The 282,037-nt window shown below is 42.3% G+C and overlaps 2 protein-coding genes across 6 annotated transcripts; one reads left to right on the forward strand and one right to left on the reverse strand.

Moving 5' to 3' along the window:
• The first annotated feature begins 21,059 nt into the window (after window positions 1-21,059).
• On the forward strand, window positions 21,060-22,143 carry LOC147613287 (uncharacterized). The gene has a single exon (XM_086782077.1). The coding sequence runs from the start codon at window positions 21,341-21,343 to the stop codon at window positions 22,010-22,012; it is 672 nt and encodes a 223-aa protein (XP_086638203.1). The 5' UTR covers window positions 21,060-21,340; the 3' UTR covers window positions 22,013-22,143.
• Window positions 22,144-85,117: 62,974 nt separating this feature from the next.
• Window positions 85,118-210,346, reverse strand: FANCM (DEAD/DEAH box RNA helicase family protein). 5 transcript variants are annotated; one of them, XM_086782567.1, is made up of 22 exons: window positions 210,198-210,346; window positions 209,303-209,615; window positions 186,345-186,488; window positions 185,680-185,762; window positions 152,167-152,281; window positions 151,973-152,064; window positions 121,948-122,002; window positions 121,733-121,854; window positions 103,380-103,493; window positions 103,101-103,294; window positions 102,889-103,019; window positions 102,559-102,619; window positions 102,373-102,443; window positions 95,504-95,553; window positions 95,227-95,392; window positions 94,969-95,096; window positions 90,801-91,136; window positions 90,668-90,719; window positions 90,308-90,547; window positions 88,368-89,670; window positions 88,054-88,203; window positions 85,118-86,486 (listed from the first exon to the last, which is right to left on the reverse strand). In XM_086782567.1, the coding sequence occupies exons 1-22, from the start codon at window positions 210,222-210,224 to the stop codon at window positions 85,844-85,846; spliced, it is 4,590 nt and encodes a 1,529-aa protein (XP_086638693.1). In that variant the 5' UTR covers window positions 210,225-210,346; the 3' UTR covers window positions 85,118-85,843. The 5 variants fall into 5 exon arrangements, with proteins under 5 accessions (XP_086638693.1, XP_086638694.1, XP_086638695.1 ...); XM_086782568.1 differs by lacking the exons at window positions 185,680-185,762; window positions 186,345-186,488; window positions 209,303-209,615; window positions 210,198-210,346 and adding exons at window positions 152,464-152,530; window positions 160,404-160,555; XM_086782569.1 differs by lacking the exons at window positions 185,680-185,762; window positions 186,345-186,488; window positions 209,303-209,615; window positions 210,198-210,346 and adding an exon at window positions 160,404-160,581.
• Window positions 210,347-282,037: the final 71,691 nt, after the last annotated feature.

Here is a 282,037-nt window from a genome sequence, read left to right on the forward strand (position 1 = left end):
ATAAGAACTCATTGCAAACCATTGTATAATCTTTGCACCATTTGCCACTTGAACTAAATGTGAAGAAGATAAGGCTTTAGGATGCAAAATGAGATTGCACAATGATCTTTTGTTGATGAAACTATGCGTACTACCACTATCCACCAACACATGAGCTGCTCTTCCATTGATCTAAGCTTCGAACCTCAAGGTACTAGTACAAGTTCTACAACTCACATATGCATCATAAGATAGTGTGCAAAGAGTAGCTTCATGCCTCGATTCCTCTATAGTACACATAGTATAAGGTAATACATCATCGTATTCATCCTCATATGACCCACTGGATCTCAAGGAAAATCACCACTAAGCTCATGGCTCTCATCAACTTCCTCCTCCTCATGGAAATCCTCAAAACTTTCAGCTTCTTCATCAACTCCATTATCTTCCAGGCCCATGAGAATCAAATTGAAAGAAATCTTCTTATGCTTGCATGTTTTATAATGATCTCCACTTTTCTCCACACTTTAAAGCACAATCCTTTTGCCTTAAGCTCATTAATGTGATCTTCTTTGATCATGGTGCTCTTGTTCATGTCACCATCCCACTCAAGCCTTTAGAAGAAGAACCACCATTTCTGAAATTTGTTGCTGCTCCTCTTCCATAGATCGTAGGAAATCTAGGGATGGTGGAACCCAAAGTAGCACCATATTGAGAGAGAGATTGTATTTGCACTCATGATGGAGTACCACATGCACTCAAAGGGAGCACCACCATATGGAAGCTTGAGTGCTCTCACGTTATGATTGTCATTCATTTATTGTCATTAGGGGTTTGGCCCATCGTCCTTTATACCTAGCCCCCATTTTGAACTACATTATTCCTTGACCTTCACACATGACGTGGCCCATTGGCTCATTACAATTATTCCCCTTAGCCTTTGTTCCCAAACATCAATTCATATGTCCAAGACTCATGCCCATAGGCTTATCACATTACAACAATGGTGGTGTAAACCTAGAACACTCAACAAAATGCACGATCTTTTTCAAAAGCATACTATAAGCATAATAGAAGATAATGATAGAGAGAATAAGTGGTAAACATAGAAGGATGGCTACGTTCCACATTCATGCACTGCCATGGAGGGAGCTGAGATGGCTATTAGATAAACACATGATTGATCCCCAATGAACAATTAATATAAACTGTAAGATAAACAAAGTGTGAGGCCTAGGGTAGTAGAACATCTGCACATCCTTAAACACGATGATCTTACACATAAAGTGACACTGAATCTCAATGTGCTTGGTGTAAGCATGGAATATTAGATTCATCATAATTGCCTTGTAACTCTAGTTGTATTACACCACCACATTGCAATACTAATGGCTACTCTTGCTCTATTCCCATATCCTCCAAGATCCACTTGAGCCAAAAGCCTTCATAAAGAGAGACTAAGCATGCAACCTTTTACCAAGCCTCTATTAAAAAGAGGGTCATAGTGCCTACTTCTTGCTAATCTAAGGAATACATACCAAGTGTGAAGAAATAAATGGTGAACCAAGTGTGAAGAAATAACTTATTGCTGAGCATCTAGTGTGTTTAAACCACTAAGTCACAAAAATGATAAAGTATTTTTCTTATGCTACTGTAGGTGATGCCATAAGTTAGTGTCCCATGGACAAAGTGCAACAATTGTTGCATCCTTACCTTCCAATGGTACACTTGCAACACAACTGGGACTGAAGAACCTACTTAAGAAATTAAAAAAAAAAGATTTATTCAAGGATGAGGTAGTTGATAAACTGAGCGATCGAAACCGAGCAACCCCAAAAAAAAAAGCAAAAAACTGTTGGAATTCCACTTCATAGAGCTAGCAAGACTATTGTTTAACCTTATAAATATTGAGATTCTTTATCCAATTAATTTTCCTTAGTATTAGCATTAGAGGCATCATGCTTGCTCAAGGGTTAATAGAATTACTTAATATAGCATAAATATGACATATTGAAACCTCACTGCCATGCATGTGGTCATAAAAAAATTCACAATTCTTCAATAAATTCAAACTAAAATTCACTATGAACTATTTGTAACACCACCATAGGCATAGTACAAATGAAAATGTTTGTTTTTAAAATTATATAACTCACGATCAATAAGTAGCTATAATCACATCTAATCCTCTTCAATAAAGCCACTCTTTTTTCGATGCCAGTCTCACATCCATGCATTATATCTCCTATCCGTGGCCATTTCTTTAGCCATGGATTTTGCATAGATTAGCAGGTAGTTTAATGAGTGCTCATTCCTTACACCACTCTAAAAAGATTCTAATTTGCAAGCTATACTCCAAGAAACCAAACGACATATAAAATGTGTAGCCCCTAATGTAAGCACTAATACAAAAGCTAAGTAACTAAACAACGTACAAAATTTGTAGCCCCAAACAGCACTACCAATACTCAAAATGTAAACAAACACATAAATTGAAATAGAATATGTTCATAATCATAGTGTCCAAAAAAGTGAGTGTAGCAAAGCTGTAAGGCTCACTAGTCAAAAGGGCTCACAACTGGCCTCTTCTTGTAGCCTTTACTCCCCTCATCCACTTGCCTATCCTCAACTCTTGCCTTTTTGCTAGCTACAGCCTGCACAAGAGGCCAAAGCATTCGTCGCTATAGAGGCGTCGAAGTCAAAGGAGAACATGTCCTTCTGGAGGCTTGATAAGTTCTCATGAGGGGAGATGTCCCACACCCCATCTCTAGCACAAGACAACTTGCCACACATAATAACTCTAGGATGCAAGAAACAAAACTAACAACGTACTCAAAGACGCCTCGAATGATGGTACAATAGTCCTATGGACATTTGGTATATAAAATGTCCAGACATCATTTGAAGGGATAATCTGATGCATGTCAAATAGATGTTGACTATCTGCAATAAACATGGCGGGCCTCCCTCCACAATGCTTCACAAATAACAACTGTGAAGCATGAAACTAAACATAGTGATCATGACCATGTCTTACGGTCCTATGTATTCTTAAAAAGGACACTTACTTCAACATATTCTTCTATAATACATTTCTTCATACACAAAAAAAGTATTTCAAACAAATCAATGTTTATTGGTTAGGGTCCTCACTATCAACAGGCACTCTCCAATGCAAGTGGCATATCCATAACGGAGCTTGTCGTGCGCATGACAGATCACCTAGCCAACTCAAGGTCCTACACTCTAACGTAGCACTCCACCCAAGTAATGTGAGGACCTTTAAGATAATGCCACACAATTTATAATTGACATGCACCAACATTTTCAAACTTAGCACAAGACATAATGCATGTTCAATGCAAATAAAGGACATAAAAAAACCAACCACCCACTATCTTCTATGCTCGCCTTGCTGTGACAATCATGCCATGTTTTGACATGCTCCTCCCTCAATCTATTCCATGGTGGAATCCCTTCTAGTGTCCGCATGCACTCATCTCACTGGGGAAGTCGCACAACAAAGTTTGCTGCCCATTTCACCTTTCTTCCCGTCTTTTTGTATTCAAGAAGAACTCATATATCTTGGCATATACATCATTCTTCTTGGCCAGAGAGAAATCACACCCCATCTCAAAATAGTCTCCCACTACACAACCATATCTAGTGGGAGATCCATGAATCAACGCTACATCCAAAGACGGTGGATATCAATAAACATAATGGACCTCAACCTTTTCCAAGGTAGTATTCCCTGCATAAACTAATGCAAAAAATGGAACCACACAAAAGCCTTGGCCCACACAACAAATAAAATCTGAATTCAATGCTACTAATACACATAACTTTGTTTGAAAACACATACCATCTCCTTTCCAATGGATCTATTGAGTAGCACCTACTACTAATGTTGTGGGGTGATGATGAGTCATCCTCATCCTCAATGACTATGCATGAAAAATAAATATAGCATTCCTCACACCACATTGAATGCATGCAACATAGTTTAAAATTCTTGCCTAGGAGAGCATGCACACAATACCTTCTATCTTGCCTAGGAGAGCATGCACACAATACCTTCTATCTTGTCCTTCTTTGTTGCCCCCTTCCCCCCTGTTGCTCTCGACTTCTGAGGAGTTTCCATTGAGGCCCGTTTCTTTATAGCATGAAACTTATACATGTCTCGCTCTCTTGTGATCACTTGTCTTTGGTTAAAGTCTATCCACCAAGGGCAATTAGCCAAATCCCACCATGCATGATTTTAGGATACATACTAGTCAAAGGCTCCACCCGCCGATGCATTGCTTTGGCATCTCAGAAATCCTTTTTTCTTTCAACAAGTGAGAGATATCTAACATCAACAAAAAAAAAACAATTCAACCATAGTTTAATTCATACAGATTAGAGCCACGATTCAAAGTAGAACCCTTAAATGGCAACGGTGATAATGCAGTGTACATGTGCTTTCTTCCCTTTAGTTTGATTACATACATGTAACGCAAAAGGGAGTAATCCCCTCCTGCGATCACCAATGGGTGCACATTTGAAAGAACTGTACATAGGTCTTCCAAAGAGGCAATGGCATTCCTCTCAATCTTATCCAAGAACACTTCCAGTTCTAACCATCTTTATCACAACACAAACACACAATGTAAAAATCAACACCATAATACAAAATCTCATATACAAAATCCATGTACACACATTCATGCATACGTGCATATACAAATCATCAAAAGATTAGGTTACCAGAATCTCCCAAAATCTTTTATGAAGCTTAGTATATCTATGTACACATCAACAAGAGTTAGTGATATAGAAACCAACCCTTGGTATTCCACATCTTGCTTGGTCGTGTTACATGTTTTGCATTATGGGATTACTCTCTAGCAAAGAAAGTAGAAAGCCCCTCTTCTCCATTTTAGAGAGGTGACAAGGCAATGAATTTCAGCTTTTCAAGGGTCACTATGGAGTCTTTGTCATCATACTGCAATGCAAACAACCTCTTCTCCCAAACATCTCCTTGTTGGGGATCAATACAATTCAAGACCTTGAATATCATGACAGTGAAAAAAATTACAAATTACTTCACAACACAACAATAAGCCCATCCCCTAGATAATAGAAAGCTTAACATAGAATCTACACAACAATATGCCTGTCCCCTAGACAATAGAAAGATTAACATAGAATCTACACAATTCAAGAATACCTTCCCCATTCAATCTAGATCTGGGGTTGATCTAGTTAATAGGATGCATCCAAGAGGAAGCCTGGGAGAGAAATGGGTGCATTTTGATCATGTGCATCGTGTGAAAGGTTGGTCAACATTGGGAGCCCACATTCATGATCCTTTCATTCGGGAACTTATTACAATTATGTGAATTTAAATGTGAGCATAAAGAGGCACCGATGGAGTTTTGGAGAATGTTGAATGCACAAATGTTGAAGAATGGTTATCCAATACCAAAATTCAAAGGCATTATATCCAATGAGGCCAGTGTTGATTGTCTTGCACTCATAACTATGTACAATGGCGACCCTACAAAAAAGCTGATTGGCAAAGAGAGATCATGTGGTTTTCATTGGGAAATGAACATGGTGGATCATACAAAAAGATGCATTGAACTTGAGTTTTAAGAGGACCATAAAGTGCTTTGTAGAAAGTGGAAGAATGCATCTTCAGAAGCCTTTGCATATATATATATATATATATATATATATATATATATATATATATATTGAGGATATCAGAAAGTGGTGGAATAAAAAACATGTGAAGGAAGGTGAATTCCTTCAACCTACTTAATGAATTAACTAAAAGATCAATACGAGGACCCTTCAGCCTACTTAATAAATTAACTAAAAGATCCCTTCAATTCTCATGTACAAGGTCTCATCTGCTAATAGTGAAACATTCTCCATAGAAAGCTTCGAACCAATCTTTAGAGGTGTACAACCAGCCATGCTCCTTTGGTATCTTTGTAATATATTTTTGCTTTAAGAGACCATGATTTTTTCTCATTTCAATACTCAAGTGGTCATGCATGAGACTGATGCTTTGGCCATCCCAATCTTCTTTGCATTTCAAGCCCTAGGGGCTTGTTTCAAACCATATAAAGATTTCTTAAGCTTGCATAGCTTTTATTCTTAACCGGATTGGGTAAATCCAGTTGGTTGACTCACATAAACTTCTTCCTCTAAGTAATAATTTAAAAAATGTCATTTTGATGTCCAATTGGTGCACTTTCCATCCATGGTGGATTGCCAAAGTAGTAACAAATGTGATAGTGGTTATACAAGAAGTGGGGGTAAAAGTTTTACTGTAGTCAATCCCTTTTTGCTGGGCATAACCTTTGCAAAACATGTTTGGCCTTGAGCCTACCAACAGATCCATCGGCCTTTCTCTTGACTTTGTAGACCCTTTTAGTACCAATACGGAGAGGTAGATCCATTAAATCCCAAGCACCATTTTTCTTAATAGCATAAATTTCATCATGTATGGCTTTAACCCAATTTGGATCTTCTTGAGACTCTTCAAAAGACAGGTTCATCTACATCATGTAGAGAACAAAGAATTAAAAACTCAACAATATCTACTGAAGAAATGGTTTACCACCGAATCTGGGTCTATTCACAACAACAAACCATGAAACATGTCTAGGGAATTGGCATAGGTATGTTGAGTGAATTCCATCATAGGATAAATAGTTTTCTTAGCAAAAAGAACATCCAACAACTAATAATGATTTTCTTGGTAAGAGGATTGTAGAGGCGGCAACCTTTGGTTTCTACACTATGGCCAGTAAAAATGTATTTCATTGCCCCGTCAAGCTTAGTCTTGCTTTATGTTGGCACATGGGCATGTGCCAAATAACCAAAAACATGCATCATGTGTTCAACCTTAGGTTTTCTATTGAACCAAGCTTCATAAGGAGGGATTGTCTTAAAAGCTTTAGTGGGGCACCTGTTCAACACCATAGGTAGCACAAAGAATTGCTTCCATCAAAAGCTTGTGTGGAAGCTATTGAAAGAACCATGCATCTAACCATTTCCATGAGAGTTCTTATTTTTCTCTTAGCAAGCAATACCATTCTGTTGTGGTGTACAAGGAGCTGTGCATCGATGCTTAATGGCTTTTTGAGAAAAAATTTCTTTAAAAGCATTAAACTCTCTATCTGTATGGAAGGTTTGGAATTTTAAGCTAATTTCATCCTCAAACATATCAAGAAAGTGTTAAAAATGAAAAAAAACTAATTTTTCTTTCATGGGGTAAGACAAACCAAATTTTCTATACTCATCAATAAAGATCACAAAGTAAAGATTTCCTCCCAAAGATGGAGTCCACATTGGACCACATACATCATTATGGTATGAGTTGCAATTTGTGGTTAACTGTGTCTGTTGCATTCTTTGGGAAAGGTTAGTGGGAGAGCTTGCCAAGGATACATCCTTCATAAACCTATCTAAGTGGGGGATCAAGTTGAGGCATGTTCTCTAACATCCCATGTTTCTACAAAAGCATTAATCTACCAATCGATGTATGGAAAAACCTAGCATGCCACAACAATTGGGCATCTTTCATTGCATTTGAAGTTTCTGCTAGCAAGCATCATCACACTTGTTGTGCATGTCTAATTTGTATAAACCATGGTTGAGAGTTCTAGTAGGCATAATTGTCATGTCCTGTTCTCTATCATGGACAATGCATTTATCATCTGCAAATTCAACATTAAGACCCCCCTTACTAGAGTGAGCACTGAAAGTAGATTCTTCTTTACACTTGGAACAAAAAGTATATTTTAAAGATAAACATCCTCACTACTAGTAGTAGTAAGGAAAATCTCACTAATATCTTTGGTTGGATATAGGAGGCATTGTTGGCACACATAACAGTGTGACCATCCTGCATAGATTCCATATTATTTACTAAACTTATTTGAGAAGTAATGTGCTTGGAAGCACCACTGTCAAACGATTTGAAGCAGTTGCACTGAGACATGAATCCTGGTTTAGGATTGAAGATGCACAAATAGCCATAAATGAGAAGTCTTCAAGGATAACATTCGCAGAGTCCTCTTTCTTAGTTGTTTGGGGAAAAAATGGTAAAACCTTTGTTAGATTCCTTCTTCTTCAATTGCATGGTTGGGCTTTTTGTAATACTGACAAGATTTCTTCCTCTTTAATTGCATGGACAGGATTTTTGCAATATCGAGACAAGTAACCTTATTTGGCTTATTGGAATCATCCTTAGCCTCAAAAGAGTTATTTGAATTATTCTTCTACTGGAACTTCTTGCCTTTGTTCTTATTTGGTGACAAGAGCTTGATCACTGTTTAGAATTGATAGATGCATTTATTCTAGAATGTTCCTTCTACACCAATGTTAACCCAATTCTAGGATTAACAAGATCTATCTCCATTATCTTACATCAAGGAGTCACGATAGATACACCAAAGGGTCATACATTCAAGATACGAAGCAATAGCGTCCAAAACGACAACTTGGACGGGCGCCCGTAATGGTGTGACGGAGTATTATGGCAATTCCCACTTCAAGAGTGTGTGGTAGCAAGTTAGGATGAAGTCCTAAGTGATGTACTTCATGGTTATATTATGAGAGTAGTCATTGTAATAGCATTAGGACTCTTATGAGCCTAAAGTGCCCGGTCGGCCACAATTTAAGTGAGTGTGAACACTTATGGTGGCCATGTATATAAGTGAATATCTCATAATATAAGATACTCTTCCATTGTGCAATTGAGTCTTGCTCTTGCTAATCCTTTGCTAATCTCTCTCCCTAATGCATGCTAGTGAGTGTGTGTGAGTGAAGTTAGGTGAGAGGAGGGACGAGTACCTGTAGTGCAATGCAACGTTGTGACAATGCTCGCGGGAGGAGGCGCGGTGGAATTTCTTCTCAAGGAGTTATAGAGCTTGGAGACCTCAAGGGTTATGAGCTCGGCCATTGGAAAGATCCGACAGTTGCGGTTCACCAGCAGGTAATCTCTTTTTGGATACGTTTCAAAGAGGGTTAGGGTGATTACGCCTTAACATTTTTGGCACCGCCTGCCGGGGAGCCATCCCTTAGCTTTTTCCATCGTTTTTCCTCTAATCTACGCATTACCATTGCCCATTATCTTGATTAATGGTTTCCCATGAAAAAGATATGGATTTTATGGTGATGTGTGAGATCTGGTGTAGAATAGCTCTGTTTTTTGTTTTTGGAAATAATGTCTTTTAAAAGATTTAGCTTAAATTATTGTTTTTGTTGTTGTTATTATGGTTTTTCATGTTCTTTTAGGACTTGCACATAGTTTGTATTAGGCTTAGTTTTTTGCATCCATTGCATCAAACAATGCAATTTTTAGTGAATGTTAGCTCTCTTTAATGTTAAACATAAAACTAAGATCATTAATTTTAGTTTAATTGTGTGTGAAATTGTTTGGATTAGAGTGTTAGCAAGCATTAGGAGTAGCTTAATCTTTCAAAAGATTTCTTAAAACCATAAAAAAATCCTTGAATTTGACTAATTTCTCTTAATGGACTGGTTTTTGTCATTAAGGATGATTAATCTTGCTCAAGAGAGAAAAAAACTAGAAAATGTGTTAATTGAGGTCTAAATTGATCATATGAGTAGTCAAAATTGGTGTTTTTGAGTGTTTTGAGAGCATCTCGAGATGCATCAAAACACCTAATTACATCACTTTTTTTATTAATTGGAGAAATTTGACTCCCTTTGCTTCATTTTGCTTTAAAAGAGGAGACCATAATTATGAGTCTAATTAATCCCCTATTTTAGATTAATTTACACATTTGTTGATGAAGATTAGCATTCCCTTGCTCTATCCAATGATGTGCTCAATTGTGTGAATTAATTAAGGATTAGTGGTTGATTAGAGTCCTTGATTAGTGTAAAAGAGAGAAAGATTAGTGAAAGGATTAATCTTTAATCACTTTTTTACATAACTCATTAAGGCTAATGAGCATTCAATGAGTTGATACTCATGAGTTGTCAATTTGTCCATTTTGGGAGTCATTTAGGAAGGGTGTAAGGAGTGTCATTTAAAAGGTTGACTTTTTTTATTTCCACTTACCTTTTTGGAAAAATGCCCATATCCCTTTCATTTTAAATTCAAAAAATATCCCCCCCAAAAAGAAAACTTCGTATTTTCCACTAGATTCCAAAAAAATTTTTGAATTTAATATTCCGTAAAGTTCGATTCATGGCATGAATCATTTTTCACAACTTCACGGAGCTAGAGTTCATGCCCAAAAGGTTCACATCCTCGAGAACCACGCGCGCACAAAAATAAATAAATAAATCAAATTTAATATTCTGTGAAGTTCGGTTCACGGCGTGAATCATTTTCTGTAACTTCACGGATTTAGAGTTCATGCCCTAAAGGTTCACGTCCTCGAGAACCGTGCACAAAAAATAGTAATAATTTAATATTCCGTGAAGTCCGGTTCACGCGTGAACCATTTTCTACAACTTCATGGAACTAGAGTTCACGCCCAAAAGGTTCACGTCCTCCGGAATCACGTAAAAATTATTTTTTTTTAAAAATTTGAATTTAATATTCCGTGAAGCGGATCCGGTACATGGCGTGAACCATTTTCTGCAGCTTCACGGAACTATAGTTCACGGCCAAAAGGTTCACGTCCTCGAGAACCGCACGCAAAAAAAATAATCGAATTTAATATTTCATGAAGTTCGGTTTATGGCGTGAACCATTTTCTGCAACTTTATGGAACTAGAGTTCACGCCCAAAAGGTTCACGTCCTTGGCAACCACGCACAAAAAATAAAATAAACTAAAAAAATTTCGTGAAGTGGAGTTCACGACGTGAACCATTTTCTACAACCTCATGGAGCTAGAGTTCATGCCCAAAAGGTTCACGTCCTCGGGGGAATGGTGCGCAAAAAAAGAAAAATCAAAATTTATAAGACCCGTAAAGTCTGTCGGCATGAAAAGGGGTTCGTCCGGCAAAAAAAAAAGACTCTAGAAAACGCCCCTGTTTGGAGGCCCGTATCTCCTAAACTGTATATCCGATGAAGGCGTTCTAAGGCTCATTGGAAAGCTGACATCGAGCTCTTCGACTTTGGACTCGTCGTTCGAAGTCAAAATCGACTATTTTGGCCTTCGACCAATAGTCTCAAAATTTGACCCAAAAATCGAGGCAAAAAATAGCCTAAACTATGAAAAATCGTAAAAAAACAGCGCGAAAACAATGAGTCATATTCGGGCTACTTTTTGAGGATCCAAACGATAAAATCATGAACGACTTAGGAAAATAAAGCTGTAGTACTCCAAAAATACTACAACTCTCTCATATAGAGTTTTTCAAAATTCCTTTTGGAACACCCTAAAAAACGTGTTGCGAGACAGGGAAAAAATTATTGAATTTTCTCCCCTCTTGAGACAGTGATGGAAAATAGATTTTAGGACCTCCTCTTCCATCTGAGAATTTACTAGCATACGCTTTTTTTAGAAAATTATCTCTAAGATGTTCACGTACATATAGCACCTAAGCTATTTAGGGCGAACGAATACCCGTTTGACCCAACGAAGAGTACGCCAAGCCTCTTGAGGCTGTAATGGGCTATGGGAGACTATAAAAAGCAAAAAAAAAAACCTGTGTTGGCTCATTAAGGAGCATTTAGACACTCCGATATGGCCACGATAGAGGGATTGCCAAGGATCACACAAGGACTGAACCCAATGGCTGACATCTTTGAGCCATTGAGATCTATGCGGCAAATTCACCTCCCAGTACCATTGCCATGCCTATAATAGCGTGTCCTCGGGTTTTACACCTCATGTCACTTCGATCCCACTAGGCTTTGGTCCCTTACCTAATATCTCCAAAAATCCTATAAGTGCCAACCCTTTCTTGGATGCCCACACCTTGGACATACTGACTAGTCTAGGAAGGGGGGTAGCCCAAGGACTCAATGAGTCTCTTCCAACAAGAGCACTCACATACGGCCTCAATGACTCATACAGAAATACCGCTGTACAAATTTCTAAAATTATGGGCAAATATGACGGAACAACAGACCATGTTCAATTCATGCAAATGTTTGAACAGAGATGTGAAGCCTTTGGAGATTCCAACTGCCCTACTAAGGTACATGCGTTGAACCTATGCTTAGAGGAAAAAGCTAGTCGATGGTTCATCGCATTGATGCCGGCGATCAAGACCAACTTCAAAACCTTGAAATTAGCCTTTATACATGGCTTTTTCAGACAAGGTGATCGGTGGAGTGCAGCAACAAAACTCTATTCAATTGAGCGCCAACAAAATGAATCCATTAGAGATTTTATCCTTCGACTCAAAACCCCGATCTCCCGTGCACCAAACAGAAACAGTTCAACAGGTAGAAACTGCTCAGGAAGCACTTAATCGAACACTCTAGTGTTTCTATTGTCGTGGACCTCACAAGGTGGCATACTGTACGGTTTGGAATATTTCCATGCCCATAGTCACGGACACCTTGCAACCCATGTGTGAATGATGTGGCATTGAACACATGTTCTAAGATTTCCCAAGACGAGCTGCGTCAATGCAACTCGTCTCACAAAATACAACTCTTAACATCTTAAGTGTACAAAACGGGTAATTGTCCACGGTGCCCTTGAATGTGCTTACACGTTAACAAGCTAAGGCACGAGAAACAGTAAAAAAGAATGCAAAAGACAATACCTTAGCACATAATCTGTCACTCATTCTCTTCGCCTACATCCAAAATAATATTAGTTAGTGTACAGAGTTGATTAAACACATTAATCTGGACCATATCATACCAGTGCACACAGCTAGAGGGAATGAACCTCTTTGGAGATGCCCATTATTTTATTTCGAGATATTTTATTTTTTGATGCACCTTTTTATATCATCTACCAGGATTAATGTGTTTAATCAAGCTGTGTGCGTTGGTATGATGTCTACCAGGATTAATGTGTTTAATCAGCTGTGTGCATTGGTATGATATGGTTAGTATTAATGTGTTTAATTAGCTGTGTGCATTGACTAATATTATTTTGGATATAGGCAAAGAATGAGTGATAAATTATGTGTTAATCACGGGTAGAACATGTTTTGGACCACTATGAGATATTTTGGAAGACATGTAAACACCTTTAATGGTTTTATATTTAGGCATCTATATTTTTTAAGGCTAAGGCCTCATACCTTTGTATACATACCAAATAGTATTTTATACTTTGGATAGGCCCAAGGATTTATATTAATGCTTGCTATATTTTTGTAGAGCTCTTGCACACTCATAAACTCAAAGCACTTGCTCATTGTTTTTGGAATTATCTTTTTGAAAATCAAGCACTTTTTCTAATACATATAAATATGGGGGAGTGGTACAAGGGCCACACTCTACCCAAGGGAGATCCAACCCACTATTGTGATGATGGTGACCTCTACTCTATCTCTCTCTTCTTTATTTGATTTGGTTTATTAAGATTTATGCTTTTAATTTGTGCAAGTATATGTTATGCTCTAATTTTTATGTTGAGAACTTAGAGTTTCCTTCTCCAAGTTTCTTAAAGGTACTGGTAAGCTTAGTAGCATACAATTGGATAGGAACCTAGCGTTTCATATGTGGACTAAACACATAGATGTCCATTATCATTTCAGTAGAGAGATGGTCTTGGCAGGAGATGCTGATCTTATGTACATCAGTATATAGAGGAGTAGGTAGCTGACATTTTCACCAAGGCCTTGGGACTAGAGAAGCTTCATAGACTCCACACTACGCTTGGAGTCTTGGAGATGGAGTTGAGATTAAGGGGGAGTATTAAGATGTTAAGCTCAGCACGAGCTGACACTCATGATGTGCTTGGGTGATTGTTCTACATTACATCAGTGGCGTGTTTAGTAGCTGACACAACGGATCTTCGCTAGTAATTCTACAACTAGACTACATCTACCTAGTCCAACCGAGTGATTCTGCAACACAAGACTACACCTACCCATAGTCCAATCGAGCTATGGCATACTTATCTTGCCAGCTCACCTATTTAGCGTGTTCACATTATGGATTGCTTGTATATCTTTGGTTCTTATGTTGTTTTGTTAACTTATCTTTTAGAGACTTCTTTTGAGAGTAAGAAGAAGAAGAAGAAGATTCTAGCTTTCCATCTTTGTGTGTGTGGTGTGGGTTGTTACAAGATCAGGGTGTCCAGTTTTATGCTAGACTAGGACAATGCTTGGAGAGCAAATTTGGGGAGGCATGGTACTTCAAATGAGATTAATAAACTAATAGAAAATACACATGCACTCAAATTGACCCAATATAACGTAAATTAATATAACTTAGTCTAATTAATAAAAATTAATCAAAAATATGTTGAAATGATAAAAATTTAATCTTTTCATACTTAGAGTGATCCAATTTTTTTCCCATAGATGCACCATTACAAGTACACTAGTCCCTATAGGTTTTAGATGATTTACATCAAAGATGTAATTTTACTAATTAGATTATTAATATTTGCAAGACTTCTGATAGCCTGAAAGAATTTTGGAAAAGAGATCATTAAAAATCCAACCATTGGATTTGCAATTTTGACTAACCACCACATTCTACTAATGTCTCACTATCTAACACTCTTTTGATCTACAAGATTGAGCATTTTAAGTGGTAGTTATTATGGGTACAAAAAGTGGCATATATTATAACACTTTAAAGATCTTGAAATATTTTAAAAAAATAGTCAAATAGCATAAAATTTTCTTAAGAAATTAAGTTAATCTCTATATTATGTGAAGATCTAAGGTCCAAAAAAGTGGGAATCTCATATGAGTTTATATTTAAAAGATATTACCATTTCATGTAATCCGTCCAAATTTGGGATAGGGTGTATTACATTGACGTTGTACCTAAGGAAATGAAGACTTTTAACTATTTAATGCTTAATCAAATTATGCAACTATATTCCAAACTTTACATGTGATGTTCCAACAAAAGAACTTGAAAGCAATTCCTTTGTTAGATAGGAGAGATTAGCCACTAAAGGTTAAAAAAAGTCTATTTTTTTTAACTATTTACAGGGTGCCTGAGTGGACAAAACTAGGCACCCTGATCTTCCACAGGTGTGTGTGTATGTTATCCGTTGTTGTGTGAGTGTGTGTGTGTGCTTACAAGAGCTCAAGCTCTCTCCACAGGTGTGTGTGTGTTATCCGTTGTTGTGTGAGGGTGTGTGTGTGCTTACAAGAGCTCAAGCTCTCTCTCTCCTCCCCTAATCTTTTCAGAAAGCAATGGCCAAACTGAAGCAACTAATAGTACCATTCTAAATTTATTAAGGTCTTACAGAATCTCTACACCATCTAATTAGGACCAACATATTCGTTTTTGTTACAATTTGTGTACAGCAATACACCATACTTTGCTATAAGAAAACCTCTTTTTGAAGTCGTGTATGGTAAGAAATTACTGACACTTGCTATATCTAGTCTATGATGACCCTCCAATATTACATGAAGGTTTTGAAATCATGAAACCAGATATTATTTTAGACCATGAAGAAAAGGTAATATTTATCATCGATATTTGGTCAAGTATAAAGGCCACCCCATCGAAGATTCTCAATGCACCTGATCATGCCTCGCTTGTCTATCCATATTTTCTATTATTTATAAATTAGAGTTAATTCATGGAATATATATTTCCACGTTTCCCATTTTTATTAATTCTCCTAGACGGGTCTAGATTGGGACACCTTTCTAAATCCAGAAAGATCGTAGCTTACTTTATGCGTACGCGAGTGAATTTGTACATGCATGGGAGTATTGGTTGCATCGTCTCTTGATGTTATGAGTTTCTTATGGTTATTTTTATTTTTAATCAATTAATTTATTAATTGATTGGCTTAGTTGATGTAAGTGCAAATTATTAAATTGGATAATGGAGGCGAGCTAGTGGTGGTGGTCAGGAAAATTTTGAGATGACCAATTTAGAGTGTCGATAAATAACATTTGATTTTGTGACAAAAAACACCATTATTTGATTTTGGGTGCCATCCATATTTATTGACGATGTATATATTATTTGGGACATGTGAAAGCTCTCTTGTGCATATTCGATTTTACAAGATATATACACATTCATATATTTTTAGGTTCACATCTATTTTTGAAGTAGATTTGCTTGCATGCTCAATAAAGCAAGCTATTTAAGAAGCAAGCTATTTTTGAAGCAAGCTATTTTTGAAGCATGCTATTCTTAAAGAAGTTGACATAGTTGTAAAAGGGCACTATTTTGAGCCCCAAAAGTTATCTCAAGAAATATATCCTTCCAGTGCGCATATCTAGTCTATGATGACCCTCCAATATTACACGAAGGTTTTGAAATAATTAAACCAGATATTATTTTAGACCATGAGCAAACAATAACAAGAAAAGGTAACATTTATCATCGATATTTGGTCAAGTATAAATGCCACCCCATCGAAGATTCTCAATGCACCTGATCATGCCTCGCCTGTCTATCCATATTTTTTATTATTTATAAATTAGAGTTAATTCGTAGAATATATATTTCCACGTTTTTCATTTTTATTAATTCTCCTAGACGGGTCTAGATTGGGACACCTTTCTAAATCTAGAAAGATCGTAGCTTACTTTATGCGTACGCGAGTGAATTTGTACATGCATGGGAGTATTGGTTGCATCGTCTCTTGATGTTATGAGTTTCTTATGGTTATTTTTATTTTTAATCAATTAATTTATTAATTGATTGGCTTAGTTGATGTAAGTGCAAATTATTGGATTGGATAATGGAGGCGAGCTAGTGGTGGTGGTTAGGAAAATTTTGAGATGACCAATTTAGAGTGTCGATAAATAACATTTGAATTTGTGACAAAAAACACCATTATTTGATTTTGGGTGCCATCCATATTTATTGACGATGTATATATTATTTGGGACATGTGAAAGCTTTCTTGTGCAGATTTGATTTTACAAGATATGTACACATTCATATAGTTTTAGGTTCACATCTATTTTTGAAGTAGATTTGCTTGCATGCTCAATAAAGCAAGCTATTTAAGAAGCAAGCTATTTTTGAAGCACGCTATTTTTGAAGCACCCTATTTTTGAAGCATGCTATTCTTAAAGAAGTTGACATAGTTGTAAAAGGGCACTATTTTGAGCCCCAAAAGTTATCTCAAGAAATATATTTAAGTACACCAAGAGGAAGCATGGGCTCACTCTTGGGTGGGTGCAAATTGGACCCAATCTTATGTCTTGAGCAATTATTTATTCGATTTATGCTTGATATTTCATGTTTTTGTAATCAATTATTTGGGTTTCAACCTCCCACAAGAGGATATGAGTACATGGAAGCTTGAAGCCTCGAGGGTATGAGAAAAGGTGGCCACATTGTTTATGGGACACCTACCTCAATTTCTAAAGTATGCCTTGTCTTATTATAGCGTGAGAGAAACATTTAAATAAAAAATTATGGAGTATACCATGGATTTAATTATCCTATTTCATTTTGTCTTTTTTTGAGATATATCACATGTAGGCAGTGACTAGAAGCTAGAATTTAGGAAAATATTACATTGATATTGTAAATGTTTTCTAGAGTTAGAAAAAGCCTTTTATGCTAAATAGTCAAAAGTAAGCAATCTCTTACTTTTAGTTGTCTTTTTCTTTCATACCTTCTAGTCCTTGAATCTTCTAGAACAAAAAATTATCTTTTTCTTAATATACAGTAGGCAAAGGCTAATCATGACATGCTTAAAAAACATGTGCAATAAATTAGATCATGGTCTTGTAGAGGTCATTTAGACCTCTTAATAAACCTTCCCCTCCCCCCCCCCCCCCCTCTCTCTCTCTCTCTCACGCGTGCTCATTTAGACCTCTAATATATGTTAATAAACCTTCCCCTCCCCCCCTCTCTCCCTCTCTCTCTCACGTGCACGTGCACGCGCACGCGCACGTGCACACGTGTATGCATGCGCAGTGGAGATAGGAAGTTGGCCAAATGTATGGGCTTCAAAGTTCGCACATGGATTGAAGTTAGAATTTAAGGCTAAGTGTAGCATATACATAGCTGTTGACATGGCGAGAACCGATTGGGTATTGCTCCATCATGGCGGACCAAAAGTTTTTTAAAAAAAGGAGTCCGACCTCCTTAGCCCGGAACAAGGCAGGCACCTCACAAAAAGGAAGGCTAAACTTGCAAGGATTGAAACCCCCCACCCTGAGATGTTAGAACCTTATCACTTGCACGATTTTCTATTGGCTGATGTAACGTTGTGTGAGATTTTTAATATGTTTTTTATTTTCCTGGAAAAGTGATTTCCATTTTTTTCTTGTGTGAACTACGACCCCTTTCATGTCCGTGGCCGTCTAGTGTGACTCCACCCCTTAGGGTGCACCAAGTGGCATTTTGGAATTTTTGGGGCCTTATATATCAAAGGGACGTTTGAGAAGGAAGGGTGCAACTTGCGTCTCATTAGGGAATTTAAGGTACGTGGAAACAGAGGGCGGTGAGTCGTCAAAGTCCCCGGCCGGCAGCTGCCGACACGGCGGATTCGACTGATGAGTTCTTCCCGATTCACGCCTTCTTGAGAGCGATCATTCATCAATTACCCAATAATGGAGAAATGCGAGAGAAAACATGGCCCTGTGAGCCTGACAGGTGATTTATATAATCGCCATTCACTCCCCCCTCAATTAGTCAATTCCGTCGACGCGATGCCGGCAGCAGCCGGCGGCGTCCGTTGACCTAATTTAACTCTCCGTTAATTCAATTGTTGACCTAATTTAACTCTCCGCTAATTCAATTGATATTAACGCAGCACGCGGCAGCAGCAGCAGCCGTGGTAGTAATACTCGACGATTGGATTGTGTAGACGCGTAAGTTGACGACGAAAGGAGACGTAAATATCACGGCACCGGGTTAATCACATGCAGTATTAGCCCTAATAGATCCCTAATATGATATATTAGCGGCGACAACTCTTGTTTTCGATAATCTCTCTTTATTTTAAGCAGTACAGCTACATTAACCCTAATATATTAACTTCGGCAACGTTTAATTTCGATAAAATCTAATTGCACGTCTACTTCGTTTCAATTTGCAAGTTGCGTATATATATTGCCCCGTTGCATTCACACTATTATTAACTATAGCTGTCTCACCCTGGCCCTTCGTACCTTGATTGGTAGCCTTAGTAAATCAATAATATCATTAATATATTTGCCCTCTTTTGAGTTTTTTTTTAAAAAATTTGCCCATTTCCCATTATACCTAAAAACATCTTTTTTCAACAAATACAAAACCTTGCTCTGGAGATCATGATTGGGTCATCTTCAAACAAGCCATTCTATACTGCCACAACAATGTCAGAAATGAACTCCCCCCCTCCCCCCCCCCCCCGCCCCGATCGGTCGGTTTTTATTGGAAAAATGCATAGGCCGGTTTATAGCTAAAATAAAAAAATTTAGATCTTTAAATTTAAGTTTAGACAAAATTACAACCAATTTTTCTCACTAAGCTTACACTTAAGGATGGTTTTTCTCTGTCCTTGCTGTACATGCCACTAGCCTGGCTTACACTAAAGGATGGTTTTTTTCTGACATTGCTACACATGCAACTAGCCTGATGTGACGCGACTTCCCTTTCTTTAAATAATGTAGTCATATTTTCCATGAAGAAAAAATACAAAATCTTCCTATTTCGAGTTTTTGGACAAATTTCGCAAAAAATCAAAAATTCCTTACACATAGTAAGTCGTTAAAAACCCACAGTAAGCTGTTAAAAAACCTTCAATCCCTTTCAAAACCTAATCTAAACATTCAAAAGAAATTAAAACATTGAAGAAGAGAAAAAGAACTAGTATCCAAGCCATTAAGTTTTTGGACCTGGCCATGTGAGCATTAGGTGATTGGTTAGTGGCCACCCTTGGTCCCCACCTCCCATTTTGTACTTAGTTCTAGACAATAATATTCAAAAGATTACAAATATTATATAACCTTTTATACCCTTCAAATGTCTAGGATCCAATAAAACACATATTTGGTTTTTTCCTTATTTGACCTCTAAAATTTTAATTCGTGAAAACCTTTATTTTTCAAGTCAATTCTCAATATTTGCCATTTACTTGACATTAAAACTCTGGTTTTTTTTTTGGTAAATAATGGTTGTTAACCTTCATTGTTTTTGTACTTATAGATGATTAAGAGATCACGTAACATTAGATGCTTCTGTACTTACAAATGATTAAGGGATCATGGTTTGAAAATTTTGATAAATTAATGTATACTTACAATAATTGAAGCCGTTGGCAACTTGCCCAACACTTCTGAGAAGTAGGCACTCCATGAAGTCAATAGCACCTTGATGTATCTTCAAGTTACAGGGGTTTCCCACACGGCTAAATTAACTTGGCCTTGGGACCCACATGTGCTCACTTTTTTGTATGAGATGCCCTTCTACTTTTCACATTCGCGAATATTGAGCAAAATTAGTTTTACGTCATAATGACATAGTGACCAAGTTCTCCAAAGGAAATGTAAATGTGCCAATTTTGACATAGTTACATTTCGAATGGCCAAAGTGCATTTGAAACTTCCATGGCCAAGTTGTACTTGGTGATGACTGGTGCTCGAAAAAAACATATTTTTCAACCAATCAAAATAAGGACAGCTCTCGAATCTCTTTGGTTTTTGTTTGCGAAATCTCTAATATACGTCAGTTTTAGAACTAGAATATACGAGAAATTATTCTTTAAAATAAGGGCTACTTAAGATCTGAACCAGTTTTTTTTTTAAATTCTGGCCGATAAAAATACACTAGAGTGTCAATTTTTTCGCGAGCACCGGTGATGGCATGTGGGTGCCTAAGTTTAGGCCTTGCCTGAGAGAGGCTAGGTTTACTTGGCTACTAGAAGCATTAAATGCTTGGCTAGAAGCAATTGTGGCTCCACCTCAGCGTGAGGTAAGCTTAACAGCGTGGGAATGTGAAGTACATATGGACATTGAATGCACATGGGCAAGTTAATAGGATGCGTGGGAAAAAGCCCCTCACCCCAAAAATGATATAATATCTCAAAGCACATGTCTCATCTCACCTCCCAAGCATATCGGATCCTTGTTGGCAAGTTGCCTGCTTCCTCCTTGGCCTCTTAAAACCCCAATTTCCAGATAACACACCGTTGTGCTTGTGTTTAGGTGCTCCTGTGCAGCTCATGAAGCGTGCCGCTCTTCTTCTTCTTCCATCTCCTTCAGTTCTGCCCACGGATTAAGAGAGTTATTCGACGTATCTTTGCTTAATCATACCTTAATCCTCTCTTTCTCAGCCTTCTCTTTACCGGGTTCTTCAATCAGATCATGGATTCGGAGAGTATTCCATCTGATGAGGAGTGTCGTCTCGGCAAAAAAGAGCTGTCGCCCAAGAGTAGATTGAAGGTTAGGAGGTTTTCCTCTGGTTGCAAGGTCGACAAGGTTTCTGCAGCTTCTTCGCTTTCTAGCTCCACAAGGCAGCAGATACAACGGCAAATTCAGCCACTGATCATTCACACTTTCGACCCAAAGATCATCGTGACAGAGCCTAGCAATTTCATGTGGGTTGTGCAGCGGCTCACGGGATCATCAAACACACGCAGTAATTTATGCAAAATGAAGAAGAAAATGAAGGAGGAGAGGCGATTGCAGGCAGATGCTGATGAAACCGAGGCAGAAACATCAATCATAAAGCTACCCAAGACATCTTTCAGTGATGATAATTACACAGCTTCACCAAAACCTGCTTCTAATCTGACAAGATCAGAGGATAACACAGCATCAACGGAGCTGAAAGAGGGGACTTTTGACTCGGATGATGCGTCCCCTCGAGGCCCATTCCCTTCGTTTAAGCCAGACTTTGCAGAAGATGAGTGGGATTTCTGCGCGTTTGCCTTTGATTCTTGTTATGCATATAATAGAGCCCATGTTAATGATATAGAACTCTTTAGTGCAGAGCCTTTCATCTATCCCATGGGCTTGTCCGCGGAGAAGCCTTGAACTTCAGCTCCTTCAAGGATCTTCCCTCTTGTCTGCCTACCGTAGACGAGGTTATCTTAGGATAAACATGTTACGATTAAGTAATGATGATGGCTGTTTTGTAACATACTAATTACAAAAGCTTTCTTGTATACCGCGTGTTCTTTGTCTTGCTTATTTAAGAGAAAATTTTAAGGTTAAGCTTTGGTTTCCCTCACCTTGGTTCAAGTCTCTCCGTCTCGATTGGTCTCTCTATATCAATAAAGTCGACGTTAAGCGGCTCTCTCTCTCTCTCACCCAAAAAAACACCCACACCCACACCCCCTCTCCCTCTCTCTCCTTCTCCCTCTCTCTCACTCTCACTCTCACTCTCACACTCACACTCACACTCACACACACACTCACACTCACACACATTATTCTCCACATACACACACTATCCTTCACATGTGTGCATACATGCACCCCCCTTTTCTCTTCCATTGAACAGAACCATCGGTTGCCCTCTTTACCGATAGCTTTGCAAATTCTTCAACAACAAGTCAATCATTTTCAAACTTATTTAGGTTGGTTATAGACCATCATGTGAGCATGTGAATGTGAGAGGATGGCCCCCGAGTCAGCACACACTTGAGAGCTTGGCCTTCATCTTTTTCTCCTTGTGTGATAGGCATCCGCCTAATGTGTAAGCATTCTTTGATTGCCCATGGGGTAGTTTGTAGAGTCGGGTTCACAAAACATTTATTGTGGTTGAATGTGATCAAATACTTTTTGGTGTACTCATTCCTAATAGGTTGTAGAGTTGGGCTCTCAAAACATTTATTGTGATTGATTGTGATTTAATACTTTTTGGTGCCCAACCCCTAGGCAAGCAAGACTTCTTGGTAATGAAAAGGGAGCTCACGGGAGTAAGGCACCAATCCATGTAACTACCAAATACAATGAGCTTCCACCTAGTTTGTAAACACCTCTATTTGATGGGCAATTAATCAAACATTTCATATTCAATCTCCCAAAAGTAAGATTTGGGTTCTTAGACTTAAAATAGTCTTAGCTAAATCAATGTGTGGTTTTCATGGTTGTATGCATGTTTTTTTTGGACATGTGGAGTCAAAATCACACATCTTTTCACCACTTAGTGTAATTTTTACAGCCCTCAAAATTTTCACCACTTAGCGTATTTTTTATAGCCCTCAATATTTTAAAGGTGTTATCAAAGTATCCAAAACAAAGTGTTATCAAAGTACCCAAAAATAAGTGCTATCAAAGTACCCAAAAAACAAGTGTGATTGTTGTTAAAAAATAAACCTACTTACACACACTCTTTTTTACATTGAAAAACAAGTCAACCAATAATATGAAACATGATTATGCATGCATTTTTTGTTATGACTGGGTAAACTTGAAGCTGTGCCATGAAGAGGAAAGGTAAGACCAATTTAACTTAGAGGTTAGTAATTAGCCTATCTATACCTAAATTAGTCTTAGTCATATGCCTACAGTTATGGTGTAGTCTCAAGATACACAGACTTTAGTGGACTTAGCACTTTAAAGTGTAAAGGTATTTTTTTTGGTTTAGTAAATATAATATAAGGGATAAGGCACCAACCTAGAAGACCAAGGCAATGATCAAGAGACCTCCACCATGAGTATCTAAGGACTGCCAGGAATCTCCTAATATGGCGATGGCTTAGACTTTAAATATGTTTATTCATAAAATAAGGTCCTACCCCATAAGAAACAAGGCATCGGTCTCAAGGTACCATCACTAGTAACCAAGAGTCCTACCAGGATTCTATATGGCAATAGTTATCTTCTTGGTCTTTTTTTTTGTGTGTTTTTTTTGCTTATCTTTTTTATTTATTTTTTATTTTTTTTTTGCCTTATTTTCTCACCTCCTACTATAACTGAGCTAAAGGTTACTAAAAGCTGAGTGGGAATACTTGGCATACTCCATCGGCATAGTTAAGGTCAGTCAGGGATATTACTAAGTTTAAGAAATAATTTGGCCTTAAAGTTATGCTAACTGGAGATTAGAAAGAAAATTTTACTTAGTCATAAGGTCTTTTTAGTTCTATGAATGCATGTAATGATGTGCAAGAACAATTCAAAGTTGAGAGTGAGTTAGGATACACCTGAGCAAGTGGGAAAACTGGTTCATATCGAGATGTCCACTACATGTAAATTTGGATCTGGTCTACATGACTGCACCTCAATAACCTGTAAATCAAACTCATCTAACAAGCTCATTGTTAGATAACCATATCTCATAAGCATGCTATGATTCGATGTCTCTAGATTGATCTTCTCTTTCACGTTGGTTTTCAAAAACATATCCTTTGGTTGGATGGGAAGGCAATGGTCTCTATGTATCCTGGCTATAAAAGGGCATATGTACTACAAGTAAGTTAGTCAAGAATCTCATGCCCTAGAAATCATTTATAAACTAGCCTTACTACTACCCAGAATAGACATGCTGTGGTAAAGAGCATTTCGTGAAGTGGTGGGGTGAGTGCAAGGCAATTCTCTTGTCTCCATTACTCCATTGCCTTCTCTTGGGTTGTTCTTACTTGGTTAGGTCCACTAATCATGTAAAGAACACTCAAGTCATCATGCCTTTGCGGTGTTACTCCTACCATGGATTGGAGTAACACGGTCCCTTAACGTTGAAAATATGTTCTACATTGCCAACAAAGGTGGGATGTAGTAAGAAGCATACACCATTTACATGTATGGCATGGAATTGTGGGATGGAATTGGAGTAAAAATAAATCTATGAAATTATTTCCATAACAAGTCGCTCCCAAAGGTGCATAGAAGTAACGTGAGTGTGTTTGGAAAGGTAGTATGCTAGACACTCCCTGATAATACTATTCTTGACAATTTGGATCCAGAATTGGTGTGTTGGTGACGCACCAAATGAAATCCATTGCGTGAGGCTTGCACATAATCTAAAGGCATTATGAAAACCTTGTGCTTTTAGGAATTCTCTTTGTATTATTGTGTGCTGAGCTCTTTGTGAAATATGTGGTATGTGTTGTATGTTTTAGTATGGTTTTAATATTTACTATACTTGCGGGTGTTATGTTTTTCAAATAGGCTGTTGCTTTGCATGAATGTAAGTTGTTAGGGAGAAAAAAATTATTTTGGGGTACAAATATAGAAGTTGGTTGTACACCCCCCTTCTTGCTTCTCATTATCCCCACTGTGGACTTCTCAAAGGGTGATGCAAGCCTTTTGAAGCCAATTTGTCCATCTTCTTTGAGGATGATGTAGGTCTGATGAAGAACACTATAGCACCATAGCATTGTTAACATCTAGTTATAATGGTGGCAAAGGGCTCTCATAAGACCTAATTAGGCCTATGGGTTCTTCTTTCGGAGGAGATGTGGGTAGTTGAAGTTTGTGCTGTACATCAAAGCATCTCTATTATAGTAGATGCATCGTACAAAACCTATGAAGATAAGGGTGAGCTTGATGAAGAAGCTACATGTGAAGCCTCTTTTAGTGAAGCACAAGTTGTTGAAGTGGAAGCATCACAAGTTGCTGAAGTGGAAGCATCATCTGTTTCCCCCCTTCCCAAGGTAGATTCCAATGTTTTAATGTGTTTGGGAATCCATACTTTTTGAGGGATCTATGGTAAGGGTTGAATCATGACCTTATTTCCCTTGTTTGATTTTGGGTGGATGGATTTACGAGCTGCTAGTGAGGCTTGTGCATTAACTTCTCTTGGGATGATTGGGGTGTGCCTTGGAACCCAAATCTAGTTGTTACCTTCGTAGAAGCCTCGAGCTTAAAGTATACGAGTGGGAACCCACCTTGAAGTAGCCTTAGGATTGGATTTCTTTGAGTGACAAATTTTCCTAAGCTTTTGGGTCATTTGTTGTCCCGATGTGGAGTAGGTTGAGTAGCCTTGGGAACCCATTTGAAGGTAGGATGAGGCTTCTAAGCTTGTTTCCTTATTGGGCATTGGTCCCCCTTCGGGGGGAAAGATGTGGATGCAGAGTTAGAAGCTGAGGACATCGTTTGGTAATGACATAGCCTTGGGTTAAGCCGATGTTGAGGCTTCATCCTTATAGCATTTTAGCCTTGGGTTAAAAGCCGATGTTGAGGCTTCATCCTTATAGCATTTTAGTGCTAAGTGTTGTAGTGTAGTTGCAATTTGCGTGGAGTGTAAGAGTGTAGAGCTAGTAGAGACACTCCTTGTGGCCCAGTCTATAGTGCATTGGGTACCTTTCATCCATGCTCGGCCAAGAATGACTTGTTCCTTCATTGTCTCAACATGCATTCAACTAAAACATTTCTCACCCAAGGCCCATTTGCACCATAGATGATAGTTTTTATAATGCTAATACTTTGGTATTCTTGTTATTGACTCCTTTTACTCTCAAAGGAGAAGTCAATAATTGAGGCTTTCCCAATTAGTTCCATACATTAAAAGAGAGTAAATTGTGACTTGCTCCAGTAATAAGCAATGCATTGTAGAGCACTTTACCATAAGGGCTAGGTAATTCAATTTGCATTTTGAGAGGTGCAATGTGATCTTTTGTTTCTTCAACAACCTCTCCTACATAAGCTTCAAGCTTTCTTCATGTCGCTACCAAAGTTTGATTTGTCTAGCTTGAGCTTTCTCTCAATCTTGAATTTGGTCATGCTGCCAAAACATGTGAAAGCCTTCCTCCCCCCCAAAAAACACCCCCCCTTTCTCTCTCTCTCTCTCTCTCTCTCTCTCTCTTTCACGCATACACACACCCTCTTTTTCTCCTCCTCCATTGGATAGAACCATCGACTGCCCTCTCCACCACTAGCTTTGCAAATTCTTCGACAACGACAACAAGTCAATCATTTTCAAACTTATTTAGGTTGGTTATAGACCCTCATGTGAGCATATGAACGTGATAGGAATCCCTCAAGTTAGTACACACTTGGCCTTCATCTTTTTCTGGGTCCATAAACATTGTGTGATAGGAATCCAACTAATGTGTAAGCACTCTTTGATTGCCCATGGGGTAGACGGGCTCTCAAAACATTTATTATGGTTGAATGCGATCAGATACTTTTTGGTGTGCTCTGTCCTAGTAGGTTGTAGAGTTGGGCTCACAAAACATTTATTGTGACTTATTGTGATTTAATACTTTTTGGTGCCCATCCCTTGGGTAGGCAAGACTTCTTGGTAATGAAAAGGGAGCTCACGGGTGTGAGAGGCACCATCCATCTAACCACCAAATACAATGAGCTTACACCTAGTTTGTAAACACCTCTATTTGATGGGTAATAAATCAAACATTTCATATGGAATCTCCTAAAAGTACGCTTTGGGTTCCTAGATTAAAAATAGCCTTAGTTCAATCAATGTGTGGTTTCCATGGTTGTATGCATGTTTTTTTTTTTGGACAGGTGGAGTCAAAATCATACATCTTTTCACCACTTAGTGTAATTTTTATAGCCCTCAAAATTTTCACCACTTGGTGTATTTTTTATAGCCCTCAAAATTTTAGAGGTGTTATCAAAGTACCCAAAAACAAAGTGTCATCAAAGTACCCAAAAACAAGTGTGATTGTTGTTAAAAGATAAACCTACTCACATACACTCTTTTTGACATTGAAAATGATATATTAAACACATAGAAAAGTGCAAAGCATGTAGGATGGGAGCTTCTTGTGTGAGATGTGAGCACCCTTGGGAAAAGTGCACACCATGTAGGATGGGAACCTCCTATGAGATGTGAGCACCCTTGGGAATAATACTAGCCTCTATTTTACCCCATAAATGTTTTATACCTAGTTTTGCCAACCTCCTCTATTTTTCCCTTGAGTTTTTTTATACCTAATTTTTACAACCCACTATGGGGTTACATGAACTATCTTTATGACTATAAAGTGCCCTTCACTTTTGTCATGCCAATGCATGGCTAGAAAAAGAGGTGATCGCTTTATTAATGTAATTGGTTCAAAAAGCCAAGCACTGGAGGGTCATTAGATGACCATAGCTTGTAAGCATGCTATGATTCGATGTCTCTAGATTGATCTTGCCCCTCACTTGGGTTTCGAAAGACATATCCGGCTGGATGGGAAAGACATATCCGGCTGGATGGGAAGGCAATGGTCTCTGTGAATGCTGGCTATGAAAGGGGATAGGTACTACACATAAGTTGGTCAATCATCTCATGCCTTGGAAATCATCATAAACTCACCTACTACTACCCAAAACCATCATAAACTCACCTACTACTACCCAAAATAGACATTCATGAAGTGGTGGGGTGAGTGCAAGAAGGTAACTCTCTTGCCTCCATTTCTCCATTGCCTCCTCTTGTTGGTTAGGTCCACTAAGCGTGTAAAGAACACTTAGGTCATCATGCCTTTGCGGTGTTACTCCTACCATGGTTTGGAGTTACGCGGTTCCATAATGTTGAAAATACATTCTACATTGCCAATAAAGGTGGGATGTCGCAAGATGCATATGACGTTTACATGTATGACATGGAGCCGTGCGATGGAATTGGAGTAAAAATAAACATAACAAGTTTCTCCTAAAGGTGCATAGAAGTAACACGAGTGTGTTTGGAAAGGTGGTATGTTAGATACTCCTTCGTAATACCATTCTTGACAATCTGGATCTAGAATTTGTGTGTTGGTGTAGCGCTCAGTGAACTCCAATGCATGAGGCCTATACATAACCCAAAGGAGTTATGAAAACCTTGTCCTTTCAGGCATTCTCTTTGTATTGTTGTGTCCTCAACTCTTCGTCTTTTTTTTAAAGGTTTTTTTTAATTTTTTTTGGTGAAATATTTGGTATGTGTTGTATGTTTTAGTATGGTTTTAATATTTGTTATAATTGTGGGTGTTTTGTTTTCCTGGTAGGCTCTTGCTTTGCGTGAATGTAAGCTGTTAGGGAGCAAAAGTTTATTTGGGGGTACAAAGATGGAAGTTGGTTGTATGCACTCCTTCCTGGTTCTTCTCATCATTCGTGGACTTCTCGAAGAGTGATGTAAGCCTTTTGAAGCCAATTTGTCCATCTGCTTTGAGGATGATGTAGGTCTAATAAAGAACACTTTGGCACCATATTAACATTGTTGACATCTAGTTGTAATGGTGGCAATGGGCTCTCATAAGATCTAATCAGGCCTATCGGTTCTTCTATTGGTCCAGAAGATGTGGGTAGTTGAAGTTCGTGTTGTACATCAAGTATCTCCAGTAGTATAGTAGATTCATCGTACAAAACCTATGGAGATAAGGGTGAGCTTGATGAAGAAGCTACATGTGAAGCCTCTTTTAGTGAAGCACAAGTTGCTAAATTGGAAGCGTCATCTGTTTCCCCCCATCCCAAGGTAGATTCAAATGTTTTAATGCATTTGAGAATACAGAGTTTTGAGGGAGGGATGGTAAGGGTTCAATCATGACATTCTTTCCCTTGTCTGATTTTGGGTGGATGGATTTATGAGCCGCTGGAGAGGCTTGTGCATTAACTTCTCTTGGGATAACCAGGGTGTGCCTTGGAACCCAAATCTAGTTGTTACCTTCGTAGAAGCCTTGAGCTTGAAGTATACGAGTGGGAATCCACCTTGAAGTAACCTTAGGGTTGGATTTATTTGAGCGACAACTTTTCCTAGGCTTTGGACCATTTGTTGTTGACGTTGTGAGACTTGGCCTTTAATCTAAAATGCCTCTATAGCTAGCCAAGCTTCACTGCAATCCACTAGTGGGACAACACTAAACAACCACCAACACTTGCACAATCCACTTGGTACTTCAAAATGAAGGTATGAAGATAGGAAAAGAGGTGTTTCCTCTCTCACACCAACTCACAGTAATAGGAAGCAAGCAATTGAAGAAGCTCCTTGAGATAGCTTTGCCTCCACTTGGTCCTTCAGGTTGAAAAAATCCCCAATTCACCAATTGAAAAAACTTTAGAACTTCAGATGGTTACTTCACAAGTCCTCCACTTCACTTGTCTTGTATGAACCCACTAAAGACCACAAGGATGCCCCAATGTCAAGACTCCCACCCCTGGCTTTCACACTCTTTCTCTCTCTCAGTCAGCCTACCCATCCACTTCCTTTATCTACTCTTTACTTGCTTCAATGAGCTAATATCAACATCTCCTTGTCAACAAGTACATCACTGTCTTCAAAGAGATTAAGCACAAGCGTCAGAAATGAAACACATGAGGCTAAAAATTGAAGAATACTTAACCTTCTACTCATAAAATCTATAGCAACAGCTCCTTCTCTTACAAGGCGACGTCTCCCTTGAAGCTTCTATGGCGGCACACCTTTTAGTAGGATGAATTGATTAGCCAATATCAAGCGAGGTTCTCCACATATTTTGCATTAGAGGACACAACTTTGATGAGCAGCATGTCAGAATCAAAACCACAACATGACAATATCTCGTCAGCTAACCTCTCCTTGTCATACACGACAAGGCATCTCTCCTCTACTTGTGAACCAACTATAGTTTTCTTCTTCTCTCTCCCACAATAAAAAACAATAGCTCAAGGTCTTTACCTTCTCTCAAATCAAAATGGCAGCACCTTGACCTCCTCACCGGCTGGCCTACCGTCTCAAACCCTCCTTGCTGTTTTATAGCTGCTGCTGGCTACCACTTGTAGCTTCTACTCATACACACACTTGCCAAATTTAGACCAACGGCAAGTGTAGCCACTTGGCCCCTCTCTTTCATAGTTGGACCCCCTTTCCCTGTTCAGATGCGCCCAGAAGGCCAGTTTGGCATCACTACGTACACAGTCAAAGCTGACTATGGTCCTCTTCAAGTTTTTGGGTTGGCTAAGGTCAATACCTTATAAATAATCTTTACCTCTTATAAATGTTAGCCCTTGTTCCTATGCTAGAACACCAACTCACCAAGAACCTCCCAAACATTGGCTCTCTCAGGCTTGTATTCCCAACAAACCCATACTACCCATATGAACAGACCCCATGTGGATGTCAGATGTAGATGATCATGTATCATCATCATGAACATCTTCAGCCAGCTTATTTTCATCTATTTCATCATGGGTCCACGCCTATCTCCTCATTCCATGACCTATCCAAGTCACACCATCGAAGCTCTCATGGTTTCTCCTCCTCTAGGCTTGCTTAGGTACTAGCTGCATCCATCACAAAACTGCTCCTCACAATGTGGAGTAGGTTAAGTACCTTGGGAACCCATTTGAAGGTAGGCTAAGGCTTCTTGGCTTGTTTCCTCATTGGGCATTGGTCCCTTTTCGGGAAGATGTGGATGTAGAGTTGGAAGCTGAAGACCTGGTTGGTAATGACGTAGCCTTGGGTTGAGTCGATGTTGAGGCTTCATTGTTACAGCAATCCAATGCTAAGTGTTATAGTGTAGGTGCAATGTATGTGGAGTGTAAGGGTGTAGAGTTAGTGGAGACACCCCCTGTGGCCTAGTCTATTAGTGCATTGGCCAGCTTTCATCCATGCTCGGCCAAGAATGACTTGTTCCTTCATTGTCTCGGTAGGAATGACTAAAACATCGCTCGTCACCTAGGACTCGTTTGAACCATAGATGATAGTTTTTAGAATGCCTAGCACTTTGGTATTCTTGTTATTGATGTCTTTTGCTCTCAAAGGAGAAGTTATCAATTGAGGCTTTCCCAATTGGTTCCATACATTAAAAGAGAGTAAATGGTGACTTGCTCCAGTATCAAGTAATGCATTATAGAGAAGTTTACCATAAGGGCTAGGTAATTCAATTTGCATTTTGATAGGTGCAATGTGATCTTTTTTTTCTCGAACAACCTCTCCTACATAAGCTTGTGTAGCTTTCAAGCTTTCTTTGCATCGCTATAGAAGTTTGATTTGTCTAGCTCAAGCTTGAGCTTGAATTATCTTTTGAGCAACCCGTTCTTTTGTAGCTTGCTTATTATCATGGGCAGCATGTAATACTTCCTTAGTAAGAGGACCATAGAATTTTTTGAATTTACTCCCATTTAAGAAGCCAACGGTTTTAACTCCATCTAGCGTTTCCACACATATTGTCCCTCTTGGAGCGTAATCTTGCATACCGTGAATGGTCCTTTCTAACGTTATGTTCCTTATCTTTGATATATTTTTCAAACCACTTTTTCCTTATGTTTTTATCAACTAGCGTAGTTTGCATTGCTAGTTGTCTCTCCTCCTCAAGTCGTTCCAAAGTGAGTTAAAGTTCACTTAGCTCATTACTCCCAAGCTTTTTAGTTACGACCACTCTTAAGCTGGGTACCATGAATTCCCAAGACATCATTACCTCAAGTCCATAAACCATCTTAAAGGGTGTGCACCCAATTGCAACCTTGTATGCAATGCAATAGGCCCATAAAGTTACTGTAAGTTTAAGCTCCCGTTATTGCATCGAGCTTCTACTATCTTAGTAAGTATATATATTAAGACCTTGTTTGTGCTCTTTTCTTGACCATTGGCTTGGTAATAGGCCGTTGACTTGCCATGTGAGATCATGAGAGTGCTAGTGAGATATTTGATCACATCATTGATAAAACAAATCCCTTGATCAGTCACTATCTTCCACAGCGTGTTATGATGTTCTCATAAAGAAATTTGGTAGTTTCACAGGCATCTGCCTTCCTTGAAGCTCTTGCTTCAGCCCATTTGGTAACATAATCTATTGCGACAATGATATATCTTGCTTATGTTCCTCTCACGCAGTAGGACTAATTGGCCCAACATAATCTAACCCTCATTTTTCAAAAGGTTGGTCTACTCGAATAGGATACAAGGTCATCGTGTCCTTTCTTTATGGTTTGGCACATCATTAGCACTCATCACAACCTTTGGCAAAGAGTGTAGAATCCTTGAAGAGTGTTAGCTATGATTTCTAGTGCAAAATGTCCACCCACTTCCTCGTGGTGTTCTTGTTCCAAGATGTACAAGTATTCATCCTCCATGGGGTAGCGTTGAGTATTTCTTCTTTACCTCTCCTATAAAGGGTTCTAATAATCAATTGGTAAGGCTCCACTTCTTTGAGCAATTTCCTTGCTAGATCATGTCTTAAATTTTTTAGTGTTAGGAATCCATTAACAAGAAAGTTAACAATTCTCTCACTCCACTTTGGTTATAGCTTCGACCTTGAATCATGGTGTAGCATCAGGGAGATCATCATCAATTCCAATTGGTGTGTCACCATTAGGTACACATGCGAGATAATCTGCCATGACATGTTTTTTGTGCCAGGCCTCACAACTATGGTGAAATCAAATTTGAGAAGAATCAATAACCACCTTGTGATTCTCCCTGTGGAGCATAGTTTGTTGACAAGGTACAAGAGGGCTTGATGATCAACATAAAAAACAAACTTTTTAGCAAGAAGGTAATGCCTAAACTTCTTAACAGCATATACTATTCCTAAACCCTCACACTCTGTGGGGTGGTATAATTAGTTTTGGCCTCATTCAATTGATGGCTTGCAAAACTAATAGGGTAGTCCAATTTATAATCACTTGGGTGGTGTAGGATGCATCCAATTACAAAGTTAGAAGCATCAATATGCACATGAAAGATAACATCCTAGTTTGGCACTCGTAGTATGGGAGCACACTAGCCAAATCTTGCTTCAACGTGCCGTAGCTTGTTGGCATTCTTTTATCCACTCAAATATAATGAGAAGCTTATGCAAGAGTCTAGCTATCTCTCACCATAGAATAATATGAACCGTCGATATAGTAGCCAACATGACCCATAAATCTTTGAACTCCCTTGTAGTTTGTCGGTGGTGGTAAGTCCAAAATGACTTTGATTTTGCCCTCATCTATAGAAATACCATTTTTGGACACAATATGTCCCAAGACCACTCCATGTTTGATCCAAAATTAGCATTTGAAAGGGTTCAATGATATGCGATAAAGCCTACGCCTTTCAAAGATCTTTCTTAAGCATGCTAGATGTTCTTTCCAAGAAAAATGAATGCATAAATCATCTAAGAAAGCTTCAACAAACTCTCTTAAAAGAAGTCCTTCAAGGCAATGTTCACCATTCTTTGGAATGTGGCTGGTGCATTGGTTAGGCCAAATGGCATAGCACGATAAGCATACACCCCACCTTCTATAACAAATATTGTTTTAGCTTGGTCCTCAAGTGCAATAGAAATTTGATTATAGCCTGAGTACCCATCTAAAAAGCTATAAGCTTCCTTGTCTACAAATCGCTCTCGCACATGATTAGAATAACGCAATGGGTACTGATTCGTAGGGTGGTAGCATTCACCTTCTTGAGATCGACACACAATCTAAATTTTCTATTTTTCTTGGGCATAATCATAAGAGGTGAAACCCACTCTAAGTGTTCAATCTCATAAATGAATCCATATTCAATATGCTTGTCAATTTCTTCCTTCACAATTTTGGCATATTTAGGATTAATTGGATAGGGTTGTTTTGCAGGGTTGGTCTAACATTTGGTACCATTGGGATGGTGTGCTGCTAGTAGGCACTCCCTTCATGTCATGATAAATCCATGCAAAGCAGTTCTTAATACTCCTTGAGGAGAGCTACAAGTTCAGCCTCCTTGGCCTTACTTAAGTCTTTGGCTATGTAGATAAGATTAGGATCTTCTCTTGGTTCAACCAAGTCTACTTCCTTGACCTTTGTAGGCATGTTAGACTCCTCCACTCTCACTTGTGGGGTTACATTTTGCATCATCAAACACTAACTTGCATTTCTCTATGGTGTATGCCTTGTAATGCTTAGGTGCTGGTGCAAATTAGGCTTATATTCCTTTTCTTCGTTAGTTAAAGCAAAGCCTCTCATTCCTTCTGTGCAAGTTCACAATTTTGTTTCCTCCTAGATGAGCGACTCGATTTTGGTTCATCTAATAATTTCACCTTAGCTATATCAATTGGGGGTGGTCTATAAATAATTGACCTTTTATAACCTCTCTCCCTAATTGTCTATAAACTTTTGATGTAAGTCCATTGCACCCATGTACTAGAGCCATTGGGCATGGTAGTTGTCCTCTCTTACAGCCTTCTATGATGATTGGCTGCACATAGCGAATATGTCTCTGCCATTTTCAGAGATGCTCCTTGGTGTGTTGAAGAACTTCATCCCTTTCTTTAGATTAGGAATCCATATGAGATTCATAGTTACTCCTTGCAGTTTCTTTTGATATTGTTAGCTCTATTGTGCTTGTAGTAACTGAGGAGTTGGTGTCACTTCTAGTCTCTATTTTAGACTCCTCATCACATCACCATTGGTGTCACTTCTAGTCTCTATTTCAGACTCATCATCATCACCATTGGTGCTCATACTTGAGTCATTCCATGTGGACTCAAGTTCACTATAACCAATCCCCTCGGCATTAGAAGGTAGAGACCAAATCATTCGTTGTGGCACCACCTTAGGGAGCTGCTCACCACCATCAAGTGTAACCCATGTAGATCTTCCTTCTTGCAGTTTCTTTTGATATTTTGAGCCCTATTTTTCTCGTATAGTAACTGAGGAGTTGGTGTTGCTTCTAATCTCTATTTCAGACTCCTCATCCATCACCGTTTGGTGATTGTACTTGAGTCATCCCATGTGGACTCAAGTTCACTATAACCAATCCCCTCGGCATTAGAAGGTAGAGACCAAATCATTCGTAGTGGCACAAGCTTAGGGAGCTTCTGACCATCAAGTGTAACCCTTCCCATAGGTTTAGTAACAATACCATCATCCATTTTAACCACAATGTCTGAGACTTCAAGCCATTTTTTCCCAACATTTTTTGGTGATTATACTGACTCCCACACCACCATCTAGAACTCCCATTACTGTGATGCCCTTGGCGGTGACTAGTAGTAATGTGTTGGATTCATCACTGTCAAAGTATTGACCCAATTTATTCAAGGGAATTTTGACCATTGATTTGGTGTTACTCATCCTCCACTTGGGTTCTTGGATCTTCTATGACTTGAGTTAGCGAAATCCCATAGCAGGGATGAATCTTGTGGGTTTCTGCAAATGGTAGTCTTATGTTGAGTTCTCCATATAAAAGAGCTTTCAATGCTCTGAAGATTTTGGGATTTGCACATAAGCGTGTAGTTAGCATGGTCTTTGTTTCAGAAGCCATGAACTCCAACAATTTAGGGATGTTGAGAGGAGATCCTGACACCTCTCTACTATATAAAGGCATTGGGGAGACTGGAATCTCCACTTCTTCTATGGGGTCAAGGTTTTCAAACTCAAACATTCTCTTAAATAGTTTGGGGTCCATACTTGGACTCGGTGAGTTTTCTTTTTCCTCCTCCAAGATGATGCTGTGAATAGCTAACGTTTTGTGTGCCTCCATATGCAAGAGATTAGCTAGGTGTACTATGTCTGATATTCTTACATGTCTCAATTTTGGCCCTAGATCTTATTGGGTCTTAAACAATCAAATCTCTGAGTTCATGCACCTACTCAACTTCTTTTATCGGGTTAGGGTAAGAGACAGGTTTGCCCTTAGTTGGTGCTTCCTCCGATGATACCTTTTTTGGAATCTCTTTTTGGGTCTCATTAGACTACTGTAGAGAAATTTTTTAATGCTGTTTGGAAGCAACTCGCATGCCAATTGAATCACAGCCTTCATTTGTTTCATTCATGTAAATTGGTTCTTTAGTTGTTCCCAAGTTTTCTGTTTTTATCTTGCAAGACTTATCCCCCTTTATAGATTTTTTCCTCCTATGGCCTTTCTTCTTTTTAGATACTCCCATTGAAGCAGTTGGAGCATTTAATTTTCTTTCCAAAATTGTTTGGTTTTTAGGCATTAGTTTGGTTATAGCATTGACAAGAAGAATTACTAAGTTTTCTTTTGACTTATCACTTACACCAATAATATTGAGTGGTGTGATGGTTGGACCACTCTGTAGATTAGCTACCACAGTTTCCATGGGGCAATTGTTGATCATATGATCTATGCCATAAGACTACAAGTGGCAGGTGGTGGTGTAAAAGATGCAACTTGAGTGGTTTATGGTTGTGGATACTTAAGAGGACATTTAGAGATTCTGTGCGATCCTTGGTAATGATAACATTGAAGAGGAATTCTTCTAGCAGTGGCGTTAATATCATGACCTCTTCCTGCACGAACGCAGCAAGTTAGAACACATGTTTGACTCCCCCTTGGGCATCAACTACATATAGTACTTAGAAGAGAGTTCCGTGGAGTCTTCTGTAAAACGTGAGGTAGCATCCAAGTCCATCTCATAGCTTGGGTAATCCATAGGCTCCTCTAAACCTATTTAATTAAGTGGTGTGATCTTGGGAGGGGATGGTTGGGGTCCTAGTATGGGTATTGGGCAAAAGTATATTTGTAGCATTGTAAATGCTGCAAATGCCCTTTGGGATTGGTTACTGTTGGTGGTCATTGTAAATACCCTTTGGGATTGGTTACTATGTTGGGTGGTCAACAATGTGTTGAGCTGCTGTGGTCGGCATAATAGCTTGTTATTGTGGTGGTGCTCGTAAAGCTAGCTATGCTTTGGGAGCATTAGCAGCAATGGCTTGCAAGTGTGTTAACAGTGTGAGACGCAATGACCATAGTGTCCATAGAAACTGTAGTTTCGTTGGTATTGTGGTCATTCACTTGTGGTATGTACTTGTTGGCATATAAAACACCAATGTAGCTCTCTCCTTGGGTACATATGTACGTTCTTAGGTCTTTTGGTCCTCATCTCTTCTTACAATTCTTTCATGAAGTCCACAAAATTCATTTATGCTGCTAAAGTGCTACCTTTAGTAGCCAAGGGTTTAGCTGTTATCATTTGATGAAGAAGCCGATTACACATCCAATACTCTGTCTCCCTTAATCATTAGATTATCGTCTAGCTGGATGGCATTAGAGCTATGAATTTATCCCAAGTGGTGATACCTCTATATAATGACTAAGCCATTATATATCTCCTCATGTTTAAGCCCATCGTGGATGAATCTATCAAGAAACTGGTTATTGGTAAAACATTCATATAATGACTAAGCCATTATATATCTCCTCATGTTTAAGCCCACCGTGGACGAATCTATCAAGAAACTGGTTATTGGTAAAACATTCATATAATGACAGCCATTATATATCTCCTCATGTTTAAGCCCATGGTGGATGAATCTATCAAGTAGTTGGTAAAACATTCATGCAAAGCATAACGAGAGTTTAATTGCTTGATTTGGGTAATGAACTCCCTAACTAACACTCCCTCTTTTCTCTCTGCCTTATGTAGTAGTTGTGAGGCTACACTCCACAGTGCTCCCTCTCACACACAAATTGCTTCAAGAACTATCTCCTAAGTGCTTTAAAGTTTAAGTGTTCCTCAACCATGAGAGTTCTAAATTGATCCCTTGCCTTTCCATCTATGGTTAGGTTGAAAACATTGGTTCTAGCAATCTCATTGCATTTCCCAAGGGCCTTGCAAACTTGATCAAATACTTTCGGGTGCCACCTAGGATCTCCTTCTTCGTTAAACTTGTGGGTTAGCTTTGCTATTTGGGCAGCCTTCCCTAAATTGCTTTGACCACTATCTCTAACAACTGGTGTGATACTCTCATCTACCACTCTTCCTAAGGCTTGAACAAAGGCAACTGGGTCTATTTGTTGGTAGAGCTGGTGCTGGTGTAGAAACAAGTCCAAGTACAATATGTGGCATGTAAGGTACTGCATGTGGATGCAACACTCTAAATCCTGGGGGACTGGGGCTGGAGCATGTGGTGCCGGATGGTGTCCCATGAAGAGTTGTTAGCCTCAAAGCATGTGTTGGAGCAATGGGTCCAATAGCTCGTGAGTGATGGTATCCCTCTCACTCTCAGCATTAGATAAGGAAAATGCGCACTAGAGTGAGATGTGACAAAAGGAGAGGGATGTGAAGAGGATGCTCCTCCCGTAGCACCCATAGTTGGAATGGTTGTGCCAGCTATGCCTGGAGCAAAAAAGGTATGTGTAGTGGTAGTAGACATGGGGTGTGGCACCGCGTGAGCTGTAGTTGTTATCGTATAGTGATTGTGGGTATATAGCTTTGTGGCAATGGTGTGTTGTTGATAGTTGTTGATAAAAGGTGTTGTGGTGGTTTCCATGCTACTAATGATTGGAGGAGGGAATGTGCCAGCTGGGTCTTGGGCATTGACAACTCTTGGCAGCACAAGGAATACGAAGCTCATGCTAGCAGGGTCTTGTGGAGTTATAGATGCAATTGGGTCTATAGTGTTGCCAGGCGACACTATGAAAGTAGGATCAATTGGGCTCACTGGTGGTGTAACAATGTCACTCATAGTAGGTGCTCTTGACTTTGATGTCCCAACCTATAACATAGGTGCCTTAAGGGGTATCATCAACCCTTGTTGGAATCTCTTATGCTCCACTATCTTCTGAATGCAATCACAAATGACTTGCGAATAGTCTTTCTCAATATTGGCATGAGGAATCAACTGAACGATATCCTCCTAGCTTACCCCGTAGATTAGGCCAGTGCCCAGATTTGTAAGAGTTTCCTCTGTAGCATTATACTCCCATTCTTCTCTGTTAGAAGATATTGATCCAAGATTTAAATGCTGATAAACTTTTTGGAAGTCGAAGCCACATTACCACTAGCCTCTAAACTCTGGCACCACCTGTATAGTCTTTGTTGGAGCCATTTGAGCGGCTTGGGTTGCTAATCTTTGTTGACCTCTACGCAAGGTCTATTCCTCTATATATCTAGCAGCCTGTATGTGGGTCTCTACTTGTTGTATTTCTTCTAGGGTTCTTCCATCAACTAGAAGTTATTGTATATATGGGGGATCAACAATTGTAACTATTGGTGGTGGGTGAGGTCTATTTGGTTATGGATGCTATCTTCTGGTAAATGAGTAGGGGTTGCCCGAGAGTTCACCTCAACTTCTAACATTCATTGGCTGGGTTATATCTTGAATAAGCTTAGAGGCAGTAGTCCGTCGAAGCCGAGTCCTTGAGATAACTAGCCATGCGGTTGAACAGTTAGGTCTAGGCAGACTTAGCTCGTGTGGGGAGTTCTCTCCTTCTAAGTCCTGAGATCCCTCCATTATATTGTACTCCAATGAGGAGTCACTTGTAGCAATCCTGGGTCCTTGTACTATGCTAAATTGGATTCTAGCCGAAGGCACATAGCTGAGTGTGGGCTGAAAAATCCCTAGCTCTATGGAGCCACTTTCCTCTAAATTAGCCTCTAAAACTTGCCTAGATTGTAGGTGCATGTGAGTATGGGGTGTTTAAAGGTCCTACATATGCCTTAGACAAGTTTGAGAATTTTTAATTTTTGTTTTTTTAATTTTATTTTTTTTCCAAAATTTTTGGGATTGTCATAAGTTTTTACAAAACGTATTTTTGATGTTTCTTTACCCATCTAGTCCAAAAAATAATGCACTTTTTTTTTTGGGGTCAGTCAAAGCGCTACAGGCATCGGCTCCCATAGTTAAGCTTCTTATGGAAAAATGTAAATTTTTTTCGGGTGTTATACAAGTTGCGTCAAAACGATTGTAATTTTTTTTTTCGGGTGTTACACAAGTTGCGTCAAAACGATTGTAATGTCCTAAAACACATTTTGGATTGAATTGTGTATGCGTTTTTTTTTCACGCGGACCTTACCTTTTCCCTTTTAAAAAAAAACTTTTACCTTTTATTTTTTTAGTGTTTTGTTTTGTACTTTCATAGTTTCGATTTTTGATTTTACCGAAAGGGTGTATTTTTGGAATCTTTGACTTGTAGGCTTGCCCAAAAGCGTGCACGCATTAAATGTGGCCAACCCATCCTGAATTATCCAAAATTGGTTAATGTCAGGATTTGGATTTTTGTGACTAGTGACCTAAAAGATTGTATGCTTTAAATGCGGCCAGCTAGTCAAGATGTCCCAAATTAGAAAGAGGATTTAGGCTAATTGACTTGCGTAATTACACTAATTCAAAAACACAAAAACATAGAAATTTCTGTGTTGTAAATCCTCCTCTAATTTTAGTTTTTATCCCAATTTGTCATGCGAGGAGTCAAAATTAGGGTAAAAACTATGCTACAAAGCCAATTCTAAGGTTAATTTCACCCAATTCTTTCCATTACATGTTCATTTGATAGTTTTTTGTTTTGAAAATGCAAAAAACTAGAAATTACAAAAAATAAAAAATTATAGAAACACTAGAAATTGTAATGAGAAACATAAATTTGTAATGAAAAACGCAACAAATAAGGAAAACAAACACCTTTCACTGATTTTTTTTTCCCATTCTTGAAAAGAAACATAAAACATAAACATAACAGAAATTAACTACACACACATGCATTCAAAATGCACAGTGTCTTTGCGATGGGGCTATTCCTCGATAGCAATGCCACTTATGGAAGGGCCTTTACACCACAAGAAACGTGCAAGGAATGACCAAATGTCATAGGGATTCACCCAATCGCACTCAAGAGCACAAACAACTCAACTGAGAAACTAATCTACCATGGCCTAATACACAAAATGCAAATGGGGGTGTGTCATTCACCTTGTTGAATGTTGGTTTGCTAGGATTCTTGTGGCTATTGTCGTTGCACAAGAGAACCTAAGAGCTCCACTCCACCATCGCTGGCTGCACTCTAATGGAAGCTCGACCCTTCTCTCACTCAATCTCTCTCTCACACATACACTCACACAGACACAATGAGCATATAACATCTCTAATTGGATTAGGCAAGACGCAAGAGAATGGAGAAGAAGAGCACTCTATTAGTTGCATAAGAGAATGAATGGTGTGAATACAAATTGACCCTTATCTTGGCCCCAAGCATTTGCACCTTGGCCAGCCATACTTAAAATATAGGTCCCTAGATATAAAAGGCCACCTAGGCTTATGCAAACACTTAATCTAATCATGAAATCTCAATAATTAATATCATGGCATGCCTTTCATAGATAAGCGATGATCGCACACGTAAAATTTACGATATTATCATTTCTAATGCCAATGGCCAAATGAAGTGATGGTTGCCAATGGATGGCATCGACGTTGGAGGGTATCCAATGAGGGTTAACAATGACAATAACTTATTTATAAACTACCCTTGCCTAGTCGTAGAGAAAGCATTCGATTGGTTGAAAAGTGCCTTCCTAGTTTATTTCCAAGCAATTTCTTGTAGGAATGGGCAATGGAAATGTGTATGGATGTGATTTTTTTCGGTAGAGAGAAGGGTATAAACACTTGAAGATTAGATGGCTAAGTTCTCTCCTTATTTCTAGCTTGGGCTCCATTGTAATGTGTAAAAACACACTTAGAGCCCGATCCCACTTTTTGTACCACTTACTAGAACCTCTTATATGAAAATGGGATGTAAGGGAAGGGTCTTTCATGCAACCCAAACCTTACAAACCTATGTCCAATGGGGCTCTTAACTTGTAGGTGACATACATAATTATGACTATGTTGTCATAATGCAAGCATTACCCATTTGAATAGCCTTAATATTCAAACACTTTATTTCCTTTCCTAGTTGTTTGAAATTTCCTTCCTAGCTCCATGAAATTTCTTGGTGATGTCTCTACGTCGACACAAATACTATGTCTTCTTCTTATTTTTATAGCTAGTTGTAATTCCTTCCTATTTCCATGAAATTTCTTGGTGCAAACCTCTAAGTTGGAAAATACTATGTTTTCTTCTTATTTTTATATTTTAATTAAATCATAATTTAAGAGTTTTAAGCATTATAAATTTTTAATTGTTTACTTTTTTTACAAGGGTTTTAGGGTTTTCCATATTTTTAAAATGATTTTTTGAGATTTGAATTGTAAAGTTTATGTTTCTTAATTGTAAGGGTTTAGTGTTTTAGGGTGTCAAGAGTTTAGGGTTTTGTTCTAAAGTTTTAGAGTCCCTTTGTCTTTAGGCTTTTTAGAGCTTTAGGTTTTCAATATTTTCTTTTTTAATCTTTTTATTCATTATTTGTTATTTTTTAAATCGACATTTTTTTGGAGTTATACTTTCTAGGATTTTAGTGCTCCCTTTTTCCCCTCTTTTTTTAAACTTTAGTTTCTTTTATTTTTTTCTTTAAAACAAATTAAACTTCTACCATTTTCTTTGTTACAATCAAAAGGCCAATGTTTTTTATATGTAATTTCCAATCGATTATACTCCAAACCATGAAAGACCTAAAGGAAAAAAAAGCAACCTCAATTCCCAATTTCCATTGAAAGAACAACATGTGTAAGCAATGGGATTTAATAAAATTTTGGAAAATACTAGCTTTATTTAACTTAATTATTTAATAAGCTATTTTTGATATTGAAATAAATAATTGATAATAACACCTTATATATTATTTATAATATTTTTTTCAAGCAATCGATGAACTCATGTAACCAAAACTTATTATGAAATATGTTATGTTTAAAGCTTGTAGATGCTAGAGCCAAGAGTTGATCTCCCATTTTGACTACCATAATTAATGGTGCATATTGTAAATATGTTGTTGTTGAGACAAGGCTTGTGATGCATAGGTTGATTGTACATAATCACAAGCTCAAGCCATCTTTTAATGCCTTCGATATCTTTCTTGTTTGTCAGTCACATGTGATTGTGAGAGTGTAATAACAAGCTTGGGTAGAGCAAGGGATTCCTTAATACCCAGTTAGACATGCATCTAGGGCATGGTGTGTTAGCACGCATGTTTCCTACCTATGAAAATCACATTCCCATCTACTCAACCTCCTGCTACTTGATCATTGAGGGTATCAATGGTATAGAAGTTGATTGGCTTTCTAAAAAATGTGGACCACTGAGAATAAACTCTTGTAGAGATGTGGTGGCCCAACTCTTAGAAACATTTAATGATGATAACACAATTCTGCAAATCTCTTGGATATCCAAGAGCTTCCTTATATTGCCTTGAGATGTCTCACTTACTATTAACCCAATTCTTATGGATGCACAACTATCGTTCTTGAGATGTTTAACCCAATTCTTATGGATGCACAATTGTCAGTCAACGTCTCCTGCCAAAACCTTCTCTCTGACAAAATGATAGTGGACCTCTATATGCTTCGTGCGAGCATGAAAAACTGGGTTCTTGGCCAACTGTATACTGCTAATGTTGTCACAAAAAATGATAACTTGTCTATCCCACTGATAGACCCAAATCTACAAGTAGCTTTCTCAACCAAGCTACCTCACATGTTGCCATAGCAGCACCTCTGTACTCGGCCTCTGTAGTACTGGATAGAGCAACCATAGCCTACTTCTTGTTGCTCCAAGTCACAGTAGCACTCCCCAAAGAAAACATGAAGCCACTAGTAGATCTTCTATCTGAGATACTACCAGCCCAATCAGCATCTGTATACCCATGTACACATATCTCTGTCCCAGTTTCATAAAATAGTCCACAATGCAAAGTAGACCTCACATATCTCAGTATGCGTCTCAATGCATCCAAATGCGGCTTTTGTGGAACCTGCATAAACTGACTCACCAACCCAACAGTATAGCTCAAATCTAGCGTGGTGATCGTCATGTAGATCAAGCTTCCTACTATGCGCCTATACATAGTAGGATCCTCCAAAATCTCTCCTGAATCTGCACTCAACTTGCCATTCTGATCCAATGGCACTGAGATAGGCTTACAGCCTGTCATACCATACTTGGACAACATGTCCAAGCCATATTGTCTCTGCAGTAATCCAATACCATGTGGTGACCTAATCACCTCAATGCCCAAGAAATATCTGAGCTCCCCCAGATCCTTCATCTTAAACTTTTGTCTAAGCAAGATCTTTACATCAAAGATCTCTGCATCATGGTCCCCCGTAATGATCAGGTCATCTACATAGATGACAACAAGCACAATCCCTTTATCACTGTGTCTCACATACAGCGAGAAATTTGCATTGGCTACATGAAAGCCAATAGTGACAAGATATTCAAAAATCTTGTCAGACCATGCTCTTGGTGCTTGTTTTAAGCCATACAAGGCTTTCTTCAACCTGCAAACATGCTCGGGGTGACTCACATCCTCATAACCAGGTGGCTGCAACATATACACCTCTTCCTACAAATCCCCATGCAAGAATGCATTCTTTACATCCATCTGATGTAAAGACCATTGCTTTGATACAGCCACTGCTATCACAACTCTCACTTTTGCCATCTTGGCAACTGGGCTGAAAGTTTCCTCATAATCAATGCCATATGTTTGCGCACATCCTTTGGCTACCAATCTAGCCTTGTACCTGCTTATGCTTCCATCACTGTTATGTTTTACTTTGTACACCCACTTGCATCCAATGGCTTTCTTGCCTTCAGGCAATTGTACTAAATCCCAAGTCTCATTTCCATATAGTGCATCCATCTCCTTATCCATAGCTTTCTCCCAACACACATTTCCAACAGCCTCATCAATGCATGTGGGCTCTACAACCTGTACAACTTTTGCCATGTATGCATAGTGATGTGCCACATAACCATCATAGGTAAACCTCTGTGCACAGGATTCTTCACTCTCCCAAATCTTCACAGATTTGCATTCATGGCTTCCATAGCCTTCGTTACACCAGGTGTTCTCATAGCTGGTATCCCAAGATCCTCATCAAGACTCATCTCTGAGCCACTAGTCAACATGAGAATGCCCTACAGAAATGTCAGGCATACTAAGGGGCTCAACCACTTTCTCTTTGCCTTTATGCGATGTACTACTCACATTTGCAGGACTGGTATTATGACGCAGCCTGCCACTCCATGGTCTATCAACTGAACCACTAGATGAGGACTCTCCTGGTCCACTCAAAGACTGTGATTGCTGACTTGCATTCTGTGCAACCACTCTTCCACTCATATCAGCCCCAACCGCTTCTTTTTCAGTAGCATACCAGCTGCTCATCTCATAAAAAACAACATCCCTAATTACCCTCAACTCACGTGTAGTAGGGTTATAACACCTGTATCCCTTTTGCTCAAGGGAATACCCAATAAACACACATTTTTTCAGCTTTTGGATCTAGCTTAGTTCTCAGCTCATCTGGCACATGCTCATATGCAATGCATCCAAAGACTTTCAGATGAGACAAATCAGGTTTTTTGCTAGTAAACCTCTCCTCTCAGCAATGTGCCTGTTTTTCCGCTTAGCAACTCCATTTTGCTGCAGAGTGTATCTGCATGTAAACTGTCTCCGAATACCATTCTTCTTCAAAAATTCAAAGAACTCATTGGAGAAGTACTCTCCCACTCCATCTGACCTTAGGCACTTTACATATTTCCCTGTTTGCTTTTCAACCATAACTTTGAAATTTTGAAAATGAGTGAACAACTAACTGAATCACATGCAAAGTGTATAAAAAATAACACAGAGTAGAAAATAGAGTGTTACTGGCAAAAGTATGATGGTCGATGTTGTTGAAGACACTATAGTTGCTGCTGCACTCCAAATCTTTCCCATTGCACAACCCAAACAGCCAAAATCGAGCAGAACCAATCCAAAATGATGCCTCTCTAGAACATCTGCAAAAACCGTACGGTGCCCAAAATGTGCCCGAATCCTAGGGAGGTAAAAAGTGCCCCAGCGGTCCTAAGTGTGTTCACAGTCATCATGTAATGCTACACCCCTCTCTTCTAAGCATTCAGAAGAAACCATTATATTGGAGTTCTTCCAGGGTTTCATTAGTTGGTTGGGTCGTGGTGATATACCAGGCTCTTCTTGCCACCATGTGGTACATCATCTCTTATTGGGCCTTCTCCCGAGCTTGCATTGGTTAGGTTAGCGCCGGCGGTTGATCTGCAAATTTCTATGGAATTTGATGAGATGGTAGACCTACCTGGGCCAAGGTGTCCTAGAGAGTGATTATTCAGTTTACTACACAGGGGAGGCCTAGGCATCATTGACCCCACCGTTCAAAGCCACACCTTTTTGGGCAAGTTGATTGTTCATGGCCTTCTTCCGGGTAGCAAAAACCGTTCAATAGAAGAAATCTCTTCTTGCATTGCTTCACACCAATGTGGTAAGGAAAGGGCTTCCTTAACCATTTCACGCTCAAACACATCACCAATATGAGACATCAAGGTAATATTTACTGAAGGACGTGTACGTAAAGACACGTGTAGTAGATTGTTGAGCATCTGAAAGTGATATACCTGAATCCTCTGAAGTACAGAGCGAACCCATTTTGGAGGACCAGAAGTCTGTGTAGAATCCAATGAAGTAGTAGGTGTCACAATCGAAATGGATGGAGGGGATGAAGTAGGAACTGATGGTGTAGATGAGGATGAGACTGTAGGGAATGAGAGAGGCTCAAGCTCAAGAGATGGAAATGGATCTGAGAGAGATGTAGAAGGTGGTAACTCATCAAGACCAAAAACATGCTCATCAAAGATGGCATCACGTGAAAGAACAATATCCTCACGAGAAGGATCCCAAAAACGGAACCCTTTGGAGCGAGAAGCATATCTTGTGAATATCATAGGTTAGGACTTAGCATCAAGAGTCCTCCTCTTAGAAGAAGGCACATGCACATGAGCAACACAACCAAAGACATGAAAATGAGAAATAGTAGGCTTGTGGCCTGTGAAAGCCTCCTCTGGAGTCATGCTGTCCACCACTGCTTTCGTAAGAGAGCGATTGAGAAGATAAACTGAAGTAGCTATAGCCTCACCCCAAAAGGAGGAAGGTAGCGTCGCATGATGTAAGAGGGAGCGGGCCATTTCCTTCACCGTTCTATTCTTTCTTTCAACCACACCATTCTACTAAGGAGTGTAGGGTATGGTGGTTTGTCGTTGTATGCCTTTTGAAGCTAGAAAATCCTCAAATGCTGTAAACTCACCTCCATTGTCAGTACTGAGAAAAGATACCTTTTGATTTGCTTGATTCTCCATTTGGGCAAGCCAAACCTTGAAATGAGAAAGAGCATCAGACTTCTTAGGTAAGAAATAAACCCATGATTTGCGAGAGAAGTCATCCACAAGAAGCATATAATACTTGGATCCACCAAGCGATTGTACTTCCATAGGTCCTGGAAGATCAGCATGAATAAGCTCAAATATGCGTGTGGCCCTATGAGTAGCCTCCTCTAGAAAAGAAGCTCGATGTTGCTTTCCTTGAGCACAAGAAGAACAAATGTGATGGCGAGGTTTTTGAAGCTTTGGTAGACCTGTAACCATGTGATGTGAGACAAGAAGTTGCAAAGTAGCAAGAGGAACATGGCCAAAGCGGAAATGCCATAGATCACTATCTTCATTAGAAACAAGTGCTTTAGGAGACGCAAATAATTGATGAAGATGAGACTCATGTGGTGGCAACTGTGCTGTAAAAGAGCTTATATGATAAAGCCCATCATTTTGATAACCATGTGCCACACAAGAAAGTGACTGTCTATCAATGATTTCAATCACTTCATCATCAAAGTAAACCCCAAAACCTTTAGAAGTAGCCTTAGAGATAGAAAATAAGTTGGCAGACATCTTAGGCACATGCAAAACATCATGTAAGATAGCATCGCCAAAAGAAACATCACCAATACCAATCACAGGGAGAGACGAAGCATCACCAATGTGTACTGATGGGTGAAGAGATAGACTTATGGTTTTCCAATAAGGAAGAACTATTCGTCATGTGAGAGGTAGAACCACTGTCGGCAATCCACTCATCCGCAGTATACGTATCAAGATCTTTGATTACCACAAGTGATGTGTCACATGAAGTAGAAGACATAGCAACATATGCAACCTTGGTGTTACCGTCTTCCTCCTTGTCTTTGATGGTAAGGGGCTGGTTTGAAGCCTTTTGCATCATTAAATGAGTGCAAGGATGATGAGTAAGGGCTTCTGCAAAAAAAACGCAAGCAAAAATTCTGCATGCAGGCAGTCTACGAAGAATAACTCAAAAACGGTGAGAAATTTGCGAAAACTTTTTTCTGCTAAGTTGTAGACCACAACGATTCTAGTAGGTCTCATGGGCACAATCCTCAAAAACGCATTCGTTTAGTAGAAAATCAAAAAATAAAAAAACGCCATTGAAAGCGGGGTTGTTGAAGAGGACTAGAGGTAGAGAGGAAGAAGGATAAGGAGGCTCTATGTGCGCCACCACCTTGCTTTGATACCATGTGAGAAAGAAGAGATGAGAGAAGAGACAATGTACTCAAGAACTCATCAAAGAACCACTAGTCAACTTGATTAGGAATGAACTACAATGCCATATATATATAGGCACAAGATGAACGGATCTCTAGAAAAGTTCATCCACCCTTTCCTCCACCCAAAAATGTGTAAATAGGAAAAAATGGAAATGAATGCTATAAATCCCAAAAATGCCTAGAGGCTAAGGAGTGTGTCACTCGCGTGACACCATCTGGAGATGGCACCTATCCAACAAGGCTGACAAATTTCCTGATGGGAAAAAGTTACTGCTGGGACTATATAGAAGGTGAGCATGAAGAGGCACCGGAGATACCGGAGATCAATCCAACTACTGCAGATGTGAAAGAGTTCAAGGATTGGAACCAAGGAGCCAAAAAAGTTATGTATTGGCTCTCTATCAGTATACAAGACACCATGATTGGGCACATACAGGATGCCAAGTCCCCCAAGGAGGCATGAGACACCTTGGTAAAACTCTATGAAACGAATACCAAGGCGCGAAAGATACAGTTGAAGAATGAACGTATTGTGGAGAAAAAGAGTATGTATGTGAATGACTATGCATTGAAGATCAAGGGTATTGTGGAATCCCTTGCATCTATTGGCGTTTCAGTAGATGATGTTGATAAGGTGGAAGTATGTCTACGTGGTCTCAGGCCACAATATAAGGCATTCAAGATGTCTATTCAGACTCGGGAAAACATTCCCAATTTCACAAATTTGGTGTCTATGTTGATTATAGAAGAGAAGAGCTTGGGTAAAGATCAACAATCTTCACAAAACAAAAACAGTTCAGAGCAACAGGCCTTCTACACAAGTTCAAGAAGAGGACGAGGTAGAGGAGGCTGTGGACGTAGCCAAGGAGGTGGCCGAACAGGTAATCAGAATTATGGCCAGCAGCAGCAACAACAACAGTCCCAGAATTCACAACAACAACAACACGCAGGTGGAAGAGGCCAATTCAGAGGCAGGGGGAGTCAAAGAGGTCATGGAAATTGGCAAAGGCAGTATAATGATACACGTGGATGTTTTTATTATGGTAAGCCTAGACATGTGCAAGCAGATTGTTATAAGGAGCAGGCTGACATGAAAAATGGAAAATTGTTACAAAACAACTATGCATCCTCAAGCAGAAACAATGAGGATAATGAAAGATTGTTTGTTATGTAGCATGTTGTTAATGCCATGTCTGAAAAATGTTGAGGCAGCACATAAAGATGATGTATGGTACGTTGATTCAGGTGCTTCGAACCACATGACAAGTCATGGGGAGTGGTTCAAGGAGATGAAAAACCTTGAAAGACGAGGTTTTGTGGAAACAGGGGATGACGCTACTCATCCAATTGCCCATGTTGGAGATGTGCCATTGTCTATGCAGGATGGCAAAGTGAAGTACCTTGCAGATGTACTTCATGTTTCGAACATAATAAAGAATTTGGTTTCAGTTGGCCAGATGATTGAGCAGGGTTTGCAGGTTCGGTTTAATCCTGATGGTTGTTATGTTGAAGACTTTAAAGATAAGTGCAGGTTGGTTGCAAAAGGCAACAGAGTGTACAGAATGTTTACATTGAATGTAAACATGCCTGAAGTGAGTGCTGCGATGTTTGCAAATAGTTCAGGAATTGTTGCAGACACAGACATTTGGCATAAAAGAATTGGACATCTGAATGTGCAGAGAATGAAGTCTATGCAGACTAAAGGAATTGTGACATGGCTGCCAAAGTTTAAAGTTGAAGATATGTAGAAAATATGTGAAGCATGCCAATTTAGAAAGCAAACAAAGCATGTATTTTCACGTGACAGAAATGTGAGCAGAAATGCACTAGATGTTGTGCATTCAGATGTATGGTGTCCTACGAAGACCATGTCTATGGGAGGCTGCAGGTATTATGTGACATTTATTGATGTGACCACACAAGGAAAGTGTGGGTATACTTGCATCCATCCGGGGTTACATTCAGTGATGAATACTTGCAGCATGTCGAAAGATTTTGCATTTGGTCGCCAATAACACTCTATTCTCTAATCTCTGTTATTTTTCATACACTTTGCAGGTGATTCAGTTAGTTTGGCAGGCCATCTAGGGTTTCATTCAGTGAATACTCATCAGTGAATACTGAGTGCTTGCAGTGTTGAAAGATTTTGCATTTGGTAGACAGTCATGGTGGCTGGCAATAGTGATGTATTCAACATGTTGTCTGCTGAGGACAAACTTGATGGGACTAACTACCCATTGTGGTCCTATATGATGAGGCATGTATTGGTTGCTAAAGGCCTTTGGAATGTGGTCAGTGTATTAAGAGACTAAGGTTATGTAAAAGGGGAGGAGAAGGGTGTATGTGTGAAGGGACTTAAGGTCCACTAGCTCACCTATTTAAAGGTGAAGCTAGGAGGCATTTTTAATGGAGCAAGAAGCCTAGTTGTATTTTGAGCAACTTAATAAGTAAGATATTTTTTTGTGTTTTGTGAGTCTCTCTCCTCCACATAATGATCTAGCATGAGCACCACAAAATTCTAACATGGTATCTAGAGCTTGGCAAGACTAGGTCACTTTTGTGGTGTAGAATAGGTCAATTTTATCCCTTTTTCTTTTGTGGAGAGCTGAACCTCCTGCCAGTGGAGGAGCTCTAGCAGCTCGTGGAGGCAACAACTCATGGAGCTTTCAACTAGGAAAGTGAAGAAGACCTCCAGGCGCTTGAGCTCGTACAGCTGATTGAGGGATCCTTCTTCTCCTGGCTGCAGCATTGCCGCCTGAGCAAACCGGTGCACGTTTCCCTGCGTAGCTGATGCCGTACACAAATTCACCGTGTGTAGGCGTTGGCAGCCCTAGGGAGCTTAGGGCTTTTGAAGCCCAAGGTCTCAAGATGCTACAGCTCAATTTTTAGCCCCAATGGCTGCTCCTCGCGTGCGCTACAACAGAAAAACCAGGCTACCGCCGCTGTGAGGAAGCCATGGAAGCTTGCATAAAAGCTTCATAATAGTGTTTTTTCACTAATCTCCTCCTTTTAGCTCTAAATCTCTTCAAGTGTCTCTTGAAAGGGCTTTGCTCCTGACCCTCTGAAGTTGTTGGCATACACTATGAGGTGCTCATAAGTCTCATTCATCAAAACGTCATCAAGCTTCATCAACATCGTCAAGTGCACAAAGCTTCTCAAAGTGTACTTATAAGCACTAATAGTGTTGATTAACACTAATGAGGCTTCTAATCCAGCAAAGGGGAGTCATTTCAAAGTGTTTTTAAACACTAAGAGTGTTCTTAAACACTAATGGTGAATCTAATCACCAATGCAAGTGTCATTAGACGCTAGAAATGTGCTCTTAAGCACTAATCATATTTTGGTGATCTTAATCACCAAACAAAAGTGTTCTTTGACACTAATGAAGCTCTCCCCATCAGAATTAGTGGTTATGCATAAACCCTAAGTGCTAAACCATAAAATTAAACATCTTAATCTCCTTTTTATGCAACATCCTTGGCTTGATTAAGGGTTGTTGCACTCTCATAAGCCTTTCTCTTTCTACTTACGCCAAAACATCAAAAATTTTTGGTTTTTTCTTCTTCATAAATCAGCCCATTACTCTCTAGTAATCCCCTTCAATACCCAATGTCAAAGGACAACACCCAAATTAAGAAGTTCTCAAGAGAGGGCTTCCACACTTGGCAAGTCCTTGTCAAGTACAAGATGATGTCCAAAGGTTTTTGGCCATTCATCTCCGACACTAAGGTTATTAATCGAACTAAGGCTGAAGATATTGAAGATGATGAGAGGGCACAAGCCATCATCATGCTTCATCTTGATGAGGCTCTCATTCACCATGTGGACCAGCTTCTGACTGCAAAGGAGAAATGGGATGAGCTTGATAAGCTCTATGGAGCTCGTGGGTAAGAATTCCAAGATCTCACTTAAAATTGAATTTTTCAGCTTGGAACTCAAAGAGGGAGACGACATTGGAGCCTTCATCTCTCACTTGAAGGGCCTTATGGCTCAACTTGCATTAGTGAATGCGAGAATGGATGAAGATGATGTAGTGGCTGTTTTGCTAAAAGCAGTTAAGAAGGTGTATCCCACCTTAGTCACCACCCTGAAGAACATACCTAATGCCACCCTTGAAGGAGTCATTCAATCTTGTCTTGTTGATGAAGAAAAGAGGCCAAAGGGAGGAGCTGAATCTTCAAATGCAACAACTTCATTGAATATCAAACAAGCTTTGTCACATCAAGTGATCAAAGTAAGATGTGTCCATTGCAAAAAGGTGGGTCATTTGGCGAATAATTGTTGGATCAAATATCCCAACAAAATGAAATGTAACAAATGTAAACAAACGGGACATATCACTTCTAAATGTCCTAACAAAGAGTCAGAGGTTAACTTTGTATCAGCCTCTAACTCCACTGAGAAATTGTTTTAAATCTCAATGTAACCACATCTATATTCCTAACCTTGTACGCCTAATGTTATAAAGGCATCCTATGTCCAATACCACCTATTCCAATTTTTTTTCATAGTTGGTATTGAGGGGGGGTATTAAGAGACTAAGGTTATGTAAAAGGGGAGAAGAAGAGTGTGTGTGTGTGAAGGGACTTAAGGTCCACTAGCTCACCTATTTAAAGGTGAAGCTAGGAGGCATTTTGTATGGAGCAAGAAGCCTAGTTGTATTTTGAGCAACTTAATAAGCAAGATATTTTCTTGTATTTTGTGAGTCTCTCTCCTCCACATAATGATCTAGCATGAGCACCACAAAATTCTAGCATGGTATCTAGAGCTTGGCAAGACTAGGTCAATTTTGTGGTGTAGAATAGGTCAATTTTATCCCTTTTTCTTTTGTGGAGCTGAACCTCCTGCCAGTGGAGGAGCTCTAGCAGCTCATGGAGGCAACAACTCGTGGAGCTTTCAACTAGGAAAGTGAAGAAGACCTCCAGGCGCTTGAGCTCGTACAGTCGATCGAGGGATCCTTCTTCTCCTGGCTGTAGCATTGCCGCCTGAGCATCCGACACACATTTCCCTGCGCAGTTGATGCCATACACAAATTCGCCGTGTGTAGGCATTGAGTGCATCCATATCCTCGTCCATATCTTTCTCCCAACACACATTTCCAACAGCCTCATTAATGCATGTGGGCTCTACAACCTGTACAACTTTTGCCATGTATGCATAGTGATGTGCCACATAACCATCATAGGTAAACCTCTGCACAGGATTCTTCACTCTCCCAGATCTTCACAGCTTTGCATTCATGGCTTCCATAGCCTTCTTTACACCAGGTGTTCTCATAGTTAGTATGCTAAGCTCCTCATCAAGGCTCATCTTTGAGCCACTAGACTTTCCATTAACATGAGAATGCCCTGCAGAAATGTCAGGCATACTAAGGGGCTCAACCACTTTCTCTTTGCCTTTATGTGATGTACTAATCACATTTGTAGGACTGGTATTATGACGCAGCCTGCCTTTCCATAGTCTATCAATTGAACCACTAGATGAGGACTCTCCTGGTCCAATCAACGACTATGATTGCTGACTTGTATTCTGTGCAACCACATTTCCACTCACATCAGCCCCAACAGCTTCTTTTTCAGCAGCATACCAACTGCTTATCTCATCAAAAACAACATCCCTGCTTACCCTCAACTCATGTGTAGCAGGGTTATAACACCTGTATCCCTTTTGCTCAAGGGAATATCCAATAAACACACATTTTTCAGTTTTTGGATCCAGCCTAGTTCTCAGCTCATCTGGCACATGCACATATGCAATGCATCCAAAGACTTTCAGATGAGACAAATTAGGTTTTCTGCCAGTAAACCTTTCCTCTGGAGTTACATCATGTATGGTTACAGTTGGAGTCCTGTTCATGATGTAAACTACTGTAGAAATAGCCTCAGCCCAATACCTATGCAGCATATTCTTCTCTCCCATCAATGCTCGCGCAATCTCAGCAATGTGCCTGTTCTTCCGCTCAGCAACTCCATTTTGCTACAGAGTGTATCTGCATATAAACTGTCTCCGAATACCATTCTTCTTCAAAAATTCAAAGAACTCATTGGAGAAGTACTCCCCCTCCATCTGACCTTAGGCATTTTACATATTTCCCTGTTTGCATTTCAACCATAACTCTGAAATTCTGAAAATGAGTGAACACCTCACTCTTTTCCTTCATGAAGTATACCCACACTTTCCTTGTGTGGTCCATCAATAATGTCACATATAATACCTGCAGCCTCCCATAGACATGGTCTTCGTAGGACCCCATACATCTGAATGCACAACATCTAGTGCATTTCTGCTCACATTTCTGTCACGTGGAAATACATGCTTTGTTTGCTTTCCAAATTGGCATGCTTCACATATTTCTGCATACTTTCAACTTTAAACTTTGGCAGCCCTATCACAATTCCTTTAGTCTGCATAGACTTCATTCTCTACACATTCAGATGTCCAATTCTTTTATGTCAAATGTCTATGTCTGCAACAAGTCCTGAACCATTTGCAAACATCGCAGCACTCACTTCAGGCATGTTTACATTCAATGTAAACATTCTGCCCACTCTGTTGCCTTTTTGCAACCAACCTGCACTTGTCTTTAAAGTCTTCAACATAACAACCATCAGGGTTAAACCGAACCTGCAAACCCTGCTCAATCATCTGGCCAACTGAAACCAGATTCTTTCTTATGTTTGGAACATGAAGTACATCTGCAAGGTACTTCACTTTGCCATCCTTCATAGACAATGGCACATCTCCAACATGGGCAATTGGATGAGCAGTGTCATCCCCTGTTTCCACAAAACCTGGTCTTTCAAGGTTTTTCATCTCCTTGAACCACTCCCCATGACTTGTCATGTGGTTCGAAGCACCTGAATCAATGTACCATACATCATCTTTATGTGGTGCTTCAACATTTTCAGACATGGCATTAACGACATGCTGCACAACAAACAACCTTTTATTTTCCTCATTGTTTCTGCTCGAGGATGCATAGTTGTTTTGCTGCAATTTCCCATTTTGCATGTCAGCCTGCTTCTTATAACAATCTGCCTGCACATGTTCAGGCTTACCACAATAAAAGCATCCAAGTGTATCATTATACTGCCTTTGCCAATTTCCACGACCCCTTTGACTCCCCCTGCCTCTTTGACTCCCCCTGCCTCTGAATTGGCCTCTTCCACGACGTGCGTGTTGTTGTTGTTGTGAGTTCTGGGACTGTTTTTGTTGCTGCTGCTGCTGCTGGCCATAATTTTGATTACCTATTCGGCCACCTCCTTGGCCGCGTCCACGGCCTCCTCTACCTTGTCCTCTTCCTGAACTTGTGTAGAAGGCCTTCACAGAACTTGTTTTTGTTTTGTGAAAGTTGTTGGTCTTCACCCAAGCTCTTCTCTTCTATAATCAACATAGACACCAAATCTGTGAAATTGGGAATGTTTTCCCGAGTCTGAATGGACGTCTTGAATGCCTTGTATTGTGGCCCAAGACCACGTAGACAGACTTCCTTCTTATCATCATCATTTACTAAAACACCAATAGATACAAGGGATTCCACAATACCCTTGATCTTCAATGCATAGTCATTCACAAACATACTCTTTTTCTTCACAGTATGAAGTTCATTCTTCAACTATATCTTTCGTGCCTTGGTATTCGTTTCATAGAGTTTTACCAAGGTGTCCCACACCTCCTTGGGGGACTTGGCATCCTGTATGTGCCCAATCATGGTGTCATGTATACTGATAGAGAGCCAATACATAACTTTTCTGGCTCCTTGGTTCCAATCCTTGAACTCTTTCACATCTACAGTAGTCGGATTGATCTCCGGTATCTCCGATGCCTCTTCATGCTCACCTTCTATGTAGTCCCCGTAACCCTTTCCCATCAAGAAATTTGTCAACTTGAACCTCCAAGCATGGAGGTTGTTCTTATCAAGCTTCTCAGCAACAATCTGGTTTATGCCATCATTTGACATCTTGCCACACACACAAATTTACAAGAAATAGCACTTTGGTTTGTCCTGCACAAACTGCTGTATTTTTTGCAGCAGTACTGTATTTGTAAGATCCCTGTCCCCACCGCGCAACAAATTCAGGGGTGCTAGTAGTGGACGTAGCACTTCTTGCGCAGGGCAGGGTCCCACACTCAGGGCCTCGCCCACGGATATTCGGACAAGAGACTAGGCCCGAAAAAACTTCCTTTGCCCGAAAAGCACGGGCGATTCCACCAGGATAACTTTTCCCTAACGTAATCAAAAGCCTTAACTAGCTGAACTGATGTGACCGAACTCGTAAGTTCCATAGTCAGATCAAGGGGCAGATTGCACTTGGATCATAGAGATCAACGCTTTTTTCCTCATCAAGAGGCATAGCTGTTGATTCTTTTCCCATAGAACATTTTTTGTTCGGGATTTACTTCATCTATCGAACTAAACAGAAATTGAGTCTCGATTTATGGATCCATCAGTCCAGCCTAACCCCATCCAGTCCCATGGGTTAGCCAACCGCCCAACCACTGTAGTGATGGGATCTAATTTAGAATTTGGTTAGGTTTTGTCCTGGGTACCAGGGAAAAGAGTTCCCAGGCCCCCTAGCCGGATGTTCATGCAAACATAAAACTAGTCACACCACTTACACACCCAATATGAAATTGCCTTTTTCTCAGCATTTGCTATCTTTAAAACAATCCTTTAATGAAACCATTGTGTCACTTATCACAATCCTCAAAATCTCTGGTTGAATCCTTATTTCCAATCAATCCTTCATCGGTGTACTTATGGCATCATTGGCAACCAGAACGCTTGTTCACTCAGGGGTCTTTTCAATAGTTCCTAGCTCATAGTACCCGGCAATATAATCACTTATAAAAATCAAGATGGAATCTTCATTGAAGATCAGCAAGATCAACCAACATATCCATATAAAAGAGCCATGGACTCATCCATTGAGGACCAGCAAGGTCAATCAACCAGATCCATGCTCGGTTTCAGAAAACAACTCTTACTCCTTGTTCTAAATATCTTCCTCGACGCACGTGTGGGTATCTTTGGCGACCCAGAGCCCGAGCACCGTATGGTCAGCACCCTCTAGGATCCTTCGCAGGTCACCTAGCCCTTCACTCATAGGTCGCTTCCTTGGTCCCTCATCCACCGGACCGGAAGCTCACCATTTAAATCGAGCCGAGGCTGGTCAAGACCTCGGCCGACCTTGCTACGCGAGACGTCCTCCACTCTCCGTTAGTAGTTGCAACTTTATCAGTTAGGTCTCCACGACCTTAATCACTCACAAGACGGTCAAAATGCTTCCCCAGCATTCTTGACATAAAACAGTCATTTACAAACAGGTTACAATTACAGTTTCTATAATGAACTCTCATCTTTCCACATTATCTCTCATTAGTCCACATTACTTATTCCACATTCCATTCATATGTGTACTCATTCTCATCCAATCACATCAATTTCCATCTCATCACATCAGATTCATTCATATCATCGTCACATCATTTCACATACACATCTACATTCGTACATCCATATCCATACATCCACATCCATATCCGCATTCATACATACACATCCACATTCCATATCTACATCCATACATCCACATCCACATCCACATCCACATCCACATCCATACATCCACATCCACATTCATACATCCACATCCACATCTATACTTCCACATCCACATCCATACATCTACATTCACATCCATACATCCACATCCACATCCACATCCGCATCCACATCCATACATCCACATCCACATCTATACATCCACATCCACATCCATACATCCACATCCGCATCCACATTCATACATCCACATCCTTACATCCATATCCACATTTACACATCCACATTCACATTCACATACATCCACATTCACATTCACATTCACATTCACATTCACATTCACATTCACATTCACATACATCCACATTCACATTCACATACATCCACATTCTTACATCCATATCCACATCCATACATCTCCATCTATTCCTCGTTCATTTTCATCTATCTGATTCGTTTCACATCCTCATATCTATTTATAGAATACAAGAGAATTCTTATTTTTGATAAGATTTCTTTACGCATCTATTTATGCATAAATTCCATTTTAAGGAGAATAACACTATCGAAATAAAAATTAATCTTTTATGCATCTTCCTATGCATAAATTCATTTTAAATGAGATTGACACTTTTGAATTAAAAATCAATCTTTTATGCATCTTCCTATGCATAAAATCAAAATTGACGAAAATAACTCTTTTGAACTAAAAATAGATTTCTTTATGCATCTTTCTATGCATAAAATTAAAATTGATGAGAATAACACTTTTGGATTAAAATAAATTCTTTATGCATCTTTCCATACATAAATCCAATTTAGTAGGAATTACACTTTTAGAATAAAAGAATTTCTCTTATGCATCTAATTTATGCATAAAATCATTTATGATGAAAATCACACTTTTAATATAAAAAAATATCTTTTATGCATACAAATAATTTATGATGAAAATCACACTTTTAATATAATTTTATGCATACGAATCATTTATGATAAAAATCACACTTTTAATATAAAAATATATCTTTTATGCCTATGTTTATGCATAAAAATCATTTATGATGAAAATCACACTTTTAATAAAAAAATATCTTTTATGCACCCATTTATGCATAAAAATCATTTATGATGAAAATCACACTTTTAATAAAAAAATATCTTTTATGCATACAAATAATTTATGATGAAAATCACACTTTTAATATAAAAAAATATATCTTTTATGCATACAAATCATTTATGATGAAAATCACACTTTAAATATAAAAATATATCTTTTATGCATATGTTTATGCATAAAAATCATTTATGATAAAAATCACACTTTTAATAAAAAAATATCTTTTATGCACCCGTTTATGCATAAAAATCATTTATGATGAAAATCACACTTTTAATATAAAAAAATATCTTTTATGCATACAAATCATTTATGATGAAAATCACACTTTTAATATAAAAAAATATATCTTTTATGCATACAAATCATTTATGATGAAAATCACACTTTAAATATAAAAATATATCTTTTATGCATAAAAATCATTTATGATGAAAATCACACTTTTAATAAAAAATTTATCTTTTATGCACCCATTTATGCATAAAAATCATTTATGATGAAAATCACACTTTTAATATAAAAAATATCTTTTATGCATATGTTTATGCATAAAAATCATTTATGATGAAAATCACTCTTTTAATATAAAAAATATCTTTTATGCACCCATTTATGCATAAAAATCATTTATGATAAAAATCACACTTTTAATATAAAAAATATCTTTTATGCATATGTTTATGCATAAAAATCATTTATGATGAAAATAACACTTAATTAAAAAAATATCTTTTATGCACCCATTTATGCATAAAAATCATTTATGATGAAAATCACACTTTTAATATTAAAAAATATCTTTTATGCATAAAAATCATTTATGATGAAAATCACTCTTTTAATATAAAAAAATATCTTTTATGCACCCATTTATGCATAAAAATTATTTATAATGAAAATCACACTTTTAATATAAAAAAATATCTTTTATGCATATGTTTATGCATAAAAATCATTTATGATAAAAGTAACACTTTTATAATAAAAAAATATTCTTTTATGCATAAAAATCAATATGATGAAAGTAACTCTTTTTGTAATAAAAATTATACTTTTATGCATTATTTTATGCATAAAAATCCATAATGAAGAAAGTAACACTTTCGTAATTAAAAAAAATATCAATAAATATCTTTCATAGAATTTAATTCTATTGAAAATCATTCTTTTATAAAAATTAATCAATATGCATCTTTCTATGTATGAATGAAAATGACACTTTTAGAATACTCTAACGATGGGGATTACTCTTTTAGATTAATAAAAGATGAAATTTATTTCACAAATTTTCAAAAAATTTCGCCATAACCTCCTTTGTATGGCTGACCATTTTTTAATTTTTAACTTACTAAAATTAATTAGAAGTTCACCAAGAGTATTTAAATCATTCTAATGTAAACATTTTCTACTTATTTAAGAGAAACATTATGAAAAACTTGATTTTATCCAATAATCAATCATCTAGGATAAAGAATGGTTGGATTTACTAAAGAAGAGAGGGGAATGCCTTTTTTTAATGAAATGAGGCATACCATCATTTTATTTTAGAGAAGACAAAAATCATGAAAATCACGAAATGAATAGAAAAGAGAAGAATCTCCAACTTACAAAGGAATTTGAGAGCTTTCCTTTGGCTTGATGGTTTGAGGGTTCTACTCTTGTTTGGAAACAAGAGTGGCCACCAATCTTTTAGAAGAGGGAAGGCCAAAAACTAATGAATTATGAGTAAATTTTTTTGGATCTAGTTGAAACAAGAGAGAGGAGAGGTAAAAATATCTCATTATTTGGGAGTTTAAAACTCATTCAAGCATGTGAAATAGGCGCCTCCTTCATGAGGGGAATTCCCCCATATTGAAAATGTTTCATTTCATCTAAATATCTCTTTTTTTAAACTATTAACCTTGTCCTTAGTCAACTCTTCATCTTATGTGAGTATTTACTCATTTTTGGGGGATTTTCCTTTTATTCTTCTATTTATCTCCTCCTTACATTTGGATGAATCTTATTGGTCCATAGGAACCTTAATTTAAAATTTTAAAAAAACTTCACCCCCAGGATAATGCCTCTTGAACAGATTATACTTAATTTCTAATGCACCTTCTGAAAATCTTTTTGAACTTCTGTTTCAGGGGAACTTATTTTAATAAGATGAGATACTTTTCTATCTAAAAATATTTAAAAATTGAATTACCACTCTCTAGAAGATTTTCTCTCTCTAGGCTAAAACTAATAAAAACAAGATCTTTTATATTTTTGAAGAGGGATTTGACTACAGGGGAAGATACTGGACATCTTGAGAGGCTGGGGGAGGAATCTTACAGTATTACACTCAAATGTCACAACCAGTGACCTCAATGTGTATACATACACCCAATGGAAACTGTTGACCTCCTTGCAACACACACAATGTCTGCACAACCAATCTGTCTTCTTGCAGTTCTTAAAATAGACTTCTGCACAGCAGAGAATCAATGACTTACCTCTAGTGCTCAAAATCTCCTGCTTTCTGAAAAACAGAGGTCCTAACGCACCCGAAATGCTTTTTCGCCCCAAAATACTCCATCCAATAGGACAAAATAGTTGCCCTATAGCTTTACTCCCACGAAGAAAGCTCCTCAATCAAAGATCGTTTGCCGATGCCTCCCGTAGAGCTCCTGACAAGGGTGTAGTCGCCAACACAAATAGGGAAGAGTAAATGAAGCTCTTACCCTCGTACTACTTCTTGTGCTTCTCTTGCTTGCAGCTCAGCCCTTAGCATGAACCAGGCTCTGATACTATGAAAGAATGCAGGGGAGAAGAGAGCTTGAGCTCTTGCAAGCACACACAAACACACAAAACCCTAAAAGAGAACACACAAGGTGAGAGACTGAAAATCTTCTTCTTCTTCACACAACACTCAACACACACTATATACAAAGATAAGAGTACACACCATATGAAAAGGTACTCAACCAAATACATACTAGGGTTATCTATAGTGTGAACCCAACTAAATGAGCTAGTGCTATAACTATGCCAGTCTCTAAAATGGCTGTCACACAGCCTGTCATCCCACTGGCCGCATATCACCCATGATCTCACCAACCATGCCAGTAGTGTAAGTATGGGGGCCTATCCCCCAGGCGGGTCATCAGTGTCCACCGCCTCACTAGATGAGCTCGATATCTCAACAAGAATCAGAATCCTCAGGTAAGGATGCAGAGAAAGAAGGTGATAAGCCTAAAAAGAAGGGCAAGTGTCACTACTGCAGGAAACCAGGCACTACATAAATGAGTGCAAGAAAAGGCTAGAGAAGGAGAAAAAGAAAGAATCAGGTATGGTTGTGGACTGATGCATCTGCACCAAGTGTAGAGAAGAAGGAATCTGTAAGTTTTTCTCAAGATGATTGGGCATGGACTGTACATTGCAATTATGACTCTTCTGTTCATGATGTATACATGTAAGTGGTAGAATTGGATGCTTGGTACTTTGACAGTGGTGCTAGAAAGCACATTACTTCACAAAAAAAATTGTTCTCATCTTTGCAATCTGTCCCAAGTGTAGGAACCGTCACATGTACAAATGGTTCCTCATATCCTATCAAAGGAGTTGGTAGAGTTGTGCTCACTGCTACAAATGGGGACGTATTTACTCTTTTTAAAGTTTTAGATGTGCCAGGCATTAAGAAGAACTTGCTGTCAGTTTCAGCCTTAGCCTTGTCAGAGGCTTGATGCTGAAATTTGTGGATGACAGATGTACAGTTCAGGATAGAAATGATGGTTATTCTATCATTGTCTCAAGTACCTTGTTTCATGGCCTATACAAGATGGATGTATTTGAGAAGTTGTAGCATGATGCTTGCTCAGTCTCACGACTCGTGCTATGAGTGATGCAGAATTATGGCATGCACGATTTGGCCATTTGAATTATGGCAGTTTGTTATGCCTTCAAAGGCATGATATGGTGTCTGAGTTGCTAACTCTTGAGACCCCTGCTAGACATATATGTGAGGGGTGTATTCTCGGTAAAATGCATCAGGCATCATTTCCAAAGGATGGATCTGTGAGAGCTGTTAAGAAATTACAGCTTATACATAGTGATGTATGTGGTCCTATGAGGACACCATCTATTGGGAGATATCTCTACTTTATCACTTTTATTGATGATTACTTCAGATATAGCTGGGTGTATCCATTAAAGAAGAAGTTAGAGGTTTTGATATTCTTTAGGCATTTTTTATCCATGTGAAAATGTAAAGTTGGAACCCTTCGTTCAGATCGAGGAGGGGAGTATATGTCCAAGGAATTTCATGCATATATGGCTCAAAAAGGCATAAGGCATCAATGTACAGTGCCATACACACCTTAGCAAAATGGTGTGGCTAAGAGGAAGAAGAGGTCTCTCATGGAGATGGCACGATGTATGGTGAAAGCCCAAGATTTACCTCATGGTTTTTGGCTAGAAGCAACTATGTGCGCAAACTATGTGTTGAACAAATGCCCTACCAAGGCCTTGCAGTCTAAAACTCCTTATGAAGCTTGGCATGGCAGGAAGCCTTTTGTGGCTCATTTGCATGTTTTTGGTTGTCTTGCTTATGCTCTTGTGGTTGAGCAACAATGCAGTAAGCTTGATGATTAGGTAGTTAAATGCATATTTATGCGATACAGTTCAGAAAGCAAGGGCTATAGACTCTACCATCTAGCCTCAAAGCGGATTTTATTAGAAATTAAAACTTTGGACTGATTTGGATGCGCTCTCATGCCATAATCCACACACTTTCCAAGCATTAATGAATAGAGTCTTAGCTCCATTTCTATTTACATTTGTACTAGTGTTCTTTGATGATATATTGATATATAGCAAGAGCAAGGAGGATCATTTGTTTCATGTGAAGCAAGTGTTTGATCTCGAGGGGCACTCTAGTTCATTATCTTGGATGCTAGGTGGACATCAATATCTACATGGAGAAATAGCTAGCCCCTTGTTGGAATTAGGTTTAGGGTTGCACCAATGCACACACATACGATAGAGAAGCTTGAGCACACAAACTCACTAGATTAGAATGAACAAATGTGTGCCAAATACAAAAGATAATTACACACCCCAAAATGAGTAGATAAGAGGGTGTACATATGCATGGGGAAAAAAACCTCCTAGAGGGAAAAGTGGCCCGACGGTCCTAAGTGTATTCACACACATCACTACCATGTAATGCTACAAATATTATTGGAATTAGGGTTAAGGTTGCAACAATGCACGCACACACGATAGAGAAGCTTGAGAGCACACAAACTCACTAGATTAGAATGAACAAATGTGTGCCAGCAGATACAAAAGAGAAGTACACACCCCAAAATGAGTAGACAAGAGGGTGTACATATGCACGGGGGAAAAAACCTCCTAGTGAGGGAAAAAGTGCCCCGGTGGTCCTAAGTGTGTTCACACACATCACTACCATGTAATGCTACAAATCCCCTCTAGAGTGATGATGTGAAAATGTACAAGGTATGGCCGATCAATCTTGAAAAGGCAGTAAGCCCAAAGCTTTACGAAAAGCTTTGAACTTTTCACAAGGAAGAGCCTTTATGAATAAATCTGCCATGTTGTCATGTGTAGGCACATAGACCAAGTTGATCTCTGCTGTTGTAGAGAGTCGTTCCCTAACATAGTGGTAATTCACCTCAATGTGCTTAGTGTGAGCATGAAACACTAGGTTTCTTGTAACTGCTAATGTGCTCTGGCTGTCAGTGAAAATCGTAGTGCTTGTCCAACACCCAAATCAGCCACATAAGACGTCTGAGCCACACACACTCAATTGTAGCTGTAGAAGCTGACCTGTACTCAGCTTCACAGTTGGAAGTGGCCAATGTAGGCTACTTCTTGTTGCTAAGCCATGATATACATGAATCACCAAGGCGAAAGCAAAACCCACTAGTGGACGCTCGTGTGTCATAACATCTAGCCTAATCTGAATCACTGAAAACATGTAGCTGTGACTCACCTCCCTTTGGATAAAATAATCCAAAATACTAAGTGCCCCTATAAATAGCAAAAACCCTCTTAACAGCCTGCTAATGCTTCATACCTGGGCTACGCATAAATCTACTCAACTGTGAGACCACATGCTGTATATCTGGCCTCGTGTTGCACACATAAAGAAGGGATCCAATAGCCTGTTGATACAAATAAGCATCAAAAGAGTCTCCTGCATCTTGAAGACTAAGTCGAGTACCTATCTCCATAGGTGTAGCCATGGGTTTACAGTCTTCAAGATTAAACCTCGTCAATAGCTTTTGTATATATTTAGACTATAGCATAACAATGCCATCATTGCACTGCATAAACTGAATCCCCAAATAGTAATGCAAGGGCCCCAAATCTGACATCTCAAACGATGACTCCAAATCAGCCTTAAAGGCTGAAATCTGATCTATATCGGGTCTCATGAGCAGCATGTCATCAACGTATAGAACGATATAAAAAAATATGTCCTTACTCCTCTTCACATAGAGGGTACTCTCGGTTGGGACTATTGCAAAAAACATTTGCAACCAAGTATGCATGAATCGTCTCATACCCTGCTCTAGGAGCCTGCTTAAGGCCATAAAGAGCCTTTTTCAACCTACATACTTTAGACTCTTCTCCTTTCATCACAGGAAAACCAAGAGGCTGCGATACATACACCTCCTCATGTAAATCACCATTCAAGAATATAATCTTAATGTCCAACTGATGTACATTCCACCCATGATGTGATGCTAAAGCAATGAGACACCTAATGGTAGTAATACAAGATGTGGGTGCAAAGGTCTCATCATTAATCAATGCCCTTTTGTTGGGCATACGCCTTTGCAACAAGTCTAGCCTTGTAGGCGATAAATGCTACCATCTGCTTTGCATTGTAACTTGTAAACCCACTTAGTACTGAATGGCCTTCTTGCCACCATGAGGTAGATCTATCAAATACCACGTGTCATTCTTGAGTATAGAGTTATACTCATCCTGCATAGCATGCATCCAATGATCATCATCTTGTGCTTCCTCAAAGGAAATAGGTTCCTCCTTTACATAAAGTAGAAATGAGAACATGATCAACATGAGAATAATCTGCATGATGAGAACCTGCACGAGTTTTGCTAGGTAAAGGAGCTGCCAACTTGCTATCCCTCAATGTCTGCATAAGCCATTTTGGCATATGCCTAGATTCTTCTATGGCTGCTCTCTCCTCATTCACTACATCCTCAATAATTGCCTCATCAAAAGGCTAATTTACAGTCTGATTTTGCACCTGCAAAGGCTGAATTTCAGGACTTGGTTGAGCATTCAATTGCTCTACATATGGCTGCCCTCCATTAAACAAAGGAAGGAGCGAATCAAACATGTCCTGTGAGCATACATTCTACTATTTTTTGCAAGAAAGCTAAACTAAGTTTTCGATAAGAACAACATCAAATAAACCCTAATTTCCCAATGAAGTTGATTAAAATCCTTACACACAAGAGAGGGAATGAGTCCCAAATGAAGTATTGAAGGCATCAATATTAAGCTTATATGAAGGGAAACAAGCTCTAAGCTTTGGATATGGTAAATCTTACATCTTCTTCTCCTAAATTCCTTCATGAAAACGACATGATTTCGAGCTACATGGATGCTTTTCATGGAGTTCTTTATGCCAATATGGTGCTCTCCAAGATGCTCATGTGAAGTGGTGCATCACTTGGGGTGGGGTAAAAGCTTCAATGGTGATGAGCACAAGGAGTGGTAGAGAGCAAGGAAAGGATTTCTCCATGAAATCTTAGAAAGAGGGAAAGAACGCACATATGTCAAATCTTGCCCTATTTTTTGTTATTGAAAAATATCATTGAAAATTCTCCAAAGTTTGCATGCATATGGTTAGTCTTTCCTTAGGATAGCCAAATTAAATGTATTTTACAAAATAAACCCATAGTATGAAGGTCCCCATCAAATCTAACAAAAATCCCCAAAATGTATGTAATTTTTCCCAAGAAAATACATGAAAACAATGTGCATAAATTAAGAAACTACCAAAATCACATGTAGATAATCAAATTTCTTAGCCAAATTGAAAATAAAATCTCCCATGATCAAAATCAAAGCTTTGATACCAAACATATATAGCCTTCCATAAGCCAAATGTACGTAAGCCGATTATCCAAAAGTAATATGTCTAAAAGATTCCTATGTGATAGCACATAAGCCCCCTTTTGTACTTGAGCCCATGACCATAGTCCCTTGCCCTAAATAATAAAGTTACTACTTTGTTACAAAAAAATAGCATCATGACATGTCAACATGGGAGCGAGAAGTTATTGTGGAGTAGAGAGAGAGTGACACCATAAAAACATAGTTTTGAAGTGATGGGTAATTGTGAAAGTTATATTTCTTTGAAAATCTCTAAAATTTGATGTACTTTAAAAAATTGGCAGAGTAAGTTGGTAGCAAATTGCAATCATGAAATAAGACAAGTTTATGGCTCTTTAAAAAGCTAAAAATACTAAGCTAAATTATTCAAATTCGGCATATTTAAGGTAGTTAAAATGTTAGTAACATCAGAAAGGTAGATTGTCAGTTGATAGATTTCACCCCAAACTTGGTTAGGGTACATAATAATAATAAAATATTCGATGAATCTATTATAATATTAGTGAAATGTGGTCCCAGAGAGTATACGAGAGAGAGAGAGAGAGAGAGAGAGAGAGAGAGAGAGAGAGAGAGAGAGAGAGAGAGAGAGAGTCAATATCTTAATGTGATCTTTTACCTCTCGTGGAAGAGAGGGAAAGCTCTTAGAGGTATCTAATGTTACCCACCATCAAGTAGAGGTGTTTACAACCTAGGTGGAAGATCATTGTATCATTTGATGTCTTGGTGGTTACGTGGATGGTGCCTTATGCCCCTGAACTACCTTTTCATTACCAAGAAGTCTTGCCTTCCCAAAAAGTATTAAATCATATTCAGCCCCCACAATAAATGTTTTGCGAGCCTAACTCTACAAACTATCCCATGGGTAGCCAAATAATGGTTACACATTAGATGGATGCTTATTTTACAACATTTATGGGCCCACAAAAAGATGAAGCACAATCTCTCAAGTGTGCTAATTTGGGGCCATCCTACCAAGTTCACAAGCTCACATGACGGTCTGTAATCAACATAAATAAGGTTGAAAATGATTGACTTGTTTATCAAAGAATTTCTACTCTTTACGATGGTGAGCTATTCATGTCAAGAACCTTCTTGCTCTTTAGCAAGGAATCATAGTGCAAGTGGTTAGACCACTTGTCTCGAATCATGAAAGTCCCTTTAGAGAGGCTAAAGAGACCAAGAGGTGTGTTAATCCCTCTTTTTTAGGCCCTTCCTCTACTCTCTAACTAAGTAATCCTTTCAAAAGATAATGGTTAAGCTAGAAAGCTTGAACCACCTTTTTCTCCATCATGCTCAACCACACTCTCACTCAAGCAAGCGAGCATGCACACTTAATACACTTCATCAACCCACACAAGCGTGCACCCAACAATTAAGCACATTAGAATGTAGAAGCCTAAGAGAAGAAGAAAGCTTTGCACTTGAGAAATGATAGAATTCCCTCATTCATATTATCCAAATTTGTATATATATACAAAAAGGGCTTTACTTGACTACCCAACTTAAGTGGGTGTGCCCAATTCCTATCTCTACCTATATATATAAGGTTTGTGGCTATGGGGTTGGCTTTGATACATCAATGGCCCATGGACTATATATAATGTGAATACATCTTAGACTAGAGGGGTCAGGATTTTGGGTGTACATAAAAGAGTTAACAACCCCCTAGATCTACTTCTATCCTCGGAAGCTATGAAAGATGGGTACGTGATGCGAGGGTATTCACTTCATCTTCGTTGAGACATGATCAGATCAAGTGGAAGTGTTGCACAGGCTTTGTACATTAGCTTTCGGTATGCCCCTTATTTTAGTTGCTTTAACCTAGTTTTGGAGAGGCATGGGGTACAACTATTGGAATAGTTGGGACTTTTGGTACCCATACATTTCAAATTTTACTAGTGGATATATCAAGGATAGTTAGTTCTTTGGCCAATGTTTTATTTCTCCTATGGTTCCTCCTTGGGTTTGGCTTGGGCTTATCTCCGTTAGGTCTAGCTTGTGGTGAAGTGGAGACAGAAGGGATTGCTAATTGTTAGATGACCATAACGCCACTACGGGCGTTACCACAAGAGGGGATGGCCTCTGGCTCACCACCCAGCCATAGAGGAAGAATGAGGATTGCCCCTCATCCCCCAGGCTATATAGTGTGTGGCCTGCCGTCCACACTAGCCTGGCCGCCCATGACTCCACATGGGCGTCCTCTCCCACTGAACCCCGGACATGGCCATCCGGTCTGCCGTCGGTCTCACAGGCATTACAGCCTACATGACATTACCCCCCCCTTAAGAAGAGTTTTCATCCTCGAAAACAAACTGGGGAAACCTTTTGGAAATTGCACTACGGCGTTCCCAGGTAGCTACCACCTCATCCCTATCTGTCCATTTAACAAGTACCTCCTGGTACACTTTATGTCGGGTTTGTCTGTCACGATACTGTAGAATCTTTTCAGGTTCATGTGGTATCTTTGGTGGTTCTATCAAGTCCACCAAAATCTCTGGAGAAACTGCATTCTCTAACCCGTGAATTGATTTCTTCAGTTTACTGACATGGAAGACAGGATGGACTTGAGAACTCTCCGGTAACTCAAGTTTATATGCTACATCCCCAATCTTCTTAAGGATTTTAAAAAGACCACAATATCTCAGAGAAAGTTTATCACACTTCCCGTTTTCATGGTTTCTGACTGCGCAGGAACCTTGAGGAATACAAAGTCACCTTCTGCAAAGGTCAGCTTTCTTCGTTTTTTATCCGCATAAGTATTAGCGTGATCCTGAGCGTTACGAATGCTCTCACGTGCGGCTCTGAGCATATCATTCATATCTTCAAGGAAATCCTTGACAGATTGAATCTTCTCCTTTTCTAGGCCTACAGCCATCGGAGATCTCGGCTGGAATCCATACATTAACATGAATGGTGTAAATCCAGTCCCCTCGCTGAGTGTTTGGAGCTGTTATAGGTAAACTCCAATAAGGGCAAGTACTCTTCCCAATTAGATTGCTTCTTACTAACATAAGAACGCAACATATCCTCTAGAATTTGGTTAACTCTTTCAGTTTGACCATCAAACTCCGGATGATCTGCCGTACTCATACTCAGAGTAGTATCCAACTTTTTGAAGACTTCCCTCCAAAAATGACTGTTGAACTTTCTATCTCTATCCGACACTATATCTGCGGGCAGGCCATATAGCTTGTAGAGATGTTCAATAAAGAGTTTTGCCAACTCTGGCGTTTTAACATTTTTTTTTGTGGCAATAAACTTTGCCATTTTAGTTAACCTGTCCACTACCACCCACACCGAGTCATTCCCTCGACTCATCTTGGGTAAACCGGTAATGAAATCCATGGAAATGCTTTCCCATTTCCCTTGAGGAATCTCCAGCGGATGGAGTAGTCCTCCAACCTTAAGACGTTCATGTTTATTGACCTGGCACTTACTGCATTTCAGCACATAAGTCTGGATGTTCTTAAACAAACTAGGCCAATAAAACTGTCTTTTTACTAGTGCATAGGTCTTCTGAATCCCAAGATGACCCGCACTTGGACTATCATGACTTTCTTTAAGAATTTGGGCCCGAAAGTCATCAATAGTTGGTACACATACTCTACCCTTGTAAAGTAAGTACCCGTCGTCAATGGAGTAATTAGCATATTTCTCCCACGTGTCCGGTCGAGCTCGACCGCCACTACGGGCAATCCGACGTGCCATTAACTGGGGAAGTCATTGGTAAGCAAATGTCTAGTAGTACTCACGCAAGCCGTGATTTGGTATTTCAACCAAAACCCCAAGGCAAATTTCATGCCTTGATTTTGCATCATGTCATTAGCACAGAAGCTAATGTACTAGAGAGCACTCTAGTAGCGCAAGTTCTTAGACTATGCTACTAGATATTTGTAGACTACGCTACCATGTTGCATCACCAACTTGTTAAAACTTCTCCTTGGAAAGCTCTACGGCCACAGGAGAAATAAACTAGAGCCAATCTTTGCACAAGCATATGCTCTAGAATCTTGTTGAGTTTCTAACTACCATCAATCTACGGATGGTTAAACTCCACTCTAACTCAGAGTAAATGTAACTTTTTGAAGATTTCCCTTCAAATATAACAATCAAACTTCCTATCTCTTATGCCATACTATATATGCGGGCAGACCATATAGTATGTGGAGATGTTTGATAAATATTCTTGCACCACTATGGGTGTCTGGAGTTACATCTAATCACTTACAACTCTTTTTGTTGCTATTACCAGACACATCCCTTCAAGTATTGTCTGGACTTACACAACTATTCGAGTTTATATGATATTTGAGGATATCCCTCCTTTCCCTCAAGAAAGGTTTTTGTCCTTAAAAACTCTACTCTCAAGCGGACTACGCGCTAGTGTCATAGGTCCAAGAACAAATCTAGACCATGTTTAATATCATATGTTATATTCTTGAGTCCTTCCAAGAAACTTTTAAACATCTTGCAACAAAGATGTGGTATAGTGTCTACGCACATATGGTGGTACTATTGATAAATTGCTTTGCAACAGATCAGTGGTTTCACACTTGTAACAAAGTGCTTCATTGTTGCATATTATTACCCTTCATAAGCGGTTACACACTTATGAATCATTTGGGTGGGTTGTACCATCTATCAAGAAAAATTCTAAACTACTAATAACCACATTATCAATCCACAGATAATGACTGAGCTTTCTGCGAAGCCATAGATTGCTAGATAATTGATGGTAATTACACAAGCCCAATGTCTCATTACATCATACATGCAATATCAATGCAAACATCACAGTACTTCGTGATGATGAACTTAGGAATTTCATCCTATCCCTGTTTGGTGTTGGTATGAAGTATAACTATGAGAACATTATTTGCTGCCTCCTCATTATAGCGGCAAAGCTACCTACCCATCACAGGTGGCAATCTCTACCAAGCTATAACCAATGACAAGCAAATAAACGAGTACTCTTGTAAGAACTTCATAACCATATCTCACATTAAACTCATAATCACTACGAATTAAATGCCACGGCTTGTAAAATTGAATGTTATCTGATAGGTAGAGGGGATCATCAAACTACGGATGACCTTGACAACTCAGTAGGACTAGTGATGTGTAACTTAAAGTTACTCCACTCTCCTTGCTTATTCCATACCATCGAACAAATCGGTCCCTCGATTTGAGCAACGTCAACATATTTATGAGTACCTCGATACTCATGTATTATGGTTCGGTAATTTAAAATGTTGATCTAGAGTATCTTTCACTCGAGGATCTTAATTTTATTAGCAGCTATGTATTAGTAGTGAGTAACTACGTACCCACTATCATCACACTAGTAGCTCCATACTAGTCTGTGAGTAACTCTGTACCCAATGGCGTACCTCCCCCGAGTGCGAGTACCATATACAACCATCTATAACAAGATGCTTAAGTCACTTGCTGCTAAGAAGTGACTACACAAATTGACCCCTTTATTGCATATTGCAGTACAATTTCTTGTATTACAACACGAATGTTTGGACGTCCTTATCATAGAGGTCAACTTAAAAACTAGTGCATAGGTCTTATGGAGTCTCGGCTAACCTAACCACACCACTGGTGACTTTCTACAAAAAAATGTGGCGCCAAAGTCACCACCTATGTACTTTAACTCCGTAAAGTACATGGTCTTCATTCATCATCTATGGAAAGTTGTAAAACATTCCTGCGATGGATTTTTATCACTCTAAAATTATTGTGCACTATTTTAGTGTGAAGAGCTTTTTTTCTGGGTACCATGGTTCACCCCAAGCTCATCTTTTGCTAAATTCTCCGATTTAACAAAAGATATGTCTGCCTCCGAACACTCCAGTTCAGCCCCAGACTTTGAGTTTACTTCTTAACACTCCGGTTAAGTCAAAACTCACCAGATACAGTAGGATTTACCACTAAGCTCTCCGGCTTAGCCTTCTATCCTAACTCAGCCTGAGTTTATGTACACTTCATATGTCGGCTCCGATACTAACAACAACCAGGCTCATCTGGAGTGAGATACTACTCACTATTGCCATGTAAAACCTTATTAAATCCTATAAATGCTCCACTCATTCCCCAGGGGTCATACGACTTATAGGGTTTACATGCACATGAACTTTGTAAGCAAAATAGCCTGTCATGCAATATTACAATTGCTTATGTAGGAAAGTAATATATTTCCCAAATTCATATGGTAGCAACTAAAATGTGCTCACAATCGCACACTTATGTTGAACATAGGCAAGACTACACTTGCAAAATGCTATAGGGCGTCCCCCATGCATGAAATTGTCCAAACAAACTAGTCTTACTGCTAACCTCTAGATTTAGATCACTCCAGAACTAAATCACTCTGTTAGCACTAGCACACCATCATGGTCTTGCTACCTAGAGCGTCTCCGAACTCTGTAACTGGGTTTTATCCCAACTTATGGCTATATTTGGTAAATTTCAAAGTTCAAATTTTATCTTACACACTTTATCACTACAGACAAGTGTACATACAGACCTGCCAAAGAGTCAAGTTACATGCACAAGCCTTGGCGTCCCATTCCACCAAGACTACAATCGATTCCGTGAGAATTTGATGTCCCATACCATAAAATTACCACCAAACCAATTGATGTGACATATAAAAAGGCTCTTTCCCCCCTCGAAAGATTACCACAAACTCTCGAGCAGTGGGATGTCGACGCATGGCAATAAAAAGAAGAGAAAACCATGCTAGTAAGTTTAAGAACAGTTCTCTTCGTCGATCAACTTCTATAAGGGCATTGAGCATTACATCTCAAGACTGTACCCCTTCAGATTTACCTTTGATTTCTACAAATCAATCCTAAATCTGCTATTATATCTAGGCGTATGCTAATCCCTCAGATTAGTACTCCTAGATAAACCATTCAATTGAGTACTGCTAGCAGCACTACTAGCCCCTTTATCCCAAGTAATACACACCTTAGGGATTACTTTGACAAGGCAATCTCGTGACTAAATCAAACTAGTCACTAATCTCTAGGCCCAAGTAGTGACACTATTTTGTTACTTTTAACAAGGGCCAGCATGCCTCTACGGGCCAAAGCTCTCTTGTTGCTACAAACAGTAAGCAACTTGTTTGGACACAAGGCATAACCACATCAAGACTACGCTTGTACATGGTTTTCATTTGCCAAAGTTTATCACAATCTTCTAGCATCTGTTAAAAGATTATGAAGGGTTATGAGCACTACGGCTCAATTAGGCTTACCTTGATTTCTCGTGATAAGCACTTCGTCTAATTTGGGCACAACTGACGCCATTGCTGGTCCTCTTAGCCCAAGTAAAACACACCACAATTTTAGATTTACACTATAGCCAAACTACGTGACTTTGATGGTCAATACTAAGTCTATGCTCATCTTAAATTTAGTCTCTCTGAACCAAATGTGTGATCACCACATGTGCTACTTTCGAGGCGTTACGGCCATAGACGTGTTCACTAGGCACAACGGCCATAGAACGGCTCTCTCTCAAAGGACTCGGCCCTACGGCCGTGGGATTTGTCTCTCTCTTAGCACGCGGTGCTACGGCCATGTGCGGTGGGTCTCTTTTGTGGAAAACGGGCACTACGGCCACACGGCAGGACGGCCGTGTTGGGTTTGTTTCATGGGGTGTACCATTATTTTGTGTTTTTTTTAAAAAAAATAAATAAATAACGGGTCGGGCTGGCCTTCGTTGCTTCGGACGTGGCCGCCCGCCCGTGGTGGGGGGGGTGTTCACAACAGGCCCTATTCTGGCCGCCACCGCCTGGGCTGGCTGCCTGCCTGGCCGCCCGCGCTGGCCTGGCCGCCTATGGGCTGGCCGCTTGGGCCGGCCTGGCTGGCCGGGTAAGGCCTGGCCGCCACTGGCCGGGTAAGGCTTGGCCATTTGGGCTAGTTGACGATTGGTGGCGAAGGCAAAGCGGCGGAGGCCAGGCGCAGGCTTGCGCATCTGCCTGCAGAGCTTTCCAGACCTCCAGTTCAGGGTTCCCTTCTCTGCTCGACGAGCCACAATCTTCGACGGTGCAGAAGGAGTCTGCTGTGCCTGGTTCCATTGGGCTGGCCGCCCCAGGCTTCTCTTCGCCCCCCCTTCAAACGAGGCAGCAAGTCGCCATAGGCTCTTCGCCGTGGGTCTGGTTTTCGGCCCCCCCCACACCAAACGTTGCCTTCGCCCCCCCCAACGCCCCCTCCCCCACACACAGTATACAGATAGGCGATTTCTCTCCTACCAAACGAATTACAATTTCAACGCAAAGAGAAAAAACAAAACGAAAATTCTTTTTGCTTACCTGCGATGCTGCTTGCTGTGTGTGACGGGGAGAGAGAGAGAGAGAGAGAGAGAGAGAGAGAGAGAATTCTTCCCTTCCATTCTTCCTTGGTCGCCTCCCTCCACACACTCCATTGGAGATAAGGATAAGGAGATGAATGGTTGAAAACCATCGAGTGGGCTCCGGTCCCCCGGTCACGCGCGGACTCTGACGATCCCATCGAACCTGATACCAGTGTTAGATGACCGTAACGCCACTACGGGCGTTACCACGAGAGGGGACGGCCTCTGGCTCACCACCCAGCCATAGAGGAGAAGAATGAGGATTGCCCCTCATCCCCCAGGCTATATAGTGTGTGGCCTGCCGTCCACACTAGCCTGGCCGCCCATGACTCCGCATGGGCGTCCTCTCCCACTGAACCCCGGACATGGCCATCCGGTCTGCCGTCGGTCACAGGCATTACAGCCTACGTGACACTAATTATTTGGTTGTTTTTTAGTTTCTCCTATGGTTCCTATTTACCTTTTACCTTAGGTCTGGCTTTTGGTTTGTTGGCCCTTATTTGTGATGATGAGTTAGAAAGGGTTGGGGTTTTTTCGATGAGGCTTGACGTTTGTGGATGATTGAACTTACTGGCTTAATCAAACCTACTTGTAATAGTGAGAGTAATTTTTGAATCTCCAAGGAGACTTGTCCTAGGTCTCCTTCCATAAGAAGAACACTCATGGTTCTTTGCTTGAATTTGAGAGTTGTGGCCCTTGTTCTCCAGTCAATGTTACAGTCATGATCCTCTTCCACAGATGATTTCTTCCAATATAGTTTCTATAGTCATGCCAAAGAAACTACCTTCCACACAGGATAAGAGTTTATGTGGAGCTTAAGTTTTATCACACCTTCACACTCATTATACAATCTTGAAACAATTTGCACTAAGGCCTTTGTGGCTCAAGGAGACTGGCTTACTTTTAACGAGATTCATGTATCATAACACATGAAGTTTTGTTGTGCTCCAATATCCAGTAGAGTAAGCTTGGCTATACATATTGTAGTGGTGGAAAAGTCCAAGAAAAGCCTTGTAGGCTTCACATCTTTTCATCCATCCTTAGTGTCTACATTAGCCATGTGGATAGGTAAAATACCTTGCCGTTGTTTTCTTTCTCTTTGCAAGCCTTGGCTTCGCACATCAAGCCTATTTTTTCCTTTCTATTTCCTTCTTTTTTGTGTCATCATCTTGGTGGATGGCTTTAAGTTGTTCGGAGAGCAGTCCATAGTACTTTCTAAGTTTTCTCCCTGAGGGATTCACTCTTAGAAAACTTATAATATCACGTGAGTGTGCAAGAGGGGAGTTTTTTGAAATGAGGCATAAGCTTATAAGGTAGGGGTATTTAGGTGAATACTAAATCTTAAATTAAGTTAGGGGGATGGGGCCTCGATAGTACTTACTTTCATGGTGTATGTATGGTAATGATTTAATGATATCAAGAAATGATCACAACATGCTTCAATAATGATTCAAGTAGGTTGTGGTGATTTATAGTGATGATTTCCTAGTACTTAAAATCTATTTCTTGGTAGCATACATGAAGTACTTTTGTTCGCTCAATAAGATTCAAAGTAACATACTTTAATCTAAGGAGAGGGGGTGTGTAAATGCTAGATAAAAAACATAGATATAAGGAAGGGGGGTGACATAGACATTTTTTAAGGTATCCTTATAAGCTTAAATAAGGGGGTTTATCATCCTATGAGCATCATATATAGGGGGTTTTCTTGAGGATCATGCATGCAGGTGACGTCCCCCTTTATTGTGAGTGAATCCACTGGGGTTTTCTCCCATTGAGAAATCCTTCCATAATTTGGACCCCATCCAATGTTTCTAAGCGGATGGCTCCTCCCGAAGTTAGTTTATAGATTCTAAAAGGACCCCCATATCTCTAAGCTTGAGTTTTTGTTTGTTTTTCTTGAGGTTATATAGTAGGACCGAATCCTCTACCTTGACGTTTGAATTGAACCATGTTTTTCTTCTTTTCTTTTTCGTACAAACATGAGTAAGGCTTGATGGTCAACCTAAAATATAGATAATACCAAAACTTCTTCATGGTATAAACCATTAATAATCCTTCCCCTTTTGGTGGTTGTATAGTTCTTCTCTAGCTCGTTCAACTACCTACAAGCATAGTAAACTAGGATAATAGCAAAACTTCTTCACGGGATATACCATTAATAATTCTTCCCTTTCAGTGGCCATATAATTCTTCTCTGGCTCATTCATATACCATTAAGAATTATTAATGGTATATACCATTAATAATTCTTCTCTTTTGATGGTTGTATAGTTCTTCTTTGGCTCATTTAGCTACCTACTAGAATAGTAAACTAGGAAATCCATGTTCTTTTCTCCTATAGTTGAGTTAATGTGCATCCTATGGCATAAGACGATGCATCAATGTGAACATGGAAAATGATATCCCACTTTAGAGCTCTCAACATTGGAGCTAAGTCCAAAGCTTTCTTTAACTTATGGAACACTTCCTCACATTCTATTGTCCACATAAAACACACTTCCTCGCATTCCGTTGTCCACAAAAACACACTAATAGAGCATACAGGGGCCTAGAAATTTAAGCATACATGAATATAAACCTCCTATAATCTGTGTGCCCCTTAAATCTTTGGATAGCCTTTGGGCTTTCTGGTCTCTCGAGTTCTACAATACCTCAAATCTTCCTTTCATCCGTCTCATGATCCCATTCTTGGACACACCCCGTGCCCTAGGATTCTCCCATGCCTAACTATAATTTTTCTTCCTGGGTTTAGGCATAGCCTATAGTACCTACATCTTTTGAACACTTGCTTTAGATGTGGGAGATGCTCTTTTCTTAACTTTTAAGTTCACATAGAGGTCATCCATGAAGACCTCTAAGAATTTTTACAAGAGATCCTTATATATGATGGACATCAATGTAGCTGGCACATTTGTGAGTCCAAACGACATTACTTTATAAGCAAGAGTCCCATCCTTCGTAAAGTACATGCAATCTTGTATTGGTCGGTTAACATCTATGGATACTTGGTTGTACCTGAAAAATCCATCCAAGAAGTTGTAAGATTATTTCTTTACTACCCTTTTAAACACAGGTTTAGTGTAAGGCAATGGGTGATGATCTCTCATTGGCAGCATTTACCTTTTTTAAGTTCACACATATGCGCATCTTGCCATTATTTTATGGTATTATGACCACTAATGAAACCCAATATGTGTGCTTGATCTCATTTATGAACTTGCAAAAACAATTCTGTCGACTTTTTCCTTGATAGTCTTGGAATAGGTTTCACTATACATGTACAGATTTTGCTTAACTATCCTTGCACCATCCACCAAAGGAATCGTATGATGAAAGACTTATGGAGGGATTCCCTTGAGATCTAAGTAACTCCATATGAATACACCTATGTACTCTTTGAGTAACTCCATTAATTATGTCTCCTCCTCAGGGGTTGAGTCGATAGATATCCAAACCTTTTTTGGGATCTTCCCTTGGTAGTGCTAAGTCAATTTGTTTGGCATCTTCCAGTCCACCATAAGATACCCCAGTTTCTTTTGTTTTTTTTTTAAAAATTTTGGTGTTGATGCGCACAACTTTTTGTTCTCAATCTTGTAGTTCATGTAATGTGAGGAGACTTGTCTCTAGTCCTCTTCTTGTTCACTATCACTCAAACTCACTTCTTGAGATTCCTCCACATATAGCTTTGTTTCATCTTCTCCATCCATACTTAAAAGTCTTTTTGGAGTGAACTTAGCAATCTTAGGATCTATTTTTGAGACATCGGATCCTTAGATCCTTCTAGTTGGAACAGATCTCCTCTCTTTAGCTCTCAAGGCTTCGACATAATGATCTTCATCCTTGAGGCTAGAAAGTTCTCTCGTTCTGACATATGTTAGCTTCTTCACCGTCCTCAAAGAAGCTTCTCTTTTATCAAGGAATTCTCTAAGGAGTGCCTAGTGTTCTTTTGACACCTCTTAATCAAGGAATTCTTTGAGTACTTGGTGTTCTTCTGACACCTCCTATCAAGGAATTTTGAGGAGTACCTAGTGTTCTTCTAACACCTCCTTATCTTCTTCATCATTATCTACCAACTTTAAGGCACAACTCAATTCAAAGCTTAAGCCTCTAAAGTGGTACTACATTGCCTCTCATAGGAGTTATTTCTTCATGGTTTGAATTGGTTCAACTCCTTTTGGTTTTGCGAGTACGGTGGATACGGTTCTCATTGGAATGATTTCATTACCATCTTTGTTACAAACTGGGTTCCCATTGTTCTAGGATATGCGTCCATTGTAGCCCCAATAGGTGCATCTAGTTTTCCTCCTCTTTAAGGTCCGATAGTGAAGCAATTGAAGTTTTCTCATCTTGCTCACACCTCTTATAGCTATGCTCATTCACTTGACATAAGTATAAGCTCTCCGAGAATGCTTTCATATCAAACCCTAAGTCATTGATAAGCATCCTGGTCACATCTCTATAGGAATGGTTCTTAAAGTTAACCTTGATGGTACTATCCTCCTAATGGAGGTAGATGCGCCATCTCTTCCCTAGTCATAGATTAAAGAATAACTTGTAATTAGTGAGCCTTCCAAAGTCAACAATAGCAAACGTATGCTCATAGGCTAGGCTGCATGACATTACTTCCACTTCCTACAAGATTCCTAAAGGTGTTTCTAAATTTCCATTAGCTATTTAAGCAAAATGTTTGAAGGTTTCAAGGGCTTGCTTCCCCATATTTACCACATTTTTGGTAGCTATGTTCACTCCCTCTCCCCCATCTAGGATTGTAGTAGTGGGCATGCCCTCTGGTTTAATTGGAAAAGTGGCAAAACTGATTGCAATGGTGGCATTCATTTCATCACCTTTTAAGTACTTACCCACTATATTGACACATACATCTTTGTATATCTTTAGTGGGTTTTCCTCAATTTCTTGGCCAGTCTTACTTACGCCTTCTAATGGCTTATGTTGATTTTTCATCCATTGGTGGACTTCATTCTAGGATTTTGATTTCCCTTTTAAGTACTTAGTCATTAAGATAGTCACAGTGGGATTTCTCTCAAATCTCCCCTTTGTGCACTTTTGAATTCAATTTGATACCACCATTTCTCAAAACCTTGCATGTGCTTACTGGTATAAGACTATGAATCTAGCCAATCCTATGTATTATGCCCATGAAGATAGAATTTCTATATAAATAGCCTAGATAGATGCTTTCTTGCTTCTCTCCATCTCCATCATCTAGTATTAAGGAATTATGTACAATAAGTTTGTAGACTTTCTCTATTTGATATTAAGTACAAGGTAAGGCTGCTTTATATGTTATATTGCAATCTCACAAAGGATAAGTGTCCATTTTTGACATTAAGGACAAGGTAAGGCCACTTTATATGTGTTATAGTGTCATCCTACGAAGGATAAGTGTCTAATTTTGGAAGATGATGATCAAAATGATACTCTCTAAATAAAACAATCAAAACTTTGACAATCTCAATTGTGCAATTTGGATTTAAGATTGGAGAAAGTGAACATTGGTGATTTAGAGTTTAGACAAGCCATGATTGACGATTGGGCACAAGGGTGCAATTCAAACGTTGGGATGGTTGATTGAAGAAAGTTTAGATCGAAGATTTGAAAGTTAGCAATTGTAATTTTCTCTTTTTGTTTCCTTGGGGTTTCTTCAGCTCGGTTAGGTGTTTGTTGCAAGGGCCATAGCAAAATCAAGGTGCCTAATACATGTGTTTGTGTAATAAAGGCACACCTATAGTTGCAATTGAATACATAAGCATCAGGTCTCTCGAGTTTTGCAATAACTTAGATCTTCCTTTCATCGATCTCATGATCCCATTTTTGGACACACCACGTGTTTTAAGATTCTCCCATGCCTAACTATGAATATGCATTTTTCCGAGGTTCAAGCATAGCCTATCGTACCTGCATCTTTTGAACACTTGCTACTGTAGATGTGGGATATGCTCTTTTCTTAACTTTAAGTTCACATAGAGGTCATCCATGAAGATCTCTAGGAATTTTTGCAAGAGATCCTTGTATACGGTGGACATCAATGTAGACGACATCACTTTATAAGCAAGATTCCCAACCTTCGTAGAGCGCATGCGATGGATACTTGCTTGTACCTAGAAAATCTATCCAAGAATCTGTAAGCTTATTTCTTTACTACTCCGAAACTGATTGCAATGGTGGCGTCCATTTCATCACCTTTTAAGTTACTCACTATATTGATAGGTACACCACCTTTTAAGTTACTCACTATATTGATAGGTACATCTTTGTATATTGATAGGTACATCACCTTTTAAGTTACTCACTATATTGATAGGTACATCTTTGTATATCTTTAGTGGGTTTTCCTCAGTTTCCTGGTCAGTCTCACTTACGTCTTCTAATGGCTTGTGTTAATTTTTCATCCACTGGTGGACCTCATTGCCATTGAGATAGTCGCAGTGGATTGCTATCAAAGCTCCCTGTTGTACTTTCGAATGCACTTTTATACCACCATTCAAAGCCTTGCATGTGCTTAATGGTATAAGATTATGAATCTAGCCAATCTTATGTATTATGCTTATTAAGATAAAATTTATATATACATAGCCTAGATAAATGCTTTCTTGCTTCTCTCCATCTCCATCTTCTCCATCTCACTCTCATTCTCACTCTGTTGCATGCACATAGCCATTGAGGAAGAGTTTCAAATTTCCATAGCTCTTTCCCTCTTTGCTCCTCACTCCTCTCTAGGAATCACTAATGGAGTAACACCACTAGTGGCAAGGTTGAAGCCCCTACTTCCTCATAAAGAATGGGTTGGCAACTAGTTTGATGGCTATCATAAAACCCTTGGCATAGACCCTTGCATTTCTTTCCCGTCTTCCCCTCATGCAAGGATTAAGAGTTCTCCATTTGTTGAACAAGACGGTCATTTGCGATGAATCTCTCACAAAGGCAAAGAAAGAAGCAACTAATAGACGAGGAAAACCCAAGTGTGAAAACTAGTCATTTATATATAAGTCGTTTTTTTAAAACAATAAGCAACACAATAATTCCTTAGTAATAAGCTAGCCAAATTTCTTAAGAAAGTATGCACAATAAGTTCGTAAACTTTCTCTATTTGACATTAAGCTCAAGGTAAGGCCACTTTATATGTTATAGTGTCATCTTACAAAGGATAAGTGTCCATTTTTTACATTAAGCACAAGGTAAGGCCGCTTTATATGTTATAGTGTCATCTTAGAAAGGATAAGTATCTAATTTTGCACAAGTAAGATAGCAAAGCACCTTATGGTAGGTTAGGCGAGTGAAACCATGTTAACCTACGGAGTGATTAACATGAGTCTTCATCTTTTACACGATAAAAGAGATCTCATGAGATTTCTCCATTACATTTATGAAATTTAAAGAATTTATGTATGCTACTCCAACATTTTACCACAATCAAGAATCTCAATGATTTATTATTAAACCACTAGGACTTACAATCAACATCTCATCCACAAGCAACAAGGTTAGCCTGTTGATTTGAAGTTGTAGATACATCATCGACAAGGTTTCCACTTTATTTTTGTTTGTCATTTTCTACATTCACTAATGTAATGATCAAGCTTCTTGAAATAAGGACACTCACAAATGACCAAGTGAAATACACAAGATATTATGTAAAATATTACCTCAAGGCCATGAAAAACTCCTATATAGAGTCAATCACCATAATGAATGTACACTTTAAAGATGCAATATATTCGTCCAAAAATCTTCAAAACGCTAAGACTTTAGCAACATGCCCTTCCATATGTGCTTTATCTCCACTTACAACAATTTTGAAAAACCCCCATCAAAATATGAGAAATCAACCTTCCTTTGTGAGAAGCGAAAAACAGTAGAATTGCAATATCCCTCACAAAAAATTGAATCACCACCAAAAGTTATAAGCCAATTGTTGCATATATGGACCTTAAAACCACCAACAGATTTCTCTTTATCACCTCTTACTAAGGAGTTATATCCTATTTTGGACAAACTATTAAGATTTACAAAATGTTCCAAGTCTCAACACTTTGAGCTTGTTACCCTCCACAATCTTGCATTCATATATAAAACAAGAACTTCAATGCTTCTCTATCTTTTGCATCAAAGAAATCTCATTTGTAGAAGAACAAAACCTTAATATATAGAAAAATGTTTTAGAAGTGTTCATTTTTGTTTGTCCATTCCATGACTACAAAAAAAACAAAGTCTTCTACAAAGCTCATTTGATCATATTTTGAATCTCCCTTGGAAACCTAAAAGCCCCCAATTACAATAACTCCTCTTCACTTTTGAGCTAAATGTATATTCCTCTCACAACTTTACCTCTGACATGGGGGCCAATGCACCATTCGACAGTGTGATACCAATGCGTTCTAGGTTAAGGCCCTCCACAAACTTGCACACAAACAATTAAGATAAATGCCACTCCTTTTTGCAGCAATAAAAACCCCATATGTGAAGAAATGGCTACTCATTAAGCTTGGAAATATTGGCAGGTAAACTAACACTTAAATCAATTTATATATATACATATCTCGAGAGATCCCAGGTTGAAGTCCCATTCCTCACACTTTCGTGTTGTCATATGGATCATGTGGTCCAAAAAGGCTCTCTCCACCTCATCAGTCCCAAATTCAGGACATCATGGCCCACCACCCAATGGCCTCATCCTCACAACAGACTATCGACATCTCTAGCCTTCTTGTATCACCCATGATGGACATCTGGGATGGGCCATTGACCGGCATACAGGGTTGATTGACTGTTTTATTCAGCTCTCCCATATCCCATCAATTTTTGTACTCTATACCTGGCATAGTAGGATCTAGATTTTTCATCTTGTATAATCTCGGAGTCTGAGATCTTAGCTTTCAGTGTTTACTGTTGATTTTTCTTTTTTTCATCCATAACAAGATTTCATGGACACTTTGTATACAATCATTTTGTTCTCATAGACCCTTTGGGTCTTTTGAGGATGTTAATATATAACTCTGTCTTTCTGTCTCTCTCTCTCTCTCCATGTGCATGTGCATGTGGGCCAATGTAACAAATGTGAGATTTCTTAGCCCACTTATACACAAATTGACAAATGTGCACCGACAGGGTATTGCACCTACTTGTTACATACATATGGAACCCATCCATCTGTGTGTGCATGCAGGCATGTGCGTGTGGTAGATAGAGCCAGCCATAATTTTCCTAATCTACTTGTGTTATTGCCTAGTGTAACTTCTAGTCATGACCAGACCAGACCAGTTTACCACCTTACGTACAGCTAGAGGCTCATAGAATAGTTGTTTGTTGACAGGCCCACTTGCTATAGGACCATGCACATCACAAGGCATTCTTGGGAGGCCAGCACCTCCAAAAAGAGCTTTCAATGCTTTTGCTTTTTCAATGTAACAGCACTGCTACTGAGAAACCTCCAAAGTTGTCATTTTCAAGCACTGATACTACTAAGCAGCAGTCAGGTAGACATGCTCTAACATCAAAAGATGGTCATGGCAACAGTCACCTAGACATCCTCAAGATGGTCTGCACCGATCCTCCTGTGCTTGTTTGTTGAGCTCATTACAACTTCAATACTCACAATCAATGCCAAGATTAAATGATGGGAAAAACTCCAAATTTTCATCATGCATTCTGTACACCTCACTATCCTGAGCACCCGACTGCACACGTGAAACTGCTTGCACTGCCCCAGGTTGAGAAGCAGCAACTCCTTGCAGGTGGGAGCGCGACATCTGGGCAGCCTCAACTTCCAATGCATCCAAGTCAATTCCCAAAAACAGGTCATCATCAAAGTGTCCAGGTATGCTCGGCACATGCCTGGCAGCCCACCACTCTTGCTGCTGAAAGCTTAGCTTTCGCTTTCTCTCATGTATCTTAGTTGCTGATTGCAGGCTGCCCGGATGCTTGCACGGGCCACTTTCTTTCTGGCTGCTGCAAAACCCTTCACAATTTTTGGCATTCGAATTGAGACTGATCTGGCACGCTCCATGATTTTCCATCGATGGAGTTGCTGACAAGTTACAGGCAGGGCCTGCTAGGTTCTCACCTGAACCTGGGCCAACTTTACCATGGCTGTTTGAAGTCCCTGAAAGTCTGCTTTCTGAGCTCAGAGAGTTCACATTGTCAGACAGAGGAGTCTTGGTTCGCCGCAAACACTGCATCCAAGGAATCAAATCTCCATTGAGTGGCGACTGTGTTAACAATGATTTTCTGCAGTAAACAAAACAGTCAGTTAGCTCAGCTTACATTGCAAACTCGAAAGAAAGGAAGAAATGAGGGTATTGCGGTTGGCTAAGAATCTATGAGCTATCATCATAAAATAACCATGATGAGGAGAGACTGGATCCATCACTCCCAAATGAGTGGAAAAGCCATCAAGTCATGTAGTATACTGGACAGCAGTAGGTAGTGTGCACCTGTCTCAGGTTCTTATGTGTCACTTTACTGTAAATCCTGTGATGAGACTTGTTGCAGTAATAAATGCATTTGACAAGTGTCTAGGTATATGAGAAAAAGAGAGAGATATCATAAGAAGTGATGAGTCTCTTGACATCCCACCAAGTAAGCGGAACACATGATCCACATGACGGCACCGAAGTGCAGCAAATAGAGCTTGAAACAGGAAACTCTTGTGATTGGGAGCCCGATGTGCATGCGCTTGGATGCACATGCACCACACACACAAGCTGACCACATGATCCACACAACGGCACCGAAATGCCGGGGATAGGACTTAAAATCACAATTTCTTGCTACATAACCCTGCTCCCTATTCCCATGCCCCCAAGAACCCACCCTGCTAAACTAGTTGCCAAATGTGTGCCGCACAACTGTGCCGCACAACCTACCCTAGATCGACCAGCCAGCCCTCCAGATGATATAAATAAGTGGCTGATGGTCAGATGGGAACATCCACTGCCAGATCTGCAGTCCAAGCAAGGAGCAGCAGAGGCAAGCGTTAAATCAGCAAGAAGGCAGCCCAATGTGCGGACATGCACAAGTATTGGGACAGCAAGTAACCTTTTGTTCATGCATATGTATGGCTGGTCGGCTGGTCTAAGGTTGTGGTTGGCTGTGGCTGATCTGCCAGCACACAATCTGGCACGTCCAATTGGCCCACTGCCAATGAATGCCACACTTGCACACCTGCTTGAAGGCTTCTGGGACTTTTGAATGGTGCTTATCCGACCTCTAAGCCTACTTTGACCACGTCCAGACTCCACATGGCACTCGTGTAAGTGATGCACATGACATCGTCATCATCTGGCTCTCTACCTCCACACTACCCAACATTCTGCATGAAAGATGTGAAGTGTTTGGCGAACCGCCATGGTCCTCTTGCCTCCTTAACCTCCTCATGAGTCTATCATTGTGTATCTATACCTCATGCAAGAAAAGTGCTACACATAGCTGACGACTCTGCGAAAAGGACCAAACCACTCTCTCAATAGACAAATGAAGCAGCACTCTAATCCCAAGGAAATCCAAGTGCATGTGAGACATGAATTCCCAGGTGCTCTAGAATCCGGATAAACCCTTAAGCCATCATTATCAGAAAATGGTCTCCATTGCGAACTCATTCTAGAGGGGAGTGTCTCATGCTATATCCATGTTCTACAAAAATGAGAGAGAGAGAGAGAGAGAGAGAGAGAGAGGCCTGCAGGAGAGACATGGGGAGGAGGGGGGCAGTGTGGCATATCGGAAGGGTAGAGAGAGAGGCCTGCAGGAGAGAAACGGGGAGGAGGGGGGCAGTGTGGCATATGGGAAGGGTAGAGACCTGTAAACAGCCATCATGTCAATGGGTTCATCAGCCCCTTGTGAAGCGGCCACAGTAGGTTCAACTTGGTCATCTATAAAATCTTGCAAAGACCCTTGGTCATCTTCACCTTCGTCTTCATCTGCAGAGACATCCTCATCAGATGAAACCCTGCGAAGGAAATACAAGGGGAGATTGACTTTAGGTAAAACCTGCCTTGAATATTTCAACAATACATGACTGAAAAGGCAACGCAGAAGTCAATCACTGAGAGGTATGGACACCGGGAGTAAGAAAGGGGGTAGAGGAGGGGGGTTAGGTATCAAGGCCCTTACTCAGCTTCTTCATCAACTAACATTGCAGCCCCAAATTGGAGCTTTTGTTTCCCTGAACGTCCAGCTGGTTGTTCATCAGGATGGAACTTTTGTAGGCACTTCTTCCATCTATCTTTAGCCTTCTGAAGCCGCCTGAACTTCTTAGGTTTGTGAACAGAACAAGACACGTCCAGAGGTTGCCTCCAATTCCCACTACTACTCAGCTGAACCATGGGCGTCTGTAACCCAGTGGAAAACTGTCCACCTTGCTCATCACCCGAAACCTTAGAAGTACTACTTGGCACATCCTTACTTCCATTGAAGAAATTTATAGCAGAAAGAGCCCTGGTTATGTCTGTGTCATGAGTACTTAACCCTTGGAGTCCATTGTTACAAATCCCATCCTTTTCAAGCATGTCTACAGCAGTTACAGAAAGCAAGGCTGCCCCACATAATTCCCGCATGTTCTCACCACTTGGCAGTGGATGGTTATCCTCATTTCCCATGGTATCAGTCAATCCATGATGGAACTGGGCAGTAGGTTGAGGTGAGTCCTCCTCTAAACCAGGTGATGACGGAACAACACCTTGCTCTGCTAAAGTGCATAGTCGTGGGCTGTCCTCGTTGAGATCGACCTCACAACTGTTTGCATACTCCCCGTCCTTGTAATTGCTTGTTAGGATCCTTTCTTCAGGTGTGGATGCCACAAAGTACCCTATTTTATGTCCAGGTGTGGATGCCACAGAGCCTACTTTGTGTGCAGGCGTGGTGGCTGGTACCGGCTCAATATTTTCGTCCCCTTCAATAACAGGAGAGCAGTTTAAGCTTCTCTGTGAGGCTGATACATGTGCCTTTGACGACTGTTTTGAATTATTGAGATGACTGCTGCATGTGTGAATGTTTGCACTATTCCAGCATTGCAAGGGACCCCGAAGTGGCAGCATAGGCGGTGGCACAATTCGGACATAACCGGTGGCATCAACTGATACAATCCCTTCACTAAGAATGCAGCTCTGAGTACCATATTGTGAAGAGTTCTGAAAGGCTTTGAGCTCTTCTCCCACACGAGTGGGAGTATGATAAGCATCAAACTCCTTCCTGGGTGAAAGATGGTCAGTATCTGCATGAGAACCTGGTGGCTTATATAGTGAAGGGTTACCAGCAAAGCTTGACAAGTCTGAATCGACATGGTATTTTGCAGCTAGAGAACCATTCTCCATTGCTGCCAAGTTGGACTGTGGGGTGGAGTAGAGAACAGTAGATTCCAAATACCTTGTCTCCATAACAGGTAGACTCCACGGTTCAGCAGGGGTGGTAACCTGCACTGTTGTTCATTCAGCCATTTTATGTGTTAGTTTCCTGAAACAATGCAAGCAACCGTGCAACCAATGCTTTATGCTAGCAGATGCTTTCTATAAAAACCAACTCAATGTGGGAAAGACTAGCACATAAAGCAACCATACACAAAAGCACACATGTCTTTGTCTGCATGTGTATGCAGCTCGGGACAGTGTGTGGTCATGTTGCACTCAGGACACAGTACAGAAGTGGCCTCCAATGATCAAGACACTTGGGACTCCTCGCACCAAGGACCAGCTTCTAGACATGGATACTCTTTTGAAGTCGTAATTCACCATATAACTGGTTGCACATAAACAGCTTGGTGCATCCTTTGCTAGTCTTTTTCCCGGAGTACTTTCAAGCAAACAGTCGGGCTCTCCAGCAGCGATGCTGAAGCACCTTAGTGAGGAGCTAACATAAACAAGAGGAACTGTATGAGACATAAGTTCCTCCAAGCCATCATGTTCTCAAGGCCCATGAAGAGGAAACTTGTGGTCTTGCATCTTACATTACAGGAAAGACTGACTTTAGAGCCTTGACACACATGTCAAGATTATTATTGATGTAGAAGTAAGGGTTTCAGCATTCATAGACCATATCATAAAAGCAGCAAGATTTACCTCGCCATGCTGGAATTGGTGCCCTTAACTCATCGTCTTCTGCAGCAGTGAATCTTTCCTCCGAAAGAACCCTCACTTCTGGGCATGCAGAGTCTGGACTGGCAGCTGGGTCCAGGAAAGTATCGGGAAGATCAGAATCAAACCCATGTGATGCATCTCTATCTGCATTGTCTTTCGGAAAAGTGACACCAAACGTAAAACGTTTTTCGCGACTGTGGATCTTATCCTCACCAGAACAGCCTACAAATCATTACAGAAGAAGACTAAGACCTTAACAGTTTCCGATTCTCCAGTGCCCCTAATGGGCAGATTTCACCAAAAGCCATTTAGGAAGCAAGAGTTGTCATGGAGAAAAAGTACCTTGTATTGTATCAGTGTCCTCTCTCAAAGCATCTCCTAGGAAGGCAGAGGCCTGCAAAAAGAAGAAAACTTTAAGAAGATGCATTTGCTTGCAAAACGTTCTTGCTAATCAAGCAAAAACAAGGCACCAAACCTGGCTATCATGCTTTCTCCTAACTTTGTACTCGTGCAGTGACTGCAATGTATCGATAAGCATGGTGATGGTCCTCTTTGAATGCCTTACTTTATGCACCTGAGTTGGGAGAAGCTGGCAGTGGGGAAACGCAATCAATGACGGCCTCCATGTAGCAGTAGCTGGCTGATGTGGTTCAATGTACCTTCTCAAAGTGAGGGTCTCCTCTACTGTCAGGCCTGTAATACTGGGATCCACCATTTGCACTGCTTTTGGTGGTTTGCTCTTCACACGAGGTACAAATTTCAGGATCGATAACTCCACCAACTGAGCCTCTGGTTTGATGGAATGTGGGACCTGCAACAGTCTGGCAATGGTTGAGTAAAGGACCAAGCTGGAGTCAGTTTTGAAGTCAAAACTCTAAAATTCTATCTCAAACGGGCCTTCTAATGCAGAAAATCACATGCATAACCTCAATGGCTTGATGTAATCAAGTGCTAGTATAGCACTCAGAGGAGAGCTAATGCAACCCTGCTCCCATGCTCAAAGTGTACTCGGCTGTCCCTGTTGACCGTGCGCTGCACGCCCAGCTCCTGGACAGCCTGTGTGCACCCACCTAGCCATTCACTCTGCCCTCCCCGACCTCCCACGAGGTGTTTACACCAGCCTCCACTCTGATCCTTATGCCTATATCCTTGCTGTGTGCTGCCCTTTTCTCCACTGCTTGTTCTTGCCTTCGTCCTGTTGGTATGGTGGCCCTGTATCAACCTCCTGTTCTATCCTTGAGCTGACCCTCTACTGTTCGGCTCAGCCAGCTCTTTTTTCCTTTTCTTTTACCTCTTGTCGTAGCCTATTGTCACATGCAAAATGCCTCATATGCAATTGCCAAGGCTAGCTGCGGTCATTTATAGGGTAGATGTGGGGTAGAAAGACTTGTGAGCCCTCATTTATGTGGGACAAGGACCTTGAATGACTGAGAGTAAGGATTTCCACAGGGTAGACGGGAAGCCAGCTTGAGCACTGATGAATGCAGAAAGTTTTTAGAAGGCTGCAAAGAGGGTTACGTTTGGGTTTTCCATTTTCTTAAAATTTTTTAATCAACCACACAGAACTTGATGCATCGGACATGACTCAAGTTCGCGACTGAGAGCTGGAGCTCCCCCCATGTGTGCGCCTGCACCTGTTCCCCTTCGCCATCACCTTCCAGCCCTGCACACTACCCCTCCGCTTCCTTCACCGTCAACTGTCCCCCCTCCCCGCTGCCTCTCACCTCGCTGCCCTCTGCCTCCCCCCTGTGCGCTCCTCCCACGTGACCTATACCCCTCCACTTTCTCATTCCCTCGCACCTCCTGCCTCCCCACCTCGCCTTACTCTCCCTTCGCCCCTGCTCAGCCCGCCTTCCGTGCACCGCCCACATCCCCCTCTGCCTTCCTCTTTGCCACCCATCCAACCCCACCTTCCTCCTTGCCACCTCCACCCTCCTCGGCAATTCTGGGCGCCGCCCCCTCCTCTGCGCCTCTCCATAGCCTCCACCACCTTCCTCTTTTTGCTGTTTGCCCCCACCTCCCCTTGTGCCATCCCCATCCCGCTTATCCTCTCTCTTCTGTTCCCATCCAGGTGTTTGCCTTGGAGAGTGATCATCCAGCCACGACGTAGAGGGGCCTGGGCATCAAGGACCCCTCCATTTAGAGCCGTGCCATGTTGGGCAAGTTGATTGTTTGAGGTCTTCTCAAGGGCGGTGAGACTTGGAAGGACTTCCTCCTGGCTAGGATCTCCACCCGCAACCCAATGCTAGGGGGCCCTTGGCCTCAAAGCACGAGATGGATTTTCACAGAGATGCAGGCATGCAGCTTTAGCCCAGCATTTGAGGACAGATTTGCAGCCAGTCTCTTGCGTGCTTGGGATCATCTAAGCCAGCCCTGCAACAGTCAGCTCCAGTAGCCTGCGAGGAGCAGCTCCGGCAGCCTCTGATCTGGAATCCCATGGTCCATTTGCCTAGTGGTCACATGCTCGGGGCTCGTGAGTACAAGCCCCGCTAGGTCACTTGGAGATTGTCTTGCATTCAGACAGCTACCCCCAGAGGCTCAGGAGAGAGGCCTTATTGGGATCTGGGGCAGAGACCGCGACTTAGCCTCGACATCAACTCTTCCATCCCTCTAGAGTGGCTGACCCCGATAGTGGATCCTTCTCCCCCGCAGTGGGTGGGATTGTTTACCACGCACGGTATATCCCTGGCAGTTCATGGGGAAGACGAGCACTCCGCCTTACTCCCCTTCTCTATTGGGTTTCATGGCAGATTGGAGAGATCAGAGACCCCCTTAGAGAACCTTAGGGGATGCACCTTGCAGAAGGTGAGGGTGATTGGTTTTCAAGTACATGAGTGGCATATCGACCCTCCATAGGCAAAGGTGGCCAGAGAGATACTATGCCGGCTATGGATGTGGGAGGGCTGGCCTATTATGAGTCTCCAGTGGGGCCTGGGAGAGTGAGCATGGCAGGATCCAAAGGATAGAGAGGAGTCGCCTGATACCCCCTTCTTTGCTTACACTACACGGTGGGCCACAAGATTGAGATGTCAGAGGTGGAGAGCACTCCAACAGCAGCAACACATTGGAAATCCCAAGGCCTCCCGCCGCATTTTCTTTCAGATTTCTGGAAGTGGCTGTGGGGTAGTTTTCAGAAGTGGAGGGTCACTCTTTTCATGTGGGAGCAAGCACATAGGAGCTTAGCAGTTGGCACTTGATTGGCCATTGGGGGTAAACCAACATTATGTTAGAGGTGTGGCCATCCGTAGGAGTCTCAACGTCACTATCTTTGGGATTGCCCAAAGGCTCAGTAGGTCTTGCAGAGGATGTTTTTTTTTTTTCAACTGGCTTTTGGCCCAAGATCCTCCCATAGTTACCAAATTTCACCATCCGTAGACAGCCACCCGTAGGCACTTACTTATCCACCCATAGGCAATGCCACTGCGGAAGCACCAAGGGGGGTTTTTGAACCCAAGTCCTAGGCAAACACCTTCACCATCACCTCATTGGCAGTCTTGTAGAGGATCTTACACATTTTCACTATGGATCGGGCGCCCACTCGTATTGTTAAGTGGGGCACTATTGCTTGGGCCACTGAGGCCGCGATCACCATGTTGTATGAGGAGGAAGGTGGGGGACTAGCCATTCAGGTCTCTCACCTTTGTATTTCCATTGTGCCAATTCCAACTCCGCCTACTGGTCGCTGGACTCCAGGTTCTTGCTAGAGATGGAAGATTTGCAGTAGTATAGCCGCATGGCATATATGGAGAGCTTGATGTAGTGAAGCCATCGAAGGTACCCTCACCCCGTCAATGGAATCTATCCGGAGCATCTGGATCATTATCATTCATACCCTTCGAGGTCAATGGGAGCAGCTCCAAGGTGGCTCAGACCGCATGAGGAAGCGTCGGGAGGCCTTCCTCAAGATCTGGCGGCACGGTCCCTTTCTTACAGATAGTGGTGGGGAGCCCACTTGGCATTCCAGACCACCTAAGTGGTTATTTCCCCCTCCCCCCATTGTATGAGATAGCGTTCTTCTCCTAGAGTGGCCAGCCGGAGGAGAAGTGCATCCTCCCCTTTGTTCTCTTGACTCTCATTCCCCATATACGGACGGATTTGTACTCAGCCATTTTGGCTGTTTTTCTTGATAACTAAAATAAGGATCTTTTTCCCCCGAAAAAAAAAAAAAGAGGGTTATGTTTGGGGCTGATGCAAGCAACAAGGCCCAACTGAGGGCAGTTTGGACAAGTCATGTGTATCCCTGCCTACCCTGGGTGCCAGGCCACGTCTGAACCCAAGACATGGCCAACACTCTTCATAGGCTGTATGTCTCCGGGTACTCCAAAGGCATGCACCCAAGCTACATCCCTATGCATACTTACATGGCATCTGTTCCTTTGTGACTAGGACTATAAATGTCTGTACTCTTTACTAACTTGAACCTCAGTGTGCCTCAGTAGACACGGCTCATGAAATCTCATGTCTAGGACCGATACATGTACTGGGAAACAGTTAAACATTAGCATTTGATCTTCTTTTTTCAAGATTTTTACACACATTAGCATTTGATAATTTGAATCAGGTGCTGTATAAATGAGAGATTAATAGCCAAAAAATGGATGAAAATCTCGATTAGAGTTAGTATACCCAGTTGGAAGTCCTACCATACGAGGGCTGGAATGAAAGTTGAAGCTATGTACACCGCCATTATGCATGTGCTTGCCAAGAACTTTGCTTTTGGCCTGCTTTTTCAAGTACCCTTGGACCTCTGCTCCTTCACTCGCTAAAACTAGTGATGATCCGTGTCAAAGAAATTATTCCAAAAAAATGGGTACAATTATTGAAATAATATTTCTTTGGAAAAGAAAAATACTCTCAAAAAAATATTGGTTTTCTGAAAAAACGCTCTCTCTTTAGGATATTGACTCGGCCATCACGTTTCCTCCCAGTTCTTCCCATCCGCTGTATCATTCGGAGAGGCGAGATGTTTGCGTCAAAGCAAATCACAAGGTCCACCTCCATGATGTCCAACCCCTCTTCAGCAATCGAGGTTGCAACTATCGTGTTAAACCCGCCCACACGGAACTTCTACAGGCATAACAAGGAGGAAAGTTAGCCTCTCTACAGATGAGCTAACCTTTCAATTTATAAATCTGTAATATCGTTTTTTGTGATGAGTTTGGTATCTGGATTTGTTACCTGCAGCACCGATTGTTGCATCTTTTGGCTTTGACCTTTGGAATTTTTACCTGCAAAATCAAGCAAGCATACAGTAATATACTAACGAAAGGCACTGCGCACACAATACAACAGATAGAGATGCTAAACTTGTTCTGTATACAGCAGGGTAACTATAAGCTCTCCACAGACCACGCCCAAGGATTATCAAACCTAAAACCGAAACCCTAACGAGGTTATAGACCCAACATCATCGTATGCATTGCATGACCACGATGGATTGTGGCTAGCGAGACTCATCACCCAACCATAGGTTCAGTGCCTCGAACCACCCCGAGCCTGAGGTCTAATTGTCCATGAGCCTACTTGGTACCGATGGTAGCGTCCCATACCACTAGGCCAAACCACCCACCTTGCAGCTCCATGGCCACAAGATCTTGCATTCTTCCTTGGTAGCCCCAGTCCACCGCGTGACTACTTGACCTCTTGTGTCTAATAAGTAACCCCAAGGTCACTTATAATCACCAGGCTATTATTGGCTCTTGCTTTATTTATAAGCTTTTAGCCATTAATAGCCCTAGGCTATAATTATAAGCCCTTAGCCAATGTAGATCTCTTCTTGCTATTGCTCTTAGCCCACGTGTGAACCCTTCAGGTCCCCATGCCCTAGCTAAGCCTTAACCCTAATCTTGGGTTAATCCCAAGTAGAGTTGCAATGAAACGTGTTTCATTCCATCTGAATTAAACGAAACGTTTCATTGGAATGAAACGCGTTTCTTTCATGTTGCCTGGGAAAACTTACGATTTTCAACGTTTTCTATCCAAAGAGCACGTTTTTCGAGAAAAAAACGTCTACAGGCAACTAGGAAAGTGATTGAAGGAGTTGCCTTGCACAAATCAGCTCCTCCCGCACTTCCGAGGTTCTGTGCCCGCCATCTCTCAGGTTGGTTGTGCTGATTTGTGCTTTTTTTCTTCGATTTTGTAAAAAGCACACAGATTTTGAAATTTGGGAGTTTTCATGCCAGGGTGCCAATTCAGCCCTGCTTTTGTTAAGATGCCTCGCACTAAGGATGCCATGTGGGCCCATGTCACTCTTGTATCTAAATATGGTGGTTCAGGCACACAAAAGCGGAAATGCAATTTTTGCGGGGTTTGCTCAAGAGGGTCCATAATCCGTGTTAATGTCCATTTCACAGGTTTAACCGGGGAAGACATTGGTGCATGCAAACTTGTGCTTGCAAACATCAAAGCCGAGCTACAAGAATGAAAAAGACAACAACTGGCAATACGCGATTGTGGGCCTGTGCTTGAGGATATTGGGGCTAGTGAGGATACATGTGATGCATCAAAGAGAACACGGTTGGGTTCAGAGGAAGATACACAGAGCCAAGCAGGATTTGGGGGTGCTAGTAGTTCCACTCCCATGACAACACGAACCCCTTTCCCCGCAGCACCCAAAGCCTCTCTAAAGAGAGCAAGCATGCAAAAGCAGGCAATTAAAAATGCAACTAGGGAACTCACTAGGCTTTTCATCCAATGTGCTTTGTCTTTTCACATTGTGCCATCCCAACAGGGAATCCAACCACAAAGTGCAACAAGCTCTACCATAACAACCCTAGCACAACTCGACTATCATACCAAATGGCGTCCTACATTAGTTGTCAGCAAACACTAGTTCACTAAAAGCACAACCAAGTCCTAGTGCCATGTACTTCCAATACAACAGGCCAACCACAAGATCTCCATGTCCAATCCTCATCTAAGACTGAACGGAGATTGCCGTGAGTGTTTGCAATAGCGAAACCCCCCCATATAGTTGACCAATATATGAAATTTCAATATGTATAAAAAGCAAAAAGCTATGAGAACAAGATTATGGCCCTAATTTTTGAGAAAGATTTACTAAAACTCTAATTTTTGGCAAGAAAAGGAAAAACCCTAAATCTTATGTCCATATTGCAAGCAAATCACGTGTATGGGTAGAGGAGAGTATGGAGAATAGAAAATATCCATTTTCTTTTAAAAAAAATGATGTAAACCCTAAATTCTTGGAAAAACAAAAACATGCTCAAATCAAACAAGAAATAGTGCAAATGGAAGCTTACATGAAGAAGAATCATTGCATGTTTTCATACATAACCAATAGAAACTTATGTCTACTTTTAGGGCAAGCATAAACCTCCCCATCAACTTTTGCGTATGTCCCATGTCCTCAAACACCCTGAAGACAACATACAGCTAACAGCCACTTGAACCCCACCAAATTTGGATGAACCAAAGGTCTATGCAATCCCATTAAAAGAGATCCTAAAGGACAATGGTTGTAACATATTCGACCTCTAACATGTCCATGGGTTACACCGCATCAAACAAGTGAAAATCCACATGACTCCCCAGTCCTAGAATAAAAATAACCCCATGTAAGTGCATCCACCCTGAGTATCAAATGGTCCAACTATCAACTTGTCTAGACATTCAGTCTAAGATCGAGAAGCGAACTTCTCATCTCTCTCATATACAATTTTGATGCATCAATTTTTTATTTCGCCATCACGAGAGAGCGTGTGAGGAATCACCCTACCAATAACATGCCATGCTCGGACAACCAAGAAAGTTCATGTCTTGTTGTCCCTCACAGACCAACACTTCTCCTCATAGTTACCGTAGGTTAACCATGCCAAAATTGAGTGTCCTAGAAAACCACGAAACCTCGGGAGATCCTAAATGAGAATACACTCTGGTGTCCCATACAACCAGAGCACACCTCACATAAAACCTCCGTTAAGCATGATCATAGGTGGAATTGCCAACTTTCCCCCCTACAACCTAGCCTTGACAAGGCTACCGAATTCCCCTCTAGACACCGAGGTCAAACCTTGGGTCAACTTGGGCGTCAATCTAATCCATGCAAAGTCAAGGCTGAAAGATAACGCCATGTTCACACCCCAATCTGTGTCTCTGGCTCTTGTAATTAACTCCACTGGCTGTCTATAAGCCATACGGAAATCTCAGCCTAGGCATCCTAGAGTATGACCATCACCACAAGATTGCCTAACTCGGCATCCCGTCTTGGGTTAAGTCAACACCCAACAAGACTTCCCATGACACCTGCCACCCAATGGCTATCTGGATGATACCAAGGGTTCATGGTAAAGCTTGAAAGATACCACCATGTCACACCCCAAGCCGTGTCCCTGGCTCCTGCAGTCAACTCCACTGGCTGCCTATAAGTCATACGGAGATCTCAACCTAGGCATCCTAGAGTATGACCATCACCACAAGGCTGCCTAACTCCGCATTCCGTCTTGGGTTTAGTCAACACCCAACAAGACTGCATGCGCCACCTACCACCTAGTGGCTATCTGGATAACACCAAGGGTTCATGGTAAAGCCTGGTGTGACCTCTTCACCGTTTTATAAAGAATTGTCTACTTATGTGGAAAAGTAAGAGCATGCAACAAAACTAGATTCTAGCACAGTTCGGAAAAGACCTCAAAAAATTAAGGACTGTTGATTAGGGGTTTTACAAAAAGTAATTGAAAACAAGCGTCACGAGCTAGGGTCTGTGAAGTCAAGACTATTCAGCCATTCCTAGACCCACCAATGCGTGTGCGAATTCAAACTTGAATCCCACTCAGCCAAAGCCTCCTGACACCATGTGACAACCCCATGTTTATCAGTTGGTGAAGGCTTGGAGGACCCAACAAGTTTGGGCACGATGCTATCCTCCCTCACGGGAGCCTAGATGACCCGCTCCTGGTGATTTTCCAACCTTACTGCTGGTGGTGGGTATAATCCGAGCCATCCTGGTGGCTTCACTTGCTCAAAGTCATCATCACCAACCAACTCCACATCATTACTATCGGATGACTTAACAGAATTACTGCCCACTGACTCCATTTAGTTCTAGTGCACACTAAATGTGCGTGTCAACTTGGAGAAAAGCAGTGGCAGAAAGGTGACGGGTTACAGGCCGGAAAGAAGTGAAAGGTTAGGAGAAAAGATTTTAAGGTAGATGAGAGGGTAATGACGAGGTTTTCAGTAGTGGGAGAAGGTGTTGACAATGTAGTCCAAGTCTGCACAAACTTGCAAGTATGATCCAACAAAGAGGGCAAGGTTGAATTTATAGGAGCAAGTGCGTTTATAAAAAGGTAGCTTTAATTTTGTGTTTTCTTAAGAAGTTAGGGCTTAAAAAGACCCTCTTAACTTTTTACACAAGAAAAAGCTTGTCTTGCTTTTATTTAAAACTCCACCCCCCCTTTTTAGACTCAACATCAAAAATTTGATCAACTCAATGTTTGGCTTAAGCTTTTTTTCACCATGTGCCTCCTCCCCAGATCTTTGCCATGTATGGACAGCTTTCAACGCAACTATGCTCAGCTCTGCCCCTACCTGTCCACAGATGTGATACTTACATGCGGTCTGTTCTGTGCCCCCGCTGGCTGTGGACAGCACTGGCCAGCCTTATGCACTGCGGTACTCAGCCTAAACGCTACTGTGCAGGCCAAAACAGCCCATACGCTGCTGCCCCAGGTCTAACTTGTGTGCTGCCTGTGGTTGTATGCCACTTGCCTGTGCACAATCTGCCTGGTCTGCATACGCTGCACCCGCGTAGCTGCCCGACCTGTACATGCTGCAGCACTGCCCCGTTGGCTGCCCTTGGCTAGCTGGCCCTAGATTGGCTCAGCCAACCTGCATAGTCGACCCCTTATGGGCTGTTCTTTGAGACATAGCCCTACCCACCTCTGCTTCTTGGCCGTCTACTCCACCCTTTACATGTACATCAAGCTACAATCCACCCCCTCTCCTGACGCCATGCCGCCATACATTGGTTGCTTTATTGCCCATCCCTGTCTGCCAAAACAACAAAGGGCAAAAGCAAGGGGCAAAAAACTACCAACCATATCATGGTTTTGTGCTCACCGAGGAGGTGATTTTTAGCCTGCATGACGGTGCTTTTTTACCTTCTCACATGTCCATGCGCATCCCCGCAAGGAATTTCTCCCTTTCTTGCTTTCCCGCACATCCATGCAGAGTAACCATGGCTTTCTTGCCAAAACAGCCTGCATGAGGGTACTATCTTGTACATCCTTCATGCCTTGGGTTCTAGCACTTGTCACATCTAGGCTCTAGGCAATGATACCAATGTAAGGTCTCCGCAGACTATGCCCAAGGATTAGCTGACCTAAAACCAAAAGCCTAACGAGATTTCATTAGACCTGACATCGTCGTACGCATCGCATGACTTCAATGGATTGTGGCTAGCGACTCACCACCCAACCATAGGTTTAGTGCCTCGAACCACCCCCGAGTCCAAGGCCTAATCGCCACAAGCCTGGCCGAACCACCCACTTTGCAGCTCCACAACCCCACGAGATCCTACACGCTTCCTTGGTAGCCCTAGGCCACCATGTGACTACTTGACCTCTGGTGTCTAATAAGTGACCACAAGGTCACTTATATAGTAATAACCCGGCTATTATTGGCCCTTGCTTTATTTAAAAGCTTTCATGCTTTGTTTATAAGATTTCAGCCATTATTAGCCCTAGGCTATTAATTATAAGCTCTTAGTCAATCTAGACCTCTTCTTGCTAGCGCCTTTAGCCCATGTGTGAACCCCTAAAGTTCCCACGCCCCAGCTAAGCCTTAACCCTAATCTCAACCCTTATCCTAATCTTGGGTTAGCATACGCCCCTGGCCCTAATCCAAGGCGGGTCGAGACATAACAGGTACTATCTAGCACATATTTGTAAGGCCCCCTTATGAGGAGTAGCCATGTTTCAATACCGAATGGTGTAGCTATTAGAGATGAAATGGTTTGTAGGTGGCTTAGGTAGGTTTTATCAACCAAGCTACATGCACGTGTGGACCAATATTCCTATATCAAGATGCACAAAGGCCTAAAAGGAGAATTCCCAAGATATCCTGTCCATGTTTTTCCCAAGAAAAAATCCTTCTATTAGTGAAAAACATACATCTGCCCTTGGGGGGACTCCAATCCTTCGTAGAGGTACAACCCTCCATAAGATGCTCAAAAAAGAGAAGGGGGTGATCCATCCATGGCTGGCCGCTCTGAGAGGGACACTATATCCTTGGGGGAGGTCGGGGGGGAACCCACACAGGGAAGCTTATAATGCCAAGTGATATGACAATTCCTGCCAATGTGAGGAACGGGCACTGCTCCAAGTATGTAGGGAGTGGATAATGTGCAGCTAATGGGCTGTCCTGGAGGGGTAAGAGTACCCTCGATAGCCTCATTGCAAGGTGCGTGCCGAATGTGCCAGGCCACGATGCTGTTGATAATCCCCAGCTCTAGTCAATGTGGGTGTTAGGGGTCCAGGGGGGCACCGGAGCTGACAAAGCTGTGATGGTTGTGATCCTGAACTATGAGAGCTAAAGGGCAATGCCATCCCCATCCTCCTCATACAGGAGAGCTGGACCTGCCTCCGTGGTCCATGTAATGGCCCCCCAAGTAACTGCCCAGACAGTTCCATGATCAGTTGTAAAGAGGCAGAGGATCCTAGAAGCAGTGATGCTGAGACTCCTCGTGTGAAAACCGCACCCAGAGCAAGTGGCTGATCGTACGCCAATAGCCAGCCAAGTGCCTACTACAAGGCCCTTCAGTGCAAACTGCCTGTCCAAGGTGCTAGAGGAAGAGAGTGACCTTCCTAGGTTGAAACTGTCCCGCAGCCACTTCCAAAAGTCAGAAAAAATGTGGGGGGGAATGCCATGACTGCATGGGTGTGGAAGCTGCACCAAGACTTCTCGTCTTCTATGAGTTCCAATATTGCCTAAGGTCCCCGGTGTGATTATTTGGGGTTATATGACCAATTAACTCAATAAAGCTAGTAACACTATACCAGGTAATGAATGCATCCAAGAGTTGATACCTGAACTTTGGCCAATAAATTCCATTGCCTTCACATTATCTCCAAGGCTTTTAAGTGCCTCTAAAATATCCCTGCAAATATATGAAGATGATTATGCTATAAAAGAACGCCAACATGCAGTAAGTGCAGAAAAATCAAGCTGATTATAGAAACACTTGAGCATACAAGCATGGAATGGAGCTTTACTTCACACTCTCACGGAAATTCGTGAAAATAATCACCCTTGTTTTAGTGGGATCATTTGCAGCTGCATCCAAAAAAAAAACTTGAAACTGTCAAATTATAATGGAAAAAAAAAAGATAATAACTTATCCTTCAGTGAAGCTCTTATGAGCCACTTAGCCCTAGGTTATGAAGCTACTAGTGAGAAATGTCAGTGGGGGCCCTTGCCTTCGTGTCTGTTGTACCCATGCTGGCCCAGAAGGGGGCACGAGTGCAAAGCCCAACACCTCTAATATAATTACCTTTATTATGTGTATATTTTATATTTTTCAAAAGATTGGGAGAACACTGTACTGAAATGATCTGCCATTAGTTCCTGCATTTTTGTTAACTTGGGGCTAGAGGCACCATTTCCCACATGCTTCTGCATAAGCAGCTTGATCTGCTGCAGCTTCTCATTTCTTCCCATTAGTCTTGCGAACGGCCTAGATGACAAGTTTGGGTATGGTATCAGACAATGGTAGCTTTAATTATTATTTAATCACAGCAATAAGGGCACCACACACCCTGATTGCAGCTTCTGCCTGAGCATCTCGAAGGCCGGTCGGATCCCATGGCTGAAAAGCAGCTTGAATGTATGATACAGAGTGATGGTGGCTCCAAAGCAAGCCTCGACCGCCCCAAACTGTCTCGGATCAAGCCCTGGTGGAGGCGCCTGTCTGAACTTATCTCGAGCGGTCAAAAACTCGTATGGTGCGAGCTGTTGAAACGAAAAAATACTCACAGTTTACTTTCCATTATGTTGGAAAACATATAAACCCTGATATCACTAGATGGCATCTCACCCGTGCAGCATCTTTACTATAAAATACGCCAAATCCGCAAAGCCTGTTCACCAGTGGTTGCAAAACTTCGAGAAAAAGGTCCCTGATCTTCATAGAATCTGAGTCCATGGTAACCTAAAACATGAATCTTCAGACGCTTTGTTTTTATCATTGGTGATGAAACACAGTCATACATTCGCATACTGAGCCTCTAGCAGTAGTGCTCCATCCATCACACCCCCCCCCACTAGCTCAATACTTTCATAGTTTATTTCATGTTCATTTTGTCCTCTTTTTTTTTTGGACATCTAAAGACATTGACAGTTGTACATTGATTTGTCTCATAGGTCAAGTTCGGCCTCTAGTAGACATTAATACAGCTTTCTCTCTCTCTCTCTCTCTCTCTCTCTCTCTCTCTCTCTCTCTCTCTCTCTCTGCAGAATGGCAACAACACACAATAATAGGTTAAATGGATAGTATGCAAGCTGACGGAGCTGATACAAGGGTTGGAAAACCATGTAGCAAAGAACCCAAGACACAAGTTCACTCCAATGATGAGGGACAGCCTAGTGGCAATCAAGGACATTTTCCTCCAGCAACAGGAGGAAAATCCAGGTCTTAAAAAGGACCTACAGAAACAGCTGGAAGAAATAACAGCATCATGTAGGGCTGCGTGGACATTGCAGCTAGGGAGCCTTTGGAAGCATAATACTGAGTTTAAGACCCCCATTACAGACAATGCAACAGAAGATGGGGAAATATCACCACAAGCAGCCCTAGCCTTGGAGGCACATGAGCTCAAAGATGGCAGTGTTGTTAGCTTCAAAAAGGCCTAGAACAAGCCACGACTAAAAATGCAGGCCTCAAGATGGATTGTCTCATGCACTCTGCACTCAGTGCATGGTGACAAGATGGCTCATCATCAGCAATGCAACATCTGTACATTATTAGAACCCAGTAGGATGATATTTGTCGTATGCCGTGACCCCATTGTATATCCTCAATCCAGGATAAGTCAAGCACGAGCTATGTAGGTCATTCCTCAGCCTTAGCGGGTCAGTCAGTTAGGCAAGTCCCTTAACCCACTAGGAGAGAATCATTCATGCATGTAGAGTCAGTAGAAGCCTTAGGGTTTGCATTAGAAAGCACTCTGCATTTTGCATAACATGCATTCATATGCATGTGCATCACTTAGAACATCATAGAAGCCTTAGGAAATTAAGTAGGATTTATCTGGTATTTTTTCAATATTTTATAGTATTTTATTAGCATTTAATGCCATTTTTATGACAAAGGTTAATAACTTTATGTCCAGTCAGCCAACTTTGACCAACTCTCAACCACTATAAAAAGGCAAGCCTTTGTGCTTAGCAGATCATTCAGATTCAGGCGCCTTCTTCCTCAGCCCTAGGAGCATACCCGCCTGCAGCCAGCAGTTCCCCCCTTCACCTCAGGCCTACGTTTTGCCTCTTCAGCACCCTTGGGCATCAGCGTTAAGCCTACAGCAGCCTACAGTAGATCAACGCAGCTGTGCATGCAGTCCCGGGCCAGTTTCCAGCAAGATCTCCTGCGTTTTCTGCATATACAGAACCCGGCCTGTGCACAATACCCTTCAATCCTGCGTTTTCAGTTCTACCTCAGTTCTCAGCATTCCATTCATCATCCACATCTGCCCCAGCCATCTAGTGAAGGTAACACAACATTCATAAGCATTTTCAACATTCATTCATAGCTTAGAACAGTCCACTACAGTCCCTTCTCAGCCTCAGGTGTGCGTCCCTTCTCAGCCTCAGGTGTGCAACCCTTCCTCATACCCTTGCGAAGAGTGCATAGGCTCGAGATTAGTTCATTGTGGTGTTTCTACTGCCGTGTTCAGGTCAGCCAAGCTTCCGATCCTCCGAGATCTTGCATCTACAGTCCACAGTTATTCACTCTAAAGAAATAAAGCAAATATTATTCCGGTAACGGGATAGGGAGCTCTACATCTCTTTAAAGTTTGAAGTCATTAAAGTGGATTGCTAAACTCACGAAACTCAGGATACAGAAGGCGGTGTGAGACTTGTGTGACAAGATCCTTGATTACGAACACTTCCACTGCATGTTACATTGGTATCATATTCAGCTTGTCCACAAACACCGCATCCTAGCGTGAGGGCATCCTTGGATGGTTAGATTGCGTTCCGGCACGACCACCGACCTCAACATCATGTCTACAGAGGAGAGTACCCATCAGCCGGAAGATGTCTCCCCCGAAGGAGACCTTGCTCTTCCGCCTACCGCATACACCATAGCTCTACTCAAAGCTCAGAACCAGCTTCTCATAGTGTAACGTGCAGAAGCTTCGGGGGAGATCGGTAACTTCAATGATCAGAAATCAACACACTTTTCGCAACGGAATTAACGCACAAAACTGAATGAAGATGTGCAGAAAATAGAGAGAGAGAGAGAGAGAGAGGGAGAGAGAGAGGAGAGGACATTGTATTAGGTCCCGAATACCCTCTGTAGGGCCCCCACCACGAATGGTGTATTTGCTTTATTAGAATGATGCAAATCTGAAAAGAAAATACAAGAAACTTGACCTTTCTTGGTGCTGAGATAACTCTACCCTTGACCTGCAATCCTTCACCCCTTTGCGTTAGCAACTCCTTGGCTGTCCTGGCCCTTGATTGCCTTAGCTCTTGGTGAATTATGAGATAACACAATCGATTTGTGGCTTTGGTATTTATACTACCTAGGATGACCAGTAGGCCAGCTATACTGCAGTCGGTTGTCCTAAATTCAGCCCACGACTGGAAAAATCAGCAATAAATGCCATTAATTGCTGCGCATGTTTTCCTTCTTGGCTAGGCATTAGACGCATGGTTTCTAGGGGGCTTTCTACAACCAAGTTCAGGTCAGCCAGGCCTCCGATCCTCCGAGATCTTGCATTTGGCTTATCTACAGTCCATAGTCATTCTCTCTAAAGAAATAAAGCAAATACTATTCCGGTAACAGGATAGGGGGCCCTTCAATGGGTAATTTGGGACCCAATCTGGTGTCCATATCGCTCTCTCTCTCTCTCTCTCTCTCTCTCTCTCTCTCTCTCTCTCTCTTCATCTCTTTAAAGTTTGAAGTCATTAAGGTGGATTGCTAAACTCATGAAACTCAGGATACAGAAGGCGGTGTGAGACATGTGTGACAGGATCCTTGATTACGAACACTTCCGCTGCATGTTACATGGATATTGAAGCAACCAATCAATGGGTAGAAGGTGCTAAGAAAGGCATACAACCACCTCCAAATGGGTGGAAGTGGCACGTAAACAATGCCCAAATGTAGACCAAAATGCCATCATGCAAGCGCCATTGGAAGAGGAAAAATGCCAACACTCTTGTGCATTGAATGTACAAGTGATTGGGCTTCCCCTTTGAGCTTCCCCCAAAGTTGATGAGGAACAACTATGTAGACAAATGGGCGTGGATGGAATGCCATTCATTAATGTGCGGCAAGCACGTAAAGACATGACCAAGGAGAAGCCTCTTTTGCTGAAATTCAGGGATGCTCTTGCTTGTCATGCTTTTATGGCCAAACGGATTGCACTGAAAGGCACCAAGATCTACATAGGGGATTACATCACCCCTTTGTAGCAAAGGACGGTTGGCATGATACAGGTTCACGAGGCACACAAAGCAAGGAAATAGGCAACCTATCATGATGGTGAGGTCATTGTAATAGAGAGACGCCTGCATGATGGGACAATGTCTATGACACCAAGAATGTGCTTCACCTAGTAGCATGGAATTGCGATGAGACTTTATAGTCTGAACCACGTGGCTTTGCCAAGACTTACACATGGAAAGATATCATTTTTTATAAAGAGACTTATCAAAGCCCCAAAAGGGGGCTACCCAAGGTATCAGGATATGTATGGGAGCCAATGTAAAGAGGGCAATCACGCAAAACTCGGGGGATGGGGGGGTCCAAGAGGAGTGGCATAGGAGTTGTCCTCCAGCAAAAAGGGCGCCCAATGGCATCTATTCAAAACATGTGTAGCACACACACTTTTGCCTCCATCCAGAATTTGTGAGGCAAGCCTTTGCCTTTAACCATGCATCTAGCCATTTCCATTAAAGACCTATTCTTTCTCTCAGCAACACCATTTTGCTGAGGAGAATATGGCATCGTGCATTGATGTCTTTTTTTGCCATAAAAGCTTTGAAAGAAATGGACATGTATTCCCCCCCCCCTCCCTCCTCGATCTGTACGGAGGGTCTGCACTTTGCAACCTGTTTGATTTTCAGCTTGTGTCACAAAATACTGAAAATATACAAATACATCAGATTTTGCTTTCAAGGGATAAACCCAAGCAAATCTGGAGTAGTCATCGATAAAGGTTACGAAGTATAGATGCTTACCAATAGATGGTGTCCACATAGGACCACACACATCATTGTGCACAAGCTCTAATTTCCGGACAATCCTTGTTGATCCATCTTTTGGGAATGCATTTCTGTGCATCTTAACCAATATGCATCCTTCACATACATGTTTTGGTGGCAGTTCTACATGAGGCATATCCTGTACCACTTTGTCTTTGCAATAGCATCAAACTGCCATAATTTACATGCCCAAACCTGGCACGCCACAATTCTGCCTCATGCCTGGCAGGTGTAAGAGTGGTAACCACATGAGCATCATGCTCTCCTGTCAAACCTGTCAAGCTGATATAACCTACGGTACAATGTGCCGGAAGTGACCAATGCATAGCCACCTTCACGGTCTTTCACTGTGCATCTGTCGTCCTCAAAGTTCACTGCATATCCTCTTTTAGCAAAAGAGGAGACGGACAAGTTCTTAATCCCTGGCATATACAATACATCTGGAAGACATAAGTTTGCACCATCTGATGTTGTGAGGATCACCTCACCAACACGTTGAACTGGATAAGAAGAATTGTTTGCACATGTTACCCACTTACCTTTAGAGACAGCCATAAGCTTTTTAAACAAATCCTTCCATGAGGTAATGTGTTTAGAAGCACCACTGTCAAAGTACCGTGTGTCGTGTCTTTCATTGACACTAAGAGACATATGCTCCAATGATGCATCATGATTCATAATTGCAAACAAGGAAAGTCCACTCATCCTGCACAAGATTTATTGATGCATCATCTTTCCCTGCAAGTGATGAAGAAGAATCTACAGCCATGCCGCTTTCTTTTTTCTTCTCCTTTGCAAGCCTTTTTCTGCACTCATTCAAGTAGTGACCTGGCTTTTTGCAGTAGTGACATTTGCCCTTTTTCTTGGGCTTGCCTGCATCATTTTTAGCCTTTTGTGAAGGCTGTCCCGAATCAGCCTTTGGCTGAAAACCGTGTTTGGCTCTTCCCTCGCCCTTGTCTTGGGCAACAAAAGCCCCATCACTGCCACACATGTTGGAAGATTTGTTTTGTGTTAGGTGCTATGTCAACAGGGCATACATGTTCACCTGACACAACCCCATAATCCTTTGGCCACAAGAAGATTCCGGACCATGAAACTCCAAAGGAAGTAATTACTGCCATCCAATTTGTCCTCTTAGGACAAAACCTTGAACATATCGGTCATATTTCTAGCCATTTGTTGAAATCTCTTCACCAAGAGATATGCAAACACGTGCACCCAAATATGCTGTAAAAAGCACCTACACAAGCAAAATCCAAAACGCACCGGAGTGCAATGCCAGGCAACCACAAAGCCCTGTGCAAATGTTTTGCCCCGAATACAAGGCTGCAAATAAGCAATGCTAAAAATCCCCAAATTTTTGATCACCAATGGGCTGATTTGTGTGTCAATTGCACATAATTCACAAAAGCCCCAAAAATCTGTGTACTAATGAGCTTTAATTGTGCAATTAAGCACTAATTTTAAGAAAGCCCCAAATTTCTCTGTCTTGTAATTGTGCAATTAAGCACAAATTTCCGAGCCCTGCACCCAAATGTTACCCTGCACTGTTGCATGCACCTAATTTTTGCAATGAAGCAAGAAATGTACAAAAGCCCCTTGACTTGAACCAAAAACCCGTTACCTAAACGGCCGAAACCTTGATTTTGTTGGGTTTGTAGGTCTGGCGGCTCTTTGGCGTAGGCAGGTTACAACTGCAAAAATCGATGATGGCGCTACTGACAGGAGGTGCCCGTGTTGCTGACGAGAGGCGGGAAACGTGTTGATGTAGGCTATTGCAAGCGCCGACGACGAGATGGTCGGAAGGCGCCCGTGTTGCTAACGGGAGGCGACAGACATGCTAATGCAGGCTAGGACAGCGTGGGAGAGCTAGCAGCGTGCAAACTGCGACGTGCAAGCAATGGGCAGGAGTCGGCAACCTGCAAACCGGCGAGAAGATCTTTGGCGACGGATTGCTACTGGTCGTAAGGCGGCGATGCAGCGAAGATGGCGGGGCGACAGCGACCAACGAATCTCCACGGCAACAGAATGGGCACCTAGATTTTTGCCAAAATGTGGCCTCTGCCACGTGTGTGGCGGGGCTCAGCCAGCCGCCGCCACCGTGGTGCAAGCGCCACCAGTGGACCGGGCGTTGGTGGAGCCCTCAACACTAGGCGGCAAGGAGCGGAGACGGAATTTTGCAAGCAACGGAAACGGACAGCCGGGTAGTCAACGGAAGCGCACAGACGTCGACGAAAGCACAACCGACAACAGGCTGTCAGAAGGGGGAAACCCTGCTCTAACACCACTATTAGGGTTAGGGTTGCACACAGACAAGAACACACAGAGAATAAACAGCAGCAAGCACATTAAAGAGAGATGGTGGTTGATGCTCACACAAAGAAGATAGCATACAATGTGTGAAGCTTGGGGGTTGACTCCACAATATCAAAATACAATAATTGTGGTGTCCTTTCACACCTAATATCCAAGGGGCAGGAACAAGTGTGCCCTTGGTTTCACATGTGGCACTACTCATAGCATATGTACCAATAAGATGAGTATATTCATGATTGACTCAATGGTGCAAAGTTCTTTTTGAAGATAGATCTCAAAAGTGGCTATCATCAGATTCGGATCTTTACGACAGCTGACATTCCAAAAACAGCCTTCAGGACTGAATGCGGCCACTACAAGTTTGTGGTGACGCCATTCGGACTCACCAATGCGCACCGGCAACATTTAACAAGATGATGTCTCGGATTTTTGTGGAGCTCATAGGAAAGTGTATGTTCATCTTTTTAGATGATATACTCATCTTTTATGCTCTGCAGAGTAGCATGAGCACGATGTTGAAAAGGTCTTGCAACTATTGCGAGACAATAAGCTCTACATCAATGCAAAAAAGAGCAAATTTGGAGTAGCGAAAGTTCACTATCTGGGATATGTCATCAATGTAGATAGGATTAGCCTTGACCCTGAAAAGGTAGATGTTTCCAAGAATGCTCAAGTGATCCGCTCTTTTGTAGGTCTTTGTCAAGCATACAGTTCCCACATGGACAAACTTTCAAACCTTGTAGCACCTCTTACAGACTTGCTCAGGGACGTAAAGACACATCGGCAAAAAGTGTCCATTATACGAGCAAAGCAATCGAGGCATTCCATGCAATGAAGAACATTGCCTCCAGTTCTCAAGTTGGCTTCAAGGGAAGATCCTTTTGAGGTGATTACCGATGCCAACAATTTAGGCATAGGAGTTGTCCTCCTCCAGTAGAAAGGGCGCCCAATGGCATATTATAGCTGAAAACTAAATAACACAGAGAAGAATTATTCAGTGTATGACAAAGAGTTAATGGGGGTGATGATGGCTCTTAAGCATTGGAAACCTTTCCTTTATGGGAGAAACTTCACAGTTATTACGACAGATCATCAAGCACTCAAATGGCTACAAAGCATGGCTATGCCCAATGGAGTGATAGACAAGCGAGACAGAGTCAAATCTTCCAGCCGTTTGGAGGCTTAATTGAATACATTCCCAGCAAGAATAACCCCGTTGCCGATGCTCTACGTTATTGCTAGAGGCTCTAAAGTGGACACTCTTTACTTCATGCATGCAGGTGTTTGTCACCATGCTAATGTAAATGCAACCGAACTGCCGGAAATCTCTATGTGGCATAGCCGGTTGGGACACATGAGTGTCAAAGGAATGGAGCAATTGTCTCGTTTTGGTTACTTGCCTTCTCTAAAGTTTTCAAGTTTTCAGTTTTGTGAGCATTGTATATATGGCAGGCAACTCCAATGCCCCCACAAGAAAGCTCTTGGACAAAAAGATGCTCAGTTAGAGCTTGTGCATACAGATGTATGTGAGATGCCTCAGCTTTCTTTGGGAGGGGCAAAATACTTTGTGTCTTTTATAGATGATGCCACATTCAAGGTGTGGGTTTATCCTCTTCGTTTGAAGAGTGATACATTTTCAGTGTTTCAGAAGTTTGTTGCTCATGTTGAGAATCAAACTGGCAAAACACTGAAGGCTTTGCGTTCCGACAATGGTGGAGAGTATATGTCCAAACAGTTTCAGGACTTTTGTGATGCTAAAGGCATCAAGAGGGAGCTCTCTACTCCTTATGATCCTCCACAAAACGGGACAGCAGAGAGGATGAACAGGACCATTCAGGAGAAGGTCCGTTCTATGTTGTCACATGCTGCGTTACCTCATGGTTTTTGGGCTGAAGCTGTTATGACAGCCGTTCATCTTATAAACAGGTCACCTAACACGAGGCTTGGTGGGAAAGTGCCAGAAGAAGTATGGACAGGGAAGCCTCCGTCATACAAGCACTTGAGAGTGTTTGGTTGCGTTGCGTACGTGCACATACGCAGGGAAATGCGCACCAAACTTGATCCTAAGTCTCACAAATGCATATTCCTAGGATATGGTGACACAGGTGAAATGGGGTATACACTTTGGGATCCCGTGAATAGAAAGATTATACGCAACAATGATGTCATTTTTGATGAAACATGCATGTATAAGGAGCCTGCAAGGCAACAGGAGCCTGGCAGAGTCATCTTTGATGATGATGGACATCATGGACAACAACCAAGGGCTGTAAATCAGCCATTACAGCAGCAAAACCAGCCCTTAAATGGTGCTGAAAATGGTCCAAATGGACAGCTAGAGATGGCAGAAGATATCCCTATGGATATCCCACAGTTAGAGGAGATACCGGGCATGATTTTTCAGCCTTATGGCATGGAACAGGAGCTACTAGTAGGTGATATGCAGACTGGACAGCAACCTGCAAATGATGGTCATTGGGTACGGAGGTCCACAAGACCCTCCAGAGCCCCTGACAGGTTTGTTCCAGGGGTTGACTACTTGATGCTCACTGACTGTGGGGAGCCCTCATGTTATAAGGAGGCTTTACAGAGGGCAGACAAGGCTCCTTGGGAGCGTGCCATGAAGTCAGAGATGGATTCTCTGCACAAAAATGGAACATGGAAGTTGGTGCATTTGCCTACAGGCAAGAAGATTTTGCCATGCAAGTGGGTTTACAGGCTCAAAGTTGCACCTGATGCAAAGCCAAGATACAAAGCCAGGTTAGTGGCTAAGGGCTTCAAGCAGGAATATGGTGTGGACTTTGATGAGATCTTCTCTCCAGTGGTCAAAATGACCACACTTAGAGCTGTATTAGCTTTGGTTGCTCATGATGATCCGGACTTGATTCAGATGGATGTGAAGACTGCTTTTCTTCACGGTGATCTCCATGAGGAGATATATATGCAACAGCCAGAGGGTTATGCAGTGAATGGAAAGGAGAAGCTTGTATGCAAGCTGAAAAAGAGTCTTTATGGGCTCAAACAGGCACCAAGGGAATGGTATCATAAATTTGATACATTCATGAAATCCCAGAAATTCAGGAGAAGTGACATAGATCACTGCTTATACACCAAGAAAGCTTTGGATGGCAGTCTATTGATCCTCATCTTGTATGTTGATGATATGTTGATTGCCGAGAAATCTCGTAAGGAGATGGATGCCTTGAAGCAGAGGCTACATCAAACCTTTGATATGAAGGATTTAGGTGATGCAAATCACATTTTGGGTATGCGGATACTTCGGGACAGAAATCAGCATGTGTTGTATTTGTCTCAGAAGGAATACATTGGCAAAGTTTTGCAGAGGTTCAATATGGATGGGGGGAAGAAGACTAGTACTCCTTTGCCTCCATATGTGAAACTCAGTGCTATGGACAGCCCACAGTCAAATAGTGGCAGGGCTGATATGGCCAAGATTCCGTATGCTTCAGCTTGTGGCAGTCTCATGTATGCCATGGTTGCTACTAGGCCGGACATTGCATTTGCAGTGGGAGTGGTTTCTAGATACATGGCCAACCCTGGCAAGAAGCATTGGGAAGCAGTGAAAGGTGTCATGAGATACCTGAAGGGCACACAGGATATGTGCATTTGCTTTGGCAAACAGGATGCATTAGTGCATGGTTACACGGATTCGGATTATGCCGGTCATCTAGATAACCGGAAGTCTACTACCGGTTATGTATTTACATTCACAGGAGGTGCTGTGTCGTGGATATCCAAGATGCAGAAGTGCACTGCCTTATCTACTACAGAGGCCGAGTATATTGCAGCCACAGAGGCTTGCAAGGAGGCATTATGGCTATCTCGGTTAGTGGTTGATTTGGGTTATACAGGGGATATTCCATTGTTGCATTGTGACAGTCAGAGTGCCATCCAGTTGGCAAAGAACCCTGTCTTTCATGCAAAGACGAAGCATGTGGATGTGGAGTATCACTTCATCAGAGAGGTGATAGAGAACAAGCAAATTCAGCTTGTTAAGATTCATACGGATGACAACCCGGCTGATCTATTGACAAAGAGTTTGCCTCCGGAACGGTTTGCTCATTGCAGACACTTGACGGGCATTGGATGAGGCCAGTTTGAGCCTTGATATGGCCTTGTATATTATCATGTACATGCTGATTTTTTCTTTTCCTTCATTTAAGGGCACTTTGCCTTTAAGTGGGAGGTTGTTGGGGTAAAGGCATTATGCCCACCCTTATAGTGTGTACAAGCCCATAAGTTATAGTACATAGTACACTTAGTACTTTTAATGTACTAAGTGCACTATGTGTACTAGTGCAATATACATGTGTGATAGGGGAGTCACACACCCAATGCTTGAGTTGACTTATCCCCACAACTCTCTCTCTCTCTCTCCCTTCTTCTCTGTGTATGTCTCCCACATGAAACTCTAACCCTAATTAACTCTCCCATTCACGCCGGAGTAGTTTGTCGATACCAGACTCGTCGAATGAGTCTAAATAGCATGGCCACTAGTCTCATACACATGAAGGGAAGTGAACGCGAAATTGTCATTCCGAGACCGTGCACAAACAGGCACTCTCGTACTAGAGCCTAGCTCACACCCTCGCAGAGACCTTGGTTCAAGCCTCCCTAGTACAAGTACACACATAGGTACTGGTACGCGATGTCAATAGTAGGTACTCAAACAAGAATACTTGATGCCGGTTCACAACACGTACATCTAGTACTGTAGTTGTAGGATGATAGTCAACATGTACTTGCACGTACAGTAGGGTTTTCTAGCTTGTACTTGTAGGTACAATTAGGGTTTCAACATGTACTTGAAGGTACAATTAGAGTTTCAGCTTGTACTTATTGGTACAATAGGGTTTTCAACTTGTGCTTGCCGGTACAATTAGGATTTCAGCTTGTTCTTGCTAGTACAATTAGGTTTTTTTTTCCAAAGAAGAGATTTCTATTAAGTATGAAAAAAGCATACAACAATCATGGCTATAAGCCAGAACAAAATAGAATCACCCCCATATGTAAGGTGATCTCAGCCACTGAGGAGCATCATGGTGCCATGAAAGACCTGGGGGACTAGAAGAAAAGAAAATGCCATGGTCCCACTCCCGCATAAATACAACACGATTGCTTGCGGGGAATGAGAGGACCCCTGAATACAAGCCCAAGTAGCCATGAGAGTATGGATGATATCACCCCGTATAGTACTGATGCAGTGAGACTCAAAAATCTCGACACCCTCAATTGCCTCCGTGCATCTAGCTCTCCAGATCTCCCATGCTGTAATACCGACAACAATCTCCCAACTGGTGTCAATCCTCTGTCTAGGGGGTGTACAATGTGAGTGAAGGACATCCTGCAACAAACCATGCTGGGCAATACCTCTACGAATGAAAATAGCAGTGTCTGTATCACTGCCCTCATAGAAAAGCTGCAGACCAAACTGGGACTTGCAGCTTGTACTTGCAAGTATAGTCAAGTACACAGAAGGTATAGCAGGCAGCTACAACAGGTGCCCACAGCAAGTACACAGCAGGTACAGCAGGTTCACTAGGTATCCTCTAGTCCCACGTACGTGGGGTGTTACTAGTGACCATGTGCGACCCCTTCTGAGAGCAAGACACCTTAGATCTCATAGGCCTCATCCTTCCACCAAACGCAGCTGCAGATCCACGATATGGTGAGCTCCCATCACAGAGCGGATATAGCTAGTTTCGTTCAGCTTTCTTCTTTTCCATAGTTCAATATTCATCATGGATACATTGTACATAGACTCTAGCCCCACATACACGGGGTGTCACTAGTGAACATGTGTGATCCCTTCTAAGAGACAACCGCCCCAAATATCAGACGCCTCATCCCTCCACCCAACAACCACAAATCCAAAATATCCTTGGACAAGATGGAGAGCTCACCCCACAGAGGAGAGATGCTACGGTTACTTTGTGTTTTATTTTGGAGGAGGATGGTATCACAGTATGACCACACACTGTCATCATGTAGCCTCACATGGATACTTTGGCTTGTAATAAGTTTTCTGAAAAAATTTCTTTTCCATGGTTCAGATTCACCATGGATACGTTGTACTACCTTGTGGTCTCATAGACCCTTTGGGTCTTTTGAAGACGTTAACACTAGTCTCGTAAAGAAAAAGGCACTTTTTGTGGCTTTCACATACTTTTGTAACAAAAATTTATTTATGTTTAAGTATATTATTCAAAAGAAGTCCTACTAGAAAAATACTCTCAGCGCTAGATATTAGTGGGAAAAAACAAAGTGGCAAGAAAGTTTTTAAAATGGTCTTCCATGGTCATCATTTAGACAGTTTTTGCGAAAAAGATCTAATTTTTAAATCTACTTTTAAGTGTTGGCTTTTTGACACTTTTGGTACACTTTGCAAGGGTGCACAGTGCCTCTTTCTGGGACGAAATCAAGGAGAGGAGGTCTGAAGGAGGATAAAGAGTCTACAAGTGATGATCCTTTCACACATGATCTCGAATAAGCCATCAGTGCCACATGAGATCATCTTAACTGAGTTTGGAGCACCCCCCCCTCCCCTAGCAAGAGATCAATTGCCTAATCCATCTCGATCTGACAGGGCTCCACACGAGCCGCACATGGATGTCCCTGCTATAGGTCCCATGAAACTCCAGTTCTACAAATAGCATTTCACACGAGTTTTCGAGGATGGATTCAATGTGAGCCTTCACAAGCACATGTCATATGCCATGCGGATTGCCATTGGCCGTCATGTTGATTTTCAGCGTTTTCGGAATGAGTCTAGTATGCACGACCTAGGGTGTGAAAACCAAGGAGCATATCTGTTCAGATGCCCACCACCCTCTCATGCGATTCACGGACTGTCACTTGGGCCTGTTCTTATTAGAGCTTCACCACCATCGAAAGGTCATGCTGCGACAACAGCACCCAAGGAGTCAGAGCCAGCAAGATGCTTCTCATACCTCTATTACAAACTTTTTTAGATGTGCACCTGCCAACAACACAGGATGCCACACAAACTTCACAAGGACACAGGGATCGCGCTGATCAGAGATTGATTTTATTAATGTCTTCAAAAGACACGTGTGTGTAGATAAATGATGCTTGGTGTACTTGGAAAATGCCCCAATCATGGAAAGGACTTGTAAAACTTCTCCCAAAAAAAAGCCTGTGTGAGACCTTTTCTAATTGGCGGCCCGTAATATATAAATTGGTTGTGAAAATGTAGGTCAATAGACTAATAGAGGTACTTTATGTAGGCTTACATGAGGCCCAATATGGTTTTGTCCCGCGCAAACATATAACGGATATTGCAAATGCCTACACTGGGGTTGAATATGTAAAATATACAAAACAAGATGTGCTTATTTTGCAAGTGGACATAGAGAAGACCTATGGCACAATGCAATGGGATTTTATTGCGTGGTGACCAAGTGCAAAATGGGCTTTGGAATTAAGATGTCCAATCTTGTGTATTGGTTGTATCAAGGCAGTGAGGCATCATGTATTCGTGATGGTGAACTCTCTAACTCATGGTCTTTGGGCAAGTCTGTGCGTCAAGGATGCTATATGCCATAGCAACTCATCCTCTGCTTCTATATATGGATCATCTTATTCGGAAAGGTGCACTTCATGGTCTTCAATTGCCATCTAGCAAGCATTTTGTGGCACAAGCTTATGCAGATGATTCCTTCTTCATGCCACGAGATGATCCTCGTGATGTCCGCATTGTGATGGATGCCTTGGATATGTTTGTTATAGCTGCATGTCTCCGAATTAATTTTCGAAAATCCAAACTTATCCTCTCAACCCACAAGCTTGGCACGATGTGCTGTGGCCAGGGGCTCTTGTTCCCTCCAATCAACTAGTTAGACATTTGGGTTACCCATTTGCATGGCACACGTCCTTCAAACTCCAAGCTGATTGGGTTTTGCGAAGAATAAATGCTAAATTGCAATACTGGAAGTTGGCCACATGACCCTTAAATGTTAGACTCTGTTTAGTGCAGTCTATTCTCATCACATATATACAATTCTTTTTGCCTCTGCTTGCTTGGCCAAAGAAGCACTTGGATGAGTACATGTCTGCTATACTACAGATACTTTGGAAAACCAAGCACAATACTAAAGGCCTTAGACTGCTGCGAAAGGAAAAGCTATGTACGCCAAGACATCATGGAGGCGTCAACATTCTCGACCTCCATACTCATGTCATTGCCAAGAAAGCCACTTTGCTCACTGATTTTGCAGCTCAAAAACAACCTTGGACACAGATGTTAGCAGCCATGTACACCACTTTGAAGTCCGCCACATTTGGTGCATGAATCCCTAACTACTACGAAGTGACTTTCGGACACTTTACAGGGGAAATACCAGGCTGCCCCTTCAGCTCTAGGTTAATCATGGATTGGAAATCGCTAACAGAGAAACTAGAATGGCATGGAAGATCACCAGATGTCGGAAACACCATGCGCCTGGAAAGCATACACTGGTGTAGGCTGTTTCGTGCTCCGTTAGGCCTTCTTGAACCACGGAAAGCTTTCTTCCTATCACAAAAGAGTGTATGTTTCGTGGCAGATGTGGTCAATGATGAAGGATATGTTATCTCCTTCCCAAAAGCAAGCCGGAGGTATGGGTTAGGCATGCACTATAGGCCTCTATGGCATCTCATACGGACCCTCTTGCAGCCTTTTCAGCCAATGCCTCCACTGAATCATGACAAGCGTTTCAAGGACTAGCGGCGTGCACCACCTCACGCTACAAGGTTACATGAACTAACAGCTAAAAGGGTCTATATCAAAATGCTTGCTCCTCCTTGGATTGCCGATCATGCTAATGCGCTTTGGACAATGCACAAAATTGATAGATGGTGGGGTGGTTGTTTGAGGAGTATATGGAAAAATCGTTTGCCACTAAAGGAAAGATTGTTCCTTTGGAGATGCATTGTGGGAGTTCTGCATCTTGGTGTATTTTTGGAAAAATCGTTTGCCACTAAAGGAAAGATTGTTCCTTTGGAGATGCATTGTGGGAGTTCTGCATCTTGGTGTATTTTTGGAAAAGAGGCACATTGCTATGGCAAGATGTCATTGTTGCATGCTACTACGCGATGGGACACTGCCTCATTTGTTAGGTATTGTGATTTCTCTCGTGCCCTACTAGACAGACTCTCGAGGCTTCTTCGTACCTGATTCCCAAGAGCTCATTTTGGGAAGACATTCTCGCTTTTCGCTCGGATTCCACAACGATATACCAACTTTGGGGTATTCTTTGTGTGGACTACTTTTTGGGCATTGTGGACAATATGGCAAAATAGAAATCATATGCATTGTGGACACATTCCTCTAGATCAATACACCTACTTTCGACACTTGTTGAGACAGTCTCTATAGGACTGTCAAAACTTGCAACAAATAGACGACCCGCAATACATGGCCTTCTTTGACTGCATCTAGGCAGTCAATGTCATGGGCCCTATATAGGGACCTCAATTGTATCATGATGTTTTGTTTGTGGTTTTTGTGGGTTTTCAATTGGCATTGAGGTTTCCCACTGCTAATATAAGAATTACTAATATATATAAAAAGTGTGTGTGTGTGTGTGTGTGTGTGTGTGAAAGAGAGAGCTTTTATTAACGTCTTCAAGGGACCCGAAGGGTCTATGACACCAAACAAAAGTACAATATCTCCATGAAAATAATGATCCCTGGGAAGAACTGAAAACTGAAAAAAGAAACTACCTACCTATACTATGAACATGTGTTGATGAAAAAAGATCATACAAGTAGCCATGTGGCTGATACAACATGCCTGTATGTGCAATGGGGTGAGAAGAAGCATGCCTTGCAACATGCAACGAAAGTATTCGTATTGGAGGATCCTGTCACACAAATGCTCACACCGTCTTCTATATGCTGAGTTTCGCGAGTTTAGCAATCCACTTTAATACTTCAAGCTTTAGAGAGAGATGAGAGATAGAGATGAGAACTGTACACCGTATGGGGTCCCAAATTACCCACTGAAGGGCCCCTATCCCATTACCGAGATAGTATTTGCTTTATTATCTTTAAAGAGACTGACGGTGTGACTGACGATAAGCCAAACGCAAGACCTCTGAAGACCAAGTGTTGGGCTGAACTGTACACTGCTGTAGAAGCACCAAAGATGTCCAATCTCGAGCCTATGCACTCTTCCCAATGGAATGAGGGAGGGATGCAAAGCTAGGGCTGAGAGAGGGGCTGTTTGGGACTGTTCTAGACTGAGTATGAACGCTGTAAATGAATATGAATGCTGCGTTTTACCTTCACCAAGTGGCTAGAGCAAAACGATGAATGGATGAATGCTAAAAACTGTATGGATGCAGAAAACACAAGGTGGACTGAAGGCAGAATGCTGAACTGATGCGTTTTGCTGATGCAAGAAGGCTGAATGCTCATGCGTTGAGGCGCCTACTGTTGTAGGAGAAAAACGCTTAGAGGAGGAGGCTATAAACTGCAATCGCTTTGCTCCTTGTGCTAAAGATGCTAAGCGCCTGAATGCTCCTTGGCTGAATATGATTGAATGAATGAATGATGATGCAAGCATTCTATTTATATGGACTCATGCAGCCAATCGGCTGGTTACTGAGCTAGCCGACTGCTCATGTCCAATAATAAATGCATAAATGTGCATAAAATGCTGAAAATGATGGAAAAAATACCAGAAAATTCCTAGTAAATATCATGATAAATACTGGATGATATCTGGGTTCCTGCAATGGTCTAGATGCTATGCATGAATGATGTGCAATATGCAGGATGCTTTCTACAAACCCTAAGGTTTCTACTGACTGTATATGCATGAATGCGTCTCTTTAAGTGGGTTAAGGGACTTAGACCGACTAATTGACTTGCTATGGCTGAGAATGACCTACGTAGCTCGTGCCTGTATCTTGGACTAAGGATTACAATGGGGTCACGGCGTATGACAAATATCATCCTGAAAGGAACTAATACTGTTACAATGTTGCACTGATGATGATGAGTCAGTTTGTCACCATGCACTACACTGCAGAGTGCATGTGACATGCCTCAACCAATGATAGTACCATCCTCCCCCATAATTGAGTGATGATGCTGATGTCCCCCTCCCCCGGTGAAATCGCCTTGTGCTGTTGGTGCATGTCCTGGATCTGCAACTCAAAATTGGTAGGTCTGGCCTCTTTGGGACAGGGCATTTGGCTTTCAGAAGGGATCATGCTCTCTCTCGTCCATAGGTGCGTGGGGCCAAAGTGTCCCATGGTCCGGTACATCTTACGCATCAAGCGCTCCCGACCCCGAGCACCGTAGATCTCCACCACACAAAGACAAACCCACGAGATTCTCCCACGACATGGCATGCCCATTGCCCTCACCATACACCCATCTGAGAGGCTTATAGAGTCATGTTTCAGCTTTCAGTTTTCATGTTCTTTTTTATTTTGTCCCTAGCACTCTTTAGCCATGGTATCATTGTACTATTCATTGGTCTCTTAGGCCCTTCAGGTCTTTTGTAGACATTAATCTCTCTCTCTCTCTCTCTCTCTCTCTCTCTCTCTCTCTCTCTCTCACACACACACACACACACATGCACGCCCAAAAAAAAAACAACACTTTTACCTGAAGAAGTTCGAGTTTTTTGGTATGCACATATTGTCTTACGTCCGGATCATTTTCATTGCGGTATTCTAGGCATGACATGTGAAGGTTATCTACCACAGCTTGAATGGTGACCTGCTTTGCTGAAAATATATGAGTAGCATATTAAAGTTCATTACTTGAATGAACTCGAGTGAAATCAAAGAATAGTATTAATGATAAACCTAAGTACTTACAACCCGGAGTTGCCGTTAGCGCAAGTATACGAAGCCGTACCGATGCTTCCATTAACTACAAAACAACCAAAAAAATGATAAATTCTAAAATAGTTTTCATGAAATTCAGCCAAAACAATTTTGCCATTATGTGTAGGCTTTTGTTTGATTTTCCCTCTAACCTGCCTTTGGAAAAGACAAGTCTAAGCCTCTCTCTCTCTCTCTCTCTCTCTCTCTCTCTCTCTCTCTCTCTCTCTCTTTTCGTGAAATGGTGTTTTATATTATATGTAAAAATGTACATCAGCCACATGGCTCACACAAAACCTATGGCCCCAAAAAAACCCCCACAAAAGATCCTCTAAAGGATCATGACCATGCAAACCTGTACACTAATAAGAAAGCCTCCTAGCCAAATAAGCATCCCAGATAAAAGCATCAAAGATGAGCCAGCCGAGCCGCCGTAGACCATAACGAAATAACATCTGCATCCAGTAGCTGAGCTGAGAAAAGAGAAGAAAACTACCAAAGCAGCAGACCGCGGATACGTAGAATGTGCCCATGTATTCCAGACAAGGAATCAAAGATGAACCCATTCCGTGTAGTCCAAATATGCCAAAGTCCTATCCATCTAAGGAAATGGAATATCACAAGGTGACTGTCCGAAGTAATGACTTGAGGACAAATCCCAAATATCCACTGATGAGCCGAAATAGTAGACCTCTCTACTGCCTCCCAAACGCGAGAGACAAAAGACCAAATCTGACGGGCCACTGGACAACTCATGAACAGATGCATAACTGTTTCAGTGCATGTCGTGCAGAAGAAGCAAGAGGCCAATGTAATTTTACGACGGCTGAGCTGATCCCGTGTAGGTAACCCTCCCACCAACATCCTCCAAATGAAAACCTTACCTTGGTAAGGGAGTTTAGACTGCCAACCACGCATAAGAGTTTTCTGCCACCATGATTTAGACTTGTGCAATCCCCACACCTTATTGGCCTTGGCTGAAACCCAATCTTTCTCTGATACGAGCTTATGATAGACCTGGTTAGCAGAAAGTGATATCAAGTCACCAGATTTACATAATGCCCAATCAAGCCAAGGCTGATCTGCAGATGGCTGAGGTAATGGAGTAAAAGGCTCAACTGCATGCATGATGTCAACCCATAGTGGCTGAAATGTCCGAGGAACCCTAAAGTGCTGCCGAATACGACGAAACGAATATGGCCTGTTTTACGACCAGGTATCACAGCATCTCGGATTCTAACCAAGCCTAACCTGACCATGCGGTTGAGTCGTATGCGTGAAGCATCTCTGTCGGGCCAAACAATGACACGCGACTCCACAAATGTTTCGAACTGCAAAGAGTTCAAAAGTAGTCTTTCATGACCAGGATCCCACCGAGCCAATAGTAGAACTTCATGCCAAGAAAGGAGAATATGCGATAAAATGTGAGATGAGCGAATACGGACAGGATGAGCCGCATTCACAATGTCCCACCATGAAGCCTGCACACGTGTCCGTCCATGTGACAATCCCTCCAACTCAATCAAGTCACGAGCCATGAATACCCAAGGCTGCTCCTGCAAACACATATCCTGAAAAAGCGCCCAACTACGTGCCACCATATGCAAGCGGACATCCAGTAAAGCAGCCCCACCCATTCTTTTGGGCGTCGTAATGTGATTCCAAGCTAACCATTTTGACCCATAATATTTCCTTGCTTCTTCCACAGCATAAACCGGATGGGAGCAACCAAACGGAGAAGAGATTTGTGCGTCCAAGGTAGCAAAGGCAAAAAATAGGAAATCATGCTAAGCATAATAACCTGAGCTACCTTAACCCTCACCTGCATAGGCCACCCTTGAGCTTTCCAATACACCCTTGGCAAAAATCTTTGTAAAGATTTTACACATGATACCCATAAGTGAGATTGGGCGCCATTGAGCCAAAGAAGTAGGCGAAGGGACTTTGGGCAACAAACGAAGTATGCCCAACTTCCAATCGGCAGGCATATATCCCTCATCCCAAACTCTTTGACAAATAAGTGTCAAAGGCTCTGCAAGCTGATCAGCATATTTTCGGAAAAACTCATTTGTCAAACCATCCCAACCAGGGCTCTTTCCCATGGGAAGTTTGGAGAGAACAACTTCCACTTCCCCTTGAGTAACAGGAGCATCAAGCTGCACCGCCACATCAGGGTCAACTTGATATCGTACTTCAGCAAACAATGACTCCCTTGCAACCAGGACAGCCGGTGAGACATCCTCTCGAGGGGCAAGCAAATCTTCATAAAACCTGATGCAATGCTGAATAACCTTAGAAGGTTGAGTAACAAGGTTGCCTTGGGCATCCATCAGCCTAACAATATTCTCACGCATATGTTTTTGATGCAACTTATCATAGAAGCGATGAGATTGACAAATAGCATCCCGCAAAGCATCAAGACGTGCAAGTAGTTTTAAAGCGAACATATTGTGCTTCCTGCACCCTAGATAGCTCCTTTTTCAGCCATTCTATGGCATCCACAACTTCAGCATCCATAGAGTCAGTAAACATGAACGCCTGCAAGCCCTTTAAAAGCGACTCAAGAAGAGCCACATGCTGTTTTTGTATAGAGGCATTAGCAAGACCATAATGCCGCGCCAATTTCCGAGTGTTGGTAAGGAACACTGGCCATGGATACGTAGAATGTGCCCATGTATTCCAGACAAGGAATCAAAGATGAACCCATTCCGTGTAGTCCAAATATGCCAAAGTCCTGTCCATCTAAGGAAATGGAATATCACAAGGTGACTGTTCGAAGTAATGACTTGAGGACAAATCCCAAATATCAACTGATGAGCCGAAACAGTAGACCTCTCTACTACCTCCCAAACGCAAGAGACAAAAGACCAAATCTGACGGGCCACTGGACAACTCATGAATAGATGCATAACTCTTTCAGTGCATGTCGTGCAAGGCCAATGTAATTTACGACTGCTGAGCTGATCCCATGTAGGTAACCCTCCCACCAACATCCTCCAAATGAAAACCTTACCTTGGTAAGGAAGTTTAGACTGCCAACCACGCATAAGAGTTTTCTGCCACCATGATTTAGACTTGTGCAATCCCCACACCTTATTGGCCTCGGCTGAAACCTAATCTTTCTCTAATATGAGCTTATGATAGACCTGGTTAGCTGAAAGTGATATCAAGTCACCAGATTTACATAGTGCCCAATCAAGCCAAGGCTGATCTGCAGATGGCCGAGGCAATGAAGTAAAAGGCTCAACTCCATGCATGATGTCAACCCATAGTGGCTGAAATGTCCGAGGAACCCTAAAGTGCTGCCGAATACGACGAAACGAATATGGCCTGTTTACGACCAGGTATCACAGCATCTCGGATTCTAACCAAGCCTAACCTGACCATGCGGTTGAGTCGTATGCGTGAAGCATCTCTGTCTGGCCAAACAATGACACGCGACTCCACAAATGTTTCGAACTGCAAAGAGTTCAAAAGTAGTCTTTCATGACCAGGATCCCACCGAGCCAATAGTAGAACTTCATGCCAAGAAAGGAGAATATGCGATAAAATGTGAGATGAGTGAATACGGACAGGATGAGCCGCATTCACAATGTCCCACCATGAAGCCTGCACACGTGTCCGTCCATGTGACAATCCCTCCAACTCAATCAAGTCACGAGCCATGAATACCCAAGGCTGCTCCTGCAAACACATATCCTGAAAAAGCGCCCACCTACGTGCCACCATATGCAAGCGGACATCCAGTAAAGCAGCCCCACCCATTCTTTTGGGCGTCGTAATGTGATTCCAAGCTATCCATGTTTGACCCATAATATTTCCTTGCCTCTTCCACAGCATAAACCGAATGGGAGCAACCAAACGGAGAAGAGATTTGTGCGTCCAAGGTAGCAAAGGCAAAAACAATGACACGCGACTCCACAAATGTTTCGAACTGCAAAGAGTTCAAAAGTAGTCTTTCATGACCAGGATCCCACCGAGCCAATAGTAGAACTTCATGCCAAGAAAGGAGAATATGCGATAAAATGTGAGATGAGCGAATACGGACAGGATGAGCTGCATTCACAATGTCCCGCCATGAAGCCTGCACACGTGTCCGTCCATGTGACAATCCCTCCAACTCAATCAAGTCACGAGCCATGAATACCCAAGGCTGCTGCTGCAAACACGTATCCTGAAAAAGCGCCCACCTACGGGCCACCATATGCAAGCGGATATCCAATACAGCAGCCCCACCCACATTCTTTTGGGCGTCGTAATGTGATTCCAAGCTATCCATGTTTGACCCATAATATTTCCTTGCCTCTTCCACAACATAAACTGAATGGGAGCAACCAAACGGAGAAGAGATTTGTGCGTCCAAGGTAGCAAAGGCAAAAAATAGGAAATCATGCTAAGCATAATAACCTGAGCTACCTTAACCCTCACGTGCATAGGCCACCCTTGAGCTTTCCAATACACAAATTTATCCGAGATCGGAGCAGAAATCCAAGCAAGAAGCGCTTGGGGGTCCACATCCACACCCACCGGATATCCAAGATGACGAACAATGTCTCCTGTATGCACCACACGGGCTTGCCACCCTAATGCCTCAAGATCAAATTCGGTGCATACAATGAGGGCTGATTTTGTTGAATTTATTTTCAGCCCAGAAGCCAATGCAAAATTATTCCAAGCTTCCATTGCTCAATCTATATTGACTTTTTCGGCCCTGAGAAACATAAAAGTGTCATCCCCAACAAGGGCTTGAGCAAACAATTGCTTGCCATGAGGGAGATGCAAACCAACCACTTCACCATGCGATGCCATAGCATCTAGGCGAGATAACATAGGATGAGTGGCAATGGCAAAGAAAAGAGGGCTAAGAGGACAGCCTTGCCGGAGAGAACGGGTGAGAGAAATACCATCCGAAAGTCCTCCATGGAGCATAATCCGCGTGATAGAGCCAGAGCCAAGTAAATGCACCAAATTAGCCATTTTGGGACCAAAGCCCATGGCTGTCATGAACTGAGAAGGGAAAGACCAGCTGACATGATCAAAAGCTTTTTCAAGATCCAGCTGCACCATCACAATCTCTTGCTTCTTTGCCTTGGCATAATCCACTCCAATTTGAACATTAAGAATATTATGCAAAATATTCCTGCCATGCACAAATCCATATTGATATGGATGAATATAAGTAGGAAGCACCTTCTGCAAGCGATTGGCAAAAAACTTTGAAAAGATTTTATACATAATACCCATAAGTGAGATCGGGCACCATTGAGCCAAAGAAGTAGGCAAAGGGACTTTGGGCAACAAACGCAGTATGCCCAACTTCCAATCGGCAGGCATATATCCCTCATCCCAAACTCTTCGACAAATAAGTGTCAAAGGCTCTGCAAGCTGATCAGCATATTTTCGGAAAAACTCATTTGTCAAACCATCCCAACCAGGGCTCTTTCCCATGGGAAGTTTGGAGAGAACAGCTTCCACTTCCCCTTGAGTAACAGGAGCATTAAGCTGTACCGCCACATCAGGGTCAACTTGATATCGTACTTCAGCAAACAATGACTCCCTTGCAGCCAGGACAGCCGGCGAGCCATCCTCTGGAGGGGCAAGCAAATCTTCATAAAACTTGATGCAATGCTGAATAACCTCAGAAGGTTGAGTAACAAGGTTGCCTTGGGCATCCATCAGCCTAACGATATTCTCACGCATATGTTTTTGATGCAACTTATCATAGAAGCGATGAGATTCACAGTTAGCATCCCGCAAAGCATCAAGACGTGCAAGTAGTTTAAAGCAAACATATTGTGCTTCCTGCACCCTAGATAGCTCCCTTTTCAGCCATTCTATGGCATCCACAACTTCAGCATCCATAGAGTCAGTAAACATGAACGCCTGCAAGCCCTTTAAAAGCGACTCAAGAAGAGCCACATGTTGTTTTTGTATAGAGGCATTAGCAAGACCATAATGCCGCGCTAATTTCTGAGTGTTGGTAAGGAACACTGGCCAAGCATGATAATCAGCCATGGACACTCTTGTGGAGAAATGTCGTATCAACTGACGCATATAAACATCAAAAACTTCATGCTCCAAAAAAGTGTGATTTAAGCGCAAAGGCAAGCGTCCCAACAAGCCTTTATATGCATCCATAGGATGATAGACCATTTCAAACACAAGCGGCCAATGATCCGAGAAAACCTATTGCTGATCAACCATCATAGTAAGAACCTCTGGCAAAAAGAGATCTTGATGTAAAATATACATCCTATCCAATCTAGCATAAGTGCCCTGAAACTGTTGTGAGGCATAAGTGTAACCCCTTTCATCTGGATGCAACCAAGACCACATGTCTTGTTTTAGCGACCTTGCTGCAAAAGCTTCCCATGCCATTCTCTCTGGGCCATCCATTACAGAATGAGGCGACGTGGCTTGCTCCCTGGAGACACACATATTAAAGTCTCCCATCACAAAGCCAGGATGAGAGATTGAAAGAGCACACAAGTCATTCCACAGCAAACGGTGTACACAAGCATTATTTGGAGTATACACCCCTAACAACCATAAAGGTGTATCATCCCAAACAATCTGTATCACTAGAAATCTTCCATGAACATCTTGAATCACAAGAGAAGGCTAAAACTGCAAACGAACAGCAAACATAACACCTGACTGCGAAGCAAGATGTCCGCTGTAGAAAACATGAAACCCCTTATATACATAGGCTTTGCCAGCCAACTTATGCTGCTTATGTTCAACTGCACACAAAACATCCCAACCATGACAAAAAGTTGTACGCCAAAGCCTGAACTGCTTTTGGCGCGAAGAAATACCCTTTACATTCCATTGTACAATTTTCATAAGCCTTCCCAGAAAAGGAATCAACAAGGCCGTGTACTAGGCCCGGGACAATCTACCAAATCACGAACCTTTTGAAGCATTGCATTTTTAGACATGGTATTTGTGATCTCAGACTGCCCTTGGAGTTCCCGAGCACGTGCCGAAGGGTAATGACCATCCCATGGCGAGATGACCTCACCCTTCGAACCAAACACAAGAGGCAATTGTTGTTGTGCTTCTTTTGTTAGGCGACTTCTAATAGGATAGCGTTCTACTCTATCCACCCCAAGAGGCCCTGTACCCTGAGAAAGTTGGCCTCCCGGCCTCTCAATCCTGGTCTGGTGCTGGGCACCTGAACCCAAAGGGCGACGAGCATATGTATGTAAGGGCCCCTAATGATTACGCAAAGGCCCCGCCAAACAGCATCTGAGAAATCCCCCCGCGGGGCAACAAATCGTGTCTTTTTACCACGTACTTCCACCCATGGCTGCTCAACCTCATTCTGAACATCCACATGTACATCCATGTGCTGGGCAACATGTAAAGGAGCATCATGCTCATTTTCCACGGGCAACTGCCCATCAACGATATCCTTGGTAGCAACAACTTGTTCTTTCTTAGGACATTCGGAGACAAAGTGGCCCATCTCACCACATTTGAAACAGTGGCCAACAAATGTATCCCACCTCAATTCATACATTAAAGGTTGCAGCCCTGCCATATTGACACGCAAATGTGTCGGCCTAGGTCTCCCAGTATCCCACAACATGCATAGATGATTTCGGTTTGTAGATGTCATTCGAGGCACCACCAAGACATCACCGATACCTCGCATGAGACCTACTAAAACACGCCAAAACATTGGTGGGAATTGTTTCACTTCAACCCAAACTGGGCAAGCCTGGCGCAACATATCTTGGTACTCTGCCATAGGCTTCCACGGAACCACATGAACCAACTGCCCATCCAAAAAGAGTGGCACCTGCTCCAAGACTTCCCTACGGGCTTCCGAAGTGCGAAAAAGTATTTCATAAAAGCCTCTCGGACCATCATAAATCTCCTCAAGTGCCTCAAGCGACACCAAGCGGCCCAACCATGCTCTAAGACGAGGCAACAACGGAATACGCCCAATAAAGAAGAAGATAGCAGCACGATCATGAAAATCTGATAGCTGTTGTAGCAACAAAGGAGTCTCCATGCATACATCAGCCACACCACCATTATCTACTGCAGCCATTTGCACGCTATTTGCCTTCACATATTCTTGCAGAAGCTCACCAGTGATCTGCAGCAAACGTGCAAACTCTGGCAAAGGTCCAACATTCACCGGAGTGTAGCTTGCATCAACATCAAGCCTTTGACGTTTTTGTTGCTCCGAAGCATCTGAAGCATAACCCACATCCTTCTCGATCATCTCCTCAATAAGATCCATGTTAAGGCTATTGGCAGCCATGCCACCAACAGCAGCAGCCATGTACAGAAACAAAGAAAACCCAATCTCTCTCTCTCTCTCTCTCTCTCTCTCTCTCTCTCTCTCTCTCTCTCTCTCTCTCTTTATTCAAAGAGGGTTTTGGACCACTTTCCAGAGTCATGGGGTACCAGGACCAAAGGTGTTTGGGATTGTTCTTGCTTGAGCTGCAGAGACATAGAGATAGCCTGCTTAGGCGCACAGAGCGCCACACTCAGAGGCACATTACAGATTTCTTTAGTCCAGCCATCACTGCGCCAGATGGACCACAGCAGCAGCAGGACATGGATACCGCCCACACCAGGGGTACACTGATTGATCGTGCGATTAAGCTTGGGTGGTCCAGACGCCCACGACTACGGAGGGGGGCATCCCAGCATAGACGGAGGTTGCAGCGGCAGATTCGGATTATTCTTGCGAGGCATGCGGGACACCCAGTCATGGGGTACCAGGACCAAAGGTGTTTGGGATTGTTCTTGCTTGAGCTGCAGAGACATAGAGATAGCCTGCTTAGGCGCACAGAGCGCCACACTTAGAGGCACATTACAGATTTCTTTAGTCCAGCCATCACTGCGCCAGATGGACCACAGCAGCAGCAGGACATGGATACCGCCCACACCAGGGGTACACTGATTGATCGTGCGATTAAGCTTGGGTGGTCCAGACGCCCACGACTACGGAGGGGGGCATCCCAGCATAGACGGAGGTTGCAGCGGCAGATTCGGATTATTCTTGCGAGGCATGCGGGACACCCAGTCAGGGTGCTGACCACAGAGGATATTGAGGAGATCTGCCAGTGTCCGATGCGGCACATATTATGAGATGGAGGCACCTCCATAGTGTACCCCTCCATCCCACATGATATTGTATCCCCTCACTATATTCCACTCACCTCCATAGCGTAGGCCCCCCCCCCCCCCCCCCCCCCCCCCCCCCCCTCGCTATATTCCAGTTCCAGTTTCATTTTCTAGGTGCCAGTAGTATCATCTTTATTTTTCATTTTCTAGGTTTTTTTATCCAGACATTGTATCAGATCCACCATGATGTAACTTTTGGTCTCATAGGTCATTATGGCCTTTTGAAGACGCTAATATAACATTTCATTTCATTTCATTTCTCTCTCTCTCTCTGTGCTGCAAGGAAAACCCTAAAACAGTAGCTTTGCTGTAGACGAAACCCTAAAACAACAGCTGTAAACCCCAGACAGCAACAAAACCTCTATTCGAAACCCTAAAAAAGCCGTTTTGCTACAGGAAAAACCCTAAAACAGCACATGTAAACCCTAAAACAGCAGCAAAATTTCTAATTGAAACCCTAAAATAGCATCTTTGTTGCAGACGAAAACGTTTTACTGACGAAACCCTAAAACAGCAGCTCTGTTTTACTGACGAAACCCTAAAACAGCAGTTCTGTTTGCAGACGAAACCCTAAATCAGCAGCTCTATTGCAAACGAAACCCTAAAACAACAGCTCTGTTGTTGCAGACGAAACCCTAAAACATGTACAAGAAACCAAGATTCGTCCCTAGACTCTCTCGGCTTTCTCTTCTCTCTCTCTCTCTCTCTCTCTCTCCAATTCTCTCTCTCTCTACCCGCGCATGCTCGCACCTGTGATTTGATTCTCTCTCTCTCTCTCTCTCTCTCTCTCTCTCTCTCTCTCTCTCTCTCTCTCTCTCTCTCTCTCTCTCTCGTAATAGAGGATATATTACCAAAATTACTTTACAAATGACCACATGGCCGCCATGTGATGTACTAGCTTTCCCTCACTAATTACTCTGAACCACAGGTGTAGCTCGGAGTACCCTCATCCAACATATAGGCATGTCATTCTCCACCAAATGAGCTGACCGCCAAGGAAGAGACTTGCCACAATAGTAGCCCTTTTATACGACCTATGTGAGCTGTAATACCCACTTTTGCATCAAATATGAAGGCATTCCTAGTTAACTAGATATGCCACAAACGTGTCCGCTTGAAAAAATGAAAGAAAACTGAATGTTCTGGGTTATCTGGCCCATTCGGAATCTTGCCAAAAATCCAGTCTTTAGCCTTTACGGACCTATCTGTCAACAAAATCCACACGCGAGAAAGGAAATCCCACACCTTCTTTGCCACCGGACATGAAATGAAAAGATGCGGGCATTTTTCCAAGCAAATTATACAAAACACACAATTACCAGAAGCAATCCGCCGCTTCGCAACTGGTCCCCCAATGGTAGGCCTCCAACTAGCATGCGCCATAGGAACACCTTCCCTTGATGTGGAATCTTAGACCACCAGCCCCGTAAGATTACTTCCTTCCACTACGCCCTACTTTTCCTAATGTTCCATACTCTATTGGCCTTTTCAGCGATCCAACGCTTATCTTCCACCATCATATGGTACACTTGATTTGTTGTACGACGTTAGACAACGTCCTGAGGCTTTCTAAATGCCGAATCTAACCAAGGTTGCTGATCCTCCAACTGAGGAATATCACCAAACGGTGTAAGGCCTGCCCTCACCTTCTCCCATAACTGTACATTTCCACGTGGAACTCGAAAATATTGATGGATTTTCCGAAAAGACAATAAGCGGCCTCTATGTAGCAACAAAGCATCCATAATTCTCACTAGTCCCAATCGAGCCATTCTATTGAATTTTGGCCGCTCAATAAGTTTGGCAGGCCACTCCAGAAGTAGTGAAGTAGCCAACACCTCACCTGCCATAAAATTCAACTGCAACCGCTGATCTGAAGGTTTCCATTTAGTGTGTGCCAACACCTCCTTCCATGAGATCATTAAATGAGACAGGAGAGGTGAAACAACCACTCGAACCTGTTGGGAACCATTCACTACATCCCACCATGTACCATCAATCCCGGTATTACCATGCACAAGTGCGACCTCCTCTATGAGGATCTTAGCCATTACCACCCATGGCTCTTGAGATACACACATATCTTGCAATAAAGGCCATCTCCTAGCGACCATATGTAATCCGACATCTAATAGGACTGCCCCTCCACTCCTCTTCGGAGTAGTAACATGTTCCCAAGAAATCCACGTCTGTCCTAGCTTATTCTTGCTCTTTTCCATAGCATAAATCTAAATGGTTGTTGTATCTGATGCAAAGCTTTGCCCGTCCATGGCAATAAAGTCAAGAAAAAAGATATCCTAATCATAATGGATTGTGCCACTTTGAGCCGAACATGCATAGGCCAACCCTAAGATTTCCAATACACAAACTTATCATTTATCCTTACAGGAATCCATACCAACAAAGCTTGTGAATCAACATCAACTCCAATCGGATAACCCAAGTGGCATGTGATATATCCCCTTTATATGACCTGCCCATTCCATCCCAAACGAAGCAAATCGCTCTTGGTACAACTCATCAGAGCAGATTTCTGCATATTAATGTATAACCCTGAAGCAAGACCAAAAAAAATCCCAAACAGCCATAGTCTTCTGAACATTATCTCTTTGAGCCTTAACGAACATGGAAGAATCATCTGCCAATGCCTGGCCGACCATCTGCTCTCTGCTTGGAAGAGTAAGCCCTACAACTTCATCATCCTCCACTAGCTTATCCAGCCAAAATAAGATTGGATGTGTAACAATTGCACACAAGAGAGGGCTAAGTGGGCATCCCTGCCTGACCAATCTCGTCAAATGAATGGGCTTAGTCACCCCACCATTAATCATAAGCCTAGCCTCTACATGTTGGCTAACAGTATAAATAAAAGAATACATGCGAGGACCAAATCCCATAGCCTGCATAAGCTGAGAAAGAAAAGACCAACTAACATGGTCATAAGCCTTTTCAATATCTAGTTGAATCATAACCACCTCGAAGCTCTTGCATAATCGATTTCAATTTGTACATTCAGTATATTATGCAAAATATTCCGACCTTTAATAAATCCATACTGCCTTGGATGAATCAAAGTAGGAAGAAATCATTGCAACCTGTTGGCCAAGACCTTTGCAAATATCTTATACATGGCCCCCATCAATGTGATTGGTCTCCATTGACCTAGATTAACTGGGGATGGAACTTTAGGCAATAAACGTACAAGCCCAATCTTCCAACTCGCAAGCATGATACTTGTATTCCACACCTCCTGAAAAATAGAAGCGAGAGGGACCTTCAACTCATCAACATACTTGAAAAGCTCATTGGGGAGTCCATCCCATCCTAGACTTTTTCCTTTAGGCAAATGCTTCAACACATCTTCCACCTCATCTGCAGAAATGTCTCGTTCCAATTCATTTGCAGAAACGTCTGATACCTGGTGACGAACCAAGTGAAACAAAGACTCTCTAGCTGCAGTGACATTAGGAGATATGACCTAGCGATAAAAGTCCATACACACATCTAGAACACAAATAGGATGAGCAAAGAAAGTATGTGACTAACAATTAGAATCCATGAGGACATCCATTCGAGCAAGCTTATATCGCATATATTGATTCTCATGCAATGCTGCAACCTGATGGGACAACCAATCAATAGCTATCTCAATGCATAGTTGTTTCTCGTACCAGTACGAATGGGTTCGTACCGTACGATATCGTACGGTATGAGTTTTTTTTTTTCCTTGAAAAAAAAATTCCCAAATGCTTAAACAATATATAGAAACCCTGCTTAATGAAGATCCCAAATGCTCGCAATACTTCGTAACTTTCGTGTCCACTCAGTATTCCACATGGGGTTGTTGAGAGACCTAAAAAATTTGGCGAGGTAGACTGGTAGTGTACACTTGATTGTCTACGTCACTTGGAGATCCCTGGTATAGGTAGGCTAGACAATTAGATTCTCAAGTTATGTACGAGGGTGAAGATTTGGACATGGCCATTTTTATCTAGAGAGGAGTCCCTAAACTTATCACCCTAGATGCACTGCTCGTATTTGTGCAAGGACGGTCCTTTAGTCATAAACGCTACACTGCGAGACCTTTGGTATTGCATTACCCATCCAGGTTCTTTTTTGGAGACAATCGGGAGATCCAACTGGGAGAGACACATATCCATGTTCTAGTTCCTCAAGCACTGTAGACTCCTCCCCTCCCAACCTTCCCTCACATTCAAGCTTGAAGCTCCATAGGTTGTAAGTGTAAAAAATAAAAACCGTATTTTATCATACGGTATCCGAAAATTTCATATAGTACCAAAAATTCCCGTACGGTATCGTATTTTCGTACCGTGACAACCATGTCTCAATGTCATGGCAAGAACCGTCCTCTTGAACCACCTAGTTCAAATCAACCAACAATGATTCTAGGTTCCACAACTTCTCCCTAAAATATGATGTATTATGAATCCCATACTGGCGAGAAAGCTTTTGAATATTGAACATACAACACTCCCAAGCTGACACCCCAACAGAGATTACATGGCCTCGAAAGTTTTGTAACACCTGCAACATAAACTGATGGAAAACAGTATGCTCCAAGAAAGTCTGGTTAACCTTAAGAGGAGACTTTCCCAATAATGGCCTATAAGCATCCAGAGAACGGCTATACATCTCCAATACCAAAGGGAAATGATCTGACAAAATATGATTATATTCCACCTGCATGGACAATATCTATGAGAGAAACAAATCATGCTCGCAAATATATATTCGATCGAAACGAGCTCTTGCACCCCATACTATTGAGAGACATATGTAAATCCTCTCTCATGCGGGTGTAGCCCTGACCACATGTTGTTTCAAAACTTAATTGGCAAACACATTCCAGCTGAATCTCTTCGGCCCATCCATAATAGAGTGAGGTACAGAAGCCTGCCCCGACAATTCACATACATTAAAATCACCCAACATAAAGCCAGGCTTAGCGTTGCATAAACACAATAAATCGTCCCATAACCGACAACGTTCTGCAACACCATTAGGCGCATACAACCCACAAGCCATAATGTTTCATCCATGAACTCCATTTCCACAACAATGAACCCCGCCCTCCGACACCCTACATAACCAATGATGGCTTAAACAAAGATTTCACTGCAATCATGACCCCTGATTGTGTAGTGGGATGCCCACTATAAAACACATGAAATTCCTTGTAATCATACACTTGTCCAGCCATGGAATGTTGTTTATGCTCCACAGCACAAGACATATCCCATTGACCTTAAAACACAGTACGACACATGCGATAATTCTTGGATAGTGAACACACACCTTTTACATTCCAAAAAGCAATCTTCATAATCCATGAAAACAAAAAGCCAATCAATGAGAGGTACCACCATCGGCCTCTCTTTCCTTAAAATATTGCATAGGATCCTCAAAGCCTTCTCTCTCCATTTGTTCCCATACTCTTCGCAGCAAAACATCCACCCGTTCCTTCTCACCTAAAGTATAGGTATCATTAGGTGATGTATCCTGTCTCCACTTGACATCCGGGTACTTCTTGACCTAGGCTGAGACCATAGCCCCCTTTTTATCAAATAGAAGAGGAAAATTTACCTAATTTTCTTTCGTAACTCGACGTCTCAAATTATGCCGAGAGTGTGATACCCTGCGTTGGTTATCTTTCTCTGGAGTCCATCTTGTGGCACCAAGACGAAATGATGAAGAGGCACCATGACCAACATCCACATTTTGATTACCACTAGAAGTAGCTGTCTCCACCACAAGCCAAGGTCTATCTTCTATATATGCCAAAACTTGTTTACCTTTATCTACCACTTACTCACTTTGTTTTACTACTTGTTTGCCCTTCTCTATATTCAAACCAAATGGCAAAACAAGAGCTAATGTATCCTTATGAGTCGGACCCTAGGACACATTCGGTTGTGGCTGAGTATTCGCCTCCTCTGGGGACACTCTAAAATGAACTGACCCATCTCCCCACAACGGAAGCAATGGCCTGCAAATGATCCCCACTTTAATTCGAAATACAAGGGGTCAAATCCATCAATGCATGGCGCAACATATCTCTATACTCTGCCATAGGGCGCCAGGGTACAACATGCACCAACTGTCCATCTAGAAACAACTGGATTTTTTGCATAACCAAATCTCGAACTTCTTTGGATGAGAGCAGGAAGGACCTCATAGAATCCTCTGGGACCATCAAAGATCTTCTCCACAAAATTACCATTGAATAAATCATGTAACCAATCTATAATCCTACTGAAAAATGGAATTCATCCGGTAAAAAAGAAAATTGCAGCATTGTTATAAAAGGATTCCACTTGTGCCACAAACCGCCATGTTTCCACTCAGGCATCTACCACTTCCTCTATTGGAACCTTGGTAGCCCTAACATGAATTGCCATCACATATGGCTGCAAAATCTGATTAGCTTGTGCAACTTGAAAGTCAAAAGCCACCTCATGGTTCTCTTCCTAATATGAGCAGTGAGGTGCATCAAGAAGCAAAGGTATCCTGAAGCATCCGACTAGCCTCCTTCCCTCCATATTCACCTCCGATCAATCTCTGCCTTTTAGCATGATCTTCGGGCTCTGGCTTTGGCCCTCCATCCTCAAACTTCTCTGCATCTTCTGTTGAGACATGTGCATATCTATGGTTCCCTGACTCATTTCCACTACTAAACACCGAAAATAATTGCTTCCACCATAAGAAAGAGAAGAGTTATGTTTCAGCCCTGCAAACAAAGAGAAGAAGATCCACTGCTCGGATGGAAAATCCGTCTGCAGGCACGAATGGCTCCGAAAGGGGGATAAAACCTCAGCACGACTAGTGGAACCACTTTAGGCTCACGCACAGAGAAATTAGGACAAACACAAACACAGTGCAGGTTGTAAATCTGCGTGCGGCCGCGATCGCGAATTCTCCATTGCCTAGATGGAAAATCTATCTGCACAAATGCCTCCGAAAGGGGGTTTCACAATCACGGCCGCGCGTAGATTCACAGCGTGCAGAGTGTTTGTGTTTGCCCTAATTTTCCTGTGCGTGAGTCTGAAGTGGTTCCACTAGTCGTGCTTGGCTTTTATCCCCCTTTCAGAGCCATTCGTAGAGACAAATTTTCCATCCGGGCACTGGATCTTCTCCTCTTTGTTTGCACGGCTGAAACATAACTCTTCTCCTTCTTCTAGTGGAAACATTAATTTTCGGTGTTGAGTAGCGGAAATGAGTCAGGGAACCATAGATATGGATTTTGTAGAGGCACATGTCTCAGTAAAAGATGCAAAGAAGTTTGAGGATGGAGGGCCAGAGCCAAAGCATGAAGATCAAGCTAAAAGGCAGAGATTAATCTGAGGTGAATATGGAGGGAAGGAGGCTGGTCGGATGCTTCAAAATACCTTGCTTCTTGATGCACCTCAGGAAGAGAACCATGAGGTGGCTTTTGACTTTCAAGTTGCACAAGCTAATCAGATTTTGCAGCCATATGTGATGGCAATTCATATTAGGGCTACCAAGGTTCCAATAGAGGAAGTGGTAGATGCCCGAGTGGAAACATGGCAGTTTGTGGCACAAGTGGAATCCTTTCATAACAATGCTGCAATTTTCTTTTTTACTGGACGAATTTCATTCTTCAATAGGATTACACATTGTTACATGATTTATTAGATGGTAATTTTGTGGAGAAGATCTTTGACAATCCCAGAAGATTCTATGAGGTCCTATTCTAATCCAAAGAAGTTCGAGATTTGGTTATGCAAAAAATCCCATTATTTCTAGATGGACAGTTGGTGCATGTTGTACCCTAGCGCCCTATGGCAGAGTATAGAGATATGTTGCACCAAGCATGCCCTATTTGGGTTGAGGTTGTAGACTTTCCATCAACTATGTGGGAATTGTTACCATTGGCCATGCGTACTATTGGGGAGGTGTTGGTGGAGCCCAGAATGTCGTCCAAGAATAAAAACAAGGTTTGCATGCTGCGGGATATTGGGAAGCCCTCGACAATTGAGGTTATGCGTGGATGAATTTGGAGCCATTCGTGCAAACAGATTGTAATTCCGGCAATGGAGAATTCGCGATCGCGGCCACGCACAGATTTACAGCCTGCACAGTGTTTGTGTTTGCCCTAATTTCTCAATGCGTGACCCTGAAGTGGTTCCACTAGTCGTGCTTGGTGGAACCACTTCAGGCTCAGCCACAGAGAAATTAGGGCAAACACAAACACTATGCAAGCTGTAAATCTGCGCATGGCTGCGATCCTCTCTCTCTCTCTCTCTCTCTCTCTCTCTCCCACCCCCTGCATTTCGCCCCCCCCCCCCCCCTTTCTCTTCACTTATCTCTTTCCACCGGCCTTCTCTCTCTTCGCTTCACCCACCCTCTGCATTTCGCCCCCCCCTTTCTCTTCGCTTCACCCACCGGCCTTCTCTCTCTTCGCTTCACCCACCCTCTGCATTTCGCCCCCCCCTTTTCTCTTCGCTTATCTCTTTCCACCGGCCTTTTCTCTCTTCGCTTCACCCACCCTCTGCTCAGGCCCCCAAGGCAGCAACATAACTCTCTCCTGCACCTGTAGAGCTGAGCATCTTGTAGCTGAGTATCTTGTAGGTTGCATTTTTTGAGTCTCCCCCAAAGGGGAGAGGGTATCCTTGAGGGGGGACTCCTTCCACCAACAGCCCTCTCCTTTATCAGCAGCAACACATGGAAAGTAAGAAGTCCTTTGCCTCAGTCACCGCTTCACGATTACCGCCCATTCCTCCACCCGTGAGCAAGCCGACACCATGGGAAGCCTACCTCATGCAAGAACTGAAGAAACTCCAGGGAGAATTAGCAGCACTGAAACACGAGACTATCAAGAAAGATGAACAAATCAACGAACTGAAAGTGCAAGTGCAAGCCATGCAGACGAAGCAAGAGGAAGCACGAGAAGGACCCATACCTACAACACTACAAACAGAAATGACAAACCATGTTTCAAAGGTAAATTCAGTTAACTCACAAGATTTTGTTAAAGAAGTCATATCAACGGTCAAAGAAAAGGAACGAATGGAAAGTAACAAAAAGGTAATCAGAGTCGGTGGTCTTCCTCAAGGCTGGGATAGGGCAGACATAGCTCAAGAGCTTCGAGAAGACTACATATAAGATACAGATGTACTTACAGCACAACTGAGCAAAGTAGTCCCCTTCGTGGACTTAGGAGACCCTATCTCTATTATAGTAAAGGGTACACAGGCAAAAGTCTCCTATATGGACAACAATGAGAAAATAGCAGTGATGAAGCAAACAAGGTCTCTCCAAGGGACAAAGGTATGGATAGCTAATGAACTCACCCCGCTACAACTCAAGAACAAATCGGCAGAGCTGAATAAAGTTAAAGAAGCAAGAAAGAATGGCAAATGGGCAATATACAGAGGAGGACAAGCAATCATTAAAGAATTCCGTACCCCACCCCCCTCAAGAGCAAATCCATCCATGGATGAAATATAGCTATTTTTATTTTGAACCTCAATTTCGAACTAGATGCAATAGAACCCATTGTAATTTAAACTCTTAAGAGTCTTAAGAGTTCATTTTGAGTTATTTTTTCCCAGTTTTATGCCTCTTTGGCATCGATACCCAGAGTGGAATATAAATGGATGTACATGATCTGTCCCATAGGTCGGATTCGGCCTCCCGTGGACGTTAATATAACTTTCTCTCTCTCTCTCTCTCTCTCTCTCTCTCTCTCTCTCTCTCTCTCTTTGCCCCCTATGCTGCTACCCCTCCCCCTCGCTCTCGCTGTTCTGCAAAACCCCCCCCTCTCCCTCCCAGCCATCGCGTCTCTCTCTCTCTCTCTCTCTCTCTCTCTCTCTCTCTCTCTCTCTCTCTCTCTCTCTCTCTCTCCTGCCCCCTGCGCCGCTACCCCTACCCCTCCCCCTCGCTACTCTGCACACCCCCTGCGCCACCCTCCCCTCACTGTTGCTCTGCACCCCCCCCCCCACTTTGCTGCTTACATGCACACACACACACACACCCGCTCCCGCTACCTGCACACATATACACACACCCCTTCTGCGTACAGGTCCTTTTGCACATAACAGATACAAAAACAAAGAATGTATGCATAATGAGGAATGATGATGTATGCATAATGTGGCGACGGCATCACCTACGGGAAAATGCCCGGAAGAGGACAGGCTTCCAATCTCTTTATTTCCATGTCACTGAGATCTCATAGAAGGCAGCCTCGAGGCTTCCTTCACAACAAGATAATGGTTAGGGGAGCCATGCCGGAGAGGTTGTCTGAGGGTTTGATCCACTTGATTCCCAAGGAGGGTGGTGACAGACTAGAGATTCGCCAGTGGAGACCCATCACCCTCCAGGGGACTGCCTACAAAATTACGGCCAAGGCCATCAACCGGAGACTGTAGCCCTTTCTCCCTGACTTGATTCATGGTACACCGTACATAGACGGGTTTTGTTCAGGATCAAAGTATTCTCGACAACATCTTCACCTTATGGGAGGCAACCATATCGGCCAGGATGCGTCAGCAAGATCTGATTGTTCTCCTTCTTGATTTCAAGAAAGCCTATGACAGAGTACCTTTTTGGAGGAGACAATGTGCAAGATGGGTTTCCCGGAGGGAGTGGGTCCGAGATGTATCAGGTCTCTAGACAACTTCACACATCCAGGTTCTTATTCACGGAGCTAAAGGTGACAAATTTTTGCTTTCTTGCTCAGTTCGGTAGGAGTGGCCTATAGCACCTTATCTCTTCCTGTTTGTCACCAGGCCATGAGTAGTTTTCTCTCTACCCAAGAGACTGGGCTCCAAGGACTACGTCTTCCCATCCAAGCACAGGAGGAGTTGCTTCATTCCAAGTTCGCCAATGACACGACAGCATACCTGTTGAGGGACAAGAGGAACCTCTAGAGATTCGCCAAGGCGATTGAGATTTTCTATTATCATACATCCGGAGGACAGATCAATTGGCACACGTCATGTGGACTTTGGGTTGGCTCATCACCTACCCTGACTTGGCATCCAATTGAGGCTTTTCAGTGGGTCCCGAGGGGCACTCCAATTCATTATCTTGGATGCCAAGTTGGCATTGACATCTCCCCTGAGCAACAGTTAGCCCCTCTTCTTCTGAGCATTCAGAAGAAGCTACTATACTAGAGTTCTATGAGGCTTTCCTTAGTTGGCTGGGTTGTGGTGGCGAACGAGGTTCTTCTCGCCACTATGTGGTACATCACCTCCTATTGGTCTTTCTCTCAGGCCTGTATTGCTCAGCTTCAGCATTTGATCCGGAACTTTTTGTGGGCTGGCAGTGAGACGGGAGACCTGCCCGGGCCAAGGTGGACTAGAGAGTCATCATTCAACCGCCATGCAGAGGGGGCCTGGGCATCATCGACCCCTCCATTCAAAGTCGCTATGTAGTGTTCTCTTGTCCTACGTGCTCTCTTGCAGATTGTTGCTACCATGTGTTGGTAGAACAATACAGAGCGGATGGTAGGGAACATGGGTACTTGAGAGGGTAGTTTGGGTTGCAAGTCTACATCGACAACCACTTGTTTGCAATACTGTATTCATATGCATTGGTATGGAAATCTGGTCAGAAATGCCCATGACACTATGTACTTGATTCTCCCAAGATCAATCGGCCGTTCTAGCTCATTGTGTGTCTCTTGTCAATTCAGCAATTTACTTCTTGTATTTGAACAAGTGTCCATCAAATCTTAGTGTATTTAAGTGTATTGATTAGCATTGTGTTCAACAAAGTTACATTGGTATCAGAGCATACGGTTCTCTTTCACTTCTATCGTGAGAGACGATCACCGTGAACACTAGCTATCTCTACACTTGGAACATTATGGACAGCCATACAATGAATGTTGGAGATGCTAATACAAGAGGCAGGGACAATGAAATGCATGCCTCCAATGCTTTACAGGATGAGCAAACTCATGTGGTGCACAATAGGGAACATGAATATGTGGGACAGCCATCCCGTGGCAAGAGAAGATGCAGAAAGAAGAGTCCATAGTATGAGGGCTGAACTTACTCGTATGCAGGCTCTTCTCCATGCACAACAAGAAGAATTGAATCTCTACCGCCGCGAGGGTCCATTGGTACATGACCGTTTGAAGGCCAAGAAAGCTGAATCTTATATGGATCATGCAATGGCAATGATTGCTCAAGAGTTGCACATGCAACAAAGGGATGCAGCACGTGCATACTTGGCTCGTACCGAGGATGCCTATGCAAAAAAGGCAACCGTCCCACATGTCTTGGAATCCCCACAAGTGCCCGAACAAGAACTTATGTCTAAGAGGATGAATCTCCATGCTATGGGAGAGGAACAATCAATGACTTCACGCCATGCAGGAATACCTTATGTAGCCCGTGAAGGATACAATGTTTATGGCAATGGTCAAAATGTATGTCAAATGCCATTGCCGGCTGAAAATGTGCATGCACAACACATGCAACATGGGCTGCAATTTTCTGTTGGTGCAGGTATTCTGTGTCTCTCTCATGCCACTCATGCCTTCGAGTGTGCTCGTGAGAGGGAGAAGTTATGGCTGAAAATGTAGCAATGCATGTTGAGGGGCCAGCCATGCCTCATGCTTACAGGGCAAATGTATCTATGCCTTATGCATCACCTTTTGGTCCTAAAATGATGCCAGTCTCACAGGGGTTGTCCCAATGGACAAACATGGGGGAAAACATGTTGAGATGCACACACATGCATCAAAGTCTGGTGACTTCAAAGCCAAAGACAAATCTGTGAAGTTTGACACATATCATGAGGAATATGATGCATCAAAGGCACTTGCTTTTATTGCCCAGTTTCATATTGCTTTCAGTGATGAGGATTTCACTTAGAAATCCATGATCCGGCATGTAAGCATGTTCATGAAAGGCACTGCTGCCCATTGGTGGCTCACGGAGAAGCTCTCACCGAATCCTGTTAGATCATGGGAAGAGTTCAAGGAGAGATTCTATGCTCAATTCTTGCCTCCCAATGCATTGAATGAGATAACAATGAAGTTGGATTGGGTAAAGCAAAATGAGGAGGAATTGGTAAATGCATATGTACAAAAGTTTTGGAAAGTGCTTTTGGAGGTGTCTCCATTTATGCATGTCACACCGAGGCGGAAAGGAAGAGAAGGTTTCAATCAAGATTGCAACCCGTGTACAAAGCGGAACTACAAATGTATCCTGGTCATACCTTTACACCAATTAATCGCAGCCGCCACCGCCACCGCCACCGAGCAATTGGAACTCAAATTGAGTCGATCCAATAAGGCTAAACCCTCATTTCAAGGCAAAGAGAGGACTGTCCAAAACCTGCAAAATGATGGACAGTCACCTAAAAAAGGCCAAAACCAAGATAAAAATGGTCCAAAGGCTCAAAATAACACTACCAAGAAGCGTCCCTTCAAACTGAGAGACTATGGTCTCACTCCAAAACAGAAAAAGCAATATATGAGTGAGGGGAAATGCTTTACTTGTGGTAGCACCGAGCGTATTGCAAAGGCATGCCCAAACAAGAAGAAGCGTGATAATGCAAATGCATCAAAGCCTAATGTGCATATGGTTCCGGATGTGCAAGGCAACACTTCACATGATAGCAAAGATAGGGTTGTATGTAAAGCTTGGGAACAGCTCAAAGATCAGCCCGCTTTGTTCATGTTTGATGATTGTGCATCTGAAAATTTCATATCCACACAGATGGCAGCTGCTTTGGGTATTGAAGTGGAGGATATGGGTCGTCAAATTGAAGCAAGGGCTACCTTTGTTGGTAGAGAAGTGGAGGTCATGCCTATTTTTAGCAAGTTGCGCATACACATTCAAGACTATGTGGATCATGAGGATTTTCTTGTGGCGCCTTTGAATGGCTGTGATGTATTGCTTGGAAAGCCTTGGCATACACGTGTTGATCCGTGCAAGGTTTACAAGACCAACAGGATCACCTTCATGCATAAAGACCGAGAACATGTAATTGATGCTGGTGAAGAGGGTGATACCATTCCCCTTGTATCTCATGTACAAATTAAGAAAGTAATGAAAAAGAGTGTTTTTGCGTACTTGATTTTTGTACGAGATCATGTTCAGGAAAATAATGTACATGTAAACACTCTTAGTAATGATAGGATGAAATTTTTGCAAGAGCACAATGATTGTTTTGCTGATGAGTTACCAAATGAGTTACCACCTGTACGACCGGAAGATCATCGCATTGATCTTGTGCCGGATAGCTCACCACCTAATAGGCCAGCCTATCGTGTAAGTGCATCCCAAAAAGAGATCATGAAGCAAGTGAATGAGCTTCTTGAGAAGGGTTTGGTTCAGCCAAGCTCTTCCCCATATTGTTCACCCGTCCTTTTGGTTCAAAAGAAGGATGGATCCTTTCGTATGTGCGTGGATTATAGAGCTTTGAATAAGCTTACCATCAAGAATCGGTTTCCGATTCCACACATAGACGACATCCTTGACAAGTTGGATGGATCGGCATGCTTTAGCCGAATTGATCTCAAGAGTGGGTATCATCAAGTGCGTGTAGTGTCTGAAGATGTATACAAAACTTGTTTCAGGACAGCATTTGGGCTTTATGAGTATCTTGTTATGCCTTTTGGTCTTACAAATGCCCCAGCTATCAATAGAATGATGGATCGCATATTCCGTGGGTACAGGAAATTTACAGGTGTCTTCTTTGATGACATCCTAGTCTTCTCGAAGACCGAAGAAGAGCATAAAGCTCATTTGGCTATTGTTTTTTAAGAGCTCCATAAGCATAAACTCTTCATAAATGCAAAGAAGAGTGAGTTTTTCTTGTCAGATATACATTATCTTGGACATATTGTGTCCAAAGATGGAGTGTGGATGGATTCTGCAAAGATTGATGCAATTCGGAATTGGCCCGAATTGAGTTCAGTGCATGAGATCCGTAGTTTTCTTGGATTATGCTCTTACTACCGCAGGTTCATTCGGCACTTTGCATGGATTGCTTCTCCTTTACGTGATTTGACAAAGAAGGAGGCCGTGTTCAAATGGACTAATGTAGAGAGAGATGCATTCTTCAAATTGAAAGATGCAACTACTCATGGTGATCATTCCGGATTTGCAAAAGCCTTTTTGTGTGCAATGGGATGCATCTGGAAATTGCATAGGAGCTGTCCTTAATCAAGAGGAACATGCCGTGGCTTATGAGAGTCGTAGATTGCATGATGCAGAGCTATCTCTTGGCATTTATGAGAAAGAGCTCTTGGCTGTAATTCATGCACTTACTATATGGAAACATTACCTTCATGGGGCTGATTTCACTGTGAAGACAGATCACCAGAGTTTTGAGGTATTTTCTTACTCAAACTAACTTGTCAGAGAAGCATATGAGGATGGCCAATTTCCTCTCTATGTTTCATTTTCAGATCTTGCACACCCCGGGAAAGAAGAATGTAGTGGCCGATGCATTGTCACGAAAGCCGTATGTAGCAGCTATCTCGGTTGCCTCTCATGGGGACTTGTCTACCATGCGTGATTTGTATCATACGGATGCTGATTTTGCCACTATTTGGGCTGATTGGATGGCTGGTCATGCACATGCCTCATATGTGATCAAAGAGGGTTATCTCATGAAAGATAATTGCCTACTATGTGTGGTGTCTAACATGAGGCAAAAGGTTTTGGATGAGTGCCATGCTCCTCCATATGCTGGTCATAGAGGCATAATGCCTACTACGCACATGATTGAGCAGTATTTCTTTTGGCCAGGTATGCAGAAGGACATAAAGGCACATGTACGTGCATGTATCACCTGTCAAAAAGTCAAATTTGATAGGCAAAAGGCACCAGGTTTGCTTCAGCCATTGCCTATTCCCACGCAGCCATGGGAAAGTATTACAATGGATTTCATTATGGACTTGCCACGTACCCAACAGGGTAATGATGCAATTTGGACAATTGTGGACAGGTTTAGCAAGCAAGCTCATTTCTTGCCGGTCAAAAAGACCATCAAAGGTGAGCATATGGTTAAAATATATCTTGCACAAGTGTTCAAACATCATGGAATGCCGAAGTCCATTGTGGGGGATAGAGATCCCAAGACTACAAGTCTCTTTTAGCGGGCCTTATTTGATAATATGGACACCAAATTGGACTTCTGATCAGCTTATCACCCTCAAACGGATGGGCAAAGTGAGGCTGCAAATTCAGCCGTGTTGGATCTCCTGAAATGTTATGTGGCGAATCAGAAATCTTCTTGGGAGAAGTTCTTACCGCTTGTAGAATTTGCATACAACAACACGGTGCATGCATCTACAGGAAAGGCCCCGTTTGAGATTATTTATGGTAAGGTGGTTTTACCACCCATCCTTCGCACAAAGGATGAGATATTTGCAGCTGATGAGTATATAAGAGACTTGGATATTGCTTTTGCTGCTCAGGTGCGGACAGTCATTGCAAGGTCACAAGACAAGCATAAAAAGACTGCCGACGATAAGCATAGAAGGCAATTGGATGTGAAAGAGAATGATTGGGTATTGCTGAAATTTAAGAAAGCAAGACTTGCAAAGAGGCCTGGCAAAGAGGGTGCATATCCGAAGCTTGCAACCACGTACCATGTGCCTTTTCGAGTGATCGACAAGATCAATGAAGTGGTTTTCAGATTGGCATTACCTAGTCATTGGCACATACACAATGCTTTTCATGTGAGTCTCCTTTGCAAGTATGTAGGGCCAGAGCCCAGTGAAATGGTCATTGAGAATCCACCAGAAGTGGATGAGCTTGACAAGATTTTGCAGCCACATCAGATTGTGTATCACAAGGAACGCAAGCTTGCTACAGGCAAAGTTGTGAGGCGTTACCTTGTGAAGTTTAGGAACTATCTTCCCATTGATGCTAAATGGGTCGATGAAGAGTTCTTCAAAGATTGCCCGCATGTGCTTCAGACATATTTGGATGCTTTTCAGTTGCGGACAACTGTTTAGAAGCCAGGGGGGGATGTCACCATTTGGCCACCCAATTGGTCCACCCGTGCTTTCTTATCATGTATGTACATTGGACTGGTGTCCATGGCAGTTGTTTATGCCGGGGATTGATGCCACTCATGTGATACTGTAGACTTGGCTTTCTGTTGGGACTTGTGCCTCCGTGTACATGCCCGGAAGTGCTTGGTGGATTGGTGTTCCATTGGGTCTGGTACCTCGTGTACTTGCCTGGAGCACGTCTATTTTGGTATAGTCTCATGAACGAGGATTGTCCATACCAATGCTGCATTGCATATCATCTTTATGTGCTTGCTTGCAATTGATATTGCATGATATTTTCATGGTTGCTTGACCAATGTGTAGTTTCGGGTAAGGGTATGCTTGCCCGCAAATCGTGCGTGTGAAACTGTCTGCTGACATGGTTATGTGGCATGTGACACGTGGTAAGTATTGGTCATAAACTTGGCCTTAGGAGTTAGCACTAATTTATAAGTGAGTGTGTACACACTTCATTAAGTTTTGGGCGACCAAAACTCACTTATAAATTATGACCAGCCCGGTGTTCACACACACTGATGTCCCGAGGTGGACATAACCCAATGTCCACCGCCCAGACCTTATCCCCTTTGTACAAAGGGAGTAACCAGCCATGTGTACACTCTAGCTTGCTCCACAAAGCACCTGCCTGCCACCTACACTGGACAACTCACCACCTCACTCCTCTTCCTCTCTCTAGAGTTTGGCGCCTCCTTCATGAGGGCTGTTGGGCTGCATTTTCTACACATTCTCCTTCCCAACTCCATTTCCAAGCTTGCTAAGGTGATTTTCAAGCTTCCTAGAGTGTTTCCGGATGCTAATCACTCTCCTACACACTCCCAATGACTGAAATTCAGCAAAATAGCTCTCTTTATTGCTGTAATTTCTGGTCTTTTTGCTGAAAACCCTAATTTCAGCTCTCCTTTCTCAAGTTGAACCATAGGGGAGGCTTTCCCAAGGTTCCATTCATCCTCTTGAAGACTTTTGTCGCGAAGAAAGGCGACAAATCAAAGATATCAACACTCCAAAGATATCAACACTCCAAGGATTTCCATCGCCGCGAAGACTTCCGCTGTCATCGACTCTACTTGCTATTGGTAAGCTTTTATGCTTAAATGTGGGAGCAAGTAGCAGGAGGGAGGAACCGGATTACAAGATCACATACCCTGTGTAGTGTTCTCTTGTCCTACGTGCTCTCTTGCACATTGTTGCTACCATGTGTTGGTGGAACAATAGAGAGCAGATGGTAGGGAACATAGGCACTTGAGAGGGTAGTGTGGGTTGCAAGTCTACATCGACAACCACTTGTTTGCAATACTATATTCATATGCATTGGTATGGAAATCTGGTCAGAAATGCCCATGACACTATGTACTGGATTCTCCCAAGATCAATATACTTTATTTGAGGGAGGGGTCGGCCGTTCCGGCTCATTGTGTCTCTTGTCAATTCAAGAATTTACTTCTTGTATTTGAACAAGTGTCCATCAAATCTTACTGTATTTAAGTGTATTGATTAGCATTGTGTTCAACCAAGTTACATGTTCCACAAGACCCAAGGGGGATGGCAACCCTGTGAGTCGGATGCCACTTGGGGCATACCGAGAAAAGCTTTCAGGAAAACGGTTCCAAGGGATGATGATCATCCAAGGGGTGGAGTGGGGATGCCAGACTCAATACTCAAGAAAAGAAGGCCAAAGAAAATGTTCAGGCACGAAGGGGTAGGGACAAGTGGAACAGAACTTTAAACTGGAGAGACAGAGGATGATGACAGAATTGTCCAAGGTCAAGGTTGGAATCCCGTCATCAAGTTTAACAGGAGGGGATGCCATGTGCATGCACATGGACATGCCTAACCCAAGGCTAATCTTTGAAGGGCAGTAGATAAAACAATAGATTTAGGGTTTTTGTAGCCTCAAATTGGTCCAGAAGAAGCACTATGGAACATGATATCAGTTCGCCAGGTATACTTCAGGTCGGTGATGGATTATTTGGTTTTAAGTCCATTGTAGCTGGCCGACAGCAGTCGGCCAGTTGGACTGCTAGCCAAACGGCCTATAAAAGGCATGTTCTTCATGGTAGATTCATCTTCCCCCAAGGTGGGGCAGGTCTAGAATTAGGTATTTTGGAAAGGCCTAAGGCCAAGATATTGTAACTTTATTATACATATATGAATATACTGAAATACACAGCCATCTCTCTTTTCTCCATCTCTTCTTTGTGTTTTGCATCAAGATGTTCCTATGAAAGGTGCTTAGGGCTGAAAGAAGACTCAGAGCTTCCGCGCATGTAATAGGAAGGACATCCTCCTGGCTAGGATCTCCGCCCGCACCCCGATCTTGGGAGGCCCTTGGCCTCACAGCACGAGATGGATTTGCACAGAGATGCCGGCACATGGCTTTAGCCTAGCATTTGAGGACAGATTTGCAGCCAATCCCTTGTGTGCTTGGGATCATCTGAGGCCAGCCCTTCAGCCAGTTCCAGTAGCCTCCGAGGAGCGGCTATGACAGCCTCTTATCTGAAACCCAATGGTCCGTCTGCCTAGTGGTCACATGCTCGGGGCTCGCCTGCACATATCGTGACGAGCTTTGAGCACGGGCCCCGCTAGGTCTCTTGGAGATTGGCTTACATTCACACAGCTGCGCCCACGAGAGAGGCCTTATTGGGATCCAGGGTAGAGACAAACTTAGCCTCGACATCGATGACTACATCCCTCCGGAGTGGCTAGCCCCGATACCGGACCCTACTGCCCCGTAGTGGCTGGGAGTGTTCACCAAGCACGATATACCCCTAGCAGTTCATGGCACGGATGAGAGCTCCGCCTTACTCACCTTCTCTATTGGGCTTCATAGCAGACTTCATAGAGCAAAGACCCCGGTGTGGGTTTATCAGTATCCCACAATATGCAAAACTTACTGACATTTCCATTCGAGCATGGGGGGCATACAACTTGCCCAATGCTTCTGCCAAAAATGGTAGTGCAGCCCGGCAATAAAGCAAGAGGTCAACTACCTCCACCCATACAGGGCACTTGTGCCTTATGAGACTCTAATAGTCCTTAGTTGGCAGCCAAGGGTAAGCATGCACTAGTTGTCGATCATAAAACAAAGGCGGTTTTTCCAACAGTGTTTGCTTGTATTGCGGATCTGTGAATATCACTTCAAAAAAGCCACGGTCAGCTTTATGCACACTGGCTACAAAACAGCCCCCAAGCAAAGCTTGAAGCCATTGTGCGACATCTGCCAGGTCTGGCATTTTCACAAGGAAGAAAAGGACTACAGCCATCTGAGCCAAATTCATCACAGGATTAAGCATTACATGTCCATGAACTTTGACACGGAATTGAGGCACATGAGTTTCCCAAACTTTTTTGATTTCAATAAAACCTTCATAGAGTTTCTGCGAACGGCTGCAATTCAGGATTGTCACAGTGTAAAGGGCAAGCATCCGATCTCCAATGAGCACTTGTCTCCTCTTTTCGTCTCCACACTTGAAAGTTTGTATTGGGTCCATAGCTGAGAGACTGTACAGAAAAAACCAACACACACATACACGCACACAGACAAGGAGAACCGAGTGCACAACAAAGGGCAGGTGAAACAAGAGATGAAAGCAACAAGTCACTCACACACAGACACGGCCTCACTCACTGTAAAACTGTGAATTGTGAATTAATCTGTAAAACTATTATTTATACATAATAATCAAAAACAAGTTATTTACTATTATTATTCAATTATATTTTACATCTTTTAGAATCAAAGGCAGGCCTACTGAGAATCCTTCTCTTGTTCATTCAAGCAAGACCGAGAGACAAAAGTGACCAGACTAATACTAGAGAGAACTGAATTCAAAGCCGCACCTTCCTTACGACAACACAATAGGAGTAGTTTCCTGTGGCACGGTGAGCCTCATCCACAACCAAGCAGACAATGTCTTGCATTGGACAAGAGCCTGCAACATTGTGGAAAATCTTGTCACTGTCCCCAAACAGCACATGATGTGCACAGCCAAATACATAATCACAGGAAAAGCAAGAAGTCACCAAAAAAAGACCTGACTGTATGTCTTTCTCGAAAACTTGAGGTGTCACAAAGAAGACCCGCTTGACTTGCCAAACCGCCGATCTATGCCCTGGGTTCATTTGGCCGGTCATATCAATCGTCCATTCCTGCAAAAATGCTTACTTTTATGCTTAAGATCACGCAGCGCAAATGGGAAAAAGCATACAAAGCATGATCAATATGTTGATGCAATATGCCTCCCTGCACCTCCCCCACCCCCCCCCCCAAAAAAAAAAAACACCTTTCCAGTCATCCATCATGCCCCCCCCTAAATCAGAATTGATCTTACATGTGACATTACAGAGGTACAAAACATGCACCAGCACCAACACCAAAATCTGGGTACGCATTATCTCCTGAGTTTCAAATGGTGCAGCAAATGATAAGAGTCCGGTGACATTCTCTCAACACCAACTCCACATCTCTCTATGCATTGCCTCTGGAGTTCCAAATGATGATGCACCTGATGCAGTGTGGTAATACTTGTGTCTAATGTGCAAGTCATTAACAAGGGATAGAGAACAACGGAATAAAGGGACATATACACAACACAACTAAACTACTATATATTTATGTACAAGAAAATGAGTAAAACAGTATTCTCTGAGTATAAAAATGGCATGCTTATATAATGCCCATGTGCATTAGTCGGACATCATAAGGGCTGTCAGCTTGTAGAAGAGGACCCACAACCAGCATAAACCCCTTTTTTCATGTGTGGTCATTCACACTGTGGCCTGACCAGCCCATAATATAGGAGAGGCCTGCCTGACTGCTCCAACGCTGCCCGCAGCCTGGCCAACCTTCCCTATACCCATTCTACAGTTTACTGCAGTCCAGTCAGCTTACTGGGTGCCTATGGTTCAAAGTGTATCACATGCAGAGTCAACAACAAAGAGCAACAGGTCCACCTACACATGCACCATAGATGGTTTAGATGCAACCGATGGAGAAGTGTCCCCTATACCCTGCAAGGCCAATGTAACGGTTATAGATGTAAATAGGCTTTTCATTAAGCATTGGCATCTGATATGTTTACCTCGTCCTATTGTTTCTGACAAGGATGCTAAATTTACTTTGCATTTTTGGCGTACCTTGTTTGACTCATTTGCTACTAAGCTTCAATTTTGGAGTGCTTTTCATCCACAAACTAATGGACAGACAGATCTACAGTTAGTTGGCCTTGATGTGCTCAAACGTTACGTGAATGACAATCAAAGTAAGTGGGAGCAGTTTTTGCCTTTGGTTCAAGCACTGCATAATGACTCCTATTCTTCTTCCATTGGCAGGACCCCTTACGAGGCGGCTTTCGGGCATCCTATTCAATCTCTATTGTTGAGATCATTTTCAGAGGTACCCCATGTCCATAAGGTGACCGAGTCCTATTCGGACAGTCAAAGGCTGACCAAAGCTCAAGAGGCATACACCCACCAAGCTAACAAATACAGTCGAGACCTGTCATTCAAAGAAAAGGATTGGGTATATTTCGGATCATGAAACACAAGTTAAAAACAGTGGGAAAGCATTGTCCAAAGTTATCTTTTTGTAGTTTCGATCCTTTCCCATCGTTAAAAAGATTAATGACATCTCCATGAAGCTTCGGCTACCTAACAGTTAGTCTATGCAAGATGTTTCCATGTTAGCTGGTTGAAGTTGCTTCAGGGTACTCCTCCTTCCGAGATCCCGAATGACAAACAACTCGACATCATCGATGATCCACAGATCCTACAGCCAGAACAGGTGGTGTTAAACCGATTCAAGCATCGAACTGGTCAGATGAAGCAGCAATTCTCGACGAAGTTCAAAGACCGGGGTACCCATGAAGTGGTGTGATTGGACGAGGGCTTCTTCCAGCAATATCCGTCGTTGTTCATGGATTATCTGGAAGCGGTCTAGAACCTACCAACAAGTTAAGCGACAGATCCCACCAACAAGTTATGCAAGAGGGGATGTCACGTGCAGTATTGTCCTAGGGTGCCACGTGGACATTCTATAGCTTCTAGGACAGTCAGTCACCTTTTCTAATGGATCAAGCATGTTGTCAGCCCTAGTACAAGGGACAATTCGCCATGCACCATCTAGGTTTAGGGTCAATGACCATCGTGCCTGTGGCACAAGTCTATGTAACCCTCTTTGCAAGTGGTGTAATGTTGTAGTGGCCAACCGGGCACTTATTAGACTATTCGGTCGGGTGTCTCGGCAAGCCCTATGTGTCAAGTCATGTCCAAGTCGCGGGCAAATGTGTCGTGTCAAAGTGTCAAAAAGCAAAAAGGAACAGAGGATTAGGATTGGGGTTAACCCAAGATTAGGGTTAAGTAAGGCCTTAGCATGGGCTAGGGACCTAGAGGGTTCACACATGGGCTAAGGGCGCTAGCAAGCTGAGGTCTAAATTGACTAAGTGCTTATAATTAATAGCCTAGGGTTAATAATGGCTAAAGGCTTATAAATAAACCAAGAAAGCTTATAAATAAAGTAAGGGCCAATAATAGCCAAGTTATTGCCATATAAATGACCTTGGGGCACTTCTGAGTTATTGAGGTATCATTGTAGACAAGAGGGCTACTAGGGGCATGCAAGACCTCAAGGCCATGGAACTGCAAGGTGAGTGGTTCGGCCTAGTGGTATGGGACTCTAGGTTGGGGCCATCAATCCAAGCAGGCTCACGACAATCAAACCTTAGGCTCGGAGGTGGTTCAAGGCACTGAACCTATCGTTGGGTGGTGAGTCGCTAGCCACAATCTATCACAATCCTGCAATGCGTACGATGTCGAGTCTACGAAACCTCGTTAGGGTTTCGGTTCTAGGCCAGACAATACTTGGGCGCGGTCATGTGGAGACCTTACATTGGTATCAAAGCCTGGGTCTGATAAGTGAACCTGAGGCATGGAGGACGTACACGATAGTACCGTCATGCAGGCTGAATTCGGCAAGAAATCCATGGGACCTTGCATGGATGTGTAAAGGTTATAGAAAGGGAGAAAAAGCACCCTTGGTGCATGCTGGACAGCAGCTCTTAAGCGCACAAAAGCTATGCCTTTTCCACTTGTGATGTTCCCATGGGCCTACAAGATAAATAGGAAATGGTTTGTAGTCCTGCAATTCACCATGAGCAACATATCTATGCTTGGGAACCTCTCTGCAGAGGACCAGCAAGGCATAGACGGGCTCAGGCGAGATAGGGACAGCCACAAGGGGCAAACAGCAGAGGGAAAAGCAGGGCTGATATGCGCACAGCAGAGGCAGGTTTGCATGCATGCTAGGCAGTCAGCCATGAGGGTGGCTAGACAAGCCCTAAGGCGGCCAGCCAAAGCCTGCATACAGCCAAAGCCCTTGGGCGGCAAAACCCTAGCATATTGGGCGCCTAGGCATGCAGGCGAGGGCGGGCAGGTGACATGCAAGGGTGCAGATCAGAGCCGCACAGCAGAGCAGTGCGTTGGGCAGCGGGCAGCAGCCTGGGCAGTGCAGGCAAAGGTTTCAGCAGCATGGGCAGGCCGGCCAAGTCGCATAGATGGCTGGGACCAGAGAGAAGGTGGAGGATGCATACAAGCTGAATGCACACATAGGGATGTAAGGGGCCATGTGGAGAAGGAAAGCCAAAAGAGGCATGAATGTTAAAACATGAAGCGTGAATTAAAAAAAGCATAAGTGAGATTTGTTTTTTTGCTAAAGCAGGAAGGGGCTTAATTTTAAGCTTCAGCTTTTAAAAAGCATAGGACTAAAGCAAATTTGCTTTTTTTAACTCGTTTCCCTATAAATTCAGCCTCTCCCTTCTTGTTGGCACATACATACAAGTTATGCAAGATCTACGTATGCCATCTCGAAGCTCTTGATCTCCTCAAGCTGCATACTTCACTTCAGCCCTCTCATCCACCCTCAAATCCTGTCTCTAACCTTTCACTTGTTTCCAGCCCATAACCCGTCACCTTTCTGCCACTGCTTTTGTCCAAGTGAGCATGCACGATTTCGTGTGCACCAGAGCTATATGGAGTCAATGGGAAGTAATTCCGTGAAGTCATCCAACAGTAACGATGTGGAGTCAGTCGGCGATGATGACTTTGAGCAAGTGAAGCCACCTAGAGGCTCGAATTTTACCTGCCACCAGCAGTAAGGCTGGAAAATAAACAGGAGCGCATTATCCAGGATCCCCTAAGGGAGGATAGCGTCGGGCCCAAGCTTGATGGGTCCTCCATGCCTTCACCGACCGATGAACCGTGGGGTTGTCAAGTGGTGTCAAGAGGCTTTAACTAAGAGGGATTCAAGTCTGAATTCGCGCATACATTGGTGGGCCTAGGAATGGCTCAATAATCTTGACTTTAGAGACCCTAGTCGTGATGCTTGTTTTCAAGTACTTTTTGTAATACCCCTAATTAATAATCTTTAATTTTTCGAGGTCTTTGCTGAACTGTGATGAAATCAAATTTATTGTATGCTCTTACTATTCCACATACGTGGATAGTTCCTTTTAAAAATGGTGAAGAGATTATACCAAGTTTTCCCATGAACCTTTCATGTTATCCGGATAGCCACAAGGTGGCAAGTAACAGGTGGCAGCTAGGTGGCAAGTGGCAAGTTGCAGGCACTAAATTGGCATAACCCAAAGATAGAGTGCCGAGTTAGGCAGTCTTGTGGTGATGCTCATAATTTGAGATGCCTATACCAAGGTTTTTGGATGGCTACACACAACCAATTGAGCTGATTACGGAAGCAAGGGAGAAGGATTCGGGTGTCAACATGGTGGTATCTTTCATCCTTGACTTTGCATGGATTAGGTTGACCCTCCAGTTTACCTAGTGTTTGACCCTCCAGTTTACCTAGTGTTTGACCTTGGTGTTTAGAGAGAAATTCGGTTGCTTCAAGGTTGGGTTGTAGGGGGGAATGTTTGCCATTCCACCTATGATCATGCTTAACGGGAATTTTATGTGGGGTGTGCTCTGTTGGTATGGGACGCCAAAGTGTATTCCCAAGTAGGATCTCCCTAGGTTTCGCAAGTTTCTTGTCTAGGAGACACTACGCTCTCGCATAGTAAATGTGAGGAGCAGTGCTAGTCTATAAGCAACAACAAGATAAGGGAATTTCTTGGTTGTCTAAGCAATTGGCATGTCACTCGTAAGGTGACAAGTTTTATGATTCATCACACACTCTCTCAGATGGCCAAATGATACGTGATATTGAGGCATGAGGCAACCTTGAACTTGTACTGAGAGAGATGAGAAGTTTGGAACTTCTCCATCTTAGACTAAATGTCTAGACCACTTTGAGGGTTGGACCATTTGATACACTGACTTTGTATATGTTGTTGGATCCCACAATGGTCACAGGTAGCCATAGTTTCACAAGGTTATTTTTATTCCCGGACTTTGGAGTCGTATGGACTTCTTCCAAGAGCAAGGGGGAGTGCTTTGTGACCCTCAAATGATATAAGAGTTGTACTAGTCATAGGACTAAGGTTCAAAGACTCAAAGGAGGCCCAAATGTGAAGGAGTATGTGGAAGGTCCAGCCCAAAGGGTGGCCATAAGAAGGCGCCTAGAAGAAGGTGAGAAAAGGCCCAAGTGGGTTCTCACTTCAAGGTGTTTAGGGCTGAAAGAAGACACAGCACTTCCACGCATGTGACATTGGTATCAAAGCTTCAAGTTCAGCATTGCTAACACTGGTAGTGTCCCAAATGAAGGTGCACAGTCCAAGGAGAGTAACACAAGACATGGAAGAAGTTCCCAGGAGGTTGGTTGGTGATGTTCCACAAGACCCAAGGGGAATGGGCAGCCCTGTGAGTCAGATGCTACTTGGGGCGTACCAAGAAAGGCTTTCAAGAGAAAAGAGTTCCAAGGGGTGGAGTGAGGATGCCAGATTCAATACTCAGGAAAAGAAGACCAAAGAAAGTATGCACGGACAGGGCAAGAAGGCAAGAAGACACAGAGCTTCCGTGCATGGAACGTCTTCCGCACACATAGTGGATGGTATTATTGCAATCCGGGAAAATCCTAACCACTCCCACTATGGCGAATTTTGATGATGAGAGAGAGCACCAAATCCCAACAGAAATTGTTTCCTCAACAGCGAGACTACTTCCAGAAGCCAAGTCATCTTTGATGACACGAATGCCATGTTCTGAGAATTTATGCATGCCATGGCATGCCAAGGGACAAAGTGGAACAGATGCACAGATCTTCATCAGATTTGGAGTGGAATTGGATATAGGGCAAGGTTTTCAGTGAAAAGGTTGCCAAGAAGGAAAGGATGACTGTGTGGGAGTCCATGTGGAGACAAGGGATGATGAAGTCATCCAAGGTCAGAAGTTGGAATCATATCATCAAGTTTAGCAAAAAGGGAAGTCATGTGCATGCACATGGACATGCTAATCCCAGAGCTAATCCCTGAAGGGCAACAGATAAACTGAGGAATTAGGACTTGAGACAAGCATACTATGGATGCAAGAATAGGTCGGCAGGTTGCTCAGAGAGCTACTGGCGTTGTCGACAACATTTAGAATATTTGATGTTTTTTTTTTGCTAGTCAACAATGGCCAGCATATGGAGGTGTTCCTTGTCCTATATAAAGGCTCAGCCACCACAAAACCATTAGATCATTCAGTCTTGTAGGGGTTGGACATTAGATTTAGAGTAAGATTACCTTTTCATGCGCAGCCTAGGACTTGCCAAAGATTGTACTCTTTTTGTACATTATGAATATACTGAAAGTGCAGCTATTTCTCTCTTCTCTCCATCTCTTGTATGTGTTTTGCGTCAAGTTGTTCCTGAAAGGTGTTTAGGGCTGAAAGAAGACAGCTTCCATGCATGTGACATTAATCAAGATTATGAGTCATAGTTAGTGGCTAATGGAGATGTACTCAAACCTTTTTTTTTCAGGGAAAAAGATCCTTCTATTAGTTACCAAGAAAACAGCCAAATTGGCTAAGTACAAACTTGTCCTCAAATAGGAAACATGAGTCAAGATGTACAAAAGGGGAGGATGCTCCTCTCCTCCGGCTGGCCGCTCTAGTAGGAGAGGGCTATCTCACACATTGGGGAGGGGAAAAAATCGGTGGTCTATAATGCCAAGTGGGCTCGCCACCACGATCTATAAGAAAGGGACCGTGCCATAAGATCCTTAGGAAGGCCTCCCGGCACTTCGGCATGCAGGCTGTGAAGCTATCCCCACTAACCACGGAGGGTATGAATGATATCGAGCCAAATGCTCCAAATAGACTCCGCTGGCACGGTGAGCATGCCCTCGATGGTTTCGCTGCATCGAACTCTCCATATATGCCATGCGGCTATACTACTGCAAATCTCCCATCTCTAGCTAGAACCTGGCATCCAACGACCTGTGGAGGAGCTAGAGCTAGCACTGTAGATGTAAGCTCAGCAGGGCGTGCTACGATAGATTCAACCACATGTCCAAAAGATATAGAGAGAGAGAGAGAGGGGAGAGAGAGAAGGGAATAGGGATCTTGCATAGTACACCACACTGAGCGGGGAACAAGCCCCGCCTTCTTTCAAGAATTTATTCAGGAACAATCCACGAGCACGCTGGCCAAGATTAATACATCAATGAATACAAAAGCAAACAAATATGCCGATGTAGTACATCCAAGTCGATGTCGATGTCGAGGCACGAGATCTTTGATGCCAAGCACACCACAGGGATGACCCACAAAAATCTCTCACCAGGCTAGTACCAGATCCAAAATCCAAATCCAAATCCAAGTCCAAGTTCAAATCCAAATCTAGATCCAAGTTCAGATCCAAGCCCAGTATCAGAATCAAATCCCAAGTCTAGATGATGTCCAGGAATAAACTCAATGCCCAAACTGTAGTAAATCCTCACAAGAGCTCCTTGAGAAAGTAAACTCCAAAATGTATCCACAGACGGTAGCAGAGCTCATGTACTGGGAGGCATATTGATGGATTGCTTGCTAGGCTCCTGCGCCGAGGTGGGCTTTGGCAGCGCTAAGTGCTGAAGAGGCTGAGCACTGGTGCTGGAGAGGCGAAAGCTAGCGAGACTGAGCTGAGCACCGGCGACACTGTAGGCTGCAGGCAGCGCAGATGGGCAACAGAGGTCGACGCTTGGCTGGCTGGTAGTAGCAGGGGGGCTAGGACATGCGTAGCACTAGTGGCTAATGTTGGGCAGAAGGCACAGCAATTGATGGCACAGGCGGCCAGCCCCGGAGGCAACAGCCAAGCAATTGGATTCAAACGGCAGTACAAGCGGCGCTTTTAGGAGGTGTAAACCTGCACCGTTGGCCAAAGCAGCTAGCGTTGTTGTTGATGATGATGATCTTCACGCTCACTTCCACGACCTTGACGATGACGATGGAGAAGATGTAATTCAAGCTTTGATGATAGCTCCAGGTGCTACAAGAGAGGTTCCAACCTTCAACAATGATGAGAAGGGAGAGGTTCAAGCCTTTTTATATTTGAGGAAAGCCCTGCTTTTTGCCAAAAGCTTTCATGTTTTTGCTTTGCCTTTTTGCCTTTGCTTTTCCCTTTTGCTTTTTACTAATAAATATTACTCAACTTTTGTCAAAGTTCTTTAGCTTTGCTTTTCTAACTTCACGGTCTTGTTTTTGAAGGAAACATGAAAACAAGAGCAAAACTAGAAATGAAACAAGAACTAAATAAAAGACAAAGAGTTACCTTGAGATGAGTGTAGACAAGACACAAGATTGATTCTTTCATTGACACCTACAATATATAGGTGAGAAGTACAAGATTGAGTAGACTGACTTATGGGATAAATGTAGAGATGCCACATGGCACTAGACTCAAGACACAAAGACTTAAGTGAAACTAGACTAGAAATAGTACACCTAGTGTGCACTTATTTCAGTTACCTTGAGATGAGTGTAGACAAGACACAAGATTGATTCTTTCATTGATGTGACACTTACAATATATAGGTGAGAAGTACAAGATTGAGTAGACTGACTTATGGGATAAATGTAGAGATGCCACATGGCACTAGACTCAAGACACAAAGACTTAAGTGAAACTAGACTAGAAATAGTACACCTAGTGTGCACTTATTTCCAACACCCTCCTTAAGTGGACACTAGGAGGAAGACAAAAAAAGACAAGACTAGAAGATAGACATAAAGACTGATAGACTGAGAGACTAGACATGAGAGACAAAAAGATCCTGAGACACCCCTCCTCAAGTGATATCCTCATATGGGTCCACAAGGGTAGGGACAAGATGGATCTAAAACAAGACACAGTCAGATTGATAGACAGATAGACAGACAACAGATAGATAGACAGACAAGACTAGATAGACAAAAGACTGACTGTAGAACTGACTGTAGACAAACAGCTGGACCTTGAAGACATCCCTCCTCAAGGGCAATCTCTGCCTCTCAAGTAGGGACAAGAGAGAGGTCCTAAAGCAGAATGAGTAAGACATAGAACCCCTTGACCTACATCATCGGTGGTCAAAGTGGTAGACAAGAAAGGTGAAGTAATCAAAAAGCCCACTCCTCATCATAGGAGTGAACAGCAAGATCTGCTGATGTAGATGCTGCAGCAACATGGGCTGAGGTAGATGCAGGGGCTGATGTAGAGGTTTTAGAATAGCAGTCCTTCTCCCGGTGATTATCACGGCCACAAATGGTGCATGGATGGGCCTTGAAGCAGTCCTTCTCCATATGATTAGTTTTTCCACAATGGGTGCAAGGCTTTCTTACCTTAGAACCTCCTTTCTTTGCTAAAAATGCAGTGTCAGTTACCTTTTGTTGTTTTGTTCTTTCCTCTTCTTGGAGAGCATTGATGATACCTTCAAGAGTAGGATTATTGTGATACTTGAAGGTAGTAACAAGAGTAGCATAGGTGTCAGGTAGGCTTTTGAGAAGCACAGCAATAGCAATATCTTCAGAGATGGGGGACTTCACTGATGCAAGCTGAACCATAAGACTGCGAAAATAATTGACATGAGAGGCTATAGTAGCTCCCTCCTGCATATATAGATCAAAGAATGAGATCATAAGTGCAATCTTAGAGTTTTTAGAGCGGGGTCCAAAAAGGGTATCCAAAGTGATCCATGCTCGAGAAGCAGACTGTATGTCGGAAATGTGATGAATGTAATCATCTCCAAGACCGAGCAAAATGATAGCATAGGCTTTGTCATTCTTGGCAGTGGGAGCATAAGTGATAACTTGATCAATGTCGGAATCTTCGGGAGCAGCAGGATGAACAACATCCCAAAGATTTTCTTTCATAAGATGGCACTTGATTTTGATTTGCCAAGTATGAAAGTTGGACCCGTTGAATTTGTCGATAGACATGAGAGAATGAGTAGAAGAGGCCATGTGGGAAGGTCTTACCTCTTGCTAAAATGCAAGGGCAATGTCTATTCCCTTACAAGATTGCAGAAATGAATGAAAGAAGAGATCCAAAATGTTTTTAGAAGCCGGCTCTCTCACCACTTGTCAAGGCCATAGCATGTGACAGCCTATCGAGGTATGAGGAACCAACAGTTTTCAGATATGAGCATGAACAAAAAGGAGACAATGCACAGTACACCTTAGACCTTTCAAGAAGAAGTGATGGCAGAACTGAATAGTTAGGCGGCCTGAAAGGGGGAAATGCGAACTCAAGATTGTGAAGAGCTGTGTGATATACTCATGATTGTTGTAAGGGGCGGCGGCGGCAGCTGTAATCAGGGCGAGAGCAGACTGTTGTAGAGATAGACAGCTGTAGCAGTCGGCTGCAACATCAAAAACAGGTCGGCCAGGAGCTGTGTATGAGCCTGAACACGTACAGGCTTCCGTAGCAGCTGCTGGAAAACAGGTCGGCAGCAAGAAAGTGGCCAGACGACAACTGAACAGCTGAGCGCAACTAGGGAGATGAGCGCAGCGTATCCTAACAGCTGAGCGCAGCTTAGGGAGATGGTGGGCAACACAGGACAAGAGCAGTCTGCTCTGATACCATGAAGGAAATATGAAAACAAGAGCAAAACTAGAAATGAAACAAGAACTAAATAAAAGACAAAGAGTTACATTGAGATGAGTGTAGACAAGACACAAGATTGATTCTTTCATTGATGTGACACCTTAATATATAGGTGAGAAGTACAAGATTGAGTAGACTGACTTATGGGATAAATGTAGAGATGCCACATGGCACTAGACTCAAGACACAAAGACTTAAGTGAAACTAGACTAGAAATAGTACACCTAGTGTGCACTTATTTCCAACAGTTTTTTGGCCCTAGAGCTGCTTTTTGGAAGAGCAGCTTTTAGCTTTTTGGTCCGGCTCAATCTCCTCTTGCCATTGATATCCTTGGCTCACGATCAACTCAAATTGACTTTTTGCTTTTTGACCAAGACAAGTGCTTTTTCTTGAGAAACCTTATGGTCTTTGTCCCCATGCCTTCTTCCACATGTCTGGTGTCCGAGCAAGGGTTCCATCATGTGAAATAGGGCTAGGAGGGCCAAATAGTTACATTCCCTCCCTCTTATATCGCAGTTGTCCTCAACTGCAAACTGCAAGTGTTCCAAGTATATCCATATATTCCCAATACATCCACTTGTTACATATATATCCATATGTTCCCAGTACTAGCCCTGTCGGGTGAGCTTGTGCATCAGGTCTTTTCCCATGTCTTTGATGTTTTCTACTCATCTAGCAACATCTCTATGCCTTATCCTTGACCAATGGCTTTGTTCTTGATGGTACTTCTTCATGACCTATCACATGTGTTAGATAAAATAAATGCATACTTACTTCCTACAAAAACTAGACAGAAGCTAGTCAACAAACAAGTATGCATCATTCGCGTCTACTGGGTATTCCAGGTACTGGCCAGGTAGTTTGGGCCCAGTGGACTATCACATGCCGTAAATCCAAGCATTGTCCACAAATCAAAAACCACACATGCATTGTCCTGTCTGGTTTCATCAAAAACTATGCTGAGTTATTTGGCTCTCGAGGGAAACTGCTCAAACTATCGCTCAAGGCCATCTGGTCACTAGGACCGCCCGAGAGTTCATCAATAGTCATCTGGACCATCTGGTCGCATTGACCACCCCACCCAACTATGAAATCTAATATAGTCATCTGGGCCATCTGATCACAATGACCGCGCGACTATGAAGTCCAATACAGTCATCTAGGCCACCTGGTCACAATGACCGCTCAACTGTGAAATCCAATACAGCCATCTGGTCGCAATGATCGTCCGACTGTGAAGTTCAAGATATCTGGCATCATTGCCGTCCAATGGGTCATCTGGCATCGTTGCCTTCCATATACAAATCTCGTTTTGGCATCACTGCCACTCAAATACAAATCTTGCTTCTTGGGCTATTGGGCATCATTCCCACGCAAACTAGAGCATGTCCAAGTAATCATTATATAAGCAAAATAATGATCAATTCCACTCCAATATATATACCATGAAGAGGGCTAGAGGTACAATCCCTCCCTCTTGAATCTGTCTTGATCGCAAGACGTCTATATACATGTACTTCAAATATATCTGAACCAACCACTTCCTCATAAACTCGAAGTATATCTGGATAGTCTTTGAAGTACTTTTTTGGCATCCAATAGTGAATAATTCTCGAATTCCAAGAGGAACTTTCCGACCACACTCTTTTCAGTTTTTTCTCACAGAAAGAATCTGTTCTAGCCCTTCCACCCTTGGTGGATCCTCCAATACAAGCTCCTCTGGGGGTAACATGGTTGATCTTTTTGGTAATCTGAAAAGGTCCATATACCATCATTCTCTGTTTGGCAATCAAAGAAAATGCATAGCAATACTTTCCCATAAAACATTCAATGGGTGCAATAATCCCGCTTGCTGTTGTTGGTCAAACTTGAGCATCTGGCAAAACCAAACATTCTTGAACATAAAACTTAATGTTCTTTCTGCTAAGCCAATAGCAATAGCTTCTCCCAAGCTTGAGTTGTAGACACTTTTGTCTTCAAGTCCTTTGTTACACATAAACGGGTTTACTTCATAAAAGAATCTTTTTTTATGACAAGAAAAGTCACGAAATTTCCATTCTACAATCTGTTTCAATACAATCCTTGAAATCCTCATCTTAAGACTTTCATAGGCCACAACATGGGCCTCATGGTACGAGACTTCTCCCATGCAATCTCCTCTTGACAACCTTCCTGGCAAGATGTCAATCTAATGATCTTCCAGTCTATCTAGCTTCTTGCTTTGGCTAGTCAGGACAATTTGCAGCCATATGTCCCTTGTTTCCACATTGGAAACACTTCCCTTCTTTGGCGTATTCCTCAAGTTGCTCGAGGGACAATCTTCGAGAGAGAGTGGAGGTTTGTCCCCACTCCCATCCTTCTTCTCTTAAGACTTGTCTCTTGAAGGGGATCGGTCTTTAAACTTCTTCCTTTGAGGTGGATCCCGATTGTTGTTCTTTGTCTTGCCGTCCATCCAAGGCATGTACAAGGCCTCGGCTTGCAACGCTTGGGCTTGTGCTTCTTCCAAAGACTTTGGACCAGCCATGTATACTGCTTGCATGAGCTTAGGTTGCAATCCATGCACAAACTTACATATTTCCATTAGTGGTGGAATAGGAGTATAAGAAGTAAACTTCAAAGAAACTGCTGAAAAGATGTTAAGGTATGATGCCATATTCTCACCAACTTTCTGCTTTACCTCATCCCATTCCTTCTGCACATCTGCTTCAAAGTTTGCGGGTAGAAACTTCTTGTTGAACATAGTCTTGAACTCGGTCCACGTCTTCAACTCGGTCCCTTGTACTACTTTTAGCCACCAATTCAAGGCAGCATCCTTCAAATGCATACAGACCATTCAAAGCTTTGACTTTTCAGAGTAGTCGTTTCCTCCAAAAGCGACATCAAACTATTTGACAAAAGATAGCTTTTTGGGTGCCCCACTTTCCACAAAAAGCATCAAACTTGATGCTCTTCGCTCCCGGTTTGAAGTCCATCTTGCTAGTTGATGTAGGCTCCTTTACCTTTCTTTCCTTTACCTGTCTTGAAGAAGCTGCATCTGAGAAAGTAGGCCTAGGGATAGCCTCCCTGTTTCCTCCACGAGAAATAGACCGAGTAGCTCTAGATCCTTCTGCAAAGGTGACTCCTTTGGTCCAAAAATAGGCTTTAGCAACTTCAACTCCTTTCGCTTCGGTGGCTCGATCCTTGATGATATCTTCAAACATCCGTGCCCTTCTATGGTCCTGTTCTTTCTTGGCTCTCCAAGCAAGGAATTCTTCATCTTGGAGAAATTGTCTAAACTGCTGAAAATCTCGGTACTCTACCAATGTCATGGCCGCAATCTCATGAGAAATAGATCGACGGCCTTGGTTCCCATCTTGAAGTCTTGTATCGGCCTCATAGTTGTTCCCTTTATTAGGCCCTTGGTTTCCTTTTTCTCTTGACATGTCTCTGCCACCCCAATAAAGTTTCTTCAAGAGAAATCCTGTTGTGATACCACCATAAGCCCAACAGGGCGCGCCGTGACAGATTCAACCACGTGTCCAAAAGATATAGAGAGATAGAGGAGAGAGAGAAGGGAATAGGGATCTTACACAGTACACCACACTAAGCGGAGAACAGGCCCCTCCAACAGTAAATGCCTCCACGACTGCATGAAGCAGTCGGCCAGCAGAGAAAACTCCACAACTACTGATTAGGCAGTCGGCCAGCCACACGACTGCTGAATGGGCAGTCGGCCAGCCACCAGAGACTCTTGCCAACATCTGGCATCCATCCACACCACGGAAAAATGGGAAAAATAGGGGAAAAATGCGGGGAGCGAGGAAAAATGATAAAAACACCTCATAAGGGCAAGCACACCCACAACAAAGACCCTGGTGTATAAAAATAGACAGGAGATGACTTCTAACAACCCCTCTCAGCTCCTGGCTAAGAAACCAACCACAGGGAGCCGCCTAAGCAAAACCTAAGAGAGCGACATTGTGAAGAGGTCCACCGTACTGTCCTCCGTCGAACAGAACTCTAGCAAGATGTCATCAGCAACGATCTGTTCACGAACAAAGTGCCTCTGGATGACCATGGGTTCCTCCAATGGAAGCCCAAACCTGCAATGCAACCTCTGCATCCTCACCACCTCACAAGCAACATCACAAGCAGCCCGGTTCTTTGCCTCTGTCATCGACAAGGCAAAAGATGACTGCCTCTTACTGCTCCGTATAACTGCTCCTGGGCCTGAAGTAGATCTCCTCGTGTCCGGATCTCCTCCCCAAACTGAGTCACTCCAACCGTGGGGTCGGACTCCATCCAACAATCCCCCTCCTGTGTACAAGAGTCCATGATCCTTCGCATGCCGCAGAAACCACAGGAAACGCAATCCTGTCTCCCAAAGAGTCTTCCGCAACCATGAGCTCAACTGCCTCATCAGGAAGCTCCCGTCCAATCTGGTGTCCATCAACCAGATCAATGAACCATTCTGCTTTTGAGTCAAAGAGGCATCACACTACTCACAAGGATCTACACCTGTTACAGTGCAAAAACAAGTCCTGGAAACCTGATGAAGACCATGCCAGGCCTTCTGAAACCTGTCAACCACCCCCTCTGAATCCGGAACCACAAAGCCTGGAGAAACCACCTCCTTCTGCAAGTAATCAACTGCCACCTGCCTGGCTTTTCGAAAGGTCCCCGTGGAAAGAACATCCTCATCTACAGGAGGTTCTTTGTCCCGAATACTACGAGACATCAGAGCATAAGTTACCTGTTCAGTTTCCTCTGACTGACGAACACAAGAACTACCAACATCAGTACTGGAGAGTTCCTGCCAACTGCTGCCATCTACTGGCAAGCTATCCACCATCTGGTCCCGGAAAGCCTGCACCTGCAGCATATCCACACTTAAGTGGCCATTACGAGACTGCCACTCATCACAAACCTGAGGACCTAGGAGAGAGAGTGCTGAAAGCTTGTAAACTCCATTCTCCACTCCGCCTTCCCAAACCACTTGGCCTGTTGCTTTGTCCCGGAGAGCAACAAAATGCTCATCAAACTCCACCCGTACGCCAGTCTTGCAAACCTGATGCACTGACAACAGATGAAAAACAAGTGACGGAACATACAACACCTGGGAGGAATGCTTCCCCCCTCTGCCATCGGGAACTATCTCCATCCTGCCCTCACTGTGAACTGGGATAGTGGATGTATCCCCACTAAGAATGTGACCAGAATACTTGCAGAGATCCTGTAAACCAGAGCGGGAAGGAGTCATGTGCCTGGAAGCACCACTGTCTAGAATCCACTCCCGAGTATCCATTGCGGAGAGTCCTCCAATCTCCTCCCTGCCTGAAGAAAATGAAACATGTGTCCACCACCTCCAGGTGCACAAAAGCCGGAGTCTTCATGATTGCTGCTGAGGAATCTTCACCCTTCTCAGTCTTCCGCTTGGGACACTGCCTCCTATAGTGGCCTTTCTCGCCACAATCATTACACGTCCTCTCTGCCTTTAGTTTCTCGCGATCAGTAACGGACTTCTTCTCAAAAGACTTCTCCGACGAAGCCTTTCCTTTGCCCGTGTTACGGCCTTTCAACCGTTGGCCAGTTAAGGCCTCCGAACCTCCACCTTGAGGAGGGTTTGTGAATCGTTCCTCCTGGTCCACGACCATGGGCACAAGCTCCTCCCACGTGATGGTGCTGAGCCTGCCACTAGTAATCAAAGACGAGTAAAATGCTGAGTACTGAGAGGGCAAGTGCGACAGCAACATTATGGCCATGTCCTCTGACAATATCTCCTTCCCAGCCTCAAGAACTTCCTGCTGAAGAGCCTGCAGCTTGTTAATATGCTCCCGCATCGTCGACGACTTTGCAAGGCTCATAACCCGCATCTGTACTTCCAAGAAAATCCTCTTCATGGGCGATACCCTGTTGTAAAGAGAGGCCAAATGCTGCCATATACCTCTGGCCAACGTCATATGCTTTACATGATTGATTACCTGCGGTGTGCAGTTGAGAAAGATAAACGAACAGACCCTGGCGTTGACACGATCCCACATCTGTGTCTGAGCCTCCCGGTCCTTTCGGATCAACGGTAACTCCCCTTCCTCTACTTCCGGCCGTGGAACCCCAACAACGACGAAATCAGTGAGGTCGTAAGACTCCAGAACAAATTCCATCATAACCTTCCATATGCCGTAGTTGCTCCCGTCCAACTGACGGTCCACTAGGAACGTGGGGAGTGTCGGGATCTTCACATGCCTCTCGGCCATCTCAAACAGATCTGCCATTGCGGGGATGTACTCTGAAAAGGGTGGGTGGGCGGGAACAAAGAAGAACTAACACATGCAAGTGGCTGTCCAGCAAGTCAGCCCGCTGTCTTCTTGCTTCTCCTCTTCCCGAACAGTCCCGTACGGTCCACCAATCAGCAACACAGCAGTCCCCCTCTTGCTCACACAAATCCCAAGAACTATCTAGAGCCTAGGCTCTGATACCATGTCAGAATAGGCAGCGGAGATGATGACCAGATCTGGGAACACGAGAAAACGCAGTGCAGAAAATCACAGCACAAGAGAGAGAGAGAGAGAGGCGTGTAACTCTGCTCTATATACACAAGAAGATCCCAGGTATAATACAAGAGTGGTGGGGAGCATGGGGCCTATTTATATGCCCCATGCATGCAGTCAGCCTACTCTAGAGGCTCTCCACGACTGCATAAAGCAGTCGGCCAGCAGTAAATGCCTCCACGACTGCATGAAGCAGTCGGCCAGTAGAGCAAACTCCACGACTACTGATTAGGCAGTCGGCCAGCCACACGACTGCTGAATGGGCAGTTGGCCAGCCACCAGAGACTCCTGCCAACATCTAGCATCCATCCACACCACGGAAAAATGGGAAAAATAGGGGAAAAATGCGGGGAGTGAGGAAAAATGATAAAACACCTCATAAGGGCGGGCACACCACAACAAAGGCCCTGGTGTATAAAAATAGACAGGAGATGACTTCTAACATTCTCCCTAAAGGAGGCAGCAGCAGCTAGATTAGCTCGAGGGCATGCAGCCTTGGGGGCACTTGAGAGACAGTGTGCACACATACATTTTCAGGAGACAGTGTGCACACATACATTTTCAGGAGCCACGCACCAAATTGTGGCTATTTGATACGCTTGTCACACTGACCCTCCTATAGGGAGCTCCAATTTGGGGGCCTAGTATACATCACAAATCTTAGAGAGGGACAGATGAGGGATGGAGGCAAATGGAGAGCCCACTTGATGATTGCCCGCATGATTCGGAGCAAATCAGCAATACCACATGAGATTGTTCGGGCTAAGTTGGGTGCCCCACCAGTAGTAACTGAGGCCCTATTCCAAGCAGTTACCTTTTTACAGCGGCTATGGGAGCTCCCTCAACAAAGGTACTCCCAATTGTCATCCATACAGTTGGCAGACGATGGAGATACTCATTGCTGGTACGCTGAGATGAGATCATGGTTTGACCTACATGGTTTGCGGATAGAGGCACTACCACCCTTTCAGTACAGTCTGGATTGTCCATTTTTAGATCTCACCCGCTCACAGCAAAACCGTGTGATCAGGATGGATATCATCAGAGTGGACACAGAGAGGACATGGACTAGCCCCCTTGAGCCCTTAGGCACGAAAATGGCTCATTACAAGAGCCATATTCTACACCTCTCACCAGATGATTTTATCACCCGCCCGGCGTACATGGATGTACACCTATCACATGGGATACGTTGTGCCATTGGACAGATCCGGACCTCATCACACCAACTGCGGATTGAGACAGGGCGATATGTGCATCAGATCTTGGATGACCGCATTTGTCAGCTATGCTACCAGGAGGTAGAGACAGAGGAACACTACATTTGCCAATGTACAGTCTATTGTGAGATCCGAGGGAGATATCACTGCCTCTTCCGAGAGGGTTTTGGGCCGTTACGCTGGGTCATGGAGTTTGAGGATCAAAGATGCCTGGGATTGTTTCTACTTGAGCTCAGGAGACACAGAGAGACCCTCTTGGCAGACAGGAGGCCGAGCCATGATGTACCTAGACAGAGGACCCTGACAGATTTCTTTGGCACCAGCACCAGCAACCCAACCCACACACCTCCTGATACCTCCTCCATTGGGCCATCAAGGCACCGACCACGCTCCCAAGGAGTTACCACTAATAGAGCAGTTATCTTATGTCGTGCTCGTCGGCCACGCCCACCAGGATCCCGACCACGGCATCCTCACCATCGCCAGATCAGAGCCATTATTGCTCGGCATCGGAGGCGCCTACCTCACTTCTACTCTCCATTCTAGACAGCCCCATGGCGGAGATACTTGATCTAAGGAGAGGGCAACACTTCAACTGATCAGCATACATGGATCTACCTGATATACATTTTTCAGTATTTTCCAATATTTTCTACTCAGTATCATCTCGGAGTCTTACAGTTCTGTTCTTATAACTGTAGGACAATCAGTTTATTGTACTTTTTAGTCTCATTTAGTTGTTCTCTTTGATGAGACACCAACTTCATATGTACTCTCAGTTTTGGTCTCCTAGGCCACTATGGCCTCTTAGAGACGTTAATATATCATTTCATTTCTCTCTCTCTCCGTATGAGCCGGGAAGCTCATACGAAGACTGAGAGGAGAGAATCTACTGATTATGCCACACAAACGTTGAGACGAAGGAGCATTACATATGCCGCTGCCCAGTATACTATGAGATCCTTGGGAGGTTTCACTGTCTGTTTCGTGAAGGATTTGGCCCACTCTCCCGGATCATTGACTTCCAGGACCAATGTTGCCTAGGCCTCTTCCTGCTTGAGCTCCACAGACACAAGGACACTTTTTTGAGAGAGCTTAAGCCCCAGCCACCCTGCCCCCTCCCTTGCCAACCAACCATCACTAGTTTCTTCCGAACCTAGGAGGTGGAGGACACCGATATAGTGGATCTTGTGGACCCTCCTCCAGCGGCTTCGGACCTACCTTGCCCGAGAGGAGTTACCTCGGACCGGACCTCCACACTACAGCGTGCCCAACGCCCCCGGCCATCGGCCATGATCCCCTCATCAGCTCCAAATCCATGATATGCTCCACTGCCATCAAGCTACCTTTCCACATGACATAGCTGAGGGAGACCATACTCATTAGCCCCATGCTTCATATTTTGGAGAGTGGTATACCATCTACTGGGAGATGAACTCTCCGATTTTTCTCTCTCTTAGTATTCCATGGACAGTTTTGTATCACCCCAATGAGATAGCTATGTTTATGTTTTGTTTCTGTTTTATTTTCCATTCCATTATGAGATATGCCATGGGGTATCCTCTGTCATCCCAACAAAATGAAAAAGACCCAATGGGATGACAGAGGATACCCCATACAGGTACTCTGATTTGTCTCATAGGCCGAGTTCGGTCTTTTGGAAGACATTAATAAAATCTCTCTCTCTCTCTCTCTCTCTCTCTCTCTCTCTCTCTCTCTCTCTCTCTCTCTCTTTTCGTGAAATGGTGTTTTATATTATATGTAAAAAAGTACATTAGCCACTTGGCTCACACAGAACCTATGGCCCAAACAACCCCCCCACAAAAGATCCTCTAAAGGATTATGACCATGCAAACCTGTACACTAATAAGAAAGCCTCCTAACCAAATAAGCATCCCAGATAAAAGCATCAAAGATGAGCCAGTCGAGCCGCCGTAGACCATAACGAAATAACATCTCCATCCAGTAGCTGAGCTGAGAGAAGAGAAGAAAACTGCCAAAGTAGCAAACCGCGGATACGTAGAATGTGCCCATGTATTCCAGACAAGGAATCAAAGATGAACCCATTCCGTGTAGTCCAAATATGCCAAAGTCCTATCCATCTAAGGAAATGGAATATCACAAGGTGACTGTCCGAAGTAATGACTTGAGGACAAATCCCAAATATCCACTGATGAGCCGAAATAGTAGACCTCTCTACTGCCTTCCAAACGCGAGAGACAAAAGACCAAATCTGACGGGCCACTGGGAACAGATGCATAACTGTTTCAGTGCATGTCGTGCAGAAGAAGCAAGAGGCCAATGTAATTTTACGACGGCTGAGCTGATCCCGTGTAGGTAACCCTCCCACCAACATCCTCCAAATGAAAACCTTACCTTGGTAAGGGAGTTTAGACTGCCAACCACGCATAAGAGTTTTCTGCCACCATGATTTAGACTTGTGCAATCCCCACACCTTATTGGCCTTGGCTGAAACCCAATCTTTCTCTGATACGAGCTTATGATAGACCTGGTTAGCTGAAAGTGATATCAAGTCATTAGATTTACATAATGCCCAATCAAGCCAAGGCTGATCTGCAGATGGCTGAGGTAATGGAGTAAAAGGCTCAACTGCATGCATGATGTCAACCCATAGTGGCTGAAATGTCCGAGGAACCCTAAAGTGCTGCCGAATACGACGAAACGAATATGGCCTATTTACGACCAGGTATCACAGCATCTCGGATTCTAACCAAGCCTAACCTGACCATGCGGTTGAGTCGTATGCATGAAGCATCTCTGTCTGGCCAAACAATGACACGCGACTCCACAAATGTTTCGAACTGCAAAGAGTTCAAAAGTAGTCTTTCATGACCAGGATCCCACCGAGCCAATAGTAGAACTTCATGCCAAGAAAGGAGAATATGCGATAAAATGTGAGATGAGCGAATACGGACAAGATGAGCCGCATTCACAATGTCCCACCATGAAGCCTGCACACGTGTCCGTCCATGTGACAATCCCTCCAACTCAATCAAGTCACGAGCCATGAATACCCAAGGCTGCTCCTGCAAACACATATCCTGAAAAAGCGCCCACCTACGTGCCACCATATGCAAGCGGACATCCAGTAAAGCAGCCCCACCCATTCTTTTGGGCGTCGTAATGTGATTCCAAGCTATCCATGTTTGACCCATAATATTTCCTTGCCTCTTCCACAGCATAAACCGAATGGGAGCAACCAAACGGAGAAGAGATTTGTGCGTCCAAGGTAGCAAAGGCAAAAAATAGGAAATCATGCTAAGCATAATAACCTGAGCTACCTTAACCCTCACATGCATAGGCCACCCTTGAGCTTTCCAATACATAAATTTATCCGAGATCCCAGCAGAAATCCAAGCAAGAAGCGCTTGGGGGTCCACATCCACACCCACCGGATACCCAAGATGACGAACAATGTCTCCTGTATGCACCACACGGCCTTGCCACCCTAATGCCTCAAGATAAAATTCCGTGCATACAATGAGGGCTGATTTTGTTGAATTTATTTTCAGCCCAGAAGCCAATGCAAAATTATTCCAAGCTTCCATTGCTCGATCTATATTGGCTTTTTCGGCCCTGAGAAACATAAAAGTGTCATCCGCAAGGGCTTGAGCAACCAATTGCTTGCCATGAGGGAGATGCAAACCAACCACTTCACCATGCGATGCCATAGCATCTAGGCGAGATAACATAGGATGAGTGGCAATGGCAAAGAAAAGAGGGCTAAGAGGACAGCCCTGCCGGAGAGAACGGGTGAGAGAAATACCATCCAAAAGTCCTCCATTGAGCATAATCTGCGTGATAGAGCCAGAGCCAAGTAAATGCACCAAATTAGCCATTTTGGGACCAAAGCCCATGGCTGTCATTAACTGAGAAAGGAAAGACCAGCTGACATGATCAAAAGCTTTTTCAAGATCCAACTGCACCATCACAATCTCTTGCTTCTTTGCCTTGGCATAATCCACTCCAATTTGAACATTAAGAATATTATGCAAAATATTCCTGCCATGCACAAATCCATATTGATATGGATGAATAAGAGTAGGAAGCACCTTCTGCAAGCGATTGGCAAAAATCTTTGTAAAGATTTTATACATGATACCCAAGCTGATCAGCATATTTTCGGAAAAACTCATTTGTCAAACCATCCCAACCAGGGCTCTTTCCCATGGGAAGTTTGGAGAGAACAGCTTCCACTTCCCCTTGAGTAACAGGAGCATCAAGCTGCACCGCCACATCAGGGTCAACTTGATATCGTACTTCAGCAAACAATGACTCCCTTGCAACCAGGACAGCCGGTGAGACATCCTCTCGAGGGGCAAGCAAATCTTCATAAAACCTGATGCAATGCTGAATAACCTTAGAAGGTTGAGTAACAAGGTTGCCTTGGGCATCCATCAGCCTAACAATATTCTCACGCATATGTTTTTGATGCAACTTATCATAGAAGCGATGAGATTGACAGTTAGCATCCCGCAAAGCATCAAGACGTGCAAGTAGTTTAAAGCGAACATATTGTGCTTCCTGCACCCTAGATAGCTCCTTTTTCAGCCACTCTATGGCATCCACAACTTCAGCATCCATAGAGTCAGTAAACATGAACGCCTGCAAGCCCTTTAAAAGCGACTCAAGAAGAGCCACATGCTGTTTTTGTATAGAGGCATTAGCAAGACCATAATGCCGCGCCAATTTCCGAGTGTTGGTAAGGAACACTGGCCAAGCATGATAATCAGCCATGGACACTCTTGTGGAGAAATGTCGTATTAACTGACGCATATAAATATCAAAAACTTCATGCTCCAAAAAAGTGTGATTTAAGCGCAAAGGCAAGCGTCCCAACAAGCCTTTATATGCATCCACAGGATGATAGACCATTTCAAATACAAGCGGCCAATGATCCGACAAAACCTGTTGCTGATCAACCATCATAGTAAGAACCTCTGGCAAAAAGAGATCTTGATGTAAAATATACATCCTATCCAATCTAGCATAAGTGCCCCGAAACTGTTGTGAGGCATAAGTGTAACCCCTTTCATCTGGATGCAACCAAGACCACATGTCTTGTTTTAGCGACCTTGCTGCAAAAGCTTCCCACGCCATTCTCTCCGGGCCATCCATTACAGAATGAGGCGACGTGGCTTGCTCCTCGGAGACACACATATTAAAGTCTCCCATCACAAAGCCAGGATGAGAGATTGAAAGAGCACATAAGTCATTCCACAGCAAACGGCGTGCACGAGCATTATTTGGAGCATACACCCCTAATAACCATAAAGGCGTATCATCCCAAACAATCTGTATCACTAGAAATCTTCCATGAACATCTTGAATCACAAGAGAAGGCTGAAACTGCGAACGAACAGCAAACATAACACCTGACTGCGAAGCAGGATGTCCGCTGTAGAAAACATGAAACCCCTTATATACATAGGCTTTGCCAGCCAACTTATGCTGCTTATGTTCAACTGCACACAAAACATCCCAACCATGATAAAAAGTTGTACGCCAAAGCCTGAACTGCTTTTGGCGCGAAGAAATACCCTTTACATTCCATTGTACAATTTTCATAAGCCTTCCAAGAAAAGGAATCAACAAGGCCATGTACTAGGCCCAGGACAATCTACCAAATCACGAACCTTTTCAAGCATTGCATTTTTAGACATGGTATTTGTGATCTCAGACTGCCCTTGGAGTTCCCGAGCACGTGCCAAAGGGTAATGACCATCCCATGGCGAGATGACCTCACCCTTCGAACCAAACATAAGAGGCAATTGTTGTTGTGCTTCTTTTGTTAGGCGACTTCTAATAGGATAGCGTTCTACTCTATCCACCCCAAGAGCCCCTGAACCCTGAGAAAGTTGGCCTCCCGGCCTCTCAATCCTGGTCTGTTGTTGGGCACCTGAACCCAAAGGGCGACGAGCATATGTATGTAAGGGCCCCTGCTGAGTACGCAAAGGCCCCCGCCAAACAGCATCTGAGAAATCCCCCCGCGGGGCAACAAATCGTGTCTTTTTACCACGTACTTCCACCCATGGCTGCTCAACCTCATTATGAACATCCACATGTACATCCATGTGCTGGGCATCATGTAAAGGAGCATCATGCTCATCTTCCACGGGCAACTGCCCATCAACGATATCCTTGGTAGCAACAACTTGTTCTTTCTTAGGACATTCGGAGACAAAGTGGCCCATCTTACCACATTTGAAACAGTGGCCAGCAAATGTATCCCACCTCAATTCATACATTAAAGGTTGCAGCCCAACCATATTGACACGCAAATGTGTCGGCCTAGGTCTCCCAGTATCCCATAACATGCATAGACGATTTCGATTTCTAGATGTCATTCGAGGTACCACCAAGACATCACCGATACCTCGCATGAGGTCTGGTAAAACACGCCAAAACATTGGTGGGAATTGTTTCACTTCAACCCAAACTGGGCAAGCCTGGCGCAACATATCTTGGTACTCTGCCATAGGCTTCCACAGAACCACATGAACCTACTGCCCATCCAAAAAGAGTGGCACCTGCTCCAAGACTGCCCTACGGGCTTCCGAAGTGCGAAAAAGTATTTCGTAAAAGCCTCTCGGACCATCATAAATCTCCTCAAGTGCCTCAGGCGACACCAAGCGGCCCAACCATGCTCTAAGACGAGGCAACAACGGAATACGCCCAGTAAAGAAGAAGATAGCAGCACGATCATGAAAATCTGCTAGCTGTTGTAGCAACAAAGGAGTCTCCATGCCTACATCAGCCACACCATCATTATCTACTGCAACGATTTGCACGCTATTTGCCTTCACATATTCTTGCAGAAGCTCACCAGTGATCTGCAGCAAACGTGCAAACTCTGGAGAAGGTACCTGAGAACTTTCCTCTGCATTCTCTCCAACATTCACCAGAGTGTAACTTGCATCAACATCAAGCCTTTGACGTTTTTGTTGCTCCGAGGCATCTGAAGCATAACCCACATCCTTCTCGATCATCTCCTCAATAAGATCCATGTTAAGGCTATTGGCAGCCATGCCACCAACAGAAGCAGCCGGGTCATCCAAATCCATGTACAAAAGCAAAGAAAACCCTTTCTCTCAAACCCTAATTCAGCACCTGAAAACCTAATTCAGCACCTACAAACCCTTAAATAGTTGCTTGAACCATTGCTGCACCCTTGAGAAAACCTGCAAACCTGAATTTTTTTTTAAATTATTTTTTTTTAAATCTTTTTTATCTTCTTCCACTGCTGCCTGAAACCCTAGAGCCGGAACCCTTGAGAAGATTCCATCATCTGCGTTTTCTTCTCCACGCTTACGTGCGCCTTCTCTCTTTCTCTCCCTCTCTTCGCTGCTGCCTGGAGTCGCCCCCCGTTTCCCACCCGCCCTCTCTCTCTGCGCGCCTTCTCTCTCTCTCTCTCTCTCTCCCTCTCTTCGCTGCTGCTTGTGTCGCCCCCTTCCTCCGTTCTCTCTGTCGCTCGCTCACGCTACGCGCTGGTGGTGTTCTCCTGCTCGCGCTGGTGGTGTTCTCCTGCTACGCGCTGGTCCTGCCCTGCTCACGCTACGCGCTCTCATCATTTCATTTCATCATCTCTCTCTCTCTCTCTCTCTCTCTCTCTCTCTCTCTCTCTCTCTCTCTCTCTCTCTCTCTCTCTCTCTCTCTCTCGTACCCACGAGGATGCACATATGAGATGATTGAGCAGAGACGCGTAGAGCACCTACATAAAGGCCACTACAGGAGACTGGTCTCACGATGCCAAAGGACATTACGGGCATTCAGACAGAGACACCTCAGGGAGGACCCACCACATTGTCGCCTACGGATCGCGGGCTCTCAAGGGACCAGATTATCCACTTGATCCAGGGAGGAGAGGTGGAGGGGCACGACTTCTTCTACTATTATGGTGCACCTGACGAGGGGGGGCAGCCCTCATGAGTACCTATATGGCATGACATGCTTCTCATGATGTACGCTTATAGCATGCTGCATAGCTTTTTGATTTTCATTTCAATTTCAATTCTAGTTTCACACATTTCAGTTTCATTATGCTTCCGATGAGGCTCCCGAGCGCATCAACTTATGTATTCATGTATGTTCGACATGTATCTCATGGACCCATTATGGTCATTCGAAGACAATAATAAAATTTCATTTCATCTCATCCTCTCTCTCTCTCTCTCTCTCTCTCTCTCTCTCTCTCTCTCTCTCTCTCTCTCTCTCTCTCTCTCTCTCTCAGGGTAGTATTCAGTGGGCCAATGTTTTCGATGAGGAGAGCAGCAGAGACTAGATTGACTAGAGCACATGCAGCCATGGGTGGTTTGGAGAGGATGTGTTCGCGGTTCAGTTTCAGGAACCTCGAACGAAACTTTGGCTTTTTGACACTCTAGTGACATCAGCTATGCTTTATGGAGTGCAGATATGGGGACCTTCAGTGGGCCATCACAACGCAAGCGGGTGGAGAGGTATGGAGAGGCCTTTGGTATCTATGATTGCTAGGATTATTAGAGCCAAGGCCGTGGTACCTCATGAGATTATTCGAGCAGAGCTGGCAGCTGCCCCTCTGGTGATTGAGGCTCTTACGAGATCAGTCTCCTACATACATGGCTTGTGGGATCTCCCCCGAGACAGATATGCACGCCTCGCCCTTGAGTCCTCCCGACAGTTAGCTTTACAGGGAGAGACGGCTTGTTGGTATGGACAGATGACATCTTGGTTCCAGGCACATGGTTTTAGCATGGACAGATTGCCTCCCTTCCAGTATTCTCTGGAGGCACCCTCTCTCACTCTCACACGGACAAAGATTACCAGACTCATCCGTCAGCTCGACATTAGGAGGACATGGATACAGCTCGACATTAGGAGGACATGGATACAGCCGACTGAGGAGCTGGGCACGAAGATGGCTTTCTACAGAGAGCATTTTCTTCAGCTCACAACAGATGGTTTTGTGATCAGACCCAGTTATATGGATGTACACTTGTCTCATGCAGTACGATGTGTTATTGGTCAGATTCACACATCCTCACACCAGCTTGAGATTGAGATTGGCCGATATAGAGGTATACCAACTGAGGCCAAGATATGTCGAGTATGCCATGGGGAGCCAGAGACAGAGCTGCATTATATATGCCATTGTACTACATACTATGAGATACGTGGTTGTTTCCACTGTTTATTCAGAGAGGGTTTTGGACCACTTTCCAGAGTCATGGGGTACCAGGACCAGAGGTGTTTGGGATTGTTCTTGCTTGAGCTCCGGAGATATAGAGATAGCCTCCTTAGGCGCACAGAGAGCCAGACTCAGATGCACACATTACAGACTTCTTTAGTCCAGCCATCACTACGCCAGATAGACCACAGCAGCAACAGGACATGGATTCCACCCACACCAGCGGTACACTGATTGATCGTGCGATTGAGCTTGGGTGGTCCAGACGCCCACGACTACGGAGGAGGGCATCCCAGCATAGACGGAGGTTGCAACGACGGATTCGGATTATTCTTGCGAGACATGCGGGAGTCAGGGTGCTGACCACAGAGGATATTGAGGAGATCCACCAGCGTCCGATGCGGCACATATTATGAGATGGAGGCACCTCCATAGTGTACCCCCCCGTCCCACATGATATTGTAGCCCCTCACTGTACTCCACTCACCTCCATAGCGTACCCCCCCCCTCACTATATTCACACCCTATAAGGGTTTCTGTTTACCTTCCAGTTCCAGTTTCATTTTCTAGGTGCCAGTAGTATCATCTTTATTTTTCATTTTCTGGTTTTTTATCCAGACATTGTATCAGATCCACCATGATGTAACTTTTTGGCCTCATAGGTCATTATGGCCTTTGAAGACGTTAATATAACATTTCGTTTCATTTCTCTCTTCTTCTTTTTTTTCGTGAAATGGTGTTTTATATTATATGTAAAAAAATGTACATCAGCCACATGGCTCACACAGAACCTATGGCCCCAAAAACCCCCACAAAAGATCCTCTAAAGGATCATGACCATGCAAACCTGTACACTAATAAGAAAGCCTCCTAGCCAAATAACCATCCAAAATAAAAGCATCAAACATGAGCCAGCCGAGCCGCCGTAGACCATAACGAAATAACATCTACATCCAATAGCTGGGCTGAGAGAAGAGAAGAAAACTGCCAAAGCAGCAAACCACGGATACGTAGAATGTGCCCATGTATTCCAGACAAGGAATCAAAGATGAACCCATTCCGTGTAGTCCAAATATGCCAAAGTCCTGTCCATCTAAGGAAATGGAATATCACAAGGTGACTGTCCGAAGTAATGACTTGAGGACAAATCCCAAATATCCACTGATGAGCCGAAACAGTAGACCTCTCTACTGCCTCCCAAACGCGAGAGACATAAGACCAAATCTGACGGGCCACTGGACAACTCATGAATAGATGCATAACTCTTTCCGTACATGTCGTGCAAGGCCAATGTAATTTTACGAGGGCTGAGCTGATCGCGTGTAGCTAACCCTCCCACCAACATCCTCCAAATGAAAACCTTACCTTGGTAAGGGAGTTTAGACTGCCAACCACGCATAAGAGTTTTCTGCCACCATGATTTAGACTTGTGCAATCCCCACACCTTATTGGCCTTGGCTGAAACCCAATCTTTCTCTGATACGAGCTTATGATAGACCTGGTTAGCTGAAAGTGATACCAAGTCACCAAATTTATATAGTGCCCAATCAAGCCAAGGCTGATCTGCAGATGGCCGAGGTAATGGAGTAAAAGGCTCAACTACATGCATGATGTCAACCCACAGTGCCTGAAATGTCCGAGAAACCTTAAAGTGCTGCCGAATACGACGAAACTAATATGGCCTCTCACGACCAGGTATCATAGCATCTCGGATTCTAACCAAGCCTAACCTGACCATGCGGTTGAGTCGTATGCATGAAGCATCTCTGTCTGGCCAAACAATGACACGTGACTCCACAAATGTTTCCAACTGCAAAGAGTTCAAAAGTAGTCTTTCATGACCAAGATCCCACCGAGCCAATAGTAGAACTTCATGCCAAGAAAGAAGAATATGCAATAAAATGTGAGATGAGCGAATACGGACAGGATGAGCCGCATTCGTCCCACCATGAAGCCTGCACACGTGTCCGTCCATGTGACAATCCCTCCAACTCAATCAAGTCACGAGCCATGAATACCCAAGGCTGCTCCTGCAAACACATATCCTGAAAAAGCGCCCACCTACGCACCACCATATGCAAGCGGACATCCAGTAAAGCAGCCCCACCCATTCTTTTGGGCGTCGTAATGTGATTCCAAGCTATCCATGTTTGACCCATAATATTTCCTTGCCTCTTCCACTAGTTCCTTGCCTCTTCCACAGCATAAACCGAATGGGAGCAACCAAACGGAGAAGAGATTTGTGCGTCCAAGGTAGCAAAGGCAAAAAATAGGAAATCATGCTAAGCATAATAACCTGAGCTACCTTAACCCTCACGTGCATAGGCCACCCTTGAGCTTTCCAATACACAAATTTATCCGAGATCCGAGCAGAAATCCAAGCAAGAAGCGCTTGGGGGTCCACATCCACACCCACCGGATACCCAAGATGACGAACAATGTCTCCTGTATGCACCACACGGCCTTGCCACCCTAATGCCTCAAGATCGAATTCCGTGCATACAATGAGGACTGATTTTGTTGAATTTATTTTCAGCCCAGAAGCCAATGCAAAATTATTCCAAGCTTCCATTGCTCGATCTATATTGGCTTTTTCGGCCCTGAGAAACATAAAAGTGTCATCCGCAAGGGCTTGAGCAACCAATTGCTTGCCATGAGGGAGATGCAAACCAACCACTTCACCATGCGATGCCATAGCATCTAGGCGAGATAACATAGGATGAGTGGCAATGGCAAAGAAAAGAGGGCTAAGAGGACAGCCCTGCCGGAGAGAACAAGTGAGAGAAATACCATCCGAAAGTCCTCCATTGAGCATAATCCGCGTGATAGAGCCATTTCATCTCTCTCTCTCTCTCTCTCTCTCTCTCTCTCTCTGTGCACTTGAGGCATGGCATACTTATGCTAGAGAGCTATATGATGCACCAGGATAACCCCCCACCCCCCCTCCATTGGGAGCTAGACCGGCTAGCAGCACCTTTTTTACTATGCGGATGATACTAGATGCGATAGCCAAGTTACAGAATGGAAAGGCAACAAATCTTTTGACAGAGCATACACCAGTGATACCACTAAAATGTGAAAACTGAGACCTCAAGAAGTGCGTGCATAGAAAATATAGAAAACAAAGAGTTAACACCAGATTGGGTCCCAATTGCCCCCCTAAGTGTGTGCCAAAAGCATCCCGCTTGAGTATTTTTATAGTAGTTTATTCCATCAAAAATAGATTACTTGGCTATTTTCAGCCCAAGCTTGCTGTACAAGCTTTCTTTTCACAAAAATTTGATAATAAAATATTTCAAAAAACTCACTCCCATGATAGATGACGTGGCACTTTGTGGTACTGTTCATGTTCGATGGGTGTTTTTTCTTGAAAGGTTCATGAAAAGCTTAAAGGACTTTGTGAGACAAAGAGGAAGGCCAGAAGCAAGCATGGTGCACTGCCATAAAATAACAATACAAAATAATAATTCAAGTTGTCACAAGGTAGAATCCCCCACCTGCGATACACTCACACTGCTCGTCACCATTTTCACCTTGTATAACCTTTAAATAAATTAATCAAATTAAGGTTCTCCTTGTGTACATATTTACCACTTGTGCCATGTACAACCTTTAAATAATTTTCTTGCTCGGGGTTGGTTCCTACACATATATTACTCGAGCATATATTCTTTCTTAAATATTGAGCATAAAAAATATAATAAATTTCATACTTATAACTGTGGACACATGTAAAGCAAGTGGGCTAGAGGCTAGCTATATTAGACGCCTCTCATTGTATGGTTTACAACACATCAAGATAGAGATTGAGTTGAGTGTGCCTATTCTCTTGCATTAGTGTGCTAATTATCATTACGGATTTTTAATATTATTTTGAGCTTTCTTAAGTATATGTTTATCATGTGATTAGCACGATTAGCATGTTCCAAATTCATGATATGAATTGGGTGCCTGAGCATCCTGGAGCTCTCCGTCCATGAGAGGATGTAGGTTTCTTGAAAGCTCCCAATCACACAAGCTTCTCCTGAGTTAGCACCTTCACTCTCGCTTATGTCTTCTATGCCCAATGTAGTGTGGATCCTATGTTTCTCTCTGGGTGCTAACCTATGAGAAGATTATTGTTTTGGATTAAGGTTCATATCCTTTGAAAGGCCACATAAAAATTCTAAGGTTTGTTTACTCTTTAAATACCAAGAGAAGAAAAACCAACTTAGAGGTGACTATGTGATATCAAAGTGGTGGCTTGGACTTTGAATGTTTTCATGGAGGATCTAGCTCAAGTGGGAGCCTACACTCATGGGGGTAATTACCATGGAAGAATACTTCTAAAATAGAGACAAAACTTATGATGTAGAGTAGAGACAAGTAAAGGCCATTGTTGAGGCATTCAATGTAAGGAGTACTTCTAAAATAGAGATGATATAGAGTAGAGCCAAGTAAAGGCTAGTGTTGAGGCATTCAATGTAAGGAGTATTTTTATAACGAGATAAGTTACCCATTATGTATATTATGTAGTTTTAAGATTAAAATCGACTAAAAAGTGACCTCAACCAATAAAATATTTTCTTGAAGTTTATTGGGTAGCATAATTTTTTGTTTTGTCAACATAGCTTAACCTTTAGAGTATCTCCTCCCCCTACACTCACACGCACACTCTGACACTCACACGCAAGCACTTAAATTTTTTACTTTTTAATAAAGTTTTAGATTAATATCAAAGTGAAATTTTTAATTATAATTCAAATTAAACTCAACGAAAGAGTCTATCATGCAGGCAAGTTCTGATCAAGATAAGCGTGTTTGCGCCTTTACGGAGGAAGACATGGATCTGAGAGAATAACTAGAGGAGAAAGAGTGGAAACTCAACGTGATCGACCGTCGTAAGAAGATGGGTTGTATATGAACGATACGAGCCTACATATTAAAGGGAACCCGAGAGGCTAGAAGGTATCATGGTGGATCTCCTCGCTTGTGGTGGAGGGCGGCGGCTTGCAGTATGATTGTATCGTCCGCACGGTTGTTTTGGCGAGGACGTCTATGCTTTCCTTGACCCATCCGCTTCACTTCTTAAAAAGGTCGCCCATCTTGTCACCTTCCCCATGCAGCCCCGTCCTTCTTCTACCCCCTCCCCCCGCCCTTTGTCTCCTACACCGCCATGATCGGATCCGGTAAGCTTTTGCCATCTCCAAGCATCCGCTCCGTGGCTGCCTTGTTTCGATACACTAATTTTGTTCCTGTACTGCATACATGTATTCCTCTTAAATATACCAATTTTGCCATCTCCAAGCAATTAACGCTCCATAAGCGTGATTACATTTATTTGATGTGCTAAGTAGCTTTATTGCATAAAATGCATCCTTTTTTATTGTATCACTTTGGTCTCATAGGCCCATTGGGTCTTTAGTAGATGCTTCATATATTTTTCTTTCTTTCTCTCTCTCTCTCTCTCTCAACCTTTCAACCTCTACATGATGAAGAAAACACAATGTAACAACACCTGTCTCTCTCTCTCAAAACCTCTCAACCTCTAGATGATGAAGAAAACACAATGTAACAACACCTTGCATACATCAATAGATCACCTTCAAAATATTTGCAGATGACTGCAAGGGTGTTCAAGTGCTATTTACCTGAGGGATCCCCACACTATCATGACATGCTTCTATTTGTTGAAGTACCAAGGGCCGTGAGGGTGCTGTGAATACTATCTTCCCTACACATCACAATATTCAGATCAAGCAGTCATGTCGCTCCAGTAATTCATTTAACATTTGGACTGCTTTGAAAAATTGAGAAGAGGGGGGGGGGGGGGGGGGGGGGGGGAGTTGGGAATAGAGAGAGACAGAGAGAGTGAGAGGTCAGGTCCTTAGCCGCATGGACTCACTGGACACATATCCCTGATTTGCATATGCCCAGGGCTGGTGCCTCGCAGGGATGCTCCCCTCTACTCTAGACTGGTTTCTAGCGGCCGCATATTGCCTATCCTCCACAGGCATCTAGAGGCGGCAAGTTGCCTAGACATTGTAATAATCATGCCAAGCTCCATCGGTGCCTGAGTCATGCATCCGTATGGTCACTAGTACCCTTCTTCCTGTCTATCTTTCTAGCTCTGCAATAGCCTAGAGATGGGACAAGAATGTGAAGAGTGTCTAGCCCTGAGCTTCAGTACAATTTTCATGATCCAGGGTGGTGCTAAATGGATTCTTCATGGTGCTAAATGGATGCTTCTAAAAAGTGAGCCAGAAGCTGTTTGCAATGGCCATTCCAAAAAGACAAGAGCAGGGTCTTTCTTTACCTGTGGGAAACCACCGGAAAAAATTGTACATTACAATTGCTGCAATCAAAGTCTTCCCGAGCCCCGTCGGTAACGAGACTAGTGTATTTGAAAACAGTGCGGTTTGGACAATGGAAAATTGATAGTCTCTCATGGGCACATTAACTGCACACAAGTTCGGAAAAAGACACCAAGTCAGCAGACATCAGCACTACACATTTACAAAACCGTAAACCCAAAGACTAGCGAATTTTGTGTATGTTTATACATACATAAATAAAGATGGATAGATAGATATATGTAAGTATGCACCTGCACATATATATGTGTGTTTAATATGTATGTATGGAAATGTATACATATAGCATATAAACATACATAAATAAAGATGGATAGATAGATATATGTAAGTATGCACCTGCACATATATGTGTGTTTAATATGTATGTATGGAAATGTATACATATATCATATGTGTATGTGTATATACACATACCACACACATACACACATACATACAAATATACACATGCGGTTTGGGCACCATGGCTTGCAGCCTCCACATGGGTACAGCTGGAGAGACCACAGATCTTGATGCTCTCGAGGATGATACGCAGCAAACCATCCGTCCCGCACGACATTGTTCGAGCTGAGTTTGCTGCACCACCTATGGTAGTGGAGGCATTGTTCCAGACGATCTCCTTTATATACAGGATGAGGGAGATGCCCACGGAGAGATTATCCCGCCGAGCTTTTGAGGCACCCAGACAACTGGACACACTGGATCTTGGTATGCACAGATGCTACAGTGGTTCTCACATCATGGGATAGACATGGAGCGGTTGCCACCTTTTCAGTATGATCAGTCTGCTCCACGGGGTTACCTCTCTCTCAATGAAAGGAACAGAGTGATGAGACAGGACATATGGCAGCACTACATACAGGAGACATGGACAGCACCAGAGAGCCCACTACCACCGAAGATGCTGTATTACAGAGACCACTTTATGAGCATCTCAGGGGATGGGTTTATACATCGACCGCGGTACATGGATGTATACATGCCACATAGCTCTCGCGTTGCTATTGGACAGCTACGAGTCTCATCACATCAGCTAGAGATAGAGACTGGGAGAGCGGCACGGGTTCCCAGAGCTGAGCGGATATGCAGATTGTGCCGCGAGGAGGTGGAGACTGAGGATCATTTTGTATGTAGATGTAGAGCCCACCAGGGGGTCAGAGATAGATATGCAGGATTGTTTGAGGAGCACTCTTCACTACATCAGTTGATGGAGGCCTCGGACCAACGACAGCTTGGCAGACTACTGCTAGAGCTTCATAGTTCTCGAGAGAGACTCCTCCAGACACCTGCTCCCACTAGGGGTGGGAGACAGTCCCAGCTCACAGATTTCTTCCAGAGAGCTATGCCAGTGCCAGCTGATGTACCACGTGGGGTGACCGCACAGAGAGCAGAGGAATTGAGAGCCAGGAGGAGACCTAGACAAACTGGACATAGAGCACCCCGACTCCGTCACCAAGAGATAGCAGTTATCCAAATGAGACACCAGATGGAGACACAGGAGAGGCTAGCTCGCTTTCATTCAGACTCAGGGTACATGTTCATGCCATTCACAGCCTCAGCATCGGCGATGTATGATATCTTATATCCCTCAATGGCACTGGATGGAGTTAGACATAGATCTGCATAGCATGCTTGTACTACCCCTTCAGCATATAGAGATCCATCTTGCCTTAGCACTCCATCCGCCTAGAAAGGATTATCAAAGCTTAATCCAACATAGATGCCTTATGTGGGTAGAAGTTGCTGAGCTTCCTGTTTATATGCGCCCTGCTTTACCTTTTCTAGCAGAATCGTTGGGCAAAGTGGTTTGCCCTCCCATGTCTTCTGGAAGTGTCAATAGATTTTGCATCCTTTGGGATACAGGTAAACCAACTCCTTCCTGAGTGGCCTTGGATGTTGAGTTGCCTAGGCTTCAAACACAAGAAGCTTTCTTCAAGCTCAAATGGAGCAATTTTGATGGCTTTTGTTTCTCTTGCAAAAAGTTTGGGCACATGGCATCGGAATGTCCATTGGTTCTTTTACAGTCACCGGTTGCAGCAATGCCACCTTCAGAGGTTGTTCCTGTTGTAGCCGTGCAGCGACAGAAGGGGTAAAATGTGGTGCAGGCCCCTTGGTAGTTTAGGGAATCGAAAGTATAATTATGTAATGCTTTTTTTTATAGTACTTTTCTGCAATTTGTACTGCACCCGAATGTCACACCAGATAAGGGAAAAGTCAAAATTGGCATTGCAAGCACTCCTGTTTACAAAAGGGAAAGAAAAGGGAGACAACAACAGACACCCAAGAAAACTCTCCCTCTTAGACGAAGACCAATAGTGTCTCGCAATTGGACCGAAGGAACCTCCACAGTGGGGAAAACTTCTAGGGTGCGTGATATCTCGGGTAATGTTACAAGTGTGGGCAAAATGTGGGCTGCAGTTGTGAGGGGTAACCCCTTGTTTCCACACACTGTGTCAAATCCCGATGTATCTGTTGGCTCTAGCAATCTTTTACATGCGAGCAATGTTCACGATGATATTCCACTTTATGCATTGCATAGTGATATAAGGAGCCAAGCAGCCGTGCAAGTTGAAGGGTAGCCTGTTTTGTTTACACTTCTTGTACATATGTTGTACCAGTCAAATGCTTTACAAATAATGTGCAAGGCCCCATGGATGCAAATAAAGGGAAGCTTTTTTGGTCCAAAGTAAATACTATGCAGCTACATATAGGAGTTTTCTCTGGTTATCACACCTTTGATGCAAGGAAGCAAGCCTTTTCTGGTACTCTTATCATGGTTAGACATGAACTTCAACCTCATTTGGCATACAATGATTCCAATGGCAGATGGATTGTTGTGCAATGTATGATTGTTGATAAGCTATATGAATTTGCAAGTGTTTATGCCTCACAAACTTCAGTGACCAGGGCTGCATTGTGGCAATCTTTCCAAACATATCCATGGCTATCAAATGCTTTTATGCTGATATTTTGTCTCATCGAGCATAAGGTTAAAACATTAAAAGAGTCGTGCTTGAGCTGGAGCACCCCCTTGAACCTCTTCGTCCCCTACGCTACTACATCTCCTCCTCGTCTGCCATACCTCCCTTTGACTTGCACTCCCTAGTCTTAACCTCACACCCCCCCCCTTCCGCCTGCACACTACCCCCCTCCCCCCCTTCCGTCTTCGCGCCTGCGCCCTTCCCCCCCTCCCCCCACCCTTTCGTTTCCTCTCATAAGCCACTTGCAAGCTAAACGAGAAATCAAGAAAGTCGCACAATGTGCGATGATTTATATCCAGACTGCGCAAACAATGGCTAGTGCTTCCAAGAAGTACCAGGCTCTAGATGAAAAGTTCCAGAAGATTTTTCTTCCGGACAATCTGTGAGAAAACAGTATTTTTCCCAGCCCTAAAAAGGGTATTTTTCTAGGTATTTTATGATTTATTTGGGGTTTTTTGTCTTGGCTGCTGGCCTACACCTTTTAGGCTGACCGACCAGCACCCCCCCCCCTTCAGTATATATAGCCTTGCCTATCTTTCATCATTCATGTACCACTTTATTGTGGTACCATATGGCCACTACCTACGACAGCAGCCCCCTCTGCTCTACAGGCCACCGTGGGACAGCAGCTCTCTCTGCTATCAGCGTTATACATCAACCTATCATCAGGCTTACATCAGTGTTTCACATCAGCATTCCACTTCAGCATACATCAGCGTTTCACTTCAGCATACATCAGCGTTTTACTTCAGCTTACATCAGCACTGACATCAGCATTTATCATCTGCTTTACATGAGGCTTACATCAAGACATCTGTGCTTACATCAGCATTTACATCATGAGATCATCTGTGCTTACATCAGCACATCAGCGTTTTCTCCACAGCTCATGGGACAGCAGCCCCCTCTGCTATACATAGAGCATATCAGCATTTTTGCCTCAGCTCTCACCATCGGACAGCAGCCCACTCTCTGCTACATCGGGACGGCAGCCCACTCTCTGCTTAGCTTCACCATCGACATCACATCAAGTACGCAGCACCCGTGTCCACCAGAGCTTGCACCACTCGGGACGGCAACCCTCTCTGCTCCTTTGCACATCAGGTACGCAGCACCCGTGTCACCAGAGCTTGCACCACTCGGGATGGCAGCCCTCTCTGCTCCTCACCACTCTTCACGTACGCAACACCCTTGTCATCAGAGCCTGCACCATTCAAGTACGCAACACCCGTGTCAACCAGAGCTTACACCACTCGGGACAGCAGCCCTCTCTGCTCTTCAGCACCCTTCAGGTACGCAGCACCCTTGTCATCAGAGCCTACACCCTTCAAGTACGCAACACCCGTGTCACTAGAGCTTGCACCCTTCATGTTTTGCAGCACCCTTGTCATTAGAGCTCGCACCACCACCACCACCACCCGGGACGGCGGCCCTCTCTGCTCTTCACCTACCACCTCGGGTACAGCAGCACCCTTGTCATCAGAGCCTGTATCACCTCATCTTCCGCTGCCACTACCACCTCGGAGTGCCTGTGCTTCCACCGACGCGAACCTTCGACACCGACCACCACTCATGAGTGCTTTGCCTCACATCGACGCGAGCCTTCGTCATCGACTGTGCTTCAACTCCGACAGCATCTCTACTTCTGCACTGGTCTTTCTACTCAGAGTCACCTCACACCTGAGGGCTCTTGTACATATTTGCACTCACCCTTATATATATATTCACTCACATATTCCATGCGGTGTGGTTTTGCTCTGATCTCTCGTACATCTGGTCCTTTCATCCTTTTGCCTTCACATGGTATCAGAACTATCGTAAGCAAAGGGATTGAAGACCTCGAGGGCACACAGCATGGATCGTCTACTCGCACTCCCGGAGGACCAATTTCTCTCACTAGAAGTTGATTCTCCAATCTCTGATCTGGACCACACAAGGAATGGGACTTCTTACTCAGTGGAGAGTCCTGTTCAAGATCTTACTTTGGGAGACAATCTACCCATGTACATCCACTCCACCTTTGCCATCACGATCGCCCTCTCTGACTTTATTAGATTTTGTTTCCAAAGGGGGATACATTCAGCCTTTTTTGTCTGCCGTTTTTACCAAGCGTCCTCTGTGCCATTTTCGCTTAGCGACCTATCTACGTTTTCCGCCAGGCGACCTGTTCTGCCTTTTTCACTTTTGCCATGTGTGCCTTAAGTTCGCATGCGTGCACTGCACTGTTAGGCTTTCGCTTGTTCCTTATGTGGTCACTTGTTTTAGTCTTCGTGCAGCATCACAAGTTTGAGACCTGCTTTTCTAATCAAACGACGTCCTAAAGTGCCGTGAACCTGCGCTGCTGCCCCCGCCTGCCCTCTGTTGCCTTCGCCTGTTTCTTTGTTGCTCCCGCCTGCCTCTACTGCCTTCGCCTGCCCAACTTCTGCCCTTCGCTAGCCTTTCAGTCCCCGCCTGCCCTTCAGTTGCCCCCACTAGCCCCTCTGCTACCCCCCGCCTGCCCCTTTTGCTGCCCCCGCCAACCCCCCTTTTGCTGCCCCGCCTGCCCTTCAGCTGCCCCCGTCAGCCCCTCTGCTGCCCCCCGCTTGCCTTTGCCTACCCCCTTTGCTGCTCCCGCCAGCCTCCCTTTTGCAATCCCGCCTCCCCCTTTGCTGCCCGCCCCCTGCCTTCTTCAGTCCCCGCCTGCCCCTCTGTTGCCCCCGCCTGCCCCTTTGACCTTGGTTCCCCAGCTGCTCCCCACCTTTGCCCCCCTTCCTCTGCTCCCGTTTTCCCAGCAGCTATTTTATCTGGATTCAAGTCGGCCGCCCACTTTTCTTGATTGGTCTTATGGCTTTTTTTGCCGCAGCCAATCTCTTATCACCCCCAGTGGCCGGGAGAATCATCAATTTTTCACAAGATGAGCTCACCTCTCTTCAGCACGACATTGACCTTGAGGTCGAGACTACCCTTGTTGCGAGAGTTTATGGTTCCCACCCCTCTCGTTCACAAGCCCGTGAATGGCTTCTAGCAGCTCTCCCTTCGGAGCTGATTGTGCACTTTCAGGATACTCGTTTACTTGGTCGAGGCTTCTTCCAGGTGGACTTTCATTCTTCAGAAGCTTCTTCTCAGGCTTTGGCTAGCAACCCCTTTCCTCTTGGTCCTAGGAAGATTTTCTTCTTTCAGTACCAGGTGGGCTTTGATCCAATGGTGGAGGATCAGCGCCTTACCCCGGTACTACGGTTCCCTGCTCTTTCTCGGTCCTATTGGAAGCTTTTAGCTTCCATAGGGGCATCCTTTGGCCAGGTTCTAGAGGTACCAATCCTCACGAGCTCTCTTGCCTCAGCTTCCGTAGCCGTTACCGCCACTCTTGATGGTGTACCCCGGGTCCTTGTGCTTGTTCCTGATCCATCGATTACTGATGATCATGTTATGCTTCAGAGACCTGACGGATCTCATTTCTGCCAGAGGATGGAGATTGCACGCAGACCTATCCAGTGTCGGATTTGTCGTCGAACGGGTCACATTGCTAGAGATTGTCCCAGATCGAGGGGCCATGCTAGGAGGCGACGTGGTCTTGCCCATCAGAGGCCTTCTACAGATGCCGAGACTCCAGGTGCTCCTTTGCCACAACAGACCACACAGCGTTGGATTGTGGTTAGGGATGGCACGCACCCTCGGACCCCCGTACCTGCCCGTTCACCCACACCCCCTGTGGAGCACCCTAACCCCTATGCAGCTCTTGCCTCACAGGATGTTGATCCTTTTTTGGAGGATGAGGCCTTGCAGGCACATGATTTGGATCCCTCACAAGAGGATGCTGCATTACAGTTACAGGATGATTGCACCCTTGAGGATGATGTTGCACATTCGCATTGTCATGGTACTTCTCCAATTCTGAGGACTAGCCCTGGCTTTTCCCTGGAGTGGGAGAGAGAGGTAAGGTTTACATCGTCAGATTTTCCCTCCCTTACCTATGCGAGACGTACTTCCACCTCTAAAGGGGGTCCTTCGTCGACCACGAGATCTGGTCGTTCCTACTCTGAGTCTTTATGAGGATCATCTCTTGGAACATTCAAGGTCTTGGGGGTTTTTTTCCGCATCGACGAAAACAAATTGTAAAAACCCAGCTTCATTGTGCAGTCACAGGTGGACCTATGGATATATTGCTCTTGCAAGAGCATAAACTGGATGCTAGTCAGTGTGGGAGATCAAGCAAGCTTCTCTCGGGACACACCTTTTGGTCATCGGCTGTTGGTACCAAGGGTGGTGTTTGTATCTCTGTTTCAGCTTTGATCTTGCCTTGCATCATTGGACATGGTGTCATTTTGCCTGCGAGAGCGCAGTGGATCCTTCTTATGCACGGTACTACACGCATTGGTACTCTCAACCTCTATGCTCCTAACCATAGAGGTGAGAGGATTGCCTTTTGGAAATCTCTCACTACATTTGCCGACCATTGGATTATTGGTGGGGATTTTAACATGATTGAGATGCCAACAGATAAAAGAGGTGGACATGAGGGCTTGGTGCATCCTCTTGAAAGAGCGTCTTGGGAGAGGTTTATACACTCCATTCATGGTAGAGATTGTTGGCATGAGGATGACATTTTGAGGAGTCCATCCACTCTTCTTTATTCATGGTCTAACAAGAGAAGAGATGTAGGATGTATCTATGCACGGTTAGACAGATTTTATGTGGATGATTGGGTGCTTGACAAAGGTGGACATACTGTGATTGCCCAGGCACCTCCAAATCGGATCATTGCCCAGTGGTTTTATGTATTAGAGATCCGAATTGCCATGGATCAGATGTACGCATCCCTGATCATTTGTTTTCAGATGCAGAACTATCGTGTCGTATGCTTGATATTTGGAGATCTCGACTTCTTACAGGCCTCTAAAAGTCTGGCCTCTGCTCTCTATGATATTAGTGACTTTTTATCACACATGTGCCCTGTCTAAGAGGCAAGAGGCCTTGGACTTAGAAAGGGCTATTAGACGTAGATTGGCTACCTTGCAGAAAGAGCACGAGAAACATCCTCATGCTCAATGGGTTGCAGATTCTTTATGTACTGTTAGAGCAGAACTTCATCACTCTCTTGAGCAGCGCACGGAGTACCGTTTCCATGCCCAGGAATCCTTTTGGACACAGATGGGTGGCAGATGTAACAAACATTTCTTTGCTTCTCACGGCCCATCTCATGCCAGAGATAGTGTCAGGCAGTTTGCAGGATTCACATGGCACTCTTCACTCAGATCCTCTTATGGTTAGACAGATTGCCACCGATTTCTATTGCCAGCTTCTTAGTGCTGAGCCCCATTCTGATCTGAGACATAGGGCACAGAGGAAGGTTTGGAATGCATTGCCACATTTGATCACCGAGGAGATGTGTGCCGCTTTAGATGCCCCTTTTTCTATGCAGGAGTTCAGTCATGCTCTTCATGCCTTACTTCATGGTAAGTGTCCAGGGGAGGATGGCCTCTCCCTTGTTTTTTTCACTACTTTTTGGGATGAGATTGGGGCTGAGATAACATCGGCTTTGCAAGAGATGTGGGACACTGGTTCTATGCCTTCTTCTCTCATTGAGGGGCTTATTTATCTTATTCCTAAGAGCGGGGATAAGACATTGATTGGCCAGTGGAGACCTATCACCTTACTTGGGACTGCCTATAAGATTCTTGCTAAGGCAGTGAGCATCAGGTTGCAGCCAATTTTGCAGGATGTTATTCATGATACCCAGAATGGATTCTTACACGGCAGGAGCATCTTCGATAACATTTTCTCGTTTTGGGAGGCCGTCGAATGGGCTAAAGCGAGCAATCAACCCTTAGCCATTCTGCTCTTGGATTTTGAGAAGGCCTGTGATAGAGTGGATTGGGACTTCCTTGAGGGTACTCTTAGTCATATGGGCTTCTCTCAGAGATGGATCAAGGGAGTTTCATGCATGTATCGTGATGCCCACAGTAGAGTTCTTGCTTGCGGTGATAGAGGAGAGCGGTTTCAGATTTCTCGCTCAGTACAACAGGGCTGCCCATTAGCCCCTTTATTATATATCATAGTTGCAGAGGCCATGAGCATCTTTCTCCGCTCCACTGCTGGTATTTCAGGATTGAGATTGCCTCTTCGTAGTCATGAGGAGTTGGTTGACTCTGAGTTAGCTGATCACACAGCCCTGTTTTTGGAGGCTTCACATATATGCTTATGTTCCTTCCGGGTAGCACTAGAGGAGTTCTGTTTGGCAGCAAGGGCACTCATTAATTGGCACAAATCTGTTGGTTTTTGGGCTAGTGATTCACCGAGAGTTGATTGGGGTGCAGAGCTTGGTTTTACTTGGATCAGCAGAGGATGCACTGCTAGATATTTGGGATGCCAAGTTGGGATTGATATTTCTCCTGCACAGCAGTTTGCTTCGGTACTTATGAGTATCCGGAAGAAGCTCCTCCATTGGAGCTCCAGGAGACTAGATTTAGCCTCCGGAGCTTTGGTGGCTGATCAGGTTTTGCTTGCCTCTGCTTGGTTTATTGCCTCTTGTTGGTGCTTCTCTCGTGCGTGCATTGGCCAATTGCGGAGATTGACCCACAATTTTCTCTGGTCAGGCTTGGATGGCACCTCAGACACTCGTGCCAGGGTAGCTTGGCTCACAGTTATTCAGCCCAAAAGAGAGGGGGGCTTGAATATTATCGATCCGGATGTTCAGTGCAAGGCGTTGCTTTGCAAACTTGTGGTCAGAGGTTTCCTACCATGCACTGAGCCTTGGAAGGATTTTTTCTTGTCTCAGATTTCCAGGGTCGGGAGAGACTGGATGCCCAACACACGTTTTTTGTTCACAGAGGCTGATATTAGGGCATCATCTTCCCCTCTTATTGCAGCCATTGTCAGAGCATGGAGAAGCATGAGATATTTTTTGCGACAAAGGCTTCCTAGGTCTTTGGATGAGGCTGACCGACAACCTATTATGTGGAACGAGTTCATTAGGGATGAGGCTGGTCGGCCACTTGGTGCATCTCGTTATATGCAATGGTCAGGAGGATGGGAGGGATGCGCATACACAGTTCTTGCTTGGAAGACCTTTAAGAGTCTTTCGGAGGATCTGAGAGTTACATCCACTCAACATCTTAGGGGCTCTCGCATTCGTATTGATCAAATTGATGCAGCTATTTCGCATGAGTGGCTTTCTGGGATCTTTCACAGAGACTATCATCCGAGTTGGCTGGGAGTTTTTTCGAGGATAGGCATACCTCTGCAGGTCATTGCTCTGCCAGGCCAGGAGGATATAAATTTCCTCATTTATTCTATCATGCCTGGTGGGAGATTGAGGAGATGTAGTATGGAGGAGATTATACCAAATACTAGGCTTAGTCCAGCGAGGATTGTTGGTCGCTCGGGGAAGCACTGGTTCATTGACCCTTCTCCTTATAGTGACTCATGGCTCTTGGTGTTTGTGGTTATATGGTGGCAGTCCTATCAGATATCTTCAGTGGGATCCAGGAGAGTGGGAGTGGATTGATGCCTTCAATCCTTTGAAAAACCTTCCTTTTTTCAGTTTCACTGTTCGGAATGCCAAGCTTCTCCTCACTCGACAGATGCATAGGATCCCTACTCTCAGGCCTCATTGGGAGAGCTATGATATTTCTCCAGTGATAGAGCACAGATATTGGCATAGACTTTGGCACTCATACAGAAGGAGCCAGATCTCTCATTTCTTTTGGTTATTCTTACATGGTGGTCTCCCCACCAATCAGTGGAGATCAGTTTTCGGTGTAGCACCTTCCTGTCCTAGATGTATGGCAAATTCTAAGTCCGTACAACATTGTCTATGGAGATGCAGCATTGCATAGCATATTTGGGGTCTTGTAGCCCAACTTATGGGCAAATTGAGTGGCCGAGCCATGCATGTGACTTGGGGGGCAGTTGCTTGGCTCTCCTAGTTTGGTCCGCAACTTTTTTATGAGGGCAGTGGTACAGATTCTGTTTTTTTCATTAGTAGAGATATTGCCCAGCATGGTTTATTGCAGGATGTTCCTCACTCTGATTATACACCCCCTAGACAGAGGATTGACACCAGTTGGGAGATTATTGCCAGTATTACAGCATGGCAGATCTAGAGAGCTAGATGCACGGAGGCTATTGAGGGTGTCCAGATTTTTGGGTCTCAGTGCATTAGCACTATATGGGGTGATATCATCCACACTCTTATGGCTACTTGGGCTCGCATTTAGGGGCCCTCTCGTTCTGCACAAGCAAAGCGTGTGATATTTATGCGGGAATGGGATCATGGCATCTTCTTTTCCTCTAGTAGTCCTACATGGCATCATGATGCTCCTCAGTGGTTGAAATCACCATACATATTGGGGTGATTCTATTCTCTTCCGGCTTATACATATTGGGGTGATTCTATTCTCTTCCGGCTTATAGCTGTAATTGTTGTATGTTTTTCTCATACTTAATAGAAGTTTCTTTCCGGAGAAAAAAAAAAGGAGGGGGGGGGGGGGGGGGGGGGGAGATACATTCCCTATGCCATTGTCTCTATGTGGGACCCTGGCATCCATTTTTTTCTCTCATCTTCTCTCATGGTCCCCTTTTTGGCCTGAGAGGGGGTGTGAGAAAACAGTATTTTTCCCAGCCCTAAAAAGGGTATTTTTCTAGGTATTTTATGGTTTATTTGGGGTTTTTTGTCTTGGCTGCTGGCCTACACCTTTTAGGCTGACCAACCAGCACCAGCCTTGCCTATCTTTCATCATTCATGTACCACTTCATTGTTATATCCGGTCCCATATGGCCACTACCCGGGACAGCAACCCCCTCTGCTACAGGCCACTGTGGGACAGCAGCCCTCTCTGCTATCAGCGTTTTACATCTGCCTATCATCAGGCTTACATCAGCGTTTCACATCAGCATACATCAGCGTTTTACTTCAGCAGTCATCAGTGTTTTACATCAGCTAACATCTGCGCTTACATCAGGCTTACATCAGCACTTATCATCTGCCTTACATCAGGACATCTGTGCTTACATCAGCGCTTACACCTGTGCCTACATCAGCGTTTACATCATGAGATCATCTGTGCTTACATCAGCACATCAGGGTTTCCTCCAGAGTTCACAGTTCATGGGACAGCAGCCCCCTCTGCTATACATAGAGTATATCAGCGTTTTTGCCTCAGCTCTCACCATTGGGACAGCAGCCCACTCTCTGCTACATCGGGATGGCAGCCCACTCTCTGCTTAGCTTCACCATCGACATCACATCGGGTAGCGGGCGACGGGTACACAACACCCGTGTCACCAGAGCTTGCACCACTCGGGACGGCAGCCCTCTCTGCTCCTTTTCACATCAAGTACGCAACACCCGTGTCACCAGAGCTTGCACCACTCGGGACGGCAACCCTCTCTGCTCCTCACCACCCTTCAGGTACGCAGCACCCTTGTCATCAAAGCCTGCACCATTCAGGTACGCAGCACCCATGTCACCAGAGCTTGCACCACTCGGGACGGCAGCCCTCTCTGCTCTTCAGCACCCTTCAGGTACGCAACACCTTTGTCATCAAAGCCTGCACCCTTCAGGTACGCAGCACCCGTGTCACCAGAGCTTGCACCCTTCAAGCCTTGCAGCACCCTTGTCATCAAAGCTCGCACCACCAGCACCACCACTCCGGACAGCGGCCCTCTCTGCTCTTCATCTACCACCTCAAGTATAGCAACACCCTTGTCATCAAAGCATGCATCACCTCATCTTCCGCTACCACTACCACCTCGGAGTGCCTCTGCTTCCACTGAAGCAAGCCTTTGACACCGACCACCACTCAGAGTGCTTTGCCTCACATCGACGCGAGCCTTCGTCATTGACCATGCTTCAACTCCGACATCATCTCTGCTTCTACATTGGTCTTTCTACTTAGAGTCACCTTACACCTGAGGGCTCTTGTACATATTTGCACTCACCCTTATATATATATATATATATATATATATATATATATATATATATATATATATATATATATATATATATATATATATATATATATATATATATATATATATGTTCACTCACATATTTCATGCTATGTGGTTATGCTCTGATCTCTAGTACATCTACTAGAGATCAGAGCATAACCACATAGCATGAAATATGTGAGTGAACATATATATATATATATATATATATATATATATATATATATAACCACATAGCATGAAATATGTGAGTGAACATATATATATATATATATATATATATATAACCACATAGCATGAAATATGTGAGTGAACATATATATATATATATATATATATATATATATATATATATATATATATATATATATATATATATATATATATATATATATGTTCACTCACATATTTCATGCTATGTGGTTATGCTCTGACATCTGGTCCTTTCGTCCTTTTGCCCTCACACAATCTCCCTCCCCAGCTCCCCCCGTCTAGACCGGAGGACCACAAGATAAACCTCCTCCCCGGCTCGCATTCCTCGAGCAAGTTTCCATACCACCTGTCCAAGGCAATGGAATCGGAGTTGGACCGCCAACTCCCAAAACTCTTGCAATTTGCCTTCATACGTCCTAGTGTGTCGCCATTTGCAGCCCCGATCCTGTTCGTCAGGAGGAGAGATGGGTCTTTCCGATTGTTCGATTATCGTGGACTCAATACGCTGACTCTCAAGAGTAAGTTCCCGATGCCTCGAATAGATTACATTCTCAAGAGGCTTAATGGGACCAAGGTGTTCTCGAAACTAGGTTTGAAAAGTGGGTACCACCAAGTTAGGATTGTTGAGGGGGACATCCCCAAGACAGCCTTTCATACGAAACGGGCTCACTATGAATTTGTGGTCAGCCTTTTGGCTTGACGAATGCCCCAGCCACATTCAACAGCATGATGATGCGGATCTTCAGGGACTTAATTGGAAAGTATGTGTCCGTATTTTTGGACGACATACTGGTATTTTCAGCTACGGTTAAGCAATATGACATTGATGTGGAGAAAGTCTTGAAGTTGCTAGAAAGCAAAGAGCTCTACGTCAATGAGAAGACGTCGGAATTTTAGGTACATAATCAATGCTAAGGACATCCGACTTAATCCGGCCAAGGTGGCTGAGATTGTCAATTGGGAGATACCACAGACCGCATACGACACATCAAATCCTTTGTGGGTATATGCCAGGCATACTCCACCCACATAGACAGATTCTGTGACCTCTTCGCGAATATCACCGATTCGCTAAAGGGTGTCAAGACTAGAAGGCAACGAATCCTAATGACTCCACGCGCGTTGGAGGCATTCAAGAACCTCAAGGTGGCTTTCTTAGAAGCACCTTGTCTAGCACTTACCTCGTGGGACAAGCCGTTCCAAGTAATCACCGATGCGAGTAACATCACGTTTGGAGCTAGGTTACAACAGAATGGCCATCCAGTAGCTTACATGTCCCATAAGTTACTGTAGAAAATATGAAAGCTAGAGCAGACTAGAAATGAAACAAGAACAAAATGAAAGACAAAGAGTTACCTTGAGATGAGTGTAGACAAGACACAAGATTGATGCTTTCATTGATGTGACACCCACAATATATAGGTAAGAAGTACAAGATAGAGTAGAGTGACTTATGGGACAATTATAGAGGTGCCACGTGGCATACACTGAGATGACCAAGACTAAAAGTACTCCTAGTGAGCACTTATTTCCAACACCCTCCTTAAGTGGACACTAGGAGAAAGACAGAAAGACAAGACTAGAAGATAGACATAAAGACCTATAGACTGAGAGACAAGACAAGACAGACAAAGATCCTGAGACACCCCTCCTCAAGTGATATCCTCATATGGGTCCACAAGGACAGGGACAAGATGGATCTAAAACAAGACACAGTCAGATTGATAGACAAATAGACAGACAGACAAGACTAGATAGACAGAAGATGACTGTAGACAAACAGATGGACCTTGAAGACATCCCCTCCTCAAGGGCAATCTCTGCCTCTCGAGTAGGGACAAGAGAGAGGTCCTAAAGCAGAATGAGTAAGACATAGAACCCCTTGACCTACATCATCGGTGGTCAAAGTGGTAGACAAGAAAGATGAAGTAATCAGAAAGCCCACTCCTCATCATAGGAATGAACAGCAAGATCTGCTGATGTAGATGCTGCAGCAACATGGGCTGAGGTAGATGCAGGGGCTGATGTAGAGGTTTTAGAATAGCAGTCCTTCTCCCGGTGATTATCACGGCCACAAATGGTGCATGGATGGGCTTTGAAGTAGTCCTTCTCCATATGATTAGTTTTTCCACAATGGGTGCAAGGCTTTCTTACCTTAGAACTTCCTTTCTTTGCTAAAAATGCAGTGTCAGTTTTTTGTTGTTGAGTTCTTTCCTCTTCTTGGAGAGCATTGATGATACCTTCAAGAGTAGGATTATTGTGATACTTGAAGGTAGTGACAAGAGTAGCATAGGTGTCAGGTAAGCTTTTGAGAAGCACAGCAATAGCAATATCTTCGGAGATGGGAGACTTCACTGATGCAAGCTGAACCATAAGACTGCGAAAATAATTGACATGAGAGGCTATAGTAGCTCCCTCCTGCATATATAGATCAAAGAATGAGATCATAAGTGCAATCTTAGAGTTTTTAGAGCGGGGTCCAAAAAGGGTATCCAAAGTGATCCATGCTCGAGAAGCAGACTGTATGTCGGAGATGTGATGAATGTAATCATCTCTAAGACCGAGCAAGATGATAGCATAGGCTTTGTCATTCTCGGCAGTGGGAGCATAAGTGATAACTTGCTCAATGTCGGAATCTTCGGGAGCAGCATGGTGAACAACATCCCAAAGACTTTCTTTCATAAGATGGCACTTGATTTTGATTTGCCAAGTATGAAAGTTGGACCCATTGAATTTGTCGATAGGCATGAGAGAATGAGTAGAAGAGGCCATGTGGGAAGGTCTTACCTCTTGCTAAAATGCAAGGGCGGTGTCTATTCCCTTACAAGATTGCAGAAATGAATGAAAGAAGAGATCCAAACTGTTTTTAGAAGCCGGCTCTCTCACCACTTGTCAAGGCCATAGCATGTGACAGCCCATCGAAGCATGAGGAACTAGCAGTTTGCAGATATGAGGATAAGAAAAGGACTGACCAGAAAACTAAAGGATACAATGCACAGTACCTTGTAGACTCTTCAAGAGGAAACAATGGCAGAACTGAATGCAGCAAATAGCTCGTTAACAGGAGGAAAGTCGATCTGCAGCTGCTTCTAGATGATGCGCACCCTTGAGTTGATGAAGAAGGCAGCCAAAGCAGCAACAGTACAGTGGGCTGTAGCAGTTCCAAAAGAGAGAACAGTAGAGCTGTATGAGCCTGAACACGGCGGACAGCAAGTTCAGGCCGGCGGGTTGCTACAGCAGCAGGTCGAGTTATGTCCCAATGCTGTGAATCTGGCGAGGGCAGCACGTGCAGCTATAAGAGGCGACGTTGGACAACAAATGAAAGTCAACGCTACACAACAAGTGTAGCTCAACGCTGGATAGCATGTGCAGGTCTACGCAGGGCAACAGATGCAGCTAGGCGGCGGCCTGAAGATATGGCGGGCAACACATGGGCTGCGCTGAATTGAGTGGGACAGCTTGGAGAGAATGGCGAAAGCTCATAGGAAAAACAGGGAAACCCTAAAACCATGGCTTTGATACCATGTAGAAAATATGAAAGCTAGAGCAGACTAGAAATGAAACAAGAACAAAATGAAAGACAAAGAGTTACCTTGAGATGAGTGTAGACAAGACACAAGATTGATGCTTTCATTGATGTGACACCCACAATATATAGGTGAGAAGTACAAGATAGAGTAGAGTGACTTATGGGACAATTATAGAGGTGCCACGTGGCATACACTGAGATGACCAAGACTAAAAGTACTCCTAGTGAGCACTTATTTCCAACAGTTACTGGCCACAAAAAGGTCTTATTCCATTCCTAGTCGCACACGAGAATTTCACCCAGCTACACACACACCATACTAACCACCCATACTAACCACACACACACACCCAAGTACCACAAGGGGTACCACCCCTCCAAATATTATATATATGTATGTATGTATGTAATTACATTTATATGTGTGTGTGCATGCGTGCGCATGTAATGTGTGTGTGTGTGTGTGCGCGCGCGCGCATACATACATATGTGTGTATGTGAACATACATTGTACGCAACATGTGGCTACAACTCATGATGTACAAGCAAAGCAACACCTGAGAAAGCATAAGAACCAGCAAAGAAAATCCGAAACCCAGCAAAATATCCTTCACAGCCCGCCAAGGAGTGTTGATTGTGCTCCTGCAAACACACTATATGTAGCTTACTGCTATTAATGCAGTCCCACACTAGCCTCCATTTATTTACATGGCATAGGCCCTGAACATTGTACGTAATGCGGTATATACATATATATGTTCAATGTATGCTTAATGGGGAGATTTATGAGTTTGCCTCAGTTTATGCCTCGCAAACTTCTGCTACGCAAGCTAAAATGTGGCACCGTTTGACAACATACCCTTGGATGGGACATGTTTTTCTTTGCGGGGATTTTAATAATGCACCTAATCCAGGGGACAATAGTACACATCGGTCTCATATGCTCTTAAGGGAACGTCACGCTTAGGTTTGTATGCTTGATTCCTTGCACACTTGTGATTTATGGCTACATCTTGTGCCAGGTCGCGCTGGCTGTACTTTCCATCACAATGCTCTCACTAGCTATTGGGCTCGATTGGACCGATGATACATGTTGAATGCAATGCAGTTTGATGCTTTTACCTACGCAATGAGTTGGATTTCTCGATGCGCTTGTCAGATCATTTCCCGGTCTGTATGACGTTGCATTTTGGTCTCCCACCGCACAGGATGTGCCACTGCCTTGCAAGAGGCTCTTGCTAGTTAATAATAGTTATCTCAAACATCAGTGCTTCCAGTTCATGGTCAATGGACTCATTGATCGCCTTGTTTTGCATGTTTCTGTCGATGCCTACAGGGCATGGGATCGTTTTTCCATGGGCATGGAGGATGGTATCCGAGACTATGGCAAATGCTATATGGGAGGCTTACGAACTCGGGTGGCCAATGCTAAGTCTCAACTACAGTAGCTTACAAATCTCAGCCAGCAACGTGTCCTTTTTGCTGCTAAGCAATCCTGCCTTAAATCTGCACATCATTGCTTGGCTGACAATGATCAATGTAAACTCCACAAATGGCAAGTCCGTTCTCGTCATAAAGCATTGCAAGATAAGGGCTGCTCCTCTAAGGCTTTTTTCAAAAACCTCCACACTTCCCGACGTATGCATTCCCTTCATAGGGGGCAACGGCATGATGGGACTTGGATTGACAATAAGTAGTAGCTTGATGGTGTTGTCCAACAATATTTTGCTGATTTGCTTGCTACTCCTCGACCCTCCACCTCAGACAAATTTGCAACACATGATGTGATCTTATGCCAAGTGCATCCTATTCTCTCTGCGGATGAGGCAAATTTGTTAGAGATGCCATTTACTGATGAGGAGTTGATAGCTGCCTTGGCCCGATTGGGTTGCTCGAAATCCCCAAGATGAGATGGGCATACAGTCGAGTTCTTTGCTAAGTTTTGGGATGATTTGAGCCTTGTTTTATTGCGCATGATTAATGATGCCTGGCTTTCTAGTGTGATGCCTCTCTCATGGAAAAAGGGTGTGCTGCGTTTGCTCCCTAAAAAACCGTTGTGTGAACTATCGGATTGGCGTCCGATTACTCTGATGCCAGTGGTTTATAAGTTGGTTTCTAAGATGCTGGTTCTCCGACTGTCCCACATTTTGTATGCTGGTTTGCACCCTACCCAATATGGTTTTTTGCCCCGCCGGCAGATTCTTGATAATATTGCTAATACTTACATTGGGATAGAGTATGCCAAATACACTAGTCAAGATGCTCTCATCATGCAAGCAAACATTGAGAAAGCTTTTGATACCGTTCGATGGGATTTCATTGCAGCTGTTCTCGCCTAGTTGGGCTTCGGTCCTTGCATGCAGCATGTAGTGCATTGGCTCTATGCGGATGGCTCTGCCCGTTGTCTATTGACTGATGCTCTCTCTTCCTCCTGGACATTGGGCCGCTCCATCCGGCAAGGTTATCCTCTCAATGCCTTGCTATATGCTATCGCCACGTTATTGCTATACATGGATGCTTTGGTTTCGGAGCAGTGCTTACATGGCATTGCTATTCCTGGGGGGGACGCCTTTTGTTAGCCAAGCTTACGTTGATGACTCCTCCTTCTTGTGCAATTCTCCGTAAGATCTTCAACAGCTTATGCAAGCCCTTGATCTGTATGGTTTGGCGGCAGGGTTAAAAGTTAACTTTGCAAAATCAAAACTCCTACCTTTGCATGAGCGTGACCGGCATCGTTTCTTGTGGCCGGGCCTCTTGCTCCCTCCTAATCATGTGGTGCGGCATTTGGGGTACCCCATTGGTTGGCACTCACACGAGAGACAGTGGGTGCTTCAAAAGCTTTACCATAAGCTGGACTACTAGAAACTTTCCACTTGGCCACTTCAAGTTCGCCTTCGGATTGTCCGGTCCATCATTATGGCTTATGTGCAATTTCATCTGCCGCTCATTCCTTTGTCCTCTTCAGACATTCAGCAGTTTATGTCCAAAGCGATAGAATGTCTTTGGCGTACCAAAACTGACCGTAAGGCGGTGCGTCTTCTCAAATGCAGTTATGTATGTCTCAGGCGTTCTTCTGAGTGGTCTTTTTGGCTTGTGTACATACGTGTGCATGCTGTGAATGAAAATTTGCCGTGGAATGCCTTGCCGGATGCTCTGGGTGGATGCTTTTGGTTTTGGGCTGGTTGCAGGCCTGTCCGGTGAGAGGTTTGTTGGGGTGACTTTAGCTGCTTGATGGCCGTCTCGGTGTGTATGTCCCCAAAGAAAAGAGCGGGCATTAAGTTGCATCTCGAAGGGTGTGAAAGTATTTGGGGTGGCCATCTTAGGCAAAATAAAAATATATATATATAATATTAAATGGCCAAAAAAGCAAGGTAAGCGTGGAGCTTTATTACGCTGCCAGCGCATCTTCTGAGAAGTTGTAGAAGCTGGCGGATTGTGGCGAGTCGGGCAGCAGTCTGCTGAAGGAAAGCGGAGGTCGCCTTGTTGTTACGGGGGCTCAGAGGCGCAGCTCTGCAAGCCAAGCCAAGGGAAGAGGTGAGCGCAGCCGGTTGTAGGGCCGTCGTCTGGTAAGCTGCAGCAGAGGCTGGTGGGGCCCCCGTGTGAAGAGGTGAGCGAGGCTGGGGGGTTCCCAGGCGCAACTACAGGATAGCAAAGGAAGGAACAGCAAGCAGAATCGCCTTGGGGTGACGTGTGGCTGGTGTAGAGGCCAACGGGGAGCCTCCGAAGAAGCCGACAAGTGCTGGCGACTGGAGTTGCAGACATGGAGGCTCTCAGGCGCAACCGTGTCTGAGCGTGGAGAGTAGAGGCGTGGAGCGCAGCTACTGGCTGGCGGGGCTATGCATCCTAACTGCAGACATAGAGCGTCGAAGGCTGTGGCTGGCGTCGAAGGCTACAAAAGGTGGGCCGCCTTGTGAGAGGACAGGCTGTGACCAGTGGAGCTCAGTGGGGGGCTTTCAGGTGTGTGCAGCTACGAGCTAGAGCTGCAAGGATTCGAGAGACGGAAGCTGGCAAAGTGTGAAGGCGCCAAAGAGATGCTGGCGCAGCTGGTGTTAAAGCGTGGGCTTGTGAAGTGAAGAGCAGAAAAGCTGCAGGTGAAAGGCTGGCTGGTGTGGGCTGCAGGGTGCCGAGTGAAGCCGAGAAGAGAAGGACAGGTTTTGCTGCTTGGTGGTGGGCCGGTAGTAGCAGGGCAGATAAGCTGCTTGGGCTTGTTGTGAGGCTAGCAGAGGATCAGCACAGAGAGAGAGAGAGAGAGAGAGAGAGAAGTGTTGGTGTAGCTGCTGCTGACGACACATGCAGAGGTGATGGGTCACACGAGAGTTGAGGGTTAGCTGGTGTGGGCACCTTCTGAAGTGAGAGTGGCCGGGTTCATTCTGGTGTGATTGGTACAGCAGGCAGGCTAGAGGATCATGTGGTGATTGGGAATGTGGTGTATCCTCGGCAGTGACTGGCCTGAGTGTTTTTTTTATGGTTGTGTGAGTAAGGCTTCTGTGTCGGGAGAAGCTTGTATGAAATGTTGTAACTGGGAATATATTGCTGGGTGTTTACTTTGAGTACGGTGCCCCTATTTTTTGCTGTCTGTCTGGCTGTGGGTTGGGTGGTGAAGAGTGAGAGAATTGTTCCAGCCGGTGGCTGGTGGTGCCCCCGTTCGTGTGTGTTATTCCAAGTTTGCGAGGTGGAAGAGCTGTAGAGGCAGGGTTTTCTTTCTTTTTTTCACCTCACAGTATGCACGCCAAAGATGCATGGGGGCTTGAACATCCTCAACATACATGTTCATGTGCTTGGTCGCAAGGCCATGATCTTGCCTACTTTCTTGGAGAAACGTTAACCCTGGACACTCATGCTTTCTCACTTGTTTTCCTCTCTCAAGACAACAACATTTGGGCACTAGACACCAGCTATCCCGGATGTTATTTTCGGGCATTTTCAAGGCCGCATTCTTGGCTGTCCTTTTTCTACCCATTTGCTTTCTGATTGGCAGGAGCTTTTGGCACATTTATCTTGGTCTGGCCGCCCTCCGGATCCGGGCAGCTCACTTTGTCAGCAAAGTCTACACTAGAGTCGGGTCTTTGATTCTCCTTCGGCACTTTCTCAACCTAAGGCTTATTTTCTGCATCGCTTGGGCATTTCTCTGGTGGATGATGTAGTGGATGACAGTGGATGACAGTGGTTGCACACTCTCTTTTCCACAGGCCCGAACACGGTTTCATCTGGGGATGCATCACTGGCCCATATGGCATGCTATCGTCGCTGAGTTGCTACAGCCTTTCCAGCCAATGCCTCGCCTGTTTTCTCCTCTTCCACTGCTTGATTGGACGTTAGATCGGGGGCTACCAGGTTTTTCCACTTTCTCTTTTGCCAACCTGTCTGCCAAAAAAGGCTTCCGTCTTCTTCTTCCGCAACCATGGATTCAAGAGCATGGCAATCGTTTCTGGCATTTGGATAGGCCGCTTGGGTGGTGGAAAACATGTCTACATCGTATATGGAAAAGCAAGCTTCCCCTCAAGCAACAGGTCTTTCTGTGCCGATGTCTGGTGGGAGCCCTCCCAGTGGGTGTCCTTCTGGCTACCCGACGTATTGTTTCCTCGGTTGCCCTACTTGTTCGCATCCGCGCAAGACGGTCCTGCATCGTCTCTCGAGGCTTGTCCTACCACTCGAAATTTCCTGGCTCGTTTGACAACTCTTCTCCATGCCCGGTTTCCAGCCTTTCCTTTTGTCAAGCACTTTTGGCTATTTGGTAAGATATACCTCTACCCCCAATTATGCTCTCTTTTTTTCATGGTGCCGTTATTAGGCCTTATGGATTTTATACCATGCCCGCAACACTCAGTTGTTTGGGCACACTTCGGTGGATGTCTTCGCCTTTTTCAGATGCTCCTTGCTCCAGTCTCTCCAAGATGCCCACTTTCTTGGAGACCTTTCCACAGCCCAATCGGACGTGTTTTATCACTGTTTCTAGTTTTCCGTAATAGCTGCTCCATGTTGGGGCAGCTATGAATGTACATTGCATTTATAATGAAACAGTGGTTTTCACCCCCCCCCCCCCCAAAAAAGAAAAAAAAAGTACGTGAACATACACATGTATAGTGTGTGTATAGGGGGGGGGGGTGTGGGGGGGGCATGTGCGCACGGTGTGTGTGTGTGTGTGTGTGTGTGTGTGAGAGAAAACAAGAGAGAGCTTGGATTTAAAATGGACATTCAAGAAGTTGCAGCATACATCAGGATTTTCAGAAAGGTTTAGCACCTGGGTAAACCCATGTTTTGGCTGCATCTAGATCAATACATAATTCATCAGCATCTGCAATGTGGTCAGCTTGTGGCGGTGGGTCATTAGTAGGCTGCTGATTAGATCTCTGAACAAAACTTAGCATAGTCTTTTGATGCAACTTGGCATGGGGCCGGGAAACCCCAACAACAGACGACGCGCCGTGTTTTGCCACTTTGCTCTTCCAGCTTTGGTTTTCCTTAAGAACATTCCCTGTGCCTTGATCCTTTTGTCGGTCTCCTAAAAGTGATATGTCTTCCATGGCAGCAGCGGCCGCTTCCCAATCGAAATCCTGCAACCAATGAAAAAGGGACTTGAATTCATAACACATACTTTGCACACAGACTGTTGTCTTCAAAAGACATGACTAGTCTGGCAATATTGATGAGGCTAAATTAACGTTAATTAGTGGCTTGATTATGGGACACTTAGTAGTAATCGAGTACTAGTAAGTTACTAGTGACTATGAAGGACACTAGCTATATAAAGGAGTATTAGGCTCACTACTGGGCAAGTCCCAAGAGGGTGGGGATCAAGACCCTGATCACACCTAGGGGTGCCATTGGGTGTTGAGCTAGGCAGTCCCTGCAATAGGGTGGTCCATTGAAGTGATATATATTTGCAATAACGCTGGCTCATGCACATTGGGTTCAGGTTAGAAACCCTAATCCCTATGTGTATGTTCCACATACAGGTAATTGCCTGACTCCCTGAGTGTCTTAACAGCATAGTCACACATGAAAAATTATACACCCAATTGACATAAAGCAGGAAAAAGCAGGAATCATCAAATGCCCTAATACAAAACAATCATGGTGACGTCGGGTGATCACACTTTGCCACAGAATTAGGGTTGAAAGTGGAGGTCCCTTACGCCATTTTCGTCTGTATCGGCCTCCATTTCAAAATCAAAAGCTTGATTTTCTGAGAGATTAGGGTTTTCCTGGTGGAGGGACTTCGGCCCTTCAGTTTGTTCTATTTTCTTCAGCTCTTGAGAAGATGAAGTCCGTGGTCAGCAGGCTGTCGCTCCATTGCTGCTTTTGAATGGGTTGTTTTGGCGGGTAACTTTCTACCATGGTACATAAACCATGGTTTAACAATGGCAAATTTTCCCATAACATAGTGGTAACTACCATCAAGAAAATGTAAAAGTTATTAGGTAGGATATAAGTGACAGGAAGTTTGTAGTCGTTGATAATCTTGTCAACTAAACCTCAATGATTGACCATGTTCCCACTTGGGCGATTCACCCACGGCACATCAATTGACCATGTTCCCAGCTCGTCGATATAAACATAGATAATGCGAAAAGGACATCACCATGGAAACCTTGATGTGCCGATCATGCCAACTTTCCTCTAATAATATATATGAAACGCCTCATATGTCTTTTTTCGTAAGGTTCCAAGTTTCGGACATCAATGTGTGTATATGTGTGTGTGCACGCACGTGAGTGCATGCGTATGCATGTGTGTGTAGCATTCTTAAATGGAATTTTTGGCATGAGATGTTTTGTTAAGTTTTATCTCATTTGAAGTTTTGAGATGTGTGCATGGTGACAGTATCCAAGCCATCCAAACAGAATGTAGAATATAATTTTAATACAAATGATAGGAGCTCTAGAATTTATTCCATGGGATCACCCTCTAGTGGGTAAAGATTATATAAGTATAAACAACCTTGATCAGCTTAGGAAATAGAAATCTTGAGTTAAGTCGATCACTTGGTTGGAAACTCATTTCTAAGCTTGACAAGTGATGATGCATGGGGGATTGAAGAATAGTTAGAGTGTGGTTGGGAAATTTGGCTAAAGTTGACAAGTGATGATGCATGGGGGATTGAAGAACAGTCGAAGTGTGGTTGGGAAATAGCAAGTAATTTGGCTATTTAGTCATCAAGAAGGCGTGTTTTAGTCATCAAAAGGGCACAAGTTTTATCATCAAATATATTTAGTCATCAAGAGGGCACGAGTTTATCAATCAGAAGGTAGATCTCTAGATGGTGTGGGCTAGAACCCTAGGGAGGTGAAGGTCACACCTATTAAGGAAAGGATGGCCCAAACATGAAGGCCACTAAGGAGTGAACTCCCAAGCATACCCACGTGTAGAAGGGCACCCATAAGGATGGCCAATAGCAATGTTCATGTCACATAGCCACCAACAACCGCAGCCCAATGTGGAGGAGGCATAAGGATCTCTCTCTCTCTCTCTCTCTCTCTCTCTCTCTCTCTCTCTCTCTCTCTCTCTCTCTCTCTCTCTCTCTCTCTCTCTCTCTCTCTATATAGGTGTTTGAACCTTTATTGCCTTTATATGGTGAAACCTAGGTCATATGCATGCTATGTAGAATACAAGGCAGATGACTTTATTCATATGTATAAGGGAAAGGTGTCCTTAGCTTAGTTGTGTTCAAAACTATCTTGTTTGGAGGTGTCCTTAACTTAGTTGTGTTCAAAACTATCTTGTTTGGATGGAACTAAGTGTATGAGGAATTATAAGTCATTTCAAGGACGACAACCATGTGTAAGACCCAATGCATCAAGCACAAGGTTCACATGCATGATGGTTTACCTCTACATGATCCCAAACCATATCATAAGCCTAGATCCATACTATCTTTAAGATATAGAGAGGTCTCGGGCAACTAGAACTGACGGGGAACATTATGGAAGATTCCCAAATCCCGAGAATCGTTAAATATAAGGTGGTGCTAGATCCTTCAAAATTACCCACCAAAAGAAACAAAAGTAAGCTACCTTAGTCATTGTAGTTTGTAGTTAAAAGAAAACTAAAGTGGTCAGACACCTTTAAAAAAAGTTTAAATCTTTTGATTTGATCTTGAAATGTGAGAATCCATGATTGAATATACTTGTAGTAAATAATTCATTATGGAATAAGAATGAGAGTGAGAGTGAGATGGATCCCACCCGTAGGCTAATGTGAAATGTCTTCTACGAAAGCATGTGAGTCTGTGTGAAGACTGATTCTACAATATTTACTTTGTGTATAAGAGCAAGTGAGAGTGAGTTGAGTTACCACTGTAGTGAGCCTTTGTGCGAAGGCTGATTCTACAAAATTTACCATGTATATACAAGTGGATAGAGCTCTCTGGAGTCTAGTGGAGCTCATGGGTGCTCAGATGGATCAAGCTCCCACAGAGGTGTTGTTTATCTCTGGCAAGTCAAATAAAAGAAGAGTTTATTTAGAAAATGTGTTCTTGCTATTGCAAGTTGTGATGTGATTGTGAATGAGGCTCTAGATTGAGATTGGTACACTTAAAGTTTAATTGTAAATATGTTGGTTAGTTGTACATACCTTAAATATTTTGGTTAGAGGAATCAATAAAAAGGAAGAGATAACTAATCAAGATAGCATCCCCCTACATGCTTATCTTGATTCAACTTTGTAAATATTTTCCTTAAATCTTTCAAAAAACTATGTAGTCTGTTATATGATGTCCTATATGCCTATAGTGCAGTTATTAACTTCCTATCCCAATTATGAGGCTCATTTTGTACCATTTTGGGGGAAAATTTTCATATTCTTATGCATTTTGTACTCTGGTGGAAAGTACTGCTTCTCTACATGTACCTTCGATTCCCTCCGAATCACCTATCTCCTCACTCTAGGATTCATGCTTGTAAAGGCATTCTTCCACCATAGTTTGGTTGCTCCTTTAAGTTGAGACATTGTTACCTTTGTCTTTTCCCACTTCATCAAGTTACATTAGGTCAAAATAGTCCTCTAACTCTTTGATCCATCAAATTCTGAAAGATGTGCTCTTTTGAAAACTAGCTTGAGAATTGCATCTATGGATCTTCTCTCTCACGAGATCTTCAATTAATAAAATATTGTGCATACCCTCTAGGGACCTGTCTTGCTTGTCAGCCTAATCTTGGTTCAAATAAATCTAGGTTTGGATCCCCATTCCCCTCATTTAAAGGAAGTTTGAATGGCCTACCTTGTCTACATTGGGGTCCAGCTTGTTGTCCATGTCATCAATTTCTTCTTACAAGTTAGGACCTATAACCCATATAAGTCCCCTATATCTTTTATTCACAATTCACTCATGAGAGTCATCTCAAACACTTTAGTGTGAAGAGATTATCTAGCATCTAAAGAGCCTGAGACCAGCTTAAGTGGAGAGAGAGAGAGAGAGAGAGAGAGAGAGAGAGAGAGTTTTCTTGTACCCACTTCTTTTGGCAAGAATAAATCCATGGTTCTCATTTTGTTACAATCACTATGTTTTCCAACATTCGCATGCAAGCCCTCCCTTCCCTTATTATCATTGGCAAAGCCTATCATTTTCTTGATAGGATATGTCACAAGAAGGGAAATAGTGGAAGAGTATTTAGACATATACTTAGAATTGCAAAAATACACTCTATTATGAGACACTCTGAGTAGAAAATTGTAGAGAACCTTGATTGGGGCATATTATTCTATGTGAATGGTGGCACCACCAGCACCACCTAGTAAACTAAAAACCCAAAGCTCATAGAAAAAAACCTCAAAATTGTGGAGCCACAACTAAAAACCCAAAGTTCATCGAAGGCTTTGATTGTCTACAAATTTAAAGAAGATGGGTTATATGACCTTTTAGTGTACTAAAAAGGCTCCATTTCCAAAATTGTAACTAAAGGCAAAAATTACAAGCTAAAGCTATGGAGATGACAAAGTCGACGATGATAGAAAAAAGATTTCAAGAAAGGAATGATCCAATCCGTTAGTTTCAACTTAAGAAATGTTGCTTCCTCATTCAATTTATAAATTTTTAATTTGGGACGATACGATATCATACTTGATATGGATTGGTTGTTGATTAAGACGAATAGGAAACATTGACTATGAAGCCAATGTTTTTCATTGGAAATTTTAGCCTTGAAATTAATCCTTGGAATTAGATAAGGACAAAAACATCTTTAGTCTTAGTAAAGAAAGAGGAAGAACCTTTAGAAAATGATAGCAATCCTTGTTTTATCAAAATACTTAGCAAAATAAGGTAGAAGATGCCCTTAGCAGAATACCTCTTTATAGTAGAAGATGCCCCTAGCAGAAAACCTCTTTATAGTAGAAGACCTCTTTGTAGTAGAAGATGCCCCTAGCAGAAAACCTCTTTATAGTAGAAGACCTCTTTGTAGTAGAAGATGCCCCTAGTAGAAGACCTCTTCGTAGTAGTAGAAAAGAATAAGGTAGAAGATGCCCTTAGTAGAAGACCTCTTTATAGAGCAATTATTATGAGTGGATTATAGCTAAATAATGAGGTCAATAATGCCTTAAAAAGTGATCCTTGTTTTAATTTTACTCAGTCACTTGTTTCAATTTTTTTTCTTGGTCATTTGCTTGAATAAAAAGATGTACTCCTAGCTCATAAATATAAGGTTTTAATGATAATATGTATCTTAAGCAAAGGTTGTATGTGCTATTGTCAAGACCTCTTGTACACTTTGGAGAATAAATCGAATTGCCCATGTATATTAGTTGAACAAAAGCTTATACCTCCCACAAATTAACCGACAAGCATAATATAAATAAATTGCAAGAAGAAAGATAAACATCACCGTCGACATCGATTGGGCCAAATCTTATCCCTTGTATGTATAGCTCCCTTCATGCATGATTATTTCTTTATCCCTTGGATCTAATAATAGTGCCACATACAAAATTGGGCTCTTTTCATGCTATAAAAAAAAACAAAGCACTAAATCTTGTTCATAACGTGTAAACCCTAAAAAGTACTAGTTCACACGCGCTAAAAAATAATCAATGTCTGTACACATCATGGATGGATAAAATAATAAGTACAAACATGGTGCAAGACCATCAAAAAATAATAATGTCCAAGTGCGGATGATAGTTGCACAAATTTCGTTAACAAAATCCCTACGACATCTCAATCAGTGACCCTTGTATGGTGCCACACCTTGATCGGTGACCCTCGCACCACTCATCACCCATGCAACACCACATATGACACCTTAATCGGTATCCTTGCACGTATCACCTAAATACACACATAATAATAATTAAATTGTATTAGGTGATAAGGCACAAACACATAGCACAAAAATACACTAGCATAGTATCAACACAAAGAAATATCACCCACAATACATGACCACTAGTTTGGCATGTGTCAATAGCACTAACACATTAGTATTTTATTTGTGAAATCACTTATAATACTAATACATTAACATGACATTAGTATTTTATTTATGAAATCACTCATGATACTAATAAGTTAACATGACATAACGGCTTTTCAGGAGTCCCCAATCAGGCATACAAAGCGTCTAATATCCCTCTTGCTCAAGTTGGCAACTGTCCTTAGTTGCATGTTTGCTCATATGAGTGGATAATGTTGGGTTATGTGCGGAAGTATCACTTTGGCATCCATCGAGCATCTCCACATGGGTGGTTTTTTTAAGTCAAAAGATATCAAGTGTATGTGTGTCCAATACATGTAGTGGTGTTCTCATGATCTACAATTTTGTTTGGCTCTAATTGTTCCTCATCATTAACTAATAATGGAGCGTCTTCATAAACAAAATGAGTAGGAATGGGCCCCTAAATGGCCTTAGCAAAGTAATATGAAAATAATTATTCATTCTCCAATGAGAAGGTGGTTCTAGTCTTTAGGCTGAGTCATTGATTTTATCAATTACTTAAAAACGGTTGTAGAATCTAGGTGCCAATTTGATAATGGGGTTCTTCTCTACACTTTTAAGTCTTCTTTTCTCTATCCTCAAAAGGACATATTCTCCCTTTGCAAAGATGCCAATTTGATAACGTGGTTCTTCTCTACATTTTTAAGTTTTCTTTTCTCTATGCTTAAAAGGACATAATGTCCCTTTGTAAAGGTCACTGGTTTCCTCTTTTTCATGGCTTGCTTGATATACTTTTCTTTAGATTTTCTAATGGCTTCCTTGACTTGTTCATGAAAAGTCTTAAAGTCACTTGTGAATACATCAACAGCCTTAATAGTATGTGAAAGATGGGTCATAGGTGTAGGCAGGGTTTTACCATACACTTTGGAGAATAAATCAAATTGCCCACGTATATTAGTTAAACAAAAGCTGTTCATGAATAGTCTTAAAGTCATTTGTGAATACATCAACAGCCTCAATAGTATGTGGAAGATGCGTCATAGGTGTAGGTAGGGTTTTACCGTACACTTTGGAGAATAAATCAAATCACCCACATATATTAGTTGAACAGAAGTTCATGAATAGTCTTAAAGTCATTTGTGAATACATCAACAGTCTCAATAGTATGTGAAAGATGGGTCATAGGTATAGGTAGGGTTTTAGCATACACTTTGGAGAATAAATTAAATCACCCACGTATATTAGTTGAGCAGAAGCATAGACACGTATATTAGTTGAACAAAAGCTTAGACTTCCCACAAATTAATAAGACACGTATAACATTAATAATCTTCCAAGAAGAAAAGATAAACACCATGCAGCTCCCTTTATGAATGAGTATTTCAATGTTGTATTGTAAAATTTAGCCCTTGGAGCTAATAATAGTGCCACGAATAGAATTGGGCTCTTTCATGCTAAAAATAACAAAGCATTGAAGCTTGTTCACAACTAATGTGTGTAAACCCAAAAGAAATACTAGTTCATATGTGTTGAAAAATAATCAATGTCTATAAACATCAAGGACAAACAAAATAATAACAAACATGCCACAAGATCATTAAAAAAAATGTCCAAGTGCGAACAACACTCGCACAAATGTACTCAACAAAGTCCCTATGAACCTCAATCAGTGACCCTTGTACATGGTGTGACACCTCAATTGGTGACCCTCATATGTGGTGCGACACCTCAATTAGTGACCCTCGTACGTGGTGCGACACCTCAATTGGTGACCCTCATATGTGGTGCGACACCTCAATTGGTGATCCTTGCACCACTCATCACCCTTGCGACACCTCAGTTTGTAACCTTGCACAGTTGCGACACCTCAGTCGGTATCCTTGCATGTATCACCTAAATACTCACACAATGATAATCAAATCATGTTAGGTGATAAGGCACATATACAGCACCAAAATACACTACCATAGTATCAACATAAAAAAAATATCACCCATAATACATGAACACTAGTTTGTCCCCGTTATGCAAATGCCAATAACACTAATACATTACTATTTTATTGGTGAAATTAGTCATGATACCCATAAGCTAGCATGATACAGTCAATGCCATAAGTTTGCGCATAGCCTTTGGCAACCAATCTTGCCTTATACATGCTCACTGAACCATCAATGTTATGCTTGACTTTATACACCCACTTACATCCAATTGCCTTCTTTTCCTTAGGCCAAGGCACTAACTCCCATGTTGCATTTACATCCAATGTTGCTATCTCTTCATTCATGGCATCTTCCCATTTCTTATTTCCAAGTGCTTATTCAAAAAAAGTGGGCTCCAATTCCTCTATTGCTTATTTCCAAGTGCATAATGATGGGATGTATATCCATCATATCTCAACCTGTCTCAACAGAGTACCTAATCCTCATAGACCTGTGTACACTTGGATCACTACTAGGTGTCCTCAAAACATCCCTAGTTCTTCTTACACCAGGAGTAACCATAGACAGAATGCTAAGCTCCTCATCAAGGCTCTACTCAGAGCCGCTAGAGTCACCATCCACATATGAGTGACCTCTGACAAATCAAACACAAAAGGTTGATCTACCTTTTCCTTCCCTTTGTGTGATACATGTGTACCTACATTTGTCCTCAACCTACTTGACCATGGGCTAACATTGGATCCACTCTTAGAGGACTCTCTAGGTCCACTAAGCGCCTGTGATTACTGCTCTAGATGTGGTGCAACATCAGCACTTCTTGCATCTACATCTTATGTTGCCTTCGCTGTTGGTGTATACCAGCTACTCATCTCATCAAAGACAACACCTTTGCTTACTTGCATCTCACAAGTAGTAGGGTTATAACATCTATAACCTTTTTGATCCATAGCATAACCAATAAAAGATGCACTTCTTTGCCTTTGGATTCAACTTTGTTCTTACTTCATCAAAATCAGGAACATGCGCATATGCAATACAACCAAACACTTTCAAGTGAGACACATCCGGTCTTATGCCTATAAACTTCTGTTCAGGCATCATACCATGAACAACTGCAGTGGGTGTCTTGCTCATAATTTACACAATAGTTGCTACTCCTCCTACGCAAAAATAATGTGGCATATTCTTTTCAGCCACCATCAAGGCTTGTGCCGCTTCTGCAATGTGTCTGTTTTTTCTTTTACACGAAAACTGCATGAAAACTGTCTCTTGATTCCTTGCTTTCTCAGGAAAGCTAAACTCATTGGAGAAATATTCTCCCCCACCATCTGATCTCAAGCATTTTATTTGCATGCCTTTTTCCTTCTCGGCGACCAAGGCTTTAAATCTCTGAAAGTGAGAAAACACCTCACTTTTCTCCTTCATGAAGTAAACCCACACTTTCCTAGTGTTGTCATCAATGAATGTAACATAATACTTGCAACCTGGAATTGTTGTAGTCTTGGCCGGTCCCCATATATCTGAATGTATGACATCTAATGGCCTTACATTGACATGCTTTTCATGTGGAAAGCATGTTTGGCTTGCTTACCAAGCCGGCATGCTTCACATACTTTATGTATACCATCAATGTTAAACTTTGGCAAGCCTGTAACAATATTTTGGGCCTGCATAGACTTTGAAAACTGTATATTCACATGACCAATGCGCTTGTGCCATATGTCAATATCTGCAAATGACACCTATTCCATGCACAAACATGGATGCCTTTACTTCTGGCATGTTCACATCCAAAGTAAACATCTTTCCATTTCTGTTTCCCTTTGCACAACTAAGCGACACTGATTTTTTAAGTCTTCCCACAAAATATCCTTGAGGACTAACCTCACTTGTAGACCTTGCTCAACCATGGGTGCTTTTTTTTGGCGAGCAATTACGGGTGAGCAGTCTTGCAAAACTAGAGAGTGGTTGAAATCGTAGCATATGGGCACCTCTTGTTCCCTTCTCTCTTTCACTCTCTCTCACTATCTCTCTCTCACACACAATTTACATGTAGACTCTAAGATATCAATAAAATTTGCTTCCATATAGGAGACATTGAATACAAATTCCAAGGAAAATACCAATAAGTGTGCTTGGTTGAAAACATAGGACATTTCTCTCTCTCTCTCTCTCTCTCTCTCTCTCTATATATATATATATATATATATATATATATATATATATATATATATACACACACACACACACACACACACACACACACACACACACACACACACACACATAAACCAATGACATGGTCATCTCTATGACTCATATTCCATGTGAGGCACCAGCACTACTTGAAGTTGTATAATCTTGCTGGTTTATGTTGGGTCGGGAGCCCCCCCCAATGTGGATACTGATATGGATTGGTTATGTTAGGCTATGGTATACCATAGTGTATGGCACCATTTCTACTCATGGTGGTGGTGGTGGATAGTAAGAAAGTTGCTGAAATGTAGAAGCAGCACCACGTGGTACATATGAAGCATGATATGGCAACCATTGGGGTTATCCACACCAAGGTTCCTCCAATGAAATTTGAGGTTACATGCTTGCTTCAATAATTTTCTTGGATTCTTTACCTTGAAACCAAATGGAACTCAGGTCTATGGGCACATCTTGCAAAGGAGCCAACTCCTGATTATAACCAATCATTTTCTATGCTTATACAATGTCGATGAAGCTCCTTGCATGCCTTAGCCATGACACCAGTCCCTGCACACCAGTCCCCGCAAAGATCCAATACTAATTTCCCTTCCATTATGAAAGTACCAAGGAGCCACCTACCAAAATGAAGAAAAACTTAAGATCAACGTCTTACATTATATCGAATCATTACCAATAAAAAACAAGTAGTGTTTATTCTATACCTTGCAGTCTCAATAGGTTGCTCAATTGCACCCCATAGTGGTTGATTATTTGTCCCTCTATTCCTTTTAGGCGAAGTGACTCACTTAGGAGGTCAGTGTAGTGTGTAAACCCAGAGGTTGTAGTAGATGCATCCTTACCGTTCACTCTCATTTATGTTGGAGGTCAAACGCTTGGTGGGTGTCGAACAAATACCCCAACAATCAACATTACTACCTGCTGCTGCAGAGTCATGACATACACCTCGTTTGTTTAAATAATAATTTAGAGTTTTCTTTTAATTTCCGAATAATAGAAGAAAATAAAGTTGTGGTTCATACCTCTTCAAAATCTATCTCATCAGAGCGACGGTAGCTCTCTTGCAACTCAAGATATAAAGTGCATTATACCACATCACCAAAATGGTCACACCGATGAAAGTGCTTACAAAGGTTCCATCCTCTCTTAAGAACTCATTGCCAAGAACACATGCAACCTCAACAAGCTCTTTATTCCAAATGTTCCAATGAGGGACTAGTGGAGTATCCTAATCTATAGGCGACCCTGTGGGAAAATCTGCCCACACCATTGAACATCCTCCCAAAGATGAGGGATGGCTTCCTATATTTCGAAATTTGTTCAATCCCCCAACAAACTTTGCCAGCCCATTGTAATGCATGGGAGCTAAGTTTATATTAGAACCCTGTTGGAACTACAAATACTTATGTTCAAAATACAAGTTGGGGTTTTCATGCACTTACTGCTGTGAGATGTTTCTCCCAATTATATTGTCGGCTATTTCAGTGATGTTTCTCAAAATAGTTATGTGCTTCGGTGATATATTTCGGAATAGTAGTATAATAAAAAACCAAACATGGTTACACAATTAAACACATGCTTTAAAGGAAACGATTGAACAGCTATAAAATAAGGTTAGTGTCCCATTACTACTTGGAGGACTGTCTGAAGTATTCGTGTCATTGTCTTCGTCCTCCTCCACCTCCTCATCTTCTGTGTGATCGTCCTCCTCCTCTGAATCATCATCATCCTCCTCATCTTCACTTACAAACTTTCTTTTCTTTGTGACTTTCTTCCTTTTTTGGGGACCAATTCTTTCCACATTTGACTTTCTACCCTTTTTTTTGGTGCCAAGATTAGTGACACCTTTGCCTCGCCCACTTACATCTTTTTTGACATTTATAAGCAATGCTTCCCCACTACATGCCCTAGTTATGCCTTTCTTGCCATGGCTTGTAGGTTGCTTGGATCCCTTAGCTCCAGGCCGCTTAGGCTGATGTAGATCTGCTTCACAAAATTATGTCAACTGGTTAACATAGAGCAAGGCATGGAATCTATCACGTGGCACTGGGCATGGATAATACCTTTTCACAAGGCCTCCTCATTAGAGGGGGTATGTCCCATTGGGATAACCTAATCACCATGGGCACAAACTCCAAACCTCTTTTTCGACAAGTTCTTATATCCAAATTTTTGGATATATGCCATTTTCCTCAACCTCACTCAACATCCACTCATCTGTGGGATGACGAAGCTCAAGGAAAGAAACTATGTCCCTCATCAAAACCCACCACCTGGTACCCGTGCAGACTTCATAGCATTCTCTCCTTTAGCAATGGTTTGAACAAACAACTTGCCCTTTCTACAAAAATAGAGTAGCCATGCATTACACTCTAAAACTTTACTAAAACCAACTTGCACTTTTTGCACAACAGATGAAACTTGCTCATTTGGAGGCAAGTTGGAGCGCGCAATGAGTTGCAGCTTCTTGATTGTGAGTTGTTGCTGCTTCTCATGCCAATCCTAGTACTTAAATACCACATCAAAGAAATCCTTTCCACTTGCAAGATTTGCAATGGTTGCAAATGTGTACCCCTTTTTTGTGAAAATCATCTATGTTTCTTTCAAGTAATTCTGGTACACCTCCTTCTCATCTTCCGTGCGTTCCCCTTCCTTAGGCAATCCTCTCGTTTTTATTTGAATCATCTTCTTGAAGTCATCCTGTTCTTACAAATCAAGATGGAAAACTTTAAGAAAACCTAAGCTAAATAAGTATGAGAAAAAGAAGGATTTCAAGTTTATTCAAAAAAATAGGTATTGATATTTTAGTTAAAAGAACAATTTTTATGATATTTAAGAAAAGATGGATTTGAATTAAATTTTAGTGTCAAAAGATGAATTTCCACCATAATTCTACCTAATGAATTAAGGTCGAGAAATTATGTGGCATAAAGAATATCTTTGGATATTTTAATTGGTAAAATCACTAAATGGATATTTACCCAAAACTAGATGTTTATCTGAAGGGAATCCTTGTAGAACTAAATCGAATGAATTTGGTTAGACTACGAGAGGGACGGATAGTAAACCTACTTGTCCATCTCTTGATCTGAATCAAGTAAAGACTTCGTGACCAATTCCAGTTCTAATCACAAGGAATAGACTACCGGAACTAATCTAGTTTTTCCTTGACCAAACTCACCAAGAATCTAGTTGGACAAATGGACAAAATGATGGGTAGATTATCCTCATGAGAGATCAGGACGTTGCTCGCGGCAAAGCTTGCCGAGGTCTTGACCAACCTCGGTACACGGTTAAAATGGTGCGCTTCCAGTATGATGGGTGAGGACCGACGAAGCGGTCCCTGAGTGAAGTGTTAGGACTCCTAAGGAGGATCCTAGAGGGTTCTGACCAGGCGATGCATGGGCTCGCGGGTGATTGGCTAACCCATGGGCCGGATGGGGTTAGGCTGGATGGGAGGACTCCTGAGAAACAACTAGATACGATTAGTTACGTTATTTAGTTTTAAATCGTGAGAAGACCTTGTTCTGTGGGAGGGGATCATCGGCTGTGCCTCGTTAAATGAGGAAAAAAGCGGTGATTCCATGGACCAAGTGCAAGTCTCTTCTTGATCTGACCATGTGACTTCAGGTTTGGTCAGATCAGTTTTTCTAGTTAAGACGACTCGTTAGAGTAATTTCCCCGTTAGAAGATTTTTCCCAATTGGCAGAATCGCCCATGCCTTTTGGGCGAGGGGAGTCTTCCGGGCCCGTCTCGGAGGGGCTGCCCGGGCTAGCCTCTCGTCCTCCCAGACATCCGCGGCGGGCGAGGCCCCAAGTGTGTGGACCCCGTCGCCCCACGCGGGAGGCCGATGTCGCTTCGCCACTAACCCGGAGAGCGGGGGCGGGGGACCTCACAGCAGCTGGCATCAGAGCTTTGTTGAAAGCTAATAAGGATAAACGAGTTCTTATCAGAAATTGATAATAAAAACTCAGAAAAAAGCATTTTTCATAATGTATTTTCATTCCGTAAGCTTCTTTGAGATGAAGAATTTTTAATCAAAGAAATTGTTTTTATAGATGGAAGTTCTGTACTTATCTGGTATTCCCAACCTCACCCAGTCTCGCAAGACATGACTACGTTCGCCTTTGAGCATCTCATCTCTTCCATTGCAACTCGAACAAGCCGAAAGTCAGACTCGCACGCCATTTCGAGGATTTATATTTTCCTGACCCAGCGGAGAGATGACAGCATAAGTGGTTTGCAGGGTAGTATGTCCACGCCTCTTGCGACCGATGTGCAACGCTGAGGCAAAACCTCTCATTGGCCATGATTCTGATAAAGTTGAAAGTGGTACATGGTGTCATTCTATATCATTCAACGCCTCAAAATTTTACTCTCATGCCAAATCTATAGACTCCTTAGTTGCTTTATTCCTAATAAGGAGAAGATAATATCTCCCTTGGTAGTAAGTGAACGTTTATATCAGGGCATGGCTATGGCCCAATACTGTCATCTTATGCGTCTCCCGAGGAGATTTTAATTTGTGGAACCGAGTTGCTCTATGTACATATTGCAACTTTTATATAATAAAGAAATGTTTTTTGGAGAAAAATTCCCTGCCGTATAAGTGATTGTGTATGGACGAACTGATAAAGAAAAACCTGTTATCGAACATATGTCATAGATCTCCAATAAGATCATTTGTCTTGTTTAAGAAATTGTTTTCCGAACCTCTTAAGTCTTAGGATCTCGTGGACGATATCAAAAATAGAAATTTAATAATATATCATTTTTGGCAGAATCATGAGACGAGAAAATCGTGGCCGTCAGCCAGACCCTCTCTTTGAAGATGATGAGCTTGACCCTCGCGTTCGCAAGGCTCTTCATAAAACTCAGCCCCAAGACCCTTCAAAGGAGAAGGGGAGAACCTGGGTGAGGCTGTGGAGAAATGGGTGGAAGCCATGGAAGAATATTTTGACATCACCGGCTACAATGAGTAAAGCAAAATGGCTCTTGTGTTGCTGCCAGGCTGAAGATAGTGGAAACAGCCAGGGTGGCATGGAGGAACCATTGTGACCCCAACCGTCTGGACAGAAATACTCAGTCCTGGAATGACCTTAAAACCTATTTAAGGAAGAGATTTTGTCCCCCTTTATTTTTGGAAACCAAAATGAACGAATTCTTAGAGCTGAAGCAAGGGAGCAAAACCATTGAGGAATATCACCAGGCCTTCGCTCTTCTACTCAAATATTCACCACCTCTAGATGAAGAGCAACTCATGTGGCCAGATTCATTCGAGGAATGAACGAACCCTTGGACACACTGGTCAAGAATGCCAAGCCAGTGTCCATGGCAAAAGCTGTCAGAATGGCGAAGGACTTTGCCAAGCCTTCATCGTGAAAGTCCTGCCAAAGCCAGCTCCCTCATCCTTCAAGAGATTTCAGACACCGAGAAGTTCTTCCAACTTTCCACCTCCAAAGAGACACCAAGGTCCTAACCAGAATGTGGAGATGGGAAACTTCAGAAATGAAGGAAGACCTTTCCCCCGAAGTACATTCTCAAGAACTCCGGCTCTCTCCAGAATGCAAAGGGATGAGCTTCAAAGCAAGAACAGATGCTTCGGATGTCAGGGATTTGGGCACCAGCTCAAGGATTTCCCATCTCCTTCTATGGGCCAAGGAAGCCAGGGTCCCAGAGTTCCGAGACAGACTCCTTCATATTAGTCCAATCTGAAAAGATGCAGGGGAGAAGAGAGCTTGAGCTCTTGCAAGCACACACACACTCCCAAAACACCCAATATGAAAGGTACTCAACCAAATACATACTAGGGTTCTCTATAGTGTGAACCCAACTAAATGAGCTAGCTCTATAACTATGCCAGTCTCTAGAATGGCTGTCACACAGCCTGTCATCCCACTGGCCGCATATCAACCATGATCTCACCAACCATGCCAGTGGTGTAAGTGTGGGGCCTATCCCCCCAGGCGGGTCATCAGTGTCCACCGCCTCACTAGATGAGCTCGATAGCTCAACACTCCCCCTCAAGCTCAACTCCATCTCATGTACACCAAGCAAAGCCCTGAATCTGCGGAGCTTCTTTGTACCCAATGCTTTGGTGAAGATATCAGCTGCCTGATCCTATGTGCTGACATAAACAAGGTCAACGACTCCTGCCAAAACCTTCTCTCGGACAAAATGGTAGTGGACCTCTATATGCTTTGTGCGAGCATGAAAAATTGGGTTCCTGGTCAACTGTATACTGCTAATGTTGTCACAGAAAATGACAACTTGTCTATCCACTGATAGACCCAAATCTGCACAAGTAGCTTTCTCAACGAAGCTACCTCACATGCTACCATAGCAGCACCTCTGTACTCGGCCCCTATACTGGATAGAGCAACTGTAGGCTACTTCTTGCTGCTCCAAGTCACAGCAACACTCCCCAAAGAAAACATGAAGCCACTAATAGATCTTCTATATGAGATAATACCAGCCCAATCAGCATATATGTACCCATGTACACATATCTCTGTCTCAGTTTCATAAAATAGTCCACAATGAAAAGTAGACCTCACATACCTCAGTATGCATCTCAATGCATCCAAATGCGGCTTCCACGAGGAACCTCCATAAACTGACTCACCAACCCAATAGCATAGCTCAAATTCGGCCTGGTGATTATCATGTAGATCAAGCTTCCTACTATGCACCTATACATAGTAGGATCCTCCAAAATCTCTCATGAATCTGCACACTCAACTTGCCATTTTGATCCAATGGCACTGAGATAGGCTTATAGCCTGTCATACCATACTTGGACGACATGTCCAAACCATACTGTCTCTGCAGTAATCCAATACCATGTGGTGACCTAATCACCTCAATGCCCAAGAAATATCTGAGCTCCCCTAGATCCTTCATCTCAAACTTTTATCTAAGCAAGATCTTTACATCAAAGATCTCTGCATCATGGTCCCCCGTAATGATCAAGTCATCTACATAGATGATAACAAGCACAACCCCTCTATCACTGTGTCTCACATACAGTGAGAAATCTGCATTGGCTACATGAAAGCCAATAGTGACAAGATATTCAGAAATCTTGTCAGACCATGCTCTTGGTGCCTGTTTTAAGCCATACAAGGCCTTCTTCAACCTGCAAACATGCTTGGGGTGACTCACATCCTCATAACTAGGTGGCTGCAACATATACACCTCTTCTTGCAAATCCCCAATAGTGACAAGATATTCAGAAATCTTGTCAGACCATGCTCTTGGTGCCTGTTTTAAGCCATACAAGGCCTTCTTCAACCTGCAAACATGCTTGGGGTGACTCACATCCTCATAACTAGGTGGCTGCAACATATACACCTCTTCTTGCAAATCCCCATGCAAGAATGCATTCTTTACATCCATATGATGTAAAGACCATTACTTTGACGCAGCCACTGCTATCACAACTCTCACTGTTGCCATCTTGGCAAGTGGGTTGAAAATTTCCTCATAATCAATGCCATATGTCTGCGCATATCCTTTGGCTACCAATCTAGCCTTGTATCTGCTCATGCTTCCATCTCACTGTTATGTTTTACTTTGTACACCCACTTGCATCCAATGGCTTTCTTGCCTTCAGGCAATTGCACTAAATTCCAAGTCTCATTTCTATATAGTGCATCCATCTCCTCATCCATAGCTTTCTCCCAACACACATTTCCAACAACCTCATCAATGCATGTAGGCTCTACAATCTGCACAACTTTTTCCATGTATGCATAGTGATGTGCCACATAACCATCATAGGTAAACCTCTGCACAGGATTCTTCACTCTCCTAGATCTTTGCAGCTTTGCATTCATGGCTTCCATAGCCTTCTTTACACCAGGTGTTCTCATAGCTGGTATCCCAAGATCCTCATCAAGGCTCATCTTTGAGCCACTAGACTCTCCATCAACATGAGAATGCCCTGTAGAAATGTCAGGCATACTAAGGGGCTCAACCACTTTCTCTTTGCCTTTATGTGATGTACTAATCACATTTGCAGGATTGGTATTATGACGCAGGCTGCCACTCCATGGTCTATCAAACTGAACCACTAATGAGGACTCTCCTGGTCCACTCAAAGACTGTGCTGACTTGCATTCTGTGCAACCACATTTCCACTCACATCAGTCCCAACAGCTTCTTTTCCAGAAGCATACCAGTTGCTCATCTCATAAAAACAACATCCCTACTTACCCTCACCTCACGTGTAGCAGGGTTATAACACCTGTATCCCTTTTGCTCAAGGGAATACCCCAATAAACACACATTTTTCAGCTTTTGGATCCAGCTTAGTTCTCAGCACATCTGGCACATGCACATATGCAATGCATCCAAAGACTTTCAGATGAGACGAATCAGGTTTTTTGCCAGTAAACCTCTCCTCTGGAGTTATATCATGTATGCCTGCAGTTGGAGTCCTGTTCATGATGTAAACTGCTATAGAAACAGCCTCAGTCTAATAGCTATGCAGTATATTCTTCTCTCCCATCAATGCTCGCGCAATCTCAACAATGTACCTGTTTTTCCACTCAGCAACTCCATTTTGCTGCGGAGTGTATCTACATGTAAACTATCTCTAAATACCATTCTTCTTCAAAAATTCAGAGAACTCATTGGAGAAGTACTCTCCCCCTCTATCTAACCTTAGGCACTTTACATATTTCCCTGTTTGCCTTTCAACCATAACTCTGAAATATTGAAAATGAGTGAACACCTCACCCTTCTCCTTCATGAAGTATATCCACACTTTCCTTGTGTGGTCATCAATAAATGTCACATAATACCTATAGCCTCCCACCATAGACATGGTCTTCGTAGGACCCCATACATATGAATGCATAACATCTAGTGCATTTCTGCTCACATTTCTGTCACATGGAAATACATGCTTTGTTTGCTTTCCAAATTGGCATGCTTCACATATTTTCTCCATACCTTCAACTTTAAACTTTGGCAGCCCTGTCACAATTTCTTTAGTCTACATAGACTTCATTCTCTGCACATTCACATGTCCAATTCTTTTATGCCAAATGTCTGTGTCTGCAACAATTTCTGAACCATTTGCAAATATCACAGCACTCACTTCAGGCATGTTTACATTCAATGTAAGCATTCTGCCCACTCTGTTGCTTTTTGCAACCAACCTGCACTTGTCTTTAAAGTCTTCAACATAACAACCATCAGGGTTAAACCGAACCTGCAAACCCTGCTCAATCATCTGGCCAACTGAAACCAGATTCTTTGTTATGTTTGAAACATGAAGTACATCTGCAAAGTACTTCACTTTGCCATCTTGCATAGACAATGGCACATCTCCAACATGGGCAATTGGATGAGCAATGTCATTCCCTGTTTCCACAAAACCTGATCTTTCAAGGTTTTTCATCTCCTTGAACCACTCCCCATGACTTGTCATGTAGTTTGAAGCACCTGAATCAACGTACCATACATCATCTTTATGTGTTGCTTCAACATTTTCAGACATGGCATTAACGACATGCTGCATAACAAACAACCTTTCATTATCCTCATTGTTTTTGCTCGAGGATGCATAGTTGTTTTGCTTTGCAATTTCCCATTTTGCATGTCAGCCTACTTCTTATAGCAATCTGCCTGCACATGTCTAGGCTTACCACAGTAAAAGCATCCACGTGTATCATTATACTGCCTTTGCCAATTTCCACGACCTCTTTGACTCCCCCTACCTCTGAATTGGCTTCTTCCTCCACCTGTGTGTTGTTGTTGTTTTGAATTCTGGGACTATTGTTGTTGCTGCTGCTGCTGCTGGCCATAATTCTGATTACCTGTTCGGTCGCGTCCACGGCCTCCTCTACCTCATCCTCTTCCTGAACTTGTGTAGAAGGCCTGTTGCTCTGAACTGTTTTTGTTTTGTGAAGACTGTTGGTCTTCACTCAAGCTCTTCTCTTCTATAATTAACATAAACACCAAATCTGTGAAATTGGGAATGTTTTCTCGATTCTGGACAGACGTCTTGAACGCCTTATATTGTGGCCCGAGACCACGTAGACAGACTTCCACCTTATCATCATCATCTACTGAAATGCCAATAGATGTAAGGGATTCCACAATACCCTTGATCTTCAATGCATAGTCATTCATAGACATACTCTTTTTCTCCACAGTATGAAGTTCATTCTTCAACTGTGTCTTTCGTGTCTTGGTATTTGTTTCATAGAGTTTTACCAAGGTGTCCCACGCCTCCTTGGGGGACTTGGCATCCTGTATGTGCCCAATCATGGTGTCTTGTATACTGATAGAGAGCCAATACATAACTTTTCTGGCTCCTTGGTTCCAATCCTTGAACTCTTTCACATCTGCAGCAGTCGGATTGATCTCCAGTATCTTCGGTGCCTCTTCATGCTCACCTTCTATATAGTCCTAGTAACCCTTTCCCATCAGGAAATTTGTCAGCTTAAACCTCCAAGCATGGAAGTTGTTCTTATCAAGCTTCTCAGCAACAATCTGGTTTATGCCATCATTTGACATCTTGCTAGACACACAAATTTACCAGAAACAGCACTCTGGTTTGTCCTGCACAAACTGCTGTATTTTTTGCAGCAGTAGCAGTATTGTACTACACTCAAATGTCACAACCAATGACCTCAATGTGCATACATACACCCAATGGCAACTGTTGACCTCCTTGCAGCACACACAATGTCTGCACAACCTATCTGTCTTCCTGCAGTTCTTAAAACAGAGTTCTGTAGAGAATCGATGACTTACCTGCAGTGCTCGAAATCGCTTGCTTTTTGAAAAACGAAGGTCGTAACGCACCCGAAACGCGTTTTCAGCCTGAAAAATTCTATCAAATAGGACAAAATCTGTCCAATAGGATGGTATAGTTGCCCTATATCTTTACTCCCGCGAGACGAAGAAAGCTCCTCAATCAGAGATCGTTTGCCAGTGCTTCTCGTAGTCGCGCCAACACAAATAGGGAAGAGTAGATGAAGCTCTTATCCTCGTACCGCTTCCTGTGCTTCTCTTGCTTGCAGCTCAGCCCTTAGCATGAACCAAGCTCTGATACCATAAAAAAATACAGGGGAGAAGAGAGCTTGAGCTCTTGTAAGCACACACACACTCACAAAACCCTAAAAGAGAACACACAAGGTGAGAGGCTGAAAATCTTCTTCTTCTTTACACAACACTCAACACACCATATACAAAGATAAGTACACCTAATATGAAAGGTACTCAACCAAATACATACTAGGGTTCTCTATAGTGTGAACCCAACTAAATGATCTGGCTTTATAACTATGCTAGTCTCTAGAATGGCTGTCACATAGCCTTTCATCCCACTGGCCGCATATCACCCATGATCTCACCAACCATGCCAGTGGTGTAAGTGTGGGGCCTATCCCCCCCAGGCGGGTCATCAGTGTCACCGCCTCACTAGATTAGCTCAATATCTCAACACAATCAGGGTCCCCCCCGCTAGAATCAGGGTAACCCAAGAAGAGTGCCAGCTCAACCTGCAGCCTCCATGCAAAGCAGTTTCCGAACTCCCTCCCAAAATTGGAATAACCAAAGAGAGAGAGAGTTTCACCTCAGACTGCAGCAGCCAGAGCAGTCACCATAGCTGAGGAAGTGGAGGAAGAGAAAGGATAGATCTATGCAGCAATTGAGCATCAGGGGAATGCAGCAGCCAGAGCAGTCACCATAGCTGAGGAAGTGGAGGAAGAGAAAGGACAGATCTATGCAGCAATTGAGCATCAGGGGAATAACCATAACTGAGGAAGTGGAGGAAGAGAAAGGACAGATCTATGCAGCAATTGAGCATCAGGGGAATAACCGTCAATTCTCAGTCCTCCAGACTCCAGCAGAGTACCAGGGTAAGAAATTTAAGCTTTTAATTGATTCAGGCAGTACTCATTCTTTTATTTCCCCAGGATGTCTGCGTAAATTAGTCCTAAATCATAAATTAGGGAAACCTATGCAAGTGGAATTAGCCAGTGGGAAGATTCTTTTCACTCACCTTGAGACTGACCTTATTTAGTTTAGCCTAGATGGGAACGTAACAGAGTGCCAGTTTAGAGTCCTACCCCCTGAGAATATATGATGGAATCCTTGGAATGGATTGGCTCCAAAAGAAGGCTGACATTCATTGTCACAAAGGAACCATCTCTTTCCTTGACCTTTCACGGGAATAAAGTTCAAGGAATTGGAATTTTCGGATCCCCAGTGCTACAATTAGTCAAGGCTTCCAAATTATTAAAAGGGCTCAGAAAGAGGCAAGCTGTGTATGTCGTTAAAATGAATCCGATAGACATAAAATGCAAGGCTAAAGAACTAGAGTGGTTAAGTGAGTATGCAGATGTATTTCCTGAAGAGCTGACTGAGATGCCTCCATCTCGTGAAGTAGATCATGAGATCGAATTAACCGCCGGAGCTCAGCCACCAATAGCCTACGTGCATACAAAATGCCAGTCCCTGAAGCCATAGAACTTAACGAACAGTTAAGACAACTATTAGAGCAAGGATTCATCAGACCCAATGTCTCACCTTGGGGTGCGCCCGTTCTCTTCCAAAAGAAGAAAGATGGATTGTTAAGACTCTGTATTGACTACAGAGGATTGAATCAATTAACAATTAAGAATAAGTATCCTATTCCTACTAGGATTGATGAATTTCTGGATCGGTTAAGTGGGACCCAAATGTTCACAAAGATAGATCTCGAATTCGGGTATTACCAGATCAGAATCAAGGAGCAAGACATCCCAAAGACAACATTCAATACTCGCTATGGACATTATGAGTTCACAGTCATACTGTTTGGATTGATTAATGCCCCGACAACATTCAATCGTCTTATGTATGATATTCTCAGAGAATACTTGGATGATTTTGTTGTCTTCTTTGACAATATCTTAGTATACTCAAAGAATGTTGTAGACCATGAAGATCATGTGCGCAAATTCCTGGAAATCCTTAGGAAACACCAACTCTTTGCAAAGAAGATCAAGTGTTCTTTCTCTGTTAACCAGGTTGAATACTTGGGATTCATAGTGTCAAAGGATGGGATTTCTCCTGACCCCGCAAAGATCCAAGCAGTAGTTGAATGGCGAGAACCCAAGTCAGTAAAGGAAGTCAGAGGATTCCTAGGGTTAACCAGATGGTATAGGATCTTTATACCTAGGTATGCTCAGATAGCATCCCCTTTGACTAACCTTCTTAAGAAAAGTACACTTTTTTAATGGACTGCAATGTGTCAGAGTGCCTCTGACAAGCTAAAGACAGCCTTAGTAACCAACCTTGTTCTTAAATTACCAGATTTTACCAAAACCTTTGAGGTAGTCTTACTGATGCTAGTGGATTTGCCTTAGGTGGTGCTCTAATGCAGGAAGGTCATGCAATGGCCTATGAATCCAAAAAACTTAGAACGCATGAGGGGAATTATGCCATCCATGACTTGGAGTTACTCTCAGTAGTAGTGTATGCTCTGAAGTTGTGGAGACATTATCTTTTGGGACAAAGGTTCACCTTGATGAACAGATCATCAAAGTCTGAAGTGGATCTTCACCCAAAAAGGGATCTCAACATGCATCAAAGGAGATGGATGCAGACCCTGCAGGAATTTGATTTTGAAATAAAGTATCGGTTGGGGAAAGAAAATAAAGTATCAGTTGGGGAAAGAAAATGTGGTTGCAGATGCGCTCAGTAGAAAAGCCTCCTTGCTAGCAATTACAATGGTGTCAAATCCATGGATCAATGAAGCAAAGGATAAAATCATGCAAGACAAATTCTTTGCCCCTATTGCTACCCTTATGATGCAGGAAAGCAAGACTCCTCAAGAAATGAGTCGAGTTCTTGGGTACAAACCAGATGAAGGATGCATGTATTATAATAATCGGCTATGTATCCCCAATGATGAGGGAATAAAGGGAAGAATCCTAAGAGAAGCCCATGATAGCCTAATAGCTGGACATCCAAGGTTTATAAAAACCTATATGTCTATGAAGAAAAGCTTCTTCTGGCCAGGACTAAAAAAGGATGTACTTGATCATGTGCGAAAAGGATGTACTTGATCATGTGCGAAAATGCTTGATGTGCCAAAGAGTCAAGGCAGAGAGAGTCAAGATGCCAGGGAAACTGTAGCCTCTAGACATTCCACAGATGAAGTGGGAATGCATCAGTATGGACTTTGTGTGTCACTGGATTACCTTCAATGCAATCAGGTTACAACTCCATTTTTGTGGTAGTTGACAGGCTGACCAAAGTTGCCCATCTAATTCCAGTGAAAGAAACATACTCTACAGTGGATGTTGCCAGAGTTTTCCTTAAGGAGATCTTCAGATTGCATGGTTTACCCAGGAGGATAGTATGTGACCGAGATCCCAAATTCACATCAAAATTCTGGACTGCGTTCTTTGAAGCAGTAGGAACTTTCTTGGATCTCAGCACAGCCTATCACCCTGAAATTGATGGCCAGACGGAAAGGGTGAATCAGGTAATAGAAGATATCCTTCGATCGTGCTACGACAGGGAACCCAAGAAGTGGTTAAGTCATCTGCATTTGGTCGAATTCGCTTACAATGCTTCTTATCATCGGAGCATTAGGATGAGTCCTTTCAAAGCTTTGTATGGACAAGATTGCCTTACACTGTTGACTTGGTTTGACCCATTGATCAGAGTCGAAATGTCCAGACAAATGCTTGGGACAAATGCTTGACGACATGGACCAGCGGATGCAATCAATCCGTAAAGATATAAAGACAACCCAAGATAGGCAAAAGCAGTATGCAGATAAAAAGAGATATGAGGGAGAGTTCGAAGAATCAGATATGGTCTTCGTTCGAGTACGACCAAAAAGAAGTTCCTTATCCTTAGGGAAGTACAAGAAGCTCTCTCCCAGATACTGTGGGCCGTATGCTGTCATAAAGAAAGTGGGCGATCTAGCCTACAAACTTCTTCTGCCTCCCCATCTCAAGGTACATGATGTATTCCATGTCAGTTTGCTTAAGAACTATGTACCTAGCCCGAGTCACGTGCTTGTGTTTTTTGATATGTGTTTTAAGCATTTCTCTCTCTCCCCCAAAGAATGGTCATTCCTGTGACCTATTCTCAATTCGAATGAAGCTTCTCATGAAGCATTTCTCTAATCTAAAAGTAATTTCTATGCTTGTTTAATTGGAGGCCAAAGTAATGGCTTTTTAATACTTTTATGCTATTAAATTTATGGTAAAATTAAGAATCAATCCATAATTGGATAATGATCCAATTAGTGGTTATTCTAATCACATGAATAATACTAAACTTTATTCTTTCAAATTTATTGCGAATTATCAGTAATAGCAACAGAGCTATGGTAAATTTTTTGAAAAATAAACACAAATTATTTTCATTTATATTATAAAAAGAGGACTTTCTACCATATTCTAGGATTAATCATCCTATATTAATTGAATGATTCTCATTATAATCATGAAAATTGATTTTTATGTTTATGTATAAATAGTTAATTACAAAAAAGAGAAATTTCTAGTAATCCATTTTTATGTTAAAAGAGTAATTCCCATGACAATGGAAATCCATGTACTCCAATGAAGTAAGAGAAAAATTGTGATGCTAAAATAATGCATATTTTATTTAAAAATTAAAGAAAGATTTTAGTTAAATTTATCTTTTTGCATAGATAAATTTTAAATGATGAAAGAGGAATTCCCACTATATTGGAATCCAAATATTTAAATGAGGAAAGTGTAATTCCTAGTGTAAAGGAATTAATGAAGTTTTTTATATAAAATTTTAAGAGAAAATTTAGTTAAATTTATCTTTTTGCATAGATAAATTTTAAATGATGAAAGAGGAATTCCCACTATATTGGAATCCAAATATTTAAATGAGAAAAGTGTAATTCCTAGTGTAAAGGAATTAATGAAGATTTTTATTTAAATTTTTAAGAGAAAATTTAGTTAAATTTATCTTTTTGCATAGATAAATTTTAAATCATGAAAGAGGAACTCCCACTATATTGGAATCCAAATATTTAAATGAGGAAAGTGTAATTCCTAGTGTAAAGAAATTAATAAATATTTTTATTTAAAATTTTAAGAGAAAATTTAGTTAAATTTATCTTTTTGCATAGATAATTTTCAATGATGAACGAGGAACTCCCACTATATTGGAATCCAAATATTTAAATGAGAAAAATGTAATTCCTAGTGTAAAGGAATTAATGAAGATTTTTATTTAAATTTTAAGAGAAAATTTAGTTAAATTTATCTTTTTGTATAGATAAGATTAAATGATGAAAGAGAAATTCCCACCATATTGGAATTCAAATGTTTAAATGAGAAAAGTGGAATTTTTAGCTTAATGGAATTAATGGATATTTTATGTAATTTTTAAGAAGAATTTTAAGTAGATTTAATTTATGGTAAAAGAGAAATTCCCACGATAATTGGATTGCACTCATTGAAATGAGAAAAAGAAGGATTTCAAGTTTATTCAAAAAAATAGGTATTGATATTTTAGTTAAAAGAAGAATTTTTATGATATTTAAGAAAAGATGGATTTGAATTAAATTTTAGTGTCAAAAGATGAATTTCCACCATAATTCTACCTAATGAATTAAGGTCGAGAAATTATGTGGCATAAAGAATATCTTTGGATATTTTAATTGGTAAAATCACTAAATGGATATTTACCCAAAACTAGATGTTTATCTGAAGGGAATCCTTGTAGAACTAAACCGAATGAATTTGGTTAGACTACGAGAGGGACGGATAGTAAACGGACTTGTCCATCTCTCGATCTAAATCAAGTAAAGACTTTGTGTGACCAATTCCAGTTCTAATCACAAGGAATAGACTACCGAAACTAATCTAGTTTCTCCTTGACCAAACTCACCAAGAATCTAGTTGGACAAATGGACAAAATGATGGGCAGATCACCCTCATGAGAGATCAAGGATCCTCATTATTGATACAAGGAATTATGGAAAAAGGGTTTTCGGAACTGATCTCAAACTAGAATTTTACTTGCATTGGAACCTCTATTTTTTTTCATTCAAAGGACTGTTTTACGCCAGAATGCTGGTGGAAGCATTTGGCTTATGTTTTTCTAAGAGGAGGTTCGTTGTTTGGAACAGCTGGCAGGGAGTGGTCAAGGGATGTTGCTCGCAGGCAAAGCTTGCTAAGGTCTTAACCAGCCTCGGTACGGTTAAAATGGTACGCTTCCGGTACGATGGGCAAGGACTGACGAAGCGGTCCCTGAGTAAAGTGCTAGGACTCCTAAGGAGGATCCTAGAGGGTTCTGACCAGGCGATGCATGGGCTCGCGGTTGCTAGGACACCCATGCATATGTCGAGGAAGATTTCGGAAGGACAAAAAGGAAAGATTTTTGGGAACCAAATTTTGATACTGGATCTCGTTGGTTGGCCAGCTGGTCTTTAACGGAGAGTTCAAAGGATACATTTTTGTAATACAATGGACTCGGAATTTTGGAAAATGATGATCAGAAATATTATGATTTCTATTGAAGGATTGTTTTTAAAGATAGTCGAATCTGTTATAAATGGCAAGTTCATATTGGGTGTGTACGTGGTATGCCTACCTTGATTTTTGCATGAATCACTGGCTAGGGGGCCTGGGAACTCTTTTCCTCGGTACCCGGGCAAAAACCCAACCAAATCTTTATAAAAGAATCCCACCAATTCAGTGGTCGGGTGGTTGGCTAGCCCATGGGCTGGATGGGGTTAGGTTGTGGATCGGAGGATTCATGACAAACAACTAGATACGATTAGTTACGTTATTTAGTTTTAAATCCTGAGAAGACCTTGTTCTATGGGAGGGGATCATTGGTTGAACCTCGTAAATGAGGAAAAAAGCGGTGATTCCATGGACAAAGTGCAAGTCTCTTCTTGATCTGACCATGTGACTTCAAGTTTGGTCAGATCAGTTTTTCTAGTCAAGACTTGACTCGTTAGAGTAATTTTCCCGCTAGAAGATTTTTCCCAATTGGCAGAATCGCCCGTGCCTTTCGGGCGAGGGGAGTCTTCTGGGCTGCCCGGGCTAGCCTCTCGTCCTGGACATCCGTGGGCGAGGCCCCGAGTGTGTGGACCCCACCCCCCGCGCGGGAGACCGATGCCGCTTCCGTCGCGCCGGTGGGGGCAGGAGCCCCGGAGCGGGTGGGGGACCTCACAGAAACTGTCACCTAGGCAGGTCATCAATGTCTGTTGTAGCACTAGTTGAGCTCGATATCTCACCACTCATATGCGTGTAATACCTTAGTCAGTATCCTCGCACGTATCACATCAAATATACAATGATGATCAAATCATGTTAAGTGATAAGGCACAAACACATAGCACCAAAATACACTAGCATAGTATCACATGGAAAAATATCACCCACAATACATGAACACTAGTTTGTCCCCATTATGCATATGTCAATAACACTTAACATTGGTGAAATCACTCACGATACCAATAAGTTAGCAGGATACAATGGCTTCTCGAGCATCCCCAATTAGCCCAATTAGCCATAGAGGGCATCTGCTAATAGCCATACATATCTAGTATATATATGGCTATTGGACTTCCCATAATTCTACATATGGGATAATCCACCCAACACACCTTCCAGCCATGTATTAGCTACTAGATTTTCCACTCCAATACCCCCCTCCAATGGTGCCACATGACTAACACACAGAAGAGGAAGTATAGCCAAAGGAGATCCATCCCTGAGGGATCCACTCTTAGAAAACTTATGATATCACATGAGTGTACAAGAGTTTTTTTTTTGAAATGAGGCATAAGCTTATAAGGTAGGGGTAAGGTCATGTATTTAGGTGAATACTAAATCTTAAATTTAAGTTTGGGGGAGGGGATGGGGAGGGATATAGCAACATTAAGGATATGTCATAAGTACTTTTGATGAACATAGTTTTATAAAATTCTAACATTCTAGCAATACTTTTAAGGATAAGTACTTTTGATGAACATAGTTTTACAAAATTCTAACATTCTAGCAATACTTTTAGCAATGAAATGTTAAAGAAAAAATATAGATATAAGGAAGGGGGTGACATAGTCATTTTTAAAGGTATCCTTATAAGCTTAAATAGGGGGTGTTATAATCTTCTAAGCATCATATATAGGGGGTTTTCTTGAGGTTCATGCACGCAAGTTACGTCCCCCTTTATTGTGAGTGAATCCCCCTGAGGATCCGTTAAACACCCTGCTCTAATACCATGTAGGAACCTATAGAAACAATCGATGCATGCACCCACGATAATGGCATCACACCAAAGACTGCAAACCATTAACATCCCCAAAAAGGGCTTGCAAATAGGCTCCTCCCTTCTCCTGCCCTGCCACCCTTCCCTAAAAGAATGAGCCTGGGAAAATGACTATGACAAGGTGCCACTCTAGCCTATATATAGCTTTTTAACTCCCCATGACAAGGTGCCACTCTAGCCTATATATAGCTTTTTAACTCCCCATGGTATTGCATATGGGATAATCCACAACACACACCTTCTAGCCATGCATTAACCTAAGCTTAGTTGTGAAATTAGCTTCTCTAATGTAGAATCCTATAGGATTATCATGGTTTCCCTTATTTTGGCCATGTAGGTTTTAATAAAATTTAATTTAAAGTCAAAAAATCTTTTTATTGGCCAAGACTAACGAAGGATATTATCAAATATGTAGTGAGAGCTTACATTGTTATTGAGTGAAAGCTAAGCAAAGAAGGATTCCTAGAGAGCTTAAACCTCTACCTATTTCTAATATAAAGTGGGAACCAAATTCTATTAGTTTATGTTGAGAATGTATGTAAAGAAACAGCATACCCATTGGATAGAATGTATGTAAAACAAGTCCTTGAGGACATGTCTAGAATGTATGTAAAACAAGTCCTTGAGGACATGTCTAGAATGTATGTAAACAAAAACCATACTGATTGGATAGAATTTACATCCATTAAAATGTCACCATTTGAAGATATGTATACAAAAGACTATTGTACTCTAGTTAAATTTTTTTATTTGACAAATAAAGTAGAATTTTCTCAAGAACTGTTGGAGAAGATGAAAAGTGGACATGAGACTCATCAAACATTATATAAAGAAAAGCACACCACAAATAAAAGTTATTTTAAGACAAGAGGCTGAGATGTCATCTTTTTGAGAGTCAATAACTTGAAGTCAAAAGACTCTCATTCTATTATGCTACTCCATTATTCAAGATTCTAAGGAGATATGCTAAGCTAGCTTATTTACTTGAATTTCCCAAAAAGACAAAGGTTCACTCGGTATTTCATCTAACCTTCTTTTAAAAAGTATGTTGCAGACCGTAACCATATGTTGTAGAGGTTATAAGAGGACATCATTGTCTCAAGAAGTCTTAAAGGAGGCTTTAAAGAGATAGAAGTAGAATAGTAAAGGAAGTTCTTGTCAAATGGGACACATACCATGATACAACTTGGGAAGAATGGTATAAACTTTAAATTAGAGTATCCTTATGTTTCCCCTCTAAGAACATGGCCCTTTTGAAGGAGGGGTAGAAGTAAGGTCCCAAGTTTTAGACATCGATATATATATATATCGATGTATACACACACACACACACATCGATATATACTTAAATTAGAGTATCTTTATGTTTCCTCTTTAAGAACATAGCCCTTTTGAAGGAAGGGTGGAAGTAAGGTCCCAAGTTTTGGACATTGATATGTGTGTGTGTGTGTGTGTGTGTGTGTTCCTTTCTTAAATGGAAATGCTAGCAATAGATGTGTTCCTTTCTTAAATGGAAATGCTAGCAATAGATGTTTTGTTCAAATTTAAATTAATTGAAGAGATGTTTGTACGGTGATAAGGATCCAAGGCATCTAAGGAACTGCAAAACAAACATTAAACATGAAAGCTTGGAGCTCTACAATTCAATGCATGGAAAGAGCCTCTAGTGGGTAAACTTTATTAGTGTAATTAACCTTGAATACGAAGACATTAGCTATAAAATAGAAATCTTGAGTCAAGTGGGTCACTTGGTTGGAAACGCATCTCTAAACTTGATAGGTGGTGATGCATGGCGGGGGATTGGAGAGACTAGTAAAAGTGTGGTTGGGAAAGTAATTTGGTTATTTAGTCATCAAGAGGGCACAAGTTTTGTCATATTGTTGTAGTCGTTGAGGAAGCGAAATGTAGCCATTTTTTTAAAATGAAAAAATACACATTGCCATCTAAGCAAATAAAGGAGCATACGGAGTACATGTGCAGACAGTGGAAGACAATACTAGATTCAACCATCATTGCCACATGCACAATGTTTTAAGGTGAATATTTTACTCATATATTAACCAAAGGAGTGGTATGAGGTCACCTTGGATACCAAACCTTAAGTTCAATCTCAATACAAGGCCCAATGATGTAGGCTTCCGCTCATATTTTTATATTGTTAGATATCTATTAGCACATTATCTTACATTCAAAGATATGAGTGAAACCAATTTTTGGACTCCTTACTACTACTACTTTTGCCAACCAAGAATATCCAAAAGAGGAAAGATATTTGTAGAGGTCTTTGAGAAGATAACAAGCTCAAGATCTAAAATCCAAGGACGGATCCTGTAGGAAGAGGATTACCAAAACTCAAATGACCAAAATTGAGCAAGATAGAAAATTGAGAAAACACAATTGTATTTGAAACTTAGATCAAGTTTTTTCTTTGTGTTTAGGTCCAAACTTCATAAACCAATTTTTTATTTGAAGTTACTTTGTAGAAAAATAACCATCTACATACAAGAGGCATGGAGTCTATAGACTCGAGTTACAACTACCAACAAAAGTCTAAGGCCTCGGTTTGATGTGTAAATAAAAGGTGATTTTAAGGGGTATAATGTGTATATAGAGGCATTTTTGGGTGTTTAGGCTTCAATAAGAAGTGAAAATGTGCTTGAGATAATGTGGATAGTATCCAATTTGGAGCTAAGATGGAAGAGATATGGATTTTACAAGGTATGTGTGTGCACATTGCTAAGGTTTATAATTAAATTGCAAGAAGGAGGATTGGTTGTGCAGAAACTGTGTGTACTACAAAGAGGTCTCAAAGTTGCATTGGGTGTATGTATGTAAATTGAGGTCACTAGTTGTGACGATTTGGGTGCAGTACTACAAAGAGGTCTCAAAGTTGCATTGGGGGTATGTATGCAAATTGTCACTAGTTGTTGTGACAATTTGGGTGCAGTATAGTGACTTGTCATTCACTTATGAATGACATGTATAAATGCCACTTATGATCATCAATATACACCACAAGAGTGGTGCTAAGACCACGTGGTACCACGTGGTATGGGACCACGTTGGTCTTTAATGGCCCATATCTCCCTTGGGAGCTTCATTCATTCACGTTGAGTTCCTTGCAATGGCCCTTTGTGTCGCCCTTCTTCTTCTTCTATCTCCACAAGCAAACTTAGGCTTTTAATCAAATCTAGAAGCATCATTTTCTCTCTATCTCTCTCTAATTAAATGCTTGCAATATTCATTCTGAACACACACACACACAACATACAAAAAGAAAAAAATATGTTCGATCTCCAACAACCTTACATAAATGAAAAATGTTATAATGTTTTAATGAACCATAGCCTGCTAAACTGTGATGCATGCTCATTTTTTAAGGAAGCATTCCATCCCCATTCAAACATGAAGTGTAGCCAAGAATGGGTACCACCAATTGAATCATTTCTATCTTGCTTAGCTCAACAAACTTGCCCTTGTGATGATTGACCCTTTGGGCATGCATGTGGACAAGTCCCATCAACACCATGATCTCATCTAGACCAATGTCCTCATTATCAATTTGCAAAATACTTTGAGATACTTGCATGAAATCTTTGTCCAATCTTTGCACAAAACCCTCTATACTTTCCTTCTTTTTGATGTTGGGAATGAAGAAGGAAAGGTACCAATATTTCTCCATATAGCTAGATAGAGAGTCCTCATGTAAGAATACCATGGCATCGGGTAATCACAAAGTATTGCACAACATCATATGCCAAATTCTGCCAATCCCAATTATAGTTGTGCATTTCCTTCAACCACCCAAGCTCTAGCTCTTCCTTTGAAATGAGAAGTCACTTTCTTCACTTTGGCAAGCTCGTCATCACAAGGAAAGGCATGAAAATAAGCATCCCAATTATGAATTCAATCCTTGAGTCCCATGCAAGTTACTCCTTCACCATCGAATGCAAACAATCTTTGTGCAAATGGCTCTCCTCTTTTGAACATAAACTACTCACTTGAGTAGATACCATATAATCAAGAAAAGCTTGTACTTTCATTGGTTCCAACAACCTTGTATGAGTACATATATCATGGCAAATCTAAGCCTTGCTTTTGCATCATAATGTTCTATAATCCTTATGTCTTCACAAAACCATATTGTTCTTTGTCTTGACTCTCAAATGATAAAGACCTTTGATAGGCATTTCCATCCGTTGCCTTTGAAAATGAAGAAGCTCCTGTTGGCCTTGCTTGAGAGAAGTCTTATCCATGTACACCATATATGCTCGAAGAAGGTTGCTTGGGAAAAACATTGCCTATAAGATACCCATTCACCATTTCCATGTCTTCCCTTATCTCTTGAAGTTCCATCGCTTGCTTGAATGGATGCCCACTTGACATAATCGCTGCAAATGGAAATTGGCTTGTAGAAGGCTCAAATGGTGTCATAATTTGATGATCTAGGCTTCTATTGAAAGATCTTGTGGCGTAGAATGCAAATATGCAAGAGCAAAAAATTTTCGAGTAGCCATAATATTCTCTGTTTTAGGGTTTATGAAACATTGTTGAAAATAGGAATTAGGCCATAAAGTACTCAAAAGTCATCAGATTTAGATAAAATTTGGCATATGGACTTGTGATGACAAGTACTAACTATGACTAAAAGGGTTTGACCAAAGTTAAAGTGCAGATATCCTCTGTTTTGACTTTTTTTGGTCAAAGTCAACTTGCTAGTTTTGACCCCCTCAAATGATGTCCCTTGGTAAGGAGGGGGGAGACTTTAAGGAGGTACCTATTTCACACATGTGAATGAGTTTTAAAATCAAAAATATTAAAATATTTTTATCTCTCCTCTCTCCTAGATTAAACCAAATAAAAAAGGAAGCCAAGTTGATCCAAATCTTATCCAAATTCAGCCAAACTAAAGCTGGAAAATTCTAGATCTTAGTTGGACTTAGTTAGTGGCCTTCCTCACCTATAAATAGACCCTCATTGTTTTGTATTCTCATCTGTGAACTATACCATGCTAGTATTACATTAAAATAATGATAATTTCTATTATCCTTTAGAAATCCTCTACATTTTGGAGAGATTGGAGTTTCTCTCTCTCTCTCTCTTCAACCTTCCTTGGAGCTTTCCTCTCAACACACTAACCAATTGATTGGTTGGGGGCTTCTTCTAAGATAGAGAAGCAAGCAAAAACAAGAGGTAAATGTAATTTTATGGTTTTTCTCTACTATTCTCAATGTTTTCACTTCTCAACCCCTCTCAAGCTTGAGAAGTTTCTAAATTAAGTGTTTATAATGCAAATCAAGCTTTTCTTAAGAGTTGTAATGAATAATTAAGAAAAGTTTACATTTATGCTTAATTAAAAATCTGCTTTTTATGTTTATCTCTCTCTCCCCAAAAGAATGGTCATTCCTATGACCAATTCTCTATTCAAATGATGCTTCTCATTGATAAATTCTCAATTCACAAATCAAACTCTAGGCTGTGAAGCTAGAGGTTAAGAAAGTGGCTTTTTATACTTTTATGCTTCTAAAATTATGACAATCTTATGATTTAAATCCATAAATTGGATTTAAGTTTAGAAGATAGTTATACTATCATAATTGTATTACCAAGTTTATTCTTTTCAAAAATATTAAAAATTATTAGTAATAGCAGCGGAGCTATGGTAAAATTTTTAAGAAATTGATACATAATTCATTTTTATGCATAACGTGAAAAGAGGACTTCCTACCATATTCTAGGATTGGTCATCATATGCTAAAAGAATGATTTTCACCACATTCAATGGAAAACTATTTTTTTTAGCATAATTCAAATTATGAGTATTTATCAAAAGTGAAATTTTGAGCATTATTGGGAAATATGGGTAGAATTGATTTTTGTAAATCCCATGAATCTTTTACTCAAAAAGAAGAATATTGAATATATTTCACTTGAGAAAATCAAGAAAGAATATGAAAATATCCGTTGAGAAAAAGAACCTTTACCTAGGCCAAGAAATTTTGTCCCAGTCCAGCATAAACTAGACAAAACTGCACACCCTAATCTTGCAACAACCCTGTGATGTAAAGGGATGTGGATGTGAATGTGATGAGATGTGAAGTGATAGGTGTGAATGTGAATGAATGGATGGATGTGAATAGTCGTGCATGTGAATGACTAGATGGATGTGGATGAATGAGATGGGATGTGTATGAATGAGATGTGATGTAGATGTGATGTAATGTGGATAGAATGTATGTGATGGGATGGTGACGAGAATGAATATGATGGATATGCATGGATGTGATGTGATGGATGTGATATAAATGAATGTGAATGGATGTGATGTGATGGATGTGACGTGATGTGAATCGGGATAGATGTGAATGGATGAGATGTGATGTGAAATGGATGTGATGTGAATCGAGATAGATGTGAATGAATGAGATGTGATGTGAAATGGATGTAATGTGAATCGAGATAGATGTGAATGAATGAGATGTGATGTGAAATGTGATGTGATGTGATGTGAATCGGGATAGATGTGAATGGATGAGATGTGATGTGAAATGGATGTGATGTGATGTGATGTGAATTGAGATAGATGTGAATGGATGAGATGTGTTGTGAAATAGATGTGATGTGAATGGATGAGATGTGTTGTGAATGGATGTGATGTGAAATAGATGTGATGTGATGTGAATCGGGATAGATGTGAATGGATGAGATGTGATGTGAAATGGATGTGATGTGATGTGACTCGAGATAGATGTGAATGGATGATATGTGTTGTGAAATAGATGTGATGTGAATGGATGAGATGTGTTGTGAATGGATGTGATGTGAAATAGATGTGATGTGAATGGATGAGATGTGATGTGAAATGGATGTGATATGATGTGGATTGGGGTAGATATGAATGGATGAGATGTGAATGAATGTATTGTGATGAGATGTGGACATGGGTAGATGCGAATGGATGAGATGTGATAATAAGGATAGATGTGATGAGATGGAATATGATGTGATTGGATGAGAATGGATGAAGGACGATGGGAATATATATGATTGGATGTGGATTAAGAAATGTAGATTGATGTGAAACAATGTGGAAAGACGAGAATTCGTTATAGAAACTGTATTTATGACCTGTTTTTAAATGACTTTTATGTCAAGAATGCTAGGAAAGCATTTTGACCATCTTGTGAATGAGGTCGTGTGGAGACCTAAGTGATAAAGTTGCAATAGCAGACGGAGAGTCAATGGAGGACATCTCGCGTAGCAAGGTCGGCCGAGGTCTTGACCAGCCTCGGTTCGATTTAAATGGTGAGCTTCCGGTACGGTGGATGAGGGACCAAGGAAGCGGCCTATGAGTGAAGTGCTAGGTGACCTGTGAAGGATCCTAGAGGGTACTGATCATACGATGCTCGGGCTCTGGGTCGTCGAAGATATCCACACGTGCGTCGAGGAAGAAATGGAACAAGGAGTTAGAGTTGTTTTCTGAAACCGGGTATGGATCTGGTTGATTGACCTTGCTGGTCCTCAACGGATGAGTCCATGGCTCTTTTATATAGATCTATTAGTTGATCTTGTTGATCTTCAACGGAGAGTCCATCTAGATTTTTATAAGTGAATATATTTCCGTATACTATGAGAGCTAGGAACTATTGAAAAGGCCCCTGAGTGGACAGGTGGTGAGTGTTCTGGTTGCCAATGATGCCATAGGTACACCGATGAAGGAATGATTGGAAATTAGAAGTCAACCAGATATTTTGGAGGATTATGATCAGTGATCTATGGTTTCATTAAAAGATTGTTTTAAAGACCGCTAAATCTGTGAAAAAGGCAATTTCATATTGGGTGTGTAAGTGGCGTGACTATCTTGAAGTTTGCAAAGCACTGGCTAGGGGGCCTGGGAAATCTTTTCCCTGGTACCCAGGACAAAACATAACCAAATTTCTAAATGGATCCTATCACTACAGTGGTTGACCCATGGGACTGGATGGGGTTAGGCTAGACTGATGGATCCCTAAAATGCGACTCAATTCTGTTATGGTACGATAGATGAAGTAAATCCCAAACAATCCTTGTTCTATGGAAAAGAATCAATGGCTATGCCTCTCAATGAGGAAAAAAACGTTGGTCTCTATGATCCAAGTGCAAGTCTTTTCCTTGATCTGACCATGCGACTTACGGGTTCAGTCGGATCAGTTTGGTTAGTGATGACCTTGACTACGTTAGAATAAAAATATCATGGAGGAATCGCCCGTGCTTTCTAGGCGAGGGAAGTTTTTCCGGGTTCGATTTTGGAAGAATCGAGGGATTAGTCTCTTGTCCGGATATCCGTGGGAGAGGCCCCGAGAGTGAGAGGCTCTGCCCTACGCAAGAAGTGCTACTTTCGCTGCTAGCAACCCTGAATTCGTTGCGCGGAGGGGGCAAGGATCTTTCAATTTGCAAAAAGGGATTTTTTAAGACCTACTCATCAAAAAAGAAGAAAGACGAAACATTCGAATTGTGAAGAATTGATTCATGTGGAGACACACATCATATGAAGGTTCCGCATCAATTTAGCATACAAGTGTATGCTAAATTGAAAAAGAAAGTTGATTATCTATTGCAAATAAGGGGATTGAATAAGCTTAGTAACAAGAACAAGTATCCCCTATGTTACATAGACAATCTTATGAGATAATGCAAAAGTCTTTTCTAAAAGATTAAGCTTAGGTCATGATACCATTAGATATAAGAATCAAAGATGAGGACATTAGTAAGACTATTTTTGGACAAGATATAGACATTATGAATTTATAGTCCTTCCTTTTGTATTGACTATTACTCTCGCATCATTTATATGTCTCATAAACAATGTGTATCATGAATGCTTAGATGGTTTCATCTTGGTATTTTTGGATGACATATTTGTCTATTCTAAGGATCATCAAGAACACAAGATTAATATGAGGAAAGCTCTTCAAAAATTGAGAGACCATAAATTATATGCAAAAATAACCAAATGTTTCTTTGCAAAAGAGTAGATTATTTATCTTGGAATTGACATGAACCTAGAGAAGGTTAGGGTAATCATAGAATGGCCTATTTCTAAATATGTTCAAGATGTGAGAAGTTTTCTTGGATTGGCTTAGTACAAGAGGACATATTTGACATTTGGACCTTTGACTGTTGACTTGACAAAGAAGGTTAAAAAGTTTGAATGATCAAATAAATGTTAGAAAGAATTTGAAACCATTAAACAAAAGACCACAAAGAATAATATATTATTAATATTGGTAAACCATTTATAGTCACATGTGCTGCAGGTGGAAACCAAATAGGCTGTTATGGGCTACCGCACCTCCAAAGAAGGAACTCTATGCATTCACCTCTGGAAGAAACAATAAAACACAATAGTTGTAGGGAACTTACCAATGCTTTGACCTCGTGTACCTTGAGGTCTCCAAGCTCACTTTGAGAAGCTCCAATCCTCCAAGCTTCACCTCCATGCTATCACCATAGAGTCGCTCACACCACCACGCAAGGAAATCTCTCTCTCTCACACATCTCTACATAAGCATGCATGCATACAAGCATAGAGAAGGCACATGTACTAGAGTACTCTCTCACACTCTCTCTCAAGACAAGGCAAGAACTCTCATAACACAAAGGGGGATTGTGTCCATTCATTATGAGAAAATACCTTATATACAATTGGTCCTTATTCACACTTGGGCACCCAAAACTTACTAACTAAGGCCTTGGGTGGCCAATCTCTCATAATGTTACAACTTTTATAGTGCCTTTGCATGACACTTATTAATGTCCTCAAATGGAGGAGCATAATTGTTAATCCTAAAACTGGGATTAAAACCCCCCCTACCTGATGTAGGTTCTGTCCTCAGAACCTATCACTGAGGCCTAAAGACTTAGTCCCTGAACTCATGACAATAGAAATTACGGCATGATTGAAGCTTTTTCATGGTTCTTTTGAATGTAGAGTGTTATCTCCACAACCCGATGTCTACCATATCTTCAAATGTTACATGCATGTACGCTAGTAAACACCTGAGGGCGAGGTTGTAGCTAGAAGTTATCAGTGGGATAATCAGTCACACGGGTGGCTAGAAGTGTATAATACGCATCAACATTTACTAACCTCTATGAATCTACCCTCTACCATCCCTATGGAATTCTTAAACTATATCGTTATATACATAAACATCTAGAAGCCATGCTGACCATAGTTGTCTCTATAAATTTGATAAAATACACATTGAATATCCCGATATATCTCCTGCAAAAGTCATTGACCTCCAGGAGTTTATAAAACTCAACAAACCCACCCACCCACCCACTAGTTCTAGAGAGGGTTAAGAGGAAACACCGAGTTCATCTAATCTTCCAACTTATCTGGTGTTTTCATTTGTAGCAAGTAAATTACTAAATCCATACCCTAGTATTCCTCCTACGGACAAATCTCAAGCAGATTGTATTTTCTTCCGTCTTCTTTCTCTTCCATTAGAATTTCCCACTAACACTCTCGCCCCCGAGGAGTTGCTGGCACCCCACCTATCTCCACCACGGCCAACTCAAGAGGTTAGTCCCACTCTACCACAAGATACTCTTGAGCCTTTTACTGATGATACTATTCTTGACTCTTTGTTTGCTGGAGAATATGAAGGATTCATCAAAGAGTAGGGAATCCATTGTTGAAGCCAAAATTAATGTTCAAGGTGTTGATGCAAATAACACCTTTTGAACCTACAAAACGGATCCTTCTAGAAGCATACTTTGACATTACACCTACAAAGCATCCTTATGTACCATACCCTCTCTGAGCACCAAAGCCCGAGTTAGAAGAATTATTGCCCTTAGCTAGAGAAGGCACCTTATGGTCAAATGTGGCAAGGCATACAAAACTGGCTAACCCGCACTTGGAAGATTTACTTGAATCAGGATTGTAACATTCATGAGATCAGCACTGCTTCTGCAGGTGGAGAATGGCACATCCAGTCCATACACAAGGAGGCTATACAACAATTGTCTCACAGAGGATGCATACCCCAGAATTGAAGATTTTGGTATACAGCCAGCATGGCAGCAAGAGTACTTGACAATTCCATAATATAGTCACCACAGTACATGTGTGATCCACCCACACAGAGAGAGTGGACCCATTATATATGCCACTGAAACGCAGATGGACACCATTGGAATTCCATGATGCCAAGTAGCGAGATTCACATATCTACTACAACTTTCCTCTATTTTTTCCAACAACATTTTCAGATATAGGATAGCAAAGGAAGCAATTGCTGACTTGGATACATGCATGGTGTCGCATCCTAGATCTTGCTATTGTGGCCAGTGTCCAATTTTTTGAAGTTGATCGTGGTCCTTATTGACCAATCCACAAACAGATATGATGGATATGATGCAGATCAACTCCTATTCGACATGAACTAAGGTTTCACTTATAGAGGCATGATGTTATACTATCGTGCCTTGTGGATGGTGGCTTAGTTTGGAAAACTATTGGCTAACATTTGAAGGCCCTCTCTATCCCTTGTCTGTAGCTCAAACTTTTTGCCCTGATTCCTCAATTACTTCTTTTGCATCACAATATATTTGGGCTTGGGGTTGGTTCTTAGGCACCCACCACTACTGAATTACTAGTTATTTTGGCTGGTTTTTGTGTAGGGACTATGGGGTGGATGCTTTCTCTGGTACGTGAGCTATTTTTACCGCATTGGTCTTTCCATACCATTAATCATAGCCTTCTTCCCCTTGTTTATTGGGCTCCATAAGGGCACGGTAATGACATTGTTTCCCTTGTCTAGTTGTGCCGCCCTCTTTTTCCATTGGATATTATAATTATTGGCGCAAATCCAAGATCGTCCAAGGATCATTTCTTCCTCCATAGATCCTGCAGGCATAACAAAAACCTTTCCAACAACCAAGGGATTATTCTGATGGAAATTTAACACTTAGAAATCCCACAGCTTTGGCAGTTGACAAGTGCACACTTCGTACTTGTGCGTTGGTGGCCTCAAGGTGTGGTTTGTCTAGAGGTTCCCATGTCTCATAAGAGATCAGATTATGAATTGATCCCGTATCTATTAGTGCAATGCTCATTACATGACTTTTAGTCGTAGAGACTTTCACCTTGAGTCGAGCTGGCTCAATGTCCAGGTCATCCTCACCAAGGAGGGTTGGTGAAGCCATGTTTACATGCAATACTCTCTTCTGGAGTATTGCATGTTTGGTATTTGTTTGGCCTTGGCCTCTCTTGCCTTAGCTTCTTCCTAAGCTTACTTAATTTTTTCCTTGGCTAGCTCTTTCTATTGTTTCAATAGATTCTCTTGCACGAGCATCTCTTGGGTAAGTGGTCCGTAATATTTTTTAAGATTGCTTCCATTGATGTAGCCCTCCATTTGTATACCCTTAATTGTTTCAATTCTGACTGACCCTTGAGGTGTGATTTCGGACACTCGAAAGGGTCCTAATCCTTTGTACTTGAGTTTCTTTTTTCTGGTGCTTCCGACACCATACATGAGGACAATGTCTCCCATTTTTCACTTCTTTTTGTTTCAGGTTATTGTCAAACCAGTTCTTCCTTCGTAAATTTTCGACCACATAAGTTTAAACAATCCTAAAATGGGATTGATCATGGTGAAAGACATAGATTAAGCAACATAATTAAGGTGGATTAAACCACACTAAGAACTCCATAAGAGAGAGAGAGAGAGAGAGATTGCACTCTCAACATTCAATTCTATTGCTGCATATCTCAAGTGAACCATACAATGATATAGGCCTTCTAGCCTTATCCCACTTTACATGTCATCATCCAAGTGGCAGCTCCGTTTGTACTCTTTTGGTCAACACTCACACACCATTCAATATAACATGTGGCATTCTTATCTTGCCACAATATCTTACACCTCTAGGGTGCTTTTCCCACATACACACATCACCCGCGATTACATCTCTCAACACCCCCTCTTCATCGAGGTGTTCCATAACTCACCCATCAATGTAGCATTGCACAACCGCAATCGCTACCTCTCAACACTCCCCCTCAATGATACATTGGAGTGTTAATCAACCAAACATGTGTGCGCGTGTCTACCATCTTAAACACCAAGTCCATTTTGAGCCGACTCGCTCACAGCGGAACCACTGAGTCCAATTTGAACGTAGAAGCTCGGGTGGGAACCAACCCATGCACATGCACCTCACACATGCATCGCTCATGCACACACTCATGCACACATCACAATAGCTATTTTGAGCTTCTTGGTGAGCTTGGGTACGGTTATCCTCGTATCATGGGTTAAAACACTTTTACAAATCCATTTTGACCAGACGGGTAGGGAACCCATCATTTAAACATACCCTCAAAATTATCATCTTGATTTGCAAGCATGTGATAACGCTCTTAACTATGTGTGTGTGTGTGTGTGTGTAAATTTTTCCATTTGATGATGCTTTTCCAAGCATATGAATAAACTCATAAGCATTAAATTAGATGTATGTTGTGAGGCAGCTCAAAAACACAAGAAGGCCACTATAGCTCGCTTTTCCAAGCATATGAATAAACTCATAAGCATTAAATTAGATGTATGTTGTGAGGCAGCTCAAAAACACAAGAAGGCCATTTGATGATGCTTTTCCAAGCATATGAATAAACTCATAAGCTTTAAATTTATTCATATGCTTTTCCAAGCATATGAATAAACTCATAAGCATTAAATTAGATGTATGTTGTGAGGCAGCTCAAAAACACAAGAAGGCCACTATAGCTCGCCGACTCACCACCTTCAGAACACTCACAAGCACAAGGGGCACCACCAGCTTCTCTAGCTGGAAAGAAAAATCTCTCTCTCTCTCTCTCTCTCTCTCTACCACCCAGAGATACCCAAAGAAAGGCAGTTTCAACAGCTCACATATCTTATTATAAAAGCCTTTTATATGTCAGCAAGGCTAAGCCATTCACATATCATCAACACAAACCCTATTGTCCATTTACAAAGGGTTACATGAATTTTAACAATTTATAAGCTTCAACCCACTCTTCCTCGCACTCTCCTTTTATCACACACTCACAACAAAAAACTCACTCACACACTGCCCAAGCTTCTCTTAGTCCTCACACCAGAATTCTCAAAACAAGGCAGCCACCTCCCAGTAGGAAACTAGCAGTTTTGCTTGCTTGTCAGTAGAGCCACTCGAGCACGACCTTCTCTGGACCTGGTCTCCTTTCCATGCAACTGTCCCACACTTATCAGCTTCGAATTTTTGACCTGCTGTCTTCACTCGCCAACCTCTGGCTCTGCCTTTCTCTTGCCAGCCTCAGAACACACACAAGTCGGCCTCTCCTTTATGTCTGCAGCGCCTGAGGGAGAGCGTCCACTCTATCGCCAGCTCTCCCGCACACAAGCTTCACCAACGCTGGCCTTTACAGCAACTTCACCAAGCTCACAAGGCGGCTCCTTCGCTCGCCTCCTCCTTGGTTTGATCACCTGGCGTGTCCAGCTTTGTGTGGCGACTTCCAGCACCAACTCTGCCCTCTCACAAGGTGGTTACTTCTACACTTCAAGCTTGTCTTGACAGTCCATCTGCAGCCAACGCTACCCCAGAGACCTCCCCTTGAGTTACATGGCGGCCACCTTTCTCTTTGAAGCCTCTCCTCTGCAATATCACCCCCAGCCCTCGTACCAGGTGGCGACCACCTTCACCAAGCGGCTGCGCTCCAGCCCTTCTCACTCAACTTCAGTCGCCTCTTTCTGCAGAATTACCACCAGTGAGCTTCTCGTGCCCAAGGCGGCCACACCTGCAGCTTTCGAACAGCCCCAGCCCATTGCCTTTGACGCCAACACGTCTGAGAAGCCCCCCATCGCTACATAGCAGCTGCACCAGTCATTTTGCCTTCGCCCGCTAGCTTCTTCTTACGCGTGCGCTCCACGTCACACACGGCTCAGCTCTACGAGGCGTCTGCTAACCACTCGATCACCCTCACACAAGGGAGGCCCCCCATCTGCTACACATGACGGCCTCCTCTCTTTGCTATCGCCAATCCGCTCTAGGGAGGCGGCTTCCTTCGCACACGGCCCACACCCTTTGGCGCCTTCTGTGCTACCCTTTTCCTTTTGCCAGTAGCTCCGTCTCTTCCACACAGGCAGCGCCCCACCAGCCTCTGCCTTCGAAACGGCTCCCAGCTACTCTGGCTCTCTCTCTCTAGGGCTTCGTCTGCACACACACCTCTGCAAGGGCGACTCGATCTCTTTACTTCGAAGCTGCAGCCTCCTCACCTGGCGATTCTCTCCCTCTATATCTTCGAAGCGGCCAACTTCTCTCCTCCCTTCTAGACGTCGAGGTGGCGGCCTTTAAAAACTCCCACGTGGCCATTAAAACCATTGGCCATGTGTATTGTATATTTATTATTATTTTTTTAAAGCTCTAAAGTGATGGCCACACTAGCAACAACAAGGCTCCTCCTCTCACACGACGATCCACAACTTTCCAAAACCATATGAGAGCTGCCTACCACTTCAAATCCTCGGCCTCATCATTATTAAGACGGCCATTCCAAACCTGAAAGATTCTCAAAACTCAAGCATAAAAGCAATTCATATTTTGCTGGCATCCCTTGTAAATTTCAATAATTACAGTCTGAATTGAGCTCTTTCCACATAAACCAGCATGTCTACATTTATTTCCACCAGAGGCTCATCAAAACCCATCATTGATATCCTCATGCTCATCCACCTCTTATTTACACACATCCTAGACACCTTCTTGACGACTAAAAAGCTCATACAAATAAAAACTCCAAGTCTCCAACAGCTATTCCGAAGAAAATTGCATGCACTAAATCACTCCAAAGCCATTCCGTCTGTACACTTGCCAGGGCATTCAGGGCAAAGTTTTATTGCACACCACGCATCCCATATGTACACGGACTCAAAACATCTTTACAGAAAAATGCCTGACATACTTTTCCCAACCCCCAGCCTGCTGAATCATTCTTGATCAGCAGTAAAAAGCATTTCAAGACCTAAATCCATATCCGTAAACTACCCTTCATTTGAGATCACATCCTCAGACACTGCATCCTGTACAATCACCATCAAACGTGCATAATACTTCTTCAACCTGTATCCATTTACCCTGGAAGCATGTAAAGTCCCATCTAAGTCTGCCAATTGATAGGTGCCATTTGCAAATCCTTGCATCACTTCCCATTTATTTGGAACTTCTTATGAAAGGCATTATCCAGTCTGCTATTATAACGTAATACTAGATCATCCTTCATAATTCCTTTGCTTTTAATCTTCTTGTTGAACTTCTCCAGCGTCCTTGCCTGCATATCTTCATAATGTGTCAAAGCATTATCCCTATTCAGCTGTGCTTCTTGTAAATATAACAGCCGCTATTTAAAGGCATCTTTAGGCTCTTCCAAAAGCTTTTCCAACATTTTAATAGCTGGTATCTCCACCTCAATAGGCAATAAGGCTTCTTTCCCATAAACAAGATGAAATGGAGTGAAACCCGTACCAGTTTTAATTGCTGTCCTGTATGCCCACAAGGCAACAGGCAACTCCAAATCCCAATTCTTGCCTTGTTGCTCTGTCACCTTAGATAAAATCTTGATCAATTCACCATTGAAGCGCTCATTCAGGCCATTACACTGTGGATAGTAAGGTGTGGTAAAACTGCGACTGATCTTTATCTTTGTACACAAATAATCCATAAGCTCTGCTCTGAAACCTGGACCCTGATTAGAAAGCAATTCCAATGGCACACCAAATTTATAACAGATATCCTGATATACAAACTTTGCCACCTCCTTAGCAGTAATTTGTTTCACTGCCTTTGCTTCCGCCCATCTAGAAAGGTAATCAACTGCAGTCAAGATGTAGCACTTCCCTCGACTAGTAATAGGCAATGGTCCCACAGCATCAATTCCCCATTTTTCAAAAACATCATAAGCAAGAATTGTCTTCCTCATCTCAGGCTTTAATATCCGTCTACTGTGAGCTTGGCATTGTTTGCATGACCTGCACCAATGATTAACATCCTTATGTACACTTGGCCATACATAACCTTCCTGCAATACCTTATGCAAGGTAATCTTTGAGGCAAAATGTCCACCGCATGCTCCCTCATGATTTTCCTTAAGAATTTTGTAGATTTCTTCCTTCCAAGGTACCCGTCGCATTATCAAATCAATTCCCTTCAAATACAAAGCATCACCAACCATCACATACCTTGTAGCTTTCCTGATAAAACCATATTTTTTTGATTTTTCAATACCATTAGGAATCATCCCTGTTAACAAAAACTCCTCAACATCCTGTAAATTCTCCCTGCCACCCACAATAAAATGATGCATGAGCTTTAAGAACAAAAACTTCACCAATCATTCCCTGGGCTGCTTCATGAGCCTCCTCATTATGGCCTCGATCCACATGCTTAAGACTCCAAGCTTCAAATTCCTTCAACAGACTCTTAATCTTGAAACACATTTCCTTGAGTAACATATTCTTTGACTTCCAAGCTCCCAATACCTGTTTTACCACAAGCAATGCATCTCCTCGAATGCGAATCCTGTGTACACCATGCTTCAAACATATTTGCAATCCAACTTCCAGAGTCAGATACTCCGCTTCATTGTTGCTATGTGCATCCACTTTAACACCCTTCTTAAAAACAAGGCAACCCTGTGGATCATAAAGTACCAAACCTCCTGAGGCTGCATCATGGCTTTTCCTGTAAGAACCATCAAAATATAATAAGTGTGCATTCACCAATTCAGCCAACTGGCTTCTTGATGGTCTCTTCCTTTATAAGAAGAGGACTCTCCTTATATGTCAGTAGATCAGCTAAGGTAGCCCGGGTACTCTCCTCCACCAAGAATGAGAAAGTAAATTCCTGCAACTCAATCACCCACTTTATCATAGCCTTAGATAAATTTGTGCCATTTATCAACTGAGGCAAAAAAGTGTAGCTCGTCAAAAACACAAAGGGGCGAGGCAGCAAGTAATGGCGGAACCGCCTACATGCATAAAGTACACTAACCATAATAAGTTCCACCTCTGATAACAACCTTTCTCTGGCAAGTTTTACCCTGCTAGCACAGTAGACTGGCTACATATAATGTGATTCTTTCCCCTTCTGTAACAACATAGCTCCAATTGCATCTTCACCTACTGAAGGATTGACATAAAATACCTGTTCCCAGTTAGGTGCCTGCATTGTAGGAATAGCTCCCAACACCTCTTTCACTTTTTGGAAAACTACCTCACACTCCTCCGTCCAATGCAAAGGATCATGCTTTGCTGCTTGCTGCTGCAAAGGATATAACAACTGTGAAGATAGAGAAATGAATCGAGCCATATACTTCACCTTTTGTACAAAAGTAGCCAGTTGCCTTGTATTCTTTGGTGTAGGAAGAAGAAGAAGAGACTTGACTTTATCAGTATCTGGATCAATACCATTCTCTGAAATAACATGACCCAAAGCTTCACCCTCGGTTGAGCTAAAAAACACTTTTTTGGATTTAATTGACCACCACACTCATCATAACGCTGAAAAACTGTAGCCAGCTTATCACAATGCTCTTGCCTGGAGCTATATATACAAAAATCATCAATAAAATCCTTCACAAACTTGTTCAAAAAAGGAGATAATACCCAATTTGCCCTTCTTTGATAGTAGGCTGGTCCATTCATCAATCCAAAAGGAAGAACTTTGTAGCAGAAACATCCCCACGGTGTAATGAAAGTCGTCTTGCACTGGTCTTCTTCTGCAATCTTTAACTGGAAATAACCTGAATACCCATCACAAACACTATACCTTTCATATCCAGCTACAGTATCCAAGATCTCATCCAAAAAAGGTAGGGGGTAAGAATCCTTCTTCGTAGCAGCATTCAAAGGCTTGAAATCCACACATATATGCCACCTGCCATCCTTCTTTGGACTCACCACCGTAGGACTTACCCACTCAGCTGTATCCACTCTGGTGTAATGAAACCTGCACTCAACAGCTTATCAACTTCCTCTCTCAGGGCCTGCATTTGTTCTCGTCCCATCCTATGAAGCTTCTGCCTAACTGTTTTTACACCTTCTTTCAATTCAATCCTCAAATCTGGCCCTTTAAATCCTCGAATTTCCTTATAAGAAGTGATGAACAATTCTGGAAAATGAGATAGCATATTAACATATCTAACCTTTTCTCCACTCGAGAGATCCGGACTCAGCATTCCTTCAATCAGCTCCTGCTTCTTCTTCACTTCTATCTTTGGCTGCATTAATTCCTCGATCACTTCATATGACCCCATAGTATCTTCTCCCTCAGCACCCACTTCTTGCACTTCTTTATCTTCATTGCCTTCTTGCTCTGATATCAGAAAAGCCACATCTGCCTCTTCTCCACTAGAAGCAGTAGTCGATGAATCCATCTCTGATTCAGAAGTAGTGGTGGTAATTTCCTCTTCACTTGAATCTTGTGGCCTCTCCCACACATCATTTAAAGATCTCCTACTATGCATCTCAAAAGATTTTTTATTACCCTGCTTATTATGCAAAGAAATGGTCCCATACCTCCAGTCTTGTACTGCACCCACCACTCGTAACCAAGGTCGTCCAAGAATAATTGGAAAAGCACCAAGACCCGCAAGCATCACATGAAAATCTACAGTAGCTTTGATATTAAAAGCTTCAATTTCCAATTCCTTTATCATACCAAGACATTTTACCTTTTGATGATTAGCCATCCTGATTCGAAACCCAGAAACCCCAGACACCCTCAAGCCTGACTGCTCCACACATGATTGGGTAATCACACATATTTGAGCTCCTCCATCTATATAGGCCTGACCAAGGCTCCTGCCATTACTCCACACCTCCACAATAGGGCAAATATCTGGAAGCTCTTCTAAAGATAGTACTTTGACTGACCTCTTCTCTGACTCCTTTTCCATTGGATTCACCAGTCTCTTCCATTGTCTTCTCAATTTTGGCACCATCTCCACCAACTGCCCAAAGGTGATGTTGGCCTTCCTGTTCACCAAATCAGATTTCAAATCATAGCAGGTTTGCCCATCCCCCAGCCACCTGGAACCTTTTACAAGGCTTCCGTTTCCTTTTAGCTTTCACATCTTCTCCTTCCTGCTGCTTCCCCTTCTTACGGCTGGGTCCAGCCACCCCTTTTCCTTCTCTTTCATCTGTTGTGTGCTTGCCAACAGGCATCACATCCCCTTCTTCTCTCACCTGAACATTCTCCAGAGTAACAACATTCATGACCTTTGCCTTCCCCTTCTCCTCAGCTGTGATTCCACTGGGGCTTGCTTGATCCCTGATATCAATACCATAATCATTTGACCTGTCAGGTAGCTGTGAAGGTAGTGGGTACATATCACCACCCATGCGCTGAGGCTTATCACAATCTGTACTCAGATGACCAAGCTCACCACAGTTCCAGCATGTAGGAATGAAACGACGGCCCCTACCGCGACCACGTCCATACCCTACTTGTCCATCTCCCCCCTCATGATTGTTGCCATGGCCTCTACCATGTCCACCACCTGTACTTCCCATTAAATTTAAGCTCAAATTCTTCATAAGATCAACCATCTGTTTCATATCCTGTCGCAATCCCTCATCAGAACCTGCAGGAACCATAGGTACTCCTTGACTAGCTTGTGGCACCATCTGCACAGCTTGGGCTTCAGTGGGCTTCATTCTCTCAATCACTGCATTCATGGGTGTAGCCTCCACTCTACGAATCTCCAGCTGTGCTACAAGTGGAATCATCCCCAGCTGATTCATCCGCTGCAGCTTCCAGTCTTTTGACTTAGCAATTTCTACCGCATCCTCATAAGACCTGGGCTTCTTCAATTCCACTTTCCAGCGAATACTCCTCTTAAGCCCGGCTACAAACTTGTTTTTCTTCATCATGTCAGGCGGTACCTGGTCTTCCCCTAAAGCCCTGCATAGAGTCTCCCATAGCAAAGAAAATTTCTTCATATAATCATCTAATGATTCAAACTCACCTTGTGTCAGAGCTTGCACCTCATGCCAAACCTTGTCGGGGTCTTCTACCTTCTTGAACCTATTGCTAAGTGCTGTCTTTAATCCATTCTCCGTCATATCAAGATGTGGAACAGCAACCCTCAATGACTCCTCATAAGTCCTGTACCAGGTCCTTGCATCCCCTTTCAAACAAATGCTCAGAAGTCGCAACACCTGTACCGACTCATTAATATGGTTGCTTATGCATGCAACCTCCATCCTTTCCAAGAAGTCTGCCACATCCTCATTAGGGCTACCATAAAACTCTGGATAAGACATCATTTTCACCCCCAAACCTCACCTCAGATCCAAGAAAACTCCTTCCCTAAAACTCTCAACACCTAGGGCACACACCCTGATAAACTGAAGAAAATAGCAGAGCAACTCCTCAGTGGGGGCACTAGAAAGATGTGAGGCAGCTCAAAAACACAAGAAGGCCACTATAGCTCGCCGACTCACCACCTTCAGAACACTCACAAGCACAAGGGGCACCACCAGCTTCTCTAGCTGGAAAGAAAAATCTCTCTCTCTCTCTCTCTACCACCCAGAGATACCCAAAGAAAGGCAGTTTCAACAGCTCACATATCTTATTATAAAAGCCTTTTATCTGTCAGCAAGGCTAAGCCATTCACATATCATCAACACAAACCCTATTGTCCATTTACAAAGGGTTACATGAATTTTAACAATTTATAAGCTTCAACCCACTCTTCCTCACACTCTCCTTTTATCACACACTCACAACAAAAAACTCACTCACACACTGCCCAAGCTTCTCTTAGTCCTCACACCAGAATTCTCAAAACAAGGCAGCCACCTTCCAGTAGGAAACTAGCAGTTTTGCTTGCTTGTCAGTAGTGCCACTCGAGCACGACCTTCTCTGGACCTGGTCTCCTTTCCACGCAACTGTCCCACACTTATCAGCTTCGAATCTTTGACCTGCTGTCTTCACTCGCCAACCTCTGGCTCTGCCTTTCTCTTGCCAGCCTCAGAACACACACAAGTCGGCCTCTCCTTTATGTCTGCAGCGCCTGAGGGAGAGCGTCCACTCTGTCACCAGCTCTCCCACACACAAGCTTCACCAACGCTGGCCTCTGCTGAGGGTGTTTTCTTCCACGTGTGCATCTCATATCCATCCCTAGGGAATGAATGAATGGACACATCCTGGTCAACCTCCTCAACATTCTTGACATAAGGTTTCCTTGAGATCCTTCTTCAAACTCTTCTGGAATTGGAGTAGGCACGTCTAACTTTCTTTCCCTTATCGGTTTGTTTCCTGGATACATTGTATCTCTAGTCCGGTTAGCCCGTAATTTGGCTTCGTGAAGTCGTTGACACTCTTCTACTACTAGGGCCTTATCTTCTTCAAGATTTCTTATCTCTTTATTAGCATTTGTGTATTCACCAATTCCCTTAGGGGTTGCTGGTTATTCTCTTTGCACCTCTTGGTCAAGCTCATTTGATTTTGGTGCTTGATCACTCTCTTCTCTTGATTGAGTGGATCCTGTGTCGATAGTATCGTCTTTAGATCCATCCTGAATTGTGACCTCGGTGTCACCTTTACCCACTTTTTTCACCCTCCTTCTCTTGCCAGTTTTAGAAGTGGTGGCCTCTGCAGGGTTCTTCCCTTTATCCCCTAGTTGGGCTTGGGCTCGTGTTAAGACATTTAGTGGTGTGATGTTCCTAGGATGCACACTTATGGTCCTGATAGTGGCTTGGTTAGAAGTGGAAGAAGCAGAACCACTTACGCGGTGTGGGTAGTATTTGACCAAATGATCAACCCCACATTTAGTACAAGCTAGCACTGGCACATTGCTGAGTTTGATGTGTATGAACCACATTCTTATTAGGACATTCTGCTAGTTGATGTGGTCCACTGCAACCAAACCCCTCCTCATATTTACGTTTATGTCCTTACCTTTCCATTGTACCGTGGTTTGGAACACTTGTACTGGCGTGTTATTTTGTAAGACATAAAATTCTGGTGCATGCACCATTAATTTCTACCTCTCATGCACCATTTCAACTTCCTTTGATGGCTCCTCAATCAGCACTTGGTTGATTTTAGCATGTGGTGGTAGAACATGTGGCGGGCAGAGGTAATATGTCTTGTATTCAAAACATCTCCCTAGGTGAATAGGATGGGTTTGGCTGTCTTGGACAGGTGGTGTTGGTAAAGCCAGTGGTGCTCTAGGTGCCGATAGTTGTGCTACGGTTTGGAATCTTGGATACTTACACATGGAAGTGTCATGGTTCCCTAATTTTACACAATGAGCATAATAGAGTAATGTCCTTACTCTTAACTTTGGGCATTCAGTGGTAGTGTGATTCATTCTGCACACATAGAACACTATACTAGATCTCTACGAGGGTAAAGATGGGTCTGCTCATGCCTTGATGCTTCTCTTCCATCCTTCACCTTCAATTTGTCCAGTATGGCATTACTGAGTTCATCCACAGTCATGCTCCCAACTTGCCTGCTGTGAGTTCTTGTTTCTTGGTGACTTGAAACTCACAAAGTTGTTGCTATTGAAGATGACTTGACATCTTCAGGTTGTGGCAATTCAAGCATATTGTCTTCATATTTGATTGCCAACTTAAAACATGCATCCAAAGTAGCCGGTCAGGGGCTAATACTAGATAATCATGCACTTTGTGATCTCGGACTCCTCTCTAGAAGCAAGGCAATAACGGATCATCAGTTAGCCTCTCTCGTAGTTTACATCTTGAATTCAAGTGCTTTAGCCAGGATACATAGTCTTGCATAGACTCATTTTCTTTCTATTGATATTATGCAGTTGTGCCACAGGACTCCATCAGTCAACCACTTCAGGAAAAGCTTGGCACAAACACATTCTTGAGCCAAGCCAAATTGATCTTATCTTTTGGCTTAAGGGTTCAAAACCATTGATGAGATTTTCCTTCTAGGGTTAGTGAGAAGGCATGAATCATGGTTACATCACTTACTGGCCCCCACAAGTTTCGCATGTGGACTCAAAGATCTCCACATGTTGGATCAGGTCCCCATCCCCTACGAATTTTTGTATGAGCTTTGAAATTATGTGTGGCATCATTTGGGATGTGGTCTATATTTAGAGTAGTGCGTAGTTCGTTGACCATTCCTTGGCCCATTTTTGCAGAGCCATATTCAACAAATATGGCCCATTTTTGCAGCCATTTTTGCAGCCATATTCAACAAATATGGCCTTGTGGCCGAATTAAGGTCTACATTTGTATCTGCCCTTGGTCTTTGAGGCGCTACTTCCCCCCCCCACCTAGACCTCGTCCTCTTTTGACATTGGCTCTTCCAGGCGTTTCTAGTCTATGGGTAGGTTTGGCCACCTCATTCTAGCCTGGCTCATTATTAGCAACCTCTGTCCGTCTTTGTAGAATCAAGAGCTCCATGTCCTCTAAGAGCATGGGATGGTTGATCATTTGCTCTATGTCCTTCTTTGTGTATAGGCGGTCCTCTACTCCCACAGTTTTTCTCGATAGCTTATCTCCTTCGTTCTGGGTATCAAACCCTTCCTTTGCTCTTGGCTCTTCATTAATGGACTCTAAATTTAGGATGTCTCCCTTAGTCCTGCTATGACTATTTCTAGTTCCTTGCCACGTGATTGAAATAGATTCACATTTCTCATTTCCTTTTGTTCAGCCCTAGCCCTTCAAGTATTGAGCTCTTGTTTCCTTAATCTCAATTCTCACAGTTGTCATTCTACTTTAACCCTTTTCAATTCTAATTCCACTTCCTCTGAAGTTGGGAAGAATACTTGACATGTCCTGGCCACACTTTCCAAGTCTCTTCTCATTCTGGGGGTGTTAGACAACCTAGAACTTGAATGTTGGGTTGGTAATTCTTGGCTTGGACCTAGTCCAGCATTGGTTGATGGGCCTGTCCCCGCAGATTGCGCTTCCTCATCATTGTTGGTTTGGAGACCAAAAAATCCCGAGGCTATATCAATGATACCACTAGATCTTGTAGGGGAGGGTGGTTTCTCCTCTTCTCCAAACCTAGAGAATCGTAGACCTTCTTCCATGGATTCTTCACTACTTGTATTGACGGTGGTTAGATTCCTTAAGACACTAAATTGAGTGCTCGCTGAGTGGCCTAAACCAGCACTCTTTTTGATAGGAAGATCCTGGGTGGTTTGATGCACTATCGTTGGGCGTCATGTCGTCTCTCCGATGAGTTTTCCAGACCTCAAGTATGTGAATGTGAGTTGATAAGCTAATTTGCTACCCCCAAATGATTTTTAGTAAGGTATTATTGATCTCTCTTTTTTTTTTGTGGTACTACAGATAACAGTTCACATCGTGAGATGTCAGAGAATCGTTCATGTTGTGAGATCTAAATCGTTCACGTCGTGAAATGGTAAGTAGTTCATGTCATGAACTAGTTCCTGCACTCGCACGTGCTTGAAGATTACTTCAGATTTACAAGTCAGCGTTACCTTGATCTAATTTTACTGGTTTCAATGTGCTCAATTAAGGCACTTCCTTAACCTTAATCTGACAAAATACTAGGTTCGTGAACTAAATCTGGTCGTGAAACTACAGATAACAGTTCATGTTGTGAAATGGTAAATAGTTCATGCCATGAATGGCCACATAAGGGGGTGCACTATGAAGAAATCCTATGCATCATGTGCATTTAAGGAGTATTTAAAAAACCCCTTACACACATACTTTTGCGAATAAAATGACCCCTTTTTCTTCATAAACTTATGTTTTTTTTAAAAAATTAGTTAAAAAAACCCCTCTTGTGAATGTAATTTTATAACTTTTTTAAATTAATATACCTCTCTTGATGAACTCACGTGCTACACTCACATATTTTTAGGTAAAGCCCCCGGGATGGCCGCATCCATATTTTAAATTAATATACCTCTCTTGATGAACTCACGTGCTACACTCACATATTTTCAGGTAAAGCCCCCGGGATGGCCACATCCATCTTAAGAATAGTGCCATCTTGGTGAGTATGTTGTCCATTACCATAAAAAGTGTCATATCCAACTCTAGTACTGGGCAATTTAGATGAAATCCATAGAATGGACTCCCACTTTTTATTTGGAGCATGCAAAGGTTCCATTTTCCCTAGAACCCTCCTTTTGTTCTACTTTGACTCTCTAGCAACAAAAGAGACATTCTACTACATGATTCACAACATCTCTTTTAATCTTGGCCAAATAATTTTTGTACCTTCATATAGGTTTTTTTGAATCCTACATGTCCCAACAAGTAGTCTCGAGTAAGGCACATCATGACAATCCTTGAGGATTATTCTTTTAAGTTCAGACACATTGGATATAAGTTTGTTTCTGAAGTCTACATTTCCATCACAAATTGTATACTTCTCGGCTTAAAGCTCATCTGGTCCTAAATTTGATTGCCCATTATGGCATCAAAATAAGGATCCACCCTTGAACCTTGTCCTCATCAAAATCAAATCTATGGATATAGAAGCAGTACAAAGAATTCTTCTACTCATCAAAGTATCGGTCACTTTACTATCTTTTTGTATGAGGTATTTTATATCAAAATCATACTCGTATAAGAGTTCCATCCACTTCCTTTGTAGAATGTTAAGAAGAGGTTAGGTAAAAAGATACTTCAAACTTTAATGAATAGTCCTTCTAAATAAGTTCGAATTTAGGAACCCAAAAGGAAGTGCCTTTAAATTTTAAATTTAATAACATAAAAGGAAGTATCTCCAATGTTTAAATGTATGGACTAGGGCTACAAGCTCGAGATCACGTGTAGGGTACTTATTTTCATGATCCTTAAATTTTCAAGATTCATAAGCCCACTACTCTCCTATATTGAGAAAGTACATAGCCTATGTTATGGGCTACCGCACCTCCAAAGAAGGAACTATATGCATTCACCTTTGGAAGAAGCAATAGAACACAACTGTCATAGTAGGGAACTTACCAATACTTTGAGCTCGTGTCCCTTGAGGTCTCCAAGCTCACTTTGCGAAGCTCCAATCCTCCAAGCTTCACCTCCACGTTGTCATCGTAGAGTCGCTCACACCACCAGGCAAGGCAATCTCTGTCTCTCACTTCTCTACACAAGCATGCATGCATACAAGCATAGAGAAGGCACATGTACTAGAGTACTCTCTCACACTCTCTCTCAAGACAATGCAAGAACTTTTATAGCACGAAGGGGGATTGTATCCATTCATTATGAGAAAATACGTTATATACAATTGGCCCTTATTCACACTTGGGCGCCTAAAACTTACTAACTAAGGCCTTGGGTGGCCAATATCTCATAATGTTATAAATTTTATAGTTCATTTGCATGACACTTATTAATGTCCTTAAATGGAGGAGCATAATTGTTAATCCTAATTGGGATTAACATCCCCCTCTACCTGAATGTAGGTTCTGTCCTCAAAACCTATCACACTGAGGCCTAAAGACCTAGTCACCGAACTCATGATATGATAGAAGTTATGTGTGATTGAAGGCTTTTTGGGGTTCTTCTGAATGCAGAGTGTTATCTCAAGAACCTGATGTCTACCATATCTTCAAATGTTACATGCATGTACACTGGTAAACACCTGAGCCAATGATAGTATAACATCATGCAGTATAACATCATGCCTCTATCAGTGGGACCTTGGTTCATGTCGAATAGGAGTTGATCTACATCATATCCATCATATCTCTCTGTGGGTTGGTCAATAAGGACCACAATCAACTTCAAAAATAGGACACTGGCCACAATAGCATGATCCGGGATGCGACACCATGCATGTGTCCAAGTCAGCAAATTGCTTCCTTTGCTATCCTATATCTGAAAATGTTGCTGGCAAAAATAGAGGAAAGTTGTAGCATATATGTGAATATCGCTTCTTAGCATCATGGAATTCCAATGGTCTCCATATTCATTTCAATGGCATATATAATGGGTCCACTCTCTATGTGGGCAGGGCACACATGTACTGGTGACTATATTATGGAATTGTCAAGTACTCTTACCGCCATGCTAGCTGTATACCAAAATCTTCAATTTTGGGGTTTACATCCTTTGTGACAATTGTTATATAGCCTCCTCGTGTATGGGTTGGATGTGCCATTCTCCACCTATGAAAGCAGTAGATCATGAATGTTACAATCCTAATTTCAAGTAAATCTGCCAAGTGCGGGTTAGCCAGTTTTATATGCCTTGCCACATTTGACCATAAGGTGCCTCCTCCAGCAAGGGCAATAATTCTTCTAACTTCGGCTTTGGTGCTCGGAGAGGGTATGGTACATAAGGCTACTTTGTAGGCGTAACATCAGAGTATGCTTCTGGTAGGATCTGCCTTGTTGGTTTAAAAGGTATTATTTGCATTAACACCTTGAACATTAACTTTGTCTTCATCAATGGATTCCCTTATCTAATGAATTCTTCATATTCTGTTATAGTAGAAAAAGACTCAAGAATAGTATCATCGGTAAAAGGCTCAAGAGTATCTTGTGGTAGAGTGTGAGTAACCTCTCGAGTTGGTTGTGGTGGAGATAGGTGGGGTGTCGGCAACTCCTCGCGCGGGGGGGGGGGGGTGGCGAGAGTGTTAGTGGAAAATTCTATTGGAAGATGTTAATCCTTATTAGGATTAACAATTATGCTCCTCCATTTGAGGACATTAATGAGTGTCATGCAAAGGCACTATAAAAGTTGTAACATTATGAGAGATTGGCCACCCAAGGCCTTAGTTAGTAAGTTTTGGGCACCCAAGAGTGAATAAGGGCCAATTGTATATAAGGTATTTTCTCATAATGAATGGACACAATCCCCCTTTGTGCTATGAGAGTTCTTGCCTTGTCTTGAGAGAGAGTGTGAGAGAGTACTCTAGTACATGTGCCTTCTCTATGCTTGTATGCATGCATGCTTGTGTAGAGAAGTGAGAGAGATAGAGATTGCCTTTCGTGGTGGTGTGAGCGACTCTACGGTGATAGCATGGAGGTGAAGCTTGGAGGATTCGAGCTTCTCGAAGTGAGCTTGGAGACTCAAGGGACACGAGCTCGAAGCATTGATAATTTCCCTACAAACGGTTGTGTTCTATTGCTTCTTCCAAAGGTGAATGCATAGTGTTCCTTCTTTGGAGGTGCAGTAAACCCATAACATTTTGGCACCGTTGCCAGGGAAACACCCTTGTTTCTTCCATCCTTCTTGAGTTACCCCCTTTAAATGATACTCTTCTGTATGTTAAAAATGTGTAAAAAATGGATTTAACAAACCCCTTTAGTTGAACCCACATGCTACGTTTACATATTTATGAGTGACCCCCCCCCCCAAGATTAATCCCCACATGGCAATAAGCCTAAAGCTTGCAAAATCTTCTAACGTCTCTCATGAGAGAGCCTTTGTGAATATGTTTTCCACATATCGTGTGTAGAGACATAAGCTAGGCTAATCTCTCCTACAATGAGTCTCTCTCTCTCTGACATAATGACAATGCACCTCAATGTGCATTGTCATGTGTACAGACAAAAGATAGGCTAATCTCTCCACTGTAATGAGCCTCTCTCTAACATAATGATAATGCACCTTAATGCACCTCAGTGTGCTTTGTGAAAGCATAAAAAACTAGGTTCCCAATGCACTTTAGTTATCAGTGAGAAGATGAAGGTGGGGGACTATTATCCAACACCAAGATCTACAAGAAGGTGTTTGAGCAAGGTGTTTGAGCCATACATAGTTCACCAGTCTGTCCTACTGTAAAAGATGCCATGTATGCCATGTACTCACCTTCCTAGCTTGAAGATGCCACACCGCTTTGCCTACTTCTTGATGAGCCATAAAAGATGCCATGTACTTAGCTTCACAGCTTAAATTGGCCCCACCGTCGGGGTTGCTTCTTAATGCACCATGATGTACATGAATCACCAAGGTTTAAAAAAAGCCTCTACTTTATTTTGTCTTTTTGAGAGTGAGGGTGTGGGGGTAGTTTTGGAAGCCAAAGTTGGGTGATACCCTCATGAAACTTTTAGGCATGCATTGGGGACCCAATGACATTGACTTATCTAAGCTTTGAGGTTTCATTATCATTGGTTTCTATGGCCATTATGGGACTAACCTAGGAATTTTTTGATGGAGAGGGCATGCAACATCCTTGGGTAGCTAGATGCAACTACTACTCTCATAGTAACCTTGTGCTTGTAGTAGTTGTGATCTTGAGACTTGAACCAACCATTTTTGAAGGATTGGCTTGTTGTAGTTTTGACCATTCCTTGATTGCTCTTTGGCTTTCTTGAATGGCCTTTTGGGAATCTATAGCTCAATGTAACCATTAAAGTAGCAATGAGTAGGTTCCTTGGCAACCACCACCATTGGTTGTGTAGGTAGTGGTATAAGTCTTAGGTGGGTTCAATGATGCAGCTTGACATTTCCTTAGCGAGGATGTCTTTTTCATGGAAGGGAACTGATGATATGTTAAAGATGGGAATTAATTTGGAGGTATTGTTGATGCTGAGACTAAATGTATCAGTTTTGCACCATAGCACCATTTTCATTCTTCCTGGGCCTAGTGTCAGCATAGCAATGTGATCTCACCAATTAAGACGACACTCAATGGCTTCAATCCACTCTTGTCCAAGAGTTATTGTGTCTTGAATTGAAATGGCAATCATAAAAATTATACACTTCCACAGATTATTACAAATGTGTATTATTTGCTGTAAAAATCCAATATCATGCACTCTCCTTGCTACACTCTCATTTCAGGATGATCAAAGAGCAATGTATGATTTAAGTAGTGAGTGTAGGCTTTTGCATAAGGCTTTCGAGACTTCCAAGAACACAATGTTATATTTTTATTCTAGATGGATAGCAAATGCATATCTTCCTTGGTGGTAAATCATAAACATATCTTCCTTGGTGGTAAATCATAAACATATCCTAGGCTCAATTGCTTGATGTTCATTTGTATTTTGATATCAATTTAAGAGGCTTATCAATGTTGAGACATTTGATGAAGAAGTTTGAGGTTGGTTTAGTTGTAGATTTTTCTTCCTAGAGAAGCACTATCACATTGTTGGTGCGGATCTAAAGGGTAACCATCCTTTTAGGAATGTTGATGATTGTACATTTGGCATTACTTATTGATCTTTCTCTAAGGATGATTTCTTTTTCCATGTACTTGTATAAGCTACATATAACTTGCATTACAAAGGGTTAGATAACCAACCATGTGTACTACATATAACTTGCATTACAAAGGGTTAGATAACCAACCATGTGTACTACATAGCTTGCAAAACACCCTAAGCCTTTTATTTTGTGGGTATTTATAAGGATGGTTTCTTCTTTCATGTACCTACAAGCTACATGGAACTTGTATTGCAAAGGGTTAGATAACCACGTGTACTACACAGGTTGCAAAACACCCTAGGTCTTTCTAGCATGCATGTGAGCATTAGTCAATTCAAGTGCTTGTTGACCAAGGGACAAAGGGGCACCCATGTTTTCCAAGACACAATGTTATGGCTAACTTCTATGTTGGGAAATCCCATTTTTTCTTTAACTTCGCATGGGAACTCCCCTCCCCACATTAAAAATATTATTGTTATTATTATTATTTTAAAAGGGAGGTGGTCAGTAGACCATCAACCACTCCCCCACGTAATCTCCCTTGTCTTCTTGTCCCTCGTCGTTCTCTTCCTCGTGAGAATGTTTATTTTATTGTATGGATTGTTGCGTGAAATATGGATGCAAGATCACAACAAGATTGGTAATATATTCTAAAATTTGTAAAATAAACCAAGGGACATATTCTATTGGGGATAACCATTTGGAAGTAATTTGGGGCAATTGGGTATTCCCCCACCCAGTATTTGGAAGTAATTTGGGGCAACTGGGTATTCCCCCACCCAAGATAACCAACTCTTGAGTATTTACAAAGTTGGGGCAACTACCTATGACAGTTAACCCACCGCATGACAGAATAAGGGTTCTTTCTGGGATTGCAAACCCGAGCTTGATAGGTTTCATGTTAGTGTAGGTGAGTGAGGGGACATTTCACCTTACTAATATGTGATAATTTATCGCACGACAATTGCAATGCCTAGATTATATGTAACTCGATGCGTTGAGGGATGTTTTTCCAGATTGTGTTGTAATTATATTATTATAATTCAAGTTCATGATTCTAAATGTATTGTTTTTAAATGATTTGTTAGCATTAAGGGAAAAAGGAACTAGTGAAGGGATGTTTTTCCAGATTGTGTTGTAATTATTATAATTCAAGTTCATGATTCTAAATGTATTGTTTTTAAATGATTTGTTAGCATTAAGGGAAAAAGGAACTAGTGAAGGGAATTAAATTAAGGAACCTTGTTATGTGATGCATCTATATTAATAGTGTGCTTATTAGTAGTTAAAAACCCTTATAGAGATGACCATTTTCCAAATCTGGAAAGTGGGAGATAGGGTGGACTTGATTAATTGCGTACTTTTCAAAAAAAATGTAGGTAAAGATTAGGTAAAACCCCCAAAACCAAGAATGTATTCGTAGATCGGATAGTCAAGGATTGGCTTCTGATTAGGCAATCTTCATAAATAGCTTGGGTTGTTGCTTACTAGTGAGATCCCTCATTACCTCGAGGAAGAAAGGGTACATGAGTTATCTTACAGGAGGTATCAGAGTAGCAAGGTTTAGAGTAGAGAGAGAATTTAAATTCAACAATTGAATTACAAGTATGACCCTGTATGAATATTGATCAAACAATAGAAATACTCAAGTTAGCCTTTGACCACTTGGCGGTACCAATTGATGATGAATGGAGAGCTTGTTTTAGATTTCTTTCGATCGCCAGCATCGAGGATGAAGTTTCTACAATTTTCTTCTACTTCGGAATTATATTAGCCAGTGTATTTGATTTGGGACTCTTTTCCCAAATCAAACTATAGTTGTGAATGGGGAGAATCATTATTATGTATCCCAACACATCTACAATCAGATTACTTAATTCATTTCTAAGGGTAGGATTCGTTGTTGTGGTAGGTTTCACTTGGGATTTTCTAGGATCATTGAGTCCACAAAAGTCTATGCCTTGGATCCTATCAAACAACCTCCCAAGTTTGTCATAGGGGTAAGCAGTCTCCAAGAAAGTATTATAAACCAGTATGTAATCTTGTTCACAAAATGTAATAAAAAGTGAATATTATCTTTTTCATCTCTTTAGTTTCCTCAAATTTGGCGTTAGAGCATTTTTTCTCTTTTTTTACACTAAACAGGATGATGAAGCTGAAAGGAAACTCCTGGTTAAGTAGATGCAACCCTCTTCCTTCTCAAGAGAAGGAAAAGATGTTGCCAAAGATGCTGAGACATGGATAGGGTTGATGAACAACTATTTCTCTCTTATTGGTACTAATGAAACCAACAACCAATCTATGTTAGCCCATTTCCAACAACTAACCGATGTTGCTAGACTATGGTGCAAGGAGTGGTGTAGGGAAAAGGATGTCCAAGAAAGCACGAACAAATCAAGGGAGCCATCAAGGAAAGGTATTTGCCTCTAGACTTTGAAACACTAAAGATGAATAAGTTCTATAGCCTGACTCAAAGTGGATGCTTACTACTACCAGTTTATTAAGCTCAAGAAGTACGCTCCATCTATGACCTTGGCTCAATCCATTAGTCGATTTGTGCAAGGTTTAAACCCTCCTCTCAACCATTGGCGGTAGGCAAGATGAAATGTTTCAAGCTAAACCTTTAAAAGAAGAACTGAAGGATAAAAATAGCAACTTCTTCAGGAAGAGACCTTACCACCATGAAGCAACCCTCTGGATCATCCTTCAATCGACTCACCAATTCGTGGTCAAAATTCATGACCACTCTTGCCTTGCCCAAAAACCCTACAGAATGACCTAGCATGGCGAAGTGGAGTGTGCTACAAAACTGCCACCAACAACTAGGTCACCCCTACCATGTTGAATGCTCTCATCCACCCAAGGCTCTTAAACTTTCAAAATTACCTCCTCCAAACTTTCCCAGGAATCCACAAACTAATTCTAGGGAGAAGAGTTGCTTCCATTCAACAAACCAATCAAGTAAGAAATAGAGTTCAAGGCCCCAAAGGTGGATATCATGGAAGAGGTCGTGGAAGAGGAATAGTTGCTATGATCCAAGCTAAAGAAGCAACCCTTGAAGATGAAGAGGAGGATAGAAATTGAGTTCATGCTGCGATAGAGCACCAAGGTGAAAAGCGACAATTTTTAGTGATCCAAACACCAGCATCTCATCATGGTAAACATTTTAAATTGCTAATTAATTCTGGAAGTACTCATTCATTTCTTTCACCAAAGTGCACAAACAGTTAGGTCTTAATCAAGAACCATGCAAGAAAATGGTCATCGAGCTAGCTAGTGGCAAGGAAGTTATTTCCCAACATACCATAAGGGATCTAGAGTTTGATCTTGATGGCAAACCAACCAACTGTGGAATGGATTGGCTAAAAGTAAAAAGTGATGCCATCCGCTGTGAGAGTGTAGAAATCTCATTCAAGGATGCAAAAAACAAAGAAATAATGGCTTTAGGGAGGACTGGTAGACCTAGCTTACATGGCTGCTAGACGGTAGTAAGTTACTCAAGAAGAATCAAAGGGTGTTTGCATAGTGAAACTTAACAAGGTAGAGAAAGATAATATAGAGAGTGAACCTAATTGGCTCCAGAACTACAAAGATCTCTTCTTAGAGGCGCTTACCCAAATGCCTTCACATAGGAAAATTGACTATGAGATTGGGTTTATTCATGGAGCACAACCTATAGCAAAAGGGCATATAAAATGTCAATTCCAGAGTCGATAGAACTCAAGGAACAACTTCAACTTATGTTAGTCAACTTATGTTAGATCAAGGGTCCATTAAGCAGAGTGTATCGCCTATTGAAATATACAAGTGAATAGGGTGTGTGCGGGGATGCCCTTGGTTAGAGGCTGTAAAAGAGGACGTGTAAAGGTGAGAGAACCTGTGAAAAGGTGAGAAGAATCTACTGGGAGAGAATAAAGGGTAGCATGAGAAGATTTAGGAAGTGTGGAGATATTCTGGGAGATATTCTGGGAAAAGTGAAGAGGTGGAGAGAATCAAGCAAAAGAGGTGGAGATATTCTAGGAGAGGTGGAGTGAATCAAGGAGAAATCAATGGGATTAGATACTTGGATGTAAACTCTATAAATTGAGGCATTGGCCTAATGAGAATTTGCTGGTTTTTTATTATCCATGCCTACATTAAGCTATTTGCTAATTACTCACTAATTATATCTTAATTATTTACTAATTATATCTTAATTATTTACTAATCACTTGTTAATGATGTTGATTCTAGTATTTGATCCACCATAGCTCATCAAATTGCCCTAATTTCAACATGGTATCAGAGCCATGCCTAGAATCCATCAGGTTTATGAGCCCATTATCTAATTAATTAGGATTAGATAATTAAAAAATAATCAAAATTTTAGTTATTTTTCAACTCACCTCTGTACCCCCAGCTGGTGGAGGAGCTCTAGCTCCTTACACACTCATCATTAGGCCAAACCCTTTTAACCCTAGCTGGCCAACTCATAGGAGCTCCAGCCAGTCAAGACAGAAGCGCAAACCACTGCCGGTTGCTGCAGAAATTGACGATTTATCAAGCGCCGTTTTTCTGAGGAGATTTTGACATTACTGCTTCATCCAATCAAATTGCTCTAATTCCTCTTAGCCCCGGGGGTTTTCAAGCGTGCTCTACAAGCTGGTGAAGACTGAATTCAATTTGATCAAGTCTACAGTGAGATCCAAGCTCTTCATCAAATCTGTAGATCCCTATAACTTCAGATTGCAATTCGGAGTTGGTTTGATACTCCAACCATTCCGTACAAATTGGTTACCCTTGATTTAATGTAATTTCTGGTGATTTTATGCTGATAAATTTGTTGTAATCATCTCTTAAACACCAGATTGAGTTGTAAAAGGGTAGACATTGCCATGGAATCTTGAAATTGGATCAAGAGGTAAGACCCCCTTCACATCATCATGAGAATAGCACAAGAAATAGCCAAATTTAATGGGGAGCAGTTTTACACATGGCAGACAAAAACCATGTATTTGCTTCATGAGGAAAAATCTGTGGGGGCTAGTTGAGGGAAGAGATGAATGCCCAAAGACAAGAGGGAAAAATGAGTGGAAGAGCAAGAATGAAAAAGCATTGGGACTTATTGCACTCAGTTTAAATGATGAAATCATTCATCACATCACAGGGATACAATGAGCAAAAGATGCATGGGATGAACTCAATAAATTATTTGGCACACAAGCTAAAAATTCAAAGATAAATCTGTTAATGCAATTCTACAAATTGGATATGAAGGAAAGTGAACCTTTAATCACACACTTGAACAAATATAAAAGCATTAAGCAACAGCTGGCAGCTATTGGCAAAAAGGTAGAAGATGATGAGGCACTAGCAGTGCTTCTGAAGAGTGTGGACAAAGGTGAATATGAAAATATTGTAGCAACACTAAAGAATGTACGTGAATTGAAGCTACACGAGATAGAAGTAGCTCTACTAGAGCCAGAGAGTAGAGGCAAAGAGAAGAAATGGCTCGACTCAACAGGAGGAGAAGAAAAAGCATTTTTCACACGAGGAGGATTCTCTCGAGGACGAGGACGAGGAAGAGGCAGAGTAGGAGGAAGGACCTTCACGTGCCACAACTGTGGAAAGCCAGGACACATGGCAAGAGACTGCTACAGCAAACCCAGTGGAACGACATCGGCAAACTTCATGGAGGCTCCAAAGGAAGTGGAGTCTGATCATCTTTTCAGAGAGAGAGAGAGAGAGAGAGAGAGAGAGAGAGAGAGAGAGCATTCTTGTTGAGTGTGTGGTTTTGGGGTTCTTATGTTTGTGTTGCGTTGTGTCCCAAGCCCATTGAGCAACACGAGAGCCTTGAGGAGTGCTTAGAGGCTGCTCTTCTTGTTGCCCACCCCGGACTACCTCAATTTTGGTGCCCCCACTGAGGACGAGCAGTTTTTGAATGGGTATTTAAGGTACATCAATCTCTTTAACACATAAATTTCCTTGTGTGCTTTTGGGTATCATATTTTAAGAAGGAAAGTTGGTACTTTGGTGTGATCTTTCATGAATAATCCACCTCTGCCTAATCCTCTTGGGATTCAATCCAACCAGTTTCATTGGGTGCAGTCCATTAGAGTGAATGTTTGCATTGATAGAAAAATTTTCTACCACAACGCATGGTTCTTCTTTTTGGTCCAGAAAGACTAAGAGAGGTTTTAGCATCACCTAATCCCGTCATACTTCCCATTGTAGATTACACCATTTCCTTTGATGTGCATATTTTCATCTTATTTTAGCTTAGTTTTATGAATCAAGAAGACTTATACCGTAGGTTAATTTCTTATGCTAGGCAAGAAATACACATAGTTGTTGTGGTAGTAAGTTGCAATTTCAGCATGTCATTCGTCGTATATTTGGACCCAGGCAAGTAGCAACCATTAATGCCTCAGTTAATCCATTTATTTTGCCTTTGATTCGTTACGACATTTACGACATAAGCTTTGATGTCTACATTTTCATTCTACTTTGAAAAAAAAAAGAGTGAGAGAGAAAGAGTGAAGGAAGACCTTTGTGCAATCATATTTGTGCTTCTTCTTCTTAAGCATGGATACCACTAGGCAAATGAGTGGCTACCCCTTATTCTTTGAAGAGCCCGGTGAGGATGCTGAGTTGTTCTTATCAAACTTTAGGATGGCACTCCACATAAAGAGAGTGGTAGGAGACCAAGAATGCTTAGACATGTTTGAGTTGGTCCTACGAAGAGATGCTTCCGCTTGGTTTCAATCTCTACCTGCACCCGCACGAGTAGATTACAAGGGGGTCATACAACTTTTTAGAGACAATTACTTCACTCCTTTGAACACACAAAAGCTATGGCAAGAAATAGTTGCTCATAAGCAAAAGGATCTAAAGGACTACTTAAGTTATAAGCAAGAATTCTTACGTCTTTGGACTCTTTGGTTGCGTAGTCTTCCTAACCCTAGAAATGGTGCAGAATTATTGAAGAAGGAGAGATTTATTGCAGGGATGTACCCATCACTAAAATTGCAAGTAGAGTCAGGAGAGCCCACAACATTTGATGTTGCTAAGGCTAGGGCTACCAAGAAACTCCGAAAGATGAGGTGTATGCTTGGGGGGGCTTCATATTTGATGACTCAAAGCCTAGGGAAGAGGTACAGTCTTGCACTCGTAGAGAATAACTTGAGGTCACAGTCGAGGTGATAGAAAAGTTAAATGAGTCTTTAAATAACTTGTCTATCCACTTTGCACAAGCTGTGGAACAGAAGGGCCAAGCTAAAAGGGTTGAAGAACGAGAGCCACGACCTAGGCGACTCTTGCAATGTTGGAATTGTGGAGAGTCAGGGCATGGGATGTATAATTGTCTTTGGCCTCGTGGGGAGCCAGGGAAGCCTAACATGCATTCATCCAGTGATGATGAATGCAGGTGAAGGCACTAGTCAACAACAACCGATGATTTTGCAGAGGCCTAATGCAACAAGACCACCTCCACGAGGAGTGGAAGGAATGCCACCCTTGTCGGACCCAAATGTACATGTGGTAGAGGTAACAAAGGTCAAGGAGGTAGACATTGAACCAAATGGTGTCAAACGAAGGCGTGGAAAAGAGAAGGAAAAGGAGGGTGTGGCATCACAAAGTGACCATGGACAAGGAAAGAAAGTGAAGGAAAACAAGGAAGTCAAGAGGAGACAGCATCGTATAAACCTCCAAGATTTCCCCCTTGAACATCGTATGGCTCCATACAACCTTTTGGAAGACATGAGAGGTAAGGGTCCTGATATCTCGTGGCCTCAATTTCTAGCCTTATGTCCACAAGTTAGGAGAGAATTAACAAAGTCCATGAGCACTAGGAGAAAAACAAAAGAGAATGTGCCTGTTGTTGTAAAAATTTCACAAGCCGAGATGGATGAGGACATTACACCTATATTAGATTGCTACATCAAGGGAAGGCTAGTTAAGAAGGGTCTAGTAGATGGGAGTGCACAAATTTGCATTATGACAGAGGACCTTATGCAAAGACTAGGCATGCATATTCATGAAACACCTGAAATTAAGGTGAAAATGGCAAACAATAGCAAAGCAAAGTGTCTTGGGATTTGTAAGAATGTTTCTGTGGAAGTTTTTGGCATTAAGAAGGTTGTTGATTTTTATGTTATGTCTACCAAGGGAAGTGGTTATCCATTTATCCTAGGTAGACCATGGCTAATGAGAATGCGAGCTTTGCAGAAGGATTGGGAAAATGGAAAGTTAATTTGCAGGAATGAAAATCATAAGAAGATTATCTTTGACATGGAGCAACAACGAGAGGAGATAAATGAAGAATCTACTCAAGGTGAAATAGAGGAGGATTGGACCGATGACACCTTAGAGGAAGAAAGCAGCAGTAGCACTATGGAAGAGGAGTCTTCCATTGAAGTCGTGGGGGTAAGATTCAGAGCAAAAGACAAAGAGACACCCTGTCAAGGTTTGGAGGAGGTAGGCTCTCAAGAAGACCAAATTGTGCATGATGAAGAAATGTTTGATGCTATGCTCTCAAAAACGCTTACATCGGAGGAAGGAGAGGAGTTTAAATGTGTACTAAGGAAATTTCCTAGTTTTTTTGCTAAAGATTAGACAGATGTGCGTGGCGTAGAGGCCATTCAACACAAGATCGAGCTAAAGCCAGAAGCCAAACCTAAGGCACAAAAGCTACGAAGACTAGGAGTCATCAAGGAGCAAGCACTACTCAAAGAGGTGAGGAAGCTTCTAGCAACGGGATTCATATATCCTGTAGAAAATTCAGAGTGGGTCTCTTCCGTCGTGGTCACTCCCAAGAAGAATGGCAAATGGAGGGTGTGTGTGGACTATCGTCCACTCAACGAGGCGACAAAAAGGGACCACTTTCCTCTCCCATTTCAAGATGAGATCCTAAATGAGGTAGCAGGTCATGAGAAGTATATGATATGTGATGGCTACTAGGGTTACTTTCAAATTGGGATTGTATTGGAGGATCAATTGAAAACAACCTTTATCACTCCTTGGGGTTGTTATGCTTTCAGAGTCATGCCATTTGGTTTGACCAATGCTCCAGCGACATTTCAATGTTTCATGAGCATGGTGTTTCAAGCATTCTTTCGAAAATCCATTAGAGTGTTCATAGATCATTTTTGCATCTATAGCTCTAAGTCATTGCATGTGTAGAGGGTGGAAGAAGGCTTTAAGAAACTCTACGACATGGGGGGCCAACTCAATCTCGACAAAAAAAATTTGCTAGCTACTCATCAAAAATAAATAAAATTATTACGGTCCATTTTGTGTAAATATTTTATTTCATATAAAGGCCTAAATATGGGGGTCTCTATTTTCTCAAATATGTAAATACTTCATTAGGCGTGTATATTACAAAACCTAAGTATATTTTTTTTCTTCATAATACTTTTGGACCATCATTGTACATATGCTTCAACTTCACCATGCATAAGTAAATCCTATGCCCTCACATTTCTACCCACACACCATGTAGGAAGCCTACTACCCACATCACTTTTTCCCTTAGACTATTTCATCTTTTACTCTCTCATCTACCCTAAAATAAATGAGGGTCTCTCTCCCTTTTGACTTCCATAGTTTAGTATTTTTGTATATATTTTTTACTATTAAATATTTTATATATTTTTATTAAATATTTTTTTATATATTAATTATTTTTGTATATTTTATTTTAGTATTTTATTCACAATTAGATCTCTTTGTTTATTTTATTTTCCTATCATAATAACCATATTGTCATGATATGTTGACTAGTTAAATACTAGCTTGTTTTTTCTTATTATGTAAATCCTTTATAAAATGGAAAAAATCTCCTCCATGCAAGTGTCCACATACACTTGAGTCTCTAAGGTCAGGGTATGATGTATTGGGGGGCTCACTCTTGGAGCTATCAAGAAATTCCACCAATGGGGACCCACACAAAGATTGTAAAAATTCAGAAAATATATGATGTTGTTGAATTGTTTGCGCCCGCCTCCACTCCAAATTTGGACTGGTCATCAAAAAACAAAAGTTAGCTCAAGAGCTCAGGAATATGCTCAATTTTTTTGAGAATTTTTGGAGCTAATGGTGGTGAGATATGAATTTTTTATTGGACCCCAGTCTGCCCACTTTTTGGCAAGGTACATTCATCACCTACACATTTACTCATTCCTTTCTCACTCCATCAAACCTGCAAAATTCATGTCCTCTCTCACCCTCTCCACCTTTGCCCTCTCCTTCCATCTCCATTTGCTCTCATATCTACTCTACACCCATACCTCATCTCCATTTCTCTCCCTACTACTCCCATATTACTAAATTATTTTCCCAATCTCAAAAAATACATAAAAATTCAGCATGAATGTATCATATTAACCTCTGCAAATATGGGGTTTCCATCTACAAAAACCCCCATGTTCTTCACCTCAATCAACTTTTGTGTGGCGTCAAATGCAAGAAGGAGACCGGCGGTTAACTTAAAGATCTACACATGGGAGAATCCAAGCTTCTTCGAGCTTTCAACCACACAAAGGATCTTTCCAAATCTTTACTCCTCTCACTCAACCTCTCAGCCCTTCTCACCCATTTTGTACATTGTACTACTAACCTTTTATATAGTGATTACTAACTACTATAACTACTAACATTTGTAAATAAGCACTCACTCTACTACTTTTGGAGTAGGCATTACTACAAGTTATTTGCTCAAACCTCTACATCACACTCTCCTCTCATCTTCAATAATTCTCTAACCTTGAGCCCACATCCATGTGACTCAAGGGATAAGAAGAGGCCCACTCTCATTTCAAAATAAAAAATCCATAATCTATGATTTTCTGTAATAAGATTGATTAGGCTTAATCCTAATTGGGGCTTCTCAAACCTATAAATAGAGCCCCCTCCATTTCTTGAAAAGGGGGATTACACACATTGTACACCACTCCCAACTCTAGTGTGTAAGGAGATAGTGAACTTGTGAGCTCTCTCTATACATCAATACCTTTGATTGCATAGAGAAGCTTGAAGCTAGTTATGTCATTGTGAGGGCTTGAGTGATGCCATACTCCCTATCATAATTGTATCTTGCCTTTGTGCATAAATAAGATTAGTAGTTTAGGTGTAATTGTGTACAAAATCTTGGACTCTTATATCTCCAAAGTTGATTTAGCAAAATGGTCCGATGTTTGATTTAAGGTAAATTCGATCCTTGTATTTTGTGGTGTGATTTTATGCTTGGCAGCTTAAGGGCCTGTTTTTGATTTGTTGCCTTTCATTCCATGGTAAGAGGGTTGTATGGTGAGAGGGCTCCCGTAACCTTAAGACCATGTGTATACCGACAACAAAATCAAGCTTATAGCGTCTCTCTAAGTTCTTCTCCAAGTTTGGTGTGCATATATTTGTGTTATGCTAGTCTCCTCCACACATAATACCATATGTTATGAGTGTTTGTTGAGGGTGTGTGTGTCTTTTGATTGATGTATATGGTTAGCTTGTATTGATTGGCTACAAGGAAAGATCTTTGGTGTCCTAGTTCACACACATAACTAGGTGGTGTCCCGTTCTTGTTGAGTGTGTGGTTTTGGGGTTCTTATGTTTGTGTTGTGTTGTGCAACACGGGATCCTTGAGGAGTGCTTAGAGGCCGCTCTTCTTGTTGCTTGCCCCGGACTGCCTCAGTAGATCATCCCATTCACAAACCATTTTGTCCTTGTGCATATTGGAAGTAAATGTGTCCCTCATATCTTCTTTGAAAGGATCCCAACTTGTGGCCTCATAACCTTGTGATTGGAGATACCTCCACCATGCATGAGCATACCCTTCCAAGTGTAAAGTGACAAAGTAAACCATAGCTTTTTCACTTTGAGGGTTCATCTCAAAGTAGATATCCAATTTGTTGACCCACTCCTCAAAGACATCATTATTAGTGCCTTCACCACCACTAAACTTTGAGAGGAAGATCTTATCCTTCACACCCTTGAATTCATCTCCATTGCCATGATGGTCACCACACCTATGCATAGGCCTATCCAC

This window comes from Cibotium barometz, chromosome 44 (assembly GCF_041138505.1).
Source record: "Cibotium barometz isolate CiBa-2024 chromosome 44, ASM4113850v1, whole genome shotgun sequence".
Classification (NCBI taxonomy): Eukaryota; Viridiplantae; Streptophyta; class Polypodiopsida; order Cyatheales; family Cibotiaceae; genus Cibotium; species Cibotium barometz.

Coding starts and splice junctions, on each gene's coding strand:
- FANCM (XM_086782567.1), bottom strand. CDS start 210,224: ATGGAGGCCGATACAGACGAAAATGGC. Junction 152,282..185,679: donor ATAGTGTGGGGATCCCTCAG/GTAAATAGCACT, acceptor GCATTTTTGCAG/GAATGGACGATTGATATGAC. Junction 102,444..102,558: donor AATTTCCGTGAGAGTGTGAA/GTAAAGCTCCAT, acceptor ATATATTTGCAG/GGATATTTTAGAGGCACTTA.
- LOC147613287 (XM_086782077.1), top strand. CDS start 21,341: ATGGATTCGGAGAGTATTCCATCTGATGAGGAGTGTCGTCTCGGCAAA.